General features: G+C 37.0%; 3 protein-coding genes and 1 long non-coding RNA gene across 5 annotated transcripts in view; 1 reads left to right on the top strand and 3 right to left on the bottom strand.

Moving 5' to 3' along the window:
- Positions 1-15,431: 15,431 nt before the first annotated feature.
- trdn (triadin) lies at positions 15,432-138,723 on the top strand. Its single transcript, XM_069185507.1, has 44 exons — positions 15,432-15,923; positions 25,389-25,601; positions 29,749-29,790; positions 35,112-35,165; positions 37,123-37,269; positions 40,983-41,012; positions 42,514-42,675; positions 45,440-45,466; positions 52,723-52,731; positions 53,124-53,189; positions 60,197-60,358; positions 61,853-61,912; positions 66,455-66,532; positions 67,257-67,331; positions 67,541-67,618; positions 83,638-83,673; positions 86,293-86,379; positions 95,951-95,989; positions 96,503-96,544; positions 97,712-97,750; positions 99,187-99,219; positions 100,982-101,011; positions 101,520-101,549; positions 103,003-103,032; positions 106,071-106,097; positions 108,182-108,229; positions 108,532-108,579; positions 108,878-108,925; positions 110,709-110,747; positions 112,201-112,248; positions 112,656-112,703; positions 117,257-117,283; positions 118,606-118,644; positions 119,370-119,408; positions 120,266-120,313; positions 120,670-120,696; positions 121,564-121,599; positions 124,035-124,097; positions 124,226-124,273; positions 126,181-126,207; positions 127,225-127,275; positions 132,565-132,594; positions 136,538-136,570; positions 137,903-138,723. Exons 1-44 carry the CDS (start codon positions 15,902-15,904, stop codon positions 138,037-138,039), a joined length of 2,502 nt encoding a protein of 833 aa, XP_069041608.1. The 5' UTR covers positions 15,432-15,901; the 3' UTR covers positions 138,040-138,723.
- Positions 138,724-158,253: 19,530 nt separating this feature from the next.
- clvs2 (clavesin 2) lies at positions 158,254-199,606 on the bottom strand. Its single transcript, XM_069195750.1, has 6 exons — positions 199,292-199,606; positions 198,378-198,824; positions 193,767-193,941; positions 168,726-168,836; positions 167,285-167,505; positions 158,254-161,562 (listed from the first exon to the last, which is right to left on the bottom strand). Exons 2-6 carry the CDS (start codon positions 198,764-198,766, stop codon positions 161,469-161,471), a joined length of 990 nt encoding a protein of 329 aa, XP_069051851.1. The 5' UTR covers positions 198,767-198,824; positions 199,292-199,606; the 3' UTR covers positions 158,254-161,468.
- Positions 199,607-212,238: 12,632 nt separating this feature from the next.
- LOC138241833 (uncharacterized) lies at positions 212,239-219,043 on the bottom strand. 2 transcript variants are annotated; one of them, XR_011191092.1, is made up of 4 exons: positions 218,972-219,043; positions 218,435-218,515; positions 213,653-213,795; positions 212,239-213,542 (listed from the first exon to the last, which is right to left on the bottom strand). It is a non-coding gene; the product is annotated as an uncharacterized lncRNA (long non-coding RNA). The 2 variants fall into 2 exon arrangements; XR_011191091.1 differs by having other exon boundaries at positions 212,239-213,795.
- Positions 219,044-229,708: 10,665 nt separating this feature from the next.
- The window catches only part of smpdl3a (sphingomyelin phosphodiesterase acid like 3A), a 14,973-nt gene continuing 888 nt past the window's right edge, over positions 229,709-243,793 (bottom strand). The window contains exons 1-8 of the mRNA XM_015359737.2: positions 243,006-243,793; positions 241,652-241,865; positions 239,635-239,779; positions 238,480-238,576; positions 237,176-237,339; positions 235,568-235,748; positions 234,353-234,477; positions 229,709-231,051 (exon numbers count right to left, since the gene is read on the bottom strand). The exon at positions 243,006-243,793 is cut by the window's right edge and continues 888 nt beyond it. Of these exons, the coding sequence (XP_015215223.2) occupies positions 230,722-231,051; positions 234,353-234,477; positions 235,568-235,748; positions 237,176-237,339; positions 238,480-238,576; positions 239,635-239,779; positions 241,652-241,865; positions 243,006-243,123 (1,374 nt within the window). The 5' untranslated portion in view covers positions 243,124-243,793 and the 3' untranslated portion in view covers positions 229,709-230,721. The remainder of the gene's footprint in view (positions 231,052-234,352; positions 234,478-235,567; positions 235,749-237,175; positions 237,340-238,479; positions 238,577-239,634; positions 239,780-241,651; positions 241,866-243,005) is intronic.

The raw sequence follows: 243,793 nt of genomic DNA, 5'->3' as shown, positions 1-243,793 counted from the left end.
AATTCAGAAATCGCTTAACGTAAATCAAGGATTATTTGGACAGTAAAGGCTCATCTGATTTCCCCCATGGCCATGTTGAGTTGTGGAATGTAAAGCATTTCCATGGGTTGTCAATAAACTTGAGAATTTTAATCCTGTTCAAGTACAGATACTGTAGATTGCATTCCTCAGATACCATTTATGTCATATTTTACAGTACTAAAAAAAGGAAATGTTCTCATTACTTAGTATATACCTAAATTAGTGATTCCCATCCTGTGGTCCACAGAACCCCAGTGCTCCTCCAAGCTTCTCCAGGGGATCTGAAAAAGAATTATATATCATAGCATCAGATTTAAGCCTAGATCTGTCGTCACTCCTACTTGACATCCTGTGAAGTTAGAGAAAAATCAGAAACCATCATGACATCATGAGAAGTTAGTCAATATACATCAGTATGCTCAAACATGTGCTATGCCATGCAAATCTATGTATTGAGGTAATTTATACGAATTGCATATAACCAAAAGTGTAAACATTATAAATGTTTATTAGTTGTAAATTATTTATTTGGTATGAAGTTAGATGTCTTATCGTTTGTATCATAAATAAATTGTCATCTGTTTGGTTCGGGTTTGGCGGGACCTGGCCTCTGTTATGCACTGGTGCCCCAGTGATAAGTACTGTACATCAATCAAAAGAAGGGATTTTCAAAGTGTAGACATGAGCAATTTTAGATTAATTTGTGTCGTTTAGGTAACCATTGCCAATAAAATAGTTTACTGCCCTGGGAAGAGATAAAACCGGCAATCCACAGACAGGATAAAGGCAGTCAGATAAAGATAAGTTATTCTGTCCTGAGCTAATTAATTCAAAAGATAATTGAGTAATTAACCAATTCAACTTTATACGCATGACCTTAAAAGAAGAAAAAATAAAGAGCAATAATTAGGAAGGTGCTATGGAGTTGTGGTACTGTAGCTCAGATGGCAAGGGCATCCAGCTCCTGAATGGAAGGTCCTGGGTTCAGTCCCCGATGGGGGCAAGTGATATAGCATGCTCTATTTCCTTCACGATGGCTCCCAGGTCCACCTGCTTTCCAAATGAGTACCAATACCGGGGGTTAATCCTTCTGGGGGTAATAGGCCACCTGGAGTGTGATGATGACCACATCACCTCCACCTGCAGTGTCAGATGGCTGAGAAAAATGGTGGCCCTTGCCCCTCATTCCCCCCAGGGGCCTTTATGGCCTGAAAAGGGGACCTACCTACGTATAAAGGTACTGAAAATCATAAGTTCTTCTCTATTTTTGTTAGTCCAAAGAATGCACCTCCGAACCAGAATAGATCAGAACACAATATACAGTAGAAGTGTACAGCCCATTTTTAAAATGCATGATCTAATTTTGAATGTGTTTTTTCCTGAAGGATGCCCATCAACTACGTCGTCCTAACCTGTCCTAACGTCGTCCTAACCTAACTCTTAATGAAACAATTCACCTGAAAGACAGAAGCCTTGGAAAAGAATGAACATTTCACAGAGACTAATCCAGCTGTGCGACTTAGTGCCCTCTTGTGGCATCTGCTGGGAATTTTATTAATTTTAACCACATTTGAACAATCATTTCATCTGCTACATAATTATATTAGGTCAACTAATGTTTACATGAGGATGATTTTTGGTATTTAGGCATTTTCTATCAATGAAAATATCTCCCAATAATTTATTTACCAAACACAGTGTATACTAATGAAACATCATATTTAAATACTATGTGTAAATCCTTCATTCTTCCACGACTAGAAATATAAATTGCACAATACACAGTGTAAATTAAATTAATAGAAGCATGTTATTCACCTGATTGGTACAGTCTTATGTAGGGTGTGCTGGGATATACTGATATACTGTACTATGGCAGTTTTTAATTTTTTAAGTGTATAATGTTTTTCTTTTATCTTGATTTTGATATTGCCTTTACTTGTTCCACTACAGTATGTCGCATGATCTTGATCATGAATTCAATCTAATTTGTTAAACACCAACCAGAAGTAATAATGACAATTAATCTAATGCCTTCAAAACAATGACAGCTGTTGTGCACATAGTCCTCAATAATAGGTTTCTGTCACATAGGACTGGAGCAGTGTGTGGATACAGCACAGCAGCGTTGTTTCCATAGGTACAGTACATTGCCAGTAATAACACACTGTATATAGTTAGATTAAATCACACAGAGAGATGTGATTCAGACCTGATGAAGTTACTGAGTGATGTAAAAAATTGCTATAGATGAAGAGATTTCTCATATTGCATATTTGCTTACAAAAGGAGGAGCAAACTAATACGGCCACATGAACATTTTATTCAATCCAGATCCAGATCTCCGCAGTTCAGGTTTTTAAAGTTGTCATTGAATCAGTGAGAAACAAGAGCTAACAATTAGCAAATGAAACCTGTATTTTTTAAAATGAAATGTGAATAAATGCCTTTCAAAAGACATTTTTCAGTAAGTAGACTAATAGAGTGTACCAAATTGCAAAACTCTCAGCACGAATGTATTTACTTAATTTATTTAATAAATGTATTAACAAATAAATTTACAAATGTGTAATATGCACAATATATAATCATTATTGTATAATAATAGAACACTATTAATATTTAATAATATGTATAATAGCATAACAATGTAGAATAATACATTAAATGTATAATGATATTTCATAACATTTGCTAATGATTTAAAAGTCATTTTCTTAAAGTTTAAATGAAAATGAAAACTTAAAATAAACATTTTAAAATATTTGATATTATTATTTTGGTGCTATTTTTGTTTTTACACATTGTATAATCACATTTCACTCCAAAACTTGCATCTTGTACTGGTTGCAGGTTTTTGATAATGGAGAGAGAAGCTTGGGGTTTTGTGTTAAATTTGCACATTAGCATAGTCATTTGTGAAATGTGTCATGGCAATTGTAAACAGCTGCAATTGCCAAACCTTAGAGAAGTACTAGTACTGTTGTTTCAAAATGCCTCAGTCTATACTGTACTTTCCACACAGTGAACATTCGTGTTAGTCTAATGAGATTTCTTTCATTGTCATTTTTAATTAAACAGAGCCTCTTCACACTTTTTTCTGATTTGTTAAAACACATATTCGGCAATTCTTAACATATTTCTCATATCCATTAATGCAAAGTATAAAACCATGCAATCATTTATAAGAATGATTATATATAATCATGTCATTATATATACAAAATATTCACATCTATTATGTATTCATTGTTACTGAATCTCATTCCTTTCAGAATCTCATGCCATATTGCAGAAAACATGGCCTTGCTCTGCACTGCAGAACCAATCCTCAGGTGTGACCCATCCATGCTTTGCTGTCACTGCAGGCCTGGAGAAGAGTGGTGAGTTCACACAGTAGGAATTGTAGTCATACATTACGCATAGGGGCAGAGTGTATAACTGCACTATTGACTACAGTGCCCTCCAGAATTATTGGCACAAAGTACTAAATGCAGGGGTGCCAATAATAAAGATTTATGTTTTCTTTGAATAATTTTACCTCGCTGAAAGCTTACATTTCTCTCATATTTTCAGTGTAAGATCAAGCTGATGAACAACAAACATTCATTCATAGCCTTTTTTGCTCATCTTTAATTCTGGAGGGCACTGTATTTAGAGCTTTATTTTGAGTTTTTAATAATAATAATAATAATAATAATAATAATGATAAACATTTATATAGCGCTTTTCTGGACACTCCACTCAAACTGCTTTACAGGTAATGGGGATCCCCTCCACCACCAGTGTGCAGCCCCACCTGGATGATGTGATGGCAGCCACAGTGTACCAGTATGCTCACCACATACCACTATTTTACACCGTTGGGGCTCATTAAGTCTAGCACCACATTAGCTGATATGGGGTGGAGCGGTGGCACTGTGGCTAAGGATCTGCGCCTGTGGCTGGAAGGCTGTCAGCTCAAATCCCGCAGCCGGCAGAGGAATCCTACTCCGTTTGGCCCTTGATCAACCAACTGCTCCAGGGGTGCTGTACAATGGCTGACCCTGAGCTCTAACCCCAGGCTTCTCTCTCCCTCTCTCTGTGTCTCATGGAGAGCAGGCTGGGGTATACAAAAAGACAAATTCCTAATGCAAGAAATTGTATATGGCTAATAAAGTGATCTTATCTTGTACTACTTTCTGCCTCCACTACCTCCAGAAGAGAAAAGCCCAAGATGATTCTAAAAAGAGGAAATTTTGGAAAGTACAGTACAGAAAAGTGAGGATATGCATTGTCGCAGGTAATAACAAGCGTTGTAGTCTCTCATCCTACCACCATTACTGTATTGGGCTGCTCATGGATTTTATGCAGTTGCCCAAGGAAAATTAGCAGTTGCTCTATGTTTCTTGTGCCAAGCAATGGACTGCAGCAAATAGCTCCAGTTTACTGTAGCTGATGGCAGAACATGACCTCCACGCTGCCCAGGCACGGTGCCATTGTAACGAACAGTTCTTTCCGGACCCTATGCGGACGACACAATCCGACGGAGTGGGAAAACACTGGGGAAACGTCATGCAGGAAAACGGGGCTGAAGACAGGGGGGCGTGTCCAAGGTGCGCTGGTGCACGGGGGAGGTGTGGCCGAGGCGAACAATCCGAGAGAGAAGTCCTTAGGGGATATCCAAAACACAAGGGTAAGTCCAAAACCAGAAGATCCATCAGAACAAAGAATTAAAAACCACGAAGGCCGGGTCAGAACCGGCGGACGGGGAACGGGAACGGGAACGGGAACGGAGGTTAAAACCTTAACGGGACCAGGCGCTTCCAGGTCCCGGACTCGCACGATATGGAAATCAGATGCAGAGCCCGGAAGAGCGTCAGCGCCTGGCTTTTAAGGTGGGCTGGGAATAGGGAGCAGGTGCATAGAATAAAGTCTTGAGTGAAAGGGCTGGAGCACCCTTAAGGAGGGGGAACTAATATCGTGACAGCCATGGCATCCAATGATATTTCGACTATGTCTGCATGAGTGTCTTGTTTTTGTATCAGGTTGAAGCCTTCCTCATCAATTAAGCTGTATTCGTATAAGGAAATATGGCCATCAAACTCCATTATTGTGTGTGATTATACAGTATGTTCCAGGTGTGGTTGTACTTCATCAAGAAATGGATATGCTTGCTGTTAACAACTGTCTCCTTGATTTTAGGGTGACTTTAAGTATCATGAATTGCTTCAGGTGGTGCTGGATTAAAAAGGGCACACAGTATTTTAGCAGGAGTACAATAGGTACTGTAGATACTTTATTGTCCTCTACTGTGGAAATCTGTCTTTGGCTTCTCCCATGTGTTTTGTACTTCTCCCAAAGTACAAAACACATAAGCAAAATATAAAAATCACATAAATAAAAAGGGACATCAAATCACTAAACACTATGTAATACATAAATAAATTGATAAATAAATAGGTAGTGTGGCGACTACATATACAGTGCCTTGCGAAAGTATTCGGCCCCCTTGAACTTTTCAACCTTTTGCCACATTTCAGGCTTCAAACATAAAGATATAAATTTTTTATTTTATGTGAAGAATCACCAACAAGTGGGACACAATTGTGAAGTGGAACGAAATCTATTGGATTTTTGAAACTTTTTTAACTAATAAAAAAATGAAAAGTGGGGCGTGCAAAATTATTCGGCCCCTTTACTTTCAGTGCAGCAAACTCACTCCAGAAGTTCAGCGAGGATCTCTGAATGATCCAATGTTGTCCTAAATGACTGATGGTGATAAATAGAATCCACCTGTGTGTAATCAAGTCTCTGTATAAATGCACCTGCTCTGTGATACTCTCAAGGTTATGTTGAAAGCGCAGAGAGCATCATGAAGACCAAGGAACACACCAGGCAGGTCCGTAATACTGTTGTGGAGAAGTTTAAAGCCGGATTTGGATACAAAAAGATTTCCCAAGCTTCAAACATCCCAAGGAGCACTGTGCAAGCGATCATCTTGAAATGGAAGGAGTATCAGACCACTGCAAATCTACCAAGACCTGGCCGTCCCTCTAAACTTTCAGCTCAGACAAGGAGAAGACTGATCAGAGATGCAGCCAAGAGGCCCATGATCACTCTGGATGAACTGCAGAGAACTACAGCTGAGGTGGGAGAGTCTGTCCATAGGACAACAATCAGTCTTACACTGCACAAATCTGGCCTTTATGGAAGAGTGGCAAGAAGAAAGCCATTTCTCAAAGATATCCATAAAAAGTCTCGTCTAAAGTTTGCCACAAGCCACCTGGGAGACACCCCAAACATGTGGAAGAAGGTGCTCTGGTCAGATGAAACCAAAATCGAACTTTTTGGCCACAATGCAAACGATATGTTTGGCGTAAAAGCAACACAGCTCATCACCCTCAACACACCATCCCCACTGTCAAACATGGTGGTGGCACCATCATGGTTTGGGCCTGCTTTTCTTCAGCAGGGACAGGGAAGATGGTTAAAATTGAGGGGAAGATGGATGCAGCCAAATACAGGACCATTCTGGATGAAAACCTGATGGAGTCTGCAAAAGACCTGAAACTGGGACGGAGATTTATCTTCCAACAAGACAATGATCCCAAACATACAGCAAAATCTACAAAGGAATGGTTCACAAATAAACGTATCCAGGTGTTTGAATGGCCAAGTCAAAGTCCAGACCTGAATCCAATCGAGAATCTGTGGAAAGAGCTGGAAACTGCTGTTCACAAACGCTCTCCATCCAACCTCACTGAGCTCGAGCTGTTTTGCAAGGAAGAATGGGCAAGAATTTCAGTCTCTCGATGTGCAAAACTGATAGAGACATACCCCAAGCGACTTGCAGCTGTAATCGCAGCAAAAGGTGGCTCTACAAAGTATTAACGCAAGGGGGCCGAATTATTTTGCACGCCCCACTTTTCATTTTTTTATTAGTTAAAAAAGTTTCAAAAATCCAATAGATTTCGTTCCACTTCACAATTGTGTCCCACTTGTTGGTGATTCTTCACATAAAATAAAAAATTTATATCTTTATGTTTGAAGCCTGAAATGTGGCAAAAGGTTGAAAAGTTCAAGGGGGCCGAATACTTTCGCAAGGCACTGTACATACTCTACATGTTAATATGTGGCTTTTAATTTGGCTCAGTGGTTAATTGTAATACCCATGTTTAATATATTACTTTGTTCAAGATGTTAAAATGGATTTAATATATACAGTACACTTTCACATAAACTCAGTTTTGTAAATGTGTGACTTACTTTGTTATTTCTTCATTGCCCTGTCTTTTCTTTGAGAGGGTCCAAAACTGTGCTTTAGTAGGCAGAGCAAAGCTGAAATACACAGTACAACTTTTTTCTGTGTATACAACAAGTTTTAATTTTGAACAGAATGTATTAACTTTTTGGACGTACTTTCATTCATTGGTATTTGTTTAAGGGAAAAAATAGCAGTGGTTAGCATTCCTGTCTCATAGGCCTCGGGCCATGGGTTCAGTTCCTGGAGTGTTATCTGCATGGAGTTTGTATGTTCTTCCCATGTTGGCATGGATGTCCTCTGGGTGCCCCAGTGTCCTTCCACAGCCCAAAGATATACAGTTCTCTTACGGTTAATTGGCTCCTAGGAAATGTGGCCCTGGTGTAAGTGTGTGCACATCTGTGTTTGGGTCTGTGTGTGTCCTGTGATGGACTGGGGTCCTGTCCAGGGTGTACCCTGCCTTGGACCAGTTGTTTGCTGGATTAGACTCTGACTCTCCCATAACTATGAATTGGATAAAGCAGTAGAAAATGGATGGATAGAAAATGTAAATTATAATTAAAACAGTGCATGTTACATATTGAATCTGTTGCACTTAACATCTGTCCTATTTCATTTTATACACATACAATATGGTATACTTATCATTTAATATGGTGTTTCTTCCCCTTAGGGACCTTTTTAGTTCTCATTCAAATCTACCAGAGAGGCAGAATCATAGTCAGCCGCATTTTCATTTCCGTACCCTTTCTGGCTCTTTTGAACTGTCTGCTTTGAAAATAAATGAAAGGGGACATGCTGTAGAAAGAGGCAGAATCATAATTAATGGAACACAAGCACAACTAAGAAGCTTGTGCAGAGCATCAGAATGAAATATGTTACTCAGCTTAGTGGAAATGTCTTTTTGGCTTTATAATGCCTGTGATTTAGACTCTCTTTAGGTCAGTGATGTCAGCTGTTCCTTTTGTTCTAGAATGTTTTCTGGCTGGGAATCTACCTGCACTAGTCCACAGTACATACAGTATATCTATTTCGCCATTATAGCCCTTACAAAGAGAAGTCCTGCCTTAAAAAAGATTTTCTGTTGGTAATTTAGTTATATTATAAACACTTAAAATGTCATGCTTTTAGTTGGAATGTACAGTATATGGTAAAAAGAAAACTGCCGTAAGGGTATGGCAGCATTAGTTACATTTTTAACAAGTTGAAATTACACTAACAAGAGGACAAAGTGGTGGATTTCAAATTTACATCTTTGAGATTCAATTTGAATAAGGTATCCACTAAGATCCTTCTTTAAAATACATAAAATATTAAAGTAGAAATAAGGATAATATTACATTCACAGTCAATTCAGGCCAATTCAATAATTTAATTTTGAGGTGTATACTAGAGTGCTAATATAGGGTGTGGGCATATAGGTAAACTAACAAGGTATACGTTTGTTAAACTGTGTTGAGCTAACAAAAGGTTTGTTAATCCTTTGGTAAGCTAACAGAGCTGCATAGTCCTTTCTGATCTGAGCACATTCCAGCATGAACTCAAATCTAATATTAAAGGTAAACAACAAAATTAAGGAAACATTTAATAACTACAGCTACTCGCAACTTCAATGCAAGTTTTTATATGCTAATCTAAATGCAAATAAAGTACTGTATATCAAGAACAATAGTTAAGTGATGTGTACAATCAAAAGATATAGAACCGTCTCACTGTCCTGCACTGCTGCAGTGAATGTCATTCTGGAGATTTTGCATGAGCTTTAGCTGTGCACTGATGTAGGAATGAGAATTTGTTCATACCCCATTTCAAGATTTTGAGGGAACTGTGAACTCCCTTCAAAAATGGTGTACTAAAATACTGTTTCTTAAGGACTTTACAGTAAAAAATATACAAATAATATGGGACTTGGAATGGCTATCAAATATACAAAGCCTTGAGCTTGATGAGTTTTATACTGTTTGTTCAAGTCATTTCATTTACTCAGTCTATGTTACCTAATTAATATTAACATACTGGAAGGGATATTACATATGAAGGGATATTACCTGTGACTGATATTATCATCAGGAGTGCTTCATTCATGTCACAATAATTAACTGCATTTGAGTACCAGCTGTATCAGAATGCATTGGCTGCACAGGACCAGGTGAAGGTCCATTCCTTGCTGAAAAGCAAAGAAAAGGAACACAATGTTCTGGCTGTGGAGCCTTTTTCAGATGAACCTGTTCCTTCACATGATATTTAAGTAGTCTGCTTACATTCCTAAACAGCATGAATTTATCATTATACAAAACTCAAAGTGTAAAACACAAATATAGTCACATAATAATGTGGAATAATGTAGCACTAAGTAAATATAATGTTCCCTTCATCACAACATTCTGTTTTCCATATTAGATACTTAAAAATTGTAGCACAAGTTTCTGGTCATATCTACAGTGCTTATGGAAAGTATACACGTCCTTTCCAAAGTAACACATCTTGTGGCTTAACAGTCTGAAAGCAAGACACATTAAATCAGAAGTTATGTATATAAAAGACAATGCTCAAACATTCTGAAAATTAATAACAAAAATAAAAACTTGGAAAAAAGGGTTGGGTAAGCATACGGTATATACCCTTTAGTAATAGCAGATGTAAAGTGGTGATGAATTGTTTTCCAAATCAAACAGCAAGCCAATTAGCCTCCACCTGTGTTCAGTTGTGGTGATTCTGAAGATTTTAGAATAAAATCAGCTGCTCCTGTAGCTCTGCTCTTCTGGGCAGTGCATCTCAGAGAGTCAACTATAACAACATACACATAGCTCTATGCACAGTAAACACAAATTTGTGCTCATTTTAAATAAGAGATTGAATCTGTTTTTACATCATGTTTTTCTTTCTCAGATTTGTTCCCTTGGTACAGCTGTTGTAACATGAGCTTAGGTCAGTCAAATAGGATACTACAGCTCATTCCCACCTTTACCTTACATATTTCTTTCAAACAAATTTTAGAATGAGCAACTGACCCAGCATTGTAGAGCAACTCTGTGTACACAGAAGGCTTCTCCCTTAACAAGTGCAATGTACATGATATGTGTACATTTTTACCATGAAATGGTACCATTTTCAGTTAATGAAGTGTAAGCCCCACCATTGTTTTCCATTTGATTGGTTATGCTATCACTGGTCTCTCCTACAAAAACATTGTAGTAACCAGAGTTATTTTTCCAACTGTCAAGAAATAGAAAAAAAATACAGTAGCTCCTAAACAGGGGGCAGCCACACAAATAGCCTGACACCCAGGCCCTTAAGGCAAAGTATGAATTGCCTCGTTGATAAAAGTTCAGTTATCAATATTATAACCCAACTCATAGGTGATTCTCAAAAACAATTCTGTAATTATCTGTTTTCTGACAAGGTTCCACAGCCAGAACATCAGTCTCTTACACTCTTCCTACTGTTCAGTGTGAAATTGACCTCTCCTGCTCGCATGTCTTATACAGTACCTCCACCTTACCACTTGTAGACAATCACACATAAATCAAATTTGGTTTGTTTAATTAACTTAGTGATTGACCTCTGTTTCTTGGATTTAATGCAGTTTGTAATGAATGTTTGGGAGGGATGACAGCAGCTAAGTTCAATCAGCCTCAGTTGTCTGTAATTTGTAATCAACCCTGATGTCATTTGCAAATTTAAACACTATAAATACTGTACGTGATCCTCTTCTCTCCCTCGCATATATCTTTTGCATCCCACCTCCACCCCATCTCCCCCTCTGCAGCTGCCCCTTGGTCACTCCTCACTCTGCAGGGGGTCCCAGCCTCCTCGTCCTCTGGCCAGGAGGCAGGAGGTACTGTAAGCACTCAGCCAAGCAGGTTAAGAGTTAAGCCAAGTTATTGCAATTTAAAATACTCAAAAAAAACTTTTGATATGCCTCATTCTTGGCTTTTCTCATTTCCAGTGAACATATTATACATTTAACTAAATAAAGCAGAGTGAACATGGGTGTGACCGTTTTTTTCGTGTGTGGGGGTGGTCAGGTCTCCTGCCAAGCAGTAAGGGTTCAGATAATACTGAAGTAGAAAATCAAGGCAGCGGGATGAGAGTGCAGCCGTGTCAATCATATTCTCTATCAAGATGCGCCTACTGAGATGCACTGCCAGTCTCTTTTTTATTTATAGCTCTTAATTTGCTCTGGAGAATGCCAAATGATCTCTCTGCTGTAGCAGTTGATACTGGCAGAACACCCATTATTCTCAGTGGCTGGGTGATATTCAGATATAGTGTGGCATTACAGTGTTTCCATTGCACTCTGTGTCAGTTCCTCTGCGGGAACATTTTTCCATCTTAAGCACCGCTTGTCTGTATATCTGAGTGATACACCCACAATGGAGAAACAATTATCTTAAAATTGACTGTGCCCTAAAATAAACAAATGTATGCAACACATGTACAGTACAGGAGTGCAATAAAAAAAACAAAGATACAAAAAAATATATACTGTATTTTATATATTACCAACAATAGAAATGCATCCTTTAAAGATGAACTGTTTTGGCTCCTAAATCCTACAAATACATACTTCCAAAAATGTATTTGAAAATCACACAATCTTTTGTCTGAACTACAGGTAGTACCCCTAACCAAGTACTGCTTATTGATTCACCAGGGTCAGTTAACAAGCACCTTTCCTGATCTCTTTTGTGTTTCTGCAAAACAGTTATTCAACAATGTCAAGACACCACAGAAGGATTTATAATTCGAGAAAATAATTCAGTTCTTCTGTTGAGTAGTTTCTGTACTGGGCAGGTGAAGATTACAACAGGGATTAGTTCTAGCAGATGGCTTCAAATATAAGTCAACAATTAGCTCAGGTGGGTAGCTGTGTCAGCATGCGTAGGTTGCAAAGGAACAAGTAATAGGTTTATTCCATGCTGAAAAGAGAAGAAAGAAAACACAACGTTGCAGCTGTGGAGCCTTCACAGACACCCGAAGAAGGCTCCACAGCCAAAATGTTGTGTTTTCTTTCTTCTCTTTTCAGCATGGAATAAGTCAACAATTGTTGACTAGAGAACTTTTGTACTGGCCTGCCCACGTAGTTTTAATGAGTTAAATGTTGTCTGCTTGGGTTGACTATTTGTGTGACCATTAGGCTCATGTACATGAGGACTGTGCCATCATGAGTTAGTAGTTGCTAATAATAAAATAATAGTTCCACCTATGACTAAGGTGAAAGGGCAAAAGTACCTTTAAACAACACCACCTCATTGCACAGCAGAATAAGAACCTGTAGACAGCATTGGGGGCCACTTTAGCATAGGCAAAAAACAACACTTGAACCATCATATCCTTTGAAATTTTACTTTTTCAATCATATTACCTATTAAGCCAACTTCAGTACTTATTGCTTGTGCTCTATAGGATTATGTGTAAGTAAATTTAGGATGTTCATGTGCCCTAAGCCCCACCTCCCCTGAGACTGACTTGAGTTCAAGATCACAGTGCTAGTGTTTGTAGTCATCCATAGAGTAGTACATTTCTATCTGAACACTGACTGCTGATTTTTAGATGTCTGCAAGAAGATTGAAAAGATGTCCTTTGTTTCCCAGCTCAAATGGGGATCGATGTGGAAGGTATGTTTGAGCAAATAGTGGGGTTCCAGTTCTTCACAAAATAATGCAAGTAGGACCAGAAAATAGAAGTCTACAAATATTTTACATGGATGAGTGTGTGATGTAGTACAGTGTTTATGAGTCGGTGAAGAGGTTTAAAGTATCACTAATTGGAATTCATGGTGCTTCACAGTCTGGGAGGCTGAATACTTCAACCATGGAAATAGCTGACAAGGTCATTTATAAAGGAAGATACATTTATGATAAGGACATTGTAAAGGACCTAGAGATCAGCACATATGCTTTGGAGTGCCAAAAAAGTGAAGATGATGTCCTCGTCAGTAGACCTCATGACAGGTATATTCTGGGAATGGCATAAAACACTCATACTCATCTCCAGTTCAAAACCACAATCAAAAGGGACCCCTAGGACACAAACACTGAGAAACACGTGCATGGAATGTGTCCATAGGAACCAGCGTTCCTTACAGCCTGAGAAAGTTCTTCTCCTGACAGCACACGATTGCATATTAATGTCAAAATTGTAATCCCTCCTCTTAAGGGCACTCCAGCTCTTTCACATTTTAGTTGATTATGTGCACCTATCTTCCTATCCTGCCCCTCCTTATTTAAGCCAGACGCTCACTATTCTGGGCTCAGCATTGGGAGATGGACGCCCGGAAGCCCGCCTACCAGTGGAATAGGCTTCACCACGGCGTCCTGACCATCTGGGTCTGGGGCTCGGAGCGCCTGGCCTCGTCACCCCGTTTTTATTCCCCGTCCCTGCATCGGATCCCATTCCGGTTTTTAACCTTGTCTAACCAGTTCACTGTCGTCATGCCCCCCCCCCCCCCTCACCATTCATCAACCTGCCCAGTTCCTCATCATCTCCTCCCCGTGTCCGTTTCCATTTACTTCCGCATTATACCGTCTTCATAGGGTCCTGCACTACGCATCGTTACAATTATACTACACTGAAGACTTACATATTGTTACAACTTTAGGTGACTGAGAAGTGTCTCTTACATTTTAGAAAAAGTTTGTGACACTTGGCAGAGTAAATACTTCTAGCTTTAAAGCAGAGAGGATGTTTGTTGAGTTCTGGGTGGTCCCTTGAGCAGAAACAATTGTAAAGTTTACCTTAGTATACAGTACGTAGGTTGATTATTGATTGTCAAGGAGCAGTACAGAAACACAATATAAGATCACATTAAGAGCACACTGTGGAATTCAGAAGTTGTAAACTTCTATCACTACAATTAATGTTTAGTGTAAAAGTATAAAATCTAGAGTGTCAGAGTTTAAAAAGAAAGTCCAATATTGGAAAAAAGTGCATTGTAATGTGATGTTGTACTGCAGAAATCTGAAGCTGATGTTCTAGGCACTCCATTGTTAACAAAATCTGCTTCTGTGCAGAGACGTTTTTTCATTTGATATTCATGGATAACAGTTAAGGAGTGGAGTGGTCAGCAGAAGATACTCCACCAGTTCAGGTAAAATCCATGATCATCTTCAGAATAAAGGTTGTGGATTCATTCATAAAACAGGTATTCTCCAGCCAGACACTTGACACTGATTTAACCAGTTCATCCAGCTGTATAATGGGCTCATCCTGCCAGCATCATCCTCATTCCCTCAGCCTCAGGTGAGCTGTACCAAATAAACCTTTAATACAGTACTTTCCTAACTGTCAATCCATTTTGTCCCTACATTGTGATAATTACGATTTGTGCAAACTACGGGACGTGTAATGTAGTCATACAGTATGGCATAAGATCCATGTTTATCCCTCAGTTTTATTCTAATTTTAAAAGTAGTTTCTTATTAAAAGTCCCTTTCACACTTATTTCCATCAGTCATGCCTCCATACAAGGAACAGAAAATACAATGTATTATTTTTTTTAATCGCTTTTGAAATGCTGTACCTCATTAATGGTAGTATGAAGACTACATTTCTACATTTTTTTCTATTTAATCAGGAAGCCACAACTGAAGGTTGAAAAGAACAGCTATGAGACTTGTGTATACAAAGGTTTCAGCTGAGACTGACCCAATCTAAAATCATGTGACGTTTCACATCTATCACACTGGAGTGATTTTTTAACAAGCTTTTCTTAGGGAAAAGTGACACTTTATGTTAGAGTGTGAAAATTGTGCTTTATAAATGCATAAAATAACAGTTGTTAACACTTAAGTAGATGTTTATTGAAGAGGAATCATTCTCCTTATTATCTACTGTTGGGTTATTGACATTATTAATGTTGTCTTCACGTATTATGGCTTTAAAGAGCTTTGTACATGAATGTAAACCCCTCATACTGATGCGATACCAAATGAGAAGCTGAATATGACCAAAGTCATTGGAAATGATTAAGCGCTGTTTCTTTTGCAAACAATATCCTTGGAGTCAGGAGCCAGCTGGGTCCATTTTCTGTAAGAGAAATACATGTTACCGGAGAATGAAAGTGAGTGTCCAATCATCTTCCCACTGGGTGACAGCAGAGACCCTTTATCAGGTCACACCCCCTACCAAAGAAGGCAAGACAGAATGCAGCTGGTATTAAGTGCACTAAGAATAAACTACAGCAGAAATGGATAAGGTTACCTTGAAGCCCTAGTTTCATGCTTCCTGACCTCTACCCCTGAAAGGCCACAAACAAATTGGGCAAAATTTTCAAGCTGTAAGTGCTTTTTCCACTGCCTGGACTTTTTGTTTTCTTTTTGTGGTTTGCTGTCCCATTTGGAACTACATGACTTCAAACCAATTTCAGGTGTTAAAAGACAGAATGCTGTGAATGTTGCATGAGACATTTCTGCTTTAAAGAAATTGAACCTCAAGTACTGGAGACAAGTGTCTATTATAGTAAAAAAACAGGACTGATCTTTTGCAGTGGAAGGATTCCTGCAGGCCAAGAACATCGCTTATTACATGACACGAAGAGGATTAGTAGAGATAAGAGGAACCTAATATTTTTTTCTCCCTAAAGATATTTCATCCCCAAAGGAAATACACTTCAAATAAACACCTTACAACACCATGACTGAAATCACTGCTGAAGGTACTGTAACAGATCCTTTTTTTCAAAGTTTTTTTCACTTAGGCTTCAATTCTTTTGCTAGTTTATGTAATTGTGTGAAATGGTAAAAATAATAAAACGTATAAACTATAAGAAGCTTTTTGGAGCTATATTGTGGGATAATGTAATCACTTCAGTCTTCGGTCTTCTAAAAATATTGCAAATCACATAGGCTGGGAAGGAATTTGCCCCTTGCAATGCAGTCACATTGTGAATACCTTCTAATATCAAGCAGCTGAAGATAATACACAACCGCAACAGAAATTCTTCAGTTTTAATTTCTACGTCCACATCCATACAGAAGGGCAGGCTTTGGTTTTAGAATTTTGTGGCTTTTTTACTTTTTTTCAGTTTGAAGTAGATTTTTTCCAAAATTAAATTTCTGATTTTAGCCTCCAATTAAAAAGGGAAAATGAGCAGAAATTAGGAACACACAAAGTTACAAGAAGTTAAAAGTCATTGGACAGATTAAACCTGTCTTTTCAATAGCTCTTTTTCTGTTACTTTAGTAGTGTCCTTCAATTTCATTTTCTCTAATTCATTTTATTTTTAATTTACAGTACACACCAGACATCAATTTATTTGATGAAATTGCTCTAGACTTTGTTGCATGTTTTAGCTACCAGACTCGCTGGTTTTTCATTTGAGGTGTTTCTTTGGAGACACCTCACAGCTCATCCTTGTACATTTCTAAATAGAAATGCTTTCTCTGCTTCATGAGGGACTCCAAATGCATTGCAGCAGGACAGAACATGTAACACACTTTTCCTTCAGCAAAAACACTGTTGAAGTGTTAAAAGTATATTGTTCTGGACTAAATAAATTGAGTGGAAACAGCATATGGTGTTTGTGTGCAGAGAGTTCCTTTAGTCAGCAGTTGGATGCAATCTATAATTTCTTGTCTGACAACAGGGAGCACTGTAAAGTGCTTTAACAGGTGGCTGGAGCTGACAGTTTCTAATGTACAGAAGTGGACACTCGTTCTGTGGGGTGTTGCCAGACATTAGTATCAAATCTGTATTTAGACTAATTCTCTTTGTTACAATTCAATCTGAGCGTCTGGGCTAACAATAAGAATTCACAGTCCACATTGGAAGTGAAATATTCGTTAGTTTCTGTAAATTTGCTTTTGTTTGGTGCAAACTAACCAACCCCAACCAGTAATTCTTTTAAATGATGAATTGAAAGTTGTGTTTTGAATCCAAACGTTCCAATTAGTTGCCAAAATTAAAGGTGGCACTGTACAGAACTGACCAAACAAAATAATAACTTAAAAAAGGGGGTGAATAAACGTACAGTACACAGAGAGGAACTTCACAATGAACAATAATCATCTTGTGGAGTATCAATATAATCCGTGCACGATCAGCTTAGTTTAGTAGTTGCGGAAGCCTTACACAGCACCAGTTGCAAGGGGTAATCTTTCTGGTGACCTGATATCTATTTCCTCAAGTCTGTTCCCACCAAGAAAAAAAAATGCTGACCTTTTCAACTTCTGCTAAATTTATCTCATTACTGTGAAGGATATCATAATAGGATGAGAACATGAGTCTAACTTCAGTCATTTTTAGCTAAGCAAATGGTGTAGAAATAATGCGACTCTTATTTATTCTTCCAAATACAATATCAAACAACATAAAAGATCAGCTTTAAAGCTCCAGGTTTTGTTTCTTGGGACAACTCTCTCAAACTAACTGCTCAGAACACAGATGAAGTGTATTGTTTAAGATTTACCAAAACAGCACATTTGTATACAACCAAATGTTCAATCACAATATTTTTTTATTTGCAACTCTTTCAGTCAGCAAAGCAATTAAACTATACAATAGCCTGCTAATATTGTACTAATATGTACTGTTATACATGTCATGTGCCAAACTGCTTTATAACATATGGTGTCACGGGAAGCTGTATAATAAACTAGCAACAAATCATTAATTTAAACTATTGACAAACTACTTAATTTTAGCTCACATTTCAGTATAAAGTGCCTTACAAAACATTTAAGAAAAATGTATATGCATTTTTTACTTCTTTAAAACCTGGATGTTCTGACTGAGGACTTCTTAGAGTCTTTGAGTCTTAGATAAGTTAAACTAAACGTCACATGCCACACTAAAGAGAAAAACTGAAATAGTTAAATTTGAGTTAATAATAACTTTATTTTAAATAATACCTTTTATAGCAACTTCTCAAGTTCTTCTTCTGTGCTGTACAGAAAAGTACAAAAAAGTTAAAAAATTGGAAACAGCAACAAAGACAGGAGATAAAATTAGAACAAAGAAATAGAAGGCTTTATATTGTAACAGAAGATGCAAAGGGGCAGGTAGACATTAATTAATAAAATCCTTTCTAAAGAAGGTTTAGAGACTGGATGTGAAAGCACTCTGGGAAGGTGACTCTCTCGTATCCTTGGAGATAGAGTTCCAGAACTCTGGGGTAAGAGAAGGCCCTGTCACCCATAGGGTGTTGAGGGAAGGACAGGAGACCAGGTAGATGAACGATGGCTGCGAGGCAGGGACTAGGACTTTGATTGATCCAGTAACGGACTTTCCCTCTCTTACTCTTACGTGACTCCATTGTAGCTGTGGTCTTGTGTTTTGGATACCTTTTCTGCTGAAAGATGAATTTTTTATCCCCAGTCTTACAGTACAGTATGTCTGAAGCTGGTTTTCCTCAAATATTTACCATTACTGTGCTTCATCTATGTTTTGATACAGTAAGCTGCCTACACCAAGCTGACAGTAAGGACGGTATTGACCAAGAGATGTACAAAGTTGGATTTGGATCAGAATTACTGTAATGCTGTACATTTAGACCAAAATGTTTTGTCTGACTATAAAACCCTTTGCTACAGTACATGTTTGTAGTATCACTGAAAATGCTTTGTTTCAAGCTCCATGCAGGATGTGAGACATTCCTTTTAGTAATGGCTTCCTGGCTTCCTCCTTTGACGTACAGGCCAGTTTAGATACTGGACATTTTTTCCCATCTCAGCGAATGAGCTCTGTAGCGTTTTTCAAATTTGCTGTTGGCCTCACAGTGGCCTCCCTCACCAGTCTCCTCCTCTCCTGGCTGCCTTATCTGGACAGCGTTAAGTGCCTTCCACTGCCTAACGATCAGCTGCACCATAAAGATATTTAAAATGTTTTTATATCCTTCTCCTGATATGTGCATTTATAGTTCTTTATTTCTGAGCTGTTTTGAAAGATCAGCGGTCTTCATGGTTGAATCTTTCCTTGAGATTCACTGTCTGACTTAAGGGACCTTACAGAAACAGATTTATTTTTCCTTAAATACCACTATTATTGAACACAGACAGACACCACTCAACTAATAGTGTGGTTTGTAAAGGTAACTTTTGTGCTCCTGAATTAATTTAGGTGTGGCACAGCAAAGGGTTTGAACACCTATGTAATCATGACATTATCATTTTTGTTTAATATTATCTATTTAATTCTTTGTTGCTTTAAAGGATTAGAGTAAGTTGTATATAGAACAAATAATAAATGCTACTACAAAATGTCATGTCTGCATCACAAAATGTGTAAACACCAGGACCGTGTGAATACTTTTTGTAAACCACTGTACGTTGCATTAAAAGCTTACTGATGTCAATTTGTTATTAATGTGGGATATGCAACCAGCTAGAGTGGCAAAGGCTTTTTTCATGTTCTCAGGCTGCTCAATCAGACACCTCACACAGTCTTCTAACTGGCAGGTGTAACCAGAGCTGGTCCGAGCTTTTTGTGGGCTCTAGGCAAGACCTTGGAATGGGGCCCCTCCAGATCATGATTTGCACAGGCAAAACTATTATCAGCTCCCATCACAATCTTATTTTACTATTTAGAACAATTAAATAAAGTAATTATATAACTAGAAAACTTTAATTAACCAGCTTTGAAGAACACATATTAAACAACTTGTAAACAAGAAATGAAACACATTTTACAAAGATAACATTTTATCATTGAAAATGATATATAGGAACATTAATAATGATAAAATAACAATAAAGAAGACTGTTACTTCTAGATTTTGTTACTTCAAAAATCTAGCAAATCATAACTTACAGTACAAAACACTACACTAAAATCTTTATAGAAAGGAATTGTAGAAATAAATATGAAATTAAGTAAGAAGTAAAAACAGGTACTCTCAATAACAAGGGAAGTAAGATCATTAAAGCTGAGTTTTATAGTTTTATTTAAAAAAAACATTCCATAAATACAGTACATTCACCTAGATTTTCGGGAGGCAAAATCACCAATTACAGTACATCTTCATACAGTAGGTGTGACTGTAAAGCAAGGCAAAGGAAAAATACAACTTTGCCTTAATATGTTGACCTGTTCCTTTTTACTGTACAACAGACACTGGACTCCTTTCACACTTGACGAAAGGATTTTGGAAATGCAGATTTACAGTATGTGGAACAGTACTTTAAAAAGATTTATGGTAGCTCTTGCGATACTCTTAAAAGCTGAAAACTATCTTTCTGTGACTGAAATTGGCATCTGGACTATAACCCCCTTTGATTTAAATGTACTTCAGCTTCTATACATTTCTAGAACAGCTTCAGTATGCCTGTAATGTACAGTATGCAAGTGAAGTGAAAACAATGTTTTGAATAAAACATTCAGCAGTTAAAAACAAATATCATGCATACTATTTGCTTATTCCTTTCCTGAACAAAGTATTTTTACTTTGAACAAAGCAATTACTCTATATCCATGCACTCCACTAAATTACTAAATAAACAATTTAATTTTAAATACACATTTTTCTTTTTTGTGACACCTGCTTAATCACTTCATATTCACATTGTAATTGTAATGTGAAGAAAATGTCACATTACAAATGTTTATATTAACAATCCAGGGGGATGTCTTGATTAATTAACAGCTGTGGAATGACCAGTTTTGGTTGCTGACATTTCAGAAACAGGTGTTGGAGTTTCTGAAATTCTGAAGTCGAAGCAGAATCTTGTTAGAAGTCCATCAAATATATTTGCATTTATGTATAATTTAAATACATATCTAATAAATCTACTAAAACTGCTGCAAACAAATTTATAAAAAGATAGAGATGCTCTGAACTGAGCATAAGGCATGTCTTGGCAGCACCTCGAAGCAGAGAATCTGTGTTTGATTGTCCATGCACTTTCCATCAATGTAATTATAATTTCAAACCCATTAGATGAGTTTCGTAAGGACCTAGACATGTGGTTTACTATTGGATTGCAGACATGACAGCAGAACAAACAGCACATTAGAAGCTTTTTTTGTCATAATGCTCGAAAGAGACAGAGCTTTCAAGTCTAATGTATGTAATACAAAAATTGTATACATACAGTATGTTTTAAATAAAGTAATAGAAAATGCAAACAAAAATGATGAAGGTATTACGATACATTTTCAGTCAGAAATGTGACACTATGGAAATGAGAAAAGCAGAGTTAGCACTGGGAAAGTATGACCTCTGGACTTGCAACACTGGAAAATACTGTAACGCTGCACTGGCATTCTTCCTGTGCTGCTGCAGCTGGCTGGTCACAGTTGTCTCCTGTGGAGGGCATTGGCAGGGTGTTCTGTTGGACACAGGTCAGGAAAAAATCAATTTGAAGACCCCAGCATTGTTTCCTTGAACACGTGCCATTGTAATCTCAGCCCGGCATGGTCCTGCTGGAGAGTGGACACTACAATCAATCAATCAATCAACCAATCAACCAACCAATCAACCTATCAATCAATCAATCAATCAAGATTTATTTATCAATGCATGAACAGTACAGCATACAGCGGTGTTGTTGGCAATGAAATGCTTTATCCACGATCTGTTTAAGATGGATAGAAGAGTAGAAGGACAGACATTTATAGGGATTAGGTTAACATTAGGATACAATAAATTACACGATTGCTATTTACAATACAATTACAGATTGTGCAAAAGTAACACAAGGATAGGAGGTAATTAAGGCTGTTCATACAATATGTGTCCTGAGAGTGCAAAGTGACAGAAGGGCGCCAGTGCACCTGTCACTTCAAGACATTGGACATTTCCAATGTGGCTTGCAGGAACGGAAAAGCTGTTGGCTCCAGGGCTTTGTCAATGACTCACTGAGCTCTGAGCCCTCCTTCTGCACCCCAGGCATTTCTGTGTTAAAGGACATTTCTCCTCACATCATCGCACTTTCGCCACCCCTTCAGCTGGCATGAACAACACCAGGATCAGCATGATGCTCACCATGACATCTCCACACGTCTCCCTTCAGGTCTGTCAGTGGCAAAATGTCACCGATTGGTGAATAAAACATTCTACCGCTCTCTCTGCTGCCACCTCAGATCTCCTCTGGCCCATAAAAGATGGCAGTTTTGTCCCTCAGCTGTCAATGTTACCCCTGTATGACCTCTGAACATGCAGATCATTTTCATGCAGGGAGCGATCTACAGTCATTCTGGGGATGTGCGGGTCATTTCTTCCTGGGGTGGGGTGCTCACCCTCTGCCTTCCAGGCAGTGGCTGGCCTCTTCTGTTTCTTTGGACCAATCTGCTGACTGGTGAAGCAGAACACTTCTCGCAGGCAGGCTGCCTCTATTCATGCTGATAACAGCGGAGCAATCTTCGAGCAGGGCACGGTCATATCTTTTACAGTTCTTGCCGTGATTAAAATCTTTTCTTTTCGAATGGCTATGGATGTGTATTAATAATCAACTAATTTTTATCAATTTCAAACTCAGGTATTAAGCACTGAACACTTGATGTTTTATGCTGCCACACAGATGTAGCTCAGTAGTTGAAGTTGGGACGTGAAAAAAAGCAAACCAAATGTCAGGATATACAGTATATTTGAAAGAGACTTTTTATTGTACAATGCATTAATAAGATCTCATTTAGAATATTATGTATAATTTTAGTCTCTGAGACAAAAGAAAGATAATGTTGCTCTGGAATTCAGACAAGAGCGATAAGAGTGATACATTCTTGGGCTCAGCAGTATGTTCTGCTCTGACAGAATGAAATTCAATTGCTCAGTTAGTTCCTAATGAATGTGATAGAGGGACAAAATACGTATGAGGTATTTGGCATGGCCTGCCTAGCTAAAGCAACACCCCTCACTATTGCGAGGAGTGACCTTGGGTGTGCATGGGGGAAGGGGGCATGTGAGTTGCAGTCCTGGGAACGAGACTTACAGTATATACTGTACATAGGCCAGCTGATGTGTTCAAGATTAGGATCTAACCTTCCTCCCAAAGTACTGTTATCAACTCTGTTAATTGAACCTCTGTCAATTTTACTTTTGAAAAAAAGAAACTACAATGGGACCAGATTAAAAAACCTTAACAGAGGCAGTACTACGGAGCTCTTTCGAATCATCTGGGAAACAAGACATATTTGGGGAATAAAAATGAGATGCATCAAAAATGGAGAACCTGATGCACTTCTTTACACAAAGTCTTTTTGCAGTATGAAACAAGCCTCCTGGTTATGCTGTTGAAGCTAAGACCCTACAAAAAAGATAGATGGGCCAAACAGTCTCTCTTCATTTGTAACCATTCTTACTGTATGTATTTTGCTATGTGAAGTGTCAACTATAAAGTAACTAACATTGTACAGAAATGTATTTATTGAAACATCACTATTTTAAATCTCTCAGTAATCAAAATGGATGAGAATGATTTCACATTCTGTATTTTATCATGAAACCCCATGGAGGTGGGCATGTGGAGAGTAGATCATTCAGAAGGAGAGGCTGTGAAGGAGGGGAGGCTCATCTGTTCTGCAACCCATTTTTTGATTTATCTTACAAAAATAATCCAACTCAATCTTTTCCCACAACAATATGTTCTCAGTGTTGATAATGTGTTGACAGCACCTCACTGTATCGTATTACATCTAAGGAAGTCCCCTGACATTCTGAAGTTTAAAAGCAATTTACTGTATTTCAATGTACTGTATATATACCACACAAGCTTAAAATAGTTTGAATAGACATTGTATGGAGGCGTACCATAGTTTTTGAATTTTAAAAACTAAAGTAATTTGGCAGCATTGTGTTGGGAAATTGACACTTTTACAGCTCTGACTATTGGTGACTGATAGAATTTTACATACAGCAGTTAAGGAAGAATTTCTTCTTTTGACATGAAATAGAGACAAAGGTAATCATACACTTGTATCCACATCCTGAGATTTCATCCTTCATCAATTTAGACTTAGAATGTGCAGAGCCCTTTCAGTACTGCAGTTACAAAGTTCTTCAGCAGATGACCTTGAATAACCACTCTGTGTAAAGTCAATATTTTTTTTACCAAAGAAAGTATTTGGTTCCTGACAGGTTCCACTTCTCTTTTCTCACTTACTGTGGCATCCATGAGTTTCTTTTCTCATCAAACATGCATCAGAGTTCATATTTTTTAACTTTCAACAAATATTTCACAGAAATTCCTTTCAGGAACAGAAACAATATTAATTAAATATTGTACTTTTGACAAAGCTTTCTATATATAACATTCTGTAATATAAAGGTATGCATGCATCTCAAATTTACAGTTTTTTGGTAATATTAGAAAGAAATGTCTGTTGTACACAAATTCTACCCTTTCGTTAATAATGTATAAAGTGCTGCAAAAATGTTTTGTTTGAGCAAAGTAGTCATCTCCCCAGCCCTAGACACACATACCTAACATATAGTGCAATAAAGATAGCACATGCCTTTCCTACAGTACAGTTATTTCCATAATGTTACATGGTTGATATGGCAGATGCTGTAGTTGCACAAAGTCTATTGTACTGTATATACAGTACAAACAATAAAAGTAGACACATATGATCCAACATTATCCATCATTGTTAGGTCAAATCAATATCACATACAAAATACATTTTCATTGTACTACTCTAAAGTATACAGTACTGTATCTACAATAATGTATATACAATAATCACTCCCAAACCCATATAATTAAGCAAATATGTTCGCTGACTAAATTTCCAAGATAATTATTAATGTTCAATTTAGTCATTATAACTGACCAATGCCCCATTAAAGTTAGAATATAATACATTTGGGAATAAGATACAGAATAAGCAGTACAGTATATAAATTAACAACACCCATATTGTATTTTGTATTTTTGCTTATGATTTTCTGTTTGTTTTTTTAGATCCTTTGCTGGGTTTTAAGGGAAATTGGCCACAAACTGTAAATTGACAGTAGTTTGTTACAATAACAACAATAAAAAAAATAATTTGATTTACAATAGATATAGATAGTGTTCTATTTAATGCATAGATACTGTTAGTATGCATGAAATAATCTGTAAATGAAGGACTTTGTTTTGTTATTTATATGGTGGCTATAGAGTATGAACAGTTAATTGAATACTGTAACATTCATACTGTACATTTTTGGAACATGACGTTTTTTTATTTTATCCCACTTCAGTCCGGCCCTCTGCAACCACCACCACTGTGATGGACAATAAAAATGGAAGCATCCTGCATTCATCTGCCAAGGGGCCCAGGAAGTCTGTGACTGAAGACTTGGTCTCGACATTCAGCTCCCCAACAGCGTGGATTCTGGTCATTGCTTTGATTGTCACCTGGTCAGCTGTTGCTGTTGTCATGTTTGACTTGGTGGATTACAGGGGATACATTGGTAAGTTTATTATTCTTATTTTCTTTTAATTGTTGCTTTTCTCTTTTTTAATAGTTTCTATTACCCGGTGTTATCTTTCCTCCATGGAGGTGAATATTTTAAATTGTAATTAAAACTGTTATATTTATTTATAGAGTAATACATATTATACTGTATATTATTCTTCAAGTTTACCAAAGTTTTATTTCATGGTCTGCAGTGATGGATTTAATTATTTTTGTATGTTATTTTTCAAAGGTAACAGTAAGTAATTTAAAATCACTGGGGACAAACAGATAGCATGTTAAAAACACAATGGGTAAAAATTAATTTTTAAGACCCTTCAGGTTTTCCAAACAGTTACGATTCCTAGTTGATGAAAGTGTTCGAGAGCTTGATTTATTAAATCTTAACGGGATTCAATACATTGAAATTATTATTGTTGTTCTTGTTGTTTGTTGAATATGGTATTTGTGTAAAAATATATTACACAAGAGTGAAAAGATGCCGTACAAGGATTTTAAGTACGATATTGTTTCAAACAGTGTATATGGATTGTCATGGATTCATGAAGAACAAATAAGTGGTGGTAAACAAAGTTTCTGCACTATTCCCTCACTTTTGTATCTGTTTTAATGAATCCTGTTGGCCTCTAGACATGTTGTAGGATATTGCTCTGAAATTTGAATACTCTGTTCACCTGTATTTGAAAGAAACAAAAATATAATTCCCACACCACACTAACCTTAATGCACGAGGTAGTGTGCTCAAGACTTTACTATTTCCAATTGGAGCTGAACGGTACAGTGATACAGTGTTTCTGAAGATAATGATATATTTCCATTTCCCAGATTAACACTTCACAGCACATGATAGGAACAGTCACTCATTGTTTTACCTTATCTACCCTTTTCTATTATAAACCATTCAGTTATTTCGAAGCTATGTGACAGAATCAATCATTTACATTCAAATCTTATTTGATAGAAACAATCATAGAGCAATTTCATGATAAAGAGCTTGATAAAGAGGGTTAATTCGAGTCTAGCAAAATGAATACTAATCCATATTGTCTTGTATATAATTAGTATTGTATTCTTGATAGTAGGACAGTATCTCTGAATTACTAGATTATTTGACACGTATAGTAAACACAATAGTTCAATGAACTCCACATTTTATTGTGTACTTTATTATGCATTTATTATGCATTAGCATCCTATTTGCCCTTTAAAATGTTTACACAGTAAGACTATTGGTAGGTAAATAATAGAAACACATTTTGTAATTATTGCAGTTTGAAGACAGAAGATCCAATGGATGTAATTATTCAATCTTAAATTGAATAATGAAACATTGATGTTATACGTTTCACTGCCATTAAATTAAAAAAAGATGAGTTTAGATAACAAGAAGAACAATAATAATAAAACTCATCTGCCATTACTTGACCTAATTCCTAAAGATCTAAAATCGAATTAAAACTTTTATATTCATTAATATATACTGTATTGTATATTAACATAATTTGCCAAAGATTTCCTTCCTACTTTTATTTACATTGCAAAGTCATGTCCTTTTGCTAAAATACATCTAAGCAAATCACATGCAGTTGACGCCAAGCATAGTGAGAGAAAACCTCTTCCAAGGCAGAACATTATTGTCATTTCCACATGCAGCACATGTATAATGTCCTGCGTCCTGGGGGATCTGTACAACACTGAGGGTTCTGGGGTCACATGGGAGTGTTAATATGCACCCCTGAGGGTTCTGGGGTCACATGGGAGTGTGTATATGCACCCCTGAGGGTTCTGGGGTCACATGGGAGTGTGTATATGCACCCCTGAGGGTTCTGGGGTCACATGGGAGTGTGTATATGCACCCCTGAGGGTTCTGGGGTCATATGGGAGTGTGTGTGCAGCCCTGAGGGTTCTGGGGTCACAGGGGAGTGTCTGTGCAGCCCTGAGAGTTCTGGGGTGACAGGGGAGTGTACAGTATGTGCACCACTGACAGAGGAGGACAGTGTAGAGTTCATGTCTATATATACTGTATATACCTGAAAGTTGATAAATTCATGGCTAGAAAGTGGGGCTGGTGCGTATGATGGCACACCCACATAGAGAGTTAAGCAACAGTTATTGTCAATTATTGTAAAAACATTATCCTTTCAGTGTGTTTCTGAAGCAGGTTTTTTTTAGTTAAGTGAAACCAATAAACAAAAATCAGGTTTAGCGAGAAACATTCCAACATGATCGGTTATAATCAAGTGCGATCATAAACAGATGTCCAGCAAGGGATGTTTTTTATAAACTGTTGACCTTTTATAAATCAATATTTCTCTTTTTACCTCTAAACATGTACCGTACCTTAAGGTGTTTGGAAAGAGACCAATCCATATAAATATGTTATTAAAGAAGAAAATCTATTGACAATCATAATGTGTTTAGGAGCATATGGCATTATGTTAACAAATTAGTAAATGCCTTAAGTGATAGTTTCACTGGGAGCTCTCTCTGTAGTTCCCTTTCCCTTTGAATATGTAATGACAAATGGGGTTGGACAGCAATTTGTAAGCTCAATAATAACAACAACATCAACAACAATAATAATCTTTCTTACATAGGAAGGTTTTATTTGTTTTCCTGTATTACTTTGTTAAAGACAGCAGAACAAAGTGGGCACCAATAATGTTTGTTTTCATTTTTGCACAGCATCATAAAATACAGAAATATAGGGCCAATCAGTGAAAATGGACTGTCTATCATCTCATTTAAAAAGAGTATAGATCTTTTTGTCCCTGTTCTTACGTTTACCAGGGACAACTTTGGTTTTAGATTTTACCCTTTTTAGGTTTTACTCAGATGTTGAGTAGTATTTCATGTCTGGATTTTTTGGATGTTTGGATTTTGAATGTTGTACCAGCACAATAAAACCTGGAAAGCATCAGGTGTAACTGTATCATAAAACTGAACAGATATTTTATGGATTATATGCATTAAACAGAATATTAAAGTGCCTTGCAAGACTTCCCTCCTTCCAGGAATGACTCATTTTGCTGCATTACAAATGATCTTTACATTGCGTTTAATGTCACTAAATGTCCAAGTCAAGGTTTTGACTTACTGTATAAATGATCTGCAGTGAGGGTTAAAAAGTGCTGTTCACCCAAGGGCCCTTACCAATGTGAATGAGTTTGCACATGTTTACAAAGACGAGTGGGCGGAAATGATGCTATTCTGTTGTGCGAAGGTCATAGAGAGCCCAAGCTGTAAGGGGCTCCTGCCAAGTATTGATTTTGGGAGTGAATATTTACACAATAAACATAGTTTAGTTTTTTTATTCTTCTGTACAGTTTCTTTTGACATTTAACTTTAATCACCAGATGATTAATTCAGACATTCAAATGACTAAACATTTAATGTAATTTGTAAACACTATTTGTAATTGAACAAACTGGGGCATCATTGGAATGGGGTTAATACTTTTACAAGGCACTGTACATTATATACATAAATATTACATACAGTGTTCAATATATTTAAATACATATATTGATTCATTCCTATGTGTATTTAAATGCTTTAAATATGGAGCTTGTTGTATTCAAACTACTTAATGTCACTGAGACAGTGTAATGATCATACTGTTTTAAATGAACTGATCATGCTGAAATCACAGAATGTTTTTATTTGAAGAACATTCAGGAGCAAATAGAAATTCTATTGATTATTCAACTGTGTAGTTTTAACTTATCTTTCTCTATTTTAATTTTGGTGTTCTGAACCAAGCTTTTTGAGCTTGTTCTAGTTCAATTTTTAAGCTAACCAAAGAAACGTTTCATTTTTCAAAATCAGCCTAAACAAATTTTGAACCCTTGGTGAGACATGATAATACACAAGGATACTTCCCAGAAATTTGTTGATTGATGGAAATGTAATTTTTATCACTATTACTGAACCTCAAATAGGAAAGTATTTTCCTGCACCATGAGATCTGTTAAAATTTGATGAGACAATTTTGTTTGTCTGGGAGTTGAGAACAGAATTCACATTAATATTCTTTCAGTAAACGTTCATACTACGGGATACGCATTCTTTCATTGCTAATATCTTTCCCTCCTTTTTCACCATTCATTCCATGTTTCATCCTGTTGCCATCCAATTAAAAGCCTCCAATACACAATACTGTGATGACCCCTGTTTACCACCTGGTAAAGACTTTCTGCCTGCAGTGTAGTGCTGATTTATGTGTGCCTGCACATAGGTGTTATGTGTAATTTCTGCATGAAAGCACATGCAACCTAAATACCTGTACAATGTGTTTGCATTTCCGTGATTTTGTTAAAATAATTTCCATACTGCTACGAGCTCTAACAGAATCAATGTATGTTGAACAATGACATTTCATCCATGTCATGAATAATTAAGGTTTTGCATGTACAGTATTATTTCACTTTCAAAATGCTGAATTTCTAAAAATTTCAAAATGCAAAGCCTTTCAAGTCTAAAAATACAGTTTCCTTTATCTATTTATGTAGTCAGTACTTTATCTTAAAATGGAGAAGTATTGTATTAGTTCAGGTGGGTAGCTGCGTCAGCATGCGTAGGCTGCAAAGGAACAAGTAATAGGTTTATTCCATGCTGAAAAAAAGAAGAAAGAGAACACAACGTTTCGGCCGTGGAACCTTCTTCAGGTCTTTTTTTCAGCATGGAATAAACCTATTACTTGTTCCTTTGAAGTATTGTATACTGTGGAAGTATCAGATCTAGCTCATCAGCTCATTAAACACACATTTTTGAGCAATTACTGTGCTGAGATATCAGCCATCTAAGTTACTGTTGCACATCTGATATTTCAAATGTAAACCGACAGGTGAAGATTCGAGGGGAGAAGCTGTGAGCACTCCGCCCCTTCCTCTATCATTCAATTTTCTCTTTCCCATTTAAACCCTAACCCTGTTAACACATATGTGTAAAATTGTGAATTCCCTCCTCCTCCTCCTCCTCTTTCTTTCTTGTTGCCTTTGCACCCCAGTTCCCTCTGGGGGGTCAGTGAAGCTCGCTGCCCTGGCCTCATGATGGCAGTGCCACCTTGACCCTTCCTGGGGGGGTTCTCTCAGCGTGAGGCCAGAGGGGGACCCCCCTACTGATTCTCCTCCTCTCGGTCCCCTGAGGGCTCGGCTCCCAGTCGTGAGGCAGTGTCTCTCAAGTGACTCTCTCATTTGGGCATTAAAGACAAATTATTATTATTAAGCAATTATTAAAAAGTTTAAACTTTATATTAACTAGCAGAAATGTAATATCAAAGGTACAGTATTTGTAGGATTTACTGGTCTCACTTTTAATGACACAATTAATTAAATGCCCTTTCAAGTTAAGCCTGGCTTACTCTTGCTGGAGACTGGTGCGTGCCTTTGGGTATGACATGACATGAAGAGCCAGAGCCTACAGATTAATGTCAACAATTCAATTTCAGGGAACTTGCTCCTCTGTTTGGATTTACTGTATTATAATACATAATCTGAAAAATGTCATCAGTGCCAAGTACTGTTTATTCACTTGAAATAATCAGACTTTACATAAACTTCCAAGTTGGTATTTAACTTTAAAGTTTCTTTAGTATGATAAAATAAAACAACTTGGGCTATATTTTTAGGCCAGCATTTTTTTTATAATTTCAGTTTCTCTTGCATCAGCTTTGCACAATTTATAACTGCAGTTATAAATATTTCACAATATTCTGTGAAATGACTTTAATGAAATTAAGTAACTTTTATGTTATTCTTACAGAATAGTTAAAAATAGAATTTCTGAATATTTTGGAGAATTATGATTCTGTGCTTTTATGCATGTCTGTGAATCAATAGCGTATTGTATTGTTAAAAGAGATATTTTGATATAATAATCATGTACATTATATTAAAAACATTGAAAATACAATCATGATTATGATTTCTGAATGAAAGGCCTTCAATTTGGAAAAAAACAGAAAACTTCAAATGTATCTTTTATTTAAAATATGAAATGTATGCTAAAGTTAATCATTCATACTAATTAATTTAGAATATCAATAAGAAGTTATGCAAATATAGATAAAATCATTTAATCATCATTAAAGTCTAAGTTCCAGTTATCATATTTCTATAAACATACAGTACATGACACAATTCAATTATAACTAATTTTATCTTGTTCCCATAGTTACACTTTAATACGTGGATATCATTACAAACACCCTAGATGTGACAATTTTAGGAATTTAATTTATAAAAAACTAATTAATTTTAAAGTGTCTATTTAATCTCTTTTGTGTATTGTTTTCTCACTACTGTCATAACAAAAATAATTATTTGTATTAAACAAAATATTAAAGTATGTTTTATGTAATTATTAATAAAATTGCTTTATTAAAAATGCTAAATGAACCACTTTTGTAATACAAGTGAAATACAGTAACAAAGTAATTTAAACAGTTTGCAGTTTGCAGTACAACAGTTGGCTAATAAAGTCAACACAATGAATGTCTCCTGTATAGGATCATATGTTCCTTTGCAGACATTTATGTTTCACAACAATCATAATTCATTCATTTCTCACCTGTGACTTAATAACATTTCATGGTCATTCAGAATACAAAATATATTGTTTTACCTACTACAGTATACTGTATCTCCTATAGATTTAATTGTTTTCATTTCTCTGCACTTATGCCTTAAGTGGCTGAGATTACATTACCTCCTAAACAAGGTTACTGTATGTACTGTATACAAGCCACCATCTTAGCATCCAGGGGGTTTCTTAGCAACAGTACCAGTGTGTATGGCATTTTTTAAGGAACATGAAACACGTTTCTCTTCTTTGTGAACTGATAACTCATACTTGGCCCTTTCCACCACCATACTGCATGTTCAGTACAAGAGAAAGCATGTCTGTATATCTGAAGAAAGAGGGGAGAACATCTCAAATAGTTGTAAAGACTGTGTATTGGAATCAATGAATTATGTTTTTATATATAGGTTTTAATACCTCCCAGTATATATTACTATTTACCTCAAACCCTTTGAACTGCATGAAGAACTTGTTGAGGATAGTACCAAAGTATTCAGAACACCTTTTTCATTTAGGCAAAGGTTTCATGTTAATACAATGGAAAGAGATTTAAAGAATGTTTTAGGATTCTGAATGACCATTCAGACCATTACATACAAAATTGTCTCAGCCATCCTGGGAAATGAAGAGACTGAAATCAAAATTTGACTATGAAAAAATCAACATTGAACGTCTCCATCTATAGAACAAATTCTCGATTTGTTTTTTTAAGTATGTCATACTATTAACATGACTGTATATGTAATGAAAATGTTGCAGTACATATACAGTATCTGCATAAGGAAAGAACTGCTTTTATTCCACAGTTCACAGTATGTTAGAGTACACCTTGATTGCCAGAAATAGGACAATGAATACTAATTGTTAAAATGTATTATCCTAGATTTTAAAGTAAAGAGAGTTTTTCTTAACAGTTGATCAATTGGTTGAAGCCATTTTCAGTGTCAAGTTTCTGTGAAATCCTTTGAGGCATACTGCATTCTCATTAACATAACTGCCATGTAAATGATGATTTGTAAACCAGAGTCTTAAAAACCTCTGCCCTTAAAATCAAAATGATTCTTTTTCCCCATTTCTCTTCTTGGATGACCTGTTCTCATATTATATTTCATGGATACTGATTACCTGAGTTGGCTTTTTATGTCTAGAATAAGAAGCACTCCAATGTATTTTGTATGTTGTCCATGAATGTTCTGCCTGCATCCGCATGTCATGTTTTGAATTTGTATGAACTTAAATTATAATTCCATTTCCTTTAACCCTAATCTTTATACCTTCATCCATTTTCCACCTTTGGCATTTTACATGTCTCTGTGGCATGACTTTCCATGAGGTATTGTACAGATAAGAAACTATAGTACTCTAGACTCTAATGCAACATGCTTGACACTGCTGTTAAAGAATACAGTATGTTTTGAACTTTAGTCAAATGCCATTGAATTTTATTTGGAATGCACTTTGCTTGATGGGTCAATAGGAGCATGGGTCATTTTTCAAATAAATGTCCTGGTGTTATGTAAATTGAATCCTGTGCATTTCTTTGGCAGTCTTATTTGATCTCATTTTATTTTTGATAAACTTGCTTCACCAGGAATTGGTGGTGAACACCCACTATTGTTTTGGGTTTTTAAAGTAACAAAATATGTGGTGTGACTTAAAAAAACAATAAATATTGATCTGATATATGCTTATATGGACATATTAGCATATAAAACGGAACAAGATGGAGAATTAAGAGATAGGATCTTTATAGTCATTAAAAATATCCTTACAACGCAAATCTGGTATAAGGGTTAAATAGACAGATATACTGTATAGGAACAAGTAATAGGTTTATTCCATGCTGAAAAGAGAAGATAGAAAACACAACATTTAGGAAGTGGAGCCTTCTTCAGGTGTGAGAAAACGTGTAGCTTTTGTTCTCCTGCTACATTACCTTTGCTTATGGCCCTGTCTTTCTCACACCTGAAGAAGGCACCACGGCCAAAACTGTAACGAAGCGTTCTTTCCGGCCCCTATGCAGACAACGCGATTCGAGGTAGAGTGGGGAAAACACGGGGGGAAAAGTCATGCAGGATACGGGAATGAAGGCAGGGGGGCATGTCCATGGAGTGCTGGTGGTCGGGGGAGTTGTGGCCGAGGCAAACGATCCAGGGATGAGACTAACGGGAAATCCAAAAACAAGGCAAAAGTCCAAAGCCAGGCGATCCATCCGAGACAGACGATTTAAAAACGGGAACCGGGTTAGAACCGGCAGGGGGCAGGGGGCACAGGAACGGGAACGGGAACAAGAAACAGAAACTAAAAGCATAATGGAGCCAGGCGCATCCAGGTCCCAGGCTCACATGATGCGGAAACCAATACAGAGCCCGGATAAGCGTCAGCGTCTGGCTTTTAAGGGGGAACTGAAAAGGGGCTGGAACAGGGAGCAGGTGCGGGAAATGAACAACAAACAAGGAAGGGCTGGAGCGCCCTTAAGGAGGAGGGCGCTCCAGGAGGAGGAGGGGTTTGCGATCATGACAGAAACGTTGTGTTTTCTTTCTTCTCTTTTCAGCATGGAATAAACCTATTACTTGTTCCTTTGCAGCCTATGCATGCTGACGCAGCTACCCACCTGAACTACTACAGATATACTGTATATATATGTTATAATTTTTCATATACAGAAATTTGGACTTGCTTGTCTTTTGCACTAGAGCTTTTAGGTAGTGTGGTTTAAATGTTTAGAATTGCACTTTTATATAGTTGTAGTGGCTTTTAATGCAGTTTCTGACAATTTGTCATTTTCTGACTTGATTAAATACAACTTATTTGCCTTAAAGTACACTAACGCCATTTTTTTACAGTTTTGCATGTTATCATGACTAAGGGTCCAAAAACAACCCCTTCCCAATTCTTACCTTCCATATCTTTACTCTAACAGGATCACATCATCATGGTTTCAGCAAAACATTGCAGGGAGCAGAGAGCCCTAGAGGCAAGGATTCGTATAGAGCATTTACTTGTGCAGTGATGGTGATTCCATAACAGTGCTTAAGATAGTCTGGATGCATAATCAACTAATACTATATCTTTATTTTATAAGATTGCAAAGGGCTAGAAGTATTGTAATTCATTAACACGGTGCTGTTTTGCTTGACTATGCTTTGTAAAGTGAATTTTCTTAACAAGACTAAACAGCATTTTAAAATATTTTTTGCATCTTTCTAAAAACAACTCTAATTTACAATACATAAATAGACATATACATTGTATATAATACACATATATATAGTACAGGTATTTACAGACTTACAGTATAACCCAAATCCTGTGCTCTTGTTAGTCCTTATAATCTTTGACATCATTTTATCCTGGCTTCAGTCCTGAGTTTCACTCTGCTTTCAGGTATATCCCTTAGCTTATCCATCACCAACATAGTCTGGAAATTAGTGGATAAGTTTCAAAACAAAAATAATACTGTTCTGTTCTTAAATAACAGTATCTTCAGGAAGATGTTTTAAGGGTGAAGAATTTTGAATAAGTATAAACATGTTTATACAAACTACTTTTCTGAAAGTAGACAGAATAAGGAAGTTTTAATATCAAGTCCCCTTGACGTGAATTCATATGTTATGAGATTATCTTAACAGAGGAATAACGAAAAACTGCAGACAGCGAATTAAAGCATGAGTAGACAATGCTGAAGAAGATGCTAAGGACTGAAAAGACAAGAATGAACAGTGATGCTGCCACATTGTGAAAGCTGTTTGACTGATGGCCTTATTCACCAAGCTAATTCCCAAATGTTTTTAAGAAAAAAAACGTCAAGTGAAAATTAAGATAAACACTTAGTCATCTTTTAAGAACTCTTAAAATGATCATTTGGAAAGATGGGTCACAGTTAAAATGAACAACTTAATTGACATGCTAAATTCACACAACAAATGAATGAATGAATAAAAAAAAGTTTTACACTTTTTAGAATCAAGAGACTTTCTTTAAGGAAGAATTCCATTGTACCAGTACATGTACTGGTTACATATGGCAATAAAGTTCAAGTTCAAGTTTCTAGTTCAAATGCAAACTTAGAATGGACATCAAATGTTTTCTTTACATGGGTCAAAAACTCAGAGTATCAGCAGCTCAAATTTTAACAAGGCAATGTCTTCCTCTGCATTGTTCTTTGAATCAAAACACTAATTTTGAGGTTTGGAAATATTTAAGTATATGTACAGTATCTTATAATTGTGTCAGAATGGTGAATGTGAAAACTATTGACACATGTATAAATGACAATTCTGCATGTATTTTGAAATGGCATGCTGCTTTGCTAATGAGGTGGAACTGTACATACTGTGTGCAGTATGTTGCTGATGCTACTTGTCTGCAAAGCACTGCAGCCAGAAAGGTGGTAAAACTATTTCATAAATTGTGTTGTTCTCTGTGTTTACATTTCCTGTTTTAGATCAGTTATCACTAAAACTACTTCAGTCATTTTGTGATTGTCCAAATACATCATGATCATGTGTTTTTTCACTTTGCTTTTAGAATGTAACAGGTAAAGGTACACACATTGTACCACATACTGTACACCCTATGCCTTAATACACATACTGTGGAACCATAGTTTTGCCACGATTCAGTTTTATCATTCCATTAAATAAATACAATTTACTATATACCTGATGCTTAAAAGGTATGCAGCTGATGCATAATGCAATGCATTTCATTTTTCACAGTGACATTCATTTAAATCGAGATACCTGTGTACTAAATCCAAGCTGTTAATTGGTTCTTTGTCGCAATATGCAAGAAGCTACTTGTGTGTTTTTGTTAAGGGTACAAATAATGACTAGTAATTGGATGTTATCATACTGATTTTTAAGGAAGCATATTTCTTCCAATAAAATGCTCATTCACATTGTGCTACTTTCTTTCAACTATGCGCTCAGGAGGCATACATGAGTTCAGCTCCGATCCCATGAAAGTCATAGACGAAGTGGTGGAAGAGTCCACTGACTGGATTCACGGGGTTGTGTCCATGCTTTCTGACATGATTTCACCAGACGATGATGATGATGATGATGATGATGAAAAAGGTATCCATTTTTAAAAAAGCATTCCACTCTTAATAGCTGTTTTTAACCATTCCTTAAAAAAACAACACACTTATAAAGTAGTGCTTAAGTGGCGTTCTAACACAACCCACTTAAAAAAAAAAATTCAATGTTGAAATAGTCATTCCAAATTTGTCATAGCATTGTAATAAAGTGCTCATTCAGTATTTGATTTGTCACGTACAGTACATAATATGAACAGGAAACATTGTAAGACAAGTATTTGTATTAAAAAAATAAATCTGTCCATAGTAACAACATTTTTATAAATATATGTTCAAAACATTTGTCTTTTTATTTATTTTAAAATAAAAGTATTTCAAAAATACTGAATTTACACTTGCATTTTTACAAAAATCAAATTCCAGAGCCAATATTTTCAGCTTCCAAGATCCTATTTCCAGAACCAAAATGTTAAGATACAAAGATAAATGATAGGATTGTAACATGAGTTAAATTAAGTTTAACACTACATACTGTATTAGAACCTGGGAGGTCAAACATTAACTTCAGACATGCAACATTAAAATGTAGTTTTGACATCCCATTTCCTCTGCTATTGCCAGGTGATGTGCACGAAAATACGAGTGCTGCTGTACCTTAAATGTGCACTAGATAAGCCCATGAATGAGGTTAACAACTCCAGAGACATGTCTCTGAGAGGCAAAGAGGCAAAGATGAAAAAAGAAGAAAGTTTTCTGACCAAACTTCAGCCAATGGCTCCATTTAACAAGTACATTATTTAGAGCTTTACTTTACTAACTGAATGGGTGGTATCTTCTGCCTTATATGGCATGCAAAGTTATTCTTTACTGTGAAGAATAAGGATCCTAAAAAAACCTTGAAAACCTTGTTTTGTCCATTTCTAAAAAGCAACAACATTACTATTGGGTGGCATCACATTTTGTTTTCAAGAATGATCCTACTTTACATTCTAGTGCTGAGGAGTGGACTGCTCTCGTATCCGCCCTTATCTTTGTGTACGTTGTCATTTTTTATAAAAACTGTCATCATAGTGCACGTTTTACTGTCATTATAATGTGCATCAAAAGAATCCTATCACTTGCAGTATATTTGCAGCTATTATAAGGAAAAGGAAAATATTTTTATTAGTAGACACACTGACATTTTATTGAACAGATATATAATCAACAGGGCTCCCTGCCCTAAAAGTAACAGGGTTGTAGTGTTTGTGGCTGTTGGTGGAAACAAAACAAGTTGCACATCCATGATGTATGCTTTGCAGCAGGTTGCAAACACAGTGCTGTCTGGTGGGATATGTCCCACTCCTCTGTTCACTGATCTCCAAGTTCTAGGTCTTCCCAGCTCAACCAGTAAATATTCAGTGGAGTTCAAGTGAGTAGGATATCCACATTAGAACAATCACTTTCTCATCTTGCAAGAAAGTCATCACACAAGTAGCAAAAGGACGTACAGTATGTGTGTCTTGTGCAATGTTGTAACTTCTCACAGGGAGGCTGTGCAGGCGAGGTCCTGGTCCTTCATCAAATAATGTAGTGCCATGTAGTCAGGCTGCCAACAATCGCTATGAGCAGAGATCTGTAGCAACTATGCAATCCTGCACAGAGCATCACGTGGGAACCTTCCATTGACAGCCCTGTTATACACAACAACAATCAGTGTGTTATTGTGCACATCTGCACCACATTCTCTGACATTCATCACTGCTCTCCAGACAAAATCTTAAATTATCATTGTAAAGAACACCTGGTACTTGATGCTGCTGAGATGACCACCCTGTTCTTGTGTGTTGATGAACAACAAGGTACTTGGGCCTCTGTGTCTTCACCTGGCCTGGAAACGATGACTGATTATTTACCTCCTCACACTTAAACTGTTGGTGTGCAACAGTGTGTTGCTCCTGCAGTTAATAATGCAGTGGAACTGAAAATGTGAAAAGTATCACAGAGATGAACCCCAAAGGACCAACAAAGACTGATGATAGCCGATCAGTTGCGACAAGGTGCTATAATTTTAAACTCCCAGGCCACAACCTACAATATCATTGACTGATTGTAATACACCATAATATTGACAGATAGCTATAATATATTACTTTACCTGGTCATAATTGTCTTTCTCAAGTGGTCAATTATGAATGAGCAATTCAAAATGACATCAAAACATTTCATCAATATCCAAAATCGGTATACTGTATTTTTCTTAATACACACATCCAACACATAACATTGTTTCTTTTGTTCCTCAGTGTAAGTGTTTTTGCTTCTTGCATTTTTATAATAAGTTTGTGTGTAACACTTCATTATACTGTAAACAGGTAGAATAGCCTTTAATGCAAAATACCTAAGAGAAACACAAACCCACAGTTTACAGCTGAACAGAACTTTAAAAATGATGATTTTCATGCTCATTTAAAGTTACAGACAACTGACAGAGTGTTTTGGCGACTAAGATATTTTGCCTATTTTGATTATTTGTTCATAAGATTTTAGCAGAAATCATTTTGAAAAGTATGATGCAAGGGAACTCTTTCCCTGTCAAAACTGCGGCAAGTATCACCCATTTTTCACACTGACTGATTCAAAAACCATTCAGCTGGGGTGAGTAAATAATCTCTAGCAGTGTAACTACAGATGACTCATCAGCCTGAATTGACTGTATATACAGAGAAAGTACATTCCATGAGGGATATAATAATGCTTTTTTTCCAGGCTTTGAGACTCATTCCACTTTGTCGGAATATCGTGCTCTGTATGCTTTGGTTAATTAGCTAAAGAATTCACAATTTTCTTAGAAAAACATTTTTATAATCAATCTACAGCAGTATTGGGAGCACACCAGGTTAAGGTGGTAAGGGAGCTGGGAGGGAAAACATAATCAGATCCATATCTATATGGTTTCTATACACCTTATTTTCAGTTCTAGTTTGTTAACATACTAGTGTTTACTTTCCCACTGGCCGATTTCATCATCTTTGAAATAAATTCCCTTTGCATCCAGCCCACAGTATAGGAATATGTCTCACCAATGATTAGTATTTGCAGTGTTCACAAAATACCATGGAAAACATATATTACTAAAATGACTGTTTTAAGAGTTTCTATTACACATAGAGGAATAATTTTTAATCAGACATTTACAGTAATTCTCTCTCCTTGCAATACAAAAACTAAAATGATGAGACAGATTTACTGAACCCAGTGCCTGCAAGTGCATAAACATAAGACTAACATGCTTTTGGAAATATTAATGTTTGCACAATGATTATTTTGTTTGCATGTTTGCAAAACAGGTGGCATGTACTTCAAACTAAAATACATGTATCTTTCTTTCAACAAATACAGCACATTTGTTAATGATTAGCTGATGCACAGAATCTGAATATAACTTTCCTAGAGAACCTTCTAGTAAGTAAGATGACATTAATTTCCTATACTGTATTTCAAGAGTAATGATCCTCATGAATAAGCTCATATTAAATTTTACTATTATAGTAGCTACAGTATAAGTTGAATCTGATAGATATTGCATTTAATTACAGGATTCAGGATATTAAATGAATCCAGAGGAAAATAAACTGCTTTTATCTAGGGACAAGTCTTTTTTTCTCTGTTCTGTTTCACATATATAATTTATTATGTGTTTATAAATATTTCAGAACATCTATTTTGTGGGTCCCTTTCTTGCACTGACTTGTTTTTCTTATAATTTAGGTGACACGGAACATCCACTGAAGAGGAAAGGTTTGTCTTTTCTTTTTTATTGTGCTGTTGGTCAGCTAATTTAAGATTAAAATAGAAATTAATTTAATTTAGAAGGGAGAGAATTATATATAGGGATTAAAGGTCCTAACCAAATGCATTACTTGGCTGCAAATCATAAAAAGATATGGACAGTATTTGTAAATTAAGGATTCTAAATTTTAGAAAATCCTAGTTATACAAGTTTTCCTTAAATTAAAATATATATTTTACTTTAAAATATGTATTTGCAGGACTTTACTTTTTGTTGCATTTTCCTTTCCTTAATAAAACTTGAATACACTAATGTGTCTTACTAATCAATTAAGGCTGTGTTGTTTTTAATAAGCACTGGAATTGCATCATCTTGCACAAGAGCTGGCTGTCTTCCTGTTCGTCTACATAAAGCCATTTCAGTAAACTAACACAAATAGAGCAATTGCTACTTCCATTGGTGATAGCAACATTACACAGCCTGTTTCAAGAAAGTTTGGACACAAGGCCAACCATGTGTCAGAAATGCATCAGTGACTTTCTATAACCCACTGTCACTTTTTTTTCCCCACTAGTATTTCTTAATAACCCATCTGAGCTGCAAAAGAGCTCTAGTGCTCAGAGAAAAAAAAGGATGCCAGTTTAAATTGGGCAGCACAGACTGACTCATCTCTGCAGTCTTTCAAAACAACTCATCCTCAAAACAGCACGGTACATCTCCATTAGTTTTGCCCTCAAGATTTTCTTCTTTCACAGACATGTTTTACTGGATTATTTACCATGTACCATTTTGTTTCCTTGGAATGATGAAGAGCTTCTGTGTGAAATCCATAGTAGGTGCTATTTTTGAAGCACAAATTAAGAATTTTTACGCCGGTGTGTTCACCAATGTTGTGATTCAAAATCAGAGAATAAAGAAGATAATCTGAGATACATTAGTTTCAAGATGTATTTCAAAATGTCAGGTGTACAAAACGTTGTTCGTTGCTCAACTGCAGTCTATTTCAGCCTGCTTTTATATCTTAAAGGTTAATACCTATTATACCTGGTGTATATTATTTGCATCATTTAGATTATATTTAAATATAATTAGATATAATTAAATATGTTATTTTTTCATAATTGAATATTAATTGCACTGTCAAAATCAGATCTATCTTGGTAATGGATAAAATAGGGATATAAACAGGCCTCAGGTCATTTAGGAGGTCTTAATTTCTATTGGAAAACCTTTGGCAAAGTGCTCATATTGCACTTTGCATTACAAGATGCAGACAGGTGACATCCAGTAATGGCAGAATTTAAAATTAGGTAAATAGGTGATGCAGTGACAAAATGCAGTAGTACTTCATTTATTGTCATCCCAAGAGAATGAAAACGGAGGCTGGACAATACATTTGATTGTTTTAGATAATTGTTTTCAGGTTTTCTTTGATCTTGTAGTCAGGCAAACATCTGCATTAATTTCTTAATAGCGCTTCTATAAAACCAAACATTGTTGTTGATGAAGGGGAAGAACAAATAGGCACTGGAACAGACGGTGACAGTACTAACGATGGCAGTGAGCTTGAAGACAATGAAGACTTTACTGGTTCAGTAGGAACCGAAAAAAGTTATCAGAAGGATGTACAAGAAGAAGAGGATAAAGATGAGAGATTGGGGGTCGAGGAAGGTACTTCTTACTTTTCACTGATGCATTTTTAATTACATAAGTATTCCATTGCACACAATTGACATGAATCAAGTTTTGTTTTTAAATACATGGGGATGTTTTGTCTCGTATAAATAGTAGAGTCAGCTAGAGGGACACAATGCTCCAAAACAAATTTGATTTAATAATTGTCAATGTTTCAACAGACAAGCCTATTTCCATTTTTTTTTACTAATTAACTCCCAATTATACCAAAAAGTGGTTAAAATCTCAACCCATGTTCAATGCTTTGCAACCACAGCTGAAGGAAGTCTGTAAACTAATGAGACACAGCTGTGGGCATGTCTATAAGAGCAGGATGAATATTACCCTGTGAGAAGAACAATTCAGGCTGTCAGTCCCGGGCTAGTGCCAGGGCAGAGAAGACACAAGAACAGGTCCCGTGTTTTATATTCACAGAAGTGAGCACATTAGAATGAGTGAGGTGCTGGTCCTTGTAGGCTGTGTCTGCCTAACTCCGACTGAGGCATGGCAGCCAGGCTGAAGCCATGAGAGAGAGAAAACAGGTCACTCTGTATCTGCATGTGGGCAGCGGGTGTGAGACACTGCTGCTCTCTGTGTGCGAGGGAGTGAGGCTGCATTGCGCGAGTGCAGACAGCCCCATGCGCAGCGGCTGCAGACTCAGTAGAAGGCTCACAGCTGAATACAGGATATGAGTTGTGTTAAAAGAGAAGCTAGCAGGCTGCAGCTTTACTGTCCCGTAAGGGGAAGAGGTCCCGCAATGGTTCCAGAGGGGAACAGGGGATTTAGGAAGGTGGTAACAATGTAAAAGATCTTCTCCCCCGGAAGGGGCAGCGAGTGAGATTGAGGGTATTTAAAAGATGGCCTGTTATTAGAGTGGGAGAGATCAGGGCTGTCTCCGATTGTCTGCTGAGGGAGTGTGCTTTATGTTTACAGCAGCAATCATGAGGTAGTATGTGAAGATTCCAGGGTGGAGAAGAGGGTCCTTCACCCTGGCAATATGAGTTATCAGGTAGCAGAATAGACCTTATCTGGCTGCTGTCCTCTAGTCTGACTTCAAGTTGGTAGCACCACCCTAGGGAGGGTATGAGAGGGTGTTCAGCTCTTTGGGTGTCTAGTGTGGCAGGTAAGTGGAAAGACAGCGCAGACTGTGCACGAGAGAGAGAGTTGGGCAGAAAGCTGTGAGCTGTGAAAGCTGTGGCAAGAAGTAGAGAGTCGGCGAAGTGCCTACCTGGCTGCAGGCCTCTGACAAAGTTTGAGTCGTGAGTAAAGGCAGTGGTGGCCGGGTATGAGAGAAAGGTGTGCTGGCAGCTGCAAGCGCTTGGCCAAGGACGCGGGGAGGAGGTGTTGGGAGGTTATGAGATGTGAGATGAGCCTCCTGAGTCCACGAGTGAGGGTAAGCAACATCAGCAGAGATTAGTCTTGTCCTCGAGTCTGACCTCGGAGGAGGTTACTGAAGGGCCAAGGTGTGTGCATGTGAACAGGATATATGAGGATATGTGATGACGTGTAGGGCGATGTGTCATGAGCATGAGTATAGGCCTCTGAGCCTGAAAGTCTGCAAGACGAGGGCTAAGAGGAAATTAGTGAGTGAAATAGCTCTGACAGAGTGAGCAAAAGCAGCCAAGATATTACTCCTTGTGTCTTAGAAACCCAGACGAGTGGGTGCATGAAAGCACCACTCCAGGAGTGACAGGGGAAAAACAGTGTGAACTTGCCTGGATCACACCCTTCAGGTGAAGGTCAGCCCCCTGGCATAACACTATCCATCCATTTGCTAAACTGCTTTATCCAGAACAGGGTCACGAGCTGAGTTCAGTCCTTATAGTGATGATGTATTTAAATAAGACACCCAAAAAGACCCCTTCCTTTAAAAGAAAATTATCATTCAGTTGTTGAGTCAAACTGTAATCATGGTAAAACAAACTGATGAATATAAACAGTGACTGTAATTCCTACTCCTTTTATCTTTCCACGTCAAACATAAGAAATCAGTTGATTCTACTATCTATATAGCATATTTTCTGGACGGCATTTCCACGATTTTTGGGTGTGCTTTCTTTTTTATCTTTTAACGTTTTGTCTCAAACTAGGCTTGGCTTGATGCTTCATCTTTTAACAGAATAGTTTAATTCTGCTTTGTAAATGTTTTTGTTTTTTATATGAGTAATTCATGGTACAAATTACAGTATATTTGAAGTGTGAAATCTTCAATATTTCCAGAGGAATATTGTCCTTCTTTGGCATGGTCTTTTCCCTTTCTGGGAAACACGACAAATAGATATTTTGTTTTAAAAATGACATGTTAGACAGACCTTAATGTCTTAGTTCTGGCAAGAAAGAGATTGATTATTATAAAGACAATGTAATGTTAATGTTTAATATTAAGTAAAATGTATATTAATAATACAATTAAATGTTTTGGGCAGTAGGCCCTTCACATAAACTCTTATTCTAAATTAAACATTGTGTTTTGATTTATTATACTGGATATGGCACCTGCGTAGTGTCAACAGTTAATATTAACAGAAGATACAGTATGTTGTAAACAACTCAATATTAAAAGACAATTTTCTTATGGTTGTTTGTGTTTGATAGTTTCCATTTAATGTAGGTTTTTGTTTTTAAAAACAGTTTTTTTAATGTAAATGTTCTGGAATGTGGGGTTGATCAGGTGTAACAGTTTTGCTAAGTGTTTTTCTTACATCAATAGTGCTTGGCTTATTACCGATAATAATTTCTATAATTTTTTTTTTAATCATAGGTGAAGTTCATCCATTGAAAAGAAAAGGTGGGTGAAGTACAGTGTTTTTACTTTCATGAAATACCCTTATCATTGATACTTGTAAAAGATGATTGGTAATGTTCTTTCATTGACAACAGATTTAAGCATTATTTGCATGCAAGTGTTTTCTTCAATCTGTGTTAAAGAATTAAATAGAGGTAGAGTATATTTATTAAGAATTAAAAATAATGACATACTTTAGTTAAATTAATGCCATGATATATTAACATTTATTTGTTGATTTGCTTGAAATTCTGCCATCACTGTTATTGTATGACAAGAATACTATAATATATAATATATATTTAAATATATACTTTTATTCAAAGCTGATTGTACTGTATAAAAACACTAACTAAACTGCCATGTTGACATTACAAATTTTATATTACCCCTTTACTTACATACAGTACATGCCTCTTAGATAGGGCTGTCTCCATTAGAAATAGCTCTGCTATAAGTTGTAATGTACTTCCATCATTGACAAATTAATGGAATTTAATTCCTTGCACTTACACTACATTTTTTTTTCAAGAAACCAAAAACCAGCAATGAAGGTGGTCTGTGCAAATTAGAAAATATCATGAAAAGAAATGTATAACTTTAAAACTTTTTCTTGCAACAAATTCTGTTACACATACCTTAGGTTATAAATCATACCCCAGAACCAAAGTTGGATTCTGACGACCAGTGGATCAAGGCCCAAGATCTCTAAATTTAAGTGCATGAACTGCGTGTAGGAAAAAATCTACCCCAAACCAGTGAATGACTCAATGAGACCACAATTCAAAAGACGTTTATTTCTGTTCATTGTTTTTTCTTTTTCTGGGTTATAAGTACATTTAATGTGTATACCCTTAATATGGATATTACTGACCCTTTCTAAGTTGTTTTGCTATAAATCGTATGATTTAGGAATATAACCTGGATTTATAAGGGGCCCTCTGTACTGTATTTGTTTAGCTGCAAGTGAAACATATACTCAGTCTAACTCATGGAGCTTAACCTGGCTCTATTACATTAATTCTTAAAGGAAAAGCCTCCTGCTTTAAGTCACTAGGCAAAGTATATGCAGTCCCAAACCCTCCATATTTAGATTATTCTTACGGGGAAAATAAACCTTATATGTTTTGTTTCACTATGCATCTTGACTTTCTGGTCTCTAACCCTGATGTACTGTATGTAGGGAACCACCTGTACATTAGATAATACATCACTGTCACCAGTGATCAGTACCTAGACATGACAGGTGTTATGAAACCCTCTTGCGCAGGTGACCCAGGTACTGTAGGCTGACCAAGCCCCACCCCTGATATAGCATGCTACCTCTCCACTACACTTTTCTATGTGTGTCCCCTGTAATACCAAGTGAGCCTTATGATGTCTGCAGATATTTATTGCAAATTCTCCTCACCTCTCTCAGCTAATGTCTTATTCTTCAACACCCCATCACTAGATCCACTTGATCCAATTCTCTTTTCTCATTTTTCTTTGATAAAGTCTTCTCAAGAAGAAAGCATAGCTATGTGTTTAGCTGTTTTAACACAAACACTGTATCTTTTTTCATAAACATTCATGAACAAAGAACAGTATGAGCAGACCCGATTTAAGTATTCAAAATCTTTAAAGTCAATGACAATGTCAACCAAATGGAAAATGTGACATGATTGAAATTGTGAATTCAACATGAAAAGTGTTTTTCAACAGGAGATATTTTTTATACAAAAGGGTTGTGGGAGTGAGGAACAAGTTATTCTGTTGAGCAAGCTGATACCCTGGTTTCTTTCAAGATACGACTGGATGAGATCATTGGATGACTTAGGTACTAGCAATCAAACAGGCTGAAAGGACAGCATTGGCTCCCTTCACGTGTAGCTTTTCTTATGTTCTGAACAAAATATCTAAGAAATTTCTCGAGGGAAATTTAAAACTCTCTCTTGACCTATGTGCATGTCCCAGCCTCTTGCTACTATGAAGTCATTTGAACTTCAAATGCTCTTGGGATGTTTGGCCTGATAAAGATAATAAAAGGCCTGGCTGTCCAGTTAGGAGCCGAATCAGATTCTGTTCCATTCTGAATGACTGCAGCTACTTCTTCCAGACCTGTGTCATGTCACCACTGACAGTATCATCCTCAGGGGTCTCTGTACAGTAATCTGTACTCCATGGTGCCATTTTGTCAAGCAAAGTGGACAGGCTGGTGAAACTAACTTTCCCATTGGAAGATCCAAGTGGTTTGGAAGTATGTCATAAAACATTTAGTTTCCAGGGTTCCCCTTAGATCTTTTACATTTAGCTTATATTCCACTCTATCCCATCTGATCCCTGCACTCTTTTCACTTTTCCTCTTTTCCTGCAATTTCCATGTCCCTCTTTCCCTTCTCCCTTTCAGTAAATGCATTACATGAATATCTGTATACATACACAGAGATAAGTTATAGAATGAAATCTGCCTGCTTTCTGCCAAAGTCCCCTCCTCCTATGCTGCTGTACTTTCTTAATTTCTGTTAACTTATACTCCTGTGTTGGGACACTAAATGACAGTTATACATTATAGGTCTTAACATACGTTTGAAGTTTCCTTGGCAGACCAAATCATTAGGTTCAATGGCTATTGATTTTCTTTTCAAAATCTCCAACGGTTGAATAGATAGTGATCTTGAACTGTCTTGCCAACCCTGCTTTTTTCAAAAGGCAAAATTATAATTCCAGTTTTTCTCTACTGTCCTTGGTACTCTTATGATCCCCTAGAGAACAATTTAACATTTTACACAGGCTCTTCAAAGATTTTCCTTGACTGTTATCACCTGAGATACTGTAGCACTACACAGAACATATCTGTACTTTCCTTTTCTTCATCAGCAGACTCTATAAGCTTGAATCAGTCAAGGGATATTTAAATCAAATCTAGGGCCATCCAATAAGCTCCTCCAGGTCACACAAGATCAATATTCCTCCTGCAACTGACCGAAAATGTCATCCATGCAAGCACTTGTGGTGGATGATGAAAACTAGACTGCAGATTATCAAAATACCCATGGAGAGGGCAGAAAAGATTGGAAAACGTATTTCAACCCCAGTGCCTTTCTGATGATTCCTCTGAGACAGTAGAGTAGACAAGTGCACGTGAAAGTCACAGTGATAGTCCTTGATGAAACGCCTCACCTTTTGTTTTTACCACATGTTTGAGTGGAACAATACTGTAAACACTGGTAACCCACAGCACAACAAGGTCACCTTCACTCTTTAAAGCTCCTCTAACAAGCTGTGAGATGACACCTGTGAGCTCTGGGCAACATGAGACTCCGAGGATACCATATTTCTGCACTTCAGAGAACTGCAGTAACATGTTTTGAGTTGACTGAAATGAAAATTGTTCCTTCAACAAAAAGCTGTGAAATTGCTTATTTTATTTCCAATGTTGACAATATACTATATCTGGAATTCTGTTTCTCAGTATAAATCCCATTTCCGATTACCCCAAGTAGTGACATTTAATTTCTCTTTTCTGCGTAAACTTCAAAACCTTCTCCCAAGGCATTGACTTAACTATTGCCACTGCTTTAACCATCTTCGGTGTCATTTGCAAAGACTTAAAAAAACACCTTTACAAAACATGTGCAGAATTCTCATTGCATTCAGAAATGTTTGCATTCCCTCATAATGATGTCTCCAAAATAAATTATTTACATATTATTCGTATAGCTACATACATTTAATTAACGTACTGTACGTGGTTATGCTCCTTATCAGAAGGTCCACCTCAGGATAATGGATGTCTGGGTGTAATGACACCATATATAGGCAGAACAGACTAAAACACAAGGGTGACAGAGCGAGAGAGAGGGACTATGTGGAGTAATGCAGGAAAGACAGTGTCTGTTCAGGAGAATATGAAATCTAATTTAAAGCTATATTATTAAATTGTGTAATAATATATTACTCACTATTGTTGTCCTTCAGGCTCTGAGACTAAGATTTTTCATATTTCATTTGATAACAGCATCTTCCCTCAAGGAATGACTCCACATTTAGATAAGCCACTCATGCTGCGTACCAGCTTTCAGAAGATGGATCTCAGCTATTTATATTCGCTTTTCGATCTTTTGAATCCATACGCAAGCTAGAAGCCTTGTAGTTAGAAGTTTTCTGCGAATACCATGTGCAAATCATTACCTTCTTTAGTTCCTTCTTCCCTGACTGTTTGCACATGCATTTAGCATGTTCGTCACATGTTCACTGTTTGTTTGCACATTGGCTTTCATGTTTTGTTACATGACCCATATCTTTGGCTTATACACTTGCATGTTATGCACAATGTGCATATACACTATGCACATTGCCCTTTATGTACCCTGTACCCTGTCAGAAATGTCTATGTCTACATTGTCTATAGCATTGTCTTGTCGGTATCTGTCTCTATTCGCACCATAAACCTAGAGAACGATATCTCGCTCCTCTGTATACTTGTATATGGCTAGACTGACAAATGAACTTGAACTTGAACTTCAAATCACACTAGAATCTTTTGCAAATTAGCCCCTTTATACAGTAACTTAATTCCAGTAGGCTCTGGGCTCCTGATGTCCTTAAGCCTCAAAAGATGTTGAATTTTAATTGACCCAGATGGATCTATGAAGGTGAAAAACTCTTCCAGATTTTGTTGTCTCCTTGGGTCACCATAGATATAGATATAGATATAGATGTTCATAATTTGTGCACTCAGCTGTATTTATTGCACTCTAAGTGATGCCTACAGCCATTTCCAAATATACAGTTTCTCCATTCTGAAACACAGATGGACAAACAATATGACTGAAATCTTCAGATAAAATAACATGTTTATAAAGTAGAACAAAAAAACTACATTGTGATTAGGAAATCTGGTATTTGGATTTGCATCCTGCGTGGATTGAAGCCTGTAAATAAAAGGGCCACAAACAACAAAATATTAGGTCTGGGCATGTGTGAGTTCACATGTCGATGCACTTACAGTGACCTTGCAGAGTCACTGGTAAAGTTTCAAGAAGGAGCATTTTATTATTAATAACCCTGGGGACACACATTAAAGTGTAATTAAAAAGCAGGGTTTCAGTTTCACTCACCTGAACTGCATGGGAATACAGTTGATGCTGTGCTGGACAGGCAGAAAAGGAGAGTGTTCATGAACACCATGTGTAATTTTGTAGTTTTAGCAGGAGTGCAGCAATGCATGCAATGTGAGAATACGAATCTGGGGAAAATTACATATCGCCAAAAGGTAATTTTATGATAAATAACTGAAATAAAAATGATATAGGTATGAACACTGAATACACTCAAACAGATCTGATAGCCAAACATTACATTTAGCCTCTACCATATTATTTATAGGTTAAACCAGAATAACGTATAAGAATGTGACCAACAGCCTAGCTAGCACAGGTGTACATTATGGTATCAATTTTAAGAAAGAAGTATCGAAAAGAAAAAAAAGGAATGATGGCAAATAGGAAAAAGGAGTTGGGAATCATCTTGGATACCATGAAGGAGGCATGGAGTAGGATTCTCTATTTTTGTATGTGTGATTCACCAACCTATTTTTAAAATTCATTGCACATGGTTTGGCAAGTAACTCATTCAAATTATGTCAGAGTAGCATACTGTAATTGTGTTCGCTCGTGCATTACCTTATACAATTAAACAGAGATTAGCAATCATGATCATACGGTATGCTTGTGAATTACTGTATACTGTATGCTGTGTTTTTAAAGCAATGACATCTTTCTGAGATGATGTACTATACTTTGTTCTACAACTAGACAATGTCTCGGGTAAAACAAAGACAGATTTTGCAAGATTACTTTCTTAGCGTCTGCTCAATTTGGATTAAATCTTGCTGACAGCACAAAGAATTCACATCAGTCGTTCTAGAAAGTTTGTTGCAGAGACCCAGTTCTTTAAACTCAGACACAGCTGTTTGAACATACAGTACCTGCTACATAATATTCCTAAAAATGCAAGATATTCTGGAAGATGACTAAATCTGGTTTTCAAACAGTTGTAGACCTACACTATAAAATGTTCTGCAGTGATTAATCCAGATGTGAAATATAAACAATAATTTTGTGTGAATGGAGAACTGGGCATAACAGGACAAAAATAAAATACGGACGTTTGAAGATTTAATTTAACCTGACATTTCTGCATTAAAGGTGCTGAAATAGGGAAGTCATAGTAAACAATAAAATATGTATTATTTAATAACTGACTTCCTTTGACTTGGCTGGCATACGGAAAGGTAAGTGAGAGATAAGGATATTTTAAGGCTGGAGTAAAAAAATCTCAGGGCTCTGCATAGTGTTTGAAAATAATCTAATGATGAGGTTTGTGTTTATATAAAAAACAACGGAGGTTGCTAAGGCGACAGGATTGTCTTTCGGTTGCCAAGGGTGCTTATTGAGATTAAATTTCATAATATAAAAAAATGCATCAACAATCTGTCACAATGATAAACATAAAACATAATCCTTGAAGTGATTTTGTCAGTTTAATTTCTCAATTAAATTACACCCGCTGTCTCAGTTGGACAATAAGTTACAATATGATTAGTGGAAAAATAAAGATATTTATCACAGGAAGAAGCTTTATATTAATCTGTACAATAGGAAATAAATTTGGTTTATGATCTATTGCTTGATTTCTTAATACATTTGTTCCAGTTCCATTTGACTGCTAATATTGTAGTACTTTTGTACAATTTTCTACTGCACATGCTATTTCTCCCAGTATTTTTTAACTAACAAGATTATGTGTCCTCTACATACTGGCTTTCTGATTAACAGTCAGTTTAGGTTTAGAGCCAGAAATAAACAGGTCCTCAGCTACCAGTTAAGTGCACCAGAATTGGGCATTTTGTCCAGGTTAAACCAGATATCAAATCATCATGTGATGTACTGTATATAGGTGGTAATGCAATATAGCTAGTAGTTTAAAACATGATCAGGCTGACCAGAACTGATGCTAGTTTTTGACAGTGGAAAATGTCCTTCAGTCTGATCCATGACAACTAAACATGGAAAATTGAATTATGGGCTAATAATAGGTGTATCTTTCATTATTAGCAATGGCAGCAGCACAGAAAATGCATTATGCATAATCACAGCCGTTAATGTCACAGTTTTCTGAAATGGGATTCACTGATGATGTTTTTTAAAGTTGTCTTTCAATGTGCAGATTATGAGTTTCTCTAATAAGTGTTTTCCTTTTGTTCCCCTTACCAGCTCACACAGGTAAGAAGAAATTTTGTCCTTGCTTTTTTCCACTTTCAGTTTCCCAATTTGTATTTCATTGCTTCTAACAATATGACCTTTTGAGCACTCTGCATTATAAGGAAGAACAAAATGCTCTAATATGTTTTCTTTCTTAAGCTTGTTTGATTTTAACTAAGTCAGGCTCTCTTTTCATTTGGACGTGTAAATTACTGTCCTTCACTGCTTTAAGCACTTGATGCTTTAAAGACACAAAGATGTTCCTTGGCATAATTTCTGTGCAGCTCATTTCCTCGCATATCAGAATGAACAACATATAGGGCTAAAGTCAAATTATTTTTACTATATTTATGTACACTGCATATTTTTTACCCCTTTCCTTCTTGTTAATTTTATGTCTGCCTTTTTTTAAGTGATTAAAAAGGTCAAAGATGCAAAAGAAAGTAAAGCCAGGGATGAAAAGAAAGCTCCACCTAAAGGTAAATTGTGTACAAGTTATTATTCTGTTCAAGTTATTCTCTTACTGCATTACTGTCAAAATCACAGAACTGAAATATTTTAAAAATAAAAAGGCTTGAGTAACAGGATATCATAATAAAAAAATTCTTACTTGCATTGATAAGATAAGATCACTTTATTGGCCATATACAATTTTTTGTATTAGGAATTTATCTTTTCACATACCCCAGCTTGCTCTCCATGAGGCACACAGACAGGGAGAGAAGCTGGGGGTCAGAGCACAGGGTCATCTAATTTATACGGTGCCCCTGGAGCAGTTGGGGTTAAGGGCCTTGCTCAGGGGCCCAACAGAGTAGGATTCCTCTGCCGGTCACGGGATACAAACCAGCAACCTTCCAGCCACAGGCGCAGATCCCTACCCATAGAGCCACCGTTCCGCCCCCAAAAATATTGTAGTGAGATCGGTTTTCAGGTTTGTACCCTCACCGCATGGCCTCGAACCCGGGTCTCCGGTGTCGCTCAACAAGGATATTGCCGGCTGAGCTAATGATAGATTAATTATACATTGTAACCTTGAGCAAGCTACTTCATCCAGACCGATCATTTGTATGTGATTATGACTCTAGCGGCAGGCAGCAGGGATTTTGACATGTCTGTGTAGTAGCGTCCGGCAACAGCGGTGTCTGACAGGAGGTGGGACCCGGGTGTAGAGACCAACGAGCAGAAAGGAGTGGAGTTTCCAGGGAGCAGCGACACTGGCTTTGCTAGTGCAGAACTGTGAAGACTGAGGGTGGCTAGAGCTCGGGGAAGCTGGGCAGACAGGGAGCGTCACACAGACGGGGGGAGAAAAAGAGTTCAGCATTTACTTCAAGCAAGTACAGAAATAACGTGGTAAAGGAAAACTACAGAAAGAAGACCTCAGTGCACTGGTAACACTGGTTAAACCAATGTCATCATAACAATAGTTATTTTCATATGGCACATGAAGCTATACATAAACAGCAATTTCCTTGCATTTAAAAAGCATTTTCCTTCTAACAGATCCCAGAACACTTTACACAGTAAAGGAGTAATGAGAAACTGTTTGGCAGTTGAATTAAGGGGGGGTTTACACAGAGTAGATTGAGCAAGACTGAGGTAGGACACTGGAGCTAACATCTCTACCCTTAGGAACAGTGCCATGACATCTTTAATGCCCAACTAGTCGAGATCAAATTTTAAAATCTCATCCAAAGGACAGTGTGTCCTAAAGCGCAGTGTTTCCAGTCATCAGTGGGCAATGGACTAGATGTCAGGAAGCCAGAGTGCCAGCAATTGCTCCTGCAACACTACTTACAGCAGCAATATGGTTTCCTGGGATAAACCAGGACAAGTCCTGTTTAGTTTCTGAGATCTGACAAAACCAGGCTACAAGTTGGTAATGCTGCTGACTAGTATTTATAAGGACACACTTTCGATTGATATCCCAGCACTGCTGTAATAGTGAAATTATCCACAGTTAACTTTGGACTACACACTACTTTATGTTAATTAACAGACACATTCTGTTTTATCACAGGGCTAAAAGCATTTAATGTAAGAGTTAACAGGAATACACCTGGTAGCTAAACTGAAAAATCTGTGGTACGGAATATAAGTCATGAAGCCTCCAGGCTGTGAACTACAGAGACTGGAGACCCTAGAGTTGAACTCCAGAGTCTGCAGAGAGCTTTGTATCCGCGCACCTGAGAGCCACAGCTAGTGTACAACCTCCTCCTCCTCAAGGTCTCAAAGACCAAGTGATGGAAAGATCTCCCCTTCCCCAAGGTGGATATACTGTATTGCATTACGTTAATGACATGTGAGGACAAGAAAGAATACATCTTCCCTGAGAGTGCACTTAAGCACTCAAGAACATACACAGTTTATAATGTGGCGTTTTGTAACACAAACACTGTTCCAGGCTGTATTTAGGACTATTTGTGTCTTTCCAATTTCTAAAGTCTGTAGTGTTTTTAAAATAATTAAAATGTGTTCCCCGGGCATTTCTTTATTTCTGCTGGGGACTGTTTTTTATGTAACCTTTTTACTTATTTTTCTGATTTCTTTCATGCCTCCGTGCACTTATTGACATTACAGCTAAATGCGTACTATAATTGAATTCACAGTAGTTTATGTTCTGCTGATTAAAGCAGTGATAATTTTGTTTTTGTGTAAAAAAAGCTGGCGTTTAAATTCTAAACCACACAGGCAATAAAGAAGCACCTAGAATATCAACAAATGTTTAATAAATATACTGTGTGAAGTGTGAACCTCACATGTGAAGTAGGCTAAGCAGCTGAAACATGGTACAGTATTTCTTCTTTTTTTCTTCACAGTTGGAATTAACCTTTACTTTGCTCCTTCAACAAATGGGTCTAAACTAAATAATTAGCTTTTCCTTTGCATTTATAAAGAGACGAAAATAAGAAAGGTTAAAAAGGAGTCAACTTAGGTCAATTGGTTCCTTGTACAGTAGCTGAGGATAGGGGATCTCATATAGAGGAAGACTCCATGGTATCCACTTTAACAAACATGGCTTGGTAGCTCATTCTAAACTCCCACTAGCCCTTGAATAAAGATGTATCTCTTGTTTTAAATTTAAAATACTGTATGTCCCCTCAAAATGTTCTCAAAGAGACATACTTCACAGAGAGTTCTTTTAACCTGTTTTGCAGTCCTCTGAGATCAGAAATGTATCTGTTAATTACTATTTTATTCTTTCAACTAACTCTAGAGTTGCAGTATCTTTCATTAATGTGCTGGCCAGAAAATCAGACAATATTCTAAATAAAAACTAACTTACGTATTTTACAATTTATATGCAACATCCCTTGAACTACTTTGAACTACACTACACTTTTAACTACGGTACTGTATATATCATACAATTATTTTTGTTGCTTCCCTACATTGTCTAGTCTAGAACATGAACATGATTGTCAACATAGAAATTTAAGTTTTTTCATAAGCAGCATCTCTAAGCATAGTGTTCCCCAGTGTATTTATACATTCTGATTTTGATACCTGTCTACTTTAACTGTTTGCCCAGTCTTGAATTATATCTAAATCATTTTAGAGTTCTTTTGTAGCTTCAACAGTGTTTCCCAATCCTCCTATTTTGGTATCACCTATTGCAGTTACAGTAGATACTTAATACAGTATAGCAGATTCTAGGTTATTAAGATATATAGTATTAGGATAAGCAGTGGTCTTAATACAGATTCCTCTGGTACTCTGTTAAACCTTCTCTCTCAATGTCTTGCTCAAGAAAGCTGACAATAAAATGTATTAATTGAATCTCTATCACTGACAAAGTTTTGTTTTTATTCACAGAAAGTAGACTTTTCTTTGGATAAGTTATTCTGCAATGCTTCGAACATTTTTCATTGAAAGGAGTCTTCTTGATTAATGGAAATTATTAAGTGATTATTCATTTTAAGAACTTTAGGCATAAAGAATTAAATATCTGTATACAAGAAGCAGAAAAATGTAAAAATGTATACAGTATACTGTAAAAGACATAAATACAAAGTACAATTGTTCATTGTTTTGAACACATGCAAAATTTGGCAGATTTTATAGTACATTGCTCTGCTACCAAAAAGATTTTCTTATGAAGACATTCTTTTCAGAATATATACTGATGGAAAAAAGAAACACAACACCTCCTCCTCTACCCTCTGGCCCTCCCATCTGTGTGGAACAGGCTGAAGAGAGACTCATCCATGAGGAGGACTTGATGCCACTGCTGATGAGTCCATCACAGCCTCTGTCTGGCCCAAGCCAGTCGGGTGTGACATCTAGGAGATGTGAGCAGAGGGCCTCTGACAGGTCGCCTCGCTCTAAGGCCAGCAGCATGGAACCTCACTGTCCTGTCACTGAGGCGGGCATTGTGTCTGCCAGCAGCTTTAGCAGCAGTTCGGGGGGCTGATCAGAAACAGTCTCTCAGATGGACCAGTTTAATGTGTCAGTCCTGCTCTGTTGTGGCCACTTGAGGGAGATCGGATCTTGGACGGTCATCTGTCCTGCCGGTCTGCTGAAACCTTCTCTGCAGTCAGGACACAATGGAGCGGCTTACTCCATAGTGTCTGGCAACGCTGGCACATGACATGCCTGCCTGCAGCATGCCAATGGCCCTCTCCCATGCTTCTAGTGACATTCCAGGCATTATGGAATGCACAGAAAACTGACTAAATGTGGCCTTTTTCTTGCAGTGACCTAAGCTTTGAATTAAGGCGTTTGTAAAGGTGACCTGACCAGGCATTGTTCCACCTGGATCTCGTTGGGTAAAAGTGCACCTAACGAGCTTTTGTGTGATTGGCAAGTTGCAATGCCTCACTGCACAAGCTTAATTGCTGGTCAGAGGGCTTGAAACAAATTGACAACTTTTTGTAAAAGTACATAATCTATAACTATAGTATTCTCATTCCAGAACATGTGAGTTTCTTTTTGCATCAGTATACTTAACATCTGTATTACTGATCGGCATTTGTGTTATTGAAGTAACAAATAATTACTGTTGGCTGATGCTCAAAGATAAAGGCATTAATGCAAAAAAACCTTAAGGAAAACAATGTGTTTATCTATAAAATGGCTGATAATTTTTGGTTATAATTTCACAGTGTGAATGGATATGATTGTCCAGGAGATACTTTTGCGGACAAGTATTAAGACAAAGTATGAATAAGGAGAAACGAAGATCTTTGTATTAAATTTTTTTTTTACTGATGAAAGATAGAAATTCAAGCAGACACTTGGTTAAAAAATAGATTTTTTAACAAGCATAAAATTAAAATAAATGAAAATCAGTGTATTACTTTGACAAAAGCATTTGTGCAATCACTGTTTTGTATGAAACCGAGGCGTTTCTGATTATTGAAAATTATAATGACTGAAAACTACCACTTCAAGATTACAAAGAATAAATGCGTAATCATTGAGTGCTGAAAAAAATAATTGGAAATCTGTAATTTATAATATCAAAATGGTTAAAACTAAAATCCATAGGAATATGACTCCATATGGTGAATATGATTCAACAAAAACCTTTGTTGGGGCCAATATTGACAAGCACGGGAGAAAATTAAACTACTGTTGTTCAAGGTGTGAAGACCTAGATTTGGCAAGATGTGTTAGAAGAATTGTTTGAGAAGACCAAATCTTGAATTACAATAAAAGTTTGATCAAAATCTGACAACTGATGGTTGATCGGTTCACAAGTGGAACATTTAAAAATTACTTAATAAGCTGAAAGCCTGTGGTTGAAAAATGAAATACATTTTTGTTCATAAAAAATCAATTCAAAAGTTATTGGAGATTTCCAAGAATAAAAGTAGTTGGAAAGTTTTTCCAACCATAGTATAGAGACATAATTTTTTTCAACCATGAAAGCATGTTGAGGAATAAAAGAAAATAATTTAATAAAGAGTTTCTAATGCACATTGGTTAGCATGATGAAGGCTGCGTAATCATATGGCCTTGTTTTTCATTTCAGGCAATGGTAGCCTTTGTTTTGTAGAAGGTTGAATGAAGGCTGAAATATATCAATATATTTATTACTTTCATACCCCAGCTAACAAACAAATGTGGTGATATCATAAAAATACTTGCAACTTAAAGTAGTATATAAATAGTGTGAGGCAGAAAATGTATGTACTCTGTGTATGTTGCTGAAGCATTCTTTAATATTTTGTCAAAGACAAACATAACCTATCACTTTGGGATTTTATGCAATTCTGACATCTTAAAAAAATAAATGAAATGATATATCTTTTTACAGTCTATCTACACAATGTCTGACATTACCACACTGTTCCCACCCTGTAACATTTTGAAGGTCTAGCTTAAACATTTTGCCTAAAGTAACCTAATCACAACCCTCCAGCAACATTTTGGAATGTTGTTACAATGTTTTGTGTTAGTGGGGCAGTCGCACCAGAATGATAACCCTAAGCATTCGGTAAATGATTACAATTCCGAATTAACCATCTCAGTCCACGGCCTTGAAAATACTGTGGATTGCTTTGAAGGCTGCAGTTTCATAGAGGAACTCAAACTGGACTACAGGGCTGAAAGCATTATTGAAGAAAATACCTCTGGAAATTGTCTAGAAGCTTTTCTAAAAGTACAGAAAGACTAAAAGCTGTAAATTAAGTAAGGGGTGGGTGAACAGACATTACATGAATAGTTCCCATTTCATTTTGCTGAAGTAGGAATTTAGTATTTCTATTTTACTTTATACTTTATGCATGCCAGGTAGCACAACTGGATTTGTTGAATGTTTTGGCATTTAATTTACAGTATATGAAACCAGTGCTAGATACTGTATAGGCTCTTTTTGCAAATTACACCCTATACGTACCCTTTGCAGGACCCTCTGTGTGCCCAATGGTCTTGTGTGGTTTAATGCTAATAGGTGTCTTTTTATAAAATAACTATTAATTCCACAGAATACAGTACAACATTGAAACTATTGTATTTTAGCAGAAGTAAGTCAGATTGGTATTGAATTCAACTCAACATATTTTGTAGGCTTTGTCAAGTGATTTTGCAAGTGAGATCCCTAGTTTGTTTATATTTCTATGGAGAAAAACATAACTCCACAGCTATCGAGAAGGGGAATTTGTGTTTCTTGGTATCTCAGCAGGAAGGCTGACTTTGCTTGTGACAGCTTTGTAAACTCACATAAAATGAGAATAATGGAAGGCGATATCACATAGCTTAATTAGTAAAATCCTCAAAACCTGTGAATGATTTTGGCACACGAATTCTCACTAGAATAATGTGTTAGTTTAGGGAGCAAGAAGCAGAGGAATACATGAGATGTCTGTTTCTCTCTTAAATAAAATGCAAGAAACTATGTGTATTGCAATACAGGTTTATCCAGTAAATGCAATACAAACGTTAGTGAAACAAAATGACATCACATTAGAGAAAACAGGGTTATACACAACAATCAACCACACAAGCACACAATCAGTAAGAAGGGTTTTTTTTTTGTTTACAGAGGTGAGGAGACCTAAAATTGAAAAAAAAGAAGAAAGGGTGAAAAGAGAACAGAAACCTGAAAAGAAAGTAGAGAAAGCCAAGAAAGAAGTGAAGGCAGTGGAAAAAGCAAAGTCTAAAGCCAAGCCAAAAGAGGAGAAACCTGTCAAGAAGGAACCGAAAGGTAAAAAAAGCACGAAAAATGGGGAGGAGGCCAAGTTCCACAGCGTAGTGGGAATGAAACAAAGAAACTAAAGCAAAGATGAATATGTCATTATTTTCCGCTCAGAGAGAAGAGGAAATTGGGTCTGAATGGTTATTAATATTCATGTTATTAATGTCCACAAAAAAAACTGAATAGAGGGGACATACAGTAATTTAACATTCAGAATTTTTGTAATAGGTGTAATATGTGTTATTGTGTCTTCTAAAGAGCACAGAATACATACAATGTTTTCCATTTTTCTGCTGTAGTAGGAAAAAATAAGAAACAAAAAACAAAGATGAAAAATCCCTTACTGTTTAACAAAAATGATATTAACTGCTGCTTGGAAGTCTTAGACATTTTACTTCAATTCTTTTCACTCTTATTCCTTTCCTTGTATGATTTAAATACATTTTCTAATAAAATTTAGTCATCTTGTTTTAGGCTTTGAATTAATATTGGTAGATGAACAAAAAGTGGCCTTTTAGCCTTTTTGATGCTTTGAGGGTAACAAAAGAAGTTAATGATGAGCAATATTTAGAACTGATTCAATTGGATTTGGTGGGTAAATGTGATGGGTGAGCCACTACAACGTGTCAAATAAGCTACTCACAGTTTATCTTGTGCTGTTCTGATCAGGTTGTAAAAGTTTCTTATCACTATGAATTAAATGCCTCTAAATGACAAGCTTGGTTGTTTTTTCTCACTAGAAAAGAAGAAGACCTCAGATTTAATTATAAACAAAAAATTTATAATAGAAAATAGTAGAATAATCTAAAATATTTGAGTGAAATGCTGTTTCTCATTACATTTATATATTTTAACTCCTAATTTTGTCACTAAGATGTCTAAGCTTTTTTGTACAGCAGTGTGTATCATGTGCTTCAGCCATGGACCAATGTTATATTTCCCAAAAGCCCTATTCTGGCCAAACTACACAAATCAAACACTGATAGCCAACCGTGGCCGGATGGTGATGGCTTGGCACCAACCCATGTTCATGTTGCTGTGTTTCAAGTGATAAAACTGTGCTTTACTTTCATCTAAAAAAAGTAAAAAAGTTCCATTATTGAAAGAACTATTATACAACCAGTGTGACCTCTAAAATGAATCCAAAATAAGGTCAGTTGCATGAGTTAAATAAACTACATGTTAAATAAAGATAAGGTACATGCCTTGTTAAAGAATCAAACTATTCGGTTAATACGGAAGTTAAATTTTATGTTCATGTCATAAAAGAGGTTGAAATTATTTTTTCATAGCTACTGACATTAATAAGGATTGACAACTTGCTTTTTAATCATCTGGTGGTGGATTAGCTCGACACCAGGAAATGCACAGGTATTGTGTGGTGAGAATTTGCTTAAGCTGGGTTCTGTAACTGTGTGCTAATGCTCAGACTGGGTGCCTAAGTCAGAGTTGTCAGTCACCCATTCACTTTTTGATTGTTTTCTTTTCCTTCTGCTCTGCTAGATCAGTTTGAGTTCTGTCGCTATGTCGTTGACATGTATACACATGAGGATGTTTCTGCAGGTACTTTGAAAAGCCTTGTATTCCCATCTTATAGTACTTGCTTGGTGTTTTTTTATCTTGTACTTAACAATACTGCAAGCTTGATATCAGGTCTGAACAAACTACTGTAGCATTTAAACCTGAACTCAGTAGAAATTCTAAAACATTCACCTAAGTTGCATGAATATACAGTAAGGCTTCTTCAAGATGCAGTATCCTTTTAAAGAACTCTGAAACTAAGAAAGATCTTCGAGATTGATTATATGTTCTTTGATCAAATCCCCTACTCAAAACGCAACTGAAATGCAGTTCTCTTTGTTGTCTAGAATGTAGACAGCTTCCAGATCCAGATAGTAATCTCTGCAGTGAAATCAAAATGGATATACTGTAATACTCCTGATAGAAAAGCACAGTTTTATGTAGTATGAAGTGTCACAGACCCTTAATGTTCCCAAAAATATGCTCATTTAATTAATCAGCTTTTCTATTTAGAAATATTGCAGATACTGTATGTAATTACTCAGCTATTCTCATTTATTTTTATTATTAAGTTAAAGTTATATTATTTATGGAGGTTAAAAAGAAAGCAGAATTTGAGCACTATACACTGATAAAAAAACCTTACACCCAGTACCTTACACTTCTGTTGTATATTTTAATGTACTTTTGTGTTACATCAAGTCAGGGTTATATTGTGTATAGTGTACAGTTTAGATACCATGGATAATGCATCTTTAAAGATTTAAATACATCATGTTTGACTATTTATTAACTTGAATAATAACACCTTTAACACTTCACTTGAATAAAAATAATAACCCATTAACAATTCACTTAATTAAGCAGTTAACATAACCAGTAATAACCAGGTTTTAGCTTTGACTGTAACATTTGAAACCAAAATATGTTTTAATATGTCATTAACATATAGCAATTTTTTTTAGTTCCTGATTTTTCTACTTTCAAAATTGCTAAAATAATGATGCATTTCTCTATAGTGTAATAATGGATATCCCGTTAGATCATATGAGATTGGACGCATTTTTCATCCATCATCCTACTGCTATTTAAAGCATCTTAGAATTTAATTTTATTAAAATTCCGAAGGAAGGTGTTTTTGGTTGATATGCAGTATGGAGCTAGCTTTGTAATGATGAATATTAGGTATGTGTATGATTGGCTTGTCGTTGTTATCCCCCCTGGACTTTAGTTAGTAACTTCCATATAACCTGATGAAACAAATGGCACAAAACATTTAGTTATCCTCAAATGATGCCACATTCAGTATAGATGTGTGACAGAGCACGGGAACCTTTAGCTTCAGTAATCGGTGGCTTCCCCTTGAGCAGCAATGTGTTCAACAAAAAATCTCCTATAACCATTGGTCTCTCACGTTAGTTTCGACCAACTAGCTCCATGCAGTATATCAAACACAAACACCTCCTTTCGGATTCGTCCCAAGCGCCCCTCCTCCACCCCAACTCCACCGTCCAGCTAGACCTGGGTCTCTCCTGAATGGGATTTGAGCCTCCTCATCTTGTGGCCAGGAGGCCCACTAACCAAGTAGGTTTAACCCAACCTACTGTATCTCACCAGGTATTCCAGACATTCACAAAGCACTCAATTATTGGATGATGTGGTCTTCAAATAGGTTAAAATCCTAAGGGGTGCACAAACATTTTCTCAGTACTGTATATGTACAGTAAAGCAGTTTGTAAAGCATCCTTTTAGATGAAAAACACCATACAGATACAAAGAATTATCATTTAAACAGTACAGTGAGTTATTAAGTAAATGGTGCTTTAATTGTTCAACAGTGTAGTGTAAGGACTCCCATAATCCAGTTCTCATGATACACATGGCTTTTATTTTTCAGTCTACCGCTGGTGATTTATCTAATTTAACTTATATATACAGTATATACAGTATATGGCTTAATTTACCATCTTCAGGAGGTTTTCACTGCACAATGAGACTAACCTGCAGGCTTTTTCTGTAGGCTAATCTGTAGACTTTTTAGAATCCCTGAACTAATCTGATAATTTCAATATAAAACATTTAAATACAGTAATTGTATTTTATCTTGATGAATAAATTGCATACAGCTGTACTGTGTTACCAGAAACTACTGGTATGATGTTACCTCTGGCCTGTGAACAATTCAGTATTATCCTGCAGGCTCGGAGGTTTGAAAGAACAGCATAGTCCTCTTGGGAAATGATCGGCATCTAGTCCATCTGAAGAGGTGGTCTTACTGTTTAGAAACTTATTCAAATTTTGACTTAACTGATAAACCTTATTGTGAAAAATGATTCATTATAGTCTTTATAAATGCAAAAATTAAATGTATTCTACATATTGTAAGGGCAGAGATTGTTCTGTCTGGACCACACACCCCAGAAACATCATCCTGCTTTTCAAAATGTTACCAGACCAATTTCACTTGCCACAGCTGGTGAGATGACAGAGAGCAGCAGCAGTTCATTCTAGACACTGTGGTCCAGACAAGGCTGCCCCTTTTCTGAAACAACTGTGCCCTTCCAACATACATAAATACAGTACACCGTTTAATGCTTTCTGAATTAGGGTAATAGTTGGGTTTCTACTGTAGCATCTGTGATAAAATTAAACATATGAGATGGCGTAGTGAAAAAAGTGCTTCTAAACCTTGATCTCCTTTTGAACTGAGCCCAGTGTGTTTACTATTTGTAGTAGTGTGAACCGACTAACTTCAATTTGTAAAGCAGGGGCATACAGTATTGTGGTTAGGCACATTAATACACTTTTTGTCACTGTGTACCATACTAGCAAAACTAGAAAACTAACATAGCGGAGCAACTGTGAAATTGAAAATGGCATGAACTGAATAACTTGAAATGTTAATAGCAGAGACCACAGAAACAAACATGAGCTTACAGCTTAAATATGTGGTCCTGGTCCCTTTGTTGGCCATACTGTTGTAGCAGTAAACAGTGAAGTGTTTCAAGTTAATGAACCAAACTGAACCCTTCTCAAACAGAGTGATTGTTAATGCAACTTCTCTGTGTCTGTTTGTTAGTTGAAATTCAAGGGATTTTTTTTTCTGTAAGTTGGGTCACCTCATTTGACTTTGCACAATATTTAAATGTATTTAAAAACTTTAACTTGATTAGTCATAATTGGGTAATTCTGCTACTGGGTAATAGAACAGTTTGAGAGATAACAATACTTTGTCAAAACTAGTACTTAAAGTTGTTTCACTACAAATTGTGTACCTTATTATTTTGAGTAATAATAGTCTTCTTACTAGTCTTACCTGTTCATAAAAAGTATTTATCCTCTATGTATGCCATTTCTTTGCACATTTCTTCTCATTTAATAACAATTTTTAATGATGATCATCATCTCAAGGCAACTTACAATGCAGTAGCTCATGAGGCACTTGGTTAAGGTAAAAAAACACTCAATAAGCTCAAGGTATTATGGAGTGTCTGCTAAAAATCCTCCCATCAAAAGATTCTCACCTTTGAAAATAAGTCACTATTTTATTCCATAAACATCTTACCCCTGTAGTTTCTTTATATTTCCCTGTTCTGATGTTATTATAGTAACAATAAACTTGATTTATAAAAAGAGTAAATTTTCTTTTCAATTTATTAGATTCACCAAGCAAAAATAATCTTTATGAAAACAAATGACATAAAATGAATGCCACAGTTAAATATTTTATACAGTTTTACTGGAAAAGATTAATAATATATTCTTAATTTTCTCACAGAAAAAAAAAACAATTCTGTTACTTGAAAGGGCTGTGGCTACATGAGTAGTGTGTTTATTTCTTCATTTAAATTTTTATATGTATTCGCACTGATTCAGTTTGTAATGTGTTTTTCTGTGCAATAACAACATCTCTGTCTGTCCCTTGAGCTGTAATCAACCAATAAAATTGACATGAACATGATTTGATGCCTTTTGATCTTATTTGACTCAGTCTTTTGTAATTCGTACATAGTAAAACATTATGACATTTGTCTTTTATGTTCAAATCATGTTCATGCCACATGGTGTAATACACAGCATTTCTTTGGTATTAACAGTATTTAATCTGTATGACTAGCACCCACGCACAAATAATGGCACAAAGAAACCAAACACCTCAGAGGCAATTCAGTAGATCTCACAATTCTCTATCAACTAAACGTGAGCAATGTTTGTAACAATGGTAACTTTTAATAGCTTTGTCATTAATTCCATTTAAATCCATACAGTATATTCAAGAATGCATCTTCAAATCAGTGTTACAGTTGCTTCAAGGGCAAAGTTTGGATGCATCAGTTTTGATTAGATTTTCATAGATAAATCTACAAACTTAATAAAAGTGAAAGCATACTGCTAAGGTAAAAATAATACTCCCATAAGACATGTATCTGGCTTGTAATAAAGAATCTTTATAATTTTCTGTACACATATGGTCATGTGGAATAAACTTAAGCACTTGCAAATTTAGTGTAACATTTACAATTTACTTTCAAATCTTTATTTATTCACACAGTTTTGGAAATGTACTATAATTGTATTCCCTAGGATTCAAGTCCTCAATAGTCCCAGATCCACCTAAAGGAAACTCAACAATAAAGAAGCCTGCAGGTTCCTTTGTGGAAGGCAAGCAGTCACTGTTGCTTTTTGATGTGTCTGAATATAACACCTTCAACTGGAGATGAGGACAAACTGACTAACACTCCATCTTCATGAAATTCCAAACTGATACATAACACAATTCCCCATCTGTCTGACTCAATTATATTGCATAGCTATGAGGAAAAGAAAGTAACCAAGTATCTTGGGTAAAACTAACAATACACTCTCATTTGTCATACACATACCATTTTTGCATTGATTTACAATATTCAGCTTTATAATTTGTTTTTGAATTGTTTTTCTTGCTTGAAATGTAACCATTGTATTTGTGAATTAACCTTCACAACCAACTAAAGTAGACAGATGGTTTTCCTCTCAGTTTTACCTTTGCGGGAATTGCTGTTATAAATGTGTTATTTTAACTTTGTTTTGCATAATTGTTTCATTGATATATTTTAGATCATTTTTATGTTTTGTTATTTATTCACAAAAAACAGACACAGGATACATTTCAATAAAACACTGACCATTTAAATTATGATAAAATTAAAAGTATCAATGTTAAATATCAGTGTTTTATTTATTAAAGTGCTCATTCTTATTTGAACGGACACTATTAGATTTATAGTGAGATCAAGAGGTAACCACACACAATTACTCCAGTTTGTTAACACAAACTCTGCAGGTTATAAATTAGAATTAGAATTTATTCTAAGTATTCTGTCTGATTTGCCTTCTTTGACTCCAGGATTAAAAGCTGCAGTATCTCCTACTTCATCTGAAGGAAATTCATCACGGAATTCTGCAGCCCCTGTTGTGAAAGGCAAGGTGTCTGCTCAGCTCTGCTAAACACAATTATCTAAGATGAAAGGAACTGATGTTATCCCATTCATTTAAATCACTATGACAGCAATTCCATCTTTAATTTTTTAATAAGTTTAAAATGGAATAATAAAAAATGGCCAAAATATGCCATTTATTCTGAACACGAGTGACATTTAATCTAATATTTATCTCACTTTCTATATGCAGAGTCAAAGCCTGCAGTAACTCCAGCTCCAAACAAGGGAACTCCAACCACAAAGAAAACTGTAGCACCTATTGTGGAAGGCAAGATGACACTTCACCGATATTACTAACAAAATCATAAAGACATCAGCTTAGTTCTGTGGCCCTGTTTCCCTGAAAGTCAAAAGTAGCCACTTACCCATGGGATATCATCGCCCACAGGGGGCGGAAAACAGACCATTTATTCCAATGCTGCTAATAGGCACAATTAGCAGTGAGACACCTCTTTCCTGAGGGGATACTGTATACTTCAGTTACCTGAGCCACTTTGTGGCTGCTTTTCTTTCAATACAGTATACTAGGGTAACACGAGTAACCTCACGTTCTGTTTAATTTCAAAGAGTGATCACCAGAAGATTGGATAGTATATTAATGTTCTCACGTTACAGGCCAGGTGATAAATGTTGGCATTAGTTTGGCCAGAACTGAAATGCCTAAGCATGCTGTGCAGTCTCTAAGTTATCAAATAACTCAAGTGACCAGCTGCACCCAGGCAGTAAAACCTAAAAAAGGCGCACAGCCCATCTGGCCACAGGACAGATATCAGACATGAATGAGGTCTACAATGTGGCTAAACTTCTAGTTGAGTCCAGTGTGACACCCCTTTGGAGGTGATGGCCCACACTCTTGGTTGAGGAAATCTAGTCTACCATCCAGTGGTTGTGCTAACCCAACACAGAAGTAACAGATAAGTTGTTTCAGTACAGAATATTGTATGGGTCTAGTGTACAGAACAGCACAAGGGACACTCAGGAAGATACTGTCATGCCCTCTGCAGCCAGAGGGCACTCCTTCTCTGTCCTGTCTCTCATTTCCGGTTCTTTGCTGTCCTTCCGGTGTTTCTCTCTCTTTGGGGCTATATATTTCTGGGTCTTTCATTTGCCTTCGGTCAGCATTGACGTTCAGATATCCTAAACTCGCCTAGCACCAGGTCGCCCCACGTCCGCTACCTGAGGGCATAGGTTTCTATACGGCATTCCTGAACAGCTCAACCCAGGCTAACCCCTGTCTCGCCGCTACGCATAGGGTCTTTTTGCTCTCCTGCCAATCAACGGTTCATTCCTTTTGACATCCATGACAGATACATTCTGTATCAAGCTGTAAATACCAGGACCAGGACTGTTTGTAGCCAGGTAAAGGAGTAATGCCACTTGACCAGAAAATCATAAGCAAGCATCCAGCCCTAAAATGGAATGGAGATCAAAGAGGCGTTTTGCAAAGAACATGATCTTAATACACAGAAAATCTTGCCATCTGCAGGGGATCAAATGACACTTTAGTGAGCTGTGACATGAAAGCAAGTATTGGTGGAGTGTCAGGACCATGTGGTGTCCTTAATGTGCCTAAAGCACCCTTTAAGTGCTTTAGACTAAAATGTACGTCAAATGTATGTTGGTAGTTTTGATGGTTTTTTCCATCCTAATACTTTTAAGCTACATTTCCATGATTACAAAGTATCTTGATGATCTATATTAAATATACACCAAATGTAAGATTTAGAATTACTTTTCATCAGTCATTGTAACCCTCTAGCAGTTTTTTTTTAATGTTGTGAGGTACTAAAGAAAAACTTAAATCTGAACAATATAAATACCGTATGTGCAGTAAAAAAGTCTCAACAATGTTCACATGCAGGCAAAAACATCTGTCAGAAAAAAGAAAAGGGGTAAGGGGTCCAGGAAAGATAACATTTCATTGTAAGTTAGAGAAGCACTCATCGTGTAATAATCTTCCCAAAATGTGGTCCATCGGCTTAGCACTAGACAGCTCTGCTCCAGGTTGACTATAAGAATGAGCTAACAGAGGTGAACAATGAAAAGAGCTGTATGCAATACAATCCTGGCATTGTGAAAATCCAGCCAACCAGCCATCCATTAAGTTAATTCAGAATTGTGCCCTGCAGCCACAGAGAGAGAAGGCTGCAATTAATTCACTTGGAAAATGTGTAGAGAGAGAGTGGCAGACTGAACATGCAAGTTTTGTTGAGAAACACTCAGTTCCTAGAGTTAAGAAACATAGATTCCTACTACAGTATATATTTTACTATTTCAGGTGGGTAGCTGCGTCAGCATGCGTAGGCTGCAAAGGAACAAGTAATAGATTTATTCCATGCTGAAAAAAAGAAGAAAGAGAACACAACGTTTCGGCCGTGGAGCCTTCTTCAGGTGACACCTGAAGAAGGCTCCACGGCCGAAACGTTGTGTTCTCTTTCTTCTTTATTTCAGCATGGAATAAACCTATTACTTGTTCCTATATTTTACTATATTCACTATATATTCACTATTCACTATACTGTATATACTATATATTTTAACATGGATTCCAAAGCAAACACAATGACAGGCTTGTTAAACTTTGAGGTAATAACTGGAATATTTCGGGTAGAGAATCATACCACATTCAAACAAGAAAATCTAATAAAAAATAAACAGAAGCTGGAAGGGGGCATGGGGACATAAGATAAATTCCCTCCACTCGTTAACATGAAATAGGAATTAAATGCAAAATGTTTTTTTACCTGACAAAATTGACGTATTAAGACAGGTAGACACCATATAGAGTCCTGGAAATGTATTAACCCCTTTTTTCTCATTTTGTTGAATTACAAAAGATGTATAAGCATTTTTAAAGAGAATATTTTTCATCAAAGCTTGAATGCTCATACAGAACAATCGTACAGGAGAAATAAAATAAATCTAAGCAAAGAAAGTAAAAAAAATAAATATAGTTGATTGTATAGTGTAAGTATTTACGACCTTTAGGGGGATTGCTGTTAGTGAAGTTAAGAAGTTAAGTACAAGGTCTGCATCAGGCTGTTTCACCAAGCAGGGAGGAAGCATAAGCCAAAAGAACCAAAAGTGTTAGACCTGACCTGTATAAAATTGGAACATTTTAAATGCAAACATAAATGCAAAATGTTACATTTCATGCAAACAACAGAGCACATCTCCCAGTCATCATCATCATCTCTACAGTCAGTATGGTCTGGGAGGCTTGTCAAGACTGAGAAGAAAATGTACAGGCAAGTATAAGAGAAAAATCTGCTTCTCAAAAATTGAGATGGAAATTCACCTTCATTCTGTAAAATGACCCAAATCATAAGGCCAGAATTACACTGGAGTGGTTTAACGAGAAGAAGTCCTGACTTCAGCTGAGAGAGTCTGTGGAAAGACTTGGCCATCGATGATCCCCAAACAACTCGACAGTGTAGGGGTTTTGTGCATGTACTGGAACAATTTTTAATTGTAGCAGTAAATCACAAAATGATTCTTCGATGGCTATTAGAAAATCGACCTTGCGGAACAACTCAGCAACACACACACACGGATACTAATACACGAGAATACATTCATTAATACATTAAATGTGCATATAAACATAATAGAACTTATAGTGAGGGTTAGCAGAATACAAAGCTTATATCATGAAGAGTTATAAATACCGAGAGACACATACATTCAGTATACCATTCATTTATACCGTTTTGTTAATGAGCTTTGATTACAACATCTACACTAGATACTCAAAAGCGAGTACATCACTCATAGGAATTAAATTGACATCAACTGGGATTGAGGTAATAATTGAATTATCGAGCTGTAATGCAGAATGTTGGATACTCATCCAATCTGTGTGGATTCAGATCTCCTGCGGACACAAGGGAACAGCGACAGGCTGTTGCTGCGTCCAATCGGTGTCCTCTGGCCTGGTGGGGGAGAAGGAAGGAGAAATTCCTGATGGCAGTTATTCTCTGAAGACCGGCTAGTTAGTCCCGGCTGAACTAGCAGAGTTTGTGCACATGAAAAGTGACTGCAGGTCCAAGCAAGTCACTCTTTAGAGGGGAAGAAGACAAGTTCATTCCTGATGTAGCGCTAGTCATGAATACTGAGGTTCAGATGTCAACAGTTCTGATCGTAGTTCACTCGTTGATCTGGAGAGCGTTTGAGGTGGGGTACCGGTGGTTCACGAGGCTTGCTGCTGAGCTAACATCGGGTGGATCCTTTGGTTACGTGCGGGCGACCTCCAGTCTCGACTCAAACAAAGTAAAGTCCTTTCACTCAGACACACTGGCCATCACGTGATTGTCCGAGATTAGTCTGAGAATGTCCTGGAGGGGGCCTCTTCTGGGCCCTGTGCTACCTCTTTTATCTGGAGGAACTACTGTCATTCATTGGTTGAAAGTTTCACGGGCATCTGAGACCCACGTGGGGTTACTCTTCCCTACCAGTTCCTGATTGGCTGATCAAGTAACAATTGAGCATTGAGTAACAATGCTCTCTGGCCTTAGGGTTGTAAACACCTTTTGATGCGACTCCAGGACAGAAAGGCGCCAGAGATATCCATTCATTAGGGTGGCTGGAGAATCTCAGCCTCGGGAGCTGTTCCTTATCAGGAAACTCTATCAGACAGAAAAACACCTTAAATCTGAACCACATGGAATAACCTCTCTGTCCAGTGCCACTGAGATGAGGGAGAGAGAGACTGGCAAGGGAGCAGCAAACTTAATTCCTGTATTAACAATAAGACATGCCGCTACAACAGTCTGAGCAGATTGCAAACAAAAAAGGGCACTTTTGGTAGAGATTTAACCAAAAATAATCATAACTGTGACTGCAGCCGAAGGTGCTCCTATCAAGAATTGACACAGAGTTTCGAGTACTTACAATATACAGTATAATTAGAATAATTTTGTTTTTATTTGCAGTTTAATTACATTAAGTTATTTCCCTCACAAAAGCATTCAGCTTGAGTATTTACTTTATGCTTTATTGGAAACATTCACCTTAAAAATGTGTACGTCATATGTGTACAATTTATCAAAATGTAACATTGAAAGGGTGTAAATACTTTATGAAGGCACAGCAGCTGCGTATCTCATTAAGAGATTAATCAAGTGTGTAAAAGTCCCGTTTCATAATATTCTTTTCTACAGTGTGTAACAAGAAAAAGAGCAGCAGATTCATGGTATGTTTTCCATGGGAGGGAAGGACTTTAACAAATGCTGTTTTTCCAGGAGGAAGAAATTATCTTTGTTGACGCTTATAGTAGAGTATTTAGACAAATACTGTAGGTGCTCTATTACTTCACTCATTCAGAAATGTATAGATAACTGCTTTTTGTTTTTATTTTAGTTTTGAGCAATGTTAACATTTTAGCAGCGATAATATGCAAATATTTTATGCTTGTTGACATCACTCATTTTTTAAAGAAGCATCACAACACCAATGTACCATTACTGAGTCTAATGCAAAGATGTAGATGTGGTTTCTTTTGTAATTGTTACGATGGAACAGACTGCAAAAAAGCTAAGGAATGACTTACTGTACCTACAGTACCATAACACTATATCATGGTTTTCTTCTAAGAGCAAAATTACACAGTAATCTGTGGGCTTTTTGACAGAATTGGGAGTGATTTGGTTTTCTAGCTGTTTTCAACTGCATTTTAGAAGAAAATGTATTATTACTGTCATTAATAAATTAAAACTATCTCTGTCTTTATTTACATACTGTAGCTATTTACATGACTTTATCTAGTAAAACACTAGGAATTATTTCTTCCTGTGCCATATATGGAAACATGCTTAAACAATCATTTATTAAAATGAATGCTTCGAATGTCTTGCAGTTTTCTAAACATGGAACTCAAAATTTCAGTTTAATGACTCTAAACTATCATAATAGTTCATTTTAAAACATCAGAGATTTTTCTTTAATAGTCTTAAACATAAATGATGATTATGATTATGATTATTATTATTATTATTATTATTATTATTATTATTATTATTATTACTATTATTATTATTATTATTGAATTGCTTGCTTACAGATGTGTTTCACTAGTTTGCTTTCCATGCATGTTTGATTTTCTCTTGAGATGTCAAAGGCAGACAGATTTACCCTGTGCTTTGTGCATTTCAATGGAAAGGCTCTGTTTCCCTCTGGCACACAAATCGTTATGCAAAGTCAGGTAATGCCTATTGCTGATATCTAAATTAACTACACAGGTAGCCCCCAAAAAATAGCATTTAGCTTAAATGGACCCCAGAATTGAAGTTTCCACACAGAGAAAATAACTATATTTAAAAATACCTAAACAAACACTCAGAAATGTCAAATGACTGAAACATTGTTTGTAGGAGTCCTTTCAAGTTATTATATTTAAACACCCATTCTTGGCTTTTAATATGAATTTGCTGGGGATTATTGTTATTTAATGAAGTGGAAATCAAGTTGTAACTGATGGAAAGGGAATTTTATCAAGGCAGGGCAGATGCTTTCCAGGTGTTCTGCAGAATTGTTCACTAGTTAAGGAGTTCAAATGTCTCTGCCTGCTTTGGAAAATCAAATGTTTCTAATCCACCAATTTCTATAAATAAGCCCTGGTGTCTGACTTACTATTGCTATAGGCACATAAAGCCTGTAGTATGTTTAGGCACACACTGTTGTAGAAATGGCCAATCAAAAGTCCATCAGTTTTCAGTTTCTTTTCAACACTTCACTGGTAGAAGGCATGGAGAGATAGGCCAAGGCCTCTGATTAATCAGTGGCCTGACCTACCAGCAGGAGTGCCATGAGTGATTTCTGATTGGCTGATCTTCAGGATCCACAAAGATACTGTATCTGGCTTTCCTCTCATTGGTGCTCTGTGCTCTTAATTCCTTAATGGAACTAATTACTTGAAATGTTGTATGATTCTTGCCAAGTCTTTAATAACCCCAACTTAAAGATAGCTGCAGATTGTGGTCCTGTGACAAGATGTATAGAATCCCAACACAGAACTCAGCATAGGTATCTGGAAGTTATATTCACAATGGTCTCTTCACTCCCTATAAATCGCATGAATCTGTGTGCAAGAATCAGATCTGAGTAGGGCTTCTGTAACCAATATAATATAATATAATATAATATAATATAATATAATATAATATAATATAATATAATATAATATAATATAATATAATATAATATAATATAATATAATATACTTACCAATATATTCTCATTGGAAAAAAGGGGGGCAGGAAGCATTCTTTTCCGTAGACCTTCCACCTTGTGTGGGAAAGCCTGCTATCTTTATGGTACAGTAGAGCACAATTCAAGTACCGGATTCATTTTCAGAGGAGTTTCAGTTTCTTCAAAATGAAGGCATATTGTAACTTAGGACCACTCAAAGATGCCTTCTGATAACCACATGTCATTTAACCACAAGTCATGAAATGTAAGTCTAATTTTATAGACCTTGACTGATTCAATCACAGCAATATGAGGGTATGCTAGCAATCCTTTCTGTGAGGCACAGGGTAAGACACAGATAATCACAGTTAAGGGTTCCCAGAAAGCCACACTCTGTTCCTCACAATGATGACTCCTGAACGGAGCTTCAATCATTGTAAAATAAGAGCAGGCAGCCCTATCTCAGACTATATGATTAAATTGAACCAAATATGTGGATACAATTTAAATGACCTGTTTCTCTGGTCTTGATTAGGTCCTAATTGAAAGATGCCTCTAAATCCTGTAAGTACAGTACCTGCCACTTAAGGACGATTGTTGCCCATGCTTGTTGTAAAATGTTTATTCTACCTACTAATCCCATTGATTGCTGGATTAAACTGTTCCATTTTATCACAGTGATCTGCTACTTGAAGAAAATAAATAACCAAAGTAATTTAAAGAATGTTGACGATGACAAAGACACATAAAACCATGACCCCAGTTCATTTCTTCAATTAACAAGGTATTTGAGACAGAACTATGCAGCAATTAATTCAGAAGCTGTGGAATAATATAACAGGTTTTAGTTAGAAAATGTATTTACGTATTCACCTCTTTTGTAAAACTTATCATTATAGGAGATGTACCTTCTTTTGTTGTGTTTTCAAAATTAATTAAATAATTTGTAACTAAGCAACAGGGCTCAGGAAGTCTCAGATAATATAGACCGTTATATAAAATGATACAAAGAGCGTTAGGGACAATCAATCCCTAATTGCATCAACTGAACATTTTCTTCTGAACTTATTCCTTATCTATTGTGCTATTTTGAAGTAAAAATGTGATTGTTGTTATGTGCAAGTGAATTCCATGTTTTTTCCCTTCATCCAACTTAATTTTTTTATTTTATTTAAAATAATTTCCTAAAAGTCATGCAAAAAAGACTGTAAATGGCATACTATTCACAGGAAAAAGCCCTTGATGCATATCTACAGTACCACTTAATTGCAGTAAGAAACAGGTACTTACTCTTCAAGGTTACAATGGCAACACAAGGAATATGCAGTGAATGCAGGGTCAACATCACATTCTATTAATTAAATAAAAATAAAATTGTATAACAAAGTAAGACCTACATCATAAGTAATTTTAAACAAGAGCTCCCTCACAACCGTGGATGTCATGAACTGAAAAACAAACACTTCATTTCTTAGTGTTTTCTTCCACAGTCCTATCATATGATGAAATCAATTTCTTTATACATTTTTCTTTGAAGAGATTTCTTTGAAGTGTGAAGCTACTAATGTACTATGTTAAATATGCTAGTATTGTTTCAGTTAGTAATAGTTAATCCTTGATGGGTTAATGCAGGATTAGCCCATGATAAAAAATGTCATCATATTTGATGTCATGCATGTTGCGAATTTCATTGCAGACCTTATGTTTTGGTGCCTACAGTATATGACCTTTGATCTTTGCTTTGGATAGATTCAGTTTCTCAGTTACCAGATGAATGTATTTTTCCAAAGAATGCACTGTCAATCCACATTTATTTATCTTCTTTGTTTTTGACATATGTCCTCTACAGGAACAATAGAAGCAATGCCCCTTTTCTTAAAAAACATTCTGCATGAATCTGGCAGTAGTCCAATTTATGACTGGGCTTCTAGACTATGTTTCCATATATTTGTGGATATTTACTCAGTTATTCACATCAGGCTATACTGTCTGTGTTCTCGTTTACTCCCTAATGTTTGACCCTGATGTATTTTAGGGACGCTCAAAGTTTCTTTTGCCCTTGTATAGGTTTTGCCTTCTTTGTGAAACATGTTCATTTGAATTTTAAACAGTAAAAACTATTACTCTACTGGGTGTTGAGACAACATTACTGGTTATTGAACCACATTCAAAGTTAAGGTTTCAAGGTAGTTACAGTATGAGTATATTTCACAACACACACTTCTGTAAACTTGTGAACTTCAGTCAGGAAAATTATGTAAGTTAATTAAGTATAGACATATATATACTGTATATATCATATTTATATTAACAATGTACATTATATGGTAATGTCACAAAGTTTATTCTATAATGATATTATCAAACTCAGGCTGGGAGTGGCTCGCTGGCTGCCGTTGCCACGGGTAACCACTGCTCTCATTGCAGCCCAGCCTGTGAGGAGCAGATCAGGCCGCCTGTCTGTGTGTCCCTCTGTCTTTCAGTCAGGGAGCCAATCATCTCATCAGCCCTCCAGCTGATCACCACATTTAAGCCAGAAACTCCACTCCACAGAGCCAGCGCTCTGACATTGAGCTACCTGGGGTCACACAATTCCCCGCCTGCTTCAGGAACACGTCGTTACAAGATCCCGATTCTCCTTCTCATCTCTCTCCTTTCTGTCTCCAGATACTCCTTGCTACTGTAGCAGCATTGAATTTAACTACATTCCAGTCCATTCGGTGTCATCACAGTGGGCTCTCCTGTCCGTCCTGTCCTGTCAGCCTTAATTCTCGTCAGCATCACTGCACCCGGTCCCCCAGTCCAGCCTGTCCAGTCAGCCGCACCCCAGCAGAGTGGCAGTCCGCCTGCATCAGCTTGAGTCCTCAAGACTCATGACATTGCACTCAAAAACCCACTGCTATCTAAAATAAGAACTTTAGTGTTCAAATATTGACTACATCATTAGCTGCTCCTCAGAAAGCATGCAGGCACAAAACTAGCATACTGTACATTGCGTTTGGCTCCTCAGTAAATTTGACTGTGAACATGTGTTTAGCATAGAGTGAGACAGCTGAGGAAGGCACCTCAAAAAGTGGGATACCTCCACAAGAGTACCTTGACCACATACACTCCCAGAAAGCTAAAAGCACCTCAGAAACAAACTACATCCCTGATTGCAAGACAAAGGGTTATATGCCACTTTTGGACTCAGAAAATATCTTTAGAAGTATGTAAAACATATGCATAAGCACTCCAGGATAAAACTAAGCACAGTGAATGTGGCACTGATCTGACCAAGTTCAAGGAAGGCTTTCAGTATGCCCTAATTTTTTTAAGAGCAACTGCAGTTACACAACAGATGTGAAAAGTGACTGATTATAATAATCCATTAGGTTGACCAGTGTTTTGTTATTACAATAATGTTCTTACCTCTCAATGTTCTCACAGTGTTTTAATGTTGTAGGGCTGCATTCATCTTTATTTAAACATGGGAATGTGCTTTTGGCCTTGATTACATGACAATGTTATTTATTTTTCATAGTTTATGCAGGAATCACAGCTCAAGCTTGTTGATGATGGATGATACCATCAATCTTTCCTTAAAACACTTTTTTGGAACATTCAAACGGCTAAAATCATACCAGGGTCACTGATATCTGACAAATATCCATATAATAAGCAGAAAAAAACACTAAAAGAGGGGAAACACAATGCAATATGAGATTTATACCACCTATGTATTTACAGTTAGGCATGGTAATGAATTGCAGTTTTTGTTTTCAGATCTTGGTAAGGATCAGCAGCTTGCATGTAATACTTACAGTACCAACACTTTCTCTGGCACAGAGTTTGGCGACAGAGCACAGACATCAATGCTTTTCTAATGAGAAGCCAAATTAATTTCTGCGAATGCTGGGAGGGAATGTAGCCCAATGCGTCATGTTTTGCTTTGACACAGAAATCGCTGGTACTTAGATAAGGGAGTGTGACAAGTAGCATATGAAGCAGCACCACAGGGGAGTTGGCAGCTTTAGCTGGTTTGACAGCTTTTCAACTACTGTACATCCGACCCCACAGAACCTTTCCGCTCCTTTCTTATTGAATTTGAACCTTGCAATTAGAAACGGACTTCGTCCAACATACATACAGTATGAATTTTTACACTTTCGTTTATACAGTACATGTATAAACAAATATTTCATTATAATAGTCCTCCATCCATTTTTCTAGCCTGCTTTATCCAATCCCAGCAAACAACTGGCAAAAAAAGGCAGGATGCACCCAGGGCTGCGCACAGACTCTGACACACACAAACTCACACCAGGACCAATTTGACCCAATTAACCTATCATTATGTCTGGAAACCCACGTGAAGACCCCAAGAACATACTGTATATACTCCACACAGACAGCACCACAGGAATTGAACCCAGGGCCCCATCGCTGCAAGACAGCAATGCTAATCACTGGGCCAACTTTAATAATTAGTATTATAAATTATTGTTATATATAATTTAATTCTACATATATATGGACAACAAAGTGCCTGCATGAGTAAAATGTTGCACATTGTGAAGATTTACATAAAAGTCTTTATGTAAGTTTAGAGGCAATTATTGTAGAATAGATACCTTATTTAAACTGTATCCTCTTTGTGAAAGAAGCTTGTATTGTGTGTTACATTGTAATGACCAGCATTTTAGAGAACAATCACTGTGGTTGTCAAAAAATAAAACTGAAACTCCAGCCTTCCAGTGCTGTTGTTCTGAGGCAGCAAAATACTTAGGTAAAATTATATGACAGAAAAAAGCCATCATGATCTGTGTGGATGAAAATTGTAATGTCAAGTTTTTTTAATTCATTTTCTGACTATTTATTTTGTCATACTACTGTACATCTAGTCTTATTCAGAATGTTCATTGAATGATCTCATATCTAAATGTTAACTGTAGAACATATTTAAATCTTTCAGGGCTGGAAAAATAATAGTAGATTCTCCAAACTGGTTTCAGAATATAATCATTAATGTAGTATTACTGTTATTTTTGTATTCTTTAGCTTTATCAGTAAAACCATCTGTCTTTAATAATGACAGAACTGTACAGATACTAAGAGACAGAACTATCCTCTATGATCTATTTCTGGAATATTTTCATTTCAGCATCTCTTTTTTGAACATAGTCATTTGTCTATGATATCTTACAATTATTTAAAACTATTTCAAAGTGCATCTTTGCATAAATATTCTATCTTCCTGAGTACTAGAAATAAAATATGTATCCTGTATATTTTAAACTATTATACTGTTGTTTTTTTTTTAAAAAAAGATTAAATACTAATTCAAATGACCTCTGTAGTCCAGATATTGTCTTCATTAGTTCATTAGCTGTGACCATGATTCTAAAGTTGTAGGAAAACTACGGTTGAGTAGGCTTGAATGAGCCAATGTATTCTCACCCTCCTACTGTATGAATTTACAATTGTGTCGGTGAGATCAGTATACTTCCAAGTAATTTGGTCTTTTCTGTACACTGTAAAAAGAAGTAATAACGGTGGGTGGAAAGTTATGAATTTCAGAGTGAAGTGTGCACAGTTCTCACTCTGCATTTACCTGTGTACTGAATAAAGCAAATGCATATTGGGGAGATTATAAAATACAAATAACAGAATAATTTAGCATGTAATGCATAATAAGCACACATGAAACCTGACATCTTGATGGTACGAATACAAATGTTAGCTTTGCTCATCTTTCAAACAGAGATTTTTACTTTTTCTTCTTTTTCAAATAAGTTACTTGTTTGTAAGTCACTTTTTTACATCTGACAAGTGACACGTGCATTGTAGATTTAAATCAGTGCATAATTTGTACAGTGTACAATGAATGTACAGTATGTGAGGTGACAGAGTTGTCTTGCTATGGCATTGTCTTTCTTATTTTGAAATAATGGTGATTAGTTACAGTTGTGTGAGACTGACTTGTTATTATCTCTCCCAAACTCCAGTTAAGAAATACCATGTAATCCATTTAATTAAGAAATATCCAAAACGCGTAGATTGTAACAGTCAGCATCTGTCTGCCCCAGTAGCTGATAATTTATAACCCAGGCATTGTGTTCACCATTTTGGCTCTTTTTCCTGTCAAACCTGCTACAGTGATTGCCACTGCAGATCTTAGATCGCAGAATTAGAGAGCTCCAGTCCAGCAGATACAACAGTAGGTGTGGTAGGTTACAATTACATCACTATTTTATAAAGTTATGGAACAATTGTATTGTGATCAATTAAACAGGCCTTTCAGATTCTGAATCAGCTTAATTCACCAAATACATTTCATGTACATGGAATTTAATCTGGTATATTTGGTGTTGCAAAAACATTCTATATACAGAATACCATATGGAAACAAAGCAATAGACATCAATAAGCACAAATATTAAGGTATTTGTCCTGAGAGAAATGAAATTTATATTGCGCAACAAACACACAAGCAGCAATCAAAACACCTTGGCTGCCTTAATCGGCGCCACCATTTTGTGTCTAATTTAGAGATTATTTAGGACTAAACTCTAATTTCTCTTTAGTCCTCAAGGACCAGAGCTTGGTTGAAACTGATTACGTGCTTGATTCTTTAATACCTTACAGGTGCCGACAATCTTTAAAACAGGCAACCTGTCCAAATACAGTATATGAAATTCCTGCATGAGTTTGTATATGATCAGCCCCTAATAAGGGCCTATGTTTTCAAAGAATGCAAGCACTACAGCTTTTAAAGCCAGTATTCTGAGTAATTTCCAGCTGTTTACAGCACAGGCAAAATCAAAATATTTCAAGTGTGCTTCCATCTTTTTCATTAAAATGGGCTTAATGATCTGGGAGGGGGTGGGGGAGCAATTTCTTATTTTAGTGCAGAGTGTTCCAGCATCGTGGCTGCCCTAACATTTGTTCAGAGACACTGTATTTATAGAACATGGTCCTGTTGCAAAGTTGCTTTTCTACAGGTGTCCCTGCTTTGTCAGGTATCATCATTTGAAAGTGTGTGAAAAAAAATGTTTGTAAAAATCACGGGCTTAAAATGGCCATGACCTAAAAGAGGAGATCTTCTGTTTATTCCTTTCATCACATGACTGATGGCTTCTATTTTTAGATGAGTATGTGTCATGAAATTAACAAGCTCTTTCTAACTCCAGCAGAAAAAAAGCTGATCTGTTTCTAACGTCATGTGGAAAAACTGTTAAAAACTATAGAAGGAAATGTTTATGTGCTGTGGCACCTATTTACCCTGAAAGGTAATTACTTTCTCAGAAGAGGTGCTACAGTAAACCATATTGTAGGATATCATTCATGTTTTTAAATTTTCTCTTAGAAATAAATTTAATACTATTTTATGAATATACATTGGTTTCAAGTTTTTAAGTTTTTTTTAGATAACATAATGTTTGTGCATGTTATGTAAATGCAAGATTCAGTGACATAATTGAGTTTATATTAAAGCCAGGCAATATTTTGGCTTAGGTCAGGCCTCTTAAGGCTGTAACGTACAGTAGATCCAAAAATTGATATTGTTAATGACATTCAGAAATTATTTTTATTTTCAGCTAGCAAAATTTCTTTAGTTACATGATTTCACATGAATATTCCCTATTAAGTGAATCTCGAAAGGTACTACAACTTTTTTTACAACAATAACAACAGCAAGTATTCATAGAAAAGGTTAAAACATTTTAGCTTTTTATAAAGTATATAAACTTAATATTGTCAGAATGAGCATGTCAAAACTTTTCCAAAATAGTGCCTGAGTTAAAGACTTTGATGCAGAAAATGTTTATGAAGAAGGTGGAATACTGTTGCGTACTGTTTTTAGTTACCACTGCCAGCCATATACTGTATACAATATATTTATATTCCTAAATTAATTTTGTTTATGATGTTCAGAGGCGATATGATTTTGTTAATTTAATTGTCAGCTACCAAAATTTCCCATTAGTTACAAAATCAAAATTAATATTCCATATTATGTGGATTCAAAAGTGCTAAACAGATTAAATGATCACCTTTGGCCAATGAATCACATAACACAACACATTGTGTCAGAGGTGCCACATCTGTAATAGATTTTAGTCATTGAAATAAGTCTTTCAACTGAAATTGTAATTAGAATAAAATTCTAATGTACTGTACATCGTTAATAGCAGAAAATAGTACTCTTACTAAATACAGGACATTTTAGTTTTAATACATCCATGTAAATTACAGAAAACTGTGGCCATTTTCTTTTCTGAGGACAGTGTTCATTCCTAAAACACCTACTGTATAAATAGTCATTTCTTTAAGGCAAGCAATAGACTAGTAGCAATAGCAGTATTGTTTTTTATACTGGGGGTAAAACACAGTACTACTGAAAAATAATAAAAAATGATTGATCACTAGAAACACTACACATCTGGTTTTAAATTAATAATTAGGATTTACCACAGTGAAGCTGAATCCTATCCATTATTTGCACACTATAAGAAAAAGCTATACCAGTATCGCTATGATGTAAAGGCTGTCAACATTATCAATTCTTCATATTAGATTATTTCACATCATAAATATTTTCCTTTAGTCTTGTGATTAAATTCAAGCCAGTTACTGGTATCGATTGAAGTGACAAAGGTACTGTATTACCACTGTCTAGCTCATTTCTTCTTCAGATATATCTGTTATTCTGTAAATATTATCAATCCACATTAGAGAAATATTCTATGGTAATATGTGATTGTTTTAATGTTTGAAAATAACATAATAAGTGACATCGTAAAATATTATAAAGAAGGCTGTACAGTATATAACATATCTGTTTTTCTTCCCTATATTACAAATGATCTAGGTGTTGAAACTCTTCAGGAACGCTTGGTTCAAGGGTTTTAATGAGAAGTGAGCCCTTTCTGCTTCAGGAGTGTTTTACAGTCCTGATATGGCTTGTTGTCTACACTGTTAGAAGTGCCTCTTGTTTCAGAAGCTGATACCATTAGAACCATTAGTGATATGACACACACCCCTTGAAAGACATCAGCATTAAATATCCTTTCATTGCCTGTCTGCTGAAAGCATTGTTTCCACTTTCTTCTTTTGCAGAGAAAAAGCCTGTTGCCAAGTCCAAGGAAGAAAAAAGTATGTGATTATGTAGACTATACGGTAATATGACTGTAACTAATTTTGCATTCAAGAACTTAAATATATTATCTGTTAATATTCTATCATAGCTGACAGAAGTGGTACTGTATATATATATTTTTGTTTTACTTTTTACATTTTGTTTCCCTGAAATTAACACAGAACCTTTAAATTCAATTTACCTTAAGCACTGTATTAATAGAAGCATCATGGTTCCTAACAGCATATCATTTTATTTGCTGTGTAAAACTGTTTTTAGTTTCAGTATTTATCTGGTTTTCCATTAGCGCAGGTTATACTGTTCAACACCAGTGTTTGACCAATTCACTTTTAGTGTATACTTCTGGCAGGCCCATGGGGTAAATCAGGCTCAATGCCTCTAAAGAGAGATGTCACCAATAAAATACTCATCAGATATCCATCCATATCTGAGCACATGTTGGGAAAACACAGCAAATACAACTGCACTAAAGATACTCAAGGCATGGGATGCTACACTTATTGATCTGTATCATGGTTAGCTTCAAAGCATGTTTTTTGATTTGTTCAATTTAATTTGTTTGAACATGCACTAATCATGTGTCATTGTTACTGCTTGTAAGTGACATTTTCAGAAATAAATGCCCAGATATACAATATGTTGCTCAACGTTTGTCTTGAGGACTGCCTTAGAAGATTAAGGCTTAGTTTTTAGTTTCAGTATTTATCTGGTTTTCCATTAGCGCAGGTTATACTGTTCAACACCAGTGTTTGACCATTTATAATAGAACATACCAGGACATCATTTCAGACTGTCCCCTTTTTTTACTGTGAAGGGGCGAACCTGCCTTTATTACTGCTTACATGTACAGTATTCGTACAGTATACTGTATCAACAGGGCGATTTGAGATGGTGGTGAAGCCTGTTTGTAACCTCATACAGTATGTCAACAGCCTGGTATGACATGATTACTAATTTCCCTCATGTGTAGTGCTACATATTCCCTCAGATAGTATTTCTGTATTAATGGAACAAGTAATAGGTTTATTCCACGCTGGAAAGAGAAGAAAGAAAACACAACTTTTCGGCCGTGGAGCCTTCTTCAGGTGTGAGAAAGACAGGGCAGTAGGCAAAGGTAATGTAGGGGGAGAACAAAGGCTGGGAGAGAGGAGGGGTGGGAGCAGGGGACAGAAAGAGAGGCCAATCAGATAGTGTGAAGTCAGGATAGGTGAAGAGAAGGGTGAAATGAAACCAACAATGAATAGAGAGAATTTAGAAGAAAATTAGTCTGTCATTGTTTGAAGGGGAAAGGTGTGATCCTAGCTGATGTAGTCTTTCTGATGTGGGAGTTAGGAAAACCATCTTTAAGAACACAGATGGAGAGATTAGTGTGATCACGGCCGTCAGAGTTGAAATGAGAAACAATAGGCTTGGAGAAATATTTAATCTTCACAGCCCTTTGATTTCTGTATCAATGGTCATTTTAATAAAAATAATGCATATTGAAGTGAATGAAATATCAGATTGTGCAAAAAAATAGACTACTATCATAAGTATACTTCCCATGTCTAACAAGAAATGTTTTCCCTATTTTTGCCTGGGTGGTTATGAGGGGTGCAACAATAAAGACATCAGGCAGAAGAGCTTGATCAGCTGTGACAAGAGGAAAATTTACAACTGCAGATTATCTGCTAGGGAAGAACAGCCCTGGAAGAAAACCTAACATGTAACCCTGACATTTAACAGTCCAGTAGTCTTTGCTCATTCCTCTGTAGACAACCTTAGAATCCTGTGACCATCCTCCATATTTGTTAAAGTCAAAATGTGAAAGCAGAGATTCGTGCAGTAAACTTTATAACCTTCCGTATATGTATGAAACAAAATAGCTCACTAAGCTCATAGAAAAGCATGCATGGTCTTTTTTTTGTATTTATCTGTACAATTCACTAATATTAAAGTTTTGAAATAAATGTACAGTATAATAAATTTCACCCCCTTTATATCTACCAATTTGAAATAACAATTACTGCTCAACTTAACACACCAATGCAAAATTCACCTTAAATATTGTACAGTAGAGGTCATTGAACTTTCATGGTTAAATATTATTTGGGGCATTGTGGTACATTCATGGTTGAAAGGATAGAGATACTGTATGTATGAATAAAAACACTTCCCACCCAATCAAGCCTTCTGTTGGTCTCCATTTCCTTTCATTAATATTCCTACTGTAGGAATACTAACCTCCTCTAACTCAGCTTCCACCCCTTATGTATGCTTGAACAGGCAGTTTTGTAGCAAAACCCACATTTGTTTCTTCAAAGGCTTCTTAAAGAAACAACTTCTCTAGACTAACCAAATAGTTTTGAAAGAAAAGGAGTGAAAATATATATACAGTATATATTTTTTTAATGCGAGGATATCTTATGAATCTTCTAGGTATAAAATCAAATAGTGTTACAGTTTCTCCCGATAGTGTGCATGCTGATGTATTTGTCATTGACAATGGGCATTCAGTCCAAAGGATTTTCCTGCAAGCTAACAATCCAGTTATAAAAGATTCAATCTATTGCCTGGCATATTTTAATGAAATAGTTTGTGTAAGCATATTCAACTCTGATTGTCTTTCTCATCAGAAGACGAACCTAAAAAGAAGCCAAGCAGGGAAGAGAAAAAAACAGCTGAAGCAACAAAAACGTCCACGAAACACTTAAGGAAAGCAGGTATGAATTAATTTGGTTGTAAAGAGATGTAAACCAAGGCATGGCAAAATCTCAACCATGTTATTCTTTAGTATACTGTATATGTGAACTTGTTATAATAATATTGTAACGCTTACGGCCGACAAGCAGTGTGTGCAAGAGCCGGCGTACCAGAGCGGGTGACGTCACCGCCCTTCCCTGTGATAGCAGGACCACAGCTACTGGGCTGTGGAGAGATCTCTCTTTGGCTCACGGGGCTAGGTCGCTGCAGAGAGACGTGGAAGTCCCGCGTTCGAGCCCCGGACAGTGCAGGGGCCGACCTAATGCGGCAAGGGTGCCCGCCTGAGCCCCCGTTGTGTTACATTGGTGTCAGAAGCGGGGCGGGATAGCCCTTCGCCGGGGACGGCGATTTAAGCGGGGGAGAGTGTAACGCTTACGGCCGACAAGCAGTGTGTAAGAGCCGGCGTACCAGAGCGGGTGACGTCACCGCCCTTCCCTGTGAAAGCAGGACCACAGCTACTGGGCTGTATAGAGATCTCTCTTTAGCTCACGGGGCTAGGTCGCTGCAGAGAGACGCGGAAGTCCCGGGTTCGAGCCCCGGACGGTGCAGGGGCCGACCTAATGCGGCAAGGGCGCCCGCCTGAGCCCCCGGTTGCATTACATTGGTGTCAGAAGTGGGATGGGATAGCCCTTCGCCGGGGACGGCGATTTAAGCGGGGGAGAGTGTAACGCTTACGGCCGACAAGCAGTGTGTGTAAGAGCCGGCGTACCAGAGCGGGTGACGTCACCGCCCTTCCCTGTGATAGCAGGACCACAGCTACTGGGCTGTGGAGAGATCTCTCTTTGGCTCACGGGGCTAGGTCGCTGCAGAGAGACGCGGAAGTCCCGGGTTCGAGCCCCGGACGGTGCAGGGGCCGACCTAATGCGGCAAGGGCGCCCGCCTGAGCCCCAGTTGCGTTACAATATATTAGGTTTCAGGTTCATGTCTATAAAAGTTGTCTTTCCTCAGGGGTATCACTTTGTTCCTATAGATTTCTGAATGAATCATATTTATTAATGAACAGACTCTCCCAGGGTCTTAGATTTCTGAGAGCCGCTGGACACAGGCACCTCACTGCCATTTGTCATTAAGTTTCTATTTGCTGATGTATGCAGAACCCTACAGTATGTGAAAAAGTGCTTTGGATCAAGAAAATAACATGTTAAATCTGTACTAATTAATATAGTTTTTCTTAAATTCCATTACACATAAAAATATCTACTATACTGGAGAAGTATTCTTCCAACAAATACTTTAATTGTAGATGTCAGCATACCTTTGGAAATGTCTGTGCTGAGCTATTTTGTTAACAGTACCCAAGCACGCAATAAGCAATTCAGCATTTTGACAAATTAAAAAAAAATGTTCACAAAGTAGCTTTTGGAAATAAGGTAGCATTTACAGTAGGTCAGAATTTGTAACGAAGGAGCCTTTTTTTGTAAACAGAAGGCCTATTTCTGTATAAGAAAAAACTATCCTTATTTCTAAGTCATCAAGGTTGTTTAATATGTAGGATATTTCCAGCATGTTGTCACAGTGGAACAGACATTGGATCAGAGTTCTTGGCCCGGGGTTCAGTTCTGGGTTGGGGTGCCAACTGTGTGGAGTCCTCCCTTCCCATGGACTTTCTAGTTTGGTCTAGTTTTCTCCCATCCACAAATGCCTGCTGAGTATGTCTGATCGACTATTTTAAACCCTTCAAGGGGCAATGCCCATTGTGCCCATGCAGGGCGAGAGCTGTCATGTGCCCTCAGTTGCACCTCGTGCTCTGTGCTTCCAGAATAGACTCTAGGTTGCCATGACCCTTAGCAGCATAAGTGGCTTTCTGATAATGGATGGATGTTCAAAGTATTAGCATTCCTTTCAGATAGTCAAGGCACATTCTTTGTTAATATTCTTACAATTGCCACATTGTAAGAGTTTACTAACATGCTGCATAGTGTGGACTACTTATGTCTGAGATTTAATTTCATACGTTCAGGCTTCAAAAGGCTAGTTAACTTTAACATTTTTGAACAAGGATACTTTGCCATACTTATTTCTGTTTAAGTGTGTTCTTGAGGTATTATATTTTTTTCTTGATGTTTCTTTTAATAATAATGTAACGCAACGGGGGCTCAGGCGGGCGCCCTTGCCGCATCTGGTCGGCCCAAAGTATAGGTGGCTCGAACCCGGGACTTCCGGGTCTCTCTGCAGCGACCTAGCCCCGTGAGCTAAAGAGAGATCTCTCCACAGCCCAGTAGCTGTGGTCCTGCTATCACAGGGAAGGGCGGTGACGTCACCCGCTCTGGTACGCCGGCTCTTACACACAGTGTTTGTCGGCCGTAAGCGTTACACTCTCCCCCGCTTAACGCAACGGGGGCTCAGGCGGGCGCCCTTGCCGCATCTGGTCGGCCCCATCCCGACTGGAGGCTCGAACCCGGGACTCCCGCGTCTCTCTGCAGCGACCTAGCCCCGTGAGCTAAACCTATACTTTGGGCCGACCAGATGCGGCAAGGGCGCCCGCCTGAGCCCCCGTTGCGTTACATTGGTGTCAGAAGCGGGGTGGGATAGTCCTTCGCCGGGGACGGCGATTTAAGCGGGGGAGAGTGTAACGCTTACGGCCGACAAGCACTGTGTGTAAGAGCCGGCGTACCAGAGCGGGTGACGTCACCGCCCTTCCCTGTGATAGCAGGACCACAGCTACTGGGCTGTAGAGAGATCTCTCTTTAGCCCACGGGGCTAGGTCGCTGCAGAGAGACGTGGGAGTCCCGGGTTCGAGCCTCCAGTCGGGATGGGGCCGACCAGATGCGGCAAGGGCGCCCGCCTGAGCCCCCGTTGCATTACAATAATAATTAATAATTGCTTACACTTATATAGCGCTTTTCTGGACACTCCACTCAAAGCGCTTTACAGGCAATCGGGACTCTCCACCACCAATGTGCAGCATCCCCCTGGATGATGCGACGGCAGCCATAATGCGCCAGAACACTCACCACACATCAGCTATCAGTGGGGAGGAGAGCAGAGTAATGAAGCCAATTCATAGAAGGGGATTATTAGGAGGCCATGATTGGTAAGGGCCAATGGGAAATTTGGCCAGGACGCTGGGGTTACACCCCTACTCTTTTCGAGAAACACCCTGGGATTTTTAATGACCACAGAGAGTCAGGACCTCAGTTTTACGTCTCATCCGAAGGACGGCGCCTGTTTAGAGTATAGTGTCCCCGCCACTATACTGGGGCATTAGGACCCACACAGACTTTAGGGTGAGCGCCCCCTGCTGGCCCCACTAACACCTCTTCCAGCAGCAGCCTTAGTTTTTCCCAGGAGGTCTCCCATCCAGGTACTGACCAGGCTCACACCTGCAGGGCTTCAGTGGGTTGCCAGTTGTGAGTTGCAGGGTGATATGGCTGCTGGCTTTTGCCTTCACATTCACATATTTGTTCTTCACAAGTAAACAAGCTTTAATTGCCCCACTGAGGATGAGTAAAGTATTTTGAATTGAATTGAAAACTACACCCTTAACGCTACAGTATAAGACGTATAGATAGAGAGACATAGAGAAGACACAGCATAAGTACTGTAAACCTTTTATGCTCTGAGAGTAGCAAATCAATCCATTATTCTTATTCTGACAAAAGATTCAGATGTTCTGATAATTACATTTATTGGTGTTAAACAGGGTCAAAGAGTGTATACTTTTCAATTAAATGCAAATGCCATCTTCTTATGTTCTAATAGAAAGGCAGTTTGTTAGGCAGACCTGGGTCACCAACATTACCAGCTTAAAGTTTGAACCCCAATTGATTTAGCAATTTCTCAGTATTTTACCTGATCTGTTAATGTGGAGAGTAATTTCTGCTGCACATCGCCCAGAGGGTTCTGAACTGCAGTGTTGGATCCTTAAGGATTAAAAAATATATATATCCCATTTTGTATTTGCAAAAGCAGGGTTATTGGTACTTTATTTTTTAAATTTAAAACACTGAAGCAAATTCCACAATTACCAAATTATAAATCTTGTAATACAAAATATTTATTTCAGCTTTCAAACTGTTTGTATGATTTACCCTTTCAGTCAAAAATGACTTTTGAAAATAAGCCAGTATAGCTACTGTTCAGTATAGCAATTATTACCTCTTTCTTCCTTCTTCTTCTTTCTTTTTCTTTGTCTATTGGTTTTGGTCTGCACTGCATTATGTAAATGTGATTTGTTTAATGTATCCTTTGTGCAATATATTTCCTTGTAAAAGAAGTTCTGCATACATAATCTTCATATTTTACATCTTTCATTTAAGGAACTGGTAGCTCATACTGTCTCTTTCACGTTTATCCAACCTAAGCCTGACTTAAACCTCACTTATAGCCAACCTGGAGGCTTCTTCAGGAGCTTTCGTGGGGAGCCTTCACGAAGAAGCCTCCACAGCCGAAACGTTGTGTTTCTTTTCGTCTCTTTTCAGCAGGAATAAACCTCTATGTGTTTCTCTGAAAACAAATAGGCAGACTAACCCTGTAATAATTAAATCAGAAAGAATATCATAAGGTTTAAAAAACGGTTCTCTGGTCTCTCACTGTCCTTGACATTAACCCCCTTGATATGCTTTAAATTATGTTTCCCAGGAGAGTTAAAACCAAGAGATCAACCAGCATAAATATGCTTTACATTGTGATTAGGGCAGAAGCTGATGGTGATATTCAGTGTTGTAGAAGGAACTTTTTAAAAAATGTGGTTAGCTGACGCTGCAAACTACTCTAATAAGTACTGAAGTTGTGCCTGAAAAAACGTTGCAACACTAAAAGCTGCTTTTGAAAAACAGCTACTTTTGAAGCTAATCTTCTATATGTTAAAGAAAAAAAGGAAACTGCTAACCTAAGTATTTTTACAGTCAAATTATTTTGGCTGGGATGAAAACTGCCCTTGCCAACGTTGAAGAAATCAGGCAAGTCTGGGCTGCACAGGATGAACATCTTCTCCAATGTTAGCAAAGACACGTTTAAAAAAGTGACTTCTTGCTGGGTTAAAAAGTATCATTTTTTCACTCCTACCACTCTTCTGATTCTTAATTCTTGGACAGATTCCAGAAAAGCTTTCAATATTAGCATGGCCTGAAGAAAATATTTTTAGCAAGCCATTATTAAATTCTGTCTTACCAAAAGAGTCTTTCTAAGCTGGGAGGGTACTTAAATCATGTAACCAAGGTTACTGTGGATGCTCTGCAAAAGTTTTTTTTGTGTTAAAAATAAATTGTATAAACGAATACAAGCATAAGAGAAGAATATTGCATGGGGCTTTAAGAGATAGCAAACAAGGATTTAGAAAGGGTGGTTAACTTTTTTAAGGGATATATTTTGTACTAAGAATGAGGAAAAGTGATGGCACTTTAGAAAATAATGAGATATAATAAGATTTCCATATGGATATGGATAATTCCCTCTTAGAATTTGGATTTTCAAAGGAAAAGATGCAGGATTCCAAGGAAATTATTACATGTGGAATGAGAACGGGTCTCTAAACAGGAAACTGCATTATCTTTAGAGAATTGAGCAGATATAAACTGTACTATACCACTGGGTTCCAGTTTATGCCCATTGCACACCCTGATCTACAGTATATCATTGATTTAGATTCTCTGAAATACTCAGTGAGCCAGTTTCATTTGGAGGTGACACAAATATAGAGTGACTGGCAAACGCATATGAAGTGTTAAGGGACTTGCAGAAAATATGGATTGAGCATGCATTTAACAAATAAAGTTTTAGTAACACCAAAACTATAGAGTAGATGAGGTACAGTAGGAACTATGCATGAGGCTAGTGTAAAGATATTCTCAAATTATAGAAAGCTTTACTGAATAAGGGATTTTCACATTTGTGTAGATTTTCTTAAATTCTCATAAAGATGATGCTTTGAAGAAATAAACAAAAGCAAGCAGACAGCTGAGGTCTATGGCAGAATGTGTATAATTTAAATCAGGAGACTGGCCCGGACTCCACATTCCTGTACCCCTGCCAGTTGTGGCAGTAGCTGATATGGCTATGGGTTCCCAACTCTCTCACCCTCTCATCACTTGGTGTCCAACCGGTGCGGTTTTGGCTCTCAATATTTTCATACCTCAAACAAGATTCAACTTGGGCTTTTCAAGCGCACCAGATGTCTGATTGATCTCTGGGCCGCAGTGCACAGTCTCCGTTTGGAGAGGTCAAATTTAATCTCACTCTTCTGCTCTTTAATTTATAAATAACCTACTGTGTACATATACATATCTTTTCCTTCCTCTATCCCACCATTAGTGTTGCAGTTGCCTCCCTGATTAATTTCTTGCATGTGAGGGAAGTTTTTTGTCGTTACATTAAAGTGGGTCATGTACAGTATATATTTCACTTATCCAGCATCAAAGTATCACCACTTAAGCACATTGTGAGAGCTGTTGATGGGGTCTGTTAATTTAGCCTCAAATAAAATTTACAGTAAGATGCCATAAAGTTGACTTGCTTTAGCAGCCCCAGTGGCTTAACACTACATAATGAGAAAAAAGACAGGAACGACACCCACAAACAGGACACAGCAGACCAATGTGTGCTGCATATCAAAGGACAAGAACCTACTGCAGATCAAAGAACAGGACAAGCACTCAGATTGTGAAACAAACTTTCTCCTGACTGTATATAAGAGCTGGGAAACCCTTGCAGGATTGTCTGTCCTGCAGGGCAGACCGAATACACATTGATGTCATTATTGAGCTCAATAAAACAACTGAATCCACCCAAGACTGAGTCCTGCTCCTTTGATTAAGGATTTCCCACAAAAACATTATGGCCAAGGCTATCATTACCTCAACCAGGCAAGTAAACACAAAACACTAAAAGCGGTGGTAAATATCACAGCAATAATAATAATAATAATAATTAATAATTGCTTACACTTATATAGCGCTTTTCTGTACACTCCACTCAAAGCGCTTTACAGGTAATGGAGACTCCCCTCCACCACCACCAGTGTGCAGCCCCACCTGGATGATGGGACGGCAGCCATAGTGCGCCAGAACGCTCACCACACACCAGCTCTCAGTGGGGAGGAGACCAGAGTAATGAAGCCAATCCATAGATGGGGATTATTAGGAGGGCCAATGGGAAATTTGGCCAGGACGCCGGGGTTACACCCCTACTCTTTTCGAGAAACACCCTGGGATTTTTAATAACCACAGAGAGTCAGGACCTCGCTTTTACATCTCAGCCTGTTTACAGTATAGTGTGCCCGTCACTATACTGGGGCATTAGGACCCACATGGACCGCAGGGTGAGCGCCCACTGCTGGCCCCACTAACACCTCTTCCAGCTGCAGCCTTAGTTTTTCCCAGGAGGTCTCACGTCCAGGTACTGACCAGGCTCACACCTGCTGAGCTTCAGTGGGCTGCCAGTTGTGAGTTGCAGGGAGATATGGCTGCTGTGATATAGAGGGATTTATCTTTCTTATCAGTATTACACTTCAAACTATTTAGCTTAACAAAAAAAGTTAAATCTTTAAATTGTTTTTCATTATTAATTGACATTTAACATTCTTCTTATTTGTCAGTTTTCTTCAAAATTTCTTCTAAATTGGGTAAAAAAGTCTAGCGTTATATCTCGAGTATGTTTGAGTACCCAGAGGATTCACAGTAGTTGAAATGAGATAAGGCGAAATCAAAACACTCTTTTTATGGCCTGTTCTTCTTCTGAATGTTGCAGTTGATTTTAACCGGGATAAATTGAAAAGCATTGTGATGACTTCTGCTGCTTTTTAATTAGTTTTTTTTTCTTTTCTGTGCAATCTGCTATGAATAAGAAAAGATTAAGAATGTTGCATGTTGATTTAATAATGTAGATTATGTTTTTGGAAAGTGGCTTAAGCTAGAGGGTTAAGCAATAAAGTGATAAAATTTACATGTTGGAAAATATGAAAATGCTCTCTTGCAATACTTTCATCTGCTAAAGATATAATTAATCACACAGAGGTAATGTTAGGATTTACATATAATTCGGAGATTGCAGTTCCTACCAATCAATAGTTTTAATATATATTTCATATTCCTACAGAGCCCCATAAAAGAAAGCATTCAAGCCCCAGAACAAGTAAACTATCCATGCAAAATCAACCATTGACTTCGTTGCTTCAATAATTTTTTTACATGAGTTTGACTTCTCTGTGTGTTTTAGTGATTTGATCTTCATGGTGAACTGTTATTACTTTCGCAAATGTGGCACTCAGTTTAATTATGAGACATAGACATTCAATGAATTGTAATACATCTTTTGTGTTTTAAAGCAATAAAGTACCATATACTCATTCTTTGACAATAAATGAGATTTCGAGAAATATAATTAAATTAATACAAATCAGTCTCCAGCTGATTATAGAAAGGGTTTGGAATAAAGCAGATTCATGACATTCTAGGAATTTAATATCACACCTTTTTATCCTCTTTATTTGAACTTTATAAAATGAACTACAGAGAACAGTTCTTGAAATTTCCGCCAGTGCTTTTTACATTAAATGTTTTCTTTGAGGTTTCTAGCCTTAAAACTGATGCTTCTGTGCCCTTCAATTTTCAAACATTACCTAAAGAAAACAAATCAAGAAATGAAGCTGTGAAGCAAACACACATACTGTACCCTTTTAAAATCAGAATGCACTCAGATCATTATTATTATCAAATAGTTTAATTTCTTTTCTCTATTCGCTATTTCGCTGAATTTCATTTTGTCCAGGTTTTGTTAAAAACAAAACAAAAAAATCACACTCTAAATGTCACTATTTCACCATCTAAATGACCAAAAAGGTCATTTGAGTTTTACCGATGTGATAGTGGGCATCATGGTGTGTTGGCCATTAGTACTGCCTCCTCACAGCTCTGGTTCTTTAGTTTGATTCCGGCCTTAGGCACCCTATGTGTGCAGTTCCCTTCCCAAGCCCAAAGACAAGCAGTGCAGGTCTAGTGTCATTCCTACATTGTGCAAGGTTGTCTGATGCCAATGGACTGGCATCCTGAAAGTCCAGGGTGTATCTTATCATGTTCCCATTGTCTGCCAGGTTGGGCTCTGGCTCACTCTGGTCTTGAACTGAACTATGTAATTTTTTGACAGTTGAACATATGTTGTAAACACCGACCTTAGAGCTACAGGGGAAATAAATAATAAAACTGAAAACCACAGAATACCGTATACCAATTCTAATGAAAATAATCACGCTAAAGATAATTATTTGACTGTCTATGATACGGTTGAATTATTTTTCCATCTGATATACTGTGTGTCTTTCAATGGGCTGCATGGTGGCACAGTGGTTTGCATTGCTGTCTCACAGTGCTGGGGCTCAGGTTCAATTCTGTGTGGAGTTTGTACGGTCTCTCTGTATATGAGTGGGTTTCCTGGTGATGGACTGGGTCCCGTCCAGAGTGTATCCTTGTATGCACTGTGCCTGTTGCTTATAGGGTTAGGCTCTGGCTCCCCTGTGACTCTGAATTGGACAAAGTGGGCAGGAAATATGATGGTTTTGTAATACTGAAGCTAACGAAATCCTTATCAACTTTTCAGAACCCAAAGTGGAGGAATCTGCACCACCAAAGGAAACAGGTATCCTAATTTGTCTGTAATTTTTGGAATTTATTTTTACTTTTTCCTTCCTGACAAAGAGTATTCTTTGCCTGACTACACAAAAGATATTACAAAAGCACATAAGTAAATAGAGAAAAATGGTCATTCTGAAGTTTAAAACATGCACATGTTTCTGTGCTCATTAATTCATATTAATGGTCATATTTTAGGCTAATGAATAAATGTGTGCACAGTTGAGTTACTCTCTCTTACATTTTTAAATGTAATACTATTGTTACAGGTAAATGATTCATGTTTAATAAATTTGTCAAAAACATATATTGTGTTTTTATACTTTAATTTTGCAAATAAATATATCATTTTTAAATGGAGCATTAGTGATGTATGAGTTGTTAAACATTATGATTGAAATATATGGGTCATATTTTGACACTTAAGTCCATTTTGCTTTCTGAAACATGTAAATGTTTCATTGGAATATAAGGCTCTATGTTTTTTGGTGTTTGTCTTGTTTTTTTTTTTTACATTAAGCTAGAAGAAAACAACCTCCTATTAAACAAAGGGAAAGAAAAGGTATTGCAATCATGGCAGTCTGCAGTATGCTGATGCTATCATTTATTAAGGCTCCGCAACTTACAAAATGCAGAAGCTGGCTTGCAATCTGCTTTGAATGTTGGCACTGACAGTGTTCAACTAAGTGGACGGTTATATATGTGTAATACATTACACCCTTATGGGTAGCTTACGGCTAAATGTAATAGCTTTGTACAAAATGACTTGATAGTGTTACTTATTTCCTTACTTAAGGCTAAAAAAGAGCTAGTCATAGGAGTGGTGTGTTGAATGTGATGAATGTTTTCTGTAATATGAATTTGTACATTTTTTTATTTGCACTCATAAAGAGTATATTAGTTGCCAAGATACAGACTTCTATATGGAAACACATTGTTTTTTTTTTCTCTTTGTAGACTTCTGAGAGGTAAAAATCTGAATTAAATCTGAATACAATATTATTCTAGTGTGAAAATGTCAAGGGAAACTGCAGTAATTTCCTAAACACTTATAAAACAATCCATATTTTCCTTAATTCAGAATGCCTTACATCCATCTCCCTGCACTCAGACAAAGATTTCTAAGTTACTGCTTCACATTCATAAACATTTTATAACCTATCTGTTGTGAACACATGATTCTTCTGATCATGCAGAAGAAATAAACAACATCATTCAGCTTCACAGAAGGAAAGCGCAATAGGGCTGTACTTTCTGAGAGAGTCATGAATTACTTTCACACAAATGATCTTTTGAAGCCACTAGTGCTATAACCATATTAATACAAACTAAATCCCTAACTGCAATTAGATTTAGTAGTGCAGGTAAAATCAGTGTTATAAATGTATGATCTTGCTCTTGGAGTACTCAGGGAGAAAATAGTGTGTGATTAACTAGCCTTACCAATTTATTGTTGCTATTCTGCCCAAGCACACGCCACGACTGAAGGAATTGGCATGCTATTGCTACTTACATGTTAATTTTACCCTTTTATAATATTATTTGTGTTTAAGTAAATCATCTTGTATCCTTAATACATTTTAAAAAAATGATTTAATAGATTTCGCCTCTTGGGATGTTGTATGATGTCAACAGGAACTCCGCATCAGCTTTTACTTAGTTGTTCCCTTTAATTTTCCTAACAATGATGATTAATTAAATGTGGCCCTGATCTGCTCTTTGTTTTTAGTTGAGAAGAAACCTGAGGCAAAACCAAAAGCAGCTCAACGTAAGTGTGTTGTTTTTTTCTCTGCTGCTTCACTGGGCGTTTTGAAAATCTATAACATACTGTATGGCACAGAGTCAGGATGGTCTGAGATGACTGAGAGCAAAGAGATTGGCCCACAGGCAGAATACAGAAACCTGCTCTTCACCCAGGTGAGCTGGGTGTTTATTAATAAAACTGGCTACAGAGCACAACGTGATGGATAAGCTACTGTACAATTTTGCGTGCCAATATGTAAATTTTAGTTGTTAGTACATCATGATTATTTTGTAAAAAAGTGAGGCATAAAGATCTGGCACACACAAAAAAATACCACCCCCAAATCCATTCCTGATTGAAACTGAGACACGTTTTCCCTTCACTCCTTTGCTGATTTATGATCCATAAGGATAGTTGGATAAAAACAGAAGTCACTGCCCTTTCTTTAACCCTAAGTTGCACGTACCACATTGATAACTACATGCCTGACATTTAATCAGTTAGTAAATGTGGTGGAAAGATTTTAATTGAGGTCTTGCAGTCATGAAGCCAAAGAGATAATTATGCTTGGTCATTATTAATAGACATCTTAATGATCAAGTGAAATGTTGTTGAGATGGAAAAAAAAAGAATGTCTTGCTCCTTCTCATTATAAAGGTAAGATCTGACTTTTAAGAGAAAGATACTCACAGAACCCTGGGTCTAAGCCCTTTCTGTATAGATATGTACTGTACGTTCTCCCAAGTTATGGCTGTTGTCATGGAAATTCCTCATCATATTTTCCATGATTTGTGTAGTGTGAGCTAGCAATTTCTCATGTTTCATTTATCTATGCAACACATATTAATGTACATTTCTTTGCATTTCTGTTTGCTACAGTCAGCTTTCAGTTATATTATTTCAATTATAGTCCCAGGACTTTTTAATTGTAAACATACAGTTTTTATACATGTCATTTAAAGCCCAGGTTTACCTACATCACTGGTTTGATGGCAGCAGCATACTGGTTTGATGGCAGCAGCATACTGGTTTGATGGCAGCAAACATTGCTATGAGTGAAAGACGGGTGTTTTCTAATGAAATACCAACTATGGTTAAAATGTAAAAGCTAATACTAATTCCATAACAGAATTCCATCGTTCTAATTAATGAGATGTAAAGACAGAATAGCTGTATTAAAGTTTATTTTGCATTACTCCCCTGGCTGAAGGAACAGCCACCTGCCTGACTCCCCTCCTGGCAACAAGGAATGAGCCAGGGAGCTGGTCCAAAGGAGAGGATGGGGGGGAGGGAGGAGCACATGAAAAAATCTCAAAGAGGATGTTAAGCAGCAAGATATGTTTGAGAGCAATAATGGAAAAAATTAGAAATTAGGCCTCATTCCAGACGTCTTTGTGAAAAACACAATTTTTTGAAAGAAAAATATTCAAGCTGGATTTTAATGAATTTATATTTTTTAGACACAGAGGAGACTCCACCTAAAATAGTAACAGGTAGCCACCAAAGTGAGAGTATTTTTTTTTCTTCATTTGGAAGATTTATTGTTTCATTTTCCTCTTTAATAACATCATCAACTGGATGCAAAACATTTAAGATTTCACACTTAACACCATGTTGACTTTTTAATTATGCACCACTCAAATTTTATATTAATCTTCTCACAACTTTGTGTCTGTTCAAAATAACAACCACTTTTTATACAATGGCAAATTGGCTTAATAGAATGTTGCTTACAGACATATATGTTTGTTGTGGTGTCGTATGTATTTGATAGTATATGTGTATCAGGTTTTTACATGAGAAGTCACACAGATGTTGTATTCATGAGAGGGTTCCTCTGTAAGGAAGTTAAGCATTTCAACACTTCAGTTTTGTTCCCTTGGAATATTGTTATAGGATGCCGAGATCATAAGGTGAAAAAGAAACTAAACCAAAAAAGGAGTGTGGCTGAGAGAGTTTTAAAGAGCCTTTGAGGCTCAAATAAGATTGCAAGCACAGAAGTGGCATGAAAGTGAATGTCACCTATTAACGGACAGAAAACATTAGAGCTTATCACTTCAGTGGCCAGTCTAGAGTTACTATACCTAGAGCAGATCTCCAATTATGCTGAGACCTTATCAGAGACAACACGTTTCCAGTGGTAAAAGAGTTTCCAAAACTTTGGCCAGTGAGCACTACCACTGTCACATAATGCTTAAGATTTGTCTTTTTGTATACACCTGCTGTTGTATTAAGGGTGAGCTTTCAGAGTGAGACCCTAATACTATATGTCATTAACCAGACTGACTTCTAGCCTCAAACCAAATGATCAACCATAGAGATAGACCTGAACTTAGTCTAAAACAAAATCTTTGTTTGTAGCAGCAGGATTAAATATGTTTTTGTCCAGGACTGGTATACATTGAGTGAGAGGTAAAGAACAGCATTATCAAGTTATGGTATAATAAATCCAGTTAATCCAGTATGTCCATTACATTTTTTTCATTTGTTCAAATCCCTAGAGCTAATTTGTTTAACGGCGGGGTCTGTCACGCGTTTATGTTCTAATCAATCAAATGATCACGGGATAAAGTCATACAAGTATTTTAATTTGAGAAGAGCAACAGTACTGATATGGTTTATATCGGTACTAAGTGCTCCACAGATAATAATGTTTTTTGTAATCTTACACTAGGACTTACTGTATGAGACAATTCTCAGCAGGGGAAAGTTCAGAGTGATCTTGCAGAGTTATTGATTGTCCAACAAAAAATGATATAAAAGAAGCTGCAGTCATTTACACGCTATGGCAGAAATGTGGTGCATTTTTAGATGTTCAGCATATTGCTATGTTACTGAAAAGAAAAATGTATAACTATTAATTCTTCTTAACACAAAACATGTCAAAATAAATACATGCATGTTTTTTTCAGCATGTGCTGCATGCTCCTTCAATTTCTCATAAATAAGCAAGATTATATATTAGCATAAAATACTAAAGAGTGGATTGAGCACAGTATACATTTTTTTTTCATTCACTAAGTAACAAGCTTGCAGTATACTTTCTTTGTATCTGTTATTACTATTTTGGTGGTTTGGTTGATTTTTAAAAAAGTTCAACTTGAAGACAAAAGTAAATGCACTAAAGACTGAAGATTATTTGAATGATTTTTTAGCTAGTTTAAATACAATATTTCTGTCATTATAAATGTAATAAAAGCATTCAGATAGTATACAATCCCTCAGGTTTACTTAACCTCACATTTTACATTACAGGTAAACTGGAAAAAGTAGAAGAGAAGGATGGTAATGTCATGTTTATGCTGTGTATTTCAGCATTTTACTTTTTAACTTATCGAATTTACAGTACCTTGATAGCACTTGTAAAAACGTTACAAGAATCTGATAACAGAAATAGCAGACTAAGAACAAATGTGTTGGGAAAGAAAATAACATTTCAAGAAAAGAGCATGACCTACTGTATAAGTGTCTGAAGAAAGCATGGTCCTCATGAGACATTTATTGGTTATTTTCGTGAAGGACTGAGCTCAGAAGGGCAGTACTGAAAAACCTGTATATGACAGAAGTGCTTGACTTACATTAACTCATTGCATGCAAATAATATTCTGGTGCAATGTATTCTAAGATACAGTAGGTGATTAATAAAGCTTAAAAAAAATCATCATCAACTACCACAAATACAATTAATTATGACATTAGCACAGAAGAATCCAGAGATCAGAGGAGATCAGAAGAGATCAACGGCCCCTACCATTATATTAAATACATATCACTCATTATTTCTGTTTTTCAGCTAAACCTGAAAAAGTTGTGAAGAGAGAAGGTATGTGGTATGTTTATGATTGTTGTTTCTGAGGTAAAGATTATTTTACAAATTAAAGATTCAGCTCCTTTAACAGCAGAGGATAAGAAATGCATTTTTGTGAATGTTTTTTTCTGTCCTTGTTGATTAGTGTCAAATAAACATTCCCCAGTTTTCGGATAAAAAATGCTTTATAGATTCTGCGCACAGGTACAATGGTACAGGTACAGTGGTCAGCATTGCTGCCTGGCGGTGCTGGGGCTCTGGGTTCAGTTCCTGGGGTGCTGTCTGTGTGGAGTTTCTATGTTCTCCTCGTGTTTGTGTTGGTTTCTCCGGGTGCTCTGGCTTCTTTCCACAGTCCGAAGACATACTGGTAGGTTAACTGGCCCTGGTGTGAGTGTGTGCGTGTTTGTGTCTGTATGTGTGCCCTGTGATGGACTGGCGTCCTGTCCACTGTGTACCCTGCCCTGCTCCCCTTGCTTGCTGGGACAGCCTCCAACTCCCCCGCAACCCTGAATTGCATGAAATGGTTAAAAAAAAGATGGAGAATTGCTGAAAAATCATGACAGAAAGCCTTTCAATGCTTGATTTACTGTTCTACCAAAAAAAAACAGTAACTCATGTCCTTATCTTTATTGTTTAGAAGCTTTTAATCAGTTGCTATAACATATACAGTACACATATATATTTACAAGGTTTTATTGATCATCATCTCTTTTCCAGGGGGTCCTGTTAGAAATCTTATCTAATATATAAAAACTGCCTTCACATTACAGTAAGGTGTTCACAGCTAAAAGCGCAAAAAAGATAGTAAATATAACAAACACAGTTCCAAATTCTTGGTATATATTGAATAAAAAAAATGAACAACACTACCATCTGCTGTCTAAAATAACACCTGCTGCATTTTTTTTCCATTTGCCACATACTGTACCCAACCAGTGTTCCTGATCATTCCTGACAATGATTCACAGGCAGAGTTTTATGTAAAAAAACTTTAAAATATGCAAAAGGTTTTTAAAAAGCTTGGAATTTATTGGCTGAAAATAATGGAAAGCAATTGTTTTTTCAATAATTATGCCAATCGGTTAGGCAATATACGGTATGAAGAAAAGTTTTCAAACTGACATTTAAACATTTTTTATTTTCTTTCTAGCTGATATCACAGGATTTATAGTTATTTTTTCAGTTTGTAATAATCTACTAGGCAGTACTGTATCTGTTGGAAACCTTTGTTTATTGTAGTGGATTTGTTTGTATTGGATTTTACCTACAGTATAGTTCTCCTTAGCTATAGAAACATGTCAAATGTTTAAAGCAAAACCCACTAAGAACAACATCTTGATTCCCAGTGAAACATACTGTATACAGTACATGTAACAAATTATGTTCTGTATTGATTGCTAGTCATGCCTTAAGACTTTTTTTTGCATCAGCTTTGCTAATGAATATGTTGTCCTTTCTGGTTTTACAGAAAAACTATCAACCATTAAAGTATCTAAAGGTATGAAAAACATCTTTCTTTCTTTCTTCATCACCATTTGGTTGGTAGTCTGTCTGAGTCTATACTGATCTTTTAAGTGATTCAAGCAAGATCAGTAAATAAATTCATATGTTATTTTTGTTATTAAACAGGAAGCACAGTAATGATGATGAAAGGAATGGCATATTCAGTAAATACAAATCCTACAGTACTGTACGTTCCATTTGTTGCTCCTACAGTAGGCTCAAGCTCAAAAATATCTGTGAGTGTAAGACTCAGAAGAAGAGTTTTACTGCCCAGCAAATGTTTTGTAACACAACATACTGTAGCATTCTATGGTTGCTCCATAATTATTAATGCTACACCAGTACAGAATGAAATATCCATTATGTAATTTGTAAGATGAACACAAATTTCAGCACCATTGATGATAAATTATTGGATATCTGCCCTTCTTAATGATAAAATAACTAAAATCTATAAACATAAAGGATAACAACACTATCGTCATCTGTATAAATGAGTGCTTGGAAATGTTAAATTTGTTAAAAGAAAATTTACATTGCATTTAATATTCTAAGTGATACTGTAAGTACCTGTTGGTTTGGAAAACATGTTAAAATCCGATGCCCAGAGAGGCTCAGATATACTGTAGATTACGGAAATGCTCAATTGACACCCCAGGTTAGGGTCAGGGTTAGCATTCACACAGTACTTAGACAATTGTTAAGCTCGGCGGTGGATTTTGGGGCCCAAGTCAGGTTTAGGACGGGTGGTTTTGTAGTTCTATCTGAAAATATATCGTAGTGCACAGCGTGAAAATTGTATCTAAAAACTGAGTCTGTGGGATCAAAAGTTGTCACCAAGCATTATTGAATATCATTTAATTGCAAGAGCTTTGATTAACAGTCTTGATTGTTTCCCCCTCATACCTTTAGGTTTGGGGAACATGTCAAAAGCTGTTTTTTTAATTAATTTGATTAATCTGTGACCAAGATTGTTATCACTGGTTGAAATTCAGATCTATAACACTGTAACTAGAGTTCTAACTTAATTTAAAAAAATGTCACCAGATATGTGTAATATTGTAATTAAGAAATTTATAATTTATGAAAAAATTATAAAGTGAATTAAGAACCAAATTATTTTTTGCCACAAGAAAGTAAAGAAAAAACAGCCCCTATTAAAATATTAGAATCAGATAAAAACTATTTAAAATATAAGTAAGATTTTTTCAGGATATGTACTGTATGTTCTATACTTCACTCTCTCTCTTTATTATGGATGCAATACAACAGCAGATAATCTATGAGGGAGGAGAGAGTTTCAGTATCACAAAGCTGTCACCATATTAAGCTCAGTGCTGTGTGTGCTTGGATGTTTCAGCGTGTATTTACCATATGTGTTGATTCATATCCATCTTAACCCATACTGTAAATCTCCCTTTTTATTTATTATTTCCAAATTCCCCACTCTATCACTTCAAAGCATATCCCGATAAGTATTTCTTTACATTTCTTAATAACTAAGTCACTTCCAATCCATTGAAGAGATAAGACTATCTTTCATGAAAACATACTGTAGGCAAGAGTCAACCTGCAGTGCAATTCTATTGCAGTATTCCACTGAATCTTTCAGTATGTGTTCTGGAAGGAAAGAAACTTTTTTTAGAATCAAGGTCTTATTTCAAAAGGAAAGTGCTCCCTGGTCATTGATGCTGACTGATTCCCCAGAGAAAGCAGCCACACTATTCTGATATGAAGGTTGATATAGAGACTGACAGTGAGAGTACAGACTTGAAACCTAACACCAAAAACACCGGCAATAGGCCAAAAATGCAGCTGTCTGTTCATAATGCTCACAGAGAGAAACAAGGACACACAACCGCATCCCAGCATGAGGAACACAACAGCAAGAAGGCAGGAAATCAACAGCATCTATGAACAACAGCAATGAGCAATGGACAAGACACGACAGCCCCAGCAGGAGTTCACGTTTTCACAGCTTGTTCTAATATATTTTGAAATCATAGAGAATTGTAGTATGATGGAACTTTGGGATCATTTTACAGCCTACAGCCTGTCTTTCCGACGGTCTTTTCTTTCTTAATTTGCCTTAAATACCAGATTAAATCACATTTAAATCAGTTCATACTCTCTATGAATGTATGAGACAGAGATCCCATCTTAGCAGATGTATCTTGCACATGCAGTTTGACCCTTTCAACAAACACAATTTGCAAGCACGGTACTTGATGGTGCTTTTCGCTAAAGTAAAAGAATAAAGACACTGGCAAACAAAAATGAGCTTCTTAAAGTGGCTGGCATACAGTATAAATGGTCCTTTTTAATCTTGGCCAAAGTTACTCAACATCCTGACCCGCCTAAGGTACCAGATGAGTTGGATCTGATAAGTGTATCAGAAAACAAGTCTTGACCATGGAGACCCTAATCTGGTTTTCAATATTCAAAAATTTTCAGATAAAAAAGGTGATAAAAAAGTTCATCGGGAGGCCAAGATTAAGGCTGTTTATTCTAACATTCTGAGTTTTGCAAAAGAAAACTCTTTGGGTATCAAGAAACCATAGTCTACAAAAGAGGATGTCTAAAATGTACTATGTTCCATGATCCATTTCTGTTTAATAAAATGCTGATAGATGAAGTCTATTGCAGAAATGTGTAGATAATGTTTGAAATGGTATGAAATTATTCGCATTTATAGTCAATTTCTAATTGGAATCTAAATCCATTTTTGCACAGTTTTATGGAGGGCTAATGGATATTTTATGTATTTTACATCTAATTTATTTATATTTTACAACCAATTAATCTACTTCAAAATTCACATTTTTGCACAATTTTTAATGTCTCATCATATAATCCTTTGAATGTACAGTATTTATATGAAGGACAAATACAGCTACGAGTGATGAAGGGACTTGTTAATACAATTATTTTTAAAGAAATGTCTCTTATTTTCAATGTTAAGTTTCTCCTTGGTTATTGCTTGTAGAATGAAAAGGTGAACATACTGATTTTTGCTATTTCTTTGTTCTACAGTGAAAAAAGAACAAACTAAAAGAAAAAGTATGCTTCATAAAGTTGCAAAATTATTTTTGGATGTCAGTTTAGAAATGCTTACTGTTTTATGAGCTTTAATGCTTGGCTAAAGTTTCATTCAAGCTATGCGAAAGCTATGCACAAATTGTTTTTTTTCTCAAATTATTTATAAAGAAGGTATTAATTACTAACACTAATTCTATATATGATTAAATATAATGCAATGTCTTGGCTGACATTCAAATATTTCATTTATTTACATCCTTTTTGCACAGACGTAATATACAGTATGGCATGCAGGTTTGTTCATTTATGGAAAGCAGTTTTACATGTATAGTTGCAATGAGGACAAAATTAATGTCAAACATTAAATAACCATTAAATACATCTCTCAGTTGGCTTAATTAATTAATTAATGGCTTTTTAATTTCTTAAGAAATAGGAAAATAAAAGTGGGTAGCTGCATCAGCAGGCATAGTCTGCAAAGGATCAAGTAATAGGTTTATTCCACGCTTAAAAGAGATGAGAGAAAACACGATGTTTCGGCTGTGAAGCCTTCTTCAGGTGTGAGAAAGACAGGCCATCAGCAAAGATTAAATCGATTAAATAAAAGTGTTCTGTTCCCTTTCAGATGCTAAAGAGGATAAGTAAAAACAAACCACCCTTATCTCTTGTTTGGATTGACTTGGTTTCAGATGGGCACAAACGTACTTACTTCAGATTTACAGTAGCAAAAAGATGTGGAGTCTCACTCCAGCCTAATTTAGCTAAGAGCAAGAAAAAAAGGTCCTCCTGCATAATTTAGTCAAGATTTATTAGTCAATCCTTGTACAAAATTAAATTACTGTACTTTAAACAATTGTGTTTAACACTTGTTAAACAATTGTGTATTTCACTTTACTAATTCCATATATTTCAGTTTAAAGGGTTGCCCATTTGTGTAAATTGACATTATAAGGTTTAAACATAAAAAAAAACATTAAAAATTGTGCTCTTTCAAAAGCTTAAGTGGGTTTGTCAGACACGCTGGTTAAAGAAATTTGGATTTGATATGAGGGAAAAAGAATATTTAGGTAGACAGCCTCAGTGATCAGACAGTCGGTTTTTAAACTGGCTCACTTCTGTTTGCTTTAATGGCACAGAAGCCCTTGCAGAATGTAAAAGCCACATGAAAGCTGTTTCAAAGTTATAAAGCCCAAGTTCCCTCATCAATCATGGACAATATCTTCTCAAGAATGAATGAACAGGTTTATACAAACCTTAAAACCACTGAACAGAAGTACCACCTTTTCTTTCTGCAGAGAGTGTCATTCAGTGATTGTGCATCAAACAGAGCACAATAAATCAATTAAAGACCCAGCTGGTTCAGGTTTGTTAAAACACAATATTGAGTGCAAACGAATAAGCAAGTGAATGAAACAATCAATCAGTGAGTCATTTCAATACACGTTATGGTTCTAAAAAAAGGGTTTCCAGGTGCAACTAATAAAAATGCTTAAAACAGGTATTCTATATAATATATATAGTATATTTAAAACTTACATGTATGTACTAATGAGTGCAAGTAATATAGATACTGCATTATATTATTGTACTGTATATATTGCTATATGTTCTGCATGGGTTTGACTATTGACAGTAGAATCTTTAAATCACATTTTGTGCTTGAAATTGTAAGACAGCTTTAGGTGCAGTACATTGCAGTACAGTACGCATTTTATAGTTAAATACAGAAATACAGTATATTAATCGTCCATTTAAAATATCAAAAACATAAGAAATATCATATACCAGTAATGTTCTGTCATCTACTGTATGACATGTTTATTTAACTACTAAAAACTGTTAAGCACGCTACTTTTATAACAAAAGAAAACAAAGCAATAAATCTTTCTGGCTTTTTGTCAATCCATCACTCAGTCCTTTTTGGTCTCAATAGATTTTTGTTAAGGTTATTTTACAAATGTATTTACAGTAATTCTAGAAGACAGGATAATCTAAGACATCTATAGCAAAGACATATATAAATGTTTGTAGGACTTAATATGTAGATGTGAATAAAGAAATTGAAGGCTTCTGAGTTAAAAAAGAATATCATTTAAAATTTACAGAAACAGAAATTTCCAAAGAAAAGGCCAGGCCTCCACCTCTAAAACACGGTACTGTCAGTTGTTTTGTATATTCCATTTTTTTTACTGATTTAATGAATATTTTGAAAGCTTGTTTTATCACATAAAGATTATTTTAAAGATTATTTAATTAAAATCTAATTTAATTGAAATATCAATTGATTATTTTCTGTCAATAGGTTTTCTAAATTTGCTTGAATGTAAAAAATTACTTTATCTTTAGGAAAAGCATGGTAATTTAAAATGACATGATTGCTTTTGAAAATAAACTGCAAGTGTTACTAAAAGAGCCAACGAATGTCATATTTATGAGAATATTATCTATTTTACAGAACCAGTAGTTGCCAAAGAAAAGGCTAGAACACTTACTCCAAAGAAAGGTATTTTTTCTATATTATCCCAAAAGTATTTTTTATATAATGAAATTGTGATTTCTAACATTATTCTGAACTGGTTTCAAAACACTGGTGCATGGAATAAAATTTTGGTCAATCTATAAATGACTGGAAGTGTTCTAAATACTGTATGTCTTAATTTCATTTCCTTCATCTTTTGCAATGTTATAAGAGTTTCTAAATTTTTAAATAATAGGAATATTTTATGTTTTCATAGCAATTTAAACTGAAACTTTGACCGAAGCACTTAAAAATGAATACATTTTGGCTTTGTGTTTGACAGGAACAGAGGTTGCCAAAGAAAAACCCAGACCGTCTCCTCCAAAGAAAGGTAGTGGGTGTTGCGTCTTCCTGAAAATACTTTGATAAAAGAATATACTGTATGATACCATATAAGACACATTCTGAACCACAAGAAACCTTTGAACACAGGGGAATTCCATATAAAACACCTCGCGGATTATAATAATACATTATTATTACAATCGCGGATTGTAATAAGACATTTCCCAGCTTTTAATTCTATGCTTTTCAATCTAGAGTATATTTTTGTTACTCAATTACAATGAGAAAACTGTCTTCTGGGAATCTGTATGACATAATATCTGTGCATTTTCAGAAGCTCAACTGCTGTATGGGGCTGCAGTATATCTGAACAATAAGTTGAGCTAAATGCTTATAATAATGGTAATTGTGTCTTTCTAGTAGATGTGATTCACAGAGCCACATGTCTGCTGCATGAAATGAATTCCCCAAATATAAATGCATATGTCAATGTGCCCAAATGGTAAAATGTGCGCTTTTGTTAAACTAATAATGCAATAAGCTAATAAGTGCTGAATGTATCTGGTTGAGGTTATTAAACAATTTGCCCAAAATCAGATATAGTTACGGAAAACAAATTGTAGAAAAACAGTGAAGAAATAAATAATTAGAAAACAAAAGATTCAAATTCAGCAATTAATGTAGTTTTAACAAGTTTCCTAGTATTGTGTTTCTGCTGTTTATATGCTGATTGATAGAATACCATAAAAACAGTCAAATATGAATAAACTATGGAAGATATAATATGGTGCACCACGATGCCATTAATTATTAATTACAAAGTGCCACACCCACACAAGAAGGATCAATGTATTCTGTAGGCAGAGATACCACTGCAGTGTGGAGAGTGTAATGAGGATTACACTTCTGTTATATTGATAACAGAAGTGGCTGAGGCAGAATCTTCAATTCTCCAGAAGTGATGTTTAGAGCTACAGGGTATATTCTCTATCTATGTGATAGATGACCATTGAGAAGCAACGTTAAGATGACTTTGTTGCAATGACTGGAATCAAGGTTTCTTGCAGACATATCCGTCCCATTCCAATGGCGCCTTGTTGGTTCATGGTTGCTCACTGAAATAAAGATGTGTATTAACTCTAGCAGATACAATATAAAGCCCTGCAAAAGTATTCTCCCACCCCCTCATAATTTCCCATTTTCTTGAATTAAACATTGTGTATCCGAAGTATTTAAAGATAATATTTCAATCAAAACTTCAAACTGGCCAAAGTTAAACATCAGCAAAACCAGCAAAAGAACTAAAATAAGTTCTTTGCATTAGTGCTCAGAGTCAGTCCTTGGTGGAAACACCTTTGGCAGCAATTATCGCCGCACTGTACATACATTACTGCAGCCTGGTCTCTGTGGATGTGCAGCTGCACAAAAAACCCTTTGCTGAGGGAGAGATAAGCAAATGAAAAACAAAAATAGGCAGCAGAAAAGTTTTCAACCTGATACAATTTTACACATTTTTACCCAGTTTTCCAGTTTCCGGATTCATGTCAAATACTTAACTGTTTATATGAAATGAAGTCTAAAAGCTTATGTATAATGCATATATTGTTTGATTTAGACACATAAGTCACTGAAAATATAATGCTGGTCACACTGTAACACACAGTGAAACAAATCTATTTCAATTTTTCTTAATGTGTTTGAATTAAATAAAAAACTGTCTACTCTGTTACGACAATGTGATGATGATTCCTATGAACATGCAAAGCAGTTTCACAGAAAAGTGTTTATAAATGAGCTTATACTGTAAGTGCACGACATTTTTTTTTCAGAATCAGAAGTTTCCAAAGAAAAAGCCCATCTGAAGAAAGGTATTGTTTCTAAAAGTAGCTGATCCTTATTTGTCATTTCTAATAATTTCAAATTAGTTCTAAATTACAGCAGATTACTACATTCATTGTTACAAAAGACAAGATCACTACATGTAATGTGCACTTAAAGGATTTAATTTCTCAGACCTGTTATCAAATATCGGTGGTAAAATAAATTAATTGATGGTATCACAAAATTATACAAATTCCGAATTAAGCACAAAATTGCGAACTTTGTGAAAGTACTATACAGTCCTTCCTGCTCACTAGTCTCCGTAATGTGATGTACAGGAGAAAAAGTACAGGTTTTGCAGCAGCCTTTTCATCGTAGAAACGTTCCTATATGATCTACATGCGGAGGCAACAAGGTAAGTTGTATTTGTCAGCAAAATCACCTCGAAATCAAGAGCAATATTTCTAGAAGACTAAAAGAGATGTATTCACAAGCCTGCTTGCTTACAACGTAGGGGAACTTCACCTCTGCGGACGTTTTGTTGCCTCGATCTGAATCGCAGAATATGGAGCTCACGTACTGCACCTGGAAATGTTGTTTGTTTTGTGATGTGTTTTCACATGCACTCATCGATGCCGGTTTTTTCTAACTCCAAAATATAATGGGGTTGCAGTTCTTCTTTAACTATACTTGTGCTTTATAGCAGTCTGATTCCATATAACATCTTTCCACCAGAATTTAGATTTAGAGATCCACCGAAAGGCGTCATTGTAAGGAATGATTGTACTTTTGTAGAAACAGTTGCTCTTAAAATACTGTATATTTTTGAGCACATGCATAGTTTGATATATATATATATGAACTGATTTTTTTACCATGAATAGTTAATATTCAGTATTTCATGGAGATTAAGAAATTCTTTAATTTTAGGAAACACTAAGTGGATTTGGAAGCCGTTTACTTTTAAAATCAGTACAAATTTGAACACCTCAGTTTTCCATTTAAGTAGAGAATCTACCTAAAGTAGAGAATCTACCTAAAATGTAACAAACAAAAATATTTTACATTATAAATGCATTAGAGTATAGACCCTAATGTCTGGCAGTGGGATATATTTTGGTGAGTTTTTCTTGCATAATTACATGTGGAATATTGCATTTTTTAAATAGCAAGATTAAGGTCTCTAAAAGTTAAAATAAGTCAAAAACAATAACATTTATTAAGCCAGTGTAGTAGAATAAAAGTAATACCTGCTGCACCTATTTTAATTAGCTGAATAATATGCTGCAGTAAATGTTCTTGGCAGTACTTGAGAGAATGAAGCTAGTACATGCACTGTACGATAAATGGACTAATTGGAGAATGGTGTCAGGGAAAACTGGCTCCTGTTTTGTTGTTTTTTTTTGCCATCAGAGTGTAGCATAAATAGTTTATTTTATCTTACCATCATTGCAAATCTCTGCCACATGGCCTTGGAATAAAACCCTTTCCATCTTTCAGTGTCGGAGGTAAAGAAGGAAGACAAGCTCTCAAAAGGAATAGATCAAGGTACAGTAACTGACACTGGCGTTATTGCCATTACATACATTACACAACCAATGCTTTATATTTCTGAGAGCAAAAATAAATACCTTTGCAATAAAATGTGGTAGCAAAATAATAAGTTGAAGATTATGAAATCATAGTTGTTTTAAAAGGTCTATAAGGACTTTATTTAGTTTTATTTATATAAGAAAGAAACATAAAATAAATCCCTCATGTTTTCATCACACAGCCATGTGTGTACAGTATGTGCATTGATAATATTTAATTATACAATGTCAGACTCATTATTTAATATTTTTAGAATTCAATATTTTTTCTCTCCCTCCTTGATACTGTAAATGCCTGTAATGTACTGGAACTACTATGATATACTATAATGCTTCAAATGGATATTGTGTGTGGTTTAACAGAGTCAGAAAAACAAAAGACAAAACCTGCATCTTCTGCTGAGAAAAAAGGTAAGAAGAAAGCAGGCCTAAAAGTTGTAAAATGTATCCAGTGACTAACCTTTATAGGCAGACAACAGTGAAAAGCAATGATATGTTTGCAGGAAACAGTATATTCTAGTTTTACCTGAAACAGACAGTCTCGGATTAATAAAGAATCACCTCATATATTTATGTTTCTACTGTATGTCACAAATGCTGTTTCCCATGAGAGCATCTGTTTTTCCCAAACTTCACATTTCAAAGGGAAAGTCTTGCATTTATGAAGCAGCGCTTGAGCGCAAATAAATTAGAAGTTAGACTTCATGACAAAACGGATCCAAATGAAAATCTGAGAAGATTTAGAAGTGTTATAGTATTGCTTGCAGACATTTTGTCCATATGCAGTATTTTATGCAGAGCTCATTATACTGCAGATGGTAAAGTAGCTTAATGATATTTGTCAGAAAAGTGTTAGAAAAATCTGAAAATGCAGCTATAGGGTGTCATACAAAGAAAGCTGTCAGTTCTTATGATGAAACACCCTACAGATCCTACAGTACTCTGCAAATAACAGCCAGTAGCATGCTGCACTTTTCTGCATTAGAATATGCTGGTTCGTATCCTGCAGCAGGCAGAGGAATCCTAATCTGTTGGGCCCCTGAGCAAGGCCCTTAACTCCAACTGCTCCAGGGGTGCCATATAAATGGCTGACCCTGCGCTATGACCCTAAGCTTCTCTCCCTGTCTTTGTGTCTCACGGAAAGCAAGCTGGGGTATGCGAAAACACAAATTCCTAATACAAGAAAATGTATATGGTCGATAAAGTGATCTGATTTTATCTTAGATAGAAGTTACACATTTATAGGGAATAACTTTACAATAGAGAACAGAAAATGCTTCTGTACTAAGAGTTGCGTGTATATGGAGCAGCTTTCCAGCCAGGGGGCAAGAACCCAGACTGAGTACTTTTAAGAAGCAGTAAAACTTTAGTTCCAATAAACAGCCTTCTCTAAATTATAACAGATGTTTGAAGAACTAACCTCCCTACTAATTTGAATTTAACCGGCTTCATAGTCTAAATCTGACAGTAAAGTGAAAAAACATATTGTCGCCACGATACATATGCTGTGGAGCTCATTACGTTTGAACAGGAAGAAACAAAACCTGATAGATTTCTAACATTGCAATTCAAAATCTGTATTAGGCTGCTAACATAGGAGCATATTAAGCATAAACTGTAAGTAGAAAAGTGCCAATGGAATGTCAGCTTAGCTGAATGACATTTCAAGGTTTATAATGCTTCCTATACAGTACATTAATGCTTTATACTGATTTATTCCTTTCCGGGTCGAATTTCAGCATATTTTCAAGATGCCCCCATCTTTACGAACATTATTTCATCTACTGTAGTAATGTGAATCGGGTGTGGTTCTGACAGCAGTACTGTATATGGCATAAGAGTTTGGGTTCCAGAGACTTTCTGAAATGTAGGCCTGTTTTCTGCTGCTGGCTAAAAAATGGTTTGAAATGATTTGATCTACTTTCTCCGTCTTGGCATTCCTTCAACCTCACCACGATGTTGCCACTTTTAGAGAAAACATTCACCCAAACATCCTGTTTCAATCACCACTTAGCCCAATGTTTCCAGTCCCAGTCCTAGTGACCCCCTGTTGGTTTGTGTTCCAGCCAAGTTACAGTAAGTCTCACAATCAGACCCTCCATTGGCTTAATAATAAGATTCAATTGAACAGTTTGTTCCCATCTCTCATGTTGGAGCTTTTAACTGCCATATTGTGTGAGGAGAATAAAATACCAAATTCGTGACTGGAAACGAAATGCAAATATTCAGTTGAAGCAACTTCTTAGATCAAGTAAGATCAACTGAAGATCAAATGAGGCTTCAGTGATCTAATGAAGGTGGGATGAAGTGAAAACCAACACTTTGTGGGGCACCAGGACCAGCACTGGACAGGACAGGACCCTGATTTAGACCAATACAGGATCGCAGTAAACCGGAGCCTCACCCAGCAGACAACGGGCACAGCACTGGACCCTGGGGGCGCACCTGTCAGGTGCAGGGCACTAAGAGCCTTACAGCACGTACTGTAACAAAAGGTTAGGTGCAGAACAGGCAGACATGACACCCAAGATTCAAGAGCCGTGAGCCAGGACGTCTTACTACCTTCCCTCCATGCCAGTCTAGACAAAATATATACTGTGATTATCGTGGATATTGGGTTGTTATTCAATTTACTGACAGAATGTAAGAAGATTTAAAACTGTATATTTAAAAGGGCCGGGAGAGAAAGATAAGAGTTATTTCATACCCCTTTAAGCTAGCTGTAGGGGTGAAAATTTAGATTGTTTTTGTTCTTTATTTGCAGAATCATCACTTTTCAAAGCATATAATTTAAAATATATTTCTTTCAACATTGTTTTACAAATGCATAACAATTACAACTATTGCAATTACAAGTAGGCAGCTGCTGAAAAAACACACCTGAAGAATCATCAGAAACATTGTGTTTCTTCTCTTTTCAGCACGGAATAAACCTTTACTTATTACAATTACAGTTTGTTGTCTTGTTAAAGATGTCATCTAGTAGACACCTAGCAGTAATATAAAGTAGATCAATACACATATAAAGGTAAATTTAAATTTCAATATTAAACAGTTTTCATAATTGTATATGCACAAAGCAAGACCAGGTTAGATTTCTGTTTGTTGTGAGTGATACTGCTTACAAGTATCCCCTGATATTCATGATGTTAAAAAAACGGTATCTACTGTTTGGCAACATACCAGAAAACCCCAGTTCATGCTGTGATAGCTCCTACTGTACTTTGAGGATAAAATATTATATTTATTTTATGTTCACAATGTGTTCAATATTTTAAAATATAATTAATATTTAAAAAATATCATAAACATACCATAAAGCTTTTCATTTAATATATCCTTAGAGAAAACTGCAACAACAACTGCAATTATATTTTACTGCAACTTCCTATAAAGGTTTAAGTTAAACAGGGTTCACAGGGGGAAAATATTTGTACTACAGGCACAACAAAGCAACTCTAGCAATCAGCCATACATGGAATATAAATGGAAAATGTTGAATTATTTGCCTTTCACATCCAGCTTCTGCACTAGGACTTGGCTGGAAATCTCTCTCAATGCAGAAGAGAAATGCAATTGCTTTTCACAGAGTAGTGCAGAAGCATGCCAGAATCTGAATCCATCATATAAGAGTCCAACGCAGAAACTGACTGTTACAAGCCAGTGTTGATGCTGTACAGTATATGCTGCACAATTAAACTGATTAAATTTAAATTAATTTCAATACAAAATTAGTTGATCATCAAAAATACATCTTAGAATAAAGAAATAGCCAGTGAAATCCCACATCAGGATACTAAATTAACATGGATCACCATAAACAGAAAAAACTCGTTTTAAGACATGAATTTTTTTTAAATGAATCGTTATTAGGGAAATTCAGTCATTCTGCTTTCCTATATTGCTACAGTATATTGGCATGATATGATGTCTGATAGTTTGATCAATCAATTAGTCAATTTATGTCTGGAAACACCCAGTCATCTCTCTAGGTGGTAATGATTCTGACATTTACTTATATTGCTCTGATTCACAGTGAAAAGTAAACATTTTAATGATACCATGTCATTTAATTTTTCATGCAACTCAGTCAGGAAAGTTGGTTGGTTCAAGGGTTTGTTTTTCTCAATGATAATGAGTCTAAACACAGGCAGGCCAAATCTTCCAATTACATGATGCAAACCCCAGCATACCGATGAACTAACCTTCCAGGACTCTCTTTTCTGGGAACAGAATCTCCCTAGAGTTTTTTAGACTCCAATAGCCTGTCAAATGCTTAATGGACAAGAAATAACAAAGCAATTTCTCCTTTTGTGTTTTGTTGTTATGTTATTAACGCTGGCATAAAGTCACTATAGTCCTTTCCTTAGGAAGTTGTCGCTTTTGGCCTGGATTGTTTTACTACTTATTCTCTTATACAGTATATTTTGTTTTTCAGGTTTGGTTTATCAAATGCTGGAAAGTCTAAATAATCAAACATTGTGTCGCTAGGAGTAAAATAAATTTCTAAACATGAATGTGACAGAGTTCAAACCTCATGATTTATCTGAAAATTAAAGTTAGTTTTCAGAATGTGATATTGTGACTTGACTGTTTAAGTCAAATCAAAATGCACTTTAATTAGCTGCAACACTGCCACTTAAGAAGTTCATGTAGGGAGTTGCATCAGCATGTGTAGGCTACAAAGGAACAAGTAAAGGTTCATTCTCTGCTGAATGGAAAAGAAAAGAAACACAACGTTTCAGCTGTGGAGACGTCTTCAGGTGGCAACCTCATTAGGGCTCCACAGCCAAAACGCTGTGTCTCTTTTCTTGGAATAAACCTTTGCCTGTTCCCACACTGTCATTAAGACTAGCTTTTATGTTAGGCTAATAACATTATAGACAACTCTTCTGTATTTGATGCTGTATGTACAGTTTATAAATTACAGTATGTTTATGCATTTACTTTGTTTGTTCATACAGAAAAACTTCAAAAACCTAAAGAAAAAAGTATGTATTTATAATCTTGAACAATGTTGTGAAAAATGCTTAAACTAGCATGCTGCTTGAAAGGGAGAAACTGGTTGTACCTGTATATGCTGTTGAAAAATGGTTACAGGTTTAATGTCATATCATATGTACAGTGTGTATTATTATTCACTAGCAGGCTATCGGTTATAAAGGCAAATTGAATGAAATGTGTACATTATGACAACAATGCAGTGTGTCATAATGAAGAGGTTGAAAAAGTGTGTGCTTGTTTCAACACTTTATTAAAATATTATTATTGCTTAATTAAAATATTCAGAAAATATCAAAATAAAAGTAAAATGAATAAAAGAAAACAACAAACAGCATTTATTATAATCATGCTTTAAATAGAAGAAACATAAAATGAGAATACATGCTATTGTACTCATTTAATTGGATCCTTTTGCAAACAAATAATACAAATATAACACAAGAATACAAAAACTGCAGTAACTGTTTACAAGAACAAACAATATCTTTGGAAAATGTTTCTAATTTAGAAATATGACCATTAGGTACTGCAATATTGATTTTTTTAATAGTGCCTTCACTCAATCCTTCCATTTCAATTTTCCTACTGCTGACAAAATCAATGTCAGGTTTGGAAAAAGGACGTTAGACCTCTCAAATAGAAATGTGTATCATACGTAAAGTACAAATACCTGAATTCTCACGTGAACGGGGGCAGACCCTGGGAGCTGTTTAAAATGGTTCTCGTCATTCACTAGCTGTAAAGTATAGTGACTCCTTAAATATCAATGATGTGTGAAAATGTATCATTTTACTAGTCCATTATTTTGTGATAGACCTTTTTCTCTATGGACACTTCCAATCCTAAATGTAGAATAATTATTTTAGAAAGAGCAGACATTACTGTGGGTTCATTAAGCCAGACACCAAAGCTTCAAATTGCTTATGGAATTCCGTGCACAAGATTTCAGAGAGTCATTAACTAAATGTTAAGGGCATTTGTAATGTATTTACAGTAGTTACTGATTATCCTTGGTTCATTGGTAAATAGTAATCTTATTATAATTCAGTTTTTATTATAATGGCATTTTCTCTTTTTAAACCTACAATTCCAAGATTGTTGCCACAATAACAACTGCATGAGACAATGTTGCAAATTCCTTTCTGAACAATAATTAAAATATAACCCTTTGTGTGCTTTGTTTTTAGCAGAAGAAGCCCTAACATTAGTATAACTATACTGTGCATGCTCATGGAAAGCGTTCATGTTAACGGTTCAAACTGCAATAAATTATGTGAGTTGTGTTACTTACCATTGTTCTCCCTTACAGAGTCAGAGGCTGTGAAAGTTGAAAAACCAGCCAAGCAAGGTAGGACAAACTACACCCACTTATCTAATTTTATTTTATTTTATTTATTTATCTTTTCTTTTGCTTTTCATAATGCACTTTCAGAATTTCATGATAACATCTCCCTTTATGTTTTAAAAGATCAAATCAAATCAGCAGTTTGTACACTGTACAATATATGTTCTGATGTCTTAGCTGGGGCTCAGTAATTAAAACTGGGTTTAAACTATTCCATCTCATATCAAGCCAAAGTACCAACAGTGTGTAATGAAACTTGATACCCAGTATATACTGTACAGTACGTACAGTAAGCACTATATATAATATATACACTGTGATGCCGCAATGTTAGGTCACCACAGGTGTTGTCACTGTCCTGGAAACACACTCCAAACATAAGTGAACGGGGAGGAAAAGTGTGCTTTTCATTTGTAACAGTGTGAGTAATACATCCACCATCAAAGAGCATACTGTAACAAAGTAAAAGAAAAGCTAGCCCTGGGCTCTTGGTTATCACTCCATCACCAAAACTAACTGATTAGGTGTGAAAGTGGCTGCTTTCTGGCATTTACAGAAAAGAAGACCTTCTTTATTATATTATAATGTCCAAGGTGGTTTGAACCCCTAATATTAGTATGACTTTCAATTGTGTGTGTACATTGCCCACGTAAAGTGTTCACTTGTTAACGGCTCAAACTCTAATTAATTGGGTCAGTTATGTTACTTAACATTATTCTCCCCAACAGAATCGAAGGCTGCAAAAGTTGAAAAACCAGCTCAGCAAGGTAGGACAAATTTCCTTTGGAGAGACTAACCGAGCAATAACCATGCATCTGCCACAGGAGGCTCCTAAATGGGGCCTCTAACACTTGAAAATACGTTTCACCTGGTGGATGTTGGTCACAGATTAAATTATTGAATAAAGGTTGGGATGTGCATTATATACATAGATGTGTGAGTATGTCTGTTTATATAAGAAGGGGATCCACAGTGATTGTGGTGGTTGGTAACGAGCTTTTACAATCTTTTACTAATGAGGGTGTGACAAAACTTCTAAATAAAGCTCCCTAGACTTTAAACAGTTATCATCTGGGTGTTTTATGTGTGTAGATCCCCGTTACCACGTACTGTATGAGGCTTTATATTCACTCTATACATATATAGCGGATGGTATGACCGGCTGGCATCTTACAGCTTCTGGGATATGGATATGGAATTGATTTCCGGATTGGGTCGCCTTCTGTGAAGAGTTTGCATGTACAGGTTTAACTATACTTCTGTATATAACACTGAAGTATTTAAAATAAAAGAGTTCTGTGACCAGATGGTTGATCGTTCGAGTATAAGAGTGTTGCCGTAGTAACAGAGACGGGCTTGTTCCATGTCAGCTGAGCCAGTCTGACGAGATGCGACCTACTCATTGACAAGACCTGCATCCTCTAATAGTTTTGATTATGGCTGATTATTCATATCCCAGCTGGTTATAAAATGTTCTTTATTTTCCAAAAACATCTAGTCTGTTGTGGTTAGTAGCAAGGATCTCATCCACCCATGTTTTTGAAGGCAGCCAAAAATACTGACTTCAACCACATGGGTAATGTGTTCGTCCTCCACAATCCTCGTTTTATTTTTCTATTCTCAGCTTTAAATGCACTGCCATGCCATCTCCGCTCCCTGTATGCACATCACGGTAATTATCAAGCCTACAGTATACACATGACCTCCCTATAAGCTCCATTCAAATGACTCAGAACTGCTCTTGCTAGACATGAAAAGGTGGAGAAATGCCATTCTCACATCACACCACTTCCTAAGTATATACAATAACAAGACTCTCGGATTAGTCGGAGATAATGCAGCTTACATTTCCACCAAACGGGTCTTGGTGTGATATGGAATAACCCCGTTGTTCTTCTGTGTTCTTTATATTTCACATTTTTATGTTTATATCTTTTGTATTATACAGTTTTCAATTTCTAGCAAATTTTAAAATAAAAAAATGTAGCTGTGATTATTTTAAGGACATGTCATGTGTTTTCCTTCTAGTCAAGAAAGCCAAAGGAAAAGTCACAAGTATGTACAGTACAGTATATGTATGGTGAATGTGCTACTTCTTGCTTTGCGGAAAGCCTTAGAAGCACTAAAGTAAATAGTGGCTGATATTAACAACAACAACAGCTTTACGTGACTTTTATGAATAAAATATTCTTATGCATAAAGGTAACATTTTTTTTTATTCAGATAAATAGTAAAACCTTTATTCCTGTGTATACTGTATGATATTTAATTCAGTAAATATCCCACTAGCAACTGCTGCTTTTTTGCTTAATGGCTGATAGAGCTCTCCTCTGGCTGCTCCACACACGAGTATAACTGTTGACAAATATGCAGCCCCGACAAAAAAAGTCATTTTAAAAAGACAAAGCTGTGCCTTGGAGCTTTTTCTAGGTTGCCAGTGACACAACCCTACTCTGGAAACTAGCTGAAGAGATGTCTTACATTATTTTCCTTGCCACAGAGATTCCTATTTCTGTCTTTATTTAAATCAATGTGCCTATGAAGACAGTCCCATGCACATGACTCTCCTTGAGGCTTCCTCCTAAATTTCCTCAGATGTTTGTTGGTTTTTATAGTGTTTTTTTTTTGTTGGCAGACATCATCCAATTACACTGAAAGTAAACATGTCACAGACTATCATGTTTTATAAATTTAAACTAAAACATAATTTTGGTTGCCCTTCAAATTTAGTGCAAAGAAATAGCATGATAACTCACAAACATTTGGGACAGGTTTGATATAATTAAGTACTCTTTACATACTAATACCTTAATTTACTCATACAAAGGCAGCAGTAAAAGAAAAGTCTTTAGAAAGTCCCTGTTTATATTATCATATTCTAATCCCTTAATGTATTTTTCCATTTTATTTTTCAATATGCAGAAGAAAAGGCCAAGGAAATCGTACACACTGCTGAAGGTACTGTACGTGAGGAAACGACTTTAGTGTACAATAATCCACAATGTGTGAGAAATTTCAAAAGATATTTTTATCCCACATATTTTCACTAAGGGTCATAAGTTTGTAGAGTAAGTTTAAAGCATTTTGGCTTGAAAATCTTTCTGTGGCATTTTAAATACATTTTAAGACTTCATCTAAAGTATTTAGTGTGGGCCTTTTAGGATGTAAAAAATTTTAAAAATTGTAAAGATTTTCTGTTTTTTAATGGAAACCGATAGGTGATTCTAAGGGAGAAGTGGGTGGTGCTTCACCCCTTCCTCTATCATTCAATTATCTTTTTCCTACTTAAACCCTAACCCTGCTAACACACACGTCTAGAGTTTTTTTAATTCACCTTACTTGAATTCTGAGCGCTAGACCTATTATGGCTCGCAGGCCTAATTCGCCGTCATTTTCAGACCACCTTCCTCTCCTCCAGGACCTTGAAGAGTCTCCACGCCGTTCGATTTCACTGTTTCACCATCTCAACCTTCCAATTTTCCACCTAACCCACCTCTCTCCCCCGTCGCTGATGCTTCTGCAGCCTCTCACATTATGCCGTTCAAAATGCTGCTGCACCACATCGGATACGCCGACTTGTCTCTTTTACAAGAACTGGCCTCTTCCAAGGCTCCTCAAATCACTGTTCGACAGATGTATTTCCATTCCACCTCACTCTGACCATTTAGCCCCCTTTTTTCTACTTTTATCTGACTCCGTTTCAGCTCTACTAGTCCTCCATCCTTCTCTCTCTACAACAATACCTGCAGCTCCGCCCTCTGCAAATCAGACAGCCCCTCCTCCTCTCAAGTCTCCAGTGCCACCTCCTCCTCCACAGCTACCTAGCTCTTTCTCAAGCTCTCAAACCACTTTCTCGCTCTAGCCGATATTAACTTCCATCTGCTCAAGCTTGAAAATTCTTTCATTCAGCGCCTCCTTCAGCCCTGCCCATCTTCAGTCTTTTTTCCTCCTCTCCACCTTCAGTACAGCTAAAGCCTCAGACTCGATGCTCCTCTCAGGCCACCCTCATTTTCGCTGCCAGATTCTTGAGGGTAAAGAAGTCAATTCAGTTTCTCTCATACTAGATGGTTCTGATCGCAATTACTGAGTAGTGCAATCTGGAGATCTCCAGTCACTCTAAATCGTAGGATCCACGACTTAATAATAATAATAATAACTTACACTTATATAGCCCTTTTCTGGACAGTCCACTCAAAGCGCTTTACAGGTAATGGGGACTCCCCTCCACCACCACCAATGTGCAGCATCCACCTGGATGATGCGACGGCAGCCATAGTGCACCAAAATGCTCACCACACACCAGCTATCAGTGGGGAGGAGAGCAGAGTGATGAAACCAGTTCATAGATGGGGATTATTAGGAGGCCATGATTGGTAAGGGCCAATGGGAAATTTGGCCAGGACGCCGGGGTTACACCCCTACTCTTTTAGAGAAACGCCCTGGGATTTTTAATGACCACAGAGAGTCAGGACCTCGGTTTTATGTATCATCTGAAGGACAGCACCTGTTTACAGTATCGTGTCCCCATCACTATACTGGGGCATTAGGACCCATATGGACCGCAGACTGAAGAATATAAGATACATTTTATTGATGAGAGTTATCTTGAAAAATATAGCTGAAAACAGGAAAATATACACTTAAAGAAACTGTAACTGTATCTCATTTTGACTTAACCTTAAGCATTTAGTACTGTCAACACCATGAGAAAGTTTGGCAGCATACATTCTGGTATAGTTAAAGCAGCTGGATATAAGGAGGTGTTTCACAAAACCTTTGAAACAGGATTCAAATTTCTTCCTAATTCTTTTAACAGGCAAGACATTTAAGTTGTATTTTATTTTTAATACGGATGAATAAATGTAATATATTTCTGGAAATTCTGTCTTATCACTATGTAACAGAATACGGGCTACTTAAATGGTGAACTGCAGGTCAGACATCCATTCTAATTCCCTCATGAATGCAGAGACAAGCATCTGTGTTTGTCACTCACTACAGTATTACATACACTTCCAGAGGAGGGAACTATCCTCTTTGATATTGATTATAAATATTATAAAACCAAGAATGTATATATTTTTTTAATGTAAATCATGATGATCCAAATACTTCAGTATTGGCAAATGTAAAAAATACCATTAGATCTAAAGAAGCTGATACCGTCCTGTTAAATATAATAGATAACATCAAAAGTCACACAAAAGATAATAAAATAAGTAATGTCATGTCAATAAACAAGTAATGTCAATGGGATTACATGAGGGGGAGTAATCAAGTTAGCTTTGAAGAATCTTGTTCAGAATTTAAAAGAAGTAGAGGAACTAAAAGTAAATTTGACTTGATTTGTTGCTGATTTTTGAGGATTCTTTTTCACATTGTGTTTTTTTTAGCCAAGTTAACCAAAAGCCTTCATCCACCAAAAGAGCACCCACCAGTAAAAGCTCCCTCAACTCGTAAGTACTTAAGAGTGACAGTAATTTGTTTTAGTACCCAGTCCAAGTATTCAGTCATCAACAGCAAAAATAGCGTTTTGGGAATCATGTTAAATTAATCTTGTTAAAATATGTTTAATGTTGTATAGAGCGTGAAGCAATAAATCAGGAAAAAGAAACACCTTCTGCCAAATCAGGTATCTGTTTGTTCACATTCTGAATCTTCTGATTTCTACATCTAACTAATTCCACAGTGACTAACAGTGTGTCACCACTTTCTGGCAGAAACTAAAGGTCAAAAAGGATCACTATAAAACTGGTGATGCGTGTAGAAATACAGTATCAGCTATAAAGTAGATACAATACCCAATCTATATAAATATGACTTCAGAAACAAAAACACATACTGTACCATATGGTAATTGAATACCAATTGAAACAAGTGATTTCCACTTTTTATTTTTGAGACCAAAAATGTGTTTTTCTAGCATTTTTCCCTCCTGTTCCTCATGCTCAGTTCTATATATAGAATGGCGTATCATCACTGTGACTGTACTTTAAAGTACAGTAGTTTAAAGATGCTAATATATACAGTAGCACAAATCTTCCTTGCAGGTCTACTTTTCAGGACATTAGTGGTGTGCTGTCTTGATGTGCTCAGAGGGTCTCTACTTAGCCTTAATGATGGCTCAGTTAGTACTGATTATTTTGCCACATATACTGTGTAGAAGAATACTTTGGCCACTCACTTCTGATTTCTTCATGAAACAATAAAAACAGAAAGATGTCATGTTTGAGTTATGCTATGCGTCTTGAAAGAATGCATTGTTTTAAAGAACAGAAATAGCCCAGTCTTGTCTGTCTGAGTGCCTTTACATGACAGAAAGTGAAGGCATACGACATTCTGGAGCACCTTATCAACCATAAAGTGCAGGAAAGAGATTTTAATTTTGCATGTAGTGTGAGGGAGGAACTAAAGAGATTTGAAGTAGGATTGTAATTTATCATATTTAGAATAATATTCTCATTTTGAGTTTGTGCAAAGGTGCCCTTAGTTGCAAAGTTTTTGGTTTCCCTGCTTAAATTTAGGTGGGTAGCTGCGTCAGCATGCGTAGGCTGCAAAGGAACAAGTAATAGGTTTATTCCATGCTGAAAAAAAAGAAGAAAGAGAACACAACGTTTCGGCCGTGGAGCCTTCTTCAGGAGTCTAGCTTCACACCTGAAGAAGGCTCCACGGCCGAAACGTTGTGTTCTCTTTCTTCTTTTTTTTCAGCATGGAATAAACCTATTACTTGTTCCCCTGCTTAAATTTATACAGGTTTATTTTATGTTTTTGTATTTCTTTAACGGTCATTGATGTGCTGCTTGATGTTTAATACTCTAACAATTTTGCCTACGTTTACTTGCTGTTTGCAACTAACTTCAAAACGATTGCAAGTATGCTTTAGAAAATTAACTCTGTATTTCACAAAACGCTCGAGTTTTTTTTGCATTTTGTTTGAATTCTGTGTTATTGCCCCTCAATAAATTCTGCTGTTTGAGATGATCTGAGTTATAGAGCATCCATCAGAAAACTAGAACAAGAATTTGACGAAAAATAAAAATTGAGAATTTGTGCTTTTCAAAAGTGTTTCATAGAATTGTTAAAATACATGGTTCACTTGACTAAACTACAATATTGTTTTGTGTGTCTTCATTGCAGTACATTAATAAAGTTCAGAAGTAAACAAGCCCCATTTTCTCCAAACCCATATTGAATGAGAGGCTCTAGATCATTCGTCAGATTATCGCGCTGTTACCATGATCAATCCCGCCACCAGACCCGGTTCTCCTGAGGGAGGAGGGGGAGTCTAGCTTCCATGTGCTTGTGGCCTGAGTCCTCAACCCAGTATCAATAAACACTCTTCCAAAATCACATTCTTGGGGTTTGTCTGAACTGTTACGTAGTATTTCATGGGACATGTTATTTCGCAGCTGATATGCATCAAAGTGAGTTAGATGATTACAAATAATTAGTAATTGATAAAAGTCTGGAAAAGACATTGCTGGTTTAAACCACTTAAAAATATAATATTTACATTTTCCTCATTCCATGTTTATGAAGAGCACCTAGTAGAAGCTCCAGAGACAGGTATTTCTTTTACATTTATTAATTGCGGACTTCTTACAGAGGAAACTGTAGGTCTCAAACTTTCTGAAATGTTATTTGCCTTTTGCTATTTATTTTGTTTTACATCAGTATCGCCTATAAAATCCTAATCGTTCTTTTGATAAAGGTTGGTCTAAAATGCCCAGTCTCATGCAGACAGACAAGACTTCTAAACATAAGTACAGTACTTTAAAAGTAATTTTGAATAGTTGAGATGATCGTACTTTCAATTATAATCAATGTACAGACTTAGATAAAAAACAACACATTGTTTGATGCTAAGCATGTTTTTTTATTTGTTTTAGCTTACTATGTATTTTTCTTTGCTTCAAACACAATCAGCTTTATATTTTAATCTGCTATTGTGAAGCTAATAGCTAACAGTTGCAGAAGAGGTCATTGTTCTACAAGGCCTTCTTGTGTATGGATTTTAAAAAGTTGCATATTTGACAAAATATTTGTCTAAAAAACAGCTGATGAGGGGTCATTGGAACATTGTTTACAGGAATAATACTGTCTAAATATGTATTAAATTAACTTTATTGTATAACAGAGCATCCAAACAATGTCATAATACATTCAATGCAGACTTGTGCTACTAAAACAGATCAGCCTAAGTAGAAACTGAAATACTCTAAGTTATAGGACATCTAATTACTTGTACAAATGTCTTTTGGTATGTTATATTAGGAACATCTAAGCATTTTATTCTTTCAGATTAGAAAACACGTTACCAAGAGAACCACAAACCATTAGAGTTGCCAGCTTTTATAGCTTTCAGCAAAAGCTAATTACATAACCGATAACACAGCTGGCCATCTTTAAACATGCATATGCTTTAATCACATTATTTATTCTTTTTAATTGTATTTAAATGTGTTTACTTGCAATTTAAAAATTCAATGTCCAACAATATTATATACAGTATATACTGTATATTTAGTATATAACAGAAATCAATGTTTATGTCCTGTGACACAGTCTCTTCTTGGCACTTAGGTAAACATACCGAGGTTGACAAGAAGCCTGCTAAAGAGGAGAAAATAAAAGGTAAGCAAATTTAATGTGTAATCTTAACTGATTTCAAAGTACTGGCAAGAATATTCACAGTGTGTGTTCTTCCTTTTTCTAATGTAACTAATATGTTTCCAATAAGCAAAAGTCAATGTAGAGTATGTACACACACAGCAAAATAGTAACAGTATTAATAGCTACATAAGCTACAGGTATGCAATACAAAAGTAAGCAATTATAACAAATTAAAGCAATTTACTGTAAGAATTCATATAGCATTGGAAACAATCTGGGATGACACAATGGCACAGTTGTTAGAACTGCTGCTTTGTGGTGTTGGGGCCCTGGTTCAATTCCTGGAATGCTATCTGGACTGTCTGTATGTTCTCTCCATGTTTGCGTGGGTTTCCACTGGGTGCTCTGTGTTCCTCCCACATTCCAAAGAAATATGGCTTCTGGGAAAATTGCTTTGGTGTAAGTGTGTGTCAGTGTGTGCTCTGTGTTGGACTAGCGTCCTGCCCAGGGTGCATCCTGCCTTGCACTCATTGCTTGCCAGGTTAGGCTTTGCCTCCCCAGCAACCCTGTATTGGATAAAGGGGTTAGGAAATGGAAGGTCTAGAGGTATAACATAGTGCATCTACTATAAATAAAAACAGAGGCTTAATGTCCCAACCACCCAGAACACCCTAGACCAGTGGTTCTCAAACTGTGGTACACGTACCAGCAGTGGTACGCGGAGCGCCGCCAGCTGGTACGCCATATGACCCATAGAACTGTGTTGTGTGCGCTGAAAAATCGGGACGGTTTTCATATTTGCTATTTTAATACACATCGAATACGCAGCCTACGTACTGCGATACAGTGTGCGCTAATACTTCAGTGGACAGAGATACTCTGTAATTCTATACCACTCTATAGGAATGCGTGCTACGGACGAAGTGACCAATTGTATTAAAAAAAAAGCAAATAGGAAGGTAGGAGAATGTGTGTGATTTTGGAACAATGCCAATGTTGTAAACACATGAATGCATAGAAATACGTGCTACTAACGCTTGTAATCTTGTGAGCACAGGAAAGCGTGAGTGATAACAGAAAAATATTTAAGAACTTCTAAGTTAATTTGAGAAAAATACACAGATCATCTCTGTTTCGCTCCCATGCGCATTAAATAAAAACTTAAAATAAATACTGAAATAAAAACCAAAACGGGGAAAAATGCAAGCTTGCGGATTGCTAAAGCAGGTAAGCCTCACACTCTTTTTGAAGAACCTTATTTACCATTGGCAAAAGAGCTGACGTATTATGTGTGGAGAAAAAGCTGCTAAACAGTTCGACCTGCTGCCCCCCCCCGAAAGACATAGTCACTCATAGAATTATTAATGAAGGATTATATCAAAAGTACACTGATAGAGTGCGTTAAGATGAGCAGATGTTTTTCACTGCAATTAGCTGAGTCTGTAGACAATTTGGCCAATTCACTTGTTTATGTTAGATACGAGTTTGAGGGTACGTCCCATGAGGACTTTCTGTTATGTAAGCCGCTACCAACAGGAACTACAGGAGAGCACATATTTCAGCTTCTGAATGAGTTTATCGAAGAGAATGGCTCCAGAGAGGTTGCTCCAGAAATGAATGGACGCATTGCAAAATTCACTGCGAGACCTTTGCCATCAAGAAAATGCCTGACGGTTTAAAATCTGTTAGACTCTGTTGTGAATTGTATCAAGGCTCGAAAAATGAATTCACATCTGCTTTGCTCGACTAAACAGGCTCACCCCTATCACTGTATTGGTGCTTTTTTATTATTTTTATTTGTTATTGTTACTGTTTTTTTCTGTAAAACGCTTTGAGAAGCCACATTTAAAGGCGCTATATCAAATAAAGTTTATTATTGTAATATTTATTATATGTATGTGTGAGTGTGTGCACGCACACTCATGTTGGTCATTGAGAATTTCTGGGGTTCCTATGAGATGATGACTTGTAGGTGGTACTTGGATGCTTTGTTTGGATTAGGGGTGATACTTGGTCCAAAAAGTTTGAGAACCACTGCCCTAGACTGTTACCAAATATTCAGACTCATATATGATGCCTACAAAGGCCCAAAATAGAGAGATAAGTAGCCTTCTAAGCTAAGTAGCATACAACCTGCAGTTAAATCTCTTTCTCTGTAAACCTGGATGCGGCAAAATAAATGGGACCTATATCCTTCTAAAATGCACCCACATACCAGGAGAGGCCATTTTAAACCAAGATAGTTTTTACACAGGAGTTCAGAGTTCCCTAATAACTAAAGAATATTAATCTCTCTTAACAAGGTTCAAATAGCATCAGTCTTGTGTTTCCGGGGGACTGGAACAAGGATCTCTTGCCTTGGATATTTCATCTTGTTACCCCTCCCCACCCCCACCACCACCTTGTTCTTCATTGGCTTATATGATGTCTTTCTGCATTGTTGATTGACACTTAATTATTTACTGAGAATTTAATTAACTAAGGTAAACCCAGGTAAATGTTGATTGCTTTGATCACTGAATCTGGACCCCCTACATCTCAGCAAACATCCTCTTTGTTTTGGAGCAGGAAATGTTAACACTGCAAAGTGTTACCATTTTATCTACAAATCCAGCCTTTATAGAATAATATAAGGAATAAATTTTAGAATAAATGGCAAATAATACGGCAGATTGTGGTGCATACAACCCACTACACCACACCGCAGTGCTCTTTTTAAAAAATATATTCTGTTGAGGGACTGCTCTACTTTGTAAAACCACCTTGCAGTGACTTCTTAACGTGGTGTGTGGAACCAGTTGGGCTGTCGCCAGAAAACGCCTGGCTTCAAATCCCAGTTTAGACTTTTATTAATTCCATGCTGTATATTGCAGTATGTTAAATATTAAATTAATAAAAAAAAATAAAGTAGGGATACAAAATAACTCAACAGGATGTATACAATAGTTTATTAATATAGCTTGTTGTGAACGGGATCTGCTTCTTTCAGGTTTACATACACATTAAAATAAACTACATTTTGTCTTAATGCAAATTTCAGCAATAAGTAGTCTGGAAACAATTTTACTTTTGATTTGGATTATAAAAAATTATTTCACACAAACTATACTGTAGTGTCTGTAAAACCCTACAGTATCATAATGCATAAAAATGGCATATTTATATGGCATACCAATCACACTGCTGTTCATTCACGTCTATGCTACTCTTTCAGTATATCTGTGGATATGACATCCTGTGATTCACATGTGGGGAACGTTAGGAACTGTAGTCGTTGTTCTCTTATTTGATTCATGTGGCCAATTGTTTTAAAACTACATTACTCGCTGTTACATTTATACCCCACTACAATTTGTGAGAAAGCACTTTAATGTGGATGTAAACCTGAAAGAAGCACATCATGTGCACAACAAGCTATAATAATAAACTTTAATACTTAAGAAATCCTGATTGGAAGAAAAAAGTATTTAACCAAGATAGTTTTTACACAGGAGTTCTGAGTATATGGACAAATATACATATATATAAAAGGGTGACATTTAAATGTTTATGCCCCTTGTAACCTTGCCAGTTGACATTTGTTGTCCAGGGTGTGTGTGTGGTGAAGCAAACTTACTGGAATGCTCTGAAGCTGGCAAATAACAAAATGAGTTTGTCCTGCATTAACTCACAGCTCCTTTCCATTAATACTGTGTGCCAAAATTCAAATGGGACATGAGGAAAACCCTTAGCCTTTTTGACCAAAACAATTTTTCTTCAAGAAATAGTTGCATAAAAAAACAATTCTTTGTTGAGGATAAAACACTGTTTGAAGGAAAACTGACGTATCGGTTTTGGGGTTTTGGCAAGTGGACTAGCCAATTGATCCTGAAGCAAGCTTATATAAAAAGTGCAGTTGCTTTATTTTACTTGTTTAAATTATTGAACTGATCTGTGTAAATAGTGAGTTCATCTATGTGCTGTAAAGAACAGTACCTCTCCATTTAAAGGCTTCATATTCCATTAGTGGGCAAACTAAAAGCACCTACAGGTTGATGTGAAAAATGCAGCATAATGTTCACCACAACGTCGATATAGTGATTTCATCATAGGTAGCTATTCACGTTATCTCAGAATGACCTCGGTGCATGCAGATCATTCTCACAGAGAATAAAAAGCTTATTCACTTTGGAATTTCTCCTGCTGTAGCCACCACAGACAAACAGCTACTGTATGTAGATGAACCAGGTGTATCTATGAATCCTGAGCTGATCTAATGTGGTTACCCTCTGCCGTCTAGCACATGGCTCATCCCTCAGTGGGCTGATTGCCTGATTTCTCTAGACTAGTCTGCTAATGGTTGAAGCAGAACATTTTATTTTCTGGAAAATCACTCTAAAAGATCTCTGTCAATCTTGCTAATGCCAACCAGGTGATATTCATTACTGAAGCGTGACATGTTTGTATCTTTCGTCATTCGTGCATTAATTAAAATAAAGTCATTTTTAATGGCTATACACACATTGTCAATCACTTCTGTTTGTCAGTTTTAACTCAATTGTCAATATTAAATGTTGAGCACCTGGCTATTTTATTAAATGACACAACTTAAGCTCAGTATTTTGTTATCAGAATGAAGAATGCTACTCAGATGCTATAGTATATGCTTATTATTTCCAATTGAAATAACATTATGTATGTGCCCAAAGATCTATTGATGTAAAGCAATTAGATTGTGTTTTCATTGTGCATCAGTTTCATTTTCTGGTTTATTTTGTTCTGAAACGGTTATTCATGATTATTCACTGACCTGGGTAAAACTAGAAAGTGTACAGTATTATAGTATTTCCTACTGTTGCTGGTGTTAGACCCCTGTTACTTTGCTCATTTAAAGTAATGCTGTGTAGACGAGGCATAAGAAAGGTTGGACATTAGTGGAGGCTGTTGGCCCATCGAACCCGTTTGGTACAGTAGCTACTGAATAGGCTTTCGCTATCCCTGCTTCATTCAGACTGTGCTTTCTGTTAACTTCCCTGAGCACGTTCACAATTTCACAGTTTAGAAAAAAGGAAATCAAAGTGATTTGTTGTTTGAAGTGGTCGACAATAGAATTTGTATTTATTGACTAACTTTAGTCAATAGTTAACCTCCTGAAGAAGGCTCCACGGCCGAAACGTTGTGTTCTCTTTCTTCTTTTTTTCAGCATGGAATAAACCTATAACTTGTTCCTTTGCAGCCTACGCATGCTGACGCAGCTACCCACCTGAACTACAACCGCTAACTTTAGTACATTTGGCTAACTACTTGAAAATGTTGTTTGTTTCTTTCCAGAAAAAGATCTGAAAACATCAAAGCCCACAAGTAAGTACAGTAGCAGCCCACGGTCCAGGCAGCAACCTTACAGGCACTATGAGTTAAAAAAGCACTAGACCACTTCCAACCACTTCAAGGCCCCTGACCCCTACACAGTATGTTATCACACCACCAGACTGGCAACTGGCATCATCTGTTAATTAGTAAGCAAGCACATCCAATAAAAGGCAAGGAAGGGAAAATAACCTCAGCATGAGGGGATCACAGTCACTGCTGTGCTTTATCACAGGGTGGCACTGTCAGACAGGAAAAAGAAATGGCAAGACAACACAGCAGTCCACACAGTACTCTTTTTGCATGATACTTCATGCTGGAATGGTTTTGTACCTTTCACCATGGAAAAATATATCGGGTGAACTGGAATCTAGTGAAGCAAAAGACTGTTCCACAAAGACTTTTGATTTCAGAAGTTCAATTATCAATAAAAAACAACACTTATAGGAACTGGATTACAAAAGTAACCATCCAGCCGATTATTTCTTTTTAAGAAAATACTAAAATAATAAAAAAAAGTATCAAATTAATATGGATATAAAAATAAAATGAAAATAAAAAAGAAATATTGAAAGCTGCAGGTGTCAGTGCTAAGATGTCAGCAGATTTTGGTGATTCACTAGAAAGGTTTATTTGTTAATCAGAATGTACTCCTACTGTATATTATTCTACTCTATGATTGCTTTAAAGCATGTTATAATAGTAATACAACATTACTCCTCAGTTTGTACACATTTATTTATGATTAACGCTATTATTCTTGCTGCTGTTTCATGTATAGCATCCACTTTTGCTGAAAAGGTTGTCAATCAAAGTGACGCCTAATCTTCTTAGTCAGGATCCCGGATTAAGGTATTCAGACGCTTCCACCGGTAAATTGAAGTGACTCTTCAAAAGCATTTTTTATAACAGAACAGAATTGCTAAAACATGATTCCATTGTAAATGTTTCAAAATGTAGCTCAAACTATACATGCCTAATGTGAATAAGATGGCTAAATGGACAGAGGTGAGTGTTGTTCTTTGGAAGAACATCCACATCTGGTTCATTTCAGTTTTCCAGTGGAAGAATAGCATGGTGGTTACATCACCTGTCTCTGTCCTCACTCCATTTAAAGACCACATGGGCACATTTTCATGAAAGTCTAAACATCACCATTAACATATAAATTGCCCCAGCCTGTTTAACATACTGTGTTCTTGTATGCATTTTTATATATTGTATTTTGAATCTCAGCTTTGGATGGGAACATTTCTAAAAATGAAAACACTCAGGTACATTGAAAAATGTCCTGAAGCATAAGCTTAGTTGGTGATTGGATGAAAAAGGAGTTGTCTACCATGTGCCATGCAGTCATCTGCAATCCCCATTACAAGAATATTTGCTTCTGATAATGTTCTTCATTACATATTGTAACGCAACGGGGGCTCAGGCGGGCGCCCTTGCTGCATCTGGTCAGCCCCATCCCGACTGGAGGCTCGAACCCGGGACTTCCGCGTCTCTCTGCAGCGACCTAGCCCCGTAAGCTAAAGAGAGATCTCTCTACAGCCCAGTAGCTGTAGTCCTGCTATCACAGGGAAGGGCGGTGACGTCACCTGCTCTGGTACGCCGGCTCTTACACACAGTGTTTGTCGGCCGTAAGCGTTACAATATTTTAATGCAGTCAGTATTTTTGACTACCAGTGAAAACAGAAAATAACATGAAACATGGTGTTGTGACCTTGAGTCATGGCACTATACACTATACCCTAATATAATTGATTAAAAGTTTGCATTGGTCAGCGATAACATACAAATGGTTCTTACCACTAGATGAAACAAAGACACTAAATGTAGTTACGATGCGCTTTTACTTTCAGAATAATTTGAGGTTTTATGTAAGAGTCCATGCTTTGCGAAGGAAATCATTTGTGGATTTATTTTAAATGCATAGCCAATAATAAGGACTGAATTTACTGTGCTAAATAAAATTAAAATGGCCCATCACTAAAATTATTACATCTCTTAAAAAAGGCAAATAAGACATATCATACTTCCACAACATTTTGCATCTATAAATATATGACTGCAATGGATTGATGCCATCTATAAAAAATAATCTGCAGTGAAGAGAAAATGTATTAATATGCCTATTTAAATCTGAATTTCAATGTTATTTTTTTCACTGTTCATTAAAAAGCCATCATTATCGTACTAATGATTTGTGTATTGTTAGTATCAGGGTTGCACCAAAACTCATTCAGTGTATCATTGTTCCTCTTGCTCATGTTCACATGACACATCTTCACTTCAGCACCACTTTTCTGTTTTTGCATTTGGTTTATTTTTGCTTTTGTTTGTCAAACTGAGTTCTCCAAATATACGTTACTGCTTGCCCATTAAAAAAGTGATACTTAAAAATGGGAAATCTGTTAGCCCTCTTAAAACAAATCAACTACTTGAAGTTTATAAACTTCAGAGGAAGACAAACTGAGAGATTCTTTTTAACCTGTGAACCTGAACAAAGCAGCAGCACACAGTAAGATGGGCCAATTACTTTTTTGATTTTTTAAATAAAATTTATATTTAATATATTTTTCTTCCCATGAAAATATCCCCATGTTTACAAACTTGATTATAACAATAAACCTGATTGTTGATTTGAACAATAAAGTACATATCCAGTAATGCAACTAGTTTTCAATCACTGGTGTACTAGTTGCACAGCACTTTTCCACTATACTCCCAGACGAATTGTCTCAAAGACCAGTGTAATAGATGGCAGGCTGTATAAAGCCAGAACACTTTGATGTATCATGGCTCATCTCAGGCACACCAGTAGTTATAATTCTCTAGTACATCTGTTCTTTGCACTGTTACTCTGTTGATTAAATTAAAATAACTACTCTAATGAAAGGCTGTAGCTGCAAGTAAAAATAAATTACAGCACATTGAGATGCTGTTTCTTCTTTATGATTTGTACGTTTCTCAAACCATTCTTCTCCTGCTTCATTCTAAGAAACTCACATTTGAAACGCACTCTGAGATTTAAGTGTTCTGGTGATTACAATGCAGAAGTATTGTACAATATAATGACGTTTTTGTTGGGCGCTTCCAGGGGTAGGTGTATTTAACCTGAACTCATGTGAAACACTTTAATTGCACACTGGTGGACCCCGGTCAACTAATTCTCTGACTGCTAAAGACTGGTTACACCAGAGCATATTTAAGTGTGTCACAGCAAGGGTTTGTGAATACAATTCTTAGGCAATCAGTTATTTTCTATTTTATATTTATATTTATATTATAATAATTTAGGAGGCTTTGTAGAGTTTTGTTTTAACTTTGATTTTATAGTGTTTTGTGTTGATCAATGGCAAAAATCCCAGTTAAATACATTATGATTCTACCGCATATTGGGACACAATAACATGTGGAAACATTCATGAGGGTAATTTTGATAGCAATTGTAATTGCTTTGATCCTCAAGAAGCCTACGAATGTAAATCACAATTTATGCTAATCAGCATATTTTTCATTTATTCTTATTTTTTTAATGTTGTTGACTTGTATTGCTATTATATTCCCAAGAAATGTCTAATGATCTAATTCTCTTCACAGTGAGGGCTCTTGGTGATGTGTATTTCTTTAATGCTCTGTCATGGGGTTTATCTTATTTTTTTTTCTGTGCAGTGAATAATCATGTGACTAATGTAATTTGCATATGAAGGACCATTTTCCATGCTGAGATAACTGGTGCTGGATTTGTTTAGGATGACTTTATTATGATTAGGGTTCAAAATAAAAAAAGCACAAATACTGCTTATATTAATATTAGACTGTTTGATAAAGTGTATGAAGTGTTCCCAAGAGAATTTGATGCTTTTTAATTCATACCTGTACAATGTTTGTTGATAAGTTCCCAAATTGATGTCCTTTTCCTTCCTTCTGGCAAAAGAAGCTGACAATGAAGATCCAAGGAAAGGCAAAAGTAAGTAGTGTTCTGCTTTATACAGTATATGTTAGGCTTCATGCTAGAAGTTCAGTTGATTTTCTGCATGATCTATCATCAGAACAATTTGCATTTCAGAATTTCCTTGATCATGAAATCAGTTTATTTTTCAGGTTAAAAATGTCAATTCTTGTTTTTGACTTTATTGTTTTGAATTCTATTTTAATATGGTAAAGAATATAATGCAGGAGGCACCAACATAAAAAAAATCACCCAGAAGTTTTTTTATCAAGGGGATCCTTAGGCGAGAAAACGTAGCATAGTTGCACGTGTATTTAATAGATAGATACTTAATTGATCCCGTGAGGGAAATTGCAGAAATTAATCAAAACAAAAGGAAAAAACAATGCTTTGTCATGTATACTCACATATAATACTAGAAAATAAGGGATATACTGTATGAAGTAAATAATAAAATATAGTTATCTGTAGTCATATCTCATTTCCAAATAAGCAGACTTAGAGGTACTGTAACATGATGTGCTGTCTTGTGTGAACTTTTAAAGGGAAAGTCAAATTTCACTAGTAATTTGTTCTGGTTCATTACTAAGCTGGCCTTCTTCTTGTAGACAGACATTCTGTACCTGCTTGATAGTCAGCTGGGGATTTGGTTACATTCCTGCTGTATAAACACCCCAAGTCTCTGGAATTTGTGTTGGGGACTCTTCCGACGGGGGTATTCAATGGCACAGAGACCAGGAGAATCCATTGGCAATGGCAGGGCCTAATTGCCATGTCCCTGGAGAATCTGACATGTTACACATGTGGTGACCTTGACAATCATCATTCCACAAGCGGTGGTGTCCCATCAGTATACTGTACATCACTGACTCTGCCCTGTGCGCCCTAACATAGGTGAAGGATATTTCTGTTATGGTGACTATTCCCTTCATACCCTAAATATCTCTATTCACAAGACACAAAATGCTAAGGCAGTGATGCGGAACTACTGAGGAAATACATAGCTTTCCATCTTTGTGAAACGTAATTATGGTATTACAAACAGAATAATTTTGTTATAATTTACCAGTTTTCTTACATTTTTCTTACAATTATCTTTAGTATCACTATTATTTATCAGTCCTCATACGAATAACAATCATGAGACACAGACTTACTGTATAGTAAAATACATAACATAAAAACAGTTTAATAGAATTCTTAGATGATTAAAACAGAAGGACCCAAGAAAACAAGATGAAGAAAATGGCCAACTTAGTTTCTCATTTTTGTTGTCTTGTGTGTTTTGTTTTAAATTTCAGATCTAAAGAAACTCATTTTTATTTCCCCCTTTTTTAAAAATCTTTGCAGGTAGCATGCGCTACTTCCAATGTGTCTTTGTCGATGGAAACAATGGCCAACACCCTATCTACCCCTTCACAGCTTTGCAGAGTCCATCCTTGAATCCAAAAGCTGCAGAAAAGAAATCCAGGTCCCCAGGACATTAGGCCACAGTGAACAATGCTGATGTGTTGACATTGTGTACTACAGCAGCACTTGCCCTGAAGTTTGCAGCAACTACTGCAGTGATCAATATGGATCATATGCATCTTAAAAGTTAGCAGAGGCTGTAAGGGAACTTGGTGGATGAACAGTGTTTTTGTTTTCATAGAAGTTTAGAGCTTCGGGGAGTTCAATTATTTGTGCACCCCATTCCTTTTAAAATGGCTGTAATGCTATGATTTGTGTTGCATTTAAATGTTGATTCAAGTCAGTGTTCTGTTTAGAATTGTTCACTGCTAAGAGGAATCAATACTGTGTTTTATCAAGATGTTTGTCTGTAACTGTGAGTTATAGTTCATTAAACACTGCAAATAAATTTTAATATTACATGGTTTAGGTTAAAATACATCATAAAGCTAGACAATATGAGATTCCATTTTGGCATTATTACCCAGTCACTAAGCTTGACCCTTAGTGATTTATGTTGTTCGTTGGGGCTTCATTCAGAAATGTTGAAGCTGTCTGTTTCACTTTATGTATGCTTTTGTAAGTATGTTTGAATGTGCTACCTTGTGCTTCTTTGAGCCTTAACTGGGTTTCCTGAGTTTCAAGGGTTTCAGATGCATCTTTTACATAACAGAAATGGGACTGATATCCTTGAATAATAAAAGCTTTTGAAAAATTTTAAATCACATATTGTGCTTCATTATTCTAAAAATATGTACAGTAGGTATTTGACCTTTAAATTGAATCCATTCAGTCTCAAAATATAACAAGTTCTTGAAACTCACTTTACTTAAACATAGTCTTTGGCTTAGATAGAGTGGCGTTTTGCTGCTTTTTGTTTGTCTTTCAAGGAATGAGGTAAGAAAAACAGCAGGAGCCTGTTCATCCACATAGAGTACTGCAGAACGCCAGTGAAACAAACCAGTTTCAGTGGTTTGTGCAAAAGAAGAGCATTATGCTAAAAGAAGGAAGCAAAGTTGATGATATTTAAATTAATTTAAAACTTAAATAAATGGATACAGAGAGAAATGAAAGCTAATATATGATCTTTTCATTGTCACTTTGCTGTGGTTTCTCCAACTAGTTATTTATAATATAAGAGCTCTTTATTTACATACATGTACTGTATGTAAAATTAAATACCAGTAAGGGCACTTTTTAAAAAGGCACTTCATAATTTTAATTCATTCTCTAAAAAATAAATGTTATAAGTGCACAAACTTATAAAAAAAAGAAAATGCATCATTTGTTTTACTCATATTTTTGGTAAAAGTATGAATCTCTGATGTACAGTATTTTATGTACCTCAGGCTAAATCTTGATGGCTTATACAGTATATTTTGCACTGTAATGAAAACAACTGAGGGCAAGATACATATCTTTGTATCAGAATTTCATAAAATAAGTTAAAAAGAATAGAAATAAAATAAATGGCATTAACAAATGACAATCAGAAGAAGGGAAAGTTCCAAAACTGAAGATAAAAATATATATTTAGGTGTAATGAAATTCCTTAAATTCCTCCAGTTTTTTCTCCAACAGTAGTGTTTTCAAAGTGAAAAAAAAGTGCAAATGTAATCATTTGCATATTTAACACCCAATGGAGATGCATATCAACCAGTCAGCAGTGCCGATAGTGCAGGAATGAAAAGTACTTAGTTCAGGTGGGTAGCTGCATCAGCATGCGTAGGCTGCAAAGGAACAAGTAATAGGTTTATTCCATGCTGAAAAGAGAAGAAAAAAACACGTTTCGGCGTCACACCTGAAGAAGGCTCTTTCTTCTCTTTTCAGCATGGAATAAACCTATTACTTGTTTGTTTGCAGTACTCATAAATGTTAACTGACAAAGGGGAGATTTTGATTTAACAAAAAAGAGACAAGGATTGTACATGACAATGTGCTGCAGAAGTGTTCACCCTTTTCTGAAGATGTCCCATTTCGTTGAATTACAAGTTATGTATACATATTTTTAAAGGAAATTTTTAATCAAAGCATGAGCTATTGGACTTAGCACTGTTATGGGGGCAAGATAAATGTCGGCATTTCACTTATTGTGATAGCAAGTATTTACCTCCATTAGTCAATGCTGGGTGCCAAACACATTTGGCATCAATTACAGCTGTGAGTCTTTTTGGATAAGTCTCTACCAAACCTGCACACCAAGATGGTACATCTTTCATCCATTCTTCTTTGCAAACTTGCTCAAGGTCTGCTTAGGTTGGTGGGAGAACATTGATGGACGGCAATGTTCATGTTTTGCCGCTTATATTCTATCGGATTCAAAATAACGTTGCATAGCACTCCTCAAAAACGCTCTCACTTTCTTCTTCTTGAGTCACTCCCGTGTAGCTTTGTCTTTGCATTTTGCGCCATTGACCTGCTGAAAGGGGATTGTTTTGTTCCATTTTAGCCAACTAAAAATGCTTCATTCATTTCCCCTTTGATTTTGACAATCTTGCAAGGAAAGGTCAAGTTCAACTCCAGTTGCATGGACTTTGGTTTGGTGAGCGCATGTGATTAAAGACATACAACATAAAGCTGATAATGGAAAGGGAAAGCTACTGACCAGAAACAGCTCTATAACACAATGCTGTCACCAGCATGCGTGACAATAGGGACGGTGCTAATTGGGTGATACAGTTGGAAAAGAACAGGATAAGGCTTTACATTTAGACGAAAAAGTTCAAATTTTGTATCTTCCAACCAAAATTCGTTTACCACTTTCTGCACTATCACATTAATCCTTTGAAGCAAACTCCATACAGGATTAAAGTTGTTGTTTTTTCTTTTCTAATGCATGCATTCAGACCAGTTTTGTGGAGTGACCGGGATGTTGCTGGCTCATGGATCTTTCCTCCCACTTCAGTCATTGAGGTCTTGACTTGTCTCAGAATTACTTGTGCACAACACCTTCTACTTTTTAATGATCAGCTTCACTGAACTCAAAGAGATATTTAATGTTTTTCAAAATGTATAAAAGTTACTGCTCATCTGTGCACTTCTACAGTACACTACCTTAAGTTGTTTGTCTCCATAGTTGAATCTTTGCATGAAATGTACTACCAGACTGAGGGACCTTACAGACATTCTGTAGGTGTATTTGAAATTAAATTGAAATGAAATCATATGAGCCACTATTATTGCACACATATAGAAGCATTTCAACTGTGTGACTTGCCAAAGTTATTTGGTGGTGTTCTAACTAATTTATGTTAATTTATCTGAGATTACACATTACAAAATAGAAGGTTCACCAAAATAACTAGAGTGTTACACTATGTAAAGCGTGAGACATTTGAGTTTTTTATTGTCTCCCGCACAACTCTGGTAACAAAGAAATAAATCAGGCTTAAACTTGTCCAGACAAATATTTATTAAAAATAAATAACATCCCTTCACATCACACAATGTTACACAGCTACACAAATATAGAAATCTATGTATTCCAAAGGACTATGTCCCATGTGTCCAGAAATATGTCCTTGTAATCCAAATACACTCTGAAACACCATTACGATAAGAGAAGAAAATGGTGTCATAAGAAATGAATCCTAAGCAGAACTACTGTATCTCCCCTCCTGCAACCGAGGTGCCAAAAGTAAATAGGAAACAATCTTCCAATTCTAACCAGTCAATCCTCACAGGCTTGGTTACCATGACAGCAGTGTTTTCTGCTATATCCAGCGACTAACGTAGGTTTTGTAGCTACCTATATTATTTTTGTGGTGTTTTAACTGATCTGCAACCGGGTGTCTTTCTAAACCACTGTTGTTACACTGTTCTTGGGTGACAATGCATCTCCAAACTAAGAAGAGAGCATCATTAGCCTGAGGATTACACAGACTAGGAATTCACAGTTTCATTCAATAAATAAAGATCGCAAGAGCTCTGTAATAATTTTCAGATTACATAGCCAGAATCTGGTCTCCAAGAACAAGAAGCTCCCACGCGGCTCAAGCCAAAAGGATGCCGATGGTGATGTTCCTTCTTCTCTCTCACTCTCTTCCTCTGTGACGTCTGTCTCCTCTCTTTCTCTTTTTCATCCTTTTCCTCTATATAAATGTGGTGCTCTGGCACTGTTGAATGTTAATCCTTTTTATAATTTTAAAGATTTACCATGAAGTTAGTTAACACAAGAAAATAAAAAACACATCATCAGAGTCTTTGCCTTTTTATTTGCTCTGAGCCCACCTATGAAAAGGCAAACACTTCAAAACCATGCCCACAGTTTTACACTTTCTGAGTAGTTTGGATCTTTGACTTTAGTTTAACATTTTAGTTTTCAATTTTCAGTTCAGTTTGTTTTGCCTGTAAAAGTTCATTTTAAGCTTTCAAGTTTTGTTAAAAATATGTATACAGTACGTCACTGGTAATTCAGCAAAACTGGGACTCACTGGAAATGGATGAATACTTTTGCAAGAAACTGTAGTATCCATTGCTTACATTACTATGACTATCAAGCAAAACAAATGTCTGTTGATACAGTACCTATGTATAAACTTATATCTTTGTATTTTGTGCATGACACCTTTTGTTTGACTGCTATTTTAGATAACGTAGAAAAAAGAAAACTGCTTACGTAAACAAAACACATTGTTTGAAGTCTTTAGAACAAGTTATTTTGCAAGCATATATCAATAAATAATTTAATTGAATTTGAAGTGATAATTGTAAGGTAATAAGCAAATAGTGAACATTGTGATTGCATAATGTGGGGGTTTGTTTTTAAACCAATTGCCCTGTAGTGTGGTATCAAGAAGCAAAATGAATATAGGAGAAAACAATTGTATAACAATTTGTTATATTAAATGTTAGCTCAACTCCTAGTTAGTTTGAAAAATTCAGAAAGGATTATAACATATTGAAGGATTGAAGATGGTTTTTGGAAAGTGACTTACTGTTAATTGAAATAAGTCTATATAGTGACTTGTCCAATGTGAGAAAGGATGAAGGTATTCCTGAACGTCTTATTTATATTTTTATTTTTAACATAACTAGGCAATGATTTTGATGTACCTAAAAGCACATATGCAAATGTATAATATAAAAATAAATAATGGTGTAATTTGATAAAACCCATGCTGTCTGAGATTTTGTACCTTGGGAATTTTCATTTTTTATCTGGTTGTGTTCTGAAAGGTAATCGTATTAATAATGCACTGCTTCCATTATCAAGATATTGTTTATTGGGAAGGAGACAGAAGGACAGTGGAGAAAAGCAGGTTAAAAAGTCAAGAAGACATGTCAAAAAGACCTAAGGCTGCCAGTTTGGTGGATTGAGGCTTTTGCAGTTGGCCCTGTTGCAGGTGGAAATATGGAGGGAACTGTGAAGGTAGGACATCTGCCTTGACTGAGCCAGAAGTTGGATGCTGGACAAACCCAGGGCTAAGGAGATGGTGTCAGGAGTAGCTAGGTCTGAGAGATGAGAAACCAGGGTCAAAGGCACTAAGAAAATTGGGACATCCAGGACACTAGAGATGGAAGAAATGAATGTGCCAGGTGACATAGAATGCCCACTGTCCAAGCCAGAGGCTATATACCACACAGAGGCAGGGCCAAGGAGATGACATCAAGAGCACAGGAGGTCGAAGTTGTTATGCTTGAGATATTCTGGAAGCTGGGTCCACAATATCTCAATCATTAGAGTCTCCACTCTATGGGTGACAGGGCCTTCTCCTGTTCCTTTACTTAACTGCTTCTATTCTTTATCCCTACTGTATTTAGTACCATCATCTACTGTCTCCTCTGCATATTCTCATCTTGTTTAGCTTGTGTATTTTTTAGTGTTTATTGTGTATTTTTTTAGTGTTTATTTTAATTGTTGTTGTCATTCTGTAAAGCGCTTTGAGAAGCCACCTTTAAAGGTGCTATAGAAAATAAAGTGTATTATTATGTATTATAATTGTACCAGTAAATTACGTGTTGGTTGTTTTGGCTATTAGGAATCAATCTTCAGAAAAATCAGCGATACACACACAGGAGTTCAAATACATGAAATACATTTATTAATCGATCAAATTGTGCATGTAAAAACATAATCCAGGTGGATGCTGCACATTGGAAGTGGTGGAGGGGAGTCCCCATTACCTGTAAAGCGCTTTGAGTGGAGTGTCCAAAAAAGCGCTATATAAGTGTAAGCAATTATTATTATTATTATTATTATTATTATTATTATTATTATTATTATTACAGTCTGCCTGGATACAGATGGCAGATCTTATTGTGAGGGTAACCAAGATACAAGATACAGAATATATCACAATTGCGAAAGTATACTAAAAAAAGAAATATGCATTAAGTACTGTATACCATTCGGCTACACGATCTCGTTAATCAGTCTCATAAATACAGATTCTACATTAGATACTCATAAGTAAATATGTTACTTATATGATTATTAATATCAACCTGTGTTGAGATAACAATTAAATTCTCGAAATCTGTAATGTAGAATATTGGATTTATACTCATCCAGTATGGATTTGTATCTTCCAGCATGGACAGCGAAGGAACAGCTGACTGTCACGGATGTCGGAAGGGACAAACCGTGGAATGACAGGAGAGTGGAAAAAGACCCTATGCGAAGTGGCAGAACGGGGAGTTAGCCCGGGTTCCGCAGTGCAAAGAGTCCTGGAATTGCTGTATAGAAACCTGTGCCCTCAGGCCACAGACAGAGTGGCGGCCTGGTGCTAGGTGGGTCTCAGGACATCCGAACGTCAATGAGAGACCCGGAAATATATAGACCCAGAGAGAGAGACACAGGAAGGACAACAAAGCACAGGAAACTAGGGACAGGACAGAGTAGGAGCGCCCTCTGGCTGCAGGAGGTGTGACACTGACAGACTCTGTCGAAGTGGTACCCAACCCGTGGTCTCTTGGCTCAATGCCCAACCAGTCCTGGTGCAGCTCAGAGCCGTAGGGAGGAGGAGAGAGTTGGTCTGTCGGCTTCGTGCTGGACAGTTGTTACTCTCCAGGGACCTTCTAGTTCGCCTCGCGCTGAACTAGTGAATCTGTGCACAGAGGTGACTGCACGGTCAGAGCAAGTCACTCTTTGGGGGGAAGAAACTTGGTTTGCTTCCGGTGTGGCGGCTAGCTCTGAAAAAATGCATTTAGATGTCGACAAAAGTCCAACCGTATTGCTCCATTGATCAGGCAGATACGACAGTGGTTGTCTTATTATAAGCATTGTCGCTACAACGGGAACAGGTAAGAAGAAAAGCCAATTCCTATGTGAAGAAACAGCGAGGTTTTTTTTTTCCCACTGTCTTTGTAGGCAAACTAGTAAGCACAAATATGAAACTATTTGATGAAAAAGCATATTCTAACGACTTTTAATTTCTTTCTCTTTTATTGTTTGCAGTAGGGGCATAGTCCCTCTGATGCTTGAGACGAATACGAAGGGAAGCATTTGAGGTCAATTTATTTAGCTAGTTTGCTGATGATATTGATTAGGTGCCCACCTTGTGAGATTGGTTTGTCATTGTCACCCCTCCCGAATCAGTTAATAATAACTTCCCTAAGGTGTAACTTTATTAATACTAATCTTTGAGTTTCTAGATAACTTTTTCTAATCCCTTTCTCTCATTACCAATACTGCTTACTGGTTTCAATATGAAATCTCAAAAACCAAGTTAATTTAAACTCAAGAACTCTCACCATACAGTCTAAAGATACTCATAGGATCTTCTATTTGTCCCACACATGGTCTCACCACAGTCTCAGAGACTCAATTGGATTTGTATAAGCTCCATGGGTAAGGTACTGCAAATGAGAAGGCTTTTACACCCACTATACAAAAAATGCTAAGAACAACTACAGTACATTTCCTGCAGATTGTTAACATGAATGTGTCAGGTGGCGTAGCTGGAGATGAGCTATATATTTTGGACCCTATGCAGTAGTCTTCAGGCATGGTAGGAGGGAGAGTTATGCAGTGACGCTTACGCAGGGGAGAGGAGAAGCCACCAAGGCCGTTCTCCATGATCCGAAGTCGAAGTCAAGTCAATATCCAAGTCCGAGAACGCTAGTGTACAAAGGGAGTATACTGAGAACGCTAGAACAAAGCTCTTCTCAGGAAACCCAATACTGGAAACCTAATGAAGTGTGCTTCAGCAGTCTGGTCCTGGGAGGTGTGGTAGAAAGAGAGAGCTGGAGATTGGTTAATTAGTTGTTAAATTGGGCAGGGTGGAGGAGCGTCTTTGATTGTGGGGCAACATGAAATCAATTAGTGCTGGTGCTGTGCCTTTTGATTTAGCAATGTAAAGCATGTCACTTAGTTATTTCATAATGTCTTTCTCTGATTACTATACAAATATAAAAATAAGTATATAAATCCACATTGAAATAATATTTTTTATGCGATGATAAATGACTTAAGGAAGAAGTGGAAAGAATCTGAATGCGAAGACAAGCTGGTTATTTCACAGCCCGGGGCTAAAAATGTCCCTTTCGGCACTTGCCACATGTTTCTGTCTTCACCCCCTACTTATTAAAGAAAATGGGAAAAATACAATTTCTGGAAAGTGATATGGAGGGGAGTTTTTCATCAAAAGATGTTGTGTAGGATTTCAAAAATACTTTACATTAAGCCATTGTGATCATTCAAAACAGAAGGGAAATCATAAGGTAGTAGAGTAGCGCCTAAAGCAAAATAGAGAGGCGGAATCTTGTGCACAACCTAGAGACAATGGAAATGAATTATTTTGAAAAATAAAATGACGTGTATATTAAAAACCACTTTCCTCTCTTAGGTCCATCCAAGGAAGCCCAAAGTTTTAATTGATAAAACATTTTTAATTTTTGTTTTACACCCGTTAACACTAAAACTACAAACTGTAGTTGTAAGGATATTGCTTTATTATTTAACTTGGTACATTTTAAAGGATTGGAAATTCTGGAAAACAATCTGTGGAAGGCAGTAAAATACAATAAGACCAGTGGACATTAAAAAAAAACTTGTAGTTTCCTAGTAACTTGTCCTCAACTGCACCATAAAAGCTTACACTGTCAAAAAACGAATATTGTTTTAGACTTAAGACACATAAAATGCCAATAAAACTACACCATAGCTTCCAACAGATAATCAGACTTGACATTTTTATTGCCCCCGTTGTCCCAGCTTTAGATTCACAACCGTATGTGCTGTAGGGACTGTCAACCAGCTCTGCTGTGTTATAAAATCTGATGACTCACACCTGATCTATAAATCAAAATGAAATGTGTATAATGGGTTCTTAGTCTTAAAACCGAAAAAAAAACAATGAGATAAAAAAATTGAGGTTTTGGCTTATGCATGCTGAGACAGCTCCCTACTTAAATTATACAAGAACGGTGTCTTCAACACTGATTTCAACCTTAACTTGAATGTGTACATTGTTTTTGTTTTCCAGTATTGTTGTTTTTATTGTTACTTCTACTTTGTTAAAACATGTTTACTTTGTGTTAATCTGAATTTTCTTCTTGTTTCTCCAAGATATTGTTTTTTTGTCCTTTGCCTCTTACTTCTGACAGTAATGTTTTCCCAGTGCAGCATTTACTGAAGGGTTGATTTCTAGGTTTACATTAAATAATTCCTGTTCTTAATATTTTGGTACAGTTGCATGCATTGGCATTTTGGAATAATTTTTAATTGAAACATGTTTCACACTCTTCTTGTTTTCAGTGCTGCTCAGTGGTATGTTAAAACATCTAAAGGTGAAAGCTGGAGGAACAGACTGTCAGCTCGATCTGTGACTGACTTTTTCATATAAACCTGGATGAACTGGTCTAGATGGGTTCAGTACATTAAACCTTTAAGGTCTGAATTTGTTGAGATACAAAATAGCTGAAACTTAATAAGGTATATTTATATAGTCTCCTCCCTTTTCATATTTATTAAAGTATACATCTTCCTCATTTTCAATGTATAATGTTTTGTTTAAAAACTCTATATCTTATATAATTGTAAAATACTAAGGGAACAAAGAGGAATAGACAATTTTTCTTGTGATGTCTAGTCGAAAGTGTATTGTAAAAGTAAGGCTGAGTAATGGTGATTATATGTAAAATGGTTTTGTTTTGTTCTCTAAAATATTTTTGTAAAAGAAACTTGGATGAACACATGCCCTCATGCCCATTTGCATGTCCTTATACACATGCAACAATCAGGCAGCACTGAACAAGAACAAACACATCAAGGCAAAGGGATCCTTCATTTCAATCCACAAAGTCAGGTACAAAGCCTACTACAAATTTAACAACTTTGTTGTTCAGTGTTATTCCTTTAGGTTTTTATATTTCATTATTAAAGTTAAACGATGTCTAAAATTAAATAGTCACCTGTAGTTGTTTAGAAAAAAGACACCAGGGGCTGCAGAACACAAGACAAGAATAAGCAATGGATCATGAGGATCGCCAAGGTTCTCAACTGTGGAGTTGGGAAGTAAGCCTCAGTTGGAGGAGGGCTCCCTTGTGGTAACTGTCAATCCATGTCCCCTGAACTACTCATTGATCAGCAAGGTCAGGCAGGTTTGGAGAACCAAATATTCTAGGCATTAGATAAAGGAGACTACAAAAGGACTTAATTTAATTATTTAAAATACCCAATAGTATATTTGCAACGTCTTCTTCTTCTACACTTCTTTAGATCAAGAATGAAAAACGAACCTGGGGACCTTGGGGGAAACAAACCAGAAGGAACTTTAAGTCTGAGAGCAGGAGGGCTTTCTTTATACAACGGATACTTCAACAAACAGGTGAATGAGAAAGCTACCAAACAAGCAAGACACAAAGTTAATAGCAAAGGTAGTTAAAACAAATGTCAAAATCTTTCCAAAATATCCACAAGTGATATTTTAACTTCCAGTTACATTTAGTTACATGATTCCATATGAATATTCCACATCAAGATGTATTAAATCAGTGCTATAAAACTTTTTTTTTTTACAAGAATATCAGCAGAGAGTACAGTGTTCTTATTACGGATTCTTAGAAAAGGATGAAACATTACAGCTTTTAATGAAGTCATTAAAATGTATATAGTTAGAACAGGAGTGCAAAACCTTTCCAAAATAACCACCATAAGTTACCAAGTTAAAGACTTTGATGAAAGTCTTAAAATGTTTATGAAGACGGTGGGATACTGTTCTGTAAAAAGAATACAAGGGAACGATTTAGTTATTTCATACACACAAATTAAAGAAAATGAGGGAATAATTTAGCTATTTTGTGCGCACTAATTGTAAATCATTCCCTCAAAATAACTTCCTACTGATGGCCCCTTTCGGGCTCTGTAGTTATGAAATGATCTTTATTGTGATTTTACATGGAATAGGCTTAATATAATGACATTGGAATTACTGTATATTGTTTTGCATTGGGGTTTTTCTTCTGAGTTCAACTCTCTTTATTTTTGGTGAATCAGCATTAATCAATAATGTAAGGAGAGTAATGGGGATTCCCTTAAAATAAATCTAATCTCCTGACTGGTCACCAACATCCATTGTAATTTGATTAGAGAAAGAATAACCATGCCTCTGTTGTGATTGATTTTCATCCTCAGAATCTTTTTATTCTCAGAATTTTTGTTTTTGTAAAACATCTATTTGGACTGGTCTGGTCTTCAGAGACCAATGTACTCATTTCATTGCTAAAAACAAACTACCACAAGTAGACTAATTTTTATATTTCTTAACTAGGTCAGAAACTGCAATGAATTAGTGCAATCCACTGTATGTCATGTATCATAAATAATATGGGAGGCATCAAATATGTAAAACCAAATAAATAATACAGGATTTGTTCCAAGTGTTTAAAGGTACCTCCTTTCATTCATAGGAACTTTCAGCTAAAGAGAAGGGGTTGGTTTTTTGGCTCTATCAAGATAATTTAGAATAAAATGTGGTCATCCTGTAAATTATACTCTGTAGACAGTTTGAAATTTGTCTGCTCTGCAGAATGTGCACATCACATGTGAACAATAAAGAATTGAAATTTGTGCTGTGTGCAATATAAAAAAATAAAATTCACTATTTATTACATACTGCTAATTGATATCGCCTAAAAGGAAAGAAGGAACAATTTTGTTTTCCCTGTTCAATTCCAATCTCCCACTTACTGAATTTGCCCAGTCAAATTAAATTCTCCATAGCATCTGGACTGGTGATAAAAGAATGACAATGAAAAGAAATGCAAATACTTTAACGCGCTATTACAAATACATATGATTTCCATTCATCAGCCACCTATATTTTGATATACTGTAACATAATTTTTGTGTTTGGGCAAATAAAGACTCAAGGCTAATGGAGCTCTTCAAACATTGTGCAGGAGCGCTTCGAGAGACTAGTCATGAGCCATATAAAGTCCAGACCCCTCTGGACCCCCTTCAGTTTGCATAGCACCCACACCGGTCTACTGATGATGCTGTATCTCTTTCCCTTCACCTGGCCCTGTCCCACCTGGATAAGAAAGACTCTTATGTAAGAATGCTTTTCATTGACTTCAGTTCAGCATACAATCATCCCCCAGAAGCTGACAGAAAAAACTGTAACTGGATTCTGGACTTTCTGACGCAGAGACCTCAGACAGTCCAGATCAGTAATAACATCTCCAGCACCATCACAATGAGCACCAGAACCCCCCAGGGCTGTGTGCTCAGCCCACTGCTGTTCACACTGATGACTCATGACTGTACTGCCAGTTCAAACTGTATCATCAAGTCTGCCGATGACACGACAGTGGTGGGCCTCATTAGCAACAAAGATGAGTCACCATTCAGAGAGGATGTGGGGCAACTAGAGGACTGGTGCACAAACAACAATCTATCTCTTATTGTAAACAAAACAAAAGAGATAATCATTGACTTCAGGAGGGCCGGCGCTGATCACTCCCCACTGTACATCAACGGCTCCCCTGTGGAGACAGTTAGAAGCAACATGTTTCTTGGTGTACACGTTACAGATGACCTCACTTGGTCCCTCAATACCACCTCCCTAGCCAAGAAAGCACAGCAGCGTCTCTATTTCCTGCAGCGACTGAGGAGGGCAAACCTTCCTCTGCCCATTCTTTCCACTTTCTACAGAAGCACCATTGAGAGCACCTTGACCAGCTGTGTCACTGTTTGGTTTGGGAATTGCAACGCTTCAGACCGCAAGGCCCTGCAACGAATTGTGGAAACAGCTGAAAAGATCATTGGAGCCTTCCTCCCTTCCATTTCTGTCATCTATCACAAACGCTGCATACGCAGGGCCTCCAGTATTGTAAATGACACCTCCCACCCCTCCCAAAAACTCTTTGCCCTCCTACCATCTGGGAAAAGATGTCGCAGTGTACTGGCTAGCTCCACCAGACTCTAACAGCTTCTTTCCGCAGGCTGTCAGGCTCCTCAACACCCTGGAATCTACTTGCACCCACCCCAATTCCAGAAACAGGGCTTAAATCCCCCCAGTGTGTTGTGTATATTGTATTATATATTTACCTTGTAATTTGCACTATCTGCAGTGTCTGTGTCAGTGTCCTGTCTATCCTGTCTGTATTTGCACCCTGGACCAGGAGAAACGATATTTCATTCCACTGTATACTTGTATATGGTTCAAATGACAAATAAACGTGCGCTTGGACTTGAACGTGATTGTGCTCAAACTCTAAACAAGCAAGCAGATTAGGAAGAAGGACCCACTAGCACTGGTATTTAAGGGCCGAGCTGGAAGAAACATCAGCAGACACAGTAGTTCCCTAAGACCAAGACTGAGATCTACAGTACTACTCTAGGCTCAGTGAATGAAAAATAAAACCCAGTGGGAAAATACACTTCTGTAACTAACAGGCTATTGTACCAAAAGATTTTGAACAGTGATGTCTTATGAATTATACAAATTGACAGTTAATAGGCAGGAAAAACCCCAGAGCTCCAAGACTTTGATGATGCTGATAGGTAGAAAGTGAGCTCGCTGATTCTGAAGAGAGCCAAAGGCAGCTGAAGGAAATCTCTCACGTCTTGTAATAGTATAGTCAAGTCTGGGAGTTTTATGGAATGTTACTATAGGCTAGAACCCATAAGGGCTTTGGACAAAGTTGGCAAGCAGGATATGTTGTCACAGATGTGGTTATGGCAACTACAAAAACAATTAGCTGGATGATTACAAAGGACAGATTGTGTTTTCTTATGCAGAAGAAGCAGGTTTTGTAAAGTGAAGAGAATTACCTTCTGGGCTTGAACAACAGAACAGACTGAATCTTAGTGAATGTTAGTTGTCTGTGGTTTTACAGTAGTTTAATGTAATGAGATGTGTAAATATGTCATTAATTTTATCACAAAAGAAGTATTTCTAAATTTAGTTATACTTTTTAAGATTGCTCTAGTAATATTAGGGTTATGGTTTGATAGCTACTGTACCAGAAAAGGACATTTTAGGCAATCTGGAAACACTGAAGAAACTTAATTAATGAATATAGCTTGAAAATGTAAACCCTTTTGAAAGAGGATTGGAGTAAATATAAAAACACCAGAGTTTCATTTGTATATTGACTATTACGTTTCCATACAAATAAGTTTCCTTGCAGTAGTATAGTAGTTACTGTACTATAGTATTATAATCAAAGAGCACAATTTTGGGTAAGAAAACAGAGGAAAATGTGTGGAGTCTTCTAAAAGGGATGAGTGTATATTTAGGAAGATAGAGAAACTTTAGTGATTCAGAAACAGAGGCAATGATCTGTAGAAGTAAAGCTGAATAGTCTTTACCTGAACAGTAGGTTGCTAGCAAATTAAGCAAACTAAGATGGTACAGTACATGACGTTTAAATCTTGGGTTATTGTGAAAAGTGTGTCAGACTAACCATGAAAATACCTGGATGATGTGGTAGAATCACAACAAACCCTGATTTGCAATGGAACAGAACACATAATTGTTCTTTAGAAGAAAAGTAAAATTCTTAAATTATTAAGAATCCAGTTATTTGAAGGCCAGGAGGAGCTTTTCACCGACGTGGGTAACACAAACAACTATCAGTTATGCTGTCTGTAAACATAATAATCAGACAGGACAAAGCTCTGTAAAGCTGCTTTAACACTCCTGAAAGTTCTAGGCTTTAGAAGTTAACTACAGGTACAGTATGTCAAATCTAGTGTCCTATAAACCATTTTTTACTCATCAGATCGGGAAAAACGGGTGAAACTACAGCAGACAGCTTCAAAAAATCCTTCTGAAGATTAAGTATATCTGTGTATAAAGTATATAGTGTATTGTAATTCTTTATTGGCAGCATGAGATTCCAAGGCATAGTTTAATGCAGTCAAATAAATTTAATCTGAGGTCCCGTATTGTGTGCTTGCAAATTGAAGAAAGAAGAAATGAACTTCTACAAACATTAAAGTACCTTAAATACATAGCAAATAAATTAAGCATTGAAGTATACTGCCACAGAACAAGATTAAAGAATAATAAAAACTAATTGTACCTGTCACTTGAATGTCACATTCATGACAGAGCATTGCCAAGACCAAAAAACTTTAGGACAATAATCCATTCCTCTCAAAATAAAAGACAAGAAAACATGAGCAGGAACCAAATAATAGAGACAGACACAGTCCAGAAGACAACGGGAATTGCAAATGCACAGCACAATTGATTGCTTGAGAGACTTTCTAAAATCCATTATTTGCCATCCATTGCATGTATTTTTTTATAACTGAAAGCTGCTTGTCTGGCTTTGTGATGCCATATGCAGTGAATAAAAGTGAGGTGGCAGGTGTGGACTTCGTTATTTTATTCAGGAAAAGATTTTCACCATTTCGTCTTTCTTAAACTTTCTTAATTTTCCCCTATAAGAAAAACCTAATTACAAGTTTGAGCAAAAAATTCATCTGAAAAGCAAACCAACAAAGCAGTAAAAAGTAACATATCTTCCCTTTGCAAAAACTATATATTTCATCAGTCTTATCAAATGCTAATCATACCAAGGGACAGTGTCACAGACTGAATAAAAATGGATGTGGAGGCACCTGGTGTCAAGGGCTGTGTTGCACTTTTGGCACAGCGGAGATCCACAAAGCCAAAGCTCCACTGGTCACCACTGTGTGTTTTGTCGTTTATTCGAGTCCGACTCTTCGTGCCATCATGGACATTAGCATGCCAGACCTGTCTGTCAACAACTGCTTCTCTGAATTCTCTGGAACTCTGCATTCAGTTTGGCATATTTTTCCCTATCTCCGTTGCCTTTTACTCTTCTTTTTAACTTGGCCACTTGTAAAGCCTCAGCAGCCATTATGCTTAATCTTAATCTTTTTTCTATTTGGAATATTTTCATGACAACCTCCTGAGCAATATCATGAACTTCTGTGCATAGTTCTTCAGGCACTCTATCTACCAGATCTAATCCCTTAAATCTGTACTTCACCTCCACTGGGTATTCATGTGGAATATTGTTGAGCTCATATGTACTTAGTCTAATGGCTTTTCCTGTTTTATTTAATTTGATTCTAAACTTTGTGATAAGAAGCTGATGGTCCGAACCACAGTCAGCTCGAGGTCTTGTTTTTTCTGATTTTATACAGCTCTTCCATCTTTGTCTGCATAGTATATACTGTAGACAATCTGATTTCGGCATTGACCATCTGGTGATATCAATGTGTAGAGTCTTCTCTTAGGCTGTTGAAAGAGGGTATTTGCTATGACCAATGAATTATCTTGGCATGGTTCTACTAGTCTATGACCCCCTTCATTTCGTACACCAAGTCCAAACTTGTCAGTTATTCCAATAGTTTATTTGACAGCCAACTTTAGCATTCGAGTCACTTATGATGAAAATGATATCTTTTATTGATGTTATATCCAGAAGTTGCTGCAGACCCCCATAAAACTGTTCAACTTTCTTCTCTTCAGCATCTGTAGTTGGAGCTTAACCATGTATCACTGTAATGTTGATTGGTTTACCTTGAAGTCGTATTGAGATCATTTCTTGGGGTGAGACCAAGCACTGTTTTTGAAACCCTTTTATTTACTCTCAGGTCTGCTCCATGTCTTCTGCAGGATTTTTGTCCACAGTAAAATATCTGATGACTTTCTGATGTGAAGTGACCCATTCCGGTCCATCTTAGTTCACTAATTCCCAGAATTTCGATGTTCAATCTTGCCATCTCATCTTTAACCACATCAAGTTTGGTCACCACTAGAGGGCATAAAAACACAAAGAATTTGGGTCATCTCAACCCAAAAATGGGATCTGTGCAGTCAGGAAAAGGATAGGGCTGACGATACAAAAAGCATGTACCCTGAGAGTTTTTCCCTATCCAGATCTAAAACTTCAAGAGCAAAGGATCCATATTCTAACCCCTTCGACACCTGGAAGATGGGACTCAAAACTGCTCACTTCCCATGACACCACATTGACTTCCCATGACACTCATCTTACACTCATTCCCAGGTCGTGGAAATCAATGGAACAGTTGTCAAGGGACAACTATTGTTATTGTTAAAGATGAACTGCTCTACCAGCTGAATGGCAAGAATAGAGAGAGGCTTCTCGTACCACAAAAGCATTGACACTTCATTTTAAAACACACCCACTCACATTTATTAGGGGGCATTTAGGTGTCAACAAAACCTGACACAGAGAATTAATGAGGTCCTTCTCACCAGGGGTCTAAGCTGATGTCAGGCATTTCTGTTAGTCCTGACTGCGAGTTATACTGCTCTAAACCCAGCCTGTACACTCCATGACATCCATTGCCAATAATAAAGAGAATCGTTTTTATGCATTGCTAAAGATCTCATAGGCCCACTTCCTAAAACACTGAGAGGGCATGAGTAGATATTAGTGATGGTAGAGAATGCCACATGCTTCCCCAGGGCTATATCCTTTCGTCAGTCGGTCAGCAGTGTGATAGCAAAGGAACAGGTGAGTCAGTTCACTTGAGTCGGGGCTTCCCCTAAAGATCCTCACCAACCAGGGGACCCTGTTTACCTCACGCCTCAGGAAGGAAGCTGCTAACCTTCTCAATATCAAATTTATGAGGAAATGTATTGGTGTATCACCAGCAAACTGATGGCTTAGTGGAAAGAATCGATTGGACCCTGAAGCAAATGTTGAAGAAAGTCACTCAGAATGAACAAAAAGGTTGGGACCAACTTCTCTCAAATAGAGGTGGCTTAAGCAACATACACAGTCATGTAACTGACAGTTTGAGGTAGCCTATCGTGTAGATTTCGCTTTGTTGCTGATAGGTTAAGCTTTCGAAACTCAGCCCCAAAGTCATGTGACTGATTTTTCGTCCTGTTTTGTTGGTTAAACGCAAGGATCACAAGCAGCACCATGTTAACTGGGATGTGTAGTTTTTAATGCAGTTTGAATTATAACTTTACGTAATGTCTTTGTATTTGGCCAGGGCTTTAAAGAGAGGGCGTGCCAAAAATCTTCGGTGCTGTCGTCTCTTTTCCCTCGTGGAAGAATTTGACCTTGAACATTTGCCCAGGGTGTGAAACTCAGATCCTTGACAATAGCAATTTGTTCGACTACGTGAGATCACTTTATTGGCCATATACTGTACAATTTCGTGCAGCAGGAATTGGTCTTTTCAAGTACCCCAGCTTGCTCTCCCTGAGACACACAGGCAGGGAGAAAGCTTGGGGTCAGAGCGCAGGGTCAGCCGGGGTTAAGGGCCTTGCTCAGGTGCCCAATGGAGTAGCTTTCCTCTGCCTGCCGTGGGATACAAACCAGCAACCTTCCAGCAACAGGCACAGATCCTTAGCCACAGTGCCACCACTCCGCCCGTATGATTCATGAACATCTTACTTGCCTAAAACCCCTAATAGAAGAACATCGAAAGAGGGCACAGGAGAGAGTGACACGGCTACTGCACGATCTGCGAGCACATCTTTGGACCTTTCACCCATGGGATAGACTTATGTTCCTCTTACCCACCACGGGGTGTAAAGTCTATGCTCACTGGCAAGGCCCCTAAGAAATCCGCGGACAGGTGGGTCTGGTGACTTAAAAAATATATCACCCCAACCGTACACAGAAGGACCTATTTGAAACCTTGGTGAGATTCTTCCTTTGAGGATGGGACCTCCTCACACTTCTGTTCATATGCTCTTCTAATTGAAACACCCATTTCTTTTTCCCCCAATCTCTCTCTGACGGAAGACCAGGCAGCTATTGGTCTTCTACAGCAGAATGCTGTTGTGTTCACCAACCATACCGAGGTGCACGAACCTCGTTAAACATGACATCAAGACACCACCTGGAGCCATTGTGAGGGTACCCCCATACCCCATTCCCGAGGCCCAACGCAAAGAGGTCTGCCAGGAAGTGCAGAAAATTCTGGACCGGGACATCATTGAAGAAAGCAATTCACTGCCAGGCATTACGTTTACTGTACGTCCTCACCTGTCGTACGCCTCCACATACAGTACCTTGACAGCCGGTAATCTTCAGTGAGGACTGGGACTCTCACCTAGTACACTGTCAAGCCATACTCCTTAGAGGAGGCTGCCTTATACACTAATCCAGTGAAAAGCTGCTTTGGATATTCCTCTGCTCATAGAGATCCCTGGTTGACAACTGAGACTGGCTGGTACCCATGACAAAAACACAGGTGAGAGTCTTTTTTAGGTCTGGTTGGTTAGTATAGGAGGTTCATCCCACAGTGGTCAATTGGAATCTGCAAAGGACTTTACTAACCTGAAGGAAGTCCTCTGTAAGGACCCAGAGGGTATTGGATTTTGAGCTGTGTTTCTTATTACAGACCGTTGCATCCGAGAGGGGGTCTGTTGCTGTACTATCTCAGGTGATTGACACTGATCTGACACTCATTTTTACCACACAATTTAGAGGTGACCTGTGGTATCACAAGAGAGGTCTGACCAGACCTGTGACTGGGAACGGGAGCTCTGGAATAGGGTGCAAATACTCAGTGTATTGTTATTCCCTGCCATCTGGCTATAGCTAGTTTCTCAATGAGCCTCAAACAATTAACTCTGCCCCCATCCCAGACATCAGAGAGATATTCCCCCCCGTGAAAATGAGTTATTAGCCATTGTTAAGAGGGTTTTAAAAAGACCCAGTTAGAGAACTCAGACAATTTTGGAAAAAGGAAGGATTGCGAGACAGATTACAGCCCAGGACCCAGACGCGGACTTGGACACTATAGAAAATCTACAGAAAGTAGCTGAGGATGGTTCCAGCATCATCCTCAAGAGACGTGACAGAAAAAAACAAAATGGACAAGGATCAAAAGTGTCAATATTTATTTTTTGTTGTTTGTTTGATTTAACTTAGCCATGTAAAGCAGCAGGCCCTCTATAATGAGCCTTACACATACAGTATAACATCCCACACACATTCATTGTAATATACAGCTGTTTCACTCTGTGGAGCTCTATGCAGGTTTCACACAGGCAATGCTCTGTTCTGTATACAGTACTTACCATGTGCTGTTTTTTAAACTGACTATACCTTTTAAAACTGGTTATATTTGGCCTTTCAAACATACAATAATTGTATGAAAAAGACAAATTAACAGTCTAATTAGTAGTAATTGTACATAAAATCATCCAACATGTATGAGTTTGCTTTTTGTGGATATTAAGAAAACTAGTCAAGAAATCCTATAAATGGAATTAAATACAATGATCTGTTTTTTTTTTCTTTTAATAAACATAACTGCTTTGGTAAAGATGAATGGATTTTGCTTAAACAGAAAATCATCCAATACGGTATGCCACACTTATGTACTTTTAATGCACGTGACCAGGTTGTGAACTACATGCTGCAGGAATTTGAAATGCATACCACATTTTAAAATCTTTAAAACTTCCACTCAAAATCAATCTGTAGGCCATCATGAACAGAACAAAAAGTAATACAGGTAAATATTTTCAATAATCTGATTTTAAAAGTTGTATTCCCAATTAGTAGTATCCCCTTAAATAGTATAATCATTTTAAAAGAAGCACAAAACAACAAAGAATTGTCTTGGTAAGTCTTTGATGGCACAAAACACAGACGTTAAGCTCTTTGAACAATTTTCTCGGAATAATAGACTAAACCTGTGCAAGAAATACTTTGAGCGTGTGCACTATCATAAACAAAAAGACTTGCCCAAGACGTCCACAGGAAGACTTGCCACCATCTTCAACAGACTTTAACTTCGCTGCTCTTAATACTTAATTGTTTCTTCACTGTTCTTAATACGTTCTGTTTTTCATTGGTCAACACCCCTTTATTAATACGGAAGGACTGTCAAAAATACTATATAACACTGACACTACAACCTAGCACCCTTTCTCATCCAAGTATCTAGAAGTTTTCTTTATATCTTAATCCAAAAATTCAACTATCAATTAGTCAGAGATAAGTCCCACTCAAACTTTCCACTTTCAAGAACAATTTACTTTTTTCCAGTGTTCAAGGCAGTCATTAGAGAGCCAGCGTTCAATAACTGGCAGCTTAGCATCAATGCCCAATAGCGAGATCCAGGAGGTCATAATTTGTGTTAAGCCACACCAGACAAAAAAACGACTGAAAAGCAGCACTCTTGCTCGATGCTTAGCGAGAATAAAGCATGGCATTTCTTTAAGCCAATCTCTTTGTTTATTACAAACTCCCACTTAACACAATAGTTTAATTTATTATTTAAATATCATAAAACTTGCCATGAGAAAATATTTTTAAATTGGTCTTCAAGTAATTTTCCATCTACTTTGCAGTGCACTTTTCTGTTCAGAAGTTTTCTAGATTAAATGGTCACTGTCAAAATAAGGGATGTTTGTCACTTCCTTATCTCTTGAGATAAAGTCAATGGTGTGTATTTCTGTGCACCATTTAGGTATTTGAGTCACACTGAACATGAACACAGTCCTGCAGGATTTCATGTTGGGAGAATATTGAATATAAGAGGGTGCGGCTGCCACAAGCCATGGAATAAAGAATATCCCTTATTGGGAGGCTGAAAGCAGTCTGTCAGTATGTGAAGCCCACAGTTCTGTTACTCCTAATAAATTAAGTTTTCTAAAAACATCTTCATACTACCATGTCAAGCCGAGCCTTTATTTTCCAACAAAAAAACCAAAGTCTTTGGTAATTTGAAGAACGAAAAAGGATATCCACTCTCGATGGCATGTATATGATAAAAATTAGGATGCAGAAAAATAACTTTGAATTTATCAAGGAGAAGTAGCAGAAAATAGCCAATTCATAAACCTGTTGTTGAGTCTGGAACGAAAGGAGCGACCATTTAAAATTCAATTCAAATTTGAAAACCATGGAAGCTAAATGTAAAATAAAAACTTTCAAAAAACAAAAAGATATCATATTAATGTATTTACTGGTCACTATGCATAGGATAATACTGTAAAAATGTATTATTTTGTAAGTGATAGTTTTCACAAAACTAGGTGTAGTTCTAACACTAATTATTTGAAGTATCTTCAAATAACTTTTTCAACAGATATGTAACCTAACGTCTTAAGTCTATCATGAAAGAACGTTCGTAAAAGGTTTAGTTGTTTGAAAATGTATTTGTATGTTTAATACTGCAGTGCTCTATGATTAACATTTCTGATTGCATGTTTTTACTTTAAGTGACACAGCAGAAAGACGAAAACATACTGTCACATACAGTACGTGCTAGATTTTCAATGTGGTATTTGTATTGCCTTTTATTATCAGAATTTGAAAAGAATTAGTTTTTTTCAAAATTGGTATCATTTGAAAGATTAAGATACCTCCCCTATCTGAAAGATAATATGGCTTAAATCTTAAAGGGATTCCTGCTTAATGAAACAGATACCTGAATGTATTTATTTTTTACCACAAATGCTCTAGTGGCATTGATACCCTTAAGCAATTCTGACTGTGGATAGGTAATACCAAGTTGAGAAATGACTGGGTTCACTGGGTTCCAATGTGGTGGAATCAGAAGCTCCATTTTCTATTCACAAGGCAGCTTTCTTAAAGTACTTGTCCACCTTCTTTTTTTAAATGATTTTTTTTAAATCCTGAGTTGCACTTGTCATTTGGATCAGTTGAACACTGACGTGACCAAATTTCCTACGTGTGTTCTTCCTTCGACCAACAGTTTGTCACAAAATATTTCACAACAAATACATACAGAATACGCATCTCGGTCTGTACAGATATTCCTGCTACAGTGACTCAGTACTTTAAAGTGTGGAACTGAAGTGTATTTACAAGTTTGAATTGGCACTTAACAATATTTTTTTAATTCTTCATTCATCTTCGGCTCAAGTGTCCCCTGCTCCAGATTAAACCTCATCTTCTGTTAACGTTTATTAGAGCAGCAGCTATTAAGAGTGAAAAACCTGGTTCATGGTTTTCTGTTCTGAAACTTCTTCCATCCTTGCCTTTTTTGGGAGCATCCCATGTACTATCCCTGGTGTCTGGGGAAACACAAATATTTTCTGGAACTAAAGGGACTGGAAATCCCTTAGTCCAGTGAGAGCAGTGGCTGCATGTTGTCTTCCTCGCTTTTCTCTTTATCAGGTCGTTTCAGCACTCCGGGCTCCACAACGGACTGGGATCTGGAAGAATACATAAATGATTGTCAACATTTATAAGGCAGTTTTTTTTATGTGCTCAAACATCAATGTTTTTATCAAAGACAGAAAGGGGATTAAATGATCTTTTGAAGTTCAAAATCTCATAAATATTAAGAACCCTTCAGTTCTAGAAAACTCTTATGCAAAACAATTCTTATAGTTAAAAATGTAAACAGACAGTTTACTATTTGCCTTTAGTTTACTACTAACATCTCTTACCTTGTAGTATTTTGAGAACCAACTCAATTTGTGTTTCATATACAAAGGTCAGTTACAGGATCCATACTTGAACTGTGCAATTGAACATTTTTTGTTTTTGCTGCCAATAAAATTCTGTTCATATCCCAATTCATATAATCTAATAATTTTTTCATTAACATAAACTGTAGTTGAAATGATAGGACTATATATTATAATTTATATATTATATATTATATATATTATAATTTATATATTAAGTCTTATCCTCACAAAGGAGTTCTTTTTAAACCCAACCACTGTACTAAGTGATGAATGATGAATATTAGCATTTATTGCTTTGGTTTGGAGTAAGACTAAAAAGTAAATTGGATCCAAATGTTAGAAACTAGGCAGTGGATCACATTAAATTTAAAAAAAATCTCAGGATTTTGTTATGAATCATTATGTGGGTCGATACTTCTGGCCAAGATTAATATCAAAACCGCACAAGTAAAGTTTGTGGCAAGGCTATGTAAATAACACCTTCACAGACCATTATGCATATAGATGTGGGGTTTAGAGTGACCTCAAAAGTGAGGTCAACAACCAATTTTGATCAATGTATACTAGCGTAGGTCTTTGGTGCCCTCAGTGAATAAGAGTAAAGTAAAAATCGCATGGTAAATGCATTATAAAATGTGCATTGCTGCCTCACAGCACTAGGGCTCTGGGTTCAATTCCAGACCTGGGGCACTCTCTGCATAGAGTTTCTGTGGGTGTCCTCCCACAGTCCCAAAACATACTGGTAAGTTAATTGGCTCCTGGGAAAATGGCTCCTAGGTGTGAGTGTGTTTGTGTCTGTCTGTATGTCTGCCCTGCAATAGACAGGCGTCCTGTTCAGAATGCAGCTTGTCTTGCTCCTGTTGCCTGCTGAGACAAGTTCCAGCTGCCCCAGAACTGGATGAAGTGGTGGGAAAATGGATGGATGGGTTTTTCACACCAGCTTCACTTCCAGCATTGTTTGGATATGCAGCCCAGATAATCAGAGGCAGCACTTTAACAACAGATGCGTCAGTTAAAAAATAACTTTTGCCAGGCCTTTCATTTTATTTTTATGTCGAAAGGTATTCCAATATTCTAATGCCCACCTCTCACTAAGAAGGCATGTTGATGGTCTTCTGATAAATTGAATAAAAATATTCTGAGTAATAACTGTTAAGAAGCATAACATTTTTTTCTAGATTAAACATTTGCTAGTCTTCATACTGTTTTCAGTGACAAACATATCAAGTAGATTTTTTATGTTTGTATATTTTTTCGCATTTTAAATATATATGACATATAAGAAAATGTGAATAAATAAAAAGATACCAAATAAAACAGCACCACAAACAACATAAAAAGGGAGAAAAGTTCTAACATTTCAGTTTCATTGATGCTTAGTTTGTTTTTGTGGGGCAATTCTTATTTGTTTTAAACTTTCTAAAAAAGAACAGATAGAATAAACAACATATAACCATCCTCGTTCTCATTAATCCAACAACAGCAGTGAATTTCCCACCAAAAAACCTATAAAACATCACCAGGAACAGACAGAACTGGCAATAAAGATTTGATCAAGCCCAGCTTTGAAAATAACAAGTTAATAAAATCTTTTAAGCCGGAAGCAAATCTTTTTTTATTTCTAATTACAGAACCTGTGAACACTAAAGTAAAAGACAACTGCCTGGAACCAAAAATAATCACTAGCTTCTCTTTGTAGTTTTTTTTTCCTTCTGAAGTGGTGAGGTTGTTGTCTTCTACAGTTAGGCATTTAATAGTGAGAATTATACCATTAGTTAATTTTTTGTGACATCTTTCCATTTTTCCACTTTCCACTTATACATTTCAGTTCCATAAAAGATTAAGATTATCCAGAATTAATTTAGCAAATTACAATATTAATGTTGTCAAGATGATGAATAAATGTCCATTAACAAAACAATAGAATACATTAATAAAAAATAATCCTCCTGCCTTATTCATGCCTTTCAGCATGAAACTGGCATAGTATGATGTTATACAGCACATCTATAGAAATGTACAATAGTTACAAGTGTCAACAGCAAAATGTAACTTGTGATGCTCACCAATTGTTAAACTTCATGACATATCTGTTCACACCTGACAATACAATCTCAAGATGGAGTGTCAGACAAAGAGCTTGTGGGTTAAATCTTGCCCACCAAGCTCATGTGTTCAGCCTTGGTGGTAAGTGAGGTCAGAACACTTTAAAAGCCTAAAATCAGGCATTGTTTGTAGCTTTCACTGCTCATTAAATACCAATTAGTATTCAGCTAAATCAATCATCACAAAAGTGACTATATAGTTTAGAAAATCAAAGAAACCTTTACAAATCTAAATAATAATATTTTAATAAGCCAGATAAGTTAGTTGAGAACATGCTCTTAGTGGCCTAGCCAAGATGTGTATACAGTACCAGGCAGAAAATCATACTGATCATACTACAACATACTACTTTCATACAAACACACTCCTAAGTGAAGATGGATATTGTACTGTATCTGCAGATTGCTCCAGACACTCTCAGCAACAAACTGGAAGGACATGCACCCAAAATGCAGTAGTTGCAACTGTAAAGCTCAGCTTGATAAAAATGCTAGATTTTATATTCTAGAATGGTGCAAAGATCTGCAATGTTTTATTTAAGACAGGAAGGCGTTTTTCCAATTAATGATCTATAAATTCATTTAAACCAGTGGAAACATGTATCCAGTATGCAGTGAGAGCCATCTAATCAAAGAATATTGATCTTATGGCAGATGTAATATATCAGATTTCTCAAAAGCAGTATTAGTATTTATTATTTATAAATTAGTATTTAGTATTTATAAATGTCACTATATTCCAGAAACGGGCGTAAGGATATCTAAAGTAGGGAATTCCTGGATGAACATGTATGTTAAGAATTATTGTGATAAAGTAAAATGAGTCTCGATTTTGAGTAGTGAGGGTTAAAGCATTATCCACACAGAAGCCTAGATATTTATGAGTCTTGACATTTATAAAACTTATTTTCAGTTAAATTAAAAGTTACATCTTGGTTATTAAGGTAGCAGCTGAAATTAATTTAATCAAATGGCTTACATTTAATTTTAGCAGAGTTTAGCAGTCAACGTTCAGAGAAGTCTGCTGAATGTTTTTGAAACTATGCTGCAAATTGGACACAGATGATAGATTATTAAATGATATCATTGGCGTTGGGTTTGATATGCAGGCTAATGACTAATGGCTGAGTAATAATATTAATATTGATGGAGAAAAAGCAGGGCAAAAGATTGAACTCTGAGGGACTCTGCCAGTAACAGGGAGACATGTGAAACAAATCCATCAGGTTTTACTGCCTATATAAGGTTTTGTAAGTCTGAAAACCATGCAATGGAGTTCATATTATATTGCTACAAAGTTCTTTCAGAGAAATTGAATGATCCATAGTATCAAAAGCCTTAGACAAATCATTAGAATATTGCTAACACTATCAGAAGTGTTATAACACATCCATGGCCAGAACAAAAGTCAACCTGCAAACCTGCTATATATTTTTTTCTAAAAATTGCTGCTTGTTATGTATCTTTTCCATGATCTTAGAAAGGGATAAAAAATGAATATACTGTAGGTGTATACAGTAGATATTAGGTTCTGATTTATAACACCATTGGTAAAACAATTATAACTAGGATTGCGGGCTTCCCTCTTCCTGTTTAAAAGTATGTTACATGTTCTCGATATGTTCATGTGGGTTTTATCCAATTCCTCTGCTTTCCTTCCACCTTCTAAAGATTATATTGGCGAAGTCATCTTAAGTCTCTAAATTGTCCACGCATGTGTGCCCTGCGATAGAATGATAGACTGTCATTCAGTCCAGGGTGTAGTCCAATCCTACTGGGTCAGGCTTCTGTCTCAGGGACCCTCAGTAGGACGAGAAAGCTGTGGTTGTTGGATGGATAGTTAAAAAGAGAGCTTTCCTTGCCTAAGCTTGACTCGAGTGTTTTAAAAGGAATGAAAAAGCTGGCATATCAGCCCAAGTGATCTAGAATGGTGTGACAGTTGTGCACACCAGAAGGCTTTTTGCTGTCATATTTGTGCTAGTGAGCTGAATACTAAAGTCAAACAATGACACGCTATAGTGCAGCAGCTGAAAATACACTGCATGCAAGAGACTTGTTTAAAATAAAAAACGTTTATTTTCTATGTGCAGTACGTGTTATACATGGAACATTATTTTACATGTTCCATGTAAATAAAATCAGTTTATTTGTACTGAATGAATGCACAAAAATATAGGAACAGAGACTATAATCTAATCTCTGTAATTAAGTTTCTTAAAACAAAAACTTAAAGAAGTCTTAAAATATGGATACAACAGCTTGTTTGTTAAAGACATCTAAGATTTGACAATACAAAAATGTCTGAATTAATTATGTTTTGCCAAAAATATTCATTGATATAATTTACCCATATGATTTCTAATAAAGTACCCGGATACCTTACTGGTATTTTATTTTGCTGGATTGATTAAAGTGCACAATATAAAACCCAACAATAGGAGTCAAAAACAAATATTTTGATTCTATGTATTGTTATATTATTATTTAATTAAATGTGACAATATAACTAGATTTGACTATTTTAATATGTTTAATATGATATATTCTTGCATGCATTTAACAACTTCATTGCTTAGAACAATCCTTCCCAACTCTGCTGTTGTTTTGTTCCAATTCCACTGATAAATACTTCATTTGCTTAATTAGGCCCTTTTGTTAACTGCTCTTAGAGATGTCAAGTTATCTGTAGCAGGTTCAATTAAAGGATTTTATAATTAAGGTTTTGGGATCCTACCAATCACCTGCTTACAACAATATAAATACAGAACTTCAAACTTTCCTTCATAACAGTCTTTTCTCAAGCACCTCTCCACCAATCCCACTACTGCCACCAATTCAGAACCCCTTTGACTAATTTGATGGGAGGAAGTTGACTCCCTCATCAGCATGGACAGGCTCTCAGTGCAAGTGTGTTAAAACCAAAACATGTTTAAAAAGTTTTTGTTTTGTTTTTTATTTAACACAAACGCTATGCAGTGCTTGTTGTGGGTATTGTCTGTATCTTCTCTCATAAACTCTCTTTAAAGAGTGCTTGGTGTGGGTATTGTCTGTATCTTCTCTCATAAACTCTCTTTAAAGAGAGTTTAAAGTTAGCCAAACAAGTATCAAGCTGCAATAAAAATGAAAAACTAGTGTCAGGAATTTTAAAAGTTATGCTTGATCTTCATCTGATTTGCCAAACAATTATAGCAAGGAAACAGATGGAAAAAGTTTAACATCTGTCAGGATTTTACAAAAAAATATATATATTTTTTTTAAAACCCAGTGATTGTAATATCTGCACAGATTAAATCCAACCGTTCTTTTGTTAAAAAACATACATCAATATGTAACACAAGTCATGATATAGTACTGACCTCTTCATGGCTTTTGGAGACAGGTCTTTTTCTAAGTCTTTCACAGACAGGCTGTAGGACTCTGGACTGTACTCGGTCTCTTCATCATACTCATGGTCTAGCAGTGTCCTTGCCCAGGTGCCCATGTCATATGGAGGAAGCATCCCTCCGAATTCTGAGGGCAGGATTTCTGGGTGAATAAGCTGGTGCAAGCTGTTTAAATTGTTGCCATGCATAAATATCTGTAATAAAATATATAAAATAATATAGTTGGTTATAAGTATTCTGAAATTAATGGAATCCTGTGGTTGGTCATGTCGAGTATTGTTGTTAATTTCCAAAGTAATACAGTTTGACAAACTAATCTTACTATCAGACTGACAGACAACAATTCTCATCAACTATAGTTTATATCAATTTTCTGTAGATCTTTCTAACATCCCCTTTTTTGACAAATTTAGAACAGAAGGATTTTTGTTTCCTAATAGCAGTGAACAATGTATTTTTAAAGGTGTCTCTTCTACATTTGTTAGTATTAAAGAGGTAGGCCTACCTTATTTATTAAAACATTTTTCTCTTTGATTATGCTAAGAATCCAATTAATTTGTTAATTGAAATCACACATTTCAATCCATTACCATTGCACTTCGACCACATATTAAAGGCTAAAAATAATATGCAAGCTTTAAAATGTTTTTAAAGAAAGAACATCCTTCTAAAACAACACATCCAATACATTGCATTCTTTCAAACAAGATTACTAATCAGAGGTTATCAGCTATAAATGTAGGAACATTTTTTGCACTTTTTGGATCTGTTCTTTGTATTTACCTTGCAAGGTATGTTAAAGGCATATACTGTACCTGGACCAACAAAGCTGATTTGTGAACTGCAGTGAGAAAGCACTATTTGTTCCAGCTCACACGTTCAAGTATGCCCTCAGTCCATCTGTTTGCAACAACATGTGCTGTTTTATCAGACACTTGTGTTTAATTTGCTTTTAATTATACTTTATTACCAGCTTTATTTATGATGAATTGGTAATATTGTCACACATTATTAAGACATGTAAATGTCTTTTTAAATTAATTATTTATAGGAATATATATTTCAAGTTTTAGTGATAGGCGAATTAAGGATAACTGTTGTCCCATTTAATAAGCACTGTTTTTCATAGCTTATTGTAAAAGTTAAAACCAAAGTCATTCTGTATTACCACCAAGGTCATATTAGTAATGACTGCAAAAAATGCCAACTATAACGGTTTCTTGAAAATGAGAAGATTTCAAGAAATACGAAAAGACAATTTGCCTCATACACCTACTTTTGCACACCTACTTTTGTTTCTTCACTGAAAAATGGTACCTTTTGGTGAACGAGTTTCTGGACATAAAACATAAAACAAAATCTACTCAATCTGTAATCCTTGGCAAGAAGGACAAAAGATACTTTTTCTTCTTACCCGTTTTCTTGTCTTGTCTTTCAGAAAGGGACGTATGACGGTATATAAAGCATGGATATACCAGGGTTGATTGACGAAGTGAATCCCTCCAAATCGAGCTGGAAAGCTATCCTGTGGTGAATAGAGAAAGAAAATAAGGTTTTGCATCTCAAATAAAAGAACCTTTGTGAGTCAGAATCTCTACCTGATGGTTTGCACACAGTCTGTTTTTCACACTATTCATTCACTCTTTTCATGTTAATGTAAATGGAAGGCTTCACAAGTTTTTTTGTGTTTTCAAAGAATGTTTCTAAGTTGTACTGTATATATTACCCACTAATAGTAATAACTTGGATTAAGAAAAAGAAGAGTTGGCTAAGACTCTGGTAGTGTACCAGCGGCGTATCACAGCAATTGATACTAGGACCACCCCTCTTCTTAAATGATGTCAATGATTCAGATCCTGGCATACTGTACTGTACAGTACTTAGTATACTGTACTTGACAAGGTTAGGAACAATACAGCAGTAGGTAGAATCACAAACAGTTTCAGCAGTGGAATAGATTAAAGAGACTTAAATTGTGTCAGGCATACAGCAGCAAATGAAATACAACCTGCGTTATACACAGGTTGCAAGATTATGCAATTTACAGTGGCATTAAAGATATTCACCCCCTTTGGCATTTTTCACATTTCCTTACTGTATATCATGGAACCAAAATAGATTTATATGGGACGTCTTATCACTGATTAACACAAAATACTCTGTAATGTTGAATAAAAAAAAAAAACTCTAAAGCTTTTTCTTAATAACTCACAAATAAAAAACAGAATATAACTGATCACACAAGTATTCACCCCCCTCCCTTGGTGTAATACATGGTAGAAACATGTTTGGCAGCGGTTACAGCTGTGAGCCTATTGGGTAAGTCTTCCAGCTTTGCACATCTGGACACTGCAATTTTCACCCGTTTTTGGGAATCTTTTCTGTGGTGTCCACAAAGCTAAAGAAATAATGTGCTTTTTATATTTGGTGACATGTTATTTGGAATAGGCAAGACATTTTCCATATACAGTATTTTCGATACATTTAGGGAATGATTTAGTGTTGTGTAGAATCTTTAATAAGAAATAAGGTCCCACGTTTATTTTTTGGTATTCAAGCCTCATTTGAAGAGTGGAGATCTTTTACAAGGTTCTGTAAAAGACTGGGCCCAGGTACTCATGAGCAGTACTTATATAGCACTTGTGACTAGTAAGAAATGATGCATTAGTCAATGGTAAGAATAATTGTCTTTTAAGTTTGCCACTTTGTTTTTTTTTATTCTCCCAACAAGTTTTCTGTACAGTTCTTACGATATACAATACTTGGATTGGTAAAATGGTATCACGACTTGAAATTTTTAATCTTCTTCAATCCTGTTGTTTACGCCCATCCCTCTCTAGCTTATAACAATAACAAATGGGTAGTACTAACACTAAAAAAATGAATTATGTGAAAACAATCTATTAGAATGTTGACTCCTCACTTTTGTCATCAAGACAATGTGGGGAAGCAATCAAATTCAAAGAAAATGTGTGGAAATATAAGCATAGAAATTAAAACAAAGTTCAACTGAAATTATAGTTTTCTAGCTAGGTAATACTGTATATGGAATAGTGTGTTCAGCTTTGATTAATAAGTATACTGCTGTTCTAGAGGTAAAAAAATAAATGCATCCAAACTCATTCGTGGTCTAAAAAGAATTAAGTGAAATGATTTATTTAATTTCGAACACAGGGGAATAGTTAGGGGCTTTATTTGGGTATTGAAGTTATATCATCTGCATGTTTTGGTACTTTGTGATGCTACATGATAAAGCACCACCTAAAAAGTATTGGAAGCATTTTCTTCTACATACTGTAAGCAGATGAAGTTTCTGTAAACTTCATAATTCATTCTGCTGGTGCCTTCCTTATTTACATCTTCAGTACAGACAAGTGATCATCTTTAATGAAAGACAAGTGAGCAAGTGAGCCTGTTCTAGAGGTGTGTCCATTCAAGCCCAGAGTAAGGGCATCACCTTCTCAGTGCTTCACAGGTGGGGTTGGAGCCTCTGTTGCGCCTTATTGTCTCCACATGTTTACCGTTCTTTCACTTTGATAGAGGTTAATTTTGGTATAATCAGTCCATAAAACCTTTCTCGTCTGAATTTTCTGTTCTTGGTATTTGGTACTGGTACAATTGTGTAGTCTTGGTCTTCTGCAAACTGTGGATTGTGATAACTTCACCCTTTCAGTTTTCAAAGAATTGTCTGCTTTTCTTTAACTGAAACTTTGTCTGTTCTCATTTTAAATTTAGACTTCAGGCACCAAACAGTAAATGTAAAAGCAAGACAGTATGCTCAGTTATTAGTGTCTAATCCAGAAAAAAAAAAGATCAACAAAATACACACCTTTCAGCTAATCTATCCAATCCAATCTCATTCAAAATAATGCAGATTATCCCTATCAGTTAGTTTAATTGATCCAGGAGGGTAGAATGATATTAAAAATACAATACCAAAAGGTTGTATAGAAAATCCCTTCACTGTCCCAATGACACAATGAATAATTTCATGTCAGTTTATGGTTTATGGGAGTTCTTAACTACAGTTTTGCCATTTTAGGTTTTGCTTAAAAAATAAAGTTATCAAACCCAAATATATTATGCTACAGTAAGTAATCTTTTTTTCAGCCCAGTAACTTGTAAAACCTCCAATTCACATCACAAAATTGATTACATTTCCAGGTATGTGAAGCGTGTTATTCTGCGATTCAGAACGAGGCAACAAAACCTTCGGTCAGGCAAAGTGGCCCTTTGACAAGCAGGCTTGTGAATACATCTCTTTCAATCCAATAGAAATATCGCTTTCTACCTAGAGATGGTTTTGCCGACAAGTACTATTTATCTGTTAACTCTGCATGCAGATCAGGTAGGAACATTTCTGCTGCAGTTATTCGCTTGTACATCACATTACATTATTCATTACAGTGACTTGTGAGCAGGAACGGCCGCATCACGTCACAATTTGTAAGAACTCACTCTCACTATCGCCTGTGGTGAGACCTGGGGTTTGCAACAACATGGTAACCATACAGTCCTTTCATAAAACTCACGATTTTGTGCTTAATTAGAAATGTGTCCATTTTTCCGTACTGTCAATTATTTTATTTTGTGATCGAGATTTAATAACTAGACTGAGAAATTGGGGCTGCAGTACCCCTTTAACTTGAGAAATAAAATAACCTTCAAAATCAGAGTTAGCTGAACAACTAGGATCATCAGACGGTGATGCCTGGATATACTGTATTAAGTGCACTCTGGTGAAACAGTGCCATATTTGCAGCTAGAATCATAACCCTAGCGACCATAAAGTGACTTACAGTATGTCACGAATGCTGTTATCCTGGCTTTCTGAGCCAGCTGTCTGATTAGCTGTTGTTTAGTCCTCGTTAAACTATGCAAATTACATTGAAAAGTATGTAAATGCAGGCTATACAGTAGGGTGTAAACATGTAGACATTAAAATGAGAAGTTAGGATTTGATCTTGTGCTTGTGCAGGTAAAAACTCTCCAAAATCTCTTAGGCCTCCTCTTAAAAACAGCACAAAAATTGCCAAACCAGATAACCAAGAGCTGTATAAAAGAATACATCTTCAGAGAGATGTCATTCATCTTAAAATGGTGAATGGCAGCACTTTTCCTTTACATTTTACAAGGAGGTTTAAATTACATTTTACTATTTAGAATACTTCCTACTGGCCTGTTATAAGGGACAGGCATATCATATATGGAGGCAACCCTTCACCTCTGTAGTTTTGTTTTTGTCTGAACTGTATAAAGATATTAGTACTCTGTATTACAGATAGAACAAACTGTAAATGATGCTATCCCATCACAAGACACAGCAGTTCTAATATTCCGACCTCTTGTCAGATCCAGAACTGGAGCTGGACACCTCCTGTTCCCGATACTGGTCTGTTCTTCATTGCTGGTTGTGCTTTGCTTTGCTTTGCCACCAGAGGTCCTACCACCTTTTCCATTACCTGTGTTGTCAGGGCCGGCCCGAGCTTTTGGGGGGCCTTAGGTAAGATCTTAGAAAGAGGCCCCTCCAGAGCACAATTTGCACAGACACTACTGTTATCAGCTCCCATCCCAAATGTATTTTACTGTTTATGAACAATTAAATAAATGAATTATATCACTAGAAAACTTTTATTAACCAGCTTTGAATAACACATAACAAATAACTTACAAACAAAAACAAGAAGCACACATTTTACGGAGATATAACTTCATGGAGACGTTATAACTAGCAAACTTCAGTGGCCTAGATCAGCACAGCAGCAACAGAAGGAGCCACTCGAATGTGTGAATTTGTGAATGTGCCAGTTAAAAACAGATGTGTTGTGTTGCACAGTGAGGGGGGCCCCTGTTAGCCTCAGGGCCCTAAGCAGTTGTCTAGTTCCCTATGACAGGGTCGTGCTCAATCTGGTAACTCTGACAGCACTGACCCTGCCTGCTGCAGAGAACCATGTGGCTTCTCTTGCAGCTAAATGTACCGTACGTTGGCCAGAAGCATCTCTTTCATGTTGAGTTGCAGTACTTCTGCTGTAAGGACTCTCTGGAATCTTTTTATTTCATTTTTATGCACTTTGATGACTTTACCAGGTTTCCTTAATTAGTTTTAATCTTTGGGTTGCTCTGCTGGCAAGTCCTCTGTTTACACCACCCCAGACTATAAAACCCGTCAGTACTTACTTCAGGGATCATAGTGTTCCTTACTAGCACATTGTGCCACTCTCCAAACTGTGTGTATTTAATCATTTGCATAGCTATTAAGCTATTTCACAGAACCCAGCCTTGCATCATCCATCGCTATACTGTACATCTACTATACCTGGATATAAAAAACCTGACCTGTTAGTATGGAAAAATAGTCTCATCTGTGACATTTATTAAATAAAAAGGTAAAATTACTTTGCCTTAGGCATGCACTGTTAATTCCGTGTATATTAAGAGCTGTGAAATATGTGATAAAACATGAAAATTAAAGGTCACCCCATGGTTTCAAAGCTACAGTTAAATTTTCTGAATACGACCTGGTAGTTGTTGTCATAGAAAAACCTACTGTAGTACAATGTGAGCCCAGTCCTGTGATGTTAAGACCATTCTGTTTCTTGGAAGCAGAGATAAAACGAATGTTGATTAAATTCAGTTTCAGAATTTCAAAGGATATGTAATCCTGATATCTCCAACATAGCATGCTTAGTTTGCTAAATAGTTTACATGGACAAAAAACATTTACATTTTCTAAGATAACCAATATTACAATATTACACCATAGCACATGAAATACATGAAAATCAATCAATGACTTCTCTCCATTTGGGGAAATTGTTAAATCAGTATAAAGGTGGCATCTATTTCAAGGTGTTTGAAAAACCAAGCAGTTGGTGGCTCCTTCATTTAAAAAAAAAAAACATCCATTTTGTGTCTTTCACATCTTGGCAACTTTAGGAGATACAAATTCTCTTTTCTACGAGAACTGTCGGTTTAAAAAGTAAACAAAAAGAAATTAAGTAAACAAACTTGCCTACCGTATCTATCATTGAAAGTAACAATTTTACACACCATGACATTTATTTAATTAAAACTTTAATAGAATGGGATTCAGCATTAAAGCAGTTACACTATATGCATGTATAAATGTGTTTATATTCTCTCATGTAAGCTATCCATGTGGTGATGAGTCTAGCAAGGAGGAGAGTAAGGTTGGAGTGGCCTCAGTACAACAGCTAACACAAGAGGACAAAAAGAGAAGATTTTCAGCTTTGTCTGTCTCTTCTCTGAAGTGGTAATGTGTTTGCCTGCAGTGCCAATTTCTGAGAGTCAACTACTGAATCCTGGAGTTGTATATTTTCTGTGTGATTTTAAAATGTCTAAATCCTAGATTCACTGCAATATAGACAACTGCTCTTTCACTGGTTTTCATCTGAAATCCAGGATTTTCATTGTAAATAATAAAGTACACACACTATTAGATACACTACTATTTCTACATTTTTGTCATTCACAGAGATTTTACATTTTTGCAACATCTCAGAGGACAGTTTTGATTTAAAATAACAGGTCCATCTCTAGTTTGGGCTTTTTCACTACCCTGTGATGCTGATAGTCTTCATTTAAAATAATAATAATGCCAAAGAAGAAGCCGATCCAATTTCACAAAAAGCTCAGTCTAGTCGAAGGTTAGCTTACTCAGGTCAGAATGGTCACAGTTCAGTGCTGGGATGTGTCAATCTGTTATGACTTGTAGTAGTTCTGTCAACTCAAATGGTTGTTTATGAAGAAAGAGCTTCATTATGACATGCAAGTCAAACATTTGTCTAAATCTGTCCTCTTCATGCATTTGAAAGGGCACTGCACTACAGGCTGTGAAGCACTGGATACTGGGTTATTGTTGAAGGCTTCCGGTAATGCACCATTTACATAGCAGGGGGGTCAGAGTTTTTTAAACTTACATGAGAACATACCCTCCCCTTCACAATTTGAAATGCTAGCAGAAGACATCAGACAAAGACAGAGAATACAGAGGAGGAAGACAGCCTGGGGAAAGGACATCTCTTCAACCATAACAAGGCATTTTTATGAGAACACACTTGAATGCCCCAAGAACAGCATAGGCAGACATGTTGTGACCGCTTTAATGTAAAAACAGAGCACTGCAATGCATTTAGTACAAAAAATGCAATAGAATTCAATTAATTATATTGAAATTTGATTATTATGCTCTGGTCACATAGATCCTTGTTAACTTCAGTTATAAAGAACAATTACCGTTCACTGTTGCTTTCTTGCTATCAAGTATTCTAGTCACGTCACAGTGTTCTTAAAAGGAAATAATTTATTCATGATTTGGAAGGTTCACAGCTGGTGAATTAGTAGTCCAAGAGTAACATTGATCTTTCCCTGTGAAGTCAGACGTCATCATAAAATCTTCAGTGGTTAAAAAAAGACTTTGCCTTTGGTATTTAGACAACCATATTTGAAGTTGTACTAAAAGATAAATTCAGAGATATCCCCCTTATTAACATCTAAGACTGCGCTTGTACCCAATTTGATTTCTTACCTTTCATCTGAACACTCTAGAATTAAAATCAATGATTTACTTTATTTTTATGTCAGTTTTTATGTGGTAACAGAATTTTTAAGTAAAGATTCTTAAACCCATTTCAGCAGTTTTCATCCTTTTAAAATATATGTCCATATCCTGTGGTTTTCTACCAAGAGTTTTAAAGATGAGTCATTGGGAGCTGTTATCCTCTGAATTAAAGGCTTTTTTCAGAAGTTTATAGTGCGGCACACTGTTGTGACAATAACATATACAATATGCTATGGAAACCTTTGCACCTTTTTATTGTACCTGGAAAATTCACTCCTTCCAATTAATTCCTGTTTTTTTATTACAAATGATGTGTGCATATTTGCAAAGTGAATATCTTTAATCAAAATTGAATGCTCAAATGTACCACTTTTAAAAGTGAAAGAATATAAATATCAGTAAAAACTACAAAGAAAGAAAAATCAGTCTGTGAATTTCAAGCAAAGATTCAACCAAAGATTGTACTTTCAAGACAACTGAAAGATAAAGCTGCAGGAAGGCACAGATCAGGAGAGCTGTCTAACAAAATCAAAGACGCTGAAAATAGCTTTGATCGTGGTGAAGTCGATCTGTAAGAAATGGAAAGTGCATGATACCACCCAGTTGCTGCCTAGATCAGGGCGCCCCTCCAGACTGAGAGACTGAGGCAGGCAAGCAGGAAAAATCTTACAGAGCTACAGAGTTCAATGGCTGTGATAGAAGAAAATGTCCAAGTCATAAACATACCAGTTACTCCACTGAGCTGAAGCAAGTCATTGCTGAAGAAGCCTGTCTCAAATCCAGGGTAGAGTTTGTAACAAAGTATTTAAATGACATTGCAGACATTTGGCAAAATGTTTTGTGTCCAGACAAGAGAAACCTTGAGTGTTTTGGTCTAAATATAAAGCATGTAGCACAAACCAGAACTGCAAATGACTAATTCAACATAGTTATGGCAACATTGTGTTATGGGGCTGCTTCTTATACATGTGCCTGGGTGGCTTGTCAGGACTGAAGGGAAAATGGAACAAAATCCAGGTAAATCTTAGAGGAAAACCAGCTTCTAAAAGCGGGTAAAACAGTGCAAAAATGTGACTTAACAAGAAGAAAGTGAATGTCATTGAATGGTCCAGCCCTGATTAAATCCAATAGATACAGTAGCAAGACATGAAAGATGTTGTTTTTTTGCTACCTTGCCCAAACACTGGGATATATCTTTAGTGGCAAGTGGCTCCTCTCACACTATATACTTTGAAGTGTAGCCGAATTGTAGCACTAATGACCTTGCATTTACTGTAGGAGTCCTAAAATCTGATTCTTCTCAACTTTGGATAATTCTAGCATCACAATTACGGAGTCAGCCATTAGAATTCAAAGGTTTGCAGTTTGTACAGACTCCATCTTCAGTCAAAGAGCAAGATATAACCTCATAGCTATAAGAAAATCCAAGTGACCAAAGCCTGAATGCTTTCATGTTCTGTATATCAAGCTACTGTATGTGATCTATGGGATCTATTATCATTGAAAATATTTAAATCTCTGTAATCCACATTACCTCACATACAGGGTGTTACCGACTGTACCTGTATGTTTTTATTGCCAGAGAAGCAAATTAACAACATGAAAAACAAAATGAATAACAAGCAATAAAATAGAATAACTATTGCTTTTTCACTATTTATCATTTATAGTGACCATAACCAAACAAACAGCCAAAATATAATCCTCTTGGTAAATCTTTTTCCACATTTGTACTTTGTAGACTGCAGGTAAACTGGTAAAAAGCCGTGGTACAGAAATCACACACAGGCCAAACAATATTATTTTATTACAGATTGTCTATAACCTTGAGATGCAGTAGCAGAACTCTTTCCCACTTGTGAAGTGCATGTGGTGGACATTTAGCAAATTCACTTAACTTGCCATCATGTTATTCTTTTAACATGTTTTGAAGGGAATGCATTGCTTCTGAGATAGCACATTATGTACATGAGGCTGATTGGATGGTTTTCCTTGTAAATCACTAAACAGATGGACTGATCTGGCTTTTATCTGTAAATGTGAACTGGAATACCCCTTGTACCTTGTATGCTCTAGCCATTACGAGGTGCACTTTGTCTGGCAGGTACACATTTAAGGCCAAACATGCCTCTAACACCCTGAGATTTTAAAAGTTGACTAAGCGCCATTAAAAAAGAGAGATGTTGTCACGAGAGCCGGGTCAGACTCCCATGAAATGCGTTATAAAAGACCCCATGCGAGGCGGTATAATCCGGAAGAGTCTGGAGAATGACGTTAGGGAAGGCACAGCGAGGTTGATCGGGATGACAGACAGGGGGCGGTGACTGAAGTGGGGGAGCGCAGGCAAACGAGCCCAAAGGAGGTCCAATACGGTTGCCGGGTAACAGTCCATAATCCAAAGAGCCAGGAGATCCATCTGAGATGAACAATTAAAAACCAGGGAAGAGGGAACTTGAACCAGGAGCATGGAGGATTAAAAGGATAACGGTGATAGGCGCTCCGAGCCCTGGACCCAGAGGTCAGGGCGCTGTGCTGAAACCTGTGCCCTTGGGCCACTTCTGGACCTTCTGGTAGTTGGGCTTCCAGACGTCCGTCGTCCAAAGCTGAGCCCGGAACCACGGAGACACCAGACTTAAATAATTAGAGGGTAACAAGGGACAAGAGTGCGTAATGAAAGTAAATAATACAAGAAAGGTGGAGGCACCCTCTAGAGGAGGGATGATGACAGACAGATGCCACTCAGAGCCGGCTAGCAGAATATTTATGTACAGTATGCTTTAAGGTCTCTCATGATCACTTCTAATTCATTTCTAATTCTAATTTCAATGTTGTTTTAGCAAAACAGACTAGAAACGGAAAGCATTATAACAGGTTTCTATGCTTTCTTTGGTTAAAGTATAAACCCATTTGTAGAGGATGTAAGACATCACACCGTGATTAAGGGAAGGTTTGAAATTAGTTTTATTTTGTTTTAATTGTCATGAAATAAGCAAACTGAGGGGGTCTTTTTTGGGGGGTCAGGGAAAAATATTGTAGCGCTCTCGGATTCACGTGGGTATGCGCCCTCGCCGCTTCCACGTTAGGTCGGCCCCCCACCACTGGGGACTTGAACCTGGGCCTCTGGCGTCACTCAACAGGGACCCAACCAGCTGAGCTAAAGGGAGATCTCCCCTCAGCCCACCGGCAGCGGTCCCTGCTATTCACAGGGAAGGGTGGTGACGTCACCGCGCTGGATAGCCGGCTCGCACAACCTCTAATGTCGGCCGTATGCGTCACAATAATTTAGCTGAAACACTTTTTTTTATTTGATCTTATCTGCTAATAGAGATCAATAATAATTTTATAATATCTATATATTATCAGTAGTTTACTGGAATTCAATTCAGGTAGAAAAAAACTTAGTAAAGACACAATCAGAATAACAAAAGGTGAGTATCAATAGCTAAAATGGCACCATTTTATCTACGCTCATCAGAGCTCACATGTCACAGAGAACTGCATATGAATACAATTTAATTTAAGCTTAATTAGGGTTTGGTAGAACTTCCCTTTTCAAAATCAAGGAACAATTGCATATATTACCTACATTATCTCCTGAAAACCTATAATTACCTCCTGTTTTACATTCACTCATCCTGAGACAGTTTATAATTTAGATTAATGAACCAATTTGGGTAAATCATTTCATATGACCAGACATACGTGCATGTTAAGAAAACCATACATCAAGAAATATTGTGGGAAGACTATACAGTATGTAAATAAGCATTTCCTAATATCCAGCATTGATATTTGCATTCAAGTTCATGGATAAATTTGTGATCAAGAAATGGAAGTTATTAACTGACGTTTGGGAGGGACAACAATAACAAGACGATTTTATTCAGCTGCTTCTAACCTTAATGATTACTGAAATTACAATTAGCGCTACATGTCTAACACAGACTCCAACCCATCTCCACCTTGCAGCTGCTCTGTGGGTAACTCCTCTCGGTGGGCTGCCCCTTAACCAAGCTGATGAAGTCAAAACTACTCTACATAAGATACGCAAACATTTGCAAAGCATTTGATTCTAGTGTTGCTCTCGTGAAATCACAAACTGTGCCTACTGATGAAAAAACAAGTATTGTCTGTGACAGAACAGCTTTTGAGAACCTCGAATGTTGATGTTATCTTGCGCTGGGGAGAAGTGAAGGTAGGTCATGAATATTCAACAAAGATGGTGAAGATGGAGGATGATCACTTACTGGAGTCGCACATTTGCAGCCAATTTTCTCAGCTCATGACAGAACCATATGCAAAGTTGTGTCAAGAATATTGCAAGCCTGGGCTGTAATAGACTTGTGATCACCTTAGTCTATATGCTTTATGACTTCACTTCAAACATCACTTTCAAGATGAAGGACTGTCTTTGTTTTTTTAACTGCAAAGTCACTATTATCAAATGTTTACAGTTCATAGAAAAGTCACTAATCGCACAATATGACTACAGTCTGATGCTGTGGTAAACAATGGACTGGGATGGATTATCTCCCCATCTGTATTCTGAAAAATAACACTGCTCCCTCATCCTTTGTGCACTGTAGCAGGGATGGCCAGTTTATTTGAAAAATGTTCCCTAAAAATGAACAGTTTTTTTATGAAAGTACTGCATATGCAGTAAATTTTCTCTATCTCTGTGTTATTTTCTATCTCATCTCATCTTCCTGAAACTCGCTGCTCTCAGCAACTGTAAAAGCTACATGCTTTATGTTCTTTCTCATAATATTCCTTTTCATAAAAGCTTACCATGGACACTTCGGTGCTATGTAAAGTAATGGATACTTCTCCTAATTTCAGCTGAACTGTTGTCACCAGCAATTGTCAGTGATATCCAGTAAAGGATAGCAAAAGTCCTGTCTGGCATTCTATCTAACTGGAACCCCACCCCCCAACAAATGACTGCAGTCCATAGAAATGATTCCCTCTTGCCAGCTGTTTACAGTTTAGAGTGTATTTACTTCACACATTAAATAAAGCGTTCTCTTTGTTTTCATGAAAACAGTTGGCAGCTCATGCCAGGTTAATTAGCACAAGGATTTTGTGTTGTAGACTATGTGCTCTATCAACCTGCTTATTTAGATTTCAAAGCAGTGTGCAATGTCGTGGTTGACCCACACTGTTTACACCACGAAAGGAGAGCTTTACAGTAGTATGATTGATTCAACCTACTCGATTTTTTTTCTGTTAAATGCTGGGCACTTAAAAGGACATGGGCTTTTTTAACTGAGGTTTAATCAAAGAATAAATAGATCCCATTCTTATTATTAGATAATTAGATAATATTATTGTTACTGTATGTACGTTGACACCTGACAAAAGAAGGATAAAGGGTTTCATTCCAATGGTTTCAAAGTCTAAAAATTCGCTTCATGCTGGAAGCTCTCTATTTATCTAGAAAGCATTTACTGTACAATATGTAAGAGGCAGTAGTGTTTTTAATAATAATAATAATAATAATAATAATAATAATAATAATAATAATAATAATAATAATAATAATAATAATAATTGCTTACACTTATATAGAACTTTTCTGGATCCTCCACTCAAAGTGCTTTACAGGTAATGGGGACTCCTCTCCACTACCACCAGTGTGCAGCCCCACCTGGATGATGATTTTAACACTTCTTTGATCTTTTCTTGATGGGTTGTTTTGTGATATGGACTGATTCCCACCTACCCCTGGGCTCCAACTTAATTTCTTTTCCCTTGATCACTTCATTAAATCCCCCACATTTTAAATGAGCATGAAATTAATGTTTAACTACTCCCTATACGTTTTCAAATACAAGTTTATTTTTCTCTGGCTTGAAAGGAAAGCAACACACCTTTCACATCTCCGGCCAGAATTCAGATGACACTTAATGGTAACGCTTTATAATGTACCTATATTTTTGCTTCTTTTACAAAGGAAGAAATACATAATTTCCTGTAAATTCACATAAAGTCAGTGTATTCATGGGTTTTTCATTACTTCTATTACTCTTAATTTAATAATGATTGTCCACTATATTATAAAATGTTGTCCTTTAAGTTAACTTGTTTCCTAATCAAACAGTCTGTGGTTTTCTTTAAGCATTGATCTCAAGAGTTGTTCTACCTTTGAATTAGCCTCCCTAGTAATTGTATGACTTGGGTCAAGTCATTTTCCTTGAGTCATTTTCCAGTCACTGAAAATCCTGTGACTGAAGGAGCAATGTCCTCAATGAACGAGCTAAAATACTAGAAATTATGGGTATGAAAAAGCTTGAATTTAAGACATACTTCTTTTCATTTGTGTAAATATCCCATATATAACTACTGTAAAATATTGTGCTGCAGGTGTGAACTTTGAATTGTAAAAGTACAACTAATATTAATAATAATTAAGAATAATTGCTTACACTTATATAGCGCTTTTCTGGACACTCCACTCAAAGCGCTTTACATGTAATAGGGACTCCCCTCTACCACCACCAGTGTGCAGCCCCACCAGGATGATTCGACGGCAGCCATAGTGTGCCAGAACGCTCACCACACATCAGCTCTCAGTGGGGAGGAGAGCAGAGTAATGTAGCCAATTCATAGAGGGGGATTATTAGGAGGCCATGATTGGTAAGGGCCAATGGGAAATTTGGCCAGGACGCCGGGGTTACACCCCTACTGTTTGTCTCTGGAATCTTAATAAAATAAACATTAATAAAACACACTGATGCTAACAAAAACCAGCAGTGATTGATCCTCTTCAACTTGTGTTCACTACCAATAAGGTCTTATCAGCATGTCCTTCGTCTTTTTCTTGCATACACGACCCGGGATTATCTCTGATAATTTATTCCCTCTTCATCAGAATGCCTGTTGCTAGTCAAGAGCCTATCCTGGGAACACAGGCCAGGGGGCTACTTCTGAGACAGGATGAAAGCCCATCCCAGGGCACAAACAATAGTGACAGTTTAGAGATACACTGCAAATAAATGCAGCAGCATATCTTTGGAAGGTGGGAGAAAACTGGAATACAGAGCAAAAACCTAGAAGTAACTGAACTCAACGTAGAATGTAGGCATCCTGAACTAGAATCAAAATAATGATCCGATATGTATGAGGCCTCAGCACTAAACAGTGATGGTTGATTGGTGAATGTCACTGATAATTGAGGTAACAAAAATACTGAAATCAAGTCCAGTTACTTCATGAAAATGCAAGTTCCTCAGTGCTTAATAATTGAATTAAAAATGAAATAATTAATTGATTAAGAACTATACACTTAGCCATTTCAAAAGTAATGATTTTGACACAAGAATAGCCAAAGGAATGCCCATGCCCCACCTGAACAGTACAGATCGCAGCTTACTATTTGCTTATTTGCAAAGGAAGAGGGAAAAGAATAAGAAATTAAAAAATCAATAGCTCAGACAGAACAATATGGCTTTGTGAGGCACAGACTGCGGTCCAGGACGTTTTGTTACGGAAAACAATGGTATGTCTTTTATCCGCTATCCATCTGATTCGCCTGCATAATCCTTTTCAGACCACAATGGCTGCAGCAGAAGAAATTCCAGGAAGAACGAACCTAAACATCAGCAAATTGTCTGTAGCTCACTGCACAATTTAGTCTGCATGCTTAGAGGCCAGGCAAGGGTAAATCTGGACAGCTCACAGACGGAAAGGCAATCTTCTGCAGGACAGATAACATCTGAGATGGCAGCAGAACAAACAGTAGTGCATTATTCACCAGTGAATTTCTGTTTTGCCTTCAACAGACCTGACAGACGACAACGTGTTCGGAGATGTCGTGATGTGTGTTACAGTCACTGTTGCCCTGTTCCGGTGAACAGGTAGGGTAGTGGAAAGGGGGAATATTCTTCTACACTATAACAGATGGGGAGCAGACTTAGGATGCCTTCTTATTCAGCAATTCATTGGTGACATCCGTGAGCCAATAACCCTGCAAATCAGTCGGGAATTGCTGGTTTTCCAGCAGGACATTGCAAAGCCCCACCGCACCAGGATTACAGTGGAACGAGGGCAAGACAGTCTTGTCACAGCCAGCTCTTTCTCATGACCTTGGTCCAGAGGGACAACTCTGTGACCAACCTGCCAATGAGAGCAGCTGGACACAGCCTTGGCCAATCAGCCTTCACCAGCTGTCTGCAGCTGCATGGGAAGATGGTGGAAGAGCCCACAGCAGACTGTCAGGTTGATCAGGTCCGTCAGTACTGCCAGGACTGTGTTAACACTCGGTGAGATCGTACCCAGTACTTACTTTGTATTGTCTTTTTGACGGTCCGAAAATGTATGATTCCTTCATATGTTTTTTACACATTTTCTGTGATTTTATGTGTTACATAAAATAAGGTTAATATATGTCATTAATCCATTACACCCGAGTGCGATGTTTCTGTTTATGCCTCATTAGGTTACCCTACTGTATCCTTACATGTTCACATGCTGTCCATGCCATTGTGTGTCTCTGTGTTGGCCCACCAGGTAGATACATCTGTTCTGACCAAACTATCTATTCTCCTCCCCACATGACCGGATGGTGCCCAGGCTGGGCACCATTTGAGTTGGATGCTGCATCACCACCATGGATCCAAGAGGGACACCATGGATCTAGCTAGCATTTAGGAGGAATTTACTGGTCTACAGAGATCTGCATGGAGTACATGAGTACAAGACATGATGGATGGATTAATACTTTTATTCATTTTTTCATGTTTTTTAATTATATAATATTAGCATGCCTAAAGGGGTTGGGCAGCCAGTTGACCTTGGACCCCTAGAGTATTTTTTCTCCTTACTAAGGGCCTTTCTGGTCTGTATTCACAACATGTATGGTCACTTTGTTAAGTGCCTTAGGGGCAACCTTGATGTGAAAGGCGCTTTATTAAAATAAATTTAATTGAATTGAATACCATGGTTTCTTTCAAGAAATAACTGCATTGATTTGAATCAAACATTTATTGTTTATTGACCTTGAATTTCAATATAAGGGCTAGATATCATAATGCTCAGTGATGGTAGTGGTAAGTTGTTACCACTAAGTTGTAAGTTGTTGTTGGTAGTGGAGGGTTAGATCTTAGAGAGGTTAAAAAAACTGACAAATTGTGGTCAGTTCTGACCACAGTGTATTAAGCACAAGCAATACAATTTAAATAATAAAACATCCCCACTTGCCAGCATGGCAAGGTGCCATACTTTTATTAAATTACAAACCCACAAAACTCAAAATACACAAACTAATAAAATATTTCCTCATAGTTTGTCCTGGCTGGAATGGTTTTAATCACCAATATGTGAGCATAATTACTTGCAGTACGTGCCATTCCATATACTGTACTTTGTTTTAACAGGCACCCACGCCGAAAAGAGCAGAGTAATTCCTTCTGGTATTACGGCCCTCTGTAGTTAACAATGTCTCTCATGAGCAAATAAATAGTGGTCCTTGAGCCGGGTGCTTTTGCATATTTAAGAATCCTCCATACATAAAATATGTCTAAAAGACACATGGTTTATGTGTTCACATTTTTCACATGTGAAAATGTATGTGGAAACATCCACACAATTTTTTATTTTAACTTTTTGCATGAGGGTAGTTGACCTTCATAATTGCTATTAATTGCATATGCATCTTTAGTGAAATGCTTTTGTTGTTTATACACTTTGAATAAAGGCAGAAGTAATTACTTTCTTTAAACATAGCCAGATATGCATAAGAGGATGGTTAATTCTGAACCTTTCAGATTTAATAGGAGAAGAAAACAATAGTGAAATTCATTGTTTACTGTTAAATGTAATAACAGAAAGTTGTTTGATGAGAGAATAATTTCTTGTAAGACCTTCAGCAAAGTATGCAACCATTATGCAAGTTTCCATTAACAAATTTCTAGTTAGTGGCATCTTAATGGTATACGGGTAACAAAAGGGATAGTTTCTCAGGATACAGAAGTACCATAATATTTCCATGTAAGGCGGTATTCTGATTCTAACCTTTTACTTAAGTTTTCCCAGTTAATAGCTTCATTAGCTGTTCAATTGTAGAAGCATGGTAATGCAGTCTGTCTTTTAGCAGCTCCAGAGTCCCGGGTTCAGATCTGACCCTTAATGTTTGTGTAGACTTTGTGTGTTTTTCTGTTTTTACATGGGCTTTCTCAGCTACTCCAGTTTCTTCCCACAGTCCACAGACATGTTGGCCAGGTTTAAGAGGATCTTTAAATTGCACCTGAATGTGTGTGTCCTGTGTTGGATTGAAGTGCACCAGCCTTGTGCCCTGTGTCTGCCAGGTTAGGCTTAAGGACACCTTGGCCCTCTAAATATCAATCAATTACTAAAAATTAATATTTAAAACCGATCATTTTATATTTGCATATTTCCATATTTATCTTAAATGTAGAGCACTCAGTATAATTTTGGCTTCAAAGCTGCAAACCTGCAGGTGACCATTGATGACCAATGATTAGACCACATGGTCCTAGCCTCACGTCCTAAATTTCCACAGTATACACTGTATGTTTCAGAGCTTTTACAACCTGGAGGAGAATAGATTTGCTTGACCCAGACACCTGTCCCAGCACGCACCTTTTCAAGCAGGACAGACCCACTCCAGATGTTTTCCAATCTTAATGATTCAGTAAGGCATGAAGGCCATAGCCTCTTTGTGAAAACCCTCCTAGGATTAACAGTCTAATGAATTCAGGGTTTCATTATGTACAGACACATGTTTTGTTGAAGGGATTTAAGTCAGGTACTAAAACAAAGGGAGTGGCTGTTAGCTCCCTTTCTCAAAATGAACAAATTAACTACTCATTTAGCAGATCAGTAACAAAACTCCATAAAGAAAAGTTCCATTCTTGTATCTAGCACTCAAGACCATGTGTGATGTGCACAGAAAAAATAAGCACCCTGGACAGCTCCTTGGCAGGGAGATCTCAGTAATTTTCATGGTCCCTTTCAAAGTACACATACAGTAGTTCTGTTTAGTCAACAGATACCATCCTTCCAGTTAAACTATATGCAAGAAATGCCATGTGTGTTATATAATATCTAATATACTATATGTATATATTGAGGAATAACTCGGTAAAACTAAATGCTTCAATTGTTAGGCATAAGTTATAAAAAACCTGTCATGTAATTACACCATTTGATGACTTTATAATGTATTTATATTAATGTAAAGGCAAAAAAATACAAAATTACTTCTGCACTTTAACAGTAAAATATACTGTAGTAATGTCTACAACTGGAGCCACATCCAACTCTGACTGTTGTATCCTGAGTATTTTACATAGCAGTGCTCCTTTCCATTGACTATCTATGTGCGGGGCTGGACATTATATGAGAGATCTGTGTCTGTGCTCTATTCTCACACAGCAGGGTGGAACAGAGGCACTGGTTTGATGATCTAACCAACTGGGGTTCCATGGGAGATAGGATTATGCTTTGTATTGAAAACAACAGAACTAAATAGCTCCCCATACTGCAGATGAAGAAAACCATTCCGATGAATGAATATTAAAATTACAGATGACACAGACATTTTAATAAGAGAAAGATATGCCAGCCACTGTGTGTCAGGAATTCAGCAGAAGTCTAATTATTCGCTTTGCATATCAATAAACAGCAGAAAAGTGATTAAATTCAATCAAAATTCTAGAAAGCAACTTTGGCCCAAATAGGATTTCTGATCAAGCAATTCAGCCAAGAGAGAGAGGCTGAAAGAAACAGTTTCCTAATATGGAACAAGCAATAGGTTTATTCCCTGCTGAAAAGGCTGTGGAGCCTTCTTCAGGTGTGAGGGTTGCTCACACCTGAAGAAGGCTCCACGGCCCAAAACATTGTGCTTCCTTTCTTCTCTTTTCAGCATGGAATAAACCGATTACTCGTTCCTTTGCAGCCAACACATAATGACGCAGCTACCCACCTGAACATGTACTATTATGTAGCATGCAGATGTGTTGTTTTTTTTGACAATTAAAAATATCCAGAGATAAAAATGGATATCCTTCCATATGCAGAGAAAACTCCTAAATATGATAGCTATTCTATGAGAAAGAAATCTGTGAGGAGAACACAGAGACAACATCTGACTTATAATTCAGTTATTGACATTTTCGGTTCAGTTTCTCATTCTTGCAAAATGTTTGCCATATTCATGTATGTATTCCCTAAATGCTGGAAAACAAATGTTTCTGTATGTAAATGATGTGCTGTATACAGTAAAGGATACAAAAATCACAGAATCGTCAATATTGGTTTGAATCAGGTTTTGAATTGTCAAGTATAATGCATAGGACATTGCCCACAAGAAACTGAATTCTTTACAGATTCAGCACTTACCATAGTTAATCTCATTCCCCGGGTTTCCTTTTCACCCTGCAACTCACAACTGGCAACCCACTGAAGCTAAGCAGGTGTGAGCCTGGTCAGTACCTGGATGCTAGACCTCCTGAGAAAAACTAAGGTTGGTGCTGGAAGAGGTGTTAGTGGGGCCAGCAGGGGGCGCTCACCCTGTGGTCTGTGCGGGTCCTAATGCTCCAGTATAGTGACTTGAACACTACACTGTAAAAAGGCATCATCCTTTGGATGACACGTAAAACCGAGGTCCTGACTCTGTAGTCATTAAAAATACCAGGGGGTTTCTTGAAAAGAGTAGGGGTGTTACCCTGGTGTCCTGACCAAATTTCTGTGTTTTCTTTTCATTTTCCAAAATGTGTGGGGAGTGGACTGCTGGTGCATTATGGCTGCTGTCACATCATCCAGGTTGGCTGCACACTGGTGATGGTGGAGGGGAGACCCCATTACCTGTAAAGCACTTTGAGTGTAGTGTCCAGAAAGTGCTATAAAATTATTATTATTATTATTATTATTATTATTATTATTATTATTATTATTATTATTATTATTAAACTTGTTAGTTGATCATGTCTGGTACAAGTACAAATGAAACAAAACTGATTTGCTGTAATAGTACCTACAGTATAAATCAGTATGTTTGGATGGTGTTTCTGATGATGTGTTGCAATTAGTGATGGGCAAAAATTCAAAATCTTGCTGATGTGAATGTTTGCACTGAGAAAACTGCTTTAGAAGGTGAAACCAAAATCCTGCACAGTAAAGAATCAGAAGAAAATATTCCTGTTACTGGAGTGAGAGACTGCACTAACTGTTTGCGAAGATACTATAATGAAAAAACATGAAATCAAGGTTAGAAGGGATGACATGTAGGCTGAACTTACTTTAGAATTGGATACACTTTGTACTGCTTACTTAAAAACAGAACTTACAGAATTAAAAATGAATTATTTTGAATTATAGTTGTTCTTCTTAATGATGACAAATGAATTGACACCTTCAAGAAATCTATAGCGTTTGTTTGTAATACTGGTTTGGTTTTAGATAATTAGCCATGAATGGACTATGTAGTCAGAACACATCTATCAAACACTCCCTTTGTGTTAAAAACCACACAGTCTGTTTAGTTAAGGATTAACTGGATTCAGCAAGATAATTGACACAAAGATCAGAGGGTGACAATTCCAGACCAAAATTCAGTTCCAAGGAAACTGCAGACTCCTCCACCCCCATCTTCCCAACTTGAATTGCAGCACATGTTAACAGGACTAGTTCTGATCATTCTGCACACTCTTCCAGCTCTACACACACTCTCAGAATGGTTCATTGCAGTCGTTTCCACTAAGCGACAATCATCTAATAAACACAAGTAAAGGTTTATTCCATGCTGAAAAGAGAAGAAAGGAAACACAACGTTTCGGCCATGGAGCCTTCTTAAGGTGAAGAAGGATCCTGAAGAAGGCTGAAGAAGGCTCCCCAGACGAAACATTGTGTTTTCTTTCTTCTGTTTTCAGCATGGAATAAACCTTTACTTGTTCCTTTGCAGCCTACGCATGTTGACACAGCTACCTATTGGATCTAATAAGTACCCTGTGTTAAGCTTTCCTGTTTAAATGACATAATTCAATAAAACAAAAAAATTACAAACATTTGTGAAACAACAATTTTTGATCCCTTTCTATTTAAATATCCAGGCATGTAGCTTACTAGGGTCCATTTTTCATACACTATGTCCTGGGATTAATTAATATGCAGCAATACTGCAGATGATCTTCTGAATAAAAAGCAAATCTATCTATCCAAAGAGTTATTTCTGTGACCTAAATTGATGATGTGAGTGATGTTCCCCACAGTCGGTAGGGCCTGAATGGAATGCAGGCTTGACATGTTGCTAGGGAAACTGAGTGCAGGGTGGGAGGAAGCAAGTGTACGGTTGTTCAATGTGTTAATCATTACCGAGAGCTGGCAGGCATTAAAAACACGTACAGGAACCCGGAAAGACAAAGGTATGAATTTTTAGTTAGGCTCTGGACTCGGAATTGGAAGGCTGTCGATTCAAAACCAATCCCAGGTGGGGCTCTGCTTTCATTCCCTTAAGAAAGGTGCGTTACGTAGTTACTTCCATAAATTGCCCCACTGTGCAGTCAGGTACAAATGACCATCACTTTGAATAAAAGCGACAGCCCCAAAAAATTAAAGTTCACTGCTGTAGAAAATAAATGTATACTTTATGGGGTTCAGAACAGAAATTCGGGAGGAAGGTTGAATCTTAATCCCACACACTTCAGTTCACCTACGTAATTCCCGCGCCAGAACATCTGCAGAGAACACTCTGCATATCTCGTCTCTCTCTTGTATTTATAAGGATCTAATCAAACTAATGAGAAAAATATGTTAATAATTAATATTCACATTTCCTTGCATTTATAGTTAATCTCAAAGGATCTGAGAATGGTTTAATATAGGAGCAGCCCCACTGGAGAGGCCTGCAGCTGCCTTCCAGCGCCAGCATCACCACTGCACAACAGATCAGGAGGCAGAGTGGGAAATCACTTCACTGAAGGAATTAACGGGATATGTTAGGTACTGTAGGCCAGATTGGGCACATCAGCTCTGGCACTCCTAAAAATAGTGCAATGCTATCTTTAACAACCATGCAGCCAGGACCTTGGTTCGACGTAGGATTTGAAGGATTGCATCTCCTACAGCAGTGTCCCCAGTCAGCATACTGAAGAATTAAACTAGAAATACTAGTCTAGAGGGAAAATCGTGAGTGTTTGGTCCATTAACACTAACAATCTGGCTTTTCATGAAGGTCAAACTCATACTGACCAGGTCCAACCTTATTTAGCTTTTTAGGTCTGACACAGTCATACAAGGTAATAGCACTGCCACTCCTTTTGTGCATCTTGCACCACACAGTACACTCACTGATTTATTTATAGCTGTGAGAGGCTCAGACAAGATGGAGAAACCTATCTGAACCACATTCCCCAGAATGCTATGGGAAATGACCTGCAGCCCTCAGTCACCTGACTGGTTGGCAAAGGACAATTGGCCAGATGTCCAAACAGAGGCTTCTAGGGTCAATCTTGTATCTGTCCTCTGTCTCCAAACAGCAGAGAATGGATTTCTATTTTATTGGTGAGGAATTTGTTTTTTTAATTAAGAAATGACTCCAACAGGACAGGCTTATAGGGCCACTACTTTCTAAATGGGATCTTGAACAAAGTATGAAGTATGAAGCTCTTGAAGTTCACAACTCATTTACCATTTGGCTGTGAAGCATATCTCATATATCTTTCAGTTTTTTAGCATAATCCTGAAATCATTGGTTCACTGGGAACAGGCTTATCTTCAGAATTGTTGCCAATGGTGTTTCAATGAAGAAGTTCACAAAGATCTTACATCACTACTTTACCTTTCTCTAAGGATTGATAAATTTGGAACATACTAAAACACGCCCACTATACTCTATACTATACTATTATTTTTCTACAGGGTGATTTGCTGTTGCAAGAATTGTACATTTGTTGGAATATAGCATAGTTTATACATTTTATACACAGATCCTTGCAACCTAGACACAGGGAAAATGTTTCAGACACAAAGGAGAGCTATTGTCAATATCTTGACCACAATATTGTGTACCACCACACACGGTATAATTATTGTGTTCTCCCACAATACACCTGCCCTGGAAAGCTGCCTAAAACTACCTCTGTGTTTGGACAAGCATACACAGGTTACACATAGTTCTGTGCTTTTGTCTGGTCCAGATTGTGCTTGGTGTCCTGCTGTATAGGGGCATTTGTATTAGGCCACACATGCCAAAATATTTTCTGTTGTGGACATGCATCCATTTCCTACCTGCTTCATCTAGTACGGGGTGGTGGGAAAGCTGGAGCCTAACCCAGCAAGCAAAGAGGGCAAGGCAGGGTCACTCTGCACGTGATGCCAGTCCAGTCCAGACACACACAAACATAGACATGCACACGATTTCCAAATTTCTTCGAACCAATTAACCTACCAGCATGTTTTTGGGCTGAAGGGAACAGGATCACCCAGCAGAAACACACGTGAACACAGGGAGAACATACATGCCCCACAGATAATACTCTGGGAATTGGACACAGGGCCCCAGCACTGCAATGCAGCAATGCTAAATACTGCGCCACCATGCTAGGAAGCTTTTTAAAGAAACGTTTTTCACATGTTGCACACACCACTATCTACTTGTAATAAAAACTGGTATAGTATATCAGCTAGGCATTTAAGTGAACAAAGTGGCATATTATCTGTCCTGTATTCTATACCTTAGATACTGTATACCACTTAAAGCTTAAATGTATAAACAATCAGTGTTTAAATTAAACATTTATGTAACAAACCTTAGCCACAAAAATGGAAATACACCCTGTTCAATTATTTACTAAGTGGTCAGATTCCAGGTTGTTATGATAGCAGCTCTCCTGGAATGATTTCTTCAACAAATAGATAAGGAAGTACAATTTATTTGGAGAATAATCTGTTAAAATGGCTGTGATTGCAGCATGAGTTGTTATTTCCTTACAGACCTGATGATGTCATGAATGTGCTGTAATATCAGCATATAATATTAAAATTAGGCCTTAGAACTAGTTGCAAAGATAGCTGCCCACAATCACTGTTAAAATACTACGTATAAAAGAAGCTAGGAGAAGGGCATTATGTGGGTGAAACAATGAGATTACTGCAATTATCTAGCAGGGGTTAGAAAGATGAATGCCTGCTGCATGATGAGAAGAGTTGAATACTATAGTATTAGTTATTACTAATCACACAGGAAATCTGAAAGTATACTCTTTATAATAACCTGCCATTGTTCACACTCTGTTGTAATACTTGACTGACAGAAGTCAAGAAAAAATTCAATAGACCTGATTTTTTAAATAAATAATGTACAGTACGTAACATATAGGGCCAAAACAGTGTACTTCTGTCGAATGTGAGCCAGGCAAATGGCAAGTCATGGATCTGAAAATCAGGAGCTTTCCGCTCGGCTATTGTTCATTAAATTTTTTTTCAGGAAATGATTCTATTATTAACAACTGAACCCAGTCTCACTAGATACTCAGTGATACTCAGTAAAGGGACAATTTATTTCACGTTAAACCCAGAAAATGTCAATCAGAAAACCGATAACTGCAAATTTGGTCCATAACATTAAATGTCTTATTAAGCAAGACTGTCTCGTTTAGTTTTAACACAAGAAGTAGGGGTAGGGCTCCTGACTCAAGACTACAGGTGTGGGGGCTGTAGTCATCTGCCAGCCACTGCGGCCGCGCTCTTGAGAAGTATTTCACCCTGACGGCTCCAATCCCCTGCTGCAAGAATGGATGCCAGCATTTCTGAAGGTAATCAGGGAACAGACTAGCCTCCCACTCAGGTGGGAGTCATGTGGTCTCAGTCGCTGAGCTGCTGGGCTCAATTATTCCTCTGGACAAATAAAACCCTTACCTGAAGGCCCTCTATTGCAAGTCGCAGCATGCTTGGCGTTAGCTTTGAGGCTTGCTTAAAGGTGAAGTTGCTCCAGTCAATGATCAGCACAAATCCGTTCACCTGCAGCTCTGGATCTTCAATCATGGCTTCCAGTGATAACAGGATGGCTCGCAAAATATCCACAAACGTATACCTGTAAACGGGTAATAACAGTTTACTAACTCCACTAAGAACCTATATTAAACGCTCAGGAGGAACAGCATTAAAGACGCCGTTATTATAAATAATCAAAAGCTCAGGTTTTAAAATAATTAAAAAACATCACCTGAATTCCCCCACGAGGGCAGCACTTGTTTGGCCTGATAACTGTGAAAACATGTTAATTGTAAATGTGCATTTTAAAATGTTGGTGTGTGTACAAACATCCATTTTCTAACTGCTTTATCAAATACAGGATCAAGGGGGAGTCAGATCCTATGCCAGCAAGCAACAGGTGCAAGGTGGGATACTCCCTGAACAGGACATGAGTGAAGGCAGCCTGACACAGAGAAGAACCTTGACCGTTGCCCTGCATGTGTGCAGCACTGATCCCAGGGCCCCAGGGCAGCAGTGCTAACCACTGCACTACCAAGCTGCCGTGTGCACACACTATACATTAAAAGCTGTTCAAATGAGCTGATTCTTTTCTCAATTTTTCTTCATTTTCCTTTGCAGCCACTGTAGAAACCATCACATTAATGTAAAATACACAGAAAAATATTCAACAGTGATAATTTCAACTGTCATAAACAAAAGCATTCAGCTCAAATCTGATCTTGTTATTAGACCACTTAGTGTATTATCTGCCACTATGCTACTGTTTATTGATTTAGATGTTCTCATTCCAGAATTTCTTGCTTTAAAATGGTGAAAATCAAAAATACCAAAAATAACTAATTCGTCCCAGTTGCGAACTGTGAGACAACTGTGTCTTTAGGCCACTGGTATATTGGAGTTTGGACTAAGTCACCTGAGATGGAGTTGTCTGTAGTGAACTCAAATTCCTCCTAAGTGATAAGCCCTTGGTTTGTGTTGACTGCCCTGACAAACAGCCAGTGTGCTATAGATGTACTGAACTATTCATAACTATATATTTGCTATGTCCAACGGACCAATGAGTGGGGAAGTCAAAGTGTGATGGTCCAGACAGTAGGGTCTACCTGCTAGTAGCGGATGGTGGAGACCTGACTGCACAGGAGTACAGTGATGAAGGGCTCATTTTGATTAGACAACATTCTAGCAGGACTCTCATGATGCTCATGTGAAGACCGGTTTCTTGCAAGATGAATATGAGTCAGTTATGCTGAGAACCATATCTGATGGGCTAAGAGACCAGTGGACAGGCACATGCTTGTCAAGCCTCTCAGAGAGGACTGTGACCCACAGGACAGAGGGTTCAACCTGGCGCAGAGCAGGTGTCGCAAATCTCATGCTTGACCTGCTTCCAATAGTGGTTGCTCAAACTCCTAGCGTGTTCACCATTGCCTGCTTGTTGATTTAATTTACTTGTCATGTTAAATTAAATCAACACATGTACATCTCACATCTGTTCAATGAGATGATAGTGCACCTGCTGTAAAAAAAAAAGATTTTGTCATTTTTCTGATCATAAATTTATTTTGTAGCAGTTATAAATTGTACGTCTTTTGGTACTCGGTATAGAATTCTAGATTTGTTTAAAAAGCCGTGCCATGAACATCCATGCAATTATCAGAAAACCAGTTACTCCTGGTTACAACAAACAGAAGCCTGTCATGGAACCTTTGGGTGCAGATCTGTCCTACATCCATCACAGCCCATAAAAAGAGAGAATGCAGACCCCAGTTCACCTAGCCTGCAGTGATGGGAAACCAGAGTGCCCAGTGAAAACCCTTTATAGCACCGAGACTCACAGAATCAAGCTCAGGAGTGAAGAGCTGTTAGATTGCAGTGCTAACTGCTGCATCACCGTACGGTTCATTTCAAAAACATTTCATTCCAATTACAGCATTATCTGATCAGGGCTCCTGCGCTAGCTTTCTTCAGATATGATCTATCACAGAATGGCAGACCTCCAAACAAGATAAGTTGCTGTTTCATGCTAATTCTGCTTTTGCTATCTGTCTGTCCTGTAAGATATCATTGAATTTCATATTACAGTTAAAGAATTCTACAGTTTTGAAACTTGGCTCTATATTTAATAACGTGATTTACTATTATTAATGATGACACTGATTTTATTTTTATTACAGATTATTATAATATTTACTGTATTTTTTTACTTTGAATTTAATGGAGAATGTTTTAATAAAATCTTAAAATAAACGCAGGGGGGAACAGCTGCACAGTGGTGAAGTATTTTGTTTACGGAAATGGCAAACAGCTGAATAATGCAGCTTGTCTATGATGTTTTTGGAATTGCTAGCTGAGGGCGGCATGGTGTCCCAGTGGTTAGCATTGCTCTCTTGCAGCGCTGGAGCCCCGGACCTGTACAGTACAGTATGTGTGGACTTTGTGTGTTTGCATGGAGTTCCTCTGGGTGCTGTGGTTTTCTCCCACAATTCAAAGCCATGCTGGTGCTGTAGGTCATTTAGCCCTGGAGTGATCATCTACTCTCCTTCTCTTGTTTGAGTCCAATGGAATATCCTGCCTTGTGCCTGATGTTTGCCAGGACAGGCTCTGGCTCCCCAGGAACACCGCTGATGGCTAAGGGACGAATCGCTGGGTGGATTAAAACAAATGCCAATCTTTAATTTTAATCAAATGCATTTTTTAAAAAAACAGTCCTCCTGAGACTAAGAATAAACCGATTAAAATAAATTACTGTAAATGTAAATCAGGCCTTATTTTTTGTTATTTTAAAATGTTTAAAAATCGGAGTTTTTTTCTTCCTTACACTCTTTGAAAGCAGAAATCATTCGGGGCTTCCACCCCTTGTGAGGAAGTCACACACCTAAAGAAGGCTCCATGGCCAAAACGTTGTGTTTTCTTCCTTCTCTTTTCAGCATGGAATAAACCTATTACGTTTTCCTTTGCAAACTACTATAGATACTGTACCAGGACTTTGATTAAATGTACCTCCATCAGTACATCATGAGTTTTGAAATAAAAACCAACTGTGATTCTGGTATATTAAGGACTCTAAAATATAGTATTGCCATAACAGTGCTATTTCTGGTGTGTCTCCTTGACACAATAGGTATTTTGTCATGACTGACCTGTTTAAGTAGGTCCAAAATCTATTAAAACCTCTTCTTAAAATTACTTCTGAGGAACACCACATACTCTGTCAGATGAGAAATGAGGCAGTCACTGCTTCTTTATAAAAAGGATGACATTATTTGTTTTGTCTATCAAGGAAAATGAATCAACAGAGTACAGTATAAGATGCATCGTTGTTAAAATATTTATTCATCATTTGTTTGTGGCATTTTAGTGTCAGGTGAGTTTTCATCTGTCTTGAGTGGCCTACACAGTCATTATAGCACCTTGGTTTGAAACGTCATCCTTTCCACCTCATTCACCTAGTTTATTTAATAGTGTGTATTAAACTACAGTTATTCATTCATTAGCCCTAAGTCATTAGTAAGTGGTTCTTCCTTCAGAAAAGACGTCTGGTCCAGGTGATCTCTGCTCAGACAGGTGGTGGTGCCAGCACATTCAGGTAGACTGGCAGTTCCCCAGAGACCCCTGCCCTGATATCTTGTGAACAAACAGTGGGGAAGCCTGTGTTGACCCACTTTTCAGGACTGTGTAGCCTAAATAGATGTACAAGATGACTCCTTAACTAACAAGAAGATAAGATGACATTGAGCTAATGGACAGTTTGACATATACTGTACATACTGTATACATATACATATACATATACATATACAGTACTTTACTGTAAGTGCTGTATATGTAAGTGGATTTGTTATTATTAATAACTAATATTTTTAATAGTAGAAACAGAAATAATCAACATTGCAAAAGATATACTGAATATGCGAATGGAATACAGTACCATTAACAAGATGTTAATTTTCATTTGTCTATAAGTAAACGTAGAGTATTAAAAGGCATTAAGTGCCTTTTGGTCTATTGAGTTGACATTTCACATCTAGTTGTACTGTATAAGATAGGAAGCAGAAAAAATATTTTGATTTTGACTGCGGGGGGAAAATAGTCTGAATTTTATGACATGGAGTTCGGAGTTATTAGGCTTACACTTCTTATCTCCTTCGTATCACAATACATGTGGTATTGATCTTCAAACACATAATCAGTAATGATAAAAGATTCGAAAACTATGTTGTGCACTGGGTTAGATAATGTTAATTAAACTTACACTACTTTCTGTTTGTACACAATAATTTACACAGAATTTTGTTGAACTTCTACATATTACCATTAAATAAATTAGATATTGATACATTAGTCCTTGAAGCGGTAAAGCTACTGTAGGACACACGTGCATCTATAGAATTCAGGCTATGGCAACAGAATTCAGATTTGCAGTACTGAAAGAACAGCTCCGAATATTATTAAAATACAGTTGCAGACTAAAAACAGTACATTTCCCATACAAAAACAACTATATTAATTAAAATTAGAGCACAAACGGATTACCTGCTCTGGTCCCAGTTTGCGGCGAAGAGAACCATTATCTTCCTGCCGTAGCGGTCCAAATTGGACAGGACTCCAGGAAAGCCGTCTTTCAGAGCCTGTTTGATGCCTGGGTCTGTCGCTTTGAAGTTTTTAAACATATCCAGATTCTGTTGGCGGTATTCAAAATACTGAGCCAGCAATCTGAAAGCTTCGAAGTGGTTAAATTTCCTCGCTCTGAGGAATCGCAGTATGAATCCGTCGTCTGTCCTGAGAAAGCCGATGTCTGGGCGGGTGATAATCATATCCCTCACCTCCTGGATATCCTGATGCAAAGTGTCGGGATTTTCCTTCAGTTCCACCTTGGCTTTCTCGAGCGTTTCGGGGGACAAACCCGCTTGCAAATGAGTCATTTTGGCGTATTATGTTTTAGCGTTCACCACCAGTCGTTAAAAATGATAAGAAGAGACCCTAGCAACAAATGCGTCAGGTATTTAAAAATTCTTTAGCGCGTAGTTTGCAAATGCACACTTGGTTTTAAAATTAGGCATGTGCACATTTTTAAACATTAATCCCCGTTTTAGACAACGTCACAGTAATATTTCTTTCTAATCTCATACATTCCGATTTTACGGAGATTTATTTCAGCTAAGTCCTAACGATCCATTAAAAATGAATAGATTCATAGCCGTGGATGCCAGCATGCGGTGTTTGTTTTAAAAAAGAGATTTAGAGAATAGATCCTAGATCCCACCCTGACATAACGCAATCAAAAAGCCCCTTTTCTTTTCATCCCCACCCCAGAGACCCAAACACCACAATCACCAAAAAAGCATTACACTATCCTACCATCAAGCGGCCAGGCGATGCGGCACCCTGCAGCAACTCTTGTCATAACAATCCCTTCAAAACCCATTTCATTTCACAACATAACTTACTGGCTCCTCAAAGATTAAAGAACGCGAAACAAGAGACTGAATCTCGCCGACACCATCAGTCTTGCGATGCGGTCATTTTCCATCGCTTTGCAGGTAATTTTCTGTTACAGTTTCAGTGACTCCCTGTCCTGATGCCTTATGCTCACAATGTGGTGTGTGCTGGAAGGTTTACGTCAGTACTGCTGCTGCGGCTTTGTTGCTGGTGAAAGTGACTAAAAACCACCGCTCCGGCGGTACAATCTGTCAGTCATCATCTCCGGGAGGAAGGATGAGTCGCGCATACGCTGTTCAACACATCCTCACACCTGCTCCCCGATTCTGCCAGCTAGACTCTTATCTATCGTTATATTTTAAACACGGTTCTTCTTCACCTAATGCTGTTCATTTCGATATTTCTCATTTTCTATTAATAGGCTTTATAAAAAAAAATGCTATGAATGTTTCAAAATATCGGAGGCGCTGAATATAAAAACCATTGAGATCTTACTCTTGTATGATTTATTATGAATGGATAAAACCCTTTTCTGCAAACACGGCATGGCTGCAGACTGTAATTTCTGTCATTTTAAATGTGTCTTACTTGAAACTGAATACAAAGAAAAACTGAAAAAAATGATTACATTCTAAGACATCCAGGTTATTAATTTCACACCCGAAGAAGGCTCCACAGCCGAAACGTTGTGTTTCTTTTCTTCTCTTTTCAGCAGGCATAAATCTTTACTTGTTACAATGTATCATGACAGCCACTGAAACATGTTAAGATCAGGAAGGTTATTACCCTGTCTCCTTCATCCTGTCAGGGGCAGATCTAAAATGTAGTAAGTACTGTAGTATAGGAAGAGCTTTAGATGCTTGACAGTTCTGTTAGATGACTACATATTAAATGGTCTAATACAAGCCATCATTTCCCCCATTTCCCCATCTGATGGCTTTAAAAGAGGTGGACAAAATCTGCTCCACTTTGCTCAGTGTGTCAGATGTATCATGGTACACAAAGGCCAGATTTGTTTTGTATGAGCTGGTGCAGTGCATGATGAAAGAATCATCAGCCTTATCAAACAAACCTTTTTCGTAAGAAACAGGAATCTATAGTGACAGTGGATCTTTTTCATACTGGCTTCTGACTCTGGCTCATTAACCCTCCATACTAAGCACAACAATAACTGTCTTTAAAATTATTATAACTTTTAGTTCTAGAATTGGCATTGTGCAATCAGTGCATATTATTACCATATGCACTATTTCATTCTATCACTATGCACTGAAAATTGGCAACTCAAAATTCCCAATTGCGAAACAGCATAGAGTGGAAAAAATATTTTATTGCTGGACAAATCTCTAGTCCATACAGCACAGAACACTACTGCTGAACTACAAATATTTGGAAAAGATAAGTGACAATTTTATGAATGATTCTACATTTCTCTGCATGCAACAATTTGTGATTATGTAGGTTTTGCTGGCTCATTTGTATGCATGTGCAGTATATCTAAACAAGATATACAATGATACTTCTGCCTCTAAACATCAGTCTAAACTGGCATTCTCTAAACTTTATTCTATTTTTCTGAGCTATGCAATACAAAGGAAGAGAGAAAGCAAGTCTGAGCAAGTCACTGGTATTATTAAGCCCTTGCACTTGATGGAAATATATCAGCATGTTCTCCAACATTTAAATGTTGGGATATTCATTTAATATTTAATGTACTTTAGTTAAAGTGTGTTTAGCCCTAGATATTGGGATGTTAGGTGGCCTGGATGTGATATACAATAGAATTGATCATTCATTCATCATGGTGTTGGATCTGAGATAAGACAGCAGATGGGTTATAGACACGCCGTAGCACAGAATTCATGGGGAATGAGAATGGGGTACAGAGAGCAAATCAAGGCAGTTAGACAAAGAAAGAAAGAGATCCTTGGAGACATAGAGATGAGAGAGAGATAATTAGATGTTGCTCTTTTGTACATATGGAAAGAAAGTGATTGGATCTCTGTACCTGCTAAATTAGGTGTGTAATACAAAACAGCTGCCATTTACTGCTTACTGTTCCATAATGGAATCATGATTTCAAATGAAAAAACTGAAACACATTATCATTTTTAAAGTGCTTATCTAATAAAATGTTTTCTTCACTATATCCCATGTTCCTGATATCACAGTGAGGATTATTCATAATGTCTTGGTCTTTAATGAAAATGGTGACATTTGAGCATGTTCAGTCAGATTAGCTCGTCCCAACGTTATTTTACAGTGTTTGCAAGTATGAGTAAAACAAAGAACACAATGACCACCCATATACAGAATGGGCCACAGGTTGTGCCATGGTGAAGAAAAGGATTTTATGTAAGTTTACGTGTAGATAGGTCTTGACTTTATTGAGGCCCCGAGAGGTGAAAGGTTACTGAGGCTGGGTGACAGCCTATTACCCCTGAGGGAAGACAGAGCAGGTGCAGGAGGAGAGAGAGAGGAACTGGGTGAGACAACATTTAGAATGCATTGTCTGAACAGAGGCTACAGCAAAATGGGCTTAATGAGCTAAGTGCATAACTGTTAGAGTCATTCTAATGCATAACACTTGCTTTGTCCTAATTAGCACTATTTCAGCCGAGCAATTCTTCTGTTGCGATGCATTTGAAATTAGCATAAGTACCGTGTCTTTGAAACTGTGAAGATGTAGTTTTGTTGTAGGAGGGGGGGGGGGGGGGGGGTACAGGAGAACTGATTTTCTTCTCTTGGAGTGTGTATCTGAAGTACCCAGTATGCTTTTCCCAGCTGTCGGCAATTAAAACATGAAATGGTGTTGCAATACTAGGAAAGCCAGATTACTGTATTTCCCAATAATGATAAAGATGAGGCACAGACCAAGACTCATACAGAGATTCAGCTTGAACTAAATGGGTTTAAATTGCACATTTCAGCACAATTGAAATACGGCACACATACTGAAATCATTAAATAAATTGAAAAAAAAGCCTGTTTCAGGTGTTGTGGGTGAGAAATCCAGTGGGCCTTGCAGTTTGGTTATTACACAGTTATAGAAAAGAACAGGTTCAAATATAAACCAGCAGCTCTTTCCTGTATGGCCATTCAGCATGAGACATGGTGGCTCAGTACCTTTTGATCTTTATGTGCTCACTTCACAGATAACATCTAATAGGCTATACGATGAATTTTACCTACAGTACTCATCTATACCTTTTCATGTCAAAACGTTACCAGTATTGGGTCAAGGAAAAAGCTGTCACAAATATCAGACACACAATTGCCTTTTGTTCTGCGAACACATGGATCTCAAAATGAGAGAAGACTGGATAAAACAAACTGGGCAGTTGTTTTCTAAGGCTGTAGAGATATTTCTTTTGAGAAAAGACAGTTATAGTTTTCACCTTTGTAGATAGAGTAAATATCTTGTCACAATGGATAATAATTTTTCAAGAATCTTTAACATGCAATTTTCTTTTCAATGTAACTGTTGTGCTACCTCTGTAGAATTAAGAATCTATCATTAAGAATGTGCTGTTTCTCAGTGCTGGTGCTCTGGGTTCGATGCTGCACCTGGGGTACTATCTGCTTGGAGTTTCTCTGTTCTTCCCCTGTTTGTGTGGGTTTCCTCCCACCGTCCAAAAACACACTGGAAGGTAACTGGGTTCTGGGAATATTGGCCCTGGTGACAGTGTGTGCATGTCTGTGTCTGTGTGTCTGCTCTGGGATGGACTGTTGTCCTGCCCACCTGTGCCTGTTGCTTTCTGGGATAGGTTATGGTTCCCACATGACTCTGAATTGGCAGAAGCAGTTGGAAAATGGATGGACGGATGTTCTTATTGTAGGTTTTCATCTCATTCTCTGTGAAAAACGAAGATGCCCATGGGGCATGCACTTATGAGGATCTCACGTACACGTAAAAGCCATTGAAAGCCATTGAAATCCATGCTAGTATTTCAATCCAGATTCAATCCATGCTAGTATTTAATAATCCTTTAATAATAATAATAATAATAATGTTACTTAAATAAATATTATAATGCTGAAAAAAGCAGAAACAGAAGAAAAAACAATCTTAAAACAGTATTTTTTAGAAAGCCTAGATTTGAGTGTACTCAATGTGACTGTCTCAGTTTTCATTTTAGACGATGGCCCTGAGCTTTGGGTAATAGTCCAGTCTAAGTGAAGACTGTACAGTACGACAGGGAGGAAACAGATAGCATATTGCCTAGTTAGAGCCAATCTAGCCAATCCATAAAGAGCCTTGAATGTAAGCAGAAGAATTTACTCTAATCCTGAAAGGAGCCAGTGCAAGGATGCCAAGACAGGAATGATATAACCACTTGTGTGTGACCTAATCAGTCTTCTGAACATACTATAACTACATTGTAGTGTTAGGGACTGAATGCCACATATACAGTAGGTAGGGTATTACAGTAATAAATCCTTGAAAAAATAAACTTTACTAATTTGTCAGCTATAAACATTCTTATATGTTATCTTGTAAAATTTCTTAAATTGAAAAACAATGCTATTTCAATATTAAAAAAGCACAGGTATTAAAGAAAATTAAAATTAGATAGTGACTTATTTGTTCTTTTCATTCCAAGTGGGACAAAGGCTACAATTACAATTGGGGTTTTCAATCCTTGGTGGATTGATGTACCTCTTCCCAAGAGAGACTAATCTTGGATAGCTCAACTGCCATGTTTGTTTGCCTGATGGTGTCCATTTTAAGGCGGTTTTTGGGATGTGATCATTACCCATTCTAAATACATAGCCAAGTCATTGCAGTCTCCGATATCCGATTTCTGTAATTACATTCTGACTTCCAGTCCTTCCGTACAGGTGGTGGTTGGATATTGTATTCAACCAGAAGATGCAACATACAGTATTCTACTAAGACTAGCGTTGTGGAAAGCTTCGACCTTCTTCATGTCTGCCAGCACCCAGACCTACAGAACAGGATGGACTTAATGTTGCTCTTTTAAAAGTGAATCTCAGTTTTGAGGCTATTCTTTTTGGAAACTTTTTGCACCCAGCTTTCTTTGCTGGCTGAGGCTGCACAGTTATGTGAAATTATCCACAAACTCAAACACCCCTTATGACAATCGGTGCAGAGGGAGTGGTGTTGATGCACATCACTTGACTTTTGCCGGTATTGATGTTAAGAACTACTTGTCAGGCAAACATATCAAGACCGTTGGCTTTTTCCTGTAGATTGGAGTGTTTGGGGGACAGGACAGCAAAGTGATCAGCAAAGTCTAGGTCTTCCCGCTGTTTGAACATGGTCTGTTGGAAGACTCTGAATGTCGTGTTAGTCATGATCCAGTCTATGGTCAGAAGGAAAAGAATAGAAGAGATAATGTAACCTTGTCTCAATCTGGTTTAAGTGATCTCAGCAAGGTTCTCAATGTACTGTAGGTCCTCTTGTCTCTACTGACACTTCTCTTTGCTTCCCTATCTGTTTTTATAGGCTATCTGAGTCAGTTCTTGACTAAGTAGCCTTCATTAAGTTGTTTTCTCTCCTTAATTTTTTGCCATATATCAGGTGTTATCCACTCTTTAGCATAGCAAACTGTATAGTTTCAAGATAAGTGATTTTAATAACATCCTATTTTGTGTTTTTGTTAAGACTCTTCCTCTCTTTCAGTGGCGACATCTACTGTACTGAAATTGGTTTAAAGCTCCCATACAAATTCCCTTTTCTTCTTGGGCACTTGTGTTTTGTGATGTCCAGCCGCTTTGGGTCCTGCCCTGGTGTTATCATCTTTGTGAGTATGAGCTACAGCAAATAGATAGTGATCAAGTATCAATGCAGAATGGTAAACACACAATGGTATTATTGTCCAAAATTGGTAAACTCTCATGTCAATAATGACCTGCTCCACTGGCCATTAATGATGATGTGGACTATGCTTGGAGATTTTGCCATCTGGCGACTTCCATGTGGGCTTATGACTGTTCTTATGTGGGTAGATGTTACTGCCTATGACAAGGTGGTTAGTTTGTGTTGTCAGATATCACTGTGGCGTTCCTGTCACTAGTTATCTGGAGCTTGGGTACTTAGAAACAGCCATTTGGAGTTTTCTCAACCATCTTTGTCTTCTTCTTCAGCTTCATTAGTTGGTCCACAGCTTTGCAGGATAGTGAGTTTGTAGAACTTTGATTTGAGACATGCTCTTATCACCCTGTCACTCACTAGCTCCTGTTCCATTAGGATCTGGCTTTCTCATTGGAAAGTACAATGGCTACATCATGTACTGTGTGTATGTACTTTTGTGGCCTGAGTAAAGAATAAAGGTCCCATCACTCATCGCCAGACGTCAAGAGCCAGTCGCTTGTCCCCAGGATATTGGGACTGTACCTCCTCGGATCACTGAGGACTTGTGCTGTCTTGGAAGCTCAAAGGCCGTTCCATGTGCAAAGGTGGATCTTGGTTTTAGGCCCCAGTAGACTCTCCATCACACTCCTGACTTCCGTCTGGCTTTCATCAAAGGGTGATCATACAATCACACTGTAGTTTCTGTAACAGTTGATATTTTTATGGGATAATGTTTTGCCCAAGAGCCAGACTGGAGGACCGGCGTGTGGTTTTGGTCTGGCACCTCACCTGAAACCAATCCAGTATGGTTATATCCCCAAGAGTCAGGACTCATACGGGCGTAACTCTCAGGATCTTAAGGCACAGAAGCTTCCCCACCATGTCAAGGTCACGACACCGAGGGGAAGGGCGAATTGGTTAGTTAATAATTATTTATAAATAGTGAATTAAGACAAATCACTTGCCATGAGGATACCATTAATAATTTAACAAGAGCCATTTTAGTGCTCTGTACCTGTCTAATGGCAGATTGAAAGGGTTCCAAAAGTTTATTTATAAATAATAAATAATTATTTAAACTGAGATGATTACAGTATGTTCTAATATTTTCACATGAAGAGGCAAATTGAATTTTGGGGCAAAATTAGCTAAAAGTTTTGACTGATTGCTCCTTTAAAAGCTGCGGGCACCACACCAGAGCTCAGGGTGTCATTTATTATGTTAAGCGCCAAGGGGCAAAGGGCAAAGAAAGAGGAGTGAAATTAAACAAAGGGAAAGAGCTCCAATAAACAGGAAGTGTGTCTTCCTCCCAGGGAGGGCTCTGGTCCAGCATGATCACGGACTGCATCAGAGGTTATTGAAAGTGATGAGATGACACTTTCTGTAGGCCTTAACAAACAATTAATGGGGGATATCAGGTTATCTAGGATTAAGTGATTATGCTGAAAAAAAAAACTGGAACAAAAAATATTCATTTAAACCAGTTTAAAAAAATGTCAAAAACAGACAATTTATTAATGGTCTAATTTTATTGATCAATTCAATGTGCCACACTTGCATTTAATTTGAAGCGCCAAAATAAAAGAAAAAACATTGATTCAAAATTAATATGTTTAGAATTCTTAGATGTTTTCTGTTGTGTGACAACTGTAGTCTGTGTGCACCTTAATATCACAGATATTGTAATTACTTTGAATTGTAATTTATATTAAAAGGTGTTTGGTAATGTGAAAGGTTGCAGACAGCTCAATATAATTTGTGTGGATGTAATAAGACTTCTGAGAGACAGTGTCCTGTGATATTTAATGCATTGTTTACCAGCCCATACTGTGTGTCCTGGGCTGATCTTGTGAATATTTGTAGAATGTCTGCTGGTGTCAGATAATTGTGTACAGAGAACATGCAGCAAAATGATGCTTCGGAGCTTATCTAGAGAGCCAGATGGTTAAAGCAGTCTATTTTTGGATTCCCTGTTATTCTGACATCTCAAGTTAAGGAACTGAGTCATGGTGGAGTGATAATCAAAAATAACATGAATCAGTAAACCTGAAAATATTATATTCATTTGAGATTTTGTTCATTAAAAATGCTTCATTTAAACGCAGGGAGAAGACAGTACAATTGTACTCAGTCTCCCTGAGAAACCAAAAATGGGAAGAGCTGTGTTAAATTATGCCTGATCATCCAGATTTCAGAATGTGATGCATTGCAAGTGGCACTTAATGGACTTCAGTATCTTATCAAACACTTGCTCGGAGGCTCTGCCAATATGGTCACTGCTTTTGCACTGATGTTAAAAAGGAGCAGTATGTACCCCCCACCTCTTACAGTGCATGATAAATTACACACCATATGGCGAGCCCTTTGGCTGTGTAATGACCAGGTTTTCATTTCAATGTGTGACATCTGGGCAAATATACATAATGTTTACTGGTGTGGACAGCCTCATTTAACAGACTGGAGATAAAGGGTTGACGTACTGAAAGATACAGGAAAGGGAAATGTGTTAATCCATTCTATGTGAATGTTTAATAACTGAAGATCCCTGGATTATATTTCCCTCTTGGATGTAGTAACTAAATAAAGTGCTGCTGACAATAAAAGGACAATAGCCGAAGAAAGCAACCAATTATAGATTTATGATTCCATTATAAAAGGAATCTCTACACTGAAATTTGTCTGTTTATTTGCATGTAGAAATGTACATTCCCTTACCTGTATACATACTGTACACATATGTTACTGAAAAAGAAAAGTAAGTACGTGTCTTGTAGCTGTGCATACTGTATGGTTTAAATGATTAGAAATAATTTATTTCAGGATGTTTCAGAGGAATGATCTGTCCAAAACATATACATAAACAGCCAACCACAGCAGACACCTGCAATGACCCAAACGGCTGGTGGCGAACAGGCAAACTCCTTGAACTGACAGGTGCACCAGTGCCCTCCTGTCACTTTGCACTCTCAAGACATACTGTATGAATGCGCTAAATACCTCCTATCCTTTCGCACAATCTGTAAATTGTATTGTAAATAACAATCGTGTAATTTGTTGTAAACTTCTGTCCTTCTACTCTTCTATCGCTCTTAACCAGCTCGCTGATAAAGCATTTCATTGCTGGCAACACCACTATATGCTGTACTGTTACTTGATACTTCATACCTGATACTCGATTGATTGATCATGTAACATTGTTCAGTGACAATTCATCCCCGTAATAAAAAAAGGTGGCAAACAACCATTTAAGCTATTTATGCTCATACAGTATCTTGCCCTTATAATGGCATATAGCAACAATTACTAACAATGTATAGTCACCTATACTGATGCAATTTTATTCACTCATTAAGTGTAAATGGAAATTCTGTATGTTTATACCTCATATTGGTAAGCAAGGCAATATAAAATAGAGCAGCACTGGAAAATGTCTTGTGCTGTTTGCAAACAAACAGCAGCATGAATAATGATTATGATGCTCAACTATAACAATAGTAAGAGTGCACAGAAAAATATAATGTTTGATCACTAATAATACATAAACACATACTGTAGTTGCCTTTGTATCGTAGATGCAAATCATGACACCAGTCTGTGCATGCGAACAGGCTGTGTTCCTTAGTTCTCGGAAACAACAAATAAATTTATACAAGAAAGCAACTATGATTCTGAGATGTTTTTTTATTCTAAACTTTGACAAGTTAGAGTTTTTTATCGGTCATGGTAATGGTTAACCTGGGGATGGTCAGTGGAATATTTGGGATATTTTACAATTTGTTTGCTGTGTATGTGTATGTAGTTCTAAGTAATGTGCCAATATTGTGCTTTAACACAAAAGTATAACATTGTGGTATTGTGCAATAATTATTTAATTTGCACTCCCACTCTGATAAATAATAAACCCCAAATTATTGTGTAAAACTATTCTATAGAAATGTGTTTCTGTCCAAAAATAAAGCTACAATAAGTAAATGATAAGAAATACAGTTACATCCTTACGGTAGATATAATTTATTTTTTCCAATTAGAGAATAACCTTTTAAAAGACATTTACAGGAAAAATGGTTATGCATGGTTATGTACAGGTGTGTGTTATTTCACAATATGGGCACATGTTTCAAGCATTTCCTGCTATAATTACTGTGACACTGTGACCAAATGGGTAAAAGAGCTTTTGTTGTTCAACAACACATTTATATATCCATTAATTTTGTTTTTTATTGACATTTTCTTCATCTAAGTATGAATGTTTTAGAAACAGTTAGTTTTTTAATTTCAGCAATGGAAACCTTGTAATTTACCTGTAGATAGTATTTTCATCTTCTTTTGGATTGAAATAATTTATTTTTGATACTATACTTATTTATTTATATTTATACTCCGTATTAAAATATTAGGAGATGCATTCCTTTTATTCACTGTCACAAACACTGTGTCCAAGATTCGCTTAAGTCATGTCGATCCATAAAAAGGGGAGAAAACTGAATCACATAATAACAGACTGAAATGTTTGACTTCTATTATTTGTAAGGTATTGGAAGGGATTTTATTAACTAAACTAAAGGGAAATAATATAATAGAAGAAAGGATAGTATTAGAAAAGATACATTAGGGACATAATGATATTGTGCACTTAGATGTCCATAAGACTTTTGATAACATTCCTCATAAACGAGTAATTCTCAATTTACAGGTGATAAGCATTCAGGGTATCATATGGATCAAGAATTTGTTATTACATAGAAAAGAAAGGGTACAGATAAGGGGTGAATACTCAAACTTGGGTGATGTAATTATTGGAGTACCACAGGGATCTGTACTAGGACCACTGCTCTTTATTTAATTTCTCTAAAAGTTCTAGATACCAGATCAATTAGTTTATTAGTATCAAATTAAGAGGATCATATACTTTAGAAGTAGCAATTGAAAACCATTTGGAAAAATCCATTTTGATCAAATTCAAAACTAACAAAACATTATGTTGAACGCAGGGTATTGCACAAAAGTAGTAAAACCTTAAGCTATAAATACAAAAGGGGAAATGCTGAGGTAGAAAAGGGTATTCATGAAAAAGACAACAGATACCTCACACTGTAGTCAGTATGTTATAAAAAAGTAAATAAATAATAAACAGTGACAGTATGTACAGACAATAAACAACGCAATAAATAAATGGTGCAGTAGTGCTTTACAAGAGTGCAGGGGGAGCACAGTTTGTGGTGGGATATGTGAGATGCTGAATGATGGATTAGGCTTTATTGCAACAGCAGATGGTGTAAATCTCATCGATTGATGGTAAATCACATCCTATAATCCTCTGCGCCATTGCCACAACCCACTGTAGAGTGACTTTGTCATTTATGACAGTATTGTAATATCATACAGTGAGGACACTTTCTATGGTGCTGCCGTAAAAGTTTATGAGTATCTTCTTCCCCATGTAGCATTTCTTCAGGCACAGCAGAAAGTGCAGGTGATGTTGTGCATTTTTCAGACTGGCTTCTATTTAGTGAGACCAATCCAAGTCGGTGAAGCAGAGACTCCCTCTGGGTCTCCTGAAGTCCACAATGAGTTTTTTTGTCTTGTGGACTATCAGGGCCAGATCGTTGTCAAGGTACCATCTTGTAAGATGGTCTATCCCTCACTCCTATATGCTAGACTCTTTATTGTTACTGATCAGCCTGAACAAGGAGTACAGCCTAGGACTAAGACAGCACCCTTTGGAGCTCCAGTGTTTAGGATCACTGTGGAGAAAATATTGTTGCCAATTTGCACCACCTGAGATCTGCCCTTCAGAAAATTCAGTATCCAGTTGCAGACAGAGTTGCACAAACCCAGATTCCTGAGTTGTGGGACCATCTTGGCAGGAACAATCATGTTAAAGGCAGAGCTGTAATCTATAAACAGCATCCTAAGATAGTGTAGGTGCCCCACTGGTCTAAATGTTCTAGGGCAGTATGTACTGCTAGAGATACGGCATCATCAACTGACTTGCTCAAGCAGTAAGCAAACTGGAGTGGGTTGAGGGAGTCTGGGATAGTGCAGTTTATATATGTCAATACTATGCTTTCCAGGCACTTCATGAGTGCCCCTGGACGGTAATCATTCAAACAAGTTGGTCTTCTTGGGCAGTGACACAACTGTGCTTTTCGGGAAACACTCTGGTACAACTGACAGGGACAGAGACAGGTTAAAAATGTCCGTATTTACAGGAGACAGCTGACCTGCACAGGTTTTAAGGACATGATGGGAGACACCATCTGGGCCGGCTGCTTTACAGGTTTTTACTCTCTTAAAGGCTCTATACACCTGCTACATGCACCTTGAGTTGCTCCCAAGCTGTTTTTCTAATTTGTCCTTGTATTCCTGTTTTGCCAGTTTAATGGCTTTCTCCAGGCCATACCTTGATTTTTTATACAGTTCTCTGTCAGCTGACTGGAAGGCAGCAGAGAGTGCTTTAAGTCTGCAGCAGATGTCTTTATTCCTCCGGGGCTTCTGATTGGGGTATATCCAGATCTTCCTGGGAGGTACACATCTGTTCTCATACGAATGCATGAAACTGCAAAGATGTCCATTCTGTTTGACATTTTGGGTTAGTTTGCGACCCAATTAAAAAAAAAAGTTTAAAACAGATGCTTTTGGTACTTTATACATTTGTTCACTAGGACTAGATGCATCCTAATGAGTGGGACGAAAAACAACTATGGTGCCAGCAGGCAATAAGCTTACTTTGTATACTGTAAATCTCTAGTTTTCTCAGAACATGGTTTCCGGAGGGGCACCACCTTCATCTGAACTTTTGCAATGAGTATCTCCCCAAATTTCCCCACAATATTTACAACTACGGTACATCCATCTTTATAAGAGAACAAGAATTGGTTTCTCATCTACATTTTATCCGGTTCTATTTGTCATGATCAATGAGAATTCACAAATCAAAATTTTATCAAATGCTTCTGAAAGCCAACATTTTGTTAGAATACCTAAGAACCAGCTGTAAGGTCTTTCCAATTTCTGTGTATTTCAAATTAAAAAAAGGTTAAGGGAAAACACAAATTAGTGTCTATCTGATTAATATGCTATTTCTTTTATTTTTCTTAATTGTTTTGGTTTTTAAAAGTTCAGGTATGCTCTTAATGTACTACAACATCATTCTTAGTTCAGGTGGGGAGCTGCGTCAGCATGCGTAGGCTGCAAAGGAACAAGTAATAGGTTTATTCCATGCTGAAAAGAGAAGAAAGAAAACATGTTTCCACAGCCGAAACGTTGTGTTTTCCTTCTTCTCTTTACATCATTCTAAGCCTTGTTAACATGAAGTGAACTGCAGCTACCAGGCGATGGCGCCATTGCACTACTTACATTCCATAACAAGCTGAAGTTCAATGTCAAATTAATACAACAGATAAAAACCTCTTATTTTGCTCCTGAAAATGGAAAACAAAATTGAATTTAAAAATACACCAGGAGTATGTTGTACTTTTTATGATATCTTATTTTGATAATATTACATTTCAGTCTATTGATTTATCACCCTCATGCATCTGAAACAAAGCATTTTAGCTCTGTGGCTTTTCCCAAATGCATTGACCCAGCACTGTTAAACAAATGTGATGCAATGTCTCCACCTTATCAAATGATTGCAAACCTCTTATTACCTCTGCCCAGTTACAAAAGTTTTGCTTTCCATTAAAAACCCTGACACAAGGTTCAAACTATCAACTTCAAAGTAACATTGGTCCTGTACCACATAACCAACTTAATTCAGATACCTTACTAATGTGCAGTGACCCACAATTGCAAATTGTATACTAACTATAATATAATTTACAGGTGATAAACTTTTACCATGTTTAAGCAAGAAATGTAAATTTGTAAATCGTTGTAAGTGCTCAATGTCGGACCATTGCAAAGATTACTCTTTTGTGTTTGTATCATATACAAGCATTTCAGTCACAGCAATAAATAGGGAAAGCTCAAAATTCATCATATCTCAAGAAAAGGATACTGTATAATCTCAAGAAAACAATCTCAAGTAAAGGAAAGAAGAGATTTAAAGAAGACTGGGAAAGACTTCAGTTAACAAATGCAGTGGAATCTGGTTTCTCTTCACAGTATAACCAAAGCTGAATTTATAAAATGAACATTTCACAAAGAGGGACTGGAGACACAGTAGCTACGAATACGGGCAACAAGGCTGATAAAGTTATGTTTCAGATTCTCCCTTGTGACTGGAATGAATAACACAATGTGACCCTTACAAAGGGTTTTAACATACAAACCAGCTGTAATACAGAAATGAGGATCCTCCAAATTGTTCTTCAATACAAGACACAATCTATCACTTAGGTTGTGAATAATTCACCCAGAATTCTTTCTTTCCATGCTGCTTGTCGCATGGCAATGTTTGTTTTTCCAGGTCTGGTCTTGGTACACAAGCTCCTCTGCACAGGGTAACAATAAAATAATATAGTAGGCAATCTTCATGACCCCGATTAATAATCAATCCTGCTTTATATATCAAATGAATAACCTAAGAGAGCATCGTACTCACGGTCACTGTTGAGGCCAGCACTTGGAAAAAAGCATGCTTATGCTACAGTACATGTCATGATGTCTTTTATCAACTGGAACAACTGGTTCATCACACAGCACTCTTAGTAGATTCCTTCCAAATCCCAGTTTTTGCAAGAATTCCTTTAAATTCCACAATAAAAAGGAACATAGAATTATTTATATTTCAAAATAACATAATAGGGCATTTAAAACACTATATATTTTTATTAAAATTCATTCTCCAGGATTTATATACCCATTCATTTTTTTTCTCAGTCGTATATAAAGTTTATTTCTGTTTTGGGAAAATATGCATGATCTTACAGTATTTACAACACTTACCATATTATACTAGACTGTAAAATAAGATGCTTCAAGGCCACAGAACCTTTATAAATGAACCCCCTTGAATCACTCTATGAATGCCAGTGGCCTACAGTAAATTAGAGGGACATCTGAAAACTGAAATGCAGTTAAAAGGAATAATAAGTAGGCATGGGCACTTGATCTGCATGAAACATTTCTTAAAAGAATATGTGTTTGTCTTGTTTGACATGTTGCATAAAGGCAATCAATTTTGCACCCATCAGCCGTTTTTAAAATCTGCTAAATCCCGATTCAAATCCTTGCGAGAGTCAATTAGAAATGAGCCTCGGGAGTCTACACTCAATGTAAGTTGCAAATTTACAGGCAAATGAAGAATGACAGAACAGCAGAAGGTGATAAAATTCGTAAGCACAGGTGACAGGAACTAACACTACACCTGCACATCCTCATCATATGGCAGGGGCATGAAGGTACTCTCCATGGTTTCCAGGATGCCAAGAATGTGACAGTCTTCCAAGAAAGGGGACAAATCCAAAAGTAGAAATGACAGAGATCTCTTCTCTGTCTACTGTAAGATCATTATAAGAATTCTCCCAAGCCACTTCACTCCTCTTACTGTAGGGCCTCAACCTGAATCACAGTGTGGGTTCAAAATCTACAGAGGCATACCTGGCATGAGCTAGTCTATAAATTAAGGGGGAAATGACAGTAACAATGCTAACCTCTTAGAATCCACTGACAAAAAGATGTACTCTATGAATCATAGAGGCACTCTGGATAATCTTCCAGAGTACAGATTTCCTCCAGCATCCTTTACCTTCATCATCAAAATATCTGTGCAGCAATCATCAGTTAAACAGCCACTGTAAAGTCTGCACTGGAGACCAACCAGAGAGTTATCACCCTCTCACTATGGTGGATACTGTAGCTGCGTCAGCATGTGTAGGCTGCAAAGGAACAAGTAATAGGTTCATTCCATGCTGAAAAAAAGAAGAAAGAGAACACAACGTTTCGGCCGTGGAGCCTTCTTCAGGTGTGAACAAGGCTCCACGGCCGAAACGTTGTGTTCTCTTTCTTCACAGTTTCAGCTAGTGATACTCCTATTAGCGTTCACAATCTGCGTGAGGAAAACTATAATCTCCTGTGATGACCACCTCTACCTGTACACGTATACCTCCAACTCTTCCATATTTTTTCAGCTCTCAAGAGTAGTGAATATCCATTAATGTTGTCTTCACCATGACTCTCTGCTAGAGAGTTACACTCTCTAGTGATTACATTTGCATCACAATCTCCCACTAACGTAGTAGCTTCATCTCTTGCATTATGTGGCAAACACTTCATAAATTTAGGTATCACTTAATTTAGATGGTAGATGTTTAGTTTTCTTGGGTTCTACTCCCAATATCTCTATTGCAGACTCTCCTTTTTTATTGTAGTTTGAATACTACTGAATTTATCTTTAACATTAAAATGAGACTACTTTCATTTTCATTCTTCTTGTCTCATTAGCATGATATATGAAAACATGAATATGAAAATATGAATGTGATATGGTGTTAAACTATGATACAGATAAAATCCAGCTCTTAAGCCTAATCAGCTGAAGGCACAGACCACGTTTCCAGTATTTGCAGTATTACTGTTATCCAATAGTAATCAAAAGATAACTATAGCAGAACCGGATTTGGAAGCATAACATTATTAATGCTTTTTATCACATCATGATAAACCACAACATGGTAAGAGGTCAAAATCAGAAAAAGTAATAACACACTGAGTTATTGAAGGAGATATGTGTCTTCTATGTACTGTACATGTTGCAGTGAAATTTCTGTGTGTACTTCTCAGTAAATTTCTTTAAAATGATTAAAACTGCCAGTCTTTCTTTTTCTCTTCCTGTCTGTCTCAGGAACATCTCTGTACGGTATTCTGTTTCTGTATGTGTAGACAAAAGAACCACATCAGTTCAACATGGGACTCCTCATTTCTCTGTGTTAACCTAACCTAGTGGGTCTCATTGTAATTGCCAAAACATCTATACTGCTCTTCCATACTTATTTGGCCTCCTGTTAATAGATTGTAGTCTCTCCAATTCAGAATCCATATACTGTAAGCTACTTTTTGAAACATTCTCCTATCTGGAATGCTGCCCTTTGTTCATCCAAGTTCAGTTGTTGGTTTTTTTTGTTAGCAGTTCTCATGGAAAGCTCATGTGATTTCTTCACTTTCCCATATTCCTAATGCGTTTTCCTTTCAGAGGGAACAACAAGGAGTCTCTCTCTTGATGCTTGGCAAAGACATCGTCTGACAGTGATGTAATGGCCAAACCCTGAAGGGATTGGATGCAAAGAAACTGGTTATGCTCAGTCCACAAAGGAAAGGAGCACAATCGGCTTAGAGCTAAATAAGATCTGAACCCAAGCCTCCGTCACAAAGGTTGATGAAGGCAAGCATTCATACTAGATCTGACAAATTGCCACTGAAGCATAAGAGCAAAAGAAAAGCCCAGCTGTATTTTTGCCTTTTTCCCACTTTTCATACATAAATTCACATCATATGGGAAACAAACTGGTCAGTACTGCAGAAACCTGTGCACAATGGACTGTTTTTTTTATAATGAAGGCCAATCAAAATCTGTTAGAAATGCACCATACTTTACACTTTTGTTGTGGTATCACATAGGTAATGTGAAAAGAAAATTTTAAAAAGATAGTTTGCAAAGGTGTTGCTCACTTAGAATATGTTTCACTTTTGAACAGCACTTGAATTGTGATTAGAACGAGTACACAATCTTAACATGTTCCTAGAGCACCCTTTGTTAGCTATACAGTAAACATATTATACAGATCATACAAATTATACAGAGTAAACAAATTACAAGAAACAAACTATTATAATGTGCAACATTGCTGCTCATTAAAGATAATTGCATTTACCACAGTTTTACTATTTTAAGAAAAATAAAAAACAAGCTATTGCTAATACTGAATCTTAAAAAAATGTCCTGAATGTGTAACTAAACATTCAAGCGATCTCTTCGGCATGGTAATAAGAAGCATTTACAGCTGAGCAAATCTTTAGAAACACTTCCTTAATGAGGATTACTATGCAAGACCAGGAAGGTTACTCTGAGTCATTGACAGATCCCAGCCTCGCTGTGACACAGTTTCAGAAACAAAGCCGTGCTTTATATTGGAAATGGCTTGGGAAAGCAAATTATGGTACATAAAACCCTCTGAAGAAAAATGAAATGTGCTACTTAATCTATCACAAAGTATTTAAAAAGTGAGTTATTTTTAGATATGATTTTATTATTTATTTCTGAAATAGGAAAATAGTCATTTTGAAAATACTAATTTTAATATTTTACTATTTATTCATGTGTTTATACATTTCCATGTATTACTGAACACAACTGTGTTAAAATGTATACGTTTAATGGAAAATCACTGTATAATAATTAACTGAAGTAAGTGAATTTCTTGTACGGAGAGCTATTGTGTAGCATCTTCAGGAATGGAAATGTTCTGTTTTGTCATTGTTATTTTTGGTCCTGATCTATGAATCCATGCACCCAGAACACCACTAATATTCCTGATTGACTTGCATATGAAATATGTTCAATAAGACACCTATTCTCCAGTGAATGAAAACACTAGCCAGTCAGAAAAATGTACAGTACAGTATATGGCAGAGTAACACAATTCTCCAAAGAGTCCTAATGACTCCAGAGCCAAAACATTGCGTATCTTGTCTTTCCTTTCAGCGAGGAATAAACCTTTACCTGTTCCTCTGCAGCCCAAACATGCTGACGCAGCTGCTTACTGGAACTTCATAAAATATTTATAATGCAGGCAGCAAGCAGTAATAGACCGAATGAGAAAAATAAAAGGCAGACAGAAGTACCTATCGTTTTGTGCATTCATTTTTAGCAGTTCATAAAATAAATTATTGCTTTTATTTTTTGTGCATTGACAAAGGACACATCCAGGAGACTCACAATAGCTTTTAGAGCATCTCTGTGACTGACAGGTACAGAGCCTTTAGGAAGGATTGGGACAGCATGGCAACACTTTTCATTTTTGTTTTGCAGCCAATCATGAAATTGATCATGAAATTAACATCAATGATCAATACACCACAATATACATTTTACTTTTCATGCCGTGAACACATATGATCACATAGTAACAAAACTTACCTTGTGCTCAGCCCAGTGACTTCAAGTGACCATAAGGTATTGAAAAACATTCATTTTAGTTACATTTGAGAGTGCAATCACTCAATAATTAAGACCATAAGAATCAAGCACATTGACTATAACAAAGAATGTAACTGAAGTTTATCATGGTGGCTGATACTTGATGTAATTATGACCATCTGTTGACCTCACGACTCCACTGTAGAAAATTAACAAAACAAACATATGGAAATATATGATTGAGGTAACCTGCGATGGACTGGCGCCCCATCCAGGATGTATCCCACCTTGCATCCAATACCCAGTTAGGCACCAGTTTCCCCCATGACCCTGTGGAGGATAAAGAGTTTGGATGAGTAACTCAATCCAAAAAGTATTTTTAAACCACTCAACATCATAATTAAACATATATGGAAATCATCTTTTTTTGAGGGTCCAGGGAAAATAAGAATCTTTACCCAATGCACTGACAACAAAGCAATGATATCTACTGGGGTTATTTACATTTCCCACAAGCCGCATTAAGAATTAAAGACAAAAAAAACACCCCTTCGTGTTTGCAATTGCAGAGTCAGGACAATTATGAATTTTGTTCTACACATACAGTAGAGCAGCTTCTGTGATTATGAGCCATCACACCTGTAACCCGTTTCTTACAAAAGACATAGAAGCGTTTAAATAAATGTAAAACAGTCCGGAGAGCCAACAGAAGGGCTTCAAATTGGAGATATCATACTAACTAATTAACATAGTATTTCAGCCTCGTTTCCACGGGAGTCTACTTACTGAAGCATCTGGAAGCCTCCCAGTCAACAGCTATGTAGTGCTGTGTCCTTGTTAACTGGCAATAACATCTCTGAACGTGCTCAGAATAACTGGGCAGCCATCTGAGACGGGAGTAACATTTCTAGATTTAGAGGAAGCACTGCAAAGAACTAGCACGGCACAATCAAAGGCAACCTCCCAATTCTCATACTCTAAAGCAGAGAAGGGAACCAATTTACACTTTCTGATGATGCCACAGGGGCTGTGTGACTGTAGCCCCAGTGACAGGAGGCCTCTTTGCAGCCTGTGTCCATAGACAGCACTAGTCTGTTTTCTACTGGAACATTACACTTCAGAAGTGCAATAACACACTTTTGTTGATGCTGACTATTACTATGCACAGTATGTAGGGTATGTAGGGTAGCATATACAACAAAGGACTCGATTAAAAAAAAAAGTACGAAGTCGAGTGGTTGAAAAATGATAGCGTGCATTGCTCATCATGGCTCTCATGGAAAAGAGATCTGAAGTCTTCTCGATGCCGGAAACAGAATGAACGTTCACTACAGGTGGCCTGATGAGTATTTTACTGGGCTTGTTTGTGAAATAGGAAGCTCTAACGTCACCACGTGACATCCCTTGCAGCCACTGAGCAAATTATGAAAAATGCCACTTGTATTTATTAGGAGAAGAAAAAAGACAACACAGCACAACCCTTCCCCCATCCAAAAAGGATCCCTATAATCTACATCACGTGAGTATGTAAAATGCTGTGGAACCCACCTCTAATCAGTTTTATCTGTCTCCCAGCCTTGGGAAGCTACCCTTTTCTTATAGGCAGATAAACCATCTGTCACTCTTATCCACTGTCTCCTGTAATGCTAAACTAACATGCTCACAACAACATCACACCTTGACAGAAGCCAGATTAGTTTTTAATATTTTCTCATGTTAACTTTCTTAACTGAACTCTCTCGTCAACCGAAGAAAAAAAATCCCCAACAAGATGAAAGGAATGGAAGGTAACAAGATGTCAAGATGTTTCCTTATGAGGTGCAAAAACCACAGGCATTATTTCCTTCACTAGTGCACATAAAAGACAGAAGAAAATTTGCAAACTAGCAAGGACTAAGCTCCTCACGACTGCCTTAATAATACAATTGCAGTACGTGTGAGATGCACAGATGCAATCAATTACCACCCAAACAGGAGAGTAAACTGTTCATTCCAGTCTATCTCAGTCATAACAGAATACCCATTCTCATAAAACACTCACATACATGTACAAAAGAGCACCATTCATCAGAAACGTTTTAAATGATTCCCAGACCACAATCAGGGAATATCTCCCCAACCCCTCATCAGCATATTTCATAATAAAAAGTCAAAAGGCTGGTAAGGGATCATTTGTGCAGAGTTCTTTTATTTTTAAGTAAGTGTGTCAGACTGAGGTCCTGAAAGGATCTCTGTGTTTTTTTGTCCAGAGCTGCGACCTGTAATTTAAGAACTGTGTAACATCCACCCATCTTCTAACTGCTTCTTTCAATACAGGGTCGCAGGGTCGCTGCAACCCAACATTGACGGGACACACCCTGGATGTGACACTGGACACAAACACAGATACAGACACACACACACACACACAGACAGACAGACAGACAGACAGACAGACAGACAGACAGACAGACAGACAGACAGACAGACAGACAGACAGACAGACAGACAGACAGACAGACACACACACACACACACACACACACACACAGCAGAGGTGGTTGCAGCATGGTGACGTCACCGCCCTCCCTGGGACTTCAGCCTCCTGGGCTGTGGAGGTCTCCCGTGAGAGCTTGCGCTGAACCATGACGGTCACACCGACACAGGGCCAACTTTCACAGAAGCCAACTAGGCTACCAGTATGGTCTTGGCCTCTGGGAGAAAACTGGAGCACACGAGGGGAAACCCACCTGAACACGGGGAGAACGTACAAACTCCACACAGACAGCAACCTAGGATTGAATGCAGGACCCCAGTGTTGTGAGTCAGCAATGTTCACCACTGCCCCAGTTACATAGTGCGGGTAATTATTCAATTAACTGCATAAGAGTAATACTAACTGGCTCTTGGGGGTTTTATAAATAGCTGTACTTGAATGTTTTAAGTAATTAACTGTGAAGGGTTTTCAGTTACTGTATGCTGCACCGTATGTCTGATTGGCTACACAGGCAGGAAGAAGAACCAGCAAACACTTCCCCTTTCAGGAACTGATCTTGACACCTGATTGCATTGATCTTCAAAGTTTCCGTTGTTCATAAGAAATCACTCCACATTTATAGAAATCCTTACTGATCAACAAAACAAATGAAAAAAAAACCAATGAACACATCTATATCGATTAACATTAACGTTAAGTAAAGGAAACACTTTACATGGTACAAAAAGGTATCAGAGCAGCCATAATAAATTATTATCGAGGAAAATACTAGAAATACAAAGAGAGGGATAGAAAAATATTCAGTTTTCTGCCTTTGTTTTCATATACTGTACAGCATATGATGAAAATGCTTTTGAAACAGTACTTAACTATTATTCCATCCAGGAGGTTCAATCTTGTTCCATAGTGACCACCTGAACAGAATAATATTTAGACAATTTTATAACAATCAAGGCTTGTCATACTGTACCTAAACAGAACTGCAATATCTAGCATGGGCTACGAGCATTTAAAAACATAATTTGGTCTTTTAAAATAAGCTTAAAATAAGCCATCAAACTCAACTCTTCATTGAGTAGAAAACAGAATGGACCAGCTTATTAAAGAATTATCACCAGAACGAAAACTGTTTCATGGTGAAGAATTATTAAGACCAAAATAATAAATCAAGAATAATTAATGAATTGACATACACAAAGTGGATAAAAAAGAGTATCTTTATCCCGAAACAGAAAAGACTGTAGATTTTGGATCCAGATATTCAACGGACGGATTGGATGGATTCTAGTTGCCACAAGGAAATCAAGCCTGGACATCTGTACAACCGGAAGTACTAAAGTGGAAGTTAAGCACAAGTGTATTTAGAAAAGAAAACTAAATTGTCTAGCTAAACTGTATAAATTATCTTCTATTTCATCTTCCCTGAAATTCCTTTGAAATATCTTGGCAGGATCATTTGATCAATAATCTGGCAGCAACCAGACAAACAGGGTCAAAGACTGTTCTTGTTTTTTTTTTTAAGAATTTCACTACTATGAAAGTACAAAGCGACCACTGTCAGTCTCTACTTAAAATGTTTCTTGAGCTTTCTATAAGCACCTTTTAATGCATAATAATGCCATATTTAGATTAATCCAGGGACATTTTGAAAACATTAGACAATGAAACCAAATAACTGTTGCAATTGAAAATGTAATGGAGAATGAAAGAACAAACGTATTTTATATTATTAAAAAAGGTCCATCTACGAATACAAAAAGTGTGCTCAGCTGTAGCCATCATGCTATGCCCATAGGTAATTAGACCAGAAATAAAGTCAGATTACCTTCAAGCCTGATAAATACTCCTGCTTACTCTACTAAACAGTGACAAGAGGTTATTACAGTTCATTCTCCCTCATTACTGTGTCTCAGAGACAGAGCAGAGATTAATGTGCATGACGTACAGCTGTTACTCATAATCCAATTTAGACAGTGGCAAAAAAAGCAAAGAAATACTACAGAATGTATGAGCAGCACTGAACTTAATTGTTTTAGTTTGGTCTTGTGGAAGTACTATGCAACATCATTTACTTGACAAACTATACTCAGTTGTACAACCATAAACACTACTTGTTGTCAACAATACCCGAAATGTAACACATAAAGTACAGTGGATTAAGTATATAAAGCTCATTTTATTATTCATGATTTTTCGCATGTTTTATTTAAAAAAAAAAGAGAAAAGTGAACAGATTTTTCTGTGCCAGACTTGTTATATGATGTTCTATTTATTTTAGCACATGAGTAATAAGAAAGTATATACAGTATATACAGTATGTGTGTTAATGTTAGTAAACTTAACAAAACAAACTGGAAAGAATTAAGCAAGGAATATGATTTTAAATTTAAGCACTAAACAGATACTGGCCAAGTTCCTACTAATCTAACACCAGTTATTGATAACTGTTGCAGACACAGCTGCTCATTGCTCTCTCCTGTAGTGCACAGTACCTTCCAATCCTGCAGCCTGCTCAGCACACTTCTGTGAACTTTTGAATTTTATATTTCTGCTATAAGCCTCTAAATCAATGAATGATCTGCTATAGGCCAATGAAAGAGAATGCTGCAAACAGCATACTGTCAGTTGATTTATCTGGTAATATAAAGAAAAAAGTGGGGAAGGATATGTTTTTTTGCAGTGTCCCTGAACCATATAATCTTATCTTTCTTTGGACAGAATGTGCTTTACTGTACTTTGTTTAGCTATTTCATTTTCAATTGTATCTAGATTATATTCTACATTTTAACAAATTCATATTCTGAATTGGGCTAATTTGTCTGGATTTGTATTCTTTAGTTTTTGCTGCTGCTCATAGTTCTTTTTTATATATGAGTTATTCAACTACTTTGTAAATCATCTATTGATCTAAAACTGTTTTGTTGTAGTTTTCTAATTTAGTACGTACAGTATGTATCTGTTAGTTTCTCAATTTTTGCTTTAATACTAATTAAGCACTGATTAGGTCAAGCACGTGTGTGAATGATGCTGTACAGATGGAAACTGATCTATATGATATCTCAAGGAGTTGCTGATAGTATTCAAATTTAATAACAAATTTGTTAATATTAACAGGGCTGAATATTTGACATACCAAATCTAAAAAAAGTGCCACATTTAATGAAGAACTATGCTGAGGACGGAGAATTTTTTGGCAGTCACTATTCTTTACTCACATTAAAAACTTTGCTCCTGAGAACAAAAGGGCACAAACAAGAGGCCACTTAGCCCATCCTAAACTTCCATGTTCAGAGATTTCGTAGATTTACACAGTCCTGACAGTAATCCACAGATTAATTTTTGTAGGATAAATGCAGCCATCAGAAATAAACACTGTCTGCTAACTGGCGACTCCAATGATGATCAGTCTGGCTGTAATGAGCTCCAGTAATTAACAGAGGCCTGACCTGCTGGAGTGGTTGGTATTAAGGTTTCTGTTGACACTCCTCATATGTTAGAAAGGATCATGTATGAAAAAGGTTTCCAATGAGTCTAAACATGATATAATTGAAAAATTAACCTACAATATCATTTAAATAGGTGCAGTGCATACAGTACATACAGGTTCAACATACATTTTAATTTAAAAAAAACATTCTAGATATATCCATAATTTAAAATAAACAACATAAAAATTCAGAACCTGTTTCTCCCAATGCAGTAAGCTGAATGTTTTTAAATTTAAGCAATCTACAAAAATCTGTACACAATTGCTCAAAATACACAACAGTGATTTTAGTCAGTGAAATAGACAATTATTTATTTCAGTATCACAAATTCAATCTAAATAACAATAAGCTGAAACTTTAATTTCCATGTAACAGATGGATCTCATTTAAAATGGAAGCCCGTTTCCGCCAGGGAGTAAAAAAAAACACGCTATGGTATCTCGCAATTCCAACTTTAAATCTCAGAAATCCGACTTTACATCTCGCAATTGCAACTTTATTTCTCAGAATTGCGACTTAGAAACTCAGAATTCCGACTTTAAATCTCAGAATTAAGCCTTTATATCTCACATTTGCGACTTCAAAATAGCCCACATTTCATTGTCTGTCCTTCAGTGATTGTAATGGGCTCGGGTTCTAGGGCTTGTGCCCTCGCCGCTCTCACCCTAGTTCGTGAGTCACTGCATTGGCTCGAACCCGGGTCTTGCCAGCTGAGCAGCAGATTTCAGACTTCACTCTGAAATCGCAGTGACTGTGGACCGAACATCCACACTATATCAACTTGTCTGTTGCTCCTTTAAATCTTCAAGCAGAAAATGCAGGGCCATCACTGAGGTAACTCAAAACAATTTTTTTTTACGGAATAAAAACAGAACAGATATTTATGCATTCTGGATACGTGGAACAAAAGTTAAATCACCTGGATTGTAACAGTTCTGGCCTCATTAGGATTTCAATCTTGATCAGGAAAGCAGTGATTAATGGTGATATAAAGGCTGCACAAAGTGATGATTAGATCTATGTTTCACTCTAGTTGCCTGGGTATTCCTCGTCTCCTCATCAAACATTTACTCAGCTCACTGAAGCCTACCAACTACAGCCATTGTGCTGCCACCAGGTCCTCTCAGTCACTGAATACTAATGACAGGAAAAACTGGGACTCGAAGGACCGTTCCTGTAATGCAAGGAAACGGCCGGCCTGCATGCAGACAGGCTTTCCTGGATGCTAATGGCTCTCCCGGCCTCAGTGGGGCGACTCCTGCGGAGAGGGGAGCTGACTTTTTCGTGCTTTTCTTTTGTCATGAGGGTCATGAGCTAACCTCTCCCACACTTTAAATAAAAAAAATGCTGGGAGAAACAAAATTCCCTTCTGGGAAGATGGATTGCAAACCGAAGCCACTTGGGAGAAAAATCCTTTCTTGACTAAACTCAAGTCATAATCAGGCTAGTGGGCCTTAGACTTGACATGAGTGTTTTAGGCAAAAAAATGAAGAAAAAAGGCTTAAAAGGACGCTGAAGACAGCGACTGCCATTTTGTGATTCACACAATAATGTTCAATTGTTCTCTTTAAAGGCTTGGAAAAATTCCTATTCTCCGACGTTCTCTGCTATATTCAGGAAAGACCATATTAAAATTAGGAACCAGCAGCTGATAATATAATTGGAACTACTGTATGTCCAAGTGTACACAGGTTTGGTCATTTATACCAAAAAATAACAAACTTAACTGGTAACTGAACTAGATTGAATTAAAAAAAATATTTTGTCATCGAGTCATTATTGTCTATAGAAGACAGATTTCTATCCCAAAGGGTGATTCTTCCACCTAACCCTATCACACCACGACTCTTATGTTCTAGGATAAAAAGGTTGCCATTAATACTACTACTACTACGCTGGCCATGTTATACCAGTAAAGAATGAAGAAAGTCACACTCGGGGGTGGTGTGTTGTAACAGGTAGGACCCTGGAAATCAAACACAGATGCAGTTCTAATGTACAACAACAGTGCTTCTTTATTTATAGTGCAAGAAAAATAAACAAAACCACTACAGTACACTTACTTACACAAGCCAAAAGTAAAAAACTTTTCTCTGAGCTTCTAACTGACATCTTTGCCCTCTCCCTCTATCAGTGCCGGGGCAGCTAAACTGCCTACTGGCAGTGAAACACGCGTCTCTCTCCGAGCCCAGAGTTTCTCTCAAAATGCTCTTCCCAAAACTTTCCAGAACTCAGTTTCTCTTCGAGACTTCAGTACAAAAAAAAAAAAGCTGACACTTCTCAAAATCCACAAGTTCCCAGTTTCACAGTCGCACAGCCCATCGTCGGTCGGTCAGGCAGTCGGTCACTTCCTTCTCCTTCTGTTTCTGGGCATGCGAGCACTCACCTTTCACTTCTGCCTGGACAGCAGATAATGACCAGCATGGAGGTCCAAGCTTGCTGGTTTTTAAATAATCACCAGACCAACTGTCTTCTCCCAGTTGGTCAGTTGAATGGAGGACAACAGCTCGTTCCCCACAGCATTCTGGAGAATGTGGTTCAGAAAAGGATCTCCATCTTGTCTGAACCTACTGCCCTCTTACAAGAACTTGTTAATGAGGTTGTGTCCCAGTATCCACACTTGCAGTCTTGTGGCCTTCGTATGGGTGTAAGTCAGCTTGGGTTTAGGGTGTCCCATTTCTAATTTGTGTTTCACAGGGGTGCTCATGAATGCCCTCCAATGAGCCCTTTATGAAGACCCTTTTTATAACGGTACAACCTTGAATGCTCGCGTATCTTAAGTCCACACCTGTGTAGCGGCGAGGCTTAATAATAAGACAGAATTAAGTGTTTCTGAGCTTTCCCAAATTAGGCCTCATTTCTCTGTTCATCTCTGTGGTGCAGCCACAGAGAAACCATTCATGCAAGGTGATTTAAGGTCCAAGGACAGCTCCCAAAGGGGGATGCACTTAGCTAAGCCTGGCTATCATGATCAATGGTCACCCATTGGCGCCTATCTGTTTAGGGAGTGCGAGTTGGACATCTGGACTGCATTACTAAGTGTCAGGCTTAAGTGACTCATATCTCACCTTGATCAACCAATCAGGGACTGGTAGGGCCGAGTAACCCACGTGGGACTCTGATGCCCATGGAACTTTCAGCCAATCAATGAGCTGAAGTTCCTCCAGGTAAAAACAGGCAACACAGAGAGCCTGAGAGATTCAGATTCAGATTCAGATTCAACAATTCTAAAGGGAATTCAAAGGAGAATTCCAGGGCAGGACGGCCCAGGAGCAGAAGAATCCCAAGGGCAGGACATTCTCGCAGCGCGCCTCCTGACCATCCTGAGACTCAGCCCGGACAACCACGGAACGGCCAGTGTGTCCGAGTGCCAGAACTTTCCTTTGTTCTAAGAGTCTAGAGTGGAGGTTGCCAGAGAGTAACCAGCAGCAGGCCTCGTGAACAGGTCGGAACTGTGGAAAGCTGAATCACTATTCAGAACTAGCTCTTCATCAGGAACGAACCGGTCCTCTTCCTGACTTGCTGGGACCCACAGTCATCTTTTCTCCTGTGCACAAACTTTGCTAGTTAAAGCCAACAATGAGCATCAGCAGCGCACCGTCGCAAGCCGCACAGCACAGCCTGGCACCGAGCCAGAGAGCGCGGATTGGACAGCAACAGCCTGCAACTGTTTCTTTGTGCCCGCAGGAGATCTGAATCCCCAGAGATTGGATGAGTATTCAACTTCAATGCATTACAGCTCGAGAATTCAATTGTTATCCCAACCAGTTGATATCAATTTAATTCCTAAGAGTTATGTACTTGTTTGAGTATCTAATGTAGAAGTTGTAACCAAGTTCACTTTACGAAACGGTCTTAATGAATGATATACTGAACGTATGTCCTCTTGATGTGTAACTCTTTGTAACTGATTGAATATATATCTTTTGTATTCTGATAACCCTCTCGATAAGATCTGTTAGGTTTATATGCATATTCTATGTATTGATAAATGTATCCTCGTGTATTAGTACCTGTGTGTGCGCGTTGTTTGAGTTATGTCGCATGGTTGGATTCTAAAGCCATCAAAAGAATCAACTTTGTGATTTACTGCTACAATTAATAATTGTCTCAGTAAATGCCCAAACCCTACAGAACTGCCTTCAGAGAGCCACTACGATTACATATTTGGCGTCCCTGAACCGGTTTTCTCTACACCTGCACTATGTCACTGGAGGAAGTGCTCAGGGTTTAGTGCAACTTTTGAGACACATGTAAATAGTCCCAGCTTCACGTGTGTAAAATACATGTAACATAAATACATTGTAATTGAATTTATTTTTCCACTATGACTACTGTATTTCCAATGATTTTTTATATATGTATTTATAAAGCAGTACATACAGTATATTCACATTATTGTCCCTTCTATCCCCTGTACCTAACAATCCTCAGTTAAGTCTGTGAGATGCAAATGTCTTCTGGGAGCAATTTGTGATACTTTCACTGGGTCTGGAATTCAGTCACATGCTGTCTTTTGATGTTACGTCATAGATAAACCTTGCAGAACTGAACAGAAAACTTCACTGTATCTATCGCTTAAGTACAATGGGTAAAAGACCATCAGGCCATGGAGACATGTTTTCTGCAAGCGCTTTTAGTTCCTGTCATGTCTAATTTTAATTTAAATTTTGTCTTTCCCCGTTGGAAGAAAAGTGAAATTATGTTGTTAATGTATTAGACATTTCCCATGTTTCCAGTTCTATCTTTGGGACACTTTACTTCATTGGTACTGTCCTTTTTGCTGAGCCATACTGAAAAAAAAAATGTTTTTTTTAGTCTCTACTGCAATATTATTTTCTACTTCCTAATATCCTTTTTACAAGCACACAATGTATTGTACTATCATTCCTTTAACTGCCACTGTTTTCCTCACTTACTTAATTGCTTTTTCCTTCTGATATTCTTTTCATAATTGACCTGTAATACCATTTTAACCTAATACAGTACCTTCTAGACTTTGGTTTACTTACACTTGGGATGGATGCCGTCATACATTTTCTTCTAATTCACATTAGTAGTTCAGGTGGGTAGCTGCGTCAGCATGCATAGGCTGCAAAGGAACAAGTAATAGGTTTATTCCATGCTGAAAAAAAGAGAGAAAAACAACGTTTCGGCCGAAGGCTTCACTGCCGAAACGTTGTGTTTTCTCTCTTCTTTTTTTCAGCATGGAATAAACCTATTACTTGTTCCTTAATTCACATTATCCCACCGTACTTCTGCTAAACTCCATCTCATTCCTTTAAAGCCTACAATCCTGAAATTCTCACCCTTTTCTTTTGGACTGTACATTCTCCAAGTCTACATCAAACCATACAATGTTGTGATTTCTCATGGGTTTGTCATTTGTATACAATGACACTAACATATTTGATTCCCCCTCTTATGCGATTTGATCTTGTATTTCTTTTATTTTTTTCTTGTTGTTGTTGAGAAAAAAAGACACACATTCTCCAAACTGTGCAGAGTAACTGCACGTCAGTGCTCAAGCTGGAAAGAATGCACTACATCTTAAAGGAGGAGGTTAAAAAATAGCACCTTTATTCATGACACAGATGGAGCTAAACCTGAGTTTTCCTGCACACAAAAGTGTTCAATATGGAAATATTGTATATCAACTTAATTTGAGGTATGCAGAGACTAAAATGTATGTTTGAATGTTTTCTCCTAGGGAGAACATTGACTGTACATAATGTCCCAAATCTTCTGGCCAAGACGGGAAAATATGGATATTAATTAACACATAATCACTTATTTCTCAGAAACCCCTTTTTCTTCAGTACTGTACGAGAACACAGAGAGCATGGAAAGAAGATTATGATAAAAGAATGCATATCTTAATCAACTTTACTACAGTATATGAAAATGTATACTATACTGTATTGAGAGTTGCAGTCAAATGCTTTTACATAAAACCCAAATATATACTTTCATGCCCCTAAATCTTACAGGTTCACTGCAATCACAACCCAGTAGCATCCCCCCCCCCAAAAAAAGGTCAGTGAATTTTAGCAAAGTTCAATTAAAAAGGCACTTTGACACCTTTTATATTTAAATCTATACATTTTTGACAGAAGCTCACATAACTTTCCTGATTTTCATTTCTAAATTCTTCCCATTACTGAGCAGTTATAAAAGTGTAACGAAAATTATTTTCTCTTCTTTTTCTGCTTTATTGTTTTCAGGTCAAGGCCTCTGGAGGATTTAGGTTATGTATAAAAAACCTTCAGAAGTGCTGCTCACCAGGGCTAGAGCCTCCTCCCAGAAAATGGCACAGAGCACTTAGAAACGTTTGAAATCACCGACATCCTGTCAAAACCCAAACCTCGGCAGAGGTGTACAATTGCAAATTCAAGCGTGGTACATACTTTCTCAAACACACCAGATATAAACAGGTTACAGCTGAGCCCTCCACCCTTACAACGGTGATTGGAACTGATTATCCTTTAGTTATCCTTAAATCAATGGCAGTTAAATAAAATGATGCTCAAATTTGCTGTTTAAAAAAAAACAAACAGTTGACTGCAGTATGTTTAAAAAATATTCCTCAAGAGGTTTTTTTCTTTTTCCCTTTTGATACACGCAGAGTAATTATTGTGGTCTAAGAACTGTATAGCACACAACTGAGTGATTTTACAGCTCCCATCACAAACAATTTTATCATTGTAGCTTACCAAAAAGTTATTAAAGTACTTCTGGAATTCCTTACTATGAGGCTTCGCAAAATTAACAGCAAGGTTGTACAAACTCTTTGGCATAATATCCTTTATGTTAAAGGCTTTGGTCATTATGTATTCAAGTTTCCAGTCTGATTTCTTTTCTTCGTTAGCTTCTGTGAGATTCAAGAAGTACTGCCAGATGTCCTTGAGAAATAAAGAAAGGTAGATCAAAACTGAAGAATAAAATATGATAAACACTATCTGTAAAATGTCTGACACCATGCACCATAATGAAAATAACTTTTTATGCTGAAAAGAATGTATGTTATTTTACCTAATATCTATATTTTATGTCATTTAACACCAACTATTAACCTTGTAATACCAACCAATAAATGTTATGCATGTTATTTATGTTATGTTATTACATGTTACTGTAATTGCTATTGTGTAACTGTCTAGTGTCTTATCTTCTGTCCTATTTATATAATGCACCTGAGTGACTAATGAGAAACACTTTTCATTATACTATGCACCTGTGTAAGTTTAATGACAATAAAGTTGAATTGAATTGAAAGTTTAGGTGGAGATATTCCTCACAAGGTTCTATTGCCCTTTTGTCACTAATTCAAACAAGCTAACGATTTCCTTACACAAGCCTACTGGATGTCTAATTACTAACCTTATAAAGCCATTCACTGTAATTATCCTTGAGGTTAAAACACTGCGCATCAAAATAGATTTTGCACTTCCAACTGCAACACATTCCCAGGTATGACAAAGAAAACGATCAACTTGTTAGAGCCAGTGAAATGACACTTTGTTGAACAGACATGACACAGACAGAAAATTCATGATGCTGGTTAACATGTAAGCCACTGCTGTGAACAATACATCCAGGACATCTATGACACAAGCTTTGCAATAGGCTGTGGATGCTATCTTGTGGGTTGAAGACCCCTGCCTCTCGGAGAGCCTGGACACTGGTCTTTGAGGCCTTGAGTGCTGCGCCTCAAGGCAAGCAGCTGCTACATGAGCAGCAGGAGGATATTTGTTTCCTCCTGGGACATCATCCCACCAGGATGTGCCCACAGGAAGAGCAGAGATCCCAGGACTTGACTGATGGAGCGCGGTGTGATCATGTGGCCCCCAGTCTCTACAAGTGACGTTCTGTAGCAACTAAGTACTCCTGCACAGATCATCATGTTTGACCTCCCCACTGATCACAGCAAGGTGTTCTCTTGGACAGCGGATGGTCGTTCACAGACCATGTTCGAAATAACTGTCCGAGAGCACCCTGCATCAGTGGTTCCCAATCCTGGGCCTGGTGACACATGCACCTGTTGGTGTTCATACCAGCTGAGCCTTAAGTTACACAGTCAAACCCTTCATTGACTTAATAAAAATAAGATTAATCTCTGAACTGTTTCTTACATTGAAACCGCTGTAGTTTGTACAGTAAGTGGCATAAAATGCCAAACTTGCGAATAGAAACAAAATGCAAATATACAATTTCTTAGATCAGGTAAACTTTCAAAGATCTGGTGACAGTGGGCTGGAACGAGAAACAGCGGGTGTGGGGGTCACCAGGACCAGCACTGGGGACCCCTGCCCCACATGCTGAGTGACAGTGCAATGCCTTTGTCCGGTCTCCAACACACCAAGGGCTCTAAAGAGCTGTTCTCTCCAATTACTTTCTTGATTTTCATCAGGCTTGACACTCAACAAGCGAAATCACCTCATCACTATGCGCAATCAACTCTCTCACTAATGAGGTGTTTAGGTGCTCATGCTACAATCAAAGTCACTCAGGTCTGTCACAGCCAGTCATGAATTATCACTTAATCAAAATGATGACTGAAACATTTATTCAATCCTGTATACTTCTCTTGCAACATACAAGCAAAAAGTGACTGATAAGCTTCTTTTGATGCTCACTATTTAACTATGTTCTCCCCCAACAGAATGTAGATGCACAAAGTGAGTTTTGGAGTTTACTTTTGGGATGCTGTGCACATTTGTTTTTCACTTGCACTGGACATTTATTTCTTTACTTATTCACTTATTTTAACTCAAAGTTGTCTTCATTTGTTTTCCCTCATACTTTCTGCTTATTGTCTACATTTTGTCACCGTTATATCAATAATCCAAATCTGTTATGATGTTGGTTTTAATGGTGACAGCCACTGCTGACTTTCCTGATATTGAAGGAAACTACATTAGTTACAAACAGGCAAACTGCTATTTGACAGTATACAGTATGCCCCCGTACACCCTGAATGGTAAACTATAGACACCTCATACAGGAAGATTGTTGGTATGAGATTATTTTCAAAAACAAATGCCAAACAATGACAGAAGCCATAGCCCAGAATTATGGGATTAGATGAAGCATTCACTCAGAATTCACAGTTTAAAGTATTTTGGCAACATAACCCTCCGTGGGGAAAAATAATTTGATAACTGAATTATGCGTGACAGGCCACTTGCCATTGCTAAACATCAAGCATGTTGTGTTCAAGTAACACTGACAGCTATGAAAAACTGTGTTACCTCTCTAAAGAACTCCATATCTCTGAGCATTTAATGTTGTGTGCTGATCCTCGTTTAAACAAACAAAAAGATTTTGTAGCCATGGAAAACAGTACAGCGTTAACTAAAGATTCCCGTTTGGATGTACTTAATGGACCGACAGAATCTGGCTAAAATCCAATTACTGTCAGATTCTCTAGCACTCAGCTAGAAGCACAATAAAGCTTTTAACGGCTCCTGTCTGCTAGCCTTAAGGATTGTGCCCTGGACCACTGCCTAAAAAGCACAGCCAGGAATAGCAAATAAATAAAAATCACAGTTCCTTTACATTGCTCTAGCTCACAGGAGTAAAAGATGATCAAATTGAACATTACGACCAGTGCTACCATTTAAATGGCAAAACATACATTTTTTTCAGCAGTACCAGGGCATCATACTGTACGTCATTATAAGAAATAGGGCTTTCCTTTTTCAAAAACATTAATTTACTTCTTCCCAGACACCTGCTGTCATGCTATTTGCTCTTTGGTAAAACATTAGAGAGTACTGCATTTGATTCGTGTTCTGTCCATTTACAGATTTTTTCAATCATCCAGCAAGATTACTGTAGTCTGGATAACAGAGTTCTGTACCCTAGCATTTCAACATGTGCATGCCAATAATTAAATTAAATCAAGTTAACAAAACAGCAATCCCTTTAAAAAGGCCCACAACCAATACCTTGCCAAGTCTAGATCAGTACTTTGTAATGATTACAGTATGGTCATTACAAACCCAATATGGTCATTACAAACCCTTTTAAAACCCTTTTAAAACCCTTTTAAGACAACGTCTGCTCAAACAGGCACATTTCTGAGTACTGGGACTGTATACTCAGTAAGCATTTATCAGTTACCAGTCTTTGAATATTAAGATAGTCTGGGTGACTTTTTCAGCAGATGCATCTAGCAGAAAGTGATGTGCTTTTTCTTACCAGCAAGCTGTAATCCTGAGAGTTGTACTGATATAAGCGAACGCCTGGATTGTTTGTGTCAGCTTCAAGAATACTTTTGATGGGGGTTACAGCTGGTGTCACAAACAGTGAGTTAACAGGATTGCCTTCAAAGCAAAAAATAGGATGAAGCAACAGGAGAATAAAAGATGCATTAAAGACACCATTTACACTGTTAACTACCGTTAATGTGGTCAAATATGCTGTATACAACAGCACTAACCATTTACATATTCAATATTATAGTTGTGGATATGTACTTTAAAACTTAAGTGTTTTTGATTAACTAAAGAACAAAACATACTTGTTGCAAACATTGTGAAACTAAAGTCTAATAGAACAGAGGTTAATTCCATGCTGAAAAGTAAAAAGAAAGATAAATGCAATGTTTCTGCTACGGAGCCTTCTTCAGAGAAAGGGCAAGATCAGAGTGGAATTAACCTCTATTCGTTCCTGTGCAGCTTGAAGATGCTCCCAAATCGAACCTCTTCAGACCAAAGTATAAATCTAACTAGACACATAGCAGGGGTATAAAGTCATATATAAGGCAAACATGTAAACCAGTAAACCTGACTGATATAGAATACTTCAGGTCTTCCTGATTAGAGATGAGAGATGTTTCCTTAAAATTTCTACAAGAAATCAATGGATAGTAATACTAAAAATAAAAGAACATATTCTAAGACAATAGGAATGTATGACAAAGAAAAAATATTAGTTTTGTGGTTTTCTATTTTGCATTTGACCAATGTTCCAGCAGAACCAATTAATGATTTAGACACCAGGGTTTAATGCATAAATTTGGAATACAGTAGTTTCATTTACTGATTAGTGGCATAGGAACTTTCTACTCTCTGTCCCAAATACAGTCATCAATATTTAATTATGAGTTAAATTTTTTATATGAATGGGTAAATATACCTGAATTTTTGTACTTTATAAATCTATAATATTCACATATTCTATACCTTGGAACAAAGTAAAATGCTTAAGTAAAAGGGTAAAATAAAGGAAATGTAAAACTAAAAAGATATGAGCAAGTTAACGTTGAAGCAAAAAAAAAACATAAGAAAGAATTCAGAGCTATAGCAGAATCCCACCTTCATTTCTGTGCATGTTTTCCTGAGACCACCCACAGTATCTACACACACATACAGTAAATGCAGTGACAATATCAGACACAATGAATTAATGTACCTTCATCATCCAAGAGAACCATTATGCTGTCTCTGTGAGTGTGACCATAGAAGTGACCAGCAATAACAGCACTGTAATTGCGAAATATTTTCACAAGTCTTTCGTTGAAGTGCTCTCTGATCGCAGTGGTATCTCTTGCATAGGGAAGATAACCCACAGGAACATGTGCAATGATGTACACCTTCCAAAGAAAGTACACGCAAATTGTGGATCTTCTATTTCCAAAGAAATAGAGGGATATGTTTTCTGGAACAATGCAGAGCTCATAAACTATATTTGTATTATTTATAGAAACATCATAATAATTTATCCTTTTTATACTCTTCTCTATCACATCAAATGCCTTAAAATAAAACTTGATTGTACTTCCATGTATAGTGCTAATGTTGCAAAGGAGCAAGTAAAGATTTATTCCATGCTGTAAAGAGATTAAAAGAAACATAAACACAATGTAAACAACATTTCGGCTGTGGAGCCTTTTTTTCGAGTACTAATGTTATTCATTATGGCTCACATTGTTATTCATTACTCACATTGTAATCTCCACTCCACTCTCAAGCCTTCTCATATTGTATCAGAACCCCAAGAAGGAATTATGTCATGCGAAAAGCCAAGGCACAGTACAAACAATTTCACTACAATCAGCTGCATCATTATCAGAAAAGGCAAAAAAAGGAGCTTTACCTGAGAGAAACTTACATCATACCTTGCAGAGTTGAGGTTACACACATTGGTAAGGCTGTGTTCTATTACTATTACAGAAATTTGTAAAATAAAATCCCTAATATTTTCTTTAATTCAGTTTTTAGAACACCGTATAACCTGTGGCCCTACCAATGTGTGTCTTTCAAGATTTCTGCTCCAACCAGCTCTTCAATTGATAATTAGCCGGATCAATATATAATATATTAAGGACATGGCTGCAACAAAGAACTGCAATGGAGAAGACTGGAAGGCACACGTTTTGCCATCCATAAATTAGTTAGCATGACAAACGTCTACGCAGAGAGGCTTGGTGTGACCCCCACATTTCCAAATACAGCCTTGCCTCATCAGCTGCAGGGGTGACACTCCAGAAAACCAACGTGCTTTGCAAATCTGCAGCTGTTGAGTACTTGGGAGTTGAGTACAAGGGAAATAGGTTCCCAGGGTCTGAGTTAAACCCATCAATGGCAAACGTTACTTATAGATTTTCCCCTTTAAAATGACAAATATAGTCATGTGAGTTATAATTCAGCACATGAAAGTAATAAAATATGTTGTGTTTGAATTATTACAGCACAAAAGTGGAAGAGAAGTGTGAGGGAGGCAAGCTGGCATCATGAGTTAGTGGAGAAGCTGTGTGTTTTTTCAAAGTCTCCGCAGCCCAAAGCTTGGATGAGCAAGGCTTTCGCAAAGCTGAGAAGACCAGGATTCGATAAGAAAGCAGTGCATTAACAGGTTCTGTTTGCTGAGGGAAGGCTGTGTATCTCCACCAGTGCTCTAAAGATCTAAACACCTAAAATACATCTCATCCACTCAGACTTTCTGCTGACATTTTTTCAGACATTTACTGAAAAAACGCCCTTTTGCCGAGTTAAAATATGTCTGTCTCGTTTGTTATTTTACCTTTTCATTGTTTTGCAGAGACTGTTGCAATGTTTGTTCCAGCCACTCAAACTGCCCCGCTGGATCAGTTATGTTGATGGTAACATTGTTGGGGCTGTAGTACAGGTTGGTGTTAAGGCTGATCAACCGCAAATTCTGCATCACTTTTTGTGAATAGAAACCACCTGAAAATAAAAAAATACAAATCAAGAGAACTGAGGTTGTTCTTAAATCACTTCTTAAATCTATTACTTCTTAAATCAAGATAAATGAAAGCTTTTTTTTTCTCTGCCAGATATATGATCAAAGCTTACGATGACAATCCTTCAATTAAGCTTGTGGCCAATCAAGCTACAGTATATTCGAACAAATAATTTAATTTGTCATTGTAACTCTAGAGTAGTAATATATAGGCAAATATTGTGCAAAACCAAGTCAGTACCAGCCATGAAAAAAAGTTTTAAACATTGTCCATGCTGGAAAATATGTTTTAAAGAACATCTGAGAGATTCAAATAGCGAGGCTGCACTCTACCCATAATCATAATCCTTCTGAGCCATGCACAACACAATGTACACAGCACAAACACTGCTGCAGAACAGCATACCAAGCATGGGTTTATACTCAGGCTGTGTGGAGATTTCACTCAATACCATGAAAACATTGCTGAAGGATGTACTATACAAGTCTGGAAACTCCACTCTCTCAGACTGGGATGCATGACAAGAGTCTGGTTGATCGAACACAGTGATCTGAGAGTCATTAAGTTAAGAGTCCATGAAATATACAGTAAAACTGAGGAATCATAAATGCATACCGAGCATCCGCACAACGGCTGCATAGCACAGACAGCACCATAAACAGACTGTGTTAAAGCCTACAGTAATGTTGCTGCAAAAAGTAACAACACACTTAGCAGCAGGATCAATCTGAAAGAAAACAATCTGAAAAGAGTGATTCAATTGAACAACAAAACTTAACACCCTGGATGACACTTTCCTTCACCGAAGTTTAAATATACTGTACTGTAGGTATCGTGCTCCTTGTGAGCTGCCTATTGTTATTTCTCTTCATTCTGCTTTTATGTAACCTACTGCATCTTAATTATGTTACTGCGCTCACTGTTTTTAATCTTTTCAACTGAAGCAAACTCTGTTTATCTACACACTGTACGCAACCATACAGGTGCAGTAGTTAAATGGTTAATTGAGATAAATAAGGTAAATAAGGTGATTATTTATAAGTGATTTTAGAAGAGTCTTGGTGCTGGAAGGCTGAAAAACAGCATCAGTGTAGCTAATGAAGCCTTTTACTGGACTCGTTACCTTTTCTCAGTGTCTCGAGGGCTTCAGGTTGCAGCCATGGCTCCCAGAGGTCAGACACAGCCTGGTAAATCTTATTAGTGGAAACTGGGAGCTGGTCCTGAACAATGGAACACAGAGACAGACCACCACTACAGCCAACACCTTCACATCCAATTTAAACTGTCGCGGCATGTTATAATGGGTTTATAATGGGTTTTCTTGATGAAAATGATCAGTTTCCAGTAGCATGATGCTAACAGTATATGCTCACATGTGCCATCACGTTTTTACCTTAATAATAAGCAGTGTGATATTTTCTCTTCCTCATAAGGAGCTTAGAACAGAAGTTCAGGAGGAAAGCTCGGCCCTTAACTCACACCCTTCAGCTCTCCTACGTATATAAGTCTCACCGGCAAGACTCCCTGTCACACATCTCACACACACACACCATCTCCCCATCCACACCCTTCCTGCAGCTCCCTGGCTCATTCCGCACAAGGGGAGGGGGTCTGGGCAGCCTGTCCTCACGGCGGGGCTGCAGGTCCTCAGCTAGGTGAGTCACACCAAATACTCCCTGCAGTACATATCCATCCCTCTGTCGCATTCATTAGGATCCAACCCAACCATTTGAAATGATAGGTGCTGGAAACACACATTTACAGTGGTGAATAAAGGATCTAATTATCTTTCTCTGTTTTTTTTCTTTTTGTGTGACAAATACAAAACATCACCTTACGAAACAATGCTTTCAAAAGGCATGATTTAAAACATTAAAAAGATAAAACGTTGCAATATCTACTCTTCTCTCATTAGTACACCATTCCCAGAGAGCAATACAACAGTCTCAAACAGCTCTTTACCCAGGAAGATAAAAGCACACTATGAAAGGTACTGAAGAATAATGAAATATATGCCCAGGGGCAAAAAGATGTAATTAAGGTTATTAAATAATTGCTTACTAAGAGATATTAGATACAAGTCACGAATTATTAAAATAGAAAGCCATGCAATAAAAACTGTAATATCTAAATGCAATTTCACTCATGGACCCATGGACAAAAAACACTTACAGCAGCTTTAATGCTCAGACATGCTATATTTTAAAGTATTCCTCTAGTGTACTACAGAAGATAAGAGCTTCATCCGAGCATTAGGGCAGGTCATAGCTTGAAATACCTGCGGCCAGTAGTCATGGTTCCCAAGTGCAGGATAGACTGGGAGGCTTGGGAAGAATTCCTGAATGGTATGAGTCATGTTGCGGATAACCTCTATCACAGTTTCTGTGGAAAGCTCTTTTACCAGAACGTGTGGAGGACTGTCCCTGGAACGCAAAGTACAGTTAGTTAGCAGATGTTTAACTATGTCCTAAATTGAAAAGAATGATGGACAAACCGGCTTTTAAGATGCTTCAGAATCTACTTATCCGGGATTGTTCATGTGTTAGTCGGAATGCAACAGCTAGACATTCAGGCTGTGCAATTCTGTCAAATAAACAGAAGTCATGCACTCGCAGCTTAACACGGTTAAACAGGTGCTGGACACTGTGTTTGAACCTTATTAAGCCACAGCGGCTCACTCTAGTAACAGGTCTCAACTCCTCGTAATAACAATAGTAACTACTCTCCTCTTTTCCATAGTCCTCAAGATGAACTGAGACGGAAAATGTTCAGTGTTTCTTGAGATGATGCACACCCTTTCGTCTTCACTGTTGCAGAATGCACTCACATACCTCACTGGTGATAAACGTTGCTACATGACATTTCCCACAGGAGGTCTGGTTTGGCATTTCCACAAAAATGGAGTTACTAGCACAAATGATACATTGTAGACACCAGGCTTATTTATGTATTATAGTCATAAATCATTTGACTGCATCATTAATTGCCCAATCCATTCCAACTAACAAGGGTGAAATATTTTTCTTTTAAATAAAAGGTGCCCAAGCTTTGAATATTAACCATGAAATATAGCAAACCTGTTAAGGATTTACTATGAAAGTACAATTTATAATATGCAATTGGGAAGCATGGTAGCACAGTGGTTATAACTGCTGCCTCTCATCGCTGGGGCCCTGGGGACCTATCTGCGTGGAGTCTGTATGTTCTCCCTGGTGGGGTGGGTTTCCTCCCACAGTCCAAAGACATGCTGGTAGGTTAGTTGTCTTCTGTCTGTGTGTGCCTGTGTGTCCCATCCAGGGTGTATCCTGCCCTGTGCCTGCTGCTTGTCCAGACAGACTCCAGCACAATGCCACCCTGTATGGGATGAAGTGGATGGATGTACAATATACAATCTAATGCAGGACGCTTGCTCCAGTCCCCTGTAAGTGTACTCACCTCTTGCCAATGACAGCACTTTCTGATGAATTACAAATAACGTGTATATTTTTATTTTTATTTTTTATTCAAAACCAAAATGATCAAACTTAACACTGTTTTATGTGAAGAAGGCTGATTGTCAGCAATTTACAAAGCGAAATTCAATGAATACATTAATATTCAGCCACTATCTGAAGTCAATATCCGTTGGACGTCATATTAGCAGCTATTGCTGTTGTCAGGATTTTTGGACAGGCCTCTTCAAGCTTTCCACAGTAGGATGGTTGCAGATGTGTCCATTTGTCCCGGCAAAATCGATCTAACTTATTGTCCTGCTGAAATGGGAATTTTAGACCATGTTTTCCTGACTCAAGAAGGATTTCCTTAAGGACTCACATGAACTTTGCACAATCCATATTCTTCTCAGTACAGATTCTTCTCAGCTTTTATAAGCCTGATATTTATTTTATACCCCTTTATATCAGGGTTCCCCTGCCCTGGTCCCAGAGGCCTGCTATGTTTAGAGATTTACATTTCAGTTGAGCTTTAATCAGCTCCTTATTGTCTGGATCATTTCACCAGTTTTCCCAGCTCTTTTGCTGCTGGTGCTTTCAGACACAGGATTGGTGACCCCTGTTTTATATTCCTGGAATATTAATAATCTATATTATAGCATTTTACAAAGTTAAAATTCTCTGAACATCAGTATAACATCCACCATGTTTTTTAGATGACTGAGCACATGTTCATTAACCGTTTTGCTCTATGTTTCAATTCTATGATTATGGCTGCCATTATACAGTATATGATGCATTTGAAAGCAGGACAATATGCAAGGCTTCTTATTGATGTTAAACAGACTGCGAGAAAATACGTACCCTGTCCAAATCATGAAATCTGGGTGCTGGTCCACTTGTTTCATGAACTGAAAGGCTGACTGAATGAGCTGGTAAGGTGAGTCACACATGACATCCCCAAACTCCCCAGGGTTCTTGGCTGGGAAACCCTTAGATGACAAACAGACTTTGGTGTGGTCGTCAGTGAGGTGGTAGGTCGGATCCAAATGCAAGTCTGACACGTGCCAAAACCCACCTATTGAAAGGATGTCACAGTGCATTCGAGCAGGATCAACACCAAATTTTACTGTCAACTGGAGCACACTGCATCTGCAGCGACGTGCTCAGAGAGTCATAGATGACCATCTGGAGAATACAGATTGGTGACAATACCATCTGTACAAAACTCAAAAGTAGAAAACAATAATCAAACACAAGAAATTCCCCACTTACACAATTCATAGGAACTAAAGTTTTTTTTTTTCTTTAGATCTGTATTTCCCTTTTTGTGAAGTAAGGAGCTAGGCTCTACAAATATTACTTTCAGTTTTACCAAGAGATTTAATTACAAAGAGCACAGGTACTTTTGAACAAGCACGTGTACTTCCAGCAAGAAAACTAGTCTTTTTTTTCCCGCTGTTTAGTAACTCTAATTTGTAAGTTAAGGGAAATTTCAAGCTTTCTCATGCCATGATCTTGTATTATTACTGGACTGTAGTGGTGACAGCACAATCAGAATAATTTTGGTTACAGATATCTAGCCAGACAAGTGATTTACAGTAAAAGTCATTTATTCTATACCTGCATTACAACCTAGAATTAGACAAGTGTTCACAATGTACTGTATAATGACTACATACTGTGCACACCACTGTGTATGCAGACAGTATGTATGTTTTCTAAAAAATAATGTTTCGCTGGTTTAGCAAAATTAAAAAAGGGAAGTGAAGACGTAGTTTATATCACATCTGACTAATACACCATAAGTGAGATATATGCTGAATCGCTGATTTCACAACTACTGTAGTAGCAGTGACACAATTAATATAACACATCCTACACAATATACAGTGTATATATATATTCAAACGTAGTATATAACTGTCATTGATAATTGTTTAATTCTGATAATAGAATAGTTTATTAATGTTTAATACACGTATTCACTTTTATTTGAATGCTTTACAGGTCTTCATATTATCAGGCACGTTCTGTACAGGACAGCCTACAAAATCCTATTACTGCGGCTATCCGGTGCCCCTCTGTAGAAAGTGATCTTTCTTTGACATTTAAAACCTTTCGCTTATATACCCCATTGCTGCATAATGAACTAAAATGCCCCTCTGTTACAGGTATGTCTAATGAGAAGCTCCTGCTGTTTTTGTTCTCCACTCACCCATGAGTTCGACAGGGATCTGTGGGCGACTACTCAGTGGAGCCGCTGAAACCGGCAGGCTGACCCCCAGGCCGAAAAGGCAGAGACAGTAAATTACCTCACGTTGTACCATTTTCATTGCCCCTGTGACTTAAATGATATTTACTTGTGTAAAGGTCTCTATACCCGTCTCATATGACTCAAACAGGAAGCCTCTTCGGTCATGTGACGCCTGAGCCTGCGATCTGCGGTCCTAGACTGGTGTTGAGAAACGACTCCGTACTTGTGAAATAGGCTGGTGCACTGTCATTGAATGCTGCAAAATGCATTTCCACATTTTTTTTTCCGTTATTCTGAACATAAATCGAAAGTTCATCATATTCACCGCTACAACACGAAATATATGTCTGACATTTTCATGAAAATTCAACAGTCTTGACCACATATTTGTTAAAACCTTCATACACTACGTGTGGTACATTGGTTTCTTAATAGGTCAAGTCTCACATTTGTTGCACAAATCCTGTGCAGACGGTAGAGTTCGTTATTGAGTTTTGTATTATCGTGAGCATCCATTACTTCTTTCTGTATTTTGAAGATGTACCTGAAACGAAGAAATAACATTTTAACCCTAAAGTGCCCAAATCTGTGCTTTGCTTGATTCACAGGAGCTTCCTTCTCCAGATCTAAATGTGACGGTTGTACTTGTACTTGAAACGTTCCCGTGGGTAGAAATCGTGCAGTCTCTATGCTTTCTGTTAGGCCTTTTTATTTCTCATAGTAATTGAGCCCAGTAGTGAGACACCTAA

This window comes from Lepisosteus oculatus, chromosome 2, assembly GCF_040954835.1.
Source record: "Lepisosteus oculatus isolate fLepOcu1 chromosome 2, fLepOcu1.hap2, whole genome shotgun sequence".
Classification (NCBI taxonomy): Eukaryota; Metazoa; Chordata; class Actinopteri; order Semionotiformes; family Lepisosteidae; genus Lepisosteus; species Lepisosteus oculatus.
The sequence above is the reverse complement of the archived record's forward strand: the minus strand, read 5'-3'. Positions and strand labels throughout refer to the sequence as shown.

Coding starts and splice junctions, on each gene's coding strand:
- trdn (XM_069185507.1), top strand. CDS start 15,902: ATGACTGAAATCACTGCTGAAG. Junction 101,550..103,002: donor AAAAGTTGTGAAGAGAGAAG/GTATGTGGTATG, acceptor CTGGTTTTACAG/AAAAACTATCAACCATTAAA. Junction 112,704..117,256: donor ATCTTCTGCTGAGAAAAAAG/GTAAGAAGAAAG, acceptor TTGTTCATACAG/AAAAACTTCAAAAACCTAAA.
- clvs2 (XM_069195750.1), bottom strand. CDS start 198,766: ATGACTCATTTGCAAGCGGGTTTGTCCCCCGAAACGCTCGAGAAAGCC. Junction 167,506..168,725: donor AAGACAAGACAAGAAAACGG/GTAAGAAGAAAA, acceptor ATTTTATTACAG/ATATTTATGCATGGCAACAA. Junction 161,563..167,284: donor TCTCCAAAAGCCATGAAGAG/GTCAGTACTATA, acceptor GTATTCTTCCAG/ATCCCAGTCCGTTGTGGAGC.